Source organism: Oncorhynchus masou, chromosome 18 (genome assembly GCF_036934945.1).
Source record: "Oncorhynchus masou masou isolate Uvic2021 chromosome 18, UVic_Omas_1.1, whole genome shotgun sequence".
NCBI classification, from domain to species: domain Eukaryota; kingdom Metazoa; phylum Chordata; class Actinopteri; order Salmoniformes; family Salmonidae; genus Oncorhynchus; species Oncorhynchus masou.
Window position 1 is genome coordinate 44,695,464 of NC_088229.1, and position 288,358 is coordinate 44,983,821.

Below are 288,358 nucleotides of genomic sequence, written 5' to 3' on the forward strand. Positions count from 1 at the left end.
GGCTGGGCTGTGCCAGTGCCTAGCTAGCTGCTCCCAGAATAATCTACTGTGCCAAGAATAGCCAGAGACCAACCAGGATGTTGTGTGACCAATCAGATGTTGCGAAACAGGACTGTGACTTCTCAGGAAAGGAATGTGAAATACAGAGAGAAGGACAGAAGCAGGAGAACTGTGTGTGTGTGTGTGTGTGTGTGTGTGTGTGTGTGTGTGTGTGTGTGTGTGTGTGTGTGTGTGTGTGTGTGTGTGTGTGTGTGTGTGTGTGTGTGTGTGTGTGTGTCTCTCTCTCACAGGGGCCACTATCAGTCATCCATCATTAAACTGCCAACACACACATACTGGGGATACTCCATCACTGTCAAGGCCTCTCACCGTATATCTGACAGCATTTTTTTGTTCACCTTTATTTTTTATTTTTTCACCTTTATTTAACCAGGTAGACTAGTTGAGAACAAGTTCTCATTTGCAACTGCGACCTGGCCAAGATAAAGCATAGCAGTGTGAAAAGGCATCAACACAGATTTGGAATGAACTGGAATCAAATGGAATAAACAAACAAGTCAGTAACATAGTAGAAAAAAAATAATCTATATACATTGTGTGCAAAAGGCATATGAGGAGGTAGGCAATAAATAGGCCATAGGAGTGAATAATTACAATTTAGCAGATTAACACTGGAGTGATAAATGATCAGATGAACATGTGCAGGTAAAGATACTGGTGTGCAAAAGAGCAGAAAAGTAAATAAAATAAAAACAGTATGGGGATGAGGTAGTTAAATTGGGTGGGCTATATACTGATGGACTATGTACAGCTGCAGCGATCACTTAGCTGCTCAGATAGCAGATGTTTAAAGTTGATGAGGGAGATAAAAGTGTCCAACTTCAGAGATTTTTGCAATTCGTTCCAGTCACAGGCAGCAGAGAACTGGAAGGAAAGGCGGCCAAATGAGGTTTTGGCTTTAGGGATGATCAGTGAGATACACCTGCTGGAGCGCGTGCTTCGGGTGGGTGTTGCCATCGTGACCAATGAACTGAGATAAGGCAGAGCTTTACCTAGCATAGACTTGTAGATGACCTGGAGCCAGTAGGTCTGGCGACGAATATGTAGCGAGGGCCAGCCGACTAGAGCATACAGGTCGCAGTGGTGGGTGGTATAAGGTGCTTTAGTAACAAAATGGATGGCACTGTGATAAACTGCATCCAGTTTGCTGAGTAGAGTATTGGAAGCTATTTTGTAGATGACATCGCCGAAGTCGAGGATCGGTAGGATAGTCAGTTTTACTAGGGTAAGTTTTGCGGCGTGAGTGAAGGAGGCTTTGTTGCGAAATAGAAAGCCGACTCTAGATTTGATTTTGGATTGGAGATGTTTGATATGAGTCTGGAAGGAGAGTTTGCAGTCTAGCCCAGACACCTAGGTACTTATAGATGTCCACATATTCTAGGTCGGAACCATCCAGGGTGGTGATGCTAGTCGGGTGTGCTAGTGCAGGCAGCGAACGGTTGAAAAGCATGCATTTGGTTTTACTAGCGTTTAAGAGCAGTTGGAGGCCACGGAAGGAGTGTTGTATGACAGCATAACTGACAGCATAACCCTGCCTCTGTGGCCTGACACCCTGCACTCACACTTAGACCCTTGAAATAGACTCTGATCTTTAGGCCTAGCATGATCCTCCAGCCTTGGCCATTGTTCTCTAGAAACAGAAACTGATTGAAAGAGGATAACATCTTCTAAGACCCAATATAAACACATGTCAGTATCTTGTGAACTAATGTCAGCAAAAAGACACTACACAAACCGTCCGGATTATACTGTAGATCATGTTTTGAATTATTTTCCTATTCCGTTTTCCATTAGCCAAGAGATGCTTCTCTTCTGGGTCGTGTTTGGGAAGTGATTTGTTTGGAAAGTTGCCACGGTGATGGAAATCAATAACCTTTTAGCTACTCAGATTAATAAGAGGCAAATTTGCCAACTCTCGCTACCATGTCTCTTTTACCGGGGCACGGCGCACTGCAATTAAGGAAGAAGTTGGAAAAACAGTGTATTTCACATGCGTGATAGATGACAGGGCCATAACATACAAACAATGTGATCACAATGTTTAGAGAGGAGTGCATTTCATACACAGACCATAGAAGACCAACAATAGTATGTAAGCACATTCTCAACACAAGCTTTTGCAATTATTGTTAGCATTTTTAATCATTATTAATAGTTAGCATCATCATCATCAACACCACTTTCATATAGCCTACAATAGCTTTGTTTGATGTATTGCAATATTGAGAGTCTTGAAACAACTGTCAATGTAATAAATAACTCTTAGGCAAATCTCTGTTTAAATAGATATCCACTGGATATAGTTGTCCGTCCATCCATCCATCCATCCATCCATCTATTGTTCTATGTCTTGCAGCTGATAGGCTCGATCATCGGCCGACAGGGCACTAAGATCAATGAGATCAGGCAGGTATCGGGGGCTCAGATAAAGATCGGCAGCCAGCTGGACGGAACCAATGACCGACACGTCACCATCACTGGCACACCAGTCAGCATCAACCTGGCTCAGTACCTCATCACCTCCTGGTAAGGCCATTGGCCAATGCGATCCAGGCTAACCAATCAGCAGGAGAGGGGATTTGGCAGGTAGAGGGAATTCTGTTTCCATAACAGGCCAGGTTAAAGGTTAAATAACTTGGGGATAGGCAGTGATGAGGTCATTGTGCTCTTGTTCTGGTAATAACCCCTTAGATAATTCATACACCTGTATTGTATTGCATTGTACTGTATTCTAATATATGGTATTGTAAGCCACTCTTCTCTCTCCATAGTTTAGAGACAGCTAAATCCACGGCCCAGGCAACCTCCATGGCCACCCCCAGCATGGCTGACCTTAATATGGTCTTCACACATCCCGCTTCCCCGGCCTCCTCCCCCCACACCGCCTCCACTCTGGCAGCCATGGGTACCCTTTCCCCCACCCCTGTCATGGGCCACCCCTACGGCGCCCTTCCCTTCTCCAGTCTGTTAGGGGTCAAGTCTGTCCCCTTCCTGACTCTCTCCAGCCCCGCCCCCCAGGTCGCTGTCACCGCCGCCCCATCCCACGCCTCCCTGGCAGCCTACACTACCAAAATCTCCTCGGCCAACTGCATCAAGAAACCCGACAGGCAGAAGTTTGCACCCTACTGATGCTACATACTACACGTCGCCAGCCTTCTGAAGGCTGAAATGAAGGACAATTGTCTCTTATGGCTACATCTCAAATGACACCCTATTTCCTACATAGTGCACTCTATGGTGAATAGGGTGCCATGTGAGACTTGCCCTATGTTCTTCCAATCACGCCCTGATGTAGCCATATCTGCTGCCAGAGATTATCTTGGCTGTACTTTATAATTCACCACAAGGAAGAGACCAACAGAGATTTGGATGAAAGCTATCATAAGGTATACTATACATTACATATATAGATGATTTGTGAGTTACCCATGAATTTATGGACCGCTTTCACCCCCACCTCATTCTACTGTTATTTATCACTCGTATAGAGCACAGTCCTAACTTGGGAAAAGCCCTAACTTGGAATTTCATGCAAATCATGCACTGATGTAATGGTAAGTGTGTATCTCTCGAGTTAGGAGTAGGCCAAAAAGTATTTATCCTTCATTAAATTTGTAAATTATAATCTGATATGGATGGCTGCTCAACTGTATGATGCTTTTATACAATGTCTGTGATTGCTTCTTGAAGTTTTTAAGAATATCTGTAAATGTTTGGGAAGAAAAATATGGTGTTTTTTATGCCTTTGTGCTATAGCTAGTACTGTACTGTTCAGTGTTAGGTTGTTTTGTTGGGTTTTTTGAAATGTGCAACTAGTTTTTATCTTGTTTCTTTGTATTGTTTTGTTTATTAAAAGTATTTGTTTCTTGAGGTAGCTGCAGGTATGCGTCTCCCTTTAAATTCTACCTTTGTCAATTAAAGGTGGAGTCTGCAACTTCTTTGTTGCCTGTGGTAACCAGAAGAAATGCTCAAACAGTCAATGTGCAAACAAAAACACACTCAAAAACAAAAGCCAGTCAGTGTGCTCCAAACATACTGCAAAATACATGAAACACCCAAGTAGTGGTCCTGCTTTTCTTTTTTCTTTTACAGATAATCAATATTTTTGAAACCACAGTGAAGAAGGCACTTGTCAAGACACTTTACACACCATACAAACATGACATAACACCAATTCTCCTCCAGCCAGGTTATTTTTATTTCCCCCCTAACTATCACGAGCCAGTGGGTGGCACGTCATTCCAAATGCCAGGTTTTTGGAGGGATGCTCTTTGCATCATTGTGCTCTTGTCCTCGAACAATAACTGCAGTGAGACAGACAGGCTCCTCAACCCCACTGGAGCAGAGGGCTCCGCCTGCATTCACAAATACCCAGCACACACAGACAGGGTTACTATGTAAACACACACTGCACACACACTTGGACGGTGAACTCACACGCATGCTTGCACGCACACATATTTACGTTTTAGTCATTTAGCAGAAGCTCTTATCCATCGATACAGTTTGTGCATATAGTAAGCCAGCTTGGTCAGACAACCAAATATCACAGTCATAGTAAGTCAAATATTTCCTCAATGAAGTAGCTATCAGCAAATTCAGTGCTAGTAAGAAAAGACAAGGGCTAGTGTCAGCTCAAGAAAAGTGGTGCTCATTCTACCATTTGAGTGCTAGGGCAGAGAAGAGCTTTGACTGGGCTGCCCTGTATTGAAATGGCGCCGGAGGAGATGGCCGCCGTTTTACGGTCTCCTAACCAATTGTGCTATTATGTGTTTTTTTGTTGCAATATTTGTAAATTATTTTGTACATAATGTTTCTGCAACCATGTCTTACAGAAGAAAAGAGCTTCTGGATATCAGGACAGCGATCACTCACCTCAGATTAGACAAAGATTTTTTTCAACAACAAGCAGGACTCACACAATATTCTCCAAACACCCCGCAGGGCAGACATCCCAATTACTCGCATAAGGAAGCGACGCAGAGGAAGTAGAGCCGGATGCCTCGTCTGGATCCGCAGAAGGCGAGTAGGAAAGCTGCCGTTTTCGTCAATATTACTCGTCAACGTGCAATCATTGGACAATAAACTAGACAAAGTATGATCACGAATATCCTACCAACAGGACATCAAAAACTGTAATATCCTATGTTTCACGGATTCGCGGCTGAATGTCGACATGGATATTCAGCTAGCGGGATACACGCTCCACCGGCAGGATAGAACAGCACACTCCGGTAAGACAAGAGGGGGAGGTCTATGCATATTTGTAAACAACAGCTGGTGCACGAAATCTAAGGTAGATCTAAGGAAGATTTTCCTCGCCTGAATTAGAGTATATTGTGATAAATTGCAGGCCACACTACTTGCCTAGAGAGTTCTCAGCTATACGTTTTGTGGCTGTCTATTTACCACCACAATCAGAGGCTGGCACTAAGACCACACTCACTTAGCTCTATAAGGAAATAAGCAAACAGGAAACGACTCACCCAGAGGCGGCGCTCCTAGTGGCAGGATACTATAATGCAGGGAAACTTAAATCACTACCAAATCTCTATCAACATGTTAAATGTGCAACCAGAGGGGAAAAAAATTCTAGATCACCTGTACGCCACACACAGAGACGCGTACAAAGCTCTCTCTCGCCCCCCATTTGGGAAATCCGACCACAACTCTGTCCTCCTGATTCCTGCTTACAAGCAAAAATTAAAGCAGGAAGCACCAGTGACTCGGTCTGTAAAAAAATGGTCAGATGAAGCAGATGCTAAACTACAGGACTGTTTTGCTATCACAGACTGGAACATGTTTCTGGGATTCTTCCGATGACATTGAGGAATACACCACATCAGTCACTGGCTTTATCAATAAGTGCATTGAGGACGTCGTCCCCACAGTGACTGTACGTACAGTGGGGCAAAAAAGTATTTAGTCAGACACCAATTGTGCAAGTTATCCCACTTAAAAAGATGAGAGAGGCCTGTAATTTTCATCATAGGTGCACTTCAACTATGACAGACAAAATGAGGAAAACATATCCAGAAAATCACATTGTAGGATATTTTCTGAATTTATTTGCAAATTACGGTGGAAAATAAGTATTTGGTCACCTACAAACAAGCAAGATTTCTGGCTCTCACAGACCTGTAACTTATTCTTTAAGAGGCTCCTCTGTCCTCCACTCGTTACCTGTATTAATGGCACCTGTTTGAACTTGTTATCAGTATAAAAGACACCTGTCCGCACCCTCAAACAGTCACACTCCAAACTCCACTATGGCCAAGACCAAAGAGCTGTCAAACGACACCAGAAACAAAATTGTAGACCTGCACAAGGCTGGGAAGACTGAATCTGCAATAGGTAAGCAACTTGGTTTGAAGAAATCAACTGTGGGAACAATTATTAGGAAATGGAAGACATACAAGACCACTGATAATCTCCCTCGATCTGGGGCTCCACACAAGATCTCACCCCGTGGGGTCAAAATGATCACAAGAACGGTGAGCAAAAATCCCAGAACCACACGGGGGGACCTAGTGAATGACCTGCAGAGAGCTGGGACCAAAGTAACAAAACCTGCCATCAGTAACACACTACGCCGCCAGGGACTCAAACCCTGCAGTGCCAGACGTGTCCCCCTTGCTTAAGCCAGTACATGTCCAGGCCCCTCTGAAGTTTGCTAGAGAGCATTTGGATGATCCAGAAGAAGATTGGGAGAATGTCATATGGTCAGATGAAACCAAAATAGAACTTTTTGGTAAAAACTTGTCTTGTTGTGTTTGGAGGACAAAGAATGCTGAGTTGCATCCAAAGAACACCATACCTACTGTGAAGCATGGGGGTGGAAACATCATGCTTTGAGGCTGTTTTTCTGCAAAGGGACCAGGACGACTGATCCGTGTAAAGGAAAGAATGAATGGGGCCATGTATCGTGAGATTTTGAGTGAAAACCTCCTTCCATCAGCAAGGGTATTGAAGATGAAACGTGGCTGGGTCTTTCAGCATGACAATGATCCCAAACACACCGCCCGGGCAACGAAGGAATGGCTTCGCAAGAAGCATTTCAAGGTCCTGGAGTGGCCTAGCCAGTCTCCAGATCTCAACCCCATAGAAAATCTTTGGAGGGAGTTGAAAGTCCGTGTTGCCCAAACAGTTCCAAAACATCACTCCTCTAGAGGAGATCTGCATGGAGGAATGGGCCAAAATACCAGCAACAGTGTGTGAAAACCTTGTGAAGACTTACAGAAAACGTTTGACCTCTGTCATTGCCGACAAAGGGTATATAACAAAGTATTGAGATAAACTTTTGTTCTTGACCAAATACTTATATTCCACCATAATTTGCAAATAAATAAATAAAAAATCCTACAATGTGATTTTCTGGATTTTTTTTCTCATTTTGTCTGTCATAGTTGAAATGTACCTATGATGAAAATTACAGGCCTTTCTCATCTTTTTAAGTGAGAGAACTTGCACAATTGGTGGCTGACTAAATACTTTTTTGCCCCACTGTACATACCCCAACCAGAAGCCATGGATTACAGGTAACATTCATACTGAGCTAAAGGGTAGAGCTGCTGCTTTAGTGTAGAAATCGCGCTATGCCCTGCGACGAACCATCAACACCGCCAAAGCGTCAAAACAGGGCTAAGATTGAATCATACTACACCGGCACCGACGCTCGTCGGATGTGGCAGGGCTTGCAAACTATTACAGGCTACAAAGGTAAGCAGAGCCACGAGCTGCCCAGTGACACGAGCCTACCAGACGAGCTAAATCACTTCTATGCTTGCTTCGAGGCAAGCAACACTGAGGCATGCATGAGAGCACCACCCGCCAACCCCTCCTTTTACGCTACTGCTACTCTCTGTTCATCATATATGCATAGTCACTTTAACCATACCTACATGTACATACTACCTCAATTAGCTAACTAACCAGTGCCTGTATATTGCCTTGCTACTCTTATTTTCAAATTCATTTTTACTGTTGTTTTATTTCTTTACTTACCTACACACAAACACACCTGTTTTTTTTGCACTATTGGTTAGAGCCTGTAAGTAAGCATTTCACATTTCACCTGTTGTATTCGGCGCACGTGACAAATAAACTTTGATTTGATTTTGACCGGGTGGGAGGGCCAAGAGACCCAAGGTGGCAGAATGGAGTGCTCGGGTTGGGGTGTAGGGTTAGAAAGTAGTGAGGGGCAGTTCCCCTTGCTGCTCTGTATGCACACACACACACACACGCACACGTACACGCACACATACACGCACACGCACGCACGCACACACACACACACACATCCAGATCAACTGATGCACAGAGACGAGGGTACAGGTGGAGAGAGCAAGGAAGATAAGGGCACATGCAGTGACAGCTGGAAGGCAAAATACTGTGAAAGGAAATTCAGCAACAGCATCAACAGTCACCACAGCAAAATCATCCTCTGGAGAGAAAACCAGCCTTGTTTCATTCCACTCTTAGAATACTTCTCAGTGGGATTGACAGGAGGCCTTGACAGTGACGTGTCATTACTGTTGCCATAGTTATTCACTTACACGTGGTCTCAGAAGACATGCAACAATATTACCCTTTCACCAGGCTGTGACGTCCCTTTATGTAAATTCAGCTGAGGGCCATGAAAGTATTCAAATTATCCAGTTTCTCTACGCTGCTGATATGGACGAGCTATTGTTAGTGTTGGCTGATTTGCCTACTGTAGAATTGGATCTCCCTCCCTCACTCACTTTCTCTGTCTCTCTCTCTCTCCTCCTCTCTACAGCCTAATTCTGCTCCAGAGCATTGTGCCAAAGGTCATAAAATATCCATGCCCTCTGTCGCTACCTCCCGCATCCCTCTCGCGCTCCATCTTTCTACTCCCCCTCTCTCTCTTTCTTGCTCCTTCTCACTCACACCCTATGTATCTTCCTCTCTCGTATTCTTACTAAAATCTCTCACTGCACACAATAATACAACAAATTGATTCATGCATACACTGAAAGCAAAACATCATTATCTTGCATTATCTACAAATCAGAAACTAATATCTTTGATTATGTTTACGTCCCAACACTACATCATTAACAAATATTGTTCTCTGTACAAATGCCCATACTGTATATATGATTGAGAATGCACAGGAGCACTTGTGCCACCTGCAGGAACAAGTATACATAGCACCATTGAATGCACGGCTGCCTAGGTCTGCTACCTAGTCTAATGCATTTTGACAGCTAACTGATGGAGTGAATTGAACAGCCGTTGACCTTTATCACACAATCTATCCATCTCATTCCCTCTCTCTCCCCCTTAATACGTACAACACCCTGTACAGGCCTCCTGTTTTCTATGTACGTTACATGGAAAGACTTTGGAATGAGAGCAAATGAGAATAAATGAGCTGTGATGTCAGACCACAGTAGCTATGCTACCTTTATTATTCAGGTTCTTTTTCCTAATCCATTCCCAGAGTTTGTATTATTTGCTGTCTGAAGCACAGGAGGAGGGAATTGGGTAGGCTAAAGCATCTTCTAGGGTCTGCCATGGACCCAGGGGTCCGAAGTGAACCCTTTCGTAACACACACACACACACACACACACACACATGCACACACACTTTCATGAACGGACACTTTCTTACTTGCTTACACTGTAAAAAGAAAAGGTTCCTGGAGAATCCTTTAGGGGTTATTCAAATTTAAACTGAGGGGGAACCCCTATACAGTGGGTCAAAAAAGTATTTAGTCAGCCACCAATTGTGCAAGTTCTCCCACTTAAAAAGATGAGAGAGGCCTGTAATTTTCATCATAGGTTTGACAGACAAACTATGACAGACAAAGTTATGAATAAAAATCCAGAAAATCACATTGCAGGATTTTTTATGAATTTATTTGCAAATTATGGTGGAAAATAAGTATAAAAAAGGAGGATGGTACATGTGATCTGCACAACATACCAATACCAATTTGTATACCTTTGTATGCCTCTTCCTCTGTATACCTGCAGACACAAAAGTGAGCTGTTCAGTCATCTGCACCCAATACAGCTAGCCTTCAAGATGTTCATTTTAATTGTTTTATTTAACCTTCATTTAACCAGGCAAGTCAGTTAGGAACAAATTCTTATTTACAATGACAGCTTACCCCGGTCAAACACGGACGACGCTGGGCCAGTTGTGCGCCGTCCTATGGAACTCCCAATCACTGCCGGATGTGATACAGCCTGCATATTCTTAATTAACTCTTTGTTGATTTAATATTCATCTTCTAAGAGCTTTGAGGATCTTAGAAGAACCCTTGTTGAACTCCTCATTTTTAGAGTGTATGGCGGCACAATGCACACATACACAGTGTGGGTGACAATAACTGTGGTGTAGGCAACACAATGCAGTTACTGGAATCATCATGACCACAGCATCAAAGACCTGACAGATTCTCTACTATTTATTCAAACACAAAGCATAGTAAATGGATGGAGTTGAGTAGTTAACAACATTTCCACTGATGTCTGGCTTTAAGCAAACAAAGCATATTGTGTGCATGTCCTGAAGGAAACATGCGAAGCCAGGTAGGAGACCTGCGCCAACTTCCTGTGCTTACCGGGGGCGAGAGAGACCGGGCAGGCACTGTGTTATGCTGTGGAGCGCACGGTGTCTCCAGTGCGGGTGCACAGCCCTGTGCGGGGTACATACCAGCTCCTCGTATCGGCCGGGCTAGAGTGGGCATCGAGCCAAGTGTCAGCTCTACGCAGCTGGTCTCCAGCGCGTCTCCTTGGGCCGGCTTACATGGCACCAGCCTTGCGCACGGTGTCCCCGGTTCGCCTGCATAGCCCAGTACGGGCTATTCCACCTCGCCGCACTGGCAGGGCGACCGGGAGCATTCAACCAGGTAAGGTTGGACAGGCTCGGTGCTCAAGAGCTCCAGTGCGCCTGCACGGTCCGGTCTTTCCAGTTCCACCGCCACGCACCAGCCCTCCGGTGGCCGCCGGAGTCTCCCGCCTGTCATGAGCCACCAGAGTCTCCCGCCTGTCAGCATGGATCCGCCAGAGCCGCCAGTCAGCCAGGATCCGCCAGAGCCGCCAGTCAGCCTGGAACCGCCAGATCCGCCAGTCAGCCAGGATCCGCCAGTCAGCCAGGATAGGCCAGATCCGCCAGTCAGCCAGGATTTGCCAGTCAGCCAAGATCTGCCAGATCCGCCAGTCGGCCAAGATCCGCCATTCAGGCAGGGTCCGCCATTCAGCCAGGATCGGCCAGTCAGCTAGGATCTGCCAGAACCGCCATTTAGCCAGGATCTGCCAGAGTCGTCAACCTACCTGAGCTTCCTCTCAGTCCTGAGCTTCCTCTCAATCCTGAGCTTCCTCTCAGTTTTGAGCTACCCCTCAGTCCCGAGCTACCTCAGTCCCGAGCTTCCAGTGGGTCCAGCGCCAGAGCGCCAGACGCCCACCCAGACCCTCCCCTATGGGCTTAGGTGTGCGGCCGGGAGTCCGCATCTTTGGGGGGGGGGGGTACTGTCACGCCCTGGCCTTAGTATTTTGTGTCTTCTTCATTATTGTGGTTAGGCCAGGGTGTGACATGGGTGATATATGTGGTTTGTTTTGTCTAGGGGTTTTCTAGTTTATGGGATTGTGTTAAGTTAAGTAGTCTAAGAAAGTCTATGGTTGCCTATAGTGGTTCTCAATCAGAGGCAGGTGTTTTTCATTGTCTCTGATTGGGAACCATATTTAGGCAGCCATATTCTTTGGGTATTTCGTGGGTGATTGTTCCTGTCTGTGTTTTGCACCAGTTAGGATTGTTTTCGGTTTTCCACGTTTTCTTGTTTTGTATAAGTATATTGTTCACGTTATCATCTTTATTATAAAGATGTTTATAAATAACCACGCTGCGTTTTGGTCCGCCTCTCTTTCACCAGAAGAAAACCGTAACATAAATACACAATGAGTAACGACTTGTCTATATACACAGGGTACCAGTACCATATCAACGTGCAGGGGTACAAGGTATTTGAGGTAGATATGTACATAAAGCAGGGGAGATATGGTAGATATGTACATAAAGCATATGTACACAAGGCAGGGCTAAAGTGCCTAGGCATCAGAATAGATTATAATAATATAAGTAAAATAAAGAACAGAGTACCAGCAGCATAGGATGTGTGTGTGTGTGTGTCCGTGCGTACCTATGTAGTGTATGAGTTTGTGTGAGAGTGTCAGTGTAGAGTGTGACTGAGTGAGTGAGTAGAGTCTTGTGAGTGTGCATAGAGTCAGTGTAAGATAAGGTCAATGCAGCTAGTCCAGGTAAACATTTGAGTAACTATTTAGCAGTGTTATGGCTTGGGGGTAGATGCTGTCACAGAATCTATTGGTGCGAGAGGCGATGCTCTATTACCATTTGCCGGACGGTAGCAGAGTGATCAGTCTAAGTCTAGCAATTTTTTGGGCCTTCCTCTGACACAGCCTGATATAGAAGTCCTGGATGGCAGGGAGCACAGCCCAAGTGAAATCCGCACCACCATCTGTAGCTTTGAGGTCGAGGGTAGTGCAGTGGCCGTACCATTCAAGATGCTCTCAATGGTGCAGCTGTAGAACCTTTTGAGGATCTGAGGGCCAATGCCAAATCTTTTCAGCCTCCTGTTCCAGCCCAGCATTTGCATACCTGTTAAAAATAAATGATGAAGCGTTTAACTGATTAAATCAGGTGTGCTAGTACTGTGACATTGAGTAGAGATGTTACTATATCTGAAGAAAGATGGACAAGAAGAGGGATATACACAATATCCTTAGCAGATGGAAAAGCTTTGGATCTGGAACCTCAGCCATTCCCTTTGTAGGTAAGAACTATTCTCTTTTATTAAAAAGACTGGTATACTATCTTGACTTGGTTGTTTAAAGGTATTCCAAGGAAACCTGACATATTAATGAATCAAACTTTGAAAATAATCATAATGACAAATACTGTAAAAATAAATATCATGCCATTGTCACTATCTTAGAATGTAATCATCGAAATTTGAACGTTCAATGTTGAAAAGGGAAGATTTATATAATGTGTTACGAAATGGACAAAGGAGTTTGACCATCGTTACTATTATTCCTTGTTTTACAACTAACTCCATTACAGCTATGGAGGGGAGGATATTTCTCGTCTTGCTCCTCTCAGGTCAGTGGCACTATTTTTGTGTCTGTCTGTCTGTTCATCTGCCCGTCTGTCAGTCTGTCTGTACATTTGTGTGTGCGCAGTTGTGAAGCCCATAATTACTGCAGAGGGAGATACACTGACCTGGCCACCATAGACAGCATGGAGGACTCTGTAGGCAGTGGTTATAGAGGATCAGTCTGGATAGGGCTGCAGAAGGAGGATTCTGTCAGGTGGTATTGGTTACATTCAGGGGAATGTCGAGACGGGAACTTGGGGGATGACAACCCAACAATATCGTGCACAAACGCACTGAACGACTGGAAGATGGTACGGTACAGATTTAAAAACTGCATAATAGTGGGATTAACATTTTAAGGTATTATCCTATTGAACCGACATCTGCCGAGGTTACCGTGAATGCATTCTCAGCATTCAAATCTTCCACGATACGGATTTAATCTCGGCCATAACATATTTTTGTTTTTATCAATACATGTCTTTACTTCCCCAACTACTTAAACACTAACCCACATATCCCTTGACAGTAGTCCTTGTATTTACAGTAACTATTGGGGTTATGAAATCTGCCTATTTCTCTCATTTCTGAGATAAATTCCTTAAATGCTAAATCCACAGCAACATCTATCTGGGAAGATTGTCAGAAGTACCGTCGACAGCACCACACAGACCTAGCCAGTGCCCTGAACCAGAATGAAAACCAGAGGATCCAGACGACTACAAAGTGGGGGTATCATATGTGGATCGGCCTGCACAGAGACTCCTTCAAGTGGTCAGACCAGAGTGCCGACTCATTCAAAAACTGGGAGCAAGGACAACCTCAATACAATGTGACCCACAAATGTCTGGTGTCTTCTACACACAAATGGGAATATGAAGTTGAGAGATAGGAAATGACGAAGATAAGCAGTCAGAGTGAAGCTGATGCCAGACTCCTCATGACCATGACTGATCCGGCTGTGCTGGAGGCCACCTTAAAGGTAGAGTTATAAAAGGATGGAGAATGAGATGTCTCAAGCTGCAAAACCGAGTTGGAAAAGGCAGCCATGCGGAGAAGACTTCAAGGAGGAGAAGGAGATGTCTCAAGCTGACAAACCGAGTTGGAAAAGGCAGCCAGGCGGAGAAGACTTCAAGGAGGAGAAGGAGATGTCTCAAGCTGACAAACTGAGTTGGAAAAGGCAGCCAGGCGGAGAAGAATTCAAGGAGGAGAAGGAGATGTCTCAAGCTGACAAACTGAGTTGGAAAAGGAAGCCAGGCGGAGAAGACTTCAAGGAGGAGAAGGAGATGTCTCAAGCTGACAAACTGAGTTGGAAAAGGAAGCTGATCTACAGTTAATCTCCGGAGAAGACTTCAAGGGGGAGAAGGAGATGTCTCAAGCTGACAAACTGAGTTGGAAAAGGAAGCCAGGCGGAGAAGACTTCAAGGGGAGAAGGAGATGTCTCAAGCTGACAAACTGAGTTGGAAAAGGCAGCCAGGCGGAGAAGACTTCAAGGAGAAGGAGATGTCTCAAGCTGCCAAACTGAGTTGAAAAGGCAGCCAGGCGGAGAAGACTTCAAGGAGGAGAAGGAGATGTCTCAAGCTGACAAACTGAGTTGGAAAAGGCAGCCAGGCAGAGAAAACTTCAAGGAGGAGAAGGAGATGTCTCAAGCTGACAAACTGAGTTGGAAAAGGCAGCCAGGCGGAGAAGAATTCAAGGAAGAGAAGGAGATGTCTCAAGCTGACAAACCGAGTTGGAAAAGGCAGCCAGGCGGAGAAGACTTCAAGGAGGAGAAGGAGATGTCTCAAGCTGACAAACTGAGTTGGAAAAGGCAGCCAGGCGGAGAAGACAGTAATAAAATGTGTATGCTTCAGCATTTATATATTGAAAACTAATCTAAAATGTATATAAAGAGAATTTAAAAAAAATATTATATGCATGGAAATAGTCATGTTTAAAATGTGTAATAATTTGATTTATGCTCCTTTTGTAACCAGGAGAGAAGTGGGAATTTACCAGTAGTGATACCATTCCATATTTCCCGCTCCGAGCCATTACTACAAGCCCATCCTCCCCAATTAAGTTCCCACCAACCTCCTTTGATTCATGTGCTTTCAACTTGTTGAGAAACGCTGATTGGCTAATGGCCAAAAAGCTACATAAACCATCAACTAAAATTAGGATTACAGCTATCATGCTTGTAAACAAATGATCGTGTTCAAAAACCATATTAATGGAGAGCTTTTTATAAATCATGTTTTGCTGCATTTAAGTGCAGAAAATGCCGTTATCAAGGTAATTTCCTTAGGTGAGTGGGGACTTTGGATAGTAGGCGAGTTTCCACTAGTAAATACCAGTTGGAGTGCCGTTCAAATCGATTATTCACAGTCGTATGTGGTAAATGTCCACCTCCCACTTGGTTACGAATGCAGCATTACATACCTGCCCTTGCTGTCTTCCAGATATGTGGCAGGTAATGCTACGATCCTAACAAAGTACCACTGGGAAAAATCCACTTGAACATCCCTCCAACTGGTAATTACTAGTGGGAAACTAGTCTATCGTGCCTGAGCTCTGACTTACCCACATGCTGACCTCTGGCCAAGGCAGCAGCTACTCTTCCTGAGGTCTAGCAAATTTAAGGTGGTTCATATAATTTTAAAAACATAACAATACATTCACAATTTTAACAACACACTGTGTGCCCTCAGGACCTTATCCACCACATATCTACAGTCCAAAATCCGTGTGTACGTGTGTGTATAGTGCGCATGTTTTATTGTGTGTGTGTGTGTGTGTGTGTGTGTGTGTGTGTGTGTGTGTGTGTGTGTGTGTGTGTGCGCGCATGTGTCTGTGCCTATGTTTGTGTTGCTTCACAGTCCCCGCTGTTCCATTTAATCTGTTTTTTAAGTCTAATATTACTGCTTGCATCAGTTACTTGATGTGGAATAGAGTTCCATGTAGTCATGGCTCTATTTAGTACTGTGAGCCTCCCATAGTCTGTTCTGGACTTTGGGACTGTGAAGAGACCTCTTGTGGAAAGCCTTGTGGGTTATGCGTGGGTGTCAGAGCTGTGTGCCAGCAGTTAAAACAGACAGCTCGGTGCATTCAACATGTCAGTACCATATTATATCATAGAGTGCGCTCCTAATCTCAGTTTGTTACCTGTATAAAAGACACCTGGGAGCCAGAAATCGTTCTGATTGAGAGGGGGTCAAATACTTATTTCCCTCATTAAAATGCAAATCAACTTATAACATGCGTTTTGACATGCGTTTTTCTGGATTTTTGTTGTTGTTATTCTGTCTCTCACTGTTCAAATAAACCTACCATTAAAATTATAGACTGATCATTTCTGTCAGTGGGCAAACGTACAAAATCAGCAGGGGATCGAATACTTTTTTCCCCTCACTGTACTTGAGTCGTTTTTTGGGGGTAACTGTACTTTACGATTGATATATTTTACAACTTTTACTGCCATATTCCTAAAGAAAATAAAGTACTTTTTACTCCATAAATTGTTCCTGACACCCGAAAGTACTTGTTACACTTTAATTCGTATCAATAGAACATCCCTACTGCCTCTGATCTGGAGGACTCACTGAACAGAGAACATCCCTGGTCATCCCTACTGCCTCTGATCTGGTGGACTCACTAAACAAATGCTTACTTTTTAAATTATGATGATTCTGATTGTTGAAGTGTGCCCCTGGCCATCTGTGTAAAATAAATTAAAATGGTGCAGTCTGGTTTACTTAATATATATATTAAAGGATTGTGAAACTGTTTATACTTTTACTTTTGATACTTAATTATATTTAAAGCTGTCAATTTAGCTTTGCTTTTGGTGAATTATCTTCACTTCATTTTCTTTTTAAAACTTTCTATACAAAGTTCCTACAAGAGGTCATGCCTTTTGCTTCTTTGAACCTTACAAGGGAAAAAAAACATTTCACAACCAAATGCATTTCTTTATAGCTAAATATGTGTATTGAACTGTCACATCTGTGTGCAACCAAATGTCCTTCTTATAAAGATTGACTGACAGTGATTTGTGTATGTGGAAGTAACGGTGTCACCTACTGTCAATTTCCATTCCCTGTCAAACATACTGCCAATCATTGGTTCTATTTTCCACAGAGCAGCAAGCGATGGAAATTACAGAGATAGAGCTGATAAAAGATTGTCTTTAATGTTTGGCATTGTTAATGAATCCATACCACAGCAGTTATGGGAGTAGGAAAACCACCTTTACAACCAAACACTGTTTGATCATGCTAACACCATCTGTACAAGAAAGCACATTGAAAAGTGTATAAAGTATTTATATTTGAAGACTTGAAGTCGAGAACAATGCAGACAACCACAGTCTAATGTATTTGTCTTCTTTAAACATTGATTATAGATATTCATCAATTACATCAATTTCTGGAGTACATGTATTTACACAAAACAACACTAAAATTATTTTAGGGGGGTCTGCAATAATTTTCAAAAATATTTCACAATACCGCTGTATGTACAGTAACAGAATTTACATTGAAAAATTCTATTGTAGCTATATTTGATCTGAGTATCGCTCCTCTTCACACAAACATCAGCCTCCCCATACATCTGACTTTCATCTTATATTTGATCCATAGTTCTGTTCTTCCATACTAATTCCACAGTCTGCAAACCATACCCTGCATCCTTCCATGAGACATCGGTGAACTATGTCCTCACAACTGGATGTACCTGCATACAAAAATAGATGTTGTCTGATCAGTGGACAACCTAATGTGCAAGAACACAAAGCAAAGCATTCACCTGCAAAAAAACTACACGGGGAAACAAAGACCTGTATTTTTTAACAGTAACCTCCACCTTCCAACCCACTGGTTGGTTATACATTACATCTCAGCAAACACTGTCTGTTGTACTTTCATTGCCCAAGGAGGTCAACCTCATGGTCCTGTCTGAGCTTCTCATACTCCTCCTCTGCACACACAAACATCTCTCTATTGCAGATCAGAGTGAAGAGAAACTGCAGGCAAAAACTAAGTATACTGTAGCTCTACAAACCAAGGCAGGACAAAACAGATGTCACACATAGATATCATGAGGTTTGTTCGGAAAGCGTAGAGAACGTGATGGAAAAATGAGAGCTGACATTTCATGAGCTTCACAGAAACAGTCAAGCGAGGTGTCAGAATGAGAGACTGATACTGCATTTCAGTGCACTTAAGGCAGGTAGTTGTTTTAGAACACTGTTTGAGGGAGTTTGGATTTGCCATTTGGTGGGCAGAAGGGGGTGACGGTGAGTAGAACAGGTAACTGACAGGAGCAATGTAATTGCCTTTAGTCCTTTTACACACAGTCCATATGTATGACTTGTTAATTGACATGGTCTTGAAACATAGAGAGGCAGAGAGAGGGTGTGATAATTGTTTTTACGAGTATAGTCAGTCCAGTAGGTGGTTGAGGTACTGTTGAGCCATTATTCTTCGCTACTTCTCATCTTACTCCTAGATGAGGGTTAAGGATGTTTTCACCACGGTTCATTTTCTCCATCACTATCTCCTTTCAAGGAACAATTCAGTCTTATGGAGTCCAACTCAACCTGTGCAACTGACATTGGGAACTCGCTGTTGTTCCAGAGCTCTCTGTGGCACCGGACAATCCCACCCCTCCCTTGTAGTCCCCCCAAGGATTTATCAGCTCTTTCAGTCTGGGTCACATTCACGCTCCTCTCATGAGATATTTCGGTCTGTTACACAAAAGGCAAGAAGACAATGTAATAAAGACAACTTCACATGAACAGAAAAGAAGACCTGCCACTTGTGTCATACAAAACAGCACATCTTGTTTGAATACATTCACATTGTTTTCCATACGTACTGTATGGAGGGATAATCCTAAACTGAGGTTTATATGTCCCTCGAGGCTTTGGTCAAGAAGAGTGACCCAGGTCCAAATAACAGACCTGCTTTCAATGAGAAGCAGGTAGCAGAATAGAACAGAAGATTGGAGAATGTCATATGGTGAAGCACTATACAGCGTTTTGTAAATCAGAGGATGGAAAGTCCATTTGAAAACCCCATACATACTGTAGCAAGTGTATCAAAATAATAGGATAGATATATGGAGTATTAAAAGCAGAAAAGTCATCATGACTTTACTAAGAGTATAACTTTGTGCAGTTGCCTTTCGTTGTGGAAAAGGGAGGAGGGATTCTATTTGGGGATCGTATGGGTTGATCATGTTGATGAGGATCGTCATGTTTCACAAAACGGCTGTATAATGTCTCAAATGAAAATAAACATGCTCACAGACTAGTTGTACAACAGTGTACAGTCAACATCTATTTAAACAAAGTGATTTTTATCAGTCATATTGTCCAACAGATACTATTCCCTTATTAATTCCTATGATGCTGCTTCATCCATTCAGAATCAGACTGAATACACTGGAGAGTGAAGGTGTAACTCAATAGTCTAAAGTGGCTTCCTCTCCCCTTCATCTGCTCTGATATAAAAACATGGGATGGATGACAGCAATATTGTTAATGCCTACAATGTATTTGCATGATTCACCAGCCCATGTTCTTTCACATCAATACAGATGATGGCAAGGAGACAACAGGAAGGGAGCCACTTTAGACTAGTAAGATGTACCAAGAGGCCCAGCGCTGTAGTCTCCTCATGGTGTCTCCTCGTGCTCCTCGCTGATGCACTGCTCCCAGGCAGCCTTGGCTAGCTCCTCTCTGTGGCTATGGGGGGAGTGGAAGATCCTCCGAGGAAGGGGGATGGGCTGGGGCACCAGGGAGCTCAGGTCCTCCTCAGGGATGCACCCTTCCCTCAGGTAGGGCTTGGGGGGCACAGCTGGGGGCTGAGGGCGCCGGTAAGGAATGTGATGTGGGCCGTGGAGGGGTACCTGGTGGTGGGTGGGCCCGTGGGGATGAGGGTGGCCGTCAAGGATGGCCGGTTGGTGGTGAGAGTGGGGGTGGAAGTGAGTTTGGGATTGGGGGAGGTGTGAGACAGGGTTACGGTAGTGAAAGGGTCGGACATGGTCGAGGGACTCTGGTTCTGGCCCACTGTAGTGGATGTGCAGATAGGGAGATGCCAGGTACTCATCAGGGGTCCACAGGTGGCTGGGTAAGGGCTCCATGGCGTCATTCCGCACAATTTGGGCATCGGGGTACTGGGCCCCAAAGTTACTCTCACTCAGAGAGGAGACCCCGCTGCTGGCACTGCCCGAGAGGGTGGAATTACTGCCCCCCAGGGCTGACTGGGGACTAGTGGGGGAGCCAGGTATGGGGTGGAGAGGAGACTGGAGGGATGGAGAGAGAGAAAGAGGAAGATAAGAAATGGGTTGGCATCTGTTGACCAAGTAAAGAAGATGTACCGGTACAGTATGTTGAATGGTCTGTTACCTTTCTGAGAGAGCGAACAGGCAGTGCCGGGGGTGGGTCACTGTTCTGGTGGTGGAACGCATCAAAGTGCATCAGGAAGTGACCTAAAGCGGAGGTGAAAACAGTCATATCAGAATAAACCTCCAAAACCTCCTGTCTAGTGGACATGACAGCCAAGGGACTCTTACCCATAGATAAGGTGTATATAAATTGGTGGTACCTGGTGGGAAGGACCTGGGTGGGACAGGGGGCATGATGATGCCCCCTGTAGGTCCCTGGATGTAGGGCACTGTCTCCCTGCCCTCGCCATCTAGACTCCAGCTGCTCGGGCCACTAGGGAACACTGGGGGAACACCAGCAAACCACAGGCTCACTACAGAGCTAGGACTAAGTTCTGTCCTACTTAGGCCATTTCTCATGAACACTAGAGAACACCAGCATTTACCAATTTTAAGACAGGCATACAGTATACTCACCTTTCTCTGGCAAGCTCATGGAAGGGTCAACACACGGCTTACAGGGGTTCACTTGCTGGAGTAAGGCACGTTGCTGATGGTTGCTCTGCAAACAGAGAGACACCAGAATCTAAAGATAACTGAAAAGGACAAGAACAAACAGTGTGTTCTGGGGGCTCAGTACCAGTCTATTTCTGCTTTGGCCAGCCTATCGTTCTCACGCTCAGTGAACTAGCTGTCGTCTTCTCCTTAATTAACTAACGCAGCAATGTCATCAGTTCACTTCAGTGCTATTTTAACAGAGTTTGGTCTGTAATGTCAGCACCTGTCCGTTCTCAGTCATGGTGTAGTACATGGTGTTGTTGACTCTCTGGTGAGGCGGCAGAAGCATCATCACCTCCCGGTTGTGTTTGGCTTTATCCGGCAGGGACGGAGAGCCTGGGGGTGGACAGGTCAGACAGACATCAGAGACCCATTGGGAGAATCTCAATTGGATTTGCTAAATTCTTCAGGTTCTCTTCTTCATCCTCTCCTTCCCTCCTTTTAAAAAAAGGTCAAAGATAATTGATGTGAGGAGGAAAGGAGAGGAAGCCTGGAAACAAATGCTCTTGTATGAAATGAGATTCTCCTTCTCCACTAACCCGTTATCAGGCAAATTACGTTTACAGATGAGGAATCGCGAAACATGTGTAAAGTGGTAAAAATAAATGTTGCTAGTTGTGCCAGACATTTTATAGTCGATAAAAATATAAGTAGCATTTTGTTAACGTGCGAATGCTTTTCTCCTCCGATAAAACAACAGATGATTCAAAAGGGGGTTTGGCAGATTTCACATCTCTTTCGAATAGGATACATTTGCATATCCGAGGCTTTCGAGGAGAGGAGCAAACTCCTCGGTTCGCCAATTAACAAATTGACTCTCCTACATATGGTGACCATTTATCGGTTCCCAGCTCACAAAAGTGTGAAACAAAACAAAATATATGTTATATTTGAGATTCTTCAAAGTAGCCACCCTTTGCCTTGATGACAGCTTTGCACACTCTTGGCATTCTCTCAACCAGCTTCATAAGGTAGTCACCTGGAATGCAGTTCAATTAACATATTCTTCTTAATGTGTTTGAGCTTATCAGTTATATTGTGACTAGCTAGGGATGATATACAGAAGATAGCCCTATTTGGAAAAAGATAAAGTCCATATTATGGTAAAAAAGGCTCAAATAAGCAAAGAGAAACGACAGTCCATCATTACTTTAAGACATGAATTTCGAAAGTTTTTTCAAGTGCAATCGCAAAAACCATCAAGCTCTATGATGGAACTGGCTCTCATGAGAACCACCACAGGAAAGGAAGACACAGAGTTACCTCTGCTACAGAGGATAAGTTCATTAAAGATAACTGCAGCTCAGATTGCAGCCCAATTAAATGCTTCACAGAGTTCAAGTAACAGACACATCTCAACATCAACTGTTCAGAGGAGACTGCGTGAATCATGCCTTCATGTTCGAATTGCTGCAAAGAAAACACTACTAAAGGATACCAATAAGAAGAAGAGACTTGTTGGGCCAAGAAATATGAGCAATGGATATCAGACTGGTTGAAATCTGTCCTTTGGTTTGAGTACAAATTTGAGATTTTTGTCTTTATGAGAAGCAAAGTAGGTGAACGGATGATCTCTGCATGTGTGGTTCCCACCATGAAGCATGGAGGAGGTGGTGTGATGGTGCTTTGCTGGTGGCACTGTGATTTATTTAGAATTCAAGGCACACTTAACCAGTATGGCTACAATGGTATTCTGCAGTGATATACCATCCAATCAGGTTTGCGCTTAGTGGGACTATCATTTGTTTTTCAAAGGGTGGCTACTTTGAAGAACCTAAAATCCAAAATATATTTTGATTTGTTTAACACTTTTTTTTTACTACATGATGCCATGTTTGCTATTTCATAGCTGTAATGTCTTTACTTTTATTCTACAATGTAGAAAATAGTAAAAAAATAAAGAAACACTTTTGACTGGTACTGTACATTGTTGAGAATGTTAAATGTACAACTGGCCAAGAACATGATAATGATGAGTTGGAAGTATTTACTGCCTGGTGCAGGTGACACTCACCTCTGGCACTAGATGGGGCAGAGTTAATAACCTGGGAGGAGGTGGACCGAATGGAGCTCAGACTGGAGGAGGAGGGGCTTGGCTGTAAAATAATACATCTGTTCATTCACATATCTTCAAAACATACAAAACCTGCATGTGTGTGTATTCATTCCACCCACCTCCATGTGAGCCGTGTCCTCAGGGTGCTCTCCCAATAGGCCGTCTGTCAGGATGACCAGGTTTCCTCCCGCCTCGCTGGAGGTGTGAGAAGAGAGGGAGGAGGAGGACTGACGGATAGAACCCTGCAGGTTCATAGGGCTGCAGAGAGAGAATCATATTCTAATCTCACAGATTACTGTAGCATCTCTTTTTTTGCAAGTTAAATCTTATACAATATGTGACTGACCTGTGTCTGTGAATCAGACGGACACTTTCTGGGCTCATGTGGCTGTGAGTGGTCAGGATGCCTCTGGGATTGTTGACTCCAGTGCAGGCTGCTGGCAACCCCTGCTGGGCCACATATAAACACTGCTCTGAATAATCACTCGGACTGCACACACACACGCACCAACTCATTAGGACACACAAACAGAAGAGTATGTAGAACCACTCACCTGATGTAAACCAGTCCTCATCATGTGGAACTGATCTATCAGCTTTTTGTGCAGGGGACGCATTTCTGGGTGCACCAACTTCTCATGGACGGCCAGCCCCACTCCAAGGATGTGAACCTGTGACAATGAAACGACACGTAGGAAAGATATGGTTTCTGTCTTCTATAGCCATATACACTGTGTGGACCACTGGCCAGTGACGAGTTAAGAGCTTTGTCTGACCTGTTCCTGCATCAAGTCTTTGAGCTGAGTGATCTTCTCTGTGTCCTCTGTGTGGCTGTTCATGTAGTCCTTTTCAAAGAACGCCTGTGGAGGAGGAATATAGAATATGAATGCATTACAAGGCATGGCAGATAACAATATATGTTCTGGAAGAAAATTACCAAAGTATCCATTCAAATCCACCGACCGACCAACCAACCCACCCCCATCTCCCTCCCTTCCCTTAGTACCTCCTGGTATCTGGCAATGCCCCCATTGACGGCAGCGTCTATGACCCCGTTGAGCAGCATGCTGAGGGGGTTAATGTTGCCATGGTGCTGTCTGTTCTGGTACTGGCTAATCAGGGTCCGCAGCTCCTGGGTCTTATTCTCCACCACGTAGATGGCATTCTCCAGAGGGCTCACCTCCAACTGCACACACACACAGTACCGTCGGAAAGTATTCAGACACCTTCACTTTTTCCACATTGTTACGTTACAGCCTTATTCTAAAAAAAATCTGAAATCTACGCACAATGCCGCATAATGACGAAGCCAAAACAGTGTATTTGCAAATGTATTAAAAATAAAAAACAGAAATACCTTATTTACATAATTATTCAGACCCTTCGTAACGAGACTCGAAATTGAGCTCAGGTGCATCCTGTTTCCATTGATAACCCTTGAGGAATTGTCTGTAGAGCTCCGAGACGGGATTGTGTCGAGGCACAGATCTGGGGAAGGGTAACAAAAAATGTCTGCAGCATTGAAGGTGCCCAACACAGTGGCCTCCATCATTCTTAAATGGAAGAAGTTTGGAAGCGCCAACACTCTTCCTAGAGCTGACCGCCCGGCCAAACTGAGCAATCAGGAGAGAAGGGCCTTGGTCAGAGAGGTGACCAAGAACCCGATGGTCACTCTGACAGAGCTCCTCTGTGGAGATGGGAGAAGGTTCCAGAAGGACAACCATCTCTGCAGCACTCCACCAAGCAGGCCTTCATGGTCGAGTGGCTAGACGGGAGCCACTCCTCAGTAAAATGCACGACAGCCTGCTAGGAGTTTTCCAAAAAGGCACCTAAAGGACTCAGACAATGAAGAACAACATTCTCTGGTTGGCCTGAATGCCAAGCATCACGTCTGGAGGAAACCTGGCACCATCTCTAAGGTGAAGCATGGTGGTGGCAGCATCATGCTGTGGGGATGTTCTTCAGCGGCAGGGACTGCAAGATTATTCAGGATCAAGGGAAAGATGAACGGAGCAAAGTACAGAGAGATCCTTGATGAAAACCTGCTCCAGAGCGCTCAGGACCTCAGACTGGGGTGAAGGTTTATCTTCTAATAGGACAACAACCCTAAGCACACAGCCAAGACAACGCAGGAGTTGCTTTGGGACAAGTCTCTAAATGTCCTTGAGTGGCCCAGCCAGAGCCCGGACTTGAAACTCTTCAAACGTCTCTGGAGAGACCTGAAAATAGCTGTGGAGCAACATTCACCACATCCAACCTGACAGAGTTTGAGAGGATCTGCAGAGAAGAATGGGAGAAACTACCCAAATACAGGTGAGTCAAGCTTGTGGCAACATACCCAAGAAGACTCGAGGCTGTAATCGCTGCCAAAGGTGCTTCAACAAAGTACAGAGTAAAGGGTCTGAATAGTTATGTAAATGTGATATGTTGTATTTATTTATTTTTTTTAAATGCAAAAATTTTAAAAACCTGTTTTTGCTTTGTTATTATGGTGTATTTTGTGTAGATTGATGAGGGTTAAAAACAATTTTATACATTTTAGAATAAGGCTGTAAATAAGAATTTGTTCTTAACTGACTTGCCTCGTTAAATAAAGGTTAAATAAAAAAATGGGGGTTCTATGTGTTGAGAAGCTTGGTGAGTTGGTTACATTTGGATAGAGATTTAGAGTGAAGAGTGATAGTTGAGCATTTTTAGAATATTATTCAATTCAAATTAGTTTCTAGTAGGAGGTAGATTTTATGTAGTGTTCTCAGTTTTCAAACTTTATTTTTGTGTGGAGTTAGTGCAATTTATTTCAATTTTCCATGATAACTTTAGTAGACAGTGCTAATGTTAGCTAGGTACCAGAGTGCAGTTTTCTGCACCAGAATGGCTAGATAATGCAAACAACAATATAGTCGATTTTTGTTTCATTGCCCAAATCAGATTCAAGCTTCTTGGAAAAAGCTGCATCGATCATGTAAATGGACAAACGTCTGTGTATTCAAACTATGCGACACAATGAGAAGTTAAGAAGAACAGGATCACAAGCAGTTTAAGAGTTGGCTTTTACTTAGGGGCAGAAGGAACGTTCAGCTAACAGAACTATAAGGAGCTTGCAGAGGTAATTTTTTATTTAACCTTTATTTAACTAGTCAAGTCAGTTAAGAACTAATTCTGATTTACAATGACGGCCTACTTGTAAAGCCCCCCCGGCCAAACCCTCGCCTAACCCGGACGAAGCTGGGCCAATTGTGCGCAGTCCTATGGGGCTCCCAATCATGGCAGGTTGTGATACAGCCCGGGATCGAACCCAGATCTATAGTGACACCTCTAGCACTGAGAAGCAGTGCCTTAGACCGCTTGCCACTCGGGAGGCCCAAGTTATGATGCTTTACTTGCTGAGCATATAGAAGTTTCTACTGTCTTCTCCGGGATGTCAAAAATCAATTCAGAATGATTTGATTGCTTCCATTGCATCATCCATGAATAGTAAGGCACTGCATCTCAGTGCTTTACTCGCAGGTGGGGCAGAGACCCAAATGTTTTGAGCTCAACCTGTTGAGCTAAACAAATATTATAATAATACTTTTTTGCATTTTTCGGCATTAATACATATTACATATCGGATTGCAAACAAAATTTGTTGAGTTAATAAATCTGCATACAAACATGATCTCTTTTTTGCTTTCTTGAGTAAGGCAGCTCCAAAATGTTGTTGTTTCAGCGTAGCTCAGTGCTCTCTGTGGTGGAGGGGCAGCAAGCGTAAAATACAGAGCGTAGGGGCTGGCAATCTTCTCTAGTTGCGACGTGATTGGCTCAGCGTTCTGTCACCCATGGTGACACTACGTCACCGCAAAATCTACAGGGAGAGCTAGAAAGTTCAAGCCCCCTTGGGTGTTGCCATAGAGTTCAATTAGAAGTGTCCGTCCAAGAAAGGTCATTAGCCACAGGAAAAATGATGTCAAATCATATCAACCATAGCTTTGATTGGACAGATCATGTCAACATCATACTTTCAAAATCTTAGCTAGCAAGCGAGACAAGCAGTCATCATCATGAATCACGTCTACAATGTACTGGCAAATCCTTTTCAATCTTTTCAATCAAATTATAGATAAAAACATATCGGTGCTCATCGGCCATTGCACATAAACATTACACAACAAGTTGGAAATCACAAATTACACAATGAGTGGATTGGATGGAATCAGCTGCAGGCGTTGCAAAGCAATCACTATCTTGCTTCCGCTGCCTGCTATTTGGTGAAGAGGGTGTGTGGTCCAAGTCTGGGTTTAAGGGACTCTTTTCCAAGCTTAAAAGGATAAACATTCACACGCAACACCATGTGCCAGAAAAGGTTGAATACATAGGCCATGCTGTCAATCCAGCATGACTTCTGCCACAACTGTGTCTCTGAAAAAAACTCAGACTGAGAAAATACATCCAACTCGGAATTCCAAGTTGGGAACTTGGGCCTCTTTCTATAGCGCTGACCTGAAGATCACTGACGTTATGATTCAGCCTTTTTTGAGCTCCTAGTTGTCTTGGAAGAACCATAAATCCAGAAAATGCTCGACTTTGATGACAAAGTTTCCTGACAAAATTTGCCCACAAGGACCACAGCGCCACCTTCCTGTTCAAATGAGCACAGCACAACAGTGAGTCCAAAAATGTATTGTATGCTGCTGCATAAATGACGTAATATGCCAGGGAGAAAGCAGATGACGTAATATGCCAGGGAGAAAGCAAATGACGCAATATGCCAGGGAGAAAGCAGATGACGTAATATGCCAGGGAGAACGTAAATGATGTAATATGCCAGGGAGAAAGCAAAGAAAGTAATTCTTTGACTTGAGATGTTTCTAAGTAGACCCATGTGGGACATATGTATTAGCAGACAAGGAAAAACTCCAGGCCCCAGTGGGAAAAAAATTCCCCACCACAGTCTGCTCGCAGTTGTCAGTTATCGTCAGGTACATGGATGATCAGGGCTTGATTCATCCACTGACACATTCATTGTTTCCTCTCCAAGCATTGTGAGCAAACCGGTCAATTGTCTCTCATTACTGTACACAAAAACTATCACATTATTACACACGTAAATGATTTTACTCCTTGCTTGGACTAACTCATTCTTAGCTCTATTGTCTAACTGTGTCATGTGTCGTGTTATTGTTTTTTTGTCTTCCCAGTCAAGTCCTGTTCTCAGTGGAAGAGTTGACCTCTTCAACACCATCCATCCATGATGAGCCTGTCCTGCACTGAAGCCTATGAACATCTCAACCCCTGTTCTGCACTGAAGTCCGAGACTCTGAACACCTCAACTCATGCCTCATACCCTCATTCAATCACTGCTCTGATCCCTTCCCAACACTGCAAGTAGCCCTCTCATTCCCATTCCCCATAATATTGTACTATAAAATGTCTTTATTAAATGCTTTAGTTAAAAATAATTAGTCTTCGACGATTTTAGAAAAACACACTTTGTCGACTCCGTACGGTCCGCTCCTATACCGTGGGTCTCCCATCCTCCTTTTAAGTCACCAGCCTCCACTGGTGTACGCGACCAATAAACTTAGATTTTGATTCGACACAAATCATGCACTCGCTTGCATCGTTTCCCTGAGGCGTCTGATGTCACAGTGTGAGATGACAGTTTATGACGCCAGTGCTCCTCACCAGTTCTCTCCTCTCCACCTCAGCCCAGCGGGAGATGCCAGGGAGAGGACGAGACAGAATCAGGGTGGTTCTCTCGATCCACAGGCTCTGAAGACACACACAAAACACTTCTGTATAGTAATTATACACAGCATGTATCAACAGACAATTTTAGTGACATTCTATTCTAATTCCTTCCACACACACACACATACCCTGAACTCATTCTCCCTGTCCTTGGGTCCCTTGTGGAAGGGTCTGTCATAGTGAAAGCGAGTGACATTGTTAATGCGGTAGAAGCTTTTGATCCTCTCGGGTACGCGCTCCAGCTGAGGCACGTCAGTGATGTCTGACACTGGGGTAACCGCATAGATCTGCAGGTCTGAGGCCAGGCGTTAAGGAAAACACACCCAAATATACTGACAGTTGAGTTGACAGCCACAACACATTGACCATGGTTAGGATACACTGAACATCACTTTGTAGGAGGGCGTCATCTGGTTGGTTGGGGTGCTGCATGGCAATGGCATGTGGGAATTCTCCCAGCATCCTTTGCTGAAAGTCCTCCAGTCGTTCATAGTTATATCCCCGGCAAACAAACTCCTTATTCTGGAGAGAGAAGGGTTGCCATCCAACTGATACGTAAAACCAATTCAATATCATTTAGATAAAAGATTGTGTGTGTGTGTTCATCTCACCCTGAGGAAAAAAGGAAACTTCCTGCCATAGAAGCCCATCCTAAAGAACTCTGGTTCAATCCTCTGCTGTTCTATGATGTTGTCATAGTACGCAGCCTCCATTTTCTATAAAATACAAAAAGACTTGATTCAACTCTAAGAGCATCTTGAGCTTTTATCAGCAACCCACATCAATGAGGTTCCCTTGATCATAGGGCTCGTAAGATTTTGGGTAATTCGTCAGTCTATTGCAATGTGAATACATTTCCACATTGTGAGGAATTTATATTCAATTCCATTCTACTTACTTTCCATCTTCGTGATGATGAGTAGTCACTGGGGGATAAAGTAGAGAGAGACAGAGACAGAGAGAGACAGAGAGAAGGCATACAGTGCTGGGTTGTCAGACAGACTCACCCGTATCCAGCTCAGGCTCTGGTAGTCATATAAGGTTTCATACTGGAAAGCCAGTTCCCGGCAGAGTGATATTCCATATTCCCAACACTGGAAAGAGATAAACAGACCGAGATCTCACACATATGGAATCTCTCAATACATGTTTACAATATCCTGTCTATTGAACATCATTCTCAGGAGGATTTGAAGGGGAAAATGTTGGATTTCCAGAATTGAACAGCCATCAACGACATCATGTACATCAAGAAGTGTTTCGACTTGAGATTCTGACTTGAGATGTTTCTAAGTAGACCCATGTGGGACTTAGGTAAAATAATATGTTTGATTTGAGTGTCTCACATGAAACACTACCCAAAGTGACTGGACATAGCCTGACTTGCATTCCCCTTTTTGTTTAACTTAGCTTGACTTGATTTAGCTTGGCTTGCCTTTCCCTTGTTAAAGTAGTGGAGCACTTTGCGGCTGAGGCCCTCTTTGCGTTGCCACTCGCTCTGTGTGGGGTAGTGGAGGAACTCTCTGAGGGGTCGGTCCTCCCAGTGCAGCAGCTCCCAGTACAGCAGCAAGGTAAATGCTGCCTCTGGTGGTGGGGAGGACACAGAGGTCAAAGGTCACCACGATGAACCATCATTGACTTCACATGGTAGTCCTAACGATCACAGGGTTCTATGCAGTGTGAGCACGTTGAACGTGTTATATACATCCCAACCAGTTACCTGTGTAGTCCTCTGCATGCAGGTGCAGGTCACACAGCTTGTGGATGTAGCGGATGTACATGTCCTCCTTGTTGATCTCTGACTTGTAGAAGTTCTGGGGAGGACAGACAAATGGAAGCAACACATGGACATACTGTAGCACACACAGGTATTATTATCTGGCCATAACTGAGGTACTGTCAAGGTTCAAACACATCAAATGCCTCACCATGAGGTTGGAAGAACCACCCATTTTCTTGTTCTCCATCTCATCTCCTTTCATACAGTCCCTAAAAGCAGAGCAGGTTTGTAAAGTCCCATCTCTACAGTACATCCCTGTATCAATAGTCAAAGTTAGGATATTAACATGTTGTTTGTAATCTGTAATCCAGTCGATCAGTAGTAATAACACCTGTAGTCTAGCAAGCGCTCCATCAGTCTCGTGACGGAGGTGACAAACGAAATGCCTGTCTCTCTCCATGTTTCCTGCTCAATTTTTTCCAGTAGGCTAAAAGACAGAGACAGACAAGTTCTATGTTATATGCACAGTAACATTGGACATGGAACTGTAAGCACTGGTATGTTTGAAAGGACCGTGATAGTGGTAGAGCTATAACTTACCTGGGGTAAGGCCCAAACAACTGGGTCCTGAATGGCACAGCAGAAAGACCCAAGAGAAGTCAGAAGCATAGAAAATAACAGTAGTGCAGCACACTCAAGTAACAATTTGGCACTGAGTATGAATAGAAGATGGAGGTTGTTGGTGCTTACAGCAGGCCAAAGAGCTCTCTGTGATTGCCGTCCCCTTTCCCATCAGCCACCATACTCTCCAGCTTGTCCATCAACTCTGCTTCCACCTACACAACATAGAAGTTGGTGTATAAGCAATCAATCACCACAACATTTTTCCTATACACTTATAGCAGTAAAATCATAGATTCATAACATAGTTCTGATATTGGGTGATAACCTGTAGTAATACAAGGCCTACAAAGGATGAGTGGTGTCACGCAGCAGGGGACAGTACTGACCAGCTTAAAGTTGCCGTTCTTCCTCTGCTCCCAGTCCATCATGTCATGGAAGATGGGGATCATGATATTCCGGACTTCGCTCTGAGGCACCAGCGTCACTCCCAGGAACGGACCCATCATTCCAGGGATAAAGTGAGGCTTATTCTCACCTAGCGCACACAGAGATGTTAGAAACACACACGACATTATCCTTGAAGGCTAGAACAACAAGACAGTTGATTATGAATGTAGTGTTATCTTACCAAGCTTCTGCCACATGCTGAAGAGCTCATAGGCCATCATCACCCTCATATCTCCATACCTGCAGAGAATGTACATGGGGAGAATGTGGAGAATACTAACTACTGAGTGACCACACATAGGTAGATGTGGGAAATATGTCTATAAACTATATATTTCCAGAGTGTTTCAGGATATAATTGATGGACATTGAACAGAGGTCCTTACTTGTCCAGGACTTTCTTCCTCTTGGCCTGGGTCAAGGGCTCCAACTGCAGACTGGGCTGGTTGATGTACAGGACCGTCAGGCTGAAGAAGGAATTCCACACCTGGTACAGAGAACACACATACAAACATCAACTCGTATTTTGATTCCAATAAAGTTCTAACTACTGTATACACCTTTTTATTGGCCCCTTAGGTCACCATCAGGTTTTGCATTTCCGTAGTTTCCCTCTAGGCATAAATCCAGGTTGGACAAAAAAATAATAATCAGCCACATTGGACTGGAAACAGATCAGAGAAAAACAGCATACTGTAGTTAGGAAACCATGTACAGAAATAAAGACAGCCCTTCGTAAACAGAGAAAGACATGGAAAGAGCAGCAGGTTCGGGGTTGACTTCTCCGGGATATTGAAGGCTCTCTTGTTTACTTGCTTGCTGCTCTTGTTCAACATGACATTTCTCGTTTCTCTACAGAGGCACACCTTGAAGTCAAAATCCGCCTCTGAGAAGTTCTTGTGTAACGCTGGAGACAGGTACTGTGTTGTCGCCACTATGACACTGCAGAAGGAAACAGCAAAACATTATGATAAATATAGATGACGGAACAGCTACACTAATGTCACATGCGATCAGAGTCAGGAGAGTGTCATCTCATGGTTGGATATGTTCCCTTATCTCATATAGGAGGCAATATGAAGGCAGTGTTATAGGTCATCTGAGTCAGACTTACTGACTGGTCAGTAGCCGCATGACACTCCAGTCTCGGGGGAAGATGGTGAGCTTCATCAGGTTCCGGAACACGCAGAAGATCTTCAACAGGAACTCCTGGAAGACAATGAATTAGCTGGTGTTGGGTACATGATCTACATACTATAGCTCAACCCCAAGTTCCTCTGTCAGACTAAGACTGACACAGCAGCACTCACCTTGAGTTCCTCTTTGCTGTGGAAGTTGTTGAGCAGGTGGTGGAAGTGGATCTCTGACATCTGTCTGAGTAGAGACAGCAGAGTGGACACATACTCCCCCTGGACAGGCAGAAACCCACCCATATTAGAGAGGTTACATGAATCATGAAATATATACAGTGTCTGTTCCATGTAGTGAATAAAGATCCAGACAGACAGGGTAGGAGAGGAGAATCGCTGACCGTGATCTCAGCGGTGCACTGGGGACAGCGCTGCCCCCTAGCTGTCTCCAGAGACTGAGACTTGGACATGATGGACAACAGAGTCTGGAGCAGAACATCCAACAGGCTCTCCACCATCATCTCTACCTCCTCCTGCACAGAAGACTCCTAGGAAGAGAGGGAGAAAGAAACAGACAGAAGGAGAGAAGTCATGGAGGAGACAGGTGAAGACAGAGATAGAAGGGGAGACAAAATGGTGGGAGCGATGAGCAGTGGCAGAGGTAGAGAAGAAGAGAGACAGGGAATTTAATGAATAATTAATGTATTTGCATAAGCTGCTTGACAGACCATTTAAAAGATAAATGCATCCCTCAACATGAAGCCCTACATAATAATGCCTTGACAATAATGTCTAAACAATGACATGGTGTTATGCTTGCCTTAACAAGCCTTGGCAGTGTATAACGTTAGACCAACTACTCAGTCGTCTCATATTTAATTCCATTTGAAACAGGAAATTTAAAAAAATGTTTAGCTAGGATTACTAGGTACAGCAGATGTACTAGTAACCAGTTATGGCACAGAAAAGTAGCCGCAAACCACTGATACAGGGTCAGATATAATTGAATCCCCCGGATGACATGAATCCCCCTAATGATTAGGCCTGGGGGTAGTGTAATCTGATCCTTGATCTGTAGTTAAGGGCATATTCTTCCAACCCTTACAGTTACAGTAGATTCAGTGGTGATATACCATAGAGCTGGTCTTGATGATGGAGAAGATGCTGGTGAGGATTCCTGAGCAGATCAGCAGCTCCCTCTGCTGGCGTAGGTGCAGGTGGATGTGATGCAGGACCACCGGCAGCAAGATACTACGAGACTCTGAGAGGGGGAGAGAAGGATGGAGAGGGGGAGAGAGTGGGAGGGAGTATGGAGAGCGAGTGAGAAGGGGAGAAAGTGAAGGATCAAATGTAGAAAGATATTTAACCAGTTTTAACCCTTGACCTTTAGATTTTTTTGACCCAGTTACACCATCTATTAAATTCCCACTTTGGGAGCAATAAAGTGTTCACAGACACATTTAGTGTAAGTTAAGTTGTCCGGTAGTCTTACCAGGGAAGAAGAAGAGCCTACTCTCGACGGTGCGGGCGATGGACTGCAGTTTGACCACGTCCATAGACTGGCCGATGTCCACCGTACTGGGCATGCTCCCCAGCGTGCCCCGGACGTACTCAGCCACCTCCTGCACTGTGAACATCTGCAGCAGCTCATCAAAAATGTCTGGGAAACTGTTCAACAACGCCGCCTGACAGGGTCAAGTGGAAGAGAGACGAAGGGAGTGAGAGGGAGATAGAGGAACCGACAGACAGACAGAGGGAGACAGCGACAAAGAGAGAAGGGCAGAGAGAGAGGAGCAGGTCTTTAGATCATTCGTATTCCTCTATTCTATAAATGACACTATGCCATCGGAAAGGTAGTTATAGTTACATCCATACAGGGTGAGTAAAGAGACAAATCATAAAATGTCCTATAAAAAGAAGACAGAAACAGGGCGGGTCCATACTCACAAACTCTTGCGTACACCGGAGGTTTTGTATATGTATAAACCGGAGGTAGCCGTTTTATACAAAAGGTCTAAGCCTCCGGTTTCAGCAAGAGTTCTCAAGTATGGACCTGGCAGTGTGACGCATATCTGATTGAGGGAGGTTCACAAGCTGACAGAGAGCAACTGCTGCACTGGGTCACCAACACAAGGTGGCACTGTGACTTACTGAGACAGGAGAGACCGCTGGAGCATAACTACCATAGAAAGGCATGCAGTTGATCACACCCCTAAACTGTCCAAGAGCAAGCCAAGGATGGGCCAACAGTAAAAGGAGGGATCAGAGCAAAAATACAATTATACAAATGACAAATGCATTACATGCAAGCAACAGATAGACAAATCAGTGCATTTTGACCGGTCTTCTATGTAGAAGAGGAGGACAATACCCAAGGTCAAGAACTATAACATTTCAGCCTTCTGGCATAAAGACAAGCTACGTTATATACAGACAGACATGATGGTTTGATGTTCTGACCTGTGTGAAGACGAGGGTCTCAGAGCTGCGGCTGTCCAGACTCAACACAAAGCGGATGGACTGGAAGAGTTCCTGGATGCTGGCTCTGAACTGGTCCTCCTCCATACCACAGGTCGCCCGCGAGTACAGGATTCGAGACTGGACAATGAACTTAAACAGGTACTCCAAAGCCTGCAGGGTGGACAGAGGACGGAACAAGTTACAATTACCTGTAAAATACCATTTGTTTAAATGATGTGTTCTGTTGTGTTGTGTCAAGTCATATTTCCTTTCATCTATATGTTGCATGTTTGGTAAAGAAAAGCATGTTGGGAGTGTAACCGTTTGAAGGTTTGTCCAGACCTCCTCTCATGTCCCGATGTGAGCTTTACCTTCATGGCCTCTTGGATGTGGTCCTGTCTGACAACCTCAGCAGAGCGGTCCATGTACCACTTCAGACAGCGGATTAGCTCTCTACAAGAAGACAGAGTAAAGTGTGTAAAACATGGGGGATCCCATGGCCATATAAGACAAACAAAATGCACAATAGCGTCATACTATATTTCTGTATTATTGCAGAGAGCAAGACAAATTTTGTATAATACGTTATGAGCAAAACAAAAACTGCTCTGGCTTCCACTCAGCTACATGATACTGACATCAAGACCACTCAAACAATAGAAGCAGTTTAAATGGTATACGTGGCACATTACTTGTAGGCCAGAGCTCCTGCAAAGTGGTTCTGTATGTAGGCCTCCATAACAGGCCGGAAGTGGTAGAAACGACTGTCCCTGAGAAGGTTGATGATAAACACCTGAGGGCAAAAAGACAGACAGAGAGGAAAACAAAAGATAGGTTTTAGCCATAATGGAGAAAATTAGATTATGATGTAGTCACACACATGCAGGCATTCACACGTGAAGTAACACATACACAATATTCCATTACATTGAATGAGGTTGATCTCTCCATCTTGACCTACCAATGACTGGAAAACCAGTGGTCCGTATTTATCGGTGTTGTCATCCAGGAGACAAAACAGTGTATCCAGGACATCTCGTAGGAACTGCAGGAGAGAGGAGCCAGCTCAATCATTTCATCATCATAGTTCCCCATAAATATGTCTAGTCACAGATATGTTAGTGTTTGGCCAAACTGTCAAGAGGGGTTTTTCCTAGATGCATGTATTGATTGACTAAAAGAGTGTTGCCTTGACAATCTCCTCTCCATTGATATGGCGTAGTCTGCCCAGGATGTCCAACACCCGGTCAGTGTGGGCTTTCCAGTTCAGTAGGGCCAGGAGGTCCACTGGAATAAAGAGAAATACATGTAAAGCTCTGGCTAATGGCTGAGGCTAGGACAGTCAAAGCTCTGTTATAGCGCTGTGTGAGTGTGGTGAGATGCACAGTGTAGTGAGTTGGCCATACCGTTCTGGGTGAGCTTGGTGGAGCAAAGCTGTGTGGAGACCCAGAACGTCTCCTTGGGGTTCCTCTGGAAGGGCAGGGTGGAGGGCAGGTTGGGGCAGCTGTTGAAGTCCTCCTTACAGCAGGGCATGCTCAGGTACAGGCCCTGGTTACTGAACGTTGTATTCTCATCACACTGGGGAACAGAGGCACAACATAGACACGTGTTAGATAGAAATGACAGAGAATAATGTAGAATAGCTGCTATATGCAATCATTGGTGCAAGTCTGTGTGACCCCACCTTATAGACATAGAGCTCATGGCTCTCATCTGATAGCGTGGTCCCATCCTCCCTCATCAAAGGAGTGAAGGAAAAACCAAACAGCTTCTTCTCCCCTTTGTCTTTAGCTGAGGAGAGACAAAGGCATTACCGAATAGTTTATACCATCTACACAGCATAGACAACACCATACACAATTCTGTATTTCTATCAGGTTCATAACAATAATATTTAAGTCATGTTGACCTACTGGAGCAGTGTCTGAACTCGAAGCGCAGGTGTGATCCTCTGAAGCGGTCTATGGGGATGGGTAGTTTGATCATCTCACTCCAGCGAGGGCTGTTGTTGTGGTAAAGGACAAAGGACCGGTGCTCACTTGTGTTTGGCTCCCCACTACCCAGACTGATACAGTCCTGATGGTGGGAACAGAGAGAGGACAGGTACTCGTAATTTGATCACTGTTTTGCGGCGGCAAATGTTCCTGCGTATCAGCAAATTTAAATGAGCCCTGTGATTTAGATGCCGTATGTTCACTGATTTAGATATGGTCTCTTTCTCACCATGCAGGGGCAGTCAAGTAATTCAGACCAGTGCCAGCTGTCAAGTGTATTCAAAATGCAGCCAAACAGTAGACTACACCTAAACTATAGCCTATCAAAACTAGTCACACACAGGCCTAATATCAGATGTAAAGAAAATATGAAATTGAGAATAGTGAGGCAGCCTATGGAATGGAGTGCGACTGACTGAAAAAAAAAATGGAAAAAAAAGCCCAAGATATTTTAGATCTACAGTATACCCTGAGTGTACAAAACATTATGAACACCTTCCTAATATTGAGTTGAACTCCCTTTTGCCCTCAGAACATTCTCAATTCTTTGGGGCATGGACTCGACAAGGTATTGAAAGCTTTCCATAGGGATGCTGGCCCATGTTGACTCCAATGCTTATAAACTCAGCAAACAAAAGAAATGTCCCTTTTTCAGGACACTGTCTTTCAAAGATAATTCGTAAAAATCCAAATAACTTTACAGATCTTCATTGTAAAGGGTGTTAACACAGTTTCTTGTGCTTGTTCAATGAACCATAAACAACAAATGAACATGCACCTGTGGAACGGTCGTTAAGGCACAGTTATGAAAACATAGGACACTAAGGAGGCCTTTCTACTGACTCTGAAAAACACCAAAAAGAAAGATGCCCAGGGTCCCTGCTCATCTGCGTGAACGTGCCTTAGGCATGCTGCAAGGAGGCATGAGGACTGCAGATGTGGCAAGGGCAATAAATTGCAATGTCTGTACCGTGAGATGCCTAAGAAATCGCTACAGAGAGACAGGAAGGACAGCTGATCATCCTCGCAGTGGCAGACTATGTGTAACACCTGCACAGGACCAGTATATCTGAACATCACACCTGCGTGACAGGTACAGGATGGCAACAACTGCCCAAGTTATACCAGGAACGCATAATCCCTCCATCAGTGATCAGACTGTCGGCAATAGGCTGAGAGAGGCTGGACTGAGGGCTTGTAGGGCTGTTGTAAGGCAGGTCCTCACCAGACATCACCAGCAACAACATCGCCTATGGACACAAACCCACCGTCTCTGGACCAGACAGGACTGGCAAAAAGTGTTCTTCACTGACATGTTGCGGTTTTGTCTCAACAGGGGTGATGGTCGGACCCTTGTTTATCGTCGAAGGAATGAGTGTTACACCGAGGCCTGTACTCTGGAGTGGGATGGATTTGGAGGTGCAGGGTCCGTCATGGTCCTGGGCAGTGTGGCACAGCATCATCAGACTGAGCTTGTTGTCGTTGCAGGCAATCTCAACGCTATGCGTTACAGGGAAGACATCATCCTCCCTTATGTGGTACCCTTCTGCAGGCTCATCCTGACATCACCCTCCAGCATGACAATGCCACCAGCCTTACTGCTCGTTCTGTGTGTGATATCCTGCAAGACAGGAACGTCAGTGTTCTGCCATCGCCAGCGAAGAGCCCGGATCTCAATCCCATTGAGCACGTCTGGGACCTGTTGGATCGGAGAGTGAGGGCTAGGGCCATTCCCCCCAGAAATGTCAGGGAACTTACAGGTGCCTTGGTGGAAGAGTGGGATAACATCTCACAGCAAGAACAGACAAATCTGGTGCAGTCCATGAGGAGGGGAGAAGCACTGCAGTACTTAATGCAGCTGGTGGCCACACCAGATACTGACTGTTACTTTTGATTTTGACCCCCCCCCCCCCCTTTGTTCAGGGATACACTATTCAATATCTGTTAGTCACATGTCTGTGGAACTTGTTCAGTTTATGTCTCAGTTGTTGAATCTTGTCATGTTCATACAAATATTTACACATGTTAAGTCTGCTGAAAATAAACGCAGTTGACAGTGAGAGGATATTTCTTTTTTTCCTGAGTTTACAATGAGTGAGAAAGTTACAGGCACACGAATATCATAACAACCCCCCCTTCCCCCCCCAAAAAAATGGCTTGGGGGTATGATATTTGTGCATCTGTAACTTTCTCATTCATTATTATTCACGGTTCATTCAGAACTATCTGTAATCATAATAGCATCAACATTAATGTTGAAGAAGTGTTTAGAAAAATACTCTATTCTTATTTATAATAAAAGTGACTCCAAAATGACAATACATTATTTATATTGGGCACAAAGCAATCTGAAACACAACCAAAGTGTGTTAACTGGTGCCCAGTGGACCTGCAGTTAAGGCTCGCACACATGCACAGAATTTGGATATAGCTTTTGTCTGTCAGTCGTTCAGGGCGCTGTGTTTTAGGTACCACCTGCTGTAGGTGCCTGACTACCGCCATTTGTCTTGCGGTTCCACATGTAAAATCAGTGTGCATTCTGTTTGCAAATTACATTCAGAGGTGCTAAGTATTCTTGACCAGCAAACACTATTGGTGTGTCTGAGCCCTAAGGTACAATGTTGGTACGGTAGTGCATTGTCTATAAACACTGCTTACAGCTGCCCCCTGGCGGCGATTCTACATATTTATCCAGATGATCAATTCCTCATGCTGTAGGATTATTTTCCTCCTGCGACGAAATGGGTCAAATAAAGATTCAACATCTGTAGCTGGATGGATAAATAAATGGATGGATGTATAATGGTGTTATAGTCTATCGAATTATCAAAATAAAAAATCCCAAACAACTACGACAAACCAACAGAAATATTCGCTCTTACCTTGAGTGTGTCCCCATCAGCGTAAAGCACATAGACAGTGACCTCAATGTTTTTCTGGACACTCTTGCCCCCCCTCTCAAAGTCCCCACGCTCCAGGGTCAGGTACAGGTCATTACGAGTGTCACCTAGGATACGGGCACAGTCAAACCATGACGTTAGGCACTAACACAGTGGTCAGTTGTAAACTATTCTCGCAGGCCTTCCCAGATACAATGTCACTACAGTTCAGAGGAACATGCCTTCCAAGCCTAGTACAAAACCTGTGCCATATGCTGCGAATGGTAGTTTCATGAGCACGGAATTGTTCGTTTACCTTTAATTATACTCTGTTTTTGTCTTCTATAATTTACCTGAGCCCCAAGTGATCCTGGGATAGCACAGATGAGTGTGAACATGATGAATAAGGATGCAGCGATGACGCCAAACATTATTGTTCTTGTCAACAACAAAAAATTGCCCTCCTGAGCTGTAATGTACACACTAGCTTATAACTGTCTCAGCACCCCTTATGAGGTCCGTGCTTAATGGAAAATATAGAAATGACTACAGTGAAAGAAGATATTGCATTTATTTATAAAATCAGATTACTGTTATAAACAGTACCAGTCAAAGGTTTGGACACGTACTCATTCAAGGGTTTTATCTTTATTTTAACTATTTTCTACACTGTAGAAAAATAGTGACGACATCAAAACTATGAAATAACATGTGGAATCATGCAGTAACCAAAAACGTGTTAAACAAATCAAAATATATTTGAGATTTTAGAATCTTCAGCAGCCACCCTTTGCCTTGATGACAGCTTTGAACACTCTTGGCATTCTCTCAACCAGTTAAAAAATATGGTTATAAAATCTATTTTGATTTGTTTAACACTTTTTGGGTTATTACTATTTCTTCACTACTATTATTCTACAACGTAGAAAATAGTAAATATAAAGAAAAGCCCTTGAATGAGTAGGTGTGTCCAAACTTTTGACTGATACTGTATGTGTGTGTATATGTGTGTGTGTGTGTGTGTGTGTGTGTGTGTGTGTGTGTGTGTGTGTGTGTGTGTGTGTGTGTGTGTGTGTGTGTGTGTGTGTGTGTGTGTGTGTGTGTGTGTACACTGTAGTATTAAATCTCAATTGAGGCCTAGAAGAGGAATGCTGAATGATGAAACAAGTTGAAATAAACATGTGAGAGAAATGCACACATCTCACAAAAGCGCACACACACAACTTACTTTATGGTCCTTTACTCCTTTATTCTTTGAAGACCTCAGTTATTTGTTTACAAATGGTCATGGTTTTAGCCTCTGACCAAAATGTTGTCAGAAGTATAGAACTGCCGCCTACATTCTCCCCAGTACAGACCTAACTGAAATGTGTTTATTTCAAGTGAAACATCTGGTTGTGAGCATTTTGGTGTCTGGTGTCCAACTGGGTCTGTCCAACTAGTGTCCTTCAGAACATCTGGTTTGCTCACCTAATTACTCACTTCCCTTGAACGAAACACTAGCCATAGTTTCTGGAACCCCTCCCTATTTCCTACTCCGGTCATCACTACTTACGACAGCCACAAAGTCATAAACCCCGCCTATATTTACAATTTATCATTTTTAAATCAGATTTTAAACCTAACCATAGCCTTAACCACATTGCTAACCCTAACTGTAAATTAAGACCAAAAAGCACATTTTTGTTTTCATACATTTTTACGATATAGCCAATTTTGACTTTGACCTACTACCTAACACCATATCCCCTACCTCAGTGTTCCCCAACTACTGGCCCATGGGTGATTTTATTTGCCTTCCCTGCCAGTTTTCTGAGCCCCCAAAAAACATTACTATAGGACAATTATTTTTTGACATAAGACTGTAAAAACACCAGCAAATCAGCGCCAAGGCATTTTAATTTTGGAAATCTTTGTCATATCTTTGTCATTCCCTGTCATTGGTCAGTTGGCATCACCACTTTATTTTAAGAATGTGAAATGTCATAGTAGAGAGTATTATTTATTTCAGCTTTTATTTCTTTCATCACATTCCCAGTGGGTCAGAAGTTTACATACACTCAATTAGTTTTTGGAAGCATTGCCTTTAAATTGTTTAACCTGGATCAAATGTTTCGGGTAGCCTTCCACAAGCTTCCAACAATAAGTTGGGTGAATTCTGGCCCATTCCTCCTCACAGAGCTGGTGAAACTGAGTCAGGTTTGTAGGCCTCCTAGCTTGCAAACTTTTTCAGTTCTGCCCACAAATTTGCTATAGGATTCAGGTCGGCACTTTGCGATGGCCACTCAGTTCCAAACAGTTCTATTTTAGTTTCATCAGACAAGAAGACACTTCTTCAAAAAGTACGATCTTTGTCCCCATGTGCAGTTGCAAACCGTAGTCTGGCTTTTTTATGGAGGTTTTGGAGCAGTGGATTCTTCCTTGCTGAGCGGCCTTTCAGGTCGATGTAGGACTCGTTTTATTGTGGATATAGATACTTGTGTACCTGTTTCCTCCAGCATCTTCACAAGGTCCTTTGCTGTTGTTCTGGGATTGATTTACACTTTTTGGACCAAAGTACCTTCATCTCTAGGAAACAGAATGCGTCTCCTTCCGGAGAGGTGTGACGGCTGCGTGGTCCCATGGTGTTTATACTTGCGTACTATTGTTTGTACAGATGAACATGGTACCTTCAGGCGTATGGAAATTGCTCCCAAAGATGAACCAGACTTGTGGAGGTCTACAATTTTTTTCTGAGGTCTTGGCTGATTTCTTTTGATTTTCCCATGATGTCAAGCAAAGAGGCACTGAGTTTGAAGGTAGGCCTTGAAATCCATCCACAGGTACACCTCCAATTGACTCAAATGATGTAAATTAGCAAATCAGCTCTAAAGCCATGACATTTTCTGTTATTTTCCAAGCTGTTTAAAGGCACAGTCAATTTAGTGTATGTAAACTTCTGACCCACTGGAATTGTGATACAATGAATTATAAGTGAAATAATCTGTCTGTTAGAATTGTTAGAAAAATTACTTGTGTCATACACAAAGTAAATGTCCTAACCGACTTGCCAAGACTATAGTTTGTTAACAACAAATTTGTGGAGTGGTTGAAAAACAAGTTTTAATGACTCCAACCTAAGTGTTTGTAAACTACCAACTTCAACTGTATGTGATCAAATCAAAGTTATTTGTCACATGCTTTGTAGACAACAGGTGTAGACTAAGAGCAAAATGCTTACGGGTCATTTTCCAACAATGCAGAGTTCAAAGATAAGTAACAAAATAAAATTGAATCGTGTACAAATTTTGAATTGATTATGTTTTAGTTCAATATTATATCTGTTTGGGCTTTTTGCGGTCCTTTTGCAGTCTTCAAATTATTTGTTAATATTTTCCGGCCCCCTGATCATCCGCTCAAGATCGCACCATGACTGAACAAATCGCACCATGACTGAATCCAATTAATGATCCCTGCCTTACTCCCTATCCCCTACCCCTGACCTGGCACAATGATGTCAGGGAAGCCCAGTTTGTGTGTAATGGCCAGGGCCCTGCTGAACATGGCCAGGTTCTATCATCCTACCCCCTACCCTTCACCTGGCATGATGACATCAGAGAAGCCGAGTTTGCGCATGATGGCCAGGGACCTGCTGAACACAGCATGATTCTCCCTCCTGATCTGATCCAGCTCCCCCCGCAGCAGCTGTAGAGAGATGATGAGTCCTGGGGAGGGGGAGGGAGGGAAGGAGGGAGCACGCAAGCAAAAGGGGGGAAAAGAGGAAGAGGATGATAGAGGGAGGAGAAATAAAGGGGAGACAAAGAAGGTGAGATGGGGTATTTAAGGGACGTTAATCAGAGTGCGGGGGAGGTAGAGGCAGGAGCATGGATGGAGAGATGGGAGTCAGAGCACGGAATAGGAGAGAGAAAAAGTGGTTGGTATTAGGAATAGAAAAACAGAGAAGGGTTTTGGAGCAAGACAAGATGACTGAATTCAGTGACTCACATTAGGCTGTAGAAATATACCAGTGAGATTCGGAGAAAAACAACACTGAGGGACAAAGATGTTTGTAGTACAGACATTCTATCAGTCCAACTAAAACGAACTGACATACCTAACCACAGATAATACAGTATATACTCTATCTCCTGGACATATGCAGTTAAACATCAATAATAACAGCCCTTTCCTTCAGCTTAACCTCAATGCGGATTGTCATGGTGATCAATACTCAATCTTCGAGGACAGACAGGGCCAGTAACGTATACATCTCATAACACGTCTAAAATGTTCTTTTCACCTTACCTTCTTTCTTAGTTGGTAATTCACACCTTTTAACAACATACAATGTCCTAGAATTCCATTTCAATTTAGTCAATTTAGGAGATTGTCATTTCAATTCAAGAATTGAAAACTGCCATTTATCTTCGATGAGGATGACTCATTTCCAATTTTTACTTCCTGAATTGACTGAATTGAAATGGAACTGACCCCACAGATGTACAGTCCTGAATGATGCCATCATATGTACCATAGTTGGTGCTAGGAGCTGAGTACTTGGTACTAGACTTGCGGATGATGTTCTCGTGGATCTGAAACCAGTCGTTCTCATTATTACATCTGGAGAAAAAGAGAAGATGGAGAAAAGCATTAACGACACACACATTAGAGGGGGACAGATGGAGAGATTTGGACGGTTGCCAGGGGACTAACTGAACAGCATGTCCCAGAAGCGTTTCCCTCCGGGACAAAAGGTACCAGCTGGGGGGGACGCTATCAAGCAGCATATTACCCCAAACTCACAGGCCACTAAGCTGAGCTGACAGCAAGTTCTCTCCTCTCCACTAGGAGAGGAGGCCCAAGGGCCCCTGGGAGAGGCATGGGGGGAAACGCACATGCTGAAGCCTTATCGGAGCGGACAGTTTAGGAGGCAGCTCTGTGCTCACAAAGCTGCTTGCTTTTTCTGAGACATGTGCAAAGGGCTAATTATAATCATCATCATAAAAATAGTTAATTTTATAATGCACAATTTCTTTAGTGTACGGTATCAAGCCGTTTCAAGCAGGATACATTATATATACAGAAGCATGTGGACACCCCCACAACATTAGTGGATTTGGCTATTGCAGCTACACCCGGTGCTGACAGGTGTATACAATTGAGCACACGGCCATGCAATCTTCATAGACAAACATTGGCAGTAGAATGGGCCTTACTGAAGAGCTCAGTGACTTTCAACATGGCACCGTCATAGGATACCATCTTCCCAACAAGTCAATATTTTCACATTTCTGCCCTGCTAGAGCTTCCCCGGTCAACTGTAAGTGCTGTTATGTGAAGTGGAAATGTCTAGGAGCAATAACGGCGCTACCGCGAAGTGATAGACCACACGAGCTCACAGAACAGGACCACCTAGTGCTGAAGCGCACATTGCGTAAAAATGTTCTCTCCTTGGTTGCAACATACACTACCGAGATTCAAACTGCCTCTGGAAGCAACATCAGAACAAGAACTGTTTGTCGGGAGCTTCATGAAATGGGTTTCCATGGCCGAGCAGCCGCACACAAACCTAAGATCACGATGCGCAATGCCAAGCGTTTGCTGGAGTGGTGTAAAGCTCGCCACCATTGGACTCTGGAGCAGTGGAAACGCATTCTCTGGAGTGATGAATCACGCTTCACCATCTGGCAGACCGACGGACAAATCTGGGTTTGGCGGATGCCAGGAGAACACTACCTGCCCCAATGCATAGTGCCAACTGTAAAGTTTGATGAAGGAGGAATAATGGTCTGGGGCTGTTTTTCATGGTTCAGGCATGACCCCTTAGTTCCAGTGAAGGGATATCTTGACGCTACAATGACATTGTAGATGATTTTGTGCTTCCAACCTTGTGGCAACAGTTTGGGGAAGGCCCTTTCCTGTTTCAGCATGACAATGTCCCCGTGCACAAAGCGAGGACCAGTGATTGGTGTGGAAGAACATGACTGGCCTGCACAGAGCCCTGACAACCCATCGAACACCTTTGGGATGAATTGGAACGCCGACTGCAAGCCAGGTCTAATCGCTCAACATCAGTGCCCGACCTCACTAATGCTCTTGCAGCTGGATGGAAGGCTTTCCATCTAATAGAAAGCCTTCCCAGAAGAGTGTAGGCTGTTATTGGAGCAAAGGGGGTCCAACTCCATATTAATGCCCATGATTTTGGAATGAGATATTCGACTAGCGGGTGTCCACATACATTTGGCCCTGTAGTGTATGTGGGGAAAGAGCATTTAAAAGAGCATCAGTGCCACAGTAGAAATAAGTAGTGTCGGGCTAGGCCACATCCAAAATACATGATACAGACCCCTGAGGATGACAGAGGTGGAGGAAGAAAGGAGGAGGATATAGGAGGACAGACAGTAAGGGATGTGCTATAGCTATTTGTTGAGTCACTGAGTCAGAATGCTTCATTCGGTGTTATTTTCCCCTTCTACTCCTCATCAAGCTTTGTCCTCTAACTTTGTTCATTTGTCTAAGTGTCATCTCCATCATGCTCTCATACACACACACATTCTCTCTCTTTCAGTCTTCCTCTCTCTCTGCCTCTCTAATCTCTTCATCGCTTGGCGGGGGTACAGGAGTGTCTCTTGAGTGGTGCCTAACAGAGGGAGCCAGATTCACATCACACCAGGAGCACAATCTTAGGCCCTGGTTGAGCAGATATTGATTTTCCAGAGGACACTTCATTATCATTCTGGTCCAAGTGCACAACACATCAAAACAGTCAAGCTCTTGGTAGGGAACATTCACACAACATTGGTAGAACATTCATGCCTCGGTAAAAACAGCAGAACTACAGCCAATGGCTTTGTCTCCAGAGATCATTTTTCAGTCATTTTAATAGAGATATCTTTGTGAAAGGCTGATGACACAATACAGTGTTCAGTTATTCTGGCTATCACCTCATACTAATTTAGATGGTGTCCCTATTTACAAAGACTCCAGCTACATACGGTATAGTATGAGGTATCAGCAAAAGAGCAGCTTAGTATTTAAAAAAACTTTAGTTTAAATGTTAGTTCATGTGCATTGTCCCCGTCAAATAAATAAATACATTGTAAGTCGCTGTGGATAAGATCATCTGCTAAATGACTGAAATGTAGAATGCGAGTCAGGATCAGAGAGTCACTCACGTGTAAACTTTGAGCACAAAGTCCTTCTCCTCTTGGAGGTCAGTGATGGTGTGGAACACGTCACTCATGGCCAGAGCAGCACAGCCGTACGGTCTCCTGTACTGCACGTGGGGCGGACCCTTCTTTGAGTCATTCAACAACATACGACCTGGAGACAACATCAACAACAACGCATTAGCTCAATATGAGGAATGCTACTTTCCAAGGTTTCCTGGAATGAACATTGTGATAATTCTGTTACTCCATCTCACATAGGCTTACCAGTTCGTATGACATGTGCTACAATGTACAGGTCTCTCTTCAGGTCTTTACTGCTCAGATCCTAAAAATAAAACATAAACCCACTATTAACAAGAAAATACTGGAGCTTACTCAAAGCACATGGATGTGAGGCATGCATTTATGTACACAACACATTATTTACTTACATTTATTGCTGTTTTACCGTGGTTGCTGTTGAAAAACATATCTAAGAATAGCTCATCTAAGCTAAAATCCTATGAGCCATCATCTAAGGGTGGAGAGCTGACAGTTACCGTGAAGAGAGCACAGAGACGGTCCACCTTCTCTGGGTTCTTTGGTCCTCCACTTTTGTTCAGTCTCACCATAAACTTCTCACTGAGGAGGAAGACATATGTTACAGTACATGAATCAAGGCACACTGTTTTTCACATACTCATTCAACCAAGTAGTCCCATTGAGATCATTCTATTTTGCGAGTGTAAGAAACCTTGAAGTTCACAATGTGGTGCTGTCTGGGGGTGTAAATGGGTCACATGAGGGAAGGCCTTGCGCTGAGCAAGGGTGACATGTTGTGGGTGTGGTGTGTGTCTACTATGCCCTCTAGCACTTGCTTGACTTGGGTTGTTTGAGTGTGTGTGTTCTGCATGTGCATGCCCTGTGTGTGTATGAGTTGTGTGTGTGTCCATCCTGTATGTTTGCTGTATGTGTACTGGAGCCCTCCCTCCAGTACCGGTTCTGCTCATTGTCACATGTATCATAGAAGTAAAATAAGATGTCCTGTGGCTCCCTCTCAAGTAACTGACCTGCTTGCTTTTGCACAAGTGCCTGTAGAGGTTGTGTTTGTGTGTCCGGTGTGTGTTTATTTAGTGTTGACCGTGCATATACCTGATCTGTTTGTTGTCACGGGTGTCGTAGAGGGAGAAGAAGACATCTGCCTCCTCGCTGATGGTGTTGTAGGTGAAACTCTTCAGGTTGATGAAGAGGTGGTGTTGCACCGGAACACGGCAACCGTCTCCATGGCGCTGACGCACGCTGTCGCCCTGAGAACGATCGGACGACGAACACTAACAAGACAGGTCCTTACTGAGGGGCAAACCTCTGACTGCACTGCACACATGCTACGTCTATCTACCCTTCGAAAGTTGTCACTGTGTGGTAGACATGTTCGTGGATGCGTTTTGTCAGCTTGGTGATCGTTCACATTGAATGGATATGTGATAGTGTTGATGGTTATTGTGATCATTCAAAATGGTGGCATGGGTTTTGTCAGTAAAGTGATGTCAAATGAGTTCTCATGCATATAATGTATCTCCATCCATTATCTAGCTACCGCATAGCAGATTATATTGAGTTCATACCTGGTTTGTGCTTGGCTGGCCACAGTGTCTGCTGGATGCATGCTGTGGGGTACGTAGAGAAGAGTGATTTTAGTTTAGTCAAACATTCTATTCATGATCAATACACTAGTTCCTCACAAAAAGCCCACACCTGTTGTATAGTACTGTGTAATAGAAGCATGAATTCTGATAAAAAGGCGCCCACCAATTTTGCCTAGAGGTTGCTTCAGTGAGCAGTATCCCCAAAATAAGTCCACATGAGGCAAAGCATGAGCCCATGGGAGAGGAGAGGACAAAGCACATATCTCCCACACACACACACACACACACACACACACACACACACACACAAACCTCTCTGCTCTGCAAACTAAGAGATCTCTTTTACTCCCACCTGAAGAGGTGCCAAGGCCTGTGTGCCCTGCCAAAAACAAGCTCACTTTCATCGACCTAGCGAGGAGGCTTTTGGCAGGGATGAACCACACTGTTGTTTCTGGACCGAACACTTAATGCACTAACAATCTGCCTGCAAAGCCGATAAAAATGGCACATGAATAAAAGGCGACTGCAGGGCAGTAGGAGACGGTATTCGACCAGCATATTGACCCTCCACTATTGGTCAAGACTGGGTCTCCTGTTCCCAAGACGGCCTCCCCCAAAACATGACAGCTGCGTCTGAGCAGTGATTACACTTTCCTAATTCTGGATCAGGCTGAGAAATTCTAAAAATTGCCTTTTACTGGGGGTGTACACTTAGCTTACAACTCCCTAATACGTTACTATAGCTTATTCCAAATTCCAAGAGCACATTTGGGATATATCTTATTTATAGAATTGTGTCTCAACTATAGATGTGGTTAGTTTACATAACCCAGACTGTAGTATTGCAATTACAATAACCAAAACTATTGTTTTTTAAAATCCTCTCACAGGGTTGTCACAGTGCATCTAGTGAACATTCAAATTTTGGTCACGTGTGCGCTTGTAGAGGGACACTCAATATGGCAGAAACGTGGGCTTAAAGAGCAGGGGGGATGAACTGGTTTGAGCCACAAAAGCGGAGTTGTGCCGCACGCACACGCGCTCAAACACCCTTACGAAGAAAATGCATTACAAGACACATACAAGTGTACAAGGCAGACAAACACAAATCATACAGCACACACAGATTCCAACCTACATTTGCATAAAACACACTTGTCAGTAAATACAAAAGAATAGTAATTCACGACCCACACACTTACATTAAAATATTACCACACAAAGGGAGAACAGTTTTTGTCAAATATATGGAAGTACCCTGTGCCTGTAAAATAATATTCAATTCATAAATACATCATAATAATGCACATCTTGAGGGTCACTGTTCTCTTATTTCCCAGGGGTTTGATAGGGGAAATGATGTGTATACATTTGCATTCACACATAACACCCATATAGAATGGCCAGGTACAGAATGCAACACTAATACCTCCCTATGTTGACCATACCATTTTGTAGAGTTCAGATGCACTGATAAAATCCGGATCCACCATTTCAAACTCCTTTCTAGGAACAAGGTCCAGGCCAAGGTGCCTGTTGAGTGAGTGTGAGAGTGAGAGAGAGATGAGAGAGAGAGAAAGAAGAGCCAGCAAGAGGTGGGAGGCAACAAATCATAACATTAACCATCATAGAACACACAAAAGCATTTCCTCTTATCTAAAAAAAAAAATGCCCCTTACACATTTCAAATACTCTTATAAGCAAGCATAGAAGGCATTTAGGTCTTGTTCAGATAGCTATTATTAAAGGGATACTTCAGGATTTTGCGAAATCCCTTTATCTACAATCGATGAGATGAACTCATTGGTATTATTTTGATGTCTGCGTGCAGTTTGAAGAAAGTTGCTAACTAGCGTTAGTGCAGTCGCGAATTTGCGTTAGCGCACCTCCAGTCATTGCATCAACTCTAGTTAGCGTTGGCTGGCGAAACTACATCTAACTTCCTTCATACTTGATGCAGAGACTTCACGGTATCCATGAGTTCATCTGGCTCCTCGTTCAGCTGGCTCTCGTGCGTCATTGCCAAAATTCCGAAATGTCCCATTTGTAAGCAGGGTTTGAACAAGAGCTAATTGCCTTTTATACTTGCAAGAGCATGAGCACCTGGCTTTGTCTGAAAGTGGTGGTGCATTTTTTTGTTGATAAATATTTTTTTTAATAATTTTTGGAATTGCAGAAAAACAATTTCCTGCAATTTTACACTGTTTCTTCACAGGGGAATCAGAACAACTATTTGAACATCTTGAAGAAAAATCTGGCCTGAATGGCCATGTGTATAATCTCCACCAGGCACAGCCAGAAGAAGACTGGCCACCACTCAGAGCCTGTTTCCTCTAGGTTTCATCCTAGGTTCCTGCCTTTCAAATTGCTTCTACATCTGCATTGCTTGCTGTTTAGGGTTTTAGGCTGGGTTTCTGTATTGCACTTTGTGACACCTGCTGATGAAAAAAGGGCTTTATAAATACATTACATTGAAATTTGATTGACATAGGATTTGCCACAACAAATTACATTGAAAATGTGTTTAATGACTAGATTACTAATCTACTCCCTTCCCTGAAAGTCCCACCCCCAATAATTAATCCTTAAGAGTCCATAATCTAATTAACATAATAAAAATAACCCCATCAAAATCTGTCAGTTTAAGCTAGAGATAATGTATATATTTTTTTTTTGCATGGGCCCGCATCTCAATCCATTACATCGGCGGTGGAAAGTGACAGAGCTACAGCGCTGTTTGTAAGAGGAGGAGACATCCTGAAATCTGTCTTCACAAGAAAACATCTGTAGTATCTGAATGGTTTGCCCTACTGACTAATATGGCCACTATTGAGAGACAAGACTATCGGGAGCACGATGGTGTTCTCCGTTTGCTCTACAACCCCCACAAGCCCCTCGGGACTCGTTTGCCAACTTCTGTCTGTAGCATCTGAACTGTTTGGGCTACAAACTAATTTAACCCCACTCTGGAAAGGGGAGACTCCGTTTTGCTCTACAACCCGATTTGCGGGCTGTTTCCTGGTCTGACAAACAGCGCTGTAACTCTGCCACTTTCCACTGCAGACGCAACAGGCTGACATAGGGGTATGTGGTGGATTGAGATGCAGCCCATACAAAAAAACAACAACAAAAAAACATCTCAAGCTTAAAAACTGAAGGATTTTCATGGGGATTCGAATATTATGTTAATTAGATTGATGCAAGGGGGCGTCAATAGACTTAAGGATTAACCGATTGATGTTGGGAAAATATATGGCAACAATGCACAGTGGTGTTAAATGCCTGCAGGTGCCTTTGGATTTTAAAACACCAGTGGTGCAACTACTGCTTTCTAACTGAACCAAAAAAAGTGGCATGCAGGAGGGAGGCAAAAAAACTTTCAAGTGGGACAAACCATTCATCTTGAGGGGGTGCAAAATGCAATCTGTTAACTATATAATAAATAAAGTTGACATATCCATCTTAGTACAGACTAGCTAAAAACATTACTAATCATTGAAAATGACAAATTTTCCAATGGATCATGACACTTTTCTGGTAAAAATGTGGGGATGCAGCTGCTCCATTTTCTCCATTACTCAGGCGCCTGAGAGCCCAACTATGACCTCGCTCTCCGTAGTCGACGTGAGTAAAACCTTTAAACAGGTTAACATTTGCAAGGCCAGACGGAATACTATGACGTGGATTGAGAGCATGCACTGAACAGCTGGCACATGTATTCTCCTACGCCTGATCCGGTCTGTAATATCAACTTGTTTCAAGCCTGAAGCACTCACATCGATAGTCCAATCATTCTGGCTCATACCAACACCATACCAACACCATTATCCCAGAAACCCGAGAAACCCGCCCCAACAGAGCCACAGATGATGCAATCTCTGTTGCACTCCACACTGCCCTCACCCACCTGGACAAAAGGAATACAGTTAAAGTCTGAAGTTTACATACACCTTAGCCAAATACATTTCAACTCAGTTTTTCACAATTCCTGACATTTAATCCAAGTAAAAACTTCCATGTCTTAGGTGAGTTAGGATCACCACTTTATTTTAAGAATGTGAAATGTCAGAATAATAAGAGAGAATAATTTAGTTCAGCTTTTATTTCTTTCATCACATTCCCAGTGGGTCAGAAGTTTACATACACTCAATTAGTTTTTGGAAGCATTGCCTTTAAATTGTTTAAGATGGGTCAAACACTTCGGAGAGCCTTCCACAGGCTTACCATAATAAGTTGGGTGGATTTTGGCCCATTCCTCCTCACAGAGCTGGTGTAACTAAGTCAGGTTTGTCGGCCTCCTTGCTCCCACACGCTTTTTCAGTTCTGCCCACACATTTTCTACAGGATTGAGGTCGGAGCTTTGTGATGGCCACTCCAATACCTTGACTTTGTTGTCCTTAAGCCATTTTGCCACAACTTTGGAAGTATGCTTGGGGTCATTGTCCATTTGGAAGACCCATTTGCGACCAAGCTTTAACTTCCTGACTGATGTCTTGAGATGTTGCTTCAATATATCCACAATTTTTCTTTCTCTTGATGCCATCTATTTGTGAAGTGCACCAGCCCCTTCTTCAGCAAAGCACCCCCACAACATGCTGCTGCCAACCCGTGCTTCATGGTCGGGATGGTGTTCTTCAGCTTGGCAAGCCTCCCCCTTTTTCCTCCAAACCTAACGATGGTCATTATGGCCAAACAGTTCTATTTTTGTTTCATCAGACAAGAGGACATTTCTCCAAAAAGTACAATATTTGTCCCCATGTGCAGTTGCAAACTGTAGTCTGGCTTTTTTATGGCGGTTTTGGAGCAGTGGCTTCTTCCATGCTGAGTGACCTTTCAGGTTATGTTGATATAGGACTCGTTTTACTGTGGATATAGATACTTGTGTACCCGTTTCCTCCAGCATCTTCACATGGTCCTTTGCTGTTGTTCTGGGATTGATTTGCACTTTTTTGCACCAAAGTACGTTAAAATCTAGGAAACAGAACTCGTCTCCTTCCTGAGTGGTATGACGGCTGCGTGGTCCCATGGGGTTTATACTTGCGTACTATTGTTTGTATAGATGAACGTGGTATCTTCAGGCGTATGGAAATTGCTCCCAAAGATGAGCCAGACTTGTGGAGGTCTACAATTTTTATTCTGAGGTCTTAGCTGATTTCTTCTGATTTTCCTATGATGTCAAGCAAAGAGGCACAGAGTTTGAAGGTAGGCCTTGAAATACATCCACAGGTACACCTCCAATTGACTCAAATTATGTCAGTTAGCCTACCAGAAGCTTCTAAAGCCATGACATAATTTTCTGGAATTTTCCAAGCTGTTTAAAGGCACAGTCAACTTCGTGTATGTAAACTTCTGACCCACTGGAATTGTGATACGGTGAATTATAAGTGAAATAATCTGTCTGTAAACGATTGTTGGAAAAATTCATTCACAAAGTAGATGTCCTAACCGACTTGCCAAAACTATAGATTGTTAATAAGAAATTTGTGTAGTTTTAAACTTCCGACTGTATACTCTACCTTTCAAAAGTTTGGGGTCACTTAGAAATGTCCTTGTTTTTGAAAGAAAATTTAATGGACAAAAAAAGTGATTAACAACAAATGGATCAGAAGTACGGTGTAGACATGTTGTAAATGACTATTTGAGCTGGAAACGGCTGATTTTCTTATGGAATATGTACGTTAAATATGTATGTTAAAATGATAAACTTGGATTAGCTAACACAACGTGCCATTGGAACACAGGAGTGATGGTTGCTGATAATGTGCCTCTGTACACCTATATAGACATCCATTAAAAATCAGCCGTTTCCAGCTACAATAGTCATTTACAACATTAACAATGTCTACACTGTATTTCTGATCAATTTGATGTTATTTTAGTGGACAGAAAATGTGCTTTCTTTCAAAAACAAGGAAATGTCTATGTGACCCCAAACTTTTGAAAGGTAGTGTGTTATATATAAATAAATACACACTATATTGTACATAAATATACAGTGCTTTCAGTAAGTATTCACACCCCTTGACATTTTCCACATTTTGTTGTGGTACAACCCAGTCACTGCAAAGATACAGGTGTCCTTCCTAAATCAGTTGTCTGAGACGAAGGAAACCACTCAGATTTCTCCATGAGGCCAATCATGACTTAAACAGTTAGAGTTTAACGGCTGTGATAGAAAACTGAGGATGGACCAACAACATTGCAGTTAGTCCACAATACTAACATAAATGACAGTGAAAAGAAGGACGCCGGTATATAATTAAAATATTCCAAAACAAGCATCCTGTTTGCAATAAGGAACTAAAGTAAAACTGCAAAAAATGTTGCAAAGAAATTCAATTTATGTCCTGAATTCAAAGCATTACGTTTGGGGCAAATCCAACACACAATGCGGTGGCCACATAATTTTATGGGTATGTTTGTGATCGTCAAGTTCTAGGGAGTTTTTTTAGGATAAAAAATAATGTAAAGAGAGCTAAGCACAGGCAAAATCCTACAGGAAAACCTGGTTGAGTCTGCTTTCCAATAGACACTGGAAGACAAATTCACCGTTTAGCAGGACAAGAACCTAAAACACAAGGCCAAATATACACTGGAGTGCCTTACCAAGATGACATTGAATGTCCTGGAGTGGCCTAGTTACGGTTTGACTGAAATTGGTTTGAAAATCTATGGCAAGACTCAAAAATGGAATGAATCTTTAACAAGTAATATGCAAATATTGTACAATCCAGGTGTGCAAAGCTCTTAGAGGCATACCCAGAAAGACTCACAGCTGTTCTAACATGTATTGATTCAATGGTGTGAATACTAATTGAAATGAGATATCTCTGTGCTAAACACGTGCTAAAATAAAAATATGTTTTCACTTTGTCATTATGGAATATTGTGTGAGGAAAAACAACAACATGTTTTGTTAAGGCTGTAACACAACAAAAAGTTGAATAAGTCAAGGGGTATGAATACTTCAGCCACACAGTAAGTCAAAAGTTTGGACACACCCACTCAGCCATTTATTTTTACTATTTTCTACATTGTAGAATAATAGTAAAGACATAAAAACTATGAAATAACACATATGGAATCATGTAGTGAGCAAAAAAAAAGTTTTAAATCAAAATATATTTTAGATTCTTTAAAGTAGCCACCTGTTGCCCGGATGACAGCTTTGCACACTCTTGGCATTTTCTCAATCAGCTTCACCTCGAATGCTTTTCCAACAGTCTTGAAGGAGTCCCCACATATACTGAGCACTTGTTGGCTGCTTTTCCTTCACTCCGCGGTACAACTCATCCCAAAACATCTCAATTGGGTTGAGGTCGTGTGATTGTGGAGGGCAGATAATCTGATGAAGCACTCCATCACTCTCCTTCTCAGTCAAATAGTCCTTACACAGCCTGGAGGTGTGTTGGGTCATTGTCCAAAGGACAGATTTCCACCGGTCTAATGTCCACTGCTCGTGTTTTTTGGCCCAAGCAAGTTTTTTCTTACTATTGGTGTCCTTTCATAGTGGTTTCTTTGCAGCAATTCAACCATGAAGGCCTGATACACGCAGTCTCCTCTGAACAGTTGATGTTGAGATGTGTCTGTTACTTGAACTCTGTGAAGCATTTATTTGGGCTGCAATCTGAGGTGCAGTTATCTCTAATGAAAGTATCCTCTGCAGTAGAGGTAACTCTGGGTCCACTGGATGTCAGAAGGTGAATTCACCAATTTGTAAGTCGCTCTGGATAAGAGCGTCTGCTAAATGACTTAAATGTAATGTAAATGTCTTCCTTTCCTGTGGCAGTCCTCAAGAGAGCCAGTTCAAGATGATAGCCAGGGTGAACAGGCTGTGGCTCAGGTCCTTGATGATGTTCTTGGACTTCCTGTGACACTGGGTGCTGTAGATGTGCTGTAGGGCAGGCAGTGTGCCCCCAGTGATGTGTTAGACTATGCACTCTGGAGAGCCCTGCAGTTGCAGACGGTGCAGCCCGACAGGATGCTCTCTATGATGCATCTGTAGAAGTTTGTAAGGGTCTTAGGGGCCAAGCCAAATTTCTCCAGCCTCCTGAGGTTGAAAAGTGCACCTTCATCACCATGCCGTCTGTGTGAAGGGACAAATTCAGGTTGTCAGTGATATCCATGTAGATGAACTTGAAGCTTTGGCTCACTCCACTGCGGCCCCATCAATGTGGATTGGGGCATGTTTTCTGCCCTCTCCTGTAGTCCACGATCAGCTCCTTCATTTTGTTGACGTTGTGGAAGTGGTTATTTTCCTAGCACCACTCCACCGGGGCTCTCACCTCCTCCTTGTAGGCGGTCTGATCATTGTTGGTAACCATGCCTACCACGGTTGTTGTCAGCAACCTTGATGATTGAGTTGGAGACATGGGTGGCCATGCAGTCATGGGTGAACAGGAAGTACAGGAGGGGGCTGAGCACGCACCCCTATGGCGCCCCCATGTTGAGGATCAGCATGGCAGAGTGGTTGTTGCCTACCTTCATCACTTGGGGTCATCCCATCAGGAAGTCCAGGAACCAGTTGCACACAGAGGGGTTCAGTTCCAGGGCCCTGAGCTCAGTGATGAGCTTGGGAGGGCACTATGGTGCTGAAGGCTGAGCTGTAGTCTATTAACAACATTCTTACATAAGTATCTCTCTCCTCCAGGTTGGATAGGGCAGTGCAATGGCAATTGTTCAATCAGTGGATCTGTTGGGGCGATATGCAAATTGTAGTGGGTCTAGGGTGTCAGGTAAGGTGGAGGTGAAAAAGTCCTTAACTAGCCTCAAAGCACTTCATGACCGTTGTTCTGCCCCTGAACGAGGCAGTTAACCCACTTTTCCTAGGCCGTCATTGTAAATAAGAATGTGTTCCTAACTGACTTGCCTAGTTAACTAAAGGTAAAATAAAAATAATAAAAATGACAGAAGTGAGTGCTACGGGATAATAGTAATTTAGTTCAGTTACCTTCAATTTATTGGGTACAGGAACAATGGTTGACATCTTGAAGCAAGTGAGGACAACAGATGGTGATATGGAGAGATTGAATAAGACATCTGGGCCGGTGGCCTTGCGAGGTTTAACACCCTTAAATACCTTACTCACGTCGGCCATGGAGAATGAGAGCACAGTCCTGGAAGCAGGCGAAGGTGTTTAGCTCGTCCGGGAGCGAGGTGTCGGTGTCCGCAACGTGGCTGGCTTTCCCTTTATAATCCGTGATTGTCTGGAGTCCCTGCCACATACACTGTGTACAAAACATTAAAGATACCTGCTCTTTCCATGACAAACTGCCCAGGTGGATCCTGGTGAAAGCTATGATCTCTTATTGATGTCACTTGGAGTTAAATACACTCCAATCAGTGTAGATGAAGGGGGGGGACAGTTTAAAGAAGGATTTTTAAGCCTTGTGACAATTGAGACATTGATTGTGTTTGTGTGCCATTCAGAGGGTGAATGGGCAAGACAAAATATTTAAGTGCCTTTGAATGGGGTATGGTAGTAGGTTGCCAGGCACACCAGTTTGTGTCAAGAACTGCAACACTGCTGGGTTTTTCAAGCTCAACAGTTTCCCATGTGTGTCAAGAATGGTCTACCACCCAAAAATCCAGCCAATTTGGAAATCCAGCCAACTTGGAAATCCAGCCAACTTGACACAACTTTCAGAAGCATTGGAGTCAACATGGGCCAGCATCCCTATGAAATGCTTTCGACACCTTGTAGACTCCATGCACAGCCGAATTTAGGCTGTTGAGGGTAAAAGGGGGGTGTATGACTCAATATTAGGAAGGTGTCCATAATGTTTTGTACACTCAGCGCAAGTCACGTTTTGCCTCGGATTGCCTTACAGAGGTTGTAGCTGGTCTGTTTGTACACGTCCATGTTCCCAGTCACATTGCCATGATTAAATGTGGTAATTTGGGCTTTCATTTTTGCTTGAATGCTGCCATCTATTAAAGTTTTTTGGTTTGGATAAGTATCGAATCGTCACAGTGGGAACAACATCCTCTATGCCCTTCCCGAGTCAGTGTATACATCGATACTATTCTCAGAGGCGACCCGGAATATTTCCCAGTCCGCGTGATCAAAACAATCTTGAAGCATAGATTCCGATTGATCAGATTATCGATGAACAATCCTTACCACGGGAGGTGTATTCTACCTATAGGTGGGGAGGAGCAGAACGGAGGTGGGATCTGATTTGAAAAAGGGAGAGCGAGGGAGGGCCTTGTAATCAAGGTATATTAGTAATATTTATTTTTATCAAATCCTGAATACTTATGATACCCACTGTATAGATTTATCTAGGAATCGCTATGTATAAACAAATCTGCTAAATGACCGTGTCAATACATTACATCTACATTATGTTCTGTAGCAGGATACAGTATTACAAATGCACACACAAACATGATACGGGCCCTGGCCCATGTGCTACACTACATCAACTCACTCATTGCCCCAGTCCAGGCGCACTGTTATGTGGCGTTTGATCTCTCTGGTCTGGTCCTGGGCCAGGTGACCCTGGATGAGCTGCCGGCGCAGGTCAATGAGCTCATTCATCACATGACGCAGCTTGTGGAACAGGTCCACCTTGTGCTTCTGTGGGGATCACACACACACACACACACGCACAACAATAAGATCAAAACATACATGTAACACAACACATTGGCTCTTGGACATTCCCACAATACAGTATGTCTATATTGATCTGGACTCTGACGTTTCTATGTCAGTATCTCTATTCTTATGAGAGTTCCCTGGTCTGCTATGGAAGTAACAGCAACTCCAGCTCCAGGCACCCTCATGATTGAATCCATGGTTTTAAATAGACTTCCATTATGAAACACACAACTAAGCAACTAGCTGCTGTTAGATTGCAAGTGTTCCTCCTGACAGTAGTAGAAGGTCAGGGTTATGAGGCTGTAATGAGTGTTAATGAAACACACTAGCATGGCTGTGTCATTAAATAATTATGAAGGAATTATACAGCTATAAAGGAAAATGGGTGTTCGGTGAAACCTGTTCCTCTGTTAACAAACAACCAACAAGGGTCTTTCTTTTCTACTGGAGGCTACATAGTTACCACATGAGTTCCACTGATAGAGCTAAAGTACCCGCACAATTAATTATACAAATAAAAATATATGTCCTACTCAGTACTTACAACAAATGTAGTTTTTCTCCATGATCAAGGACAGCACTTTTAATTTAAGCATTTTATATTCCTCCCATTGGCTTGACAAGCCCACACTACCTCCCAGTTTTGTTTAGATAAGTGCAAAGTTTAACCGCATCTACAACGTTCATGGACATTTAATTAGGGTAAACATTCCATGTTCTCAACCTGCTGGTGGCTGTAGGAAAACAACGATTTTAGTCAGAGCCGATTATCCTCTCGGTCGGCTGTTCTGTGAGGCCTAATTATGTACATTACAACAGATACACACTAATTCAAAGGCCATCGCTCCCTGAGGTACCGCGATGCATTCTAATTGCAATATGCCTTGAGCGCAAAACATTAAATGAAAACAAATAAAATGTGTAAACATCTAGCCCAGGGATGTCAAACATATGGCGTGGTGGCCAGATCTGACCCGCGAGGAGGTCTAATCCGGCCCGCGAGTTATAAATAATATTCCAGGAATATATATACATGCAAATGACTAACATCAAATCCAAACTGTGTAGAAATGACAATGGACCTACATTATTAGTTTCTTCACTGTGTCCAGCTCACTAATAATCACCGAAATGAAAGCTAGAAAGTCAAGGAGCATAAAAATTCCAAGAATGATGGATAGAGGACCATTTTTATATTATAATATATATTATAATATATTTATAATAATATAATAATAAAATATATAAATATATAATAACAATATATATAAATATATAATAACAATATATATAAATATATAATAACAATATATATAAATATATATATATATACTACTAATAATAATAATATATATTAATATATATAATAATAATATAAGTATTATATATAATAATAATAATAAATATTAATATATATATATATAATAATAATAATACATATTAATATATATAATATTAATATATATATATAATAATAATAATAATAATAACATATATAATATATATAATAATAATATATATAATAATAATAAAATAACAATAACAATAAAATAAATAATAATAAAAATATATATTTATTATAATATATCTATATATATTATAATATATTATAATATATCTATCTCGCGGAAATATAACCAATTTTCAGTGCAGCCCTACGGACCTCGAAGAACGAATGCGGCCCCGGGGAAAATGAGTTTGACACCCCTGATTTAGCCAATGATACATCCTGTTTTTATGGATGGTAACCGTGGTGATTGGCTACACTGGCTACCACACAGGGGGGCAGAGTGAGTGCCCGAAATGAGTAGTGTTAAATCAGTGGTTCGATTTTGTTGTGCTTGACAGGAAGTTACATCACCACAGTCCTGCCCTAGGCTCCTTGGCTGTCCTGAGCATGAGCAGTCCTCAGTGATAGGTTATGTAAAAAGTCACTGCCAGCCAAGCAACAAAATCTCCCTCCCTCTGCTCAGGTCAAACCTCAGCTACGTATATTCCCCCTGCCCCTTCCACACTTAGCAGGATTAGGGTTTATTTAGGTCTCCATAAACATTTACACAGTGGGAGGGTGATGATGATGCTGGCTGAATGTACAATACTGCATTGAATTTTAAGATGATTGTATAATAGCCCATAACATAAACATTATCCAGGGACAGATCGGTGTTCCTTAGCCATCTCCTCTGACTTTCATTGTCATGAATGGCATGCCAACGATAGAAGAGTTGTCTACGGCACAGAGAGATCTGGGACCAGGTTAGGCAAAGAAGTATAGTAATGGCAGAGTTACATTCTGTGAAATTGCCTATGATAGTTATCTACTACGACATTATTTATAGACAATGACTATTTTGGGAGATACATAGGCAGGATAAGACGATGAAGAGTGGAATTACAGCCTATATGACACGCTATGGGGAATCATGGGAAGGGGATGTATATACAGTATGTTCAACCCCAATGGTTTTTGCTATCCCCCAGTCTTTTGCAAATAGACATGGCTTTTTCAGCTATTGAATGAGGAGAACACTGCATACTGCAGGTAAAATGTATCTCATCAAATCTTTTGAGCTAAGTATATAACGCAGGGGTGGGTGCAGCTCCTGTCCTCTTTCCCTTTCTGATCAACCACTCTTCTAACCCTGTACGTTGCATTTAAATGGAGTCCGTGTGAGGTGATACTGACCACGTAGAGTTGCTTCCACAGCACGCCCCATTCCTGCAGGGTGGAGGTGGTCTCAGTGATAATGGGATCTTCCAGAGGCACCACCGTCTCACAAAGCCTAGGGTGAGACACACACAGTTATAGAAACAGAGTCAGACACTCGAAAACCTAAAACTGACAAACATATCTGCCGACAGTACAAACAGAGAAAAACAAAAACACAATTGAACGAACCAACACACACACACACTTCGATCACTGCCCTGTGCTGACACTGTCATGACATAACTATTTCATGATGGAAAAGCTATATTTCACTCAATTGTGAAATTAGGATTATAAAGGATCACTAGAGCAAAACCACAACGAACAATTTATATTTCAGAGTGCCAACCATGAGACTAAATGAAAGGCAAGAGAAAGACCTTAAGCAGGAGAAAAGGAGAAGATAGCCAGGTTATGTTGTGAAATGTGGTTCTCAGCACTCTGGCTTTGGATTCTATAATGGATTGCATACATTTGATCTATAGAAAACGTGTCTAGTTAAAAACACAAGACAGTCCATCCATTACATAAGATGCCAGAATGATACTCTATTGCTCTGATGCACTGGGAGAACCTGTAGGTGTTTGCATATCATTAACCAGACTAAACTGCAATGCACATTTCCCAAATTCTTTGAGCAGGGAAGTGTAATAATGACAATTTCCAAGTCTGCACCTGTTTTAGAAGCAAACGAGAGCTCTCTGAATGTGTGTTATAAGTGCACAGGAGGGTGGTGATATAACACTATGAACGATCCTCCCAGTCCACACTGTCACTGATCCCTGCCTGCAGATCTAATCTCCATCAACACTGGCTGGTATAAGAGCTTGCCTGCCTCCCTTTGTCTTTGCACTGCCCTCTCTCTGCTTCCACTGCCATGAACAGCTTGTGTACCTTAAACAGCAGCACAACTCGGATGACCACTGGAGTCATGTGTGTCCGTGGGAGAGTAGTATGTGTGTGTATGTGTGTGTGGGAGCATGCTTCACTGGCAGAGCAGACCTAATGCCATTTAACTACAGATCCTCACAGATCAGTGATGAGGGAAACGAGGCAACAGAAATGGGTGGGACATGTACACACCACCCCATTGTTGATTAATAAATCTTACACAATGGCAGCTCTACAATATGTTGTAGAAAAGATAGAGCTTCCTTTGGCTTCCATTAACCAGTGATTCTCTACCTTATATCTGAAATTATTGGCACCCTTGATAAGGCTGAGCAAAAAAAGACTGTATAAAATAAATACAAATATTGAGCTGTTGTATGCAACGACAAAACGAAAAAAAGGGAAATTATTCAATTTCTCAGAGAAAGAATGTTTAATAAAAATCTTGATTAAAGATAAGGGGTTTGTCCAGAAACGTTTCTGATATTGGAGAACACATTGGGGGGGGGGGTCTTAGACAATTCCTCCATACAGAATCTTTCCAGATCCTCGATGTCCTTCGTCTGTACATTTTGCAAGGGTCATCACAGTCTGCGGACTTAAACCCCATTGAAAACCTGTGGTTTGAATTGAATGGAGCAGTCCATAAGTACAGACGAAGGACATCAAGGATCTGGAAAGATTCTGTATGGAGCAATGGTCTAAGATCCCTCCCAATGTGTTCTCCAATCTCATAAAACATTTAGGAAAAAGGCTCAGTGCTGTTATCCTCGCAAGGGGAGGGTGCTGGAGTATTGAACAAAGGGGTGCCAATAACTTTGACCCTCATCTTTTTTAGTTTCGACAAAATCTCTTTCTCTGAGCTATTGTCGTAAAATAATATAATTTCCCCATTGTTTTTGCAGACATATAGCTCAGTATTTGAATTATTCACTTGATATAGTAGTTTTTGCTCATCATTATCAAGGGTGGCAATAATTTCCAAACCTGAATGTATCTCTGACAAACTGGGCTCAAATGATTTAACAGGAAGAAACTCACCCTCTGTTGGTGACTGTGGATTTCTTCAGGTGGACATAGTTGGTTGGGAATATACCCTGATGGATGGAAAGGGCAGAAGTTGAAGAGAAAAATGTAGCAAGGTACTGCAACTGAAGACCGTAGTCCTGTGCTCTGCATGCATGTAAACAGTATGTCCCACATGTGTGTGTCCCTGTTTTGTACATGATATGCATTGGTCAACTGTAATGTGGAGCAGTAGTTAGAGGAGCGGAGTTCTTGACAGACGAAAAACTACTGTAGCAACAAGCTACGCTTAGATTGTGGCTATTTTAAAACTGCTCTAACTCTCTGACACACACAAACTGAATATGCACCAGCTCAGCCCCAATTGTCGCTTAGCTGGGAAGGGCATGAGAGACCGAATAGTGCCAACTGCCACCCTTGCAGTTCCTCTCTCTGGCTCTAATCTGCCAGATGTGATGAATTGGGCACAGTGAGCACAGTTAATTGTGGCAGCTCAGGGAGAGTATGAGGGCAAGTGAGGGAGCGTGGAAGGAAGAGTACATAAAAATGGAAGCGTATTGGTGGGGGACTGTAACTAGCTGATGAGAGTAGTGAGAGCAGAACGGGCATTGGCATCCCATAAGACCTCTAGCTATCTGGCAGGATTGTGAGGAGTTTTAGTGTGTCTTTCTGGAACAGTATGTTACCTGACAACTCAATCTGACTGACCTTTTATTTCAGCTTGACTCAGAAGAATGATGAGACAGCAGAGGTATTGTCTATCACTGTCATGACATTGAAGAGGAGTAAAACCACATACAGATCTGGGACCAGGGCCAGACTAAGGTATCACAGGTTCTTCACTGGTTTCACAGCTTATTAAGATACTGACTGAATGAGGCCTCCCGAGTGACACAGTGGTCTCAGGCACTGGGGCTGTATCACAACCGGCCGTGATCGGGAGTCCCATAAGGTGGCGCACGATCGGCCCAGCGTCGTCCAGATTATGGGAGGGTGGGGGGGGGGGGGGGGGGGGCTTTACTTGGCTCATTGTGCTCTAGCGAATACTTGTTGTGTGCCGGGCGCCTGCAGGCTGACCTCGGTCGTCAGGCGAACAGTGTTTCCTCCGACACAGTGCGGCTGGCGCAGTTTGGCGGGTCATGTTTCAGAGGACGCATGACTCGACCTTCGCCTCCCGAGCCCGTTTGGGAGTTGCAACGAAGAGAAAAAAAATCAAAATTGTGAAGAAAAAGGTAGTTTTTAAATGTTTTTTATAAAAAGCTACTCAGTGATTGGTATCATGTGTCAGACATTTTGATTTGGAACATGAAGCCGAAAAAACAGGTACAGTTATAAACATGGTTTACTGAACAATTGATTGGATCGGAAGTGGATGCGTCAGTAATATATATTAACCATGAACTGCAGTGCAGAACAGATCGATGGCAGCAGCTATAGTGGAACATTGCCTGGAGGTGCTGGACCTATTTAGTTCAAACATAGTGTACGTACACATCCAACAAACTTCCACAGGTGCAGGCAGGTACTAATAATACCATAGAAAAAAATGAAGATGAATGCCTGCACACTTTGTAATCCAATCCAAATCGAAAGGAAACCCTGTTCGTAATTTTGTGATGTATTGTTGCATTTCTGTGCATCTTACTGTACCTTTTGGAGACAGTGTGTTAATGGAGCTCTACCTGGAGGTGAGGTTTGCCAGTTTACATGGAACTGCATGTCAAAACAGCAGCCTGAGCAGGCTCTCTGGAGAGAATGTACTAGCAGGAGACGCCTGATAGTGGGTGAGTGGAGGATGGGTCGGTGTCTCTCGCTCTCAACACAAATGGCTTCATGCTTTTTTATCTTAGATGCAAGTACCAACGTATTCTCCCATTGCACTCATCTCATTGGAAGCAAGATGAAGTGTACAGTAAACACAGTGCCACATTGTAGGCCTCTGTGTGAGCGGTAGAAACACTTTTTAACACAGATGATCCATCAGTATGTATGTGTGGGTGTGGAAGGTGAACTGATAAAATAAATGGTGTAACTCTTATTGTATATGTACTGCTACTCATCCAATACAACGCCTCCAGAAATCCAAAGTGTGCATCGTATTCTCTGCCACACAGAGAGGAGAGAAAATATGGTAGATTGCACCTAACACATACTAATTGCGGTGCCCAAACATGAAAAGTAAGCATGCTGAAGTTGAGGTTTGCATGAGGAATCACTTTGCTGTGAATAAATAGCTTCAAACAAACAGTGGCTGATAGCTGCTTGGTCAAACAGGACCACTCTCAATAATAGCGGCAATACAAGCAGTGAATGTAAAGTGTGATTCTAAAAGAAAAAGGCTGATGTGTTTACCTTGATTGAAGGCTTCTTGGTGGAAAACCCTCTGTACCAACCTAAAGAGAAACCAAAGATTCATAGTCTCTGTTCAGCTGGTTGATATGTCCACACACACACACCAAAGTGTTTTTTTTAGATGAAGGTAAAGTGAGTATACTATACAATGTTATTCTCTATAAACTGTTATTCAGCAGCTCTTACCTTCACTCTTCTCCAGGATCTGCACCGTCTCTCCTATCTCCAGAACCAGGGCCTGACATACTGAGCCCCGGAAGTTACAAATAACTGAGAAAAAATTAAAAGGGTAAACATTATAAACTTCATGAAGTTATTTCTGTTTCTGTTTTAGCCAACGTGTTTTTTATGATATTGTTTATTCAGTGAATAGAGATTACTCAAAGACTCAAAGCTCTGGTCATCATTACATCCCTTTCCTGTAACCAGAAACAGTCAAGTGCCCTGCCTAAGGATGAGATACTCTGTCCTTGGCTTTATCCTTGTGTTACTTTCCACGAGGTGCATCCCTCCCCATCAGTCATGTTTTCAAACAGCATGTGTTTTGGTTTGTCGCCGAGCTGTTAACAGCTTTTTTTTTCTTAATAAGCCGTTTCCTGCAAACAGTCCTCGCAAAGGAGCCCCAGCTCAACCAACTGGAAACAGGCCCCCCTCCCTGAAGTGTGTAGGCATTTTAAAAAGGCAATTGATTCTTAAGCAGTTCTGATTTTAATACAATGTAAAGTTAAGTCTCTAAATATGGACCCTACACATAGCACACATTCTGCTGCTAAACAGTAGGGGTAAACGCTCCTCCATCATATCTGTGCATAAATCTTCAATGCTGAACTGAACTGTGTGCTGTCTGTGTGTTCTCACTGCAGCATAAATTCAACCAATGCCCTTTAAAGTATGCAGAGTACTGCTGGCTGAATGAAATACTGTGACTCAGAGAACATGATTAAGGATGCATTAGCGCCATCTTCAGGGGACCCGTACTACAGAGTACTACCTTTAATACCTCTTAAATGGTGCATCAGTCGAGGAGCAGAGTAACAGCAGAACAGAGATGTAATGTCTACAGGCCTCAGTACAAGGCAAACTTGTTTGGCGACGACAGGGCTCCATTCACGATTCCAAAACCCACAAATGGTGGCCCTTGGAGGAGAGTTCTGTGTGAGTCATTATGCTAATGACCCAGTCAGGGGACCCAATGAGTGGGGGGGGGAGAAGGGAGAGGCCAGAGCACTTGTTCGGTTTGTAGGAAACGAGCACTTAGTTCCTCTGCTACAGTAGCTATGGCAACAGATCATCTATAAAACTGTAGGGCTTTCTTCACTGTATAACTGCTGCAGGGATCTGGGCATTTTAAAAAGGCAGGAATATAGATGTGCTGCAGCTGCGCACAAGGTCCAAATCACAAGCACAGGGCATAGATCAGATGGAGAGAGAGAGAGAGAGAGAGAGAGAGATGGAGCGAGATAATCTGAACATATAACCATCTAAGTGACAAGAGAGAAAGACTTGAAGAGGGATCTTCTTGTCACCTTCTCTAACTCTGCTTCAGGTCTATTACCAACCTGGCCTAAATATTCTCTACTTCAAAGTCCTTGTCTTTTAATGTCCCCTAGTTTGTGTAAGTTGCTTAATTACACTGGAACTATTATGAGACCCTCAGCAGAGTGCCCATGTCAGAACAAGATGGGACTGTTTCACTGGAGATTGTGGTTCTATTTCACAGGCTCTGTTGTCACTGCTCTTTACTTGCTGCTCTTTACTTGGATTTGAAATATTCCCTTGCTGAAATGTGGATCCATGTTTTATCACTATTCCCCATATTGTGCCTCAAAAGTAATGCACTATATAGTATCTTCAATTGCATCACTATTCCCCATGTGGTGCCTCAAAAGTAACGCACTATATAGTATCTTCAATTACATCACTATTCCCCATGTTGTGCCTCAAAAGTAATGCACTGTATAGGGAATTAGGTGTCATTTGAGATGCAAACTCAGAAATAAACAAGCAAATCTACATTACTAAAAAGTATTGAACTCACTTCCTTTTCCATCTATCAATCACAGGCCTACTGGGGTGGTGCCCATCGGTAATGGCAGTGTTCACCAATCGGAAAACACAAACCAAGACAGAAATGTACAGTAAAAGTAGTGAAGTGAGAGAGTAATATCTAAATGGGCAAAAGGAAAAATGTATGAACTATGTTAGAGTATTAGGTTGCATGAAGTGCCACTGTTGATGATTTGCAACAAACTGATGTTAGTTGAGAAGCCTGCTTATGATAGCTATTAAGTCTGAATATGGCATAACTGTGTTAGGAAGTTGTTCCTTAATTCCTCAACTTTAGAATTCAGATTAATCTTATTTTTGCAGATATTCAGCTGAAGCCATTTTTTTTAACAGCAACAGCAGTTTATGTGGGCCCACAATGTACAATGATGGTAGGCAGATGCTGCAGTTTTGTGCTCCCTGCAGTGTGAAAACAGAGAAGGGCCACACACACAAACCCACCCACACCAACAGAGAGAAAGAGACTTACTTACACACACCCACACACACAGAGAAAGAGACTTGCCTTCACAGATGACAGAGATCAAGGTTAAGTCAGTGTTGCTTTGTAAATTAGTAAGCCAATGTTGTGGAGTTACAGGCTCCTATCAGTCATCCTTTGTTAGGTTTGTAAAGTGAACAAGAGAAAAAAAAGCTCAGTTGAATTGATCCTTGCTTTTTAAAACAGTGTTTACATTGTTCACTTTTATATCACATGGATGTCTACAAAGCCTTTTGTATAGTTGTCTATCTATTCAACCCAGGTCTTTACAGTGTGTGTCACTCTCAGTCCCCAGGCTAAATCAACTATGCAAATAGCCTTGTTCAAATATGCACAGCACACAAAATTATCATTACTATGCACCAATTTGTGTGGTCATCAAAATGACACAATGTGGGAAAAAAAATGTTTTATAGAACTATTCATCAAAATGAAAATCAAAGTAGTTTCTCTGGCGATAAGATAATGAACTCCAGACTGAAGTCACAGTCATCCAAGAATGATCTATCTATTCTTTCACCACAGACATACACATCACTCATTGTAAATATCGCTTAAATGGAACATGGAGGTAAGTAGGTTACTGCTCTCTCAGTTCAGCTTTGATTCTGTGTTGATGGAAACATTTAGCAGACAGACAGCACACATGGTCAGGAAAACAAAGCTGAGAGAGACAGACATACTGTACTAGATTGTACTGTACTATGCCCTGAAGGGCAGTTTAAAGGGCAGCGAGAATCAAACCCCACCAACAAGAGTAAATGCAACCCAACATCTCTTTTTGGGGCAACTTCACATGAACTGAAGCAAAAGCAATGTATTTACATAGTAAATTGTTGACAGGGACAGCATAACAACAGTACACAGAGGGTGAGCATTGTTTCTGAGGAGGCTTTATGGTACCATAAAGAATGTACAGAAAGGAGTACACTAGCAGATGGATGATAAAGGGACAGTTCACACAAATTTTAAAAAAATGACATATCCCATTCAAGCCGAGGGAGGATATCAGAAACTTTCACACATCGAATGAAATCATATATAAGCAACTTTGTTGAGCTTCACAATAAATTCTAGATGTTTTCAGATGATGTGCAAAAAAATACTAATATTGGTCCCATGACTGGAAACAGTGCCAGGGACACTTAAACAAAGCACAGATTGCTGTCATACCTTGTCCATTGAAAGCTTGCCGGGTAATGAAACCAATGTGTCATTTTGTAACGTGGGTGAACTATCCCTTTAAACTGTGGCATCTTTACTTGCAAGATCTAAAACTACAGAGAAATACATGTCTTGAAGGACATCACATTACTGATGTACAATGCGTCTTACCTTTTCTGACCACTGTATGCAGTTCATTCTTAAATCTGTGATTGTTTTACTATTATTTAAGTGCTGTATTGAATAGAAACTTCCTGGATGCTTTCAGAGCCAAACCAAAACATTACTGGTAGGGCTGGTGATCACAGTGAAGCGCATCACAGATTAGTTCCTTTAGCCATTCCAGTAATGCATTGTGACTAAGCATGCAGACCCCGGAGGTCCTGCTTCTCTCCTAGATTTCAGTAACCCTGTCCCAGATACTCAAATGGCAAAGTAAAAAATGACACAAGAGCCTTTTCTGTTTGGCCCAATGAGTCATGCTGTTCAGCATGACCTGAATGCACACTCAATCAGACACACACCGCATCACTGGGCTGTTCTCAGGTCCTGCTAACCTAAGGACTTCTGCCACGCGAGTGCCCGAGTGCTTTTGTCAGATCTGGTTGCTGTTCTGAAATCAGATCTGTCTGAGTGAGCATGGCACCCATCTGCAGTGGAGATCACATGACTACTTGATGACCACGTTACCTTTTATTACATTTCAAAAGAGCAAACACTCACGAACACATACACAGATGCCACCAGATACACATTCCGACCACCTACATACATACATACATGACGCACGCAACACACACATACACAAATGTTTAAAAATAGGCCATATTGGACTAACGCTCAACTTTCTACTGATGAGAGCAGAAATCCCATTGATTCCAGAAGTGTTGTTACTCAAGCTCTGTTTAACAATCTGCAGCAAAGGAGGTGATGAGTGGTTGTGTCCTCAGCAGGTTAAAACCATTAAGAAATGGTGCTTAGGGTACACCAAACTCTGTAATCCCCCTACCAATTGGACATTAGCTGTATCTCCTGCTTTACTTAATTATGGCTGTCCATTCATATTATTATCCAAGATGTCATAGCTTCAAATTGCCATGACTTTCTAATTCACAGTTATATCGGAAGTTTACATACACTTTGGTTAGAGTCATTAAAACTCATTTTTCAATCACTCTGCATATTTCTTGTTAACAAACTATAGTTTTGGAAAGTCGGTTAAGGACATCTACGTTGTGCAAGACAAGTAATTTTTCCAACAATTGTTTACAGACAGATTTCACTGTATCACAATTCCAGTGGGTCAGAAGTTAACAAACTAAATTGACCGTGCCTTAAAACAGCTTGGAAAATTTCAGAAAATGTCATGGCTTTAGAAGCTTCTGATAGGCTAATTGACATAATTTCAGTCAATTGGAGGTGTACCTGTGGATGTATTTCAAGGCTTACCGTCAAATTCAGTGCCTCTTTGCTTGACATCATGTGAAAATCAAAGGAAAATTAGCCAATACGTCAGAAAACAAAATTGACCTCCACAAGTCTGGTTCATCCTTGGGAGCAATTTCCAAATGCCTGAAGGTACCACGTTCAACTGTACAAACAATAGTTTGCAAGTAATCATACCACTCAGGAAGGAGACGCCTTCTGTCTCCTAGAGATTAACGTACTTTGGTGCAAAAAAGTGCAAATCAATCCCAGAACAACAGCAAAGGACCATGTGAAGATGCTGGAGGAAACGGGTACACAAGTATCTATATCCACAGTAATACAAGTCCTATATCGACATAACCTGAAAAGCCGCTCAGCAAGGAAGACGCCACTGCTCCAAAACCGCCATAAAAAAAGCCAGACTACGGTTTGCAACTGCAAATGGTGACAAAGATCATACCTTTTGGAGAAATGTCCCCTGGTCTGATGAAAACAAAAATAGAACTGTTTGGCCATAATGACCATCGTTATGTTTGGAAGAAAAAGGGGGAGGCTTGCAAGCCGAAGAACACCATCCCAATGGTGAAGCACAGGGGAGGCAGCATCATGTTGTGGGGGTGCTTTGCTGCAGAAGGGATTGGTGCACTTCACAAAATCGATTGTATCATGAGGAAGAAATATTATGTAGATATATTGAAGCAACATCTCAAGACATCAGTCAAGAAGTTAAGCTTGGTCGCAAATGAGTCTTCCAAAAGGACAACGACCCCAAGCATACATCCAAAGTTGTGGAAAAATGGCTTAAGGTCAACAAAGTCAATGTATTGGAGTGGCCATCACAAAGCCCCGACCTCAATCCTACAGAAAATTTGTGGGCAGAGCTGAAAAAGTGTGTGCGAAAAAGGGGGCATACAAACATGATTCAGTTACAGCTCTGTCAGGAGGAAGGAGCCAAAATTCACCAAACTTATTGTGGGAAGCATGTGGAAGGCTACCCGAAACGTTTGACCCAAGTTAAACTATTTAAAGGCAAGGCTACCAAATACGAATTGAGTGAATGTAAACTTCTGACCCACTGGGAATGTGATGAAAGAAATAAAAGCTGAAATAAAATCACTTGACTATTATTATGACCTTTCACATTCTTAAAATAAAGTGGTGATCCTAACTGACATAAGACAGGGAATTTTTAATAGGTTTTAACGTAAGGAATTGTGAAAAACTGAGTTTATATGCATTTGGCTAAGGTGTATGTACATTTCCGACTTCAACTTATTTCTATATTGAGTTGCACTTGAGCCGTTGCATGTGGAGGTGCAAGGGCATGCCAATGTCAGAGCCACATGAGGGGCAGATGTTTCTGAACCAGAGTGAGAAGTGAATACAGTCATGTCTACAGCTATTGCCAACTACCATATCACTTCACTACCACTAGATACAACTGTTGGAACTACCTGCAAATCACCTGCTACGTTTGGGAAGAGGACACAGGGGTGAGATACTGTATAGTGACGAAGACATTCACAGAGACGTATTATGTCCAATAAAAAAAACAAGCAAACAAATAATGAGGTTGTCTAAAAGGAGATATTCAATTTTTCATTATTTAGGTTCTACATGTTCTCTTTGTTAGCCTGTGCCCATTAAGATAAGATGGGAGGAATGAGGCCCACAGAGAAGAGTACAGCAGCTTTTAGACAGTATGGTAGAAGTTACCTCTAAAAAAGATCTAGGATCCGATACTGCACTTCGTTTTAAACTGTATAGTAGAAGTTGCCCCAAACGCGGATCTAGGAACAGATACAATTGCCCCAATCCTGACCATTGGGTGGATGAAGAAATGTGTCCCAAATGCAATTGTCAGACTCCAAGTAGATACTTCCAATCAAAACTGAAAACTCAATGTCAGTTTGTAGCTTTCAACGTTGGACATGGTTTTTACAAGGACAGCTTCAAATATCAAGCATCAAACCTTAGCAGCAGCCCACAAATCTGATGAATATGATGTGGCTTTTGTTTACTCTGGCAAAATTCTGAGTAGTAGAGCAAAATGGACACCGCGGGTCTAACAGTGTGCAGTCCTATGCCTCTGGTTGTAGCCTACGCCGGTGTTCAAATTGTGGGCCTACGTACAGGGTTTCACATTTTGTTCTAACCACCACTAACACGCGTTAGTTGATTAGCTGAATCAGGTGTGTGCACTGCAATGTTGCGCTTACAAAATTGTGCCACCGGAATTGACAAACGCTGGTCATATTCGCTGCTTACTGCGTTTCAGCACCCTGGACAGCGACAAACGGTTGGTTGAAGCGTAATTTTCAGCAGCACGGACAGCGAAACGAAAAGGATGGCTGGCTAAATCAAAAGGTACAGTACACTGTGTGCTCTCAAACTGTTGCTTCTCTCCCGTTCTCCACCAATGACTTATCTTTGTTGAACACAAATCAAGAGTTCTGGAGTCTGGGTATTTATCGAACCTATACTACAACAAGCAGTGCAGTGTGTTCTGAGCGAACTGATTCAACATGACTCATTCAAATCGCCAGGAACATTTTGCAGATAGTTCCAATACTCCTGATATAAATGACCCTTTACCTCTGGGGCTACTAGCACTTTTCCCAATGATTCGGCTTGAGTATTATGACATAGTGGTTGGAGATCACAGATGGTAGTAGTAGTAGTAGCTAAGTAGTCGTGGCGCTGTGTTACAAATGCCGACAGGTAAGCATGCGCATACTCAGACTCTAGGCTACACCTGTTGGCATAACGCTATCCCATTGCCCCCTCGTGGTTTCCAGTCGAATGCCTTTTCAGATAGGCATTGAAGAGCGTCAGAGCCTATCTGAACACAATCATTGACGCATTTTCAAAACATACAGTGTAGCCTAGTATGAATGAATGATAAGCATACTGTATGACTGGGTTATGGATAGCCACTGGTGATACAGGCATAGAGAGGTAGCATGCCTCCACTAGGCGATATCATCCCACGCAATAACCGATATTTTACCTTTTCTTATTGTCAGGTTATCCTTAGCCATTAAGTACAGCTGATAGGCTTGTGTTTTGTAAGCTATAGCCTCATTACAGGAATTTAAAACACTAGACATTGTGACTGTTTGATGCGAATACCTTACAGTTACATATAATAACCTGTATGACCAAACAGGATATCAAATCCGAAGCTGTGGTCGTCACAGCGCTTCTTCATAAGAAAATAATCCGTTTTGAATGAGAAAAGTAAATCACATTGAAAATAATTAATTTAAAAAAAGACAAATAGCCAGATAAATACTGAATCGACTCACCAACTCCGATTTTTTCCTCTTCTGTCGGTATCCACATCTTGGGATTTTTGTTATTTTCCCACCTGGAGACCAAGCCTCATTCTGTCGATATCGTGGGAGGATGTGGCTAAATGAAAGCTATAGGAATATCCCCTGCTGTTTATGTATCGAACGGGACTAGGCTACAACTCGTTAGAAATATCGCCTATTATAGGCAACAACATAAAATTGGACCACCAATGTCTTCGCCCGCGGTTCCTTTATCTCCCGGTCTGCTCTGCTCGCTGTGTCTCCTAGTCACACAAGATGCAGTCTCGGTGTCCACCTACCCAATACACACGGTCATCTAAATCTCCAAACGCTATTGTTGCAGCAGCATCTCAATAGGAACGGATTATTTTATTTTTTTACAGTTTATGTATTTCCAGGTTAGTCATTAACCTGTGGTTCATTACCAAGTCGGATTCCCAATGATCAACAACGCCATGATATCGGGTCCCCGCGATTGGGTTGAGTCAGACGATAATTAACACTCGTGGTATTGTCCGCCGGTCCAAACTGGTATTGAGGGGCAAGACATTTTCAGAAAACTGCTATATACTGTAAGATGCGCCATCTTCATGGTCGTCACATGACTCGTTGTCAATACGGATGTGTTAAGCATTTACAAATGTAAATTTGACTGTCGGAGCGCAACTGCATGGCAATTGCATCCATCACTAATTGCACTTTCACTGTCATGGGCAGCCTAGCTTTCACTGTGCCTTAAAATTGAATCTTCAGCTCCTGGGCTAAACCAAGCTGTCCATGCTATTACATCAGTTACTGGAAACAAGACTGAGATGTGGTAGGCTTTCCTTACAGGGTCTGTCAAAAAATGTTTACAGAACCTCTTTATTGGTCTATACACACACACTTCAAATCAAATCAAATTTTATTTGTCACATACACATGGTTAGCAGATGTTAATGCGAGTGTAGCGAAATGCTTGTGCTTCTAGTTCCGACAATGCAGTAATAACCAACAAGTAATCTAACTAACAATTCCTAATCTACTGTCTTATACACAGTGTAAGGGGATAAAGAATATGTACATAAGGATATATGAATGAGTGATGGTACAGAGCAGCATAGGCAAGATACAGTAGATGGTATCGAGTACAGTATATATATGTGAGATGAGTATGTAAACAAAGTGGCATAGTTAAAGTGGCTAGTGGTACATGTATTACATAAGGATGCAGTCGATGATATAGAGTACAGTATATACGTATGCATATGAGATGAATAATGTAGGGTAAGTAACATTATATAAGGTAGCATTGTTTAAAGTGGCTAGTGATATATTTACATCATTTCCCATCAATTCCCATTATTAAAGTGGCTGGAGTTGAGTCAGTGTCAGTGTGTTGGCAGCAGCCACTCAATGTTAGTGGTGGCTGTTTAACAGTCTGATGGCCTTGAGACTGAAAAACAGCTTCTGTCTCTCGGTCCCAGCTTTGATGCACCTGTACTGACCTCGCCTTCTGGATGATAGCGGGGTGAACAGGCAGTGGCTCGGGTGGTAGATGTCCTTGATGATCTTTAAGGCCTTCCTGTAACATCGGGTGGTGTAGGTGTCCTGGAGGGCAGGTAGTTTGCCCCCGATGATGCGTTGTGCAGACCTCACTACCCTCTGGAGAGCCTTACGGTTGAGGGCGGAGCAGTTGCCGTACCAGGCGGTGATACAGCCCGCCAGGATGCTCTCGATTGTGCATCTGTAGAAGTTTGTGAGTGCTTTTGGTGACAAGCCGAATTTCTTCAGCCTCCTGAGGTTGAAGAGGCGCTGCTGCGCCTTCTTCACGATGCTGTCTGTGTGAGTGGACCAATTCAGTTTGTCTGTGATGTGTATGCCGAGGAACTTAAAACTTGCTACTCTCTCCACTACTGTTCCATCGATGTGGATAGGGGGGTGTTCCCTCTGCTGTTTCCTGAAGTCCACAATCATCTCCTTAGTTTTGTTGACGTTGAGTGTGAGGTTATTTTCCTGACACCACACTCCGAGGGCCCTCACCTCCTCCCTGTAGGCCGTCTCGTCGTTGTTGATAATCAAGCCTACCACTGTTGTGTCGTCCGCAAACTTGATGATTGAGTTGGAGGCGTGCGTGGCCACGCAGTCGTGGGTGAACAGGGAGTACAGGAGAGTGTTGAGGATCAGCGGGGAGGAGATGTTGTTACCTACCCTCACCACCTGGGGGCGGCCCGTCAGGAAGTCCAGTACCCAGTTGCACAGGGCGGGGTCGAGACCCAGGGTCTCGAGCTTGATGACGAGCTTGGAGGGTACTATGGTGTTGAATGCCGAGCTGTAGTCGATGAACAGCATTCTCACATAGGTATTCCTCGTCCAGATGGGTTAGGGCAGTGTGCAGTGTGGTTGAGATTGCATCGTCTGTGGACCCATTTGAGCGGTAAGCAAATTGGAGTGGGTCTAGGAGAATGTTATTTCAAATCAAATTGTATTGGTCACATGGCTAGCCAATGTTATTAGGAGTGTAGCAAACACAGTGCATTAATATCTAACAATTACCTAATATACACAAATCAAAGGAATGGAATAAGAATATATACACACAAATACATGCATGAGCATTGACAGAGCTGCATTGTTTCCTAGGAACGCGAAGCGAGGCGGCCATCTCTGTCAGCGCCAGAAGTTCAGTAAATACATAGATGAGTAATGCTAGATATGTAAACAATATTAGTGGCATTATTAAAGTGACTAGTGATCCATTTATTAAAAGTGGCCACTGATTTCAAGTCTATGTAGGCAGCAGCCTCCCTGTGCTAGTGATGGCTGTTTAACAGTCAGATGGCCTTGAGATCTAAGCTGTTTTTCCAGTCTTTAGGTCCCAGCTCTGATGCACCTGTACTGATCTCACCTTTTGGGGTTGTAGCGGGGTGAACAAGCAGTGGCTTGGGTGGTTGTCATCTTTGATGATCTTTTTGGCCTTCCTGTGACATCGGGAGCTGTAGCTGTCCTGGAGGGTAGGTAGTTTGAACCCTGTGATGCGTTGAGCAGACCGCACCACCCTCTGGAGAGCCGTATCAGGCAGTGATGCAGCCCGACAGGATGTTCTCAATTGGGCATATGTCAAAGTTGAGGGTTTTAGGTGACAAGGCAAATTTCGTTAGCCTCCAGAGGTTGAAAAGGCGCTGTTGCGCATTCCACCTACACTGCTGTCCTGTTGATGTGGATAGGGGGGTAATCCCTCAGCTGTTTCCTGAAGTCTACTCTCATCTCCTTTGTTTTGTTGACACCACACTTCGAGTGCCCTCATCTCCCTGTAGGCCGTCTTGTTGTTGTTGGTAATCAAGTCCACTACTGTTGTGTCGTCTGCAAACTTGATTGAGTTGGAGGTGTGCATGGTCACGCAGTCATATGTGAACAGGGAGTACAAGAGGGGGCCTATGTTTAATGCATATTAATCAATCAGAAATAGAAAAAGGTTTACTTAATCTTATAGTCTATTAATCAACATACATCAATCATACATCAATCATACTCAGTGAGTAGTAGGCTATTCCTCCCATCACATTGTCACCATTGTTCCCCTGGCTTATGGAGGACATAGGTCATGACAAACTGGTAGGCTGTGCTCAACAACAAAAAACACTTGAAAAACAATGTAACTGGGAATTAAAATGACATGGCCAGACTCCAAAATGTCACAATAATGCCTTGTGGTCTGAAGGGTGGCCTTTTGTATCCCCCCCAATGGTCCAAATGTGGAATCCGTATACCCTTGACGATATCATGGACAGCAATGGTTTGAGAACATTCCATGAATTAAGACTGACCATTCCTTTTTCTAGATTTACCATTTCGGTCAGCTATGCTGGCCTATGGAGTCCCTTGGAAAACCCAACTGCCTGACAATCCAATGATGAGATTTATAAATAAATTCTGGGCTCCCAAATGGACGACTATAATATATTAACAACTTTGGAAAAGCTCATTTGGAGTTAGCCATTAAAAACAGAGGTGTTTTTCCCTACCTTCACCACCTGGGGCAGCCTATCAGCAAGTCCAGGACCCAGTTTCACAGGCCGAGGGTCAGACCCAGGGCCTCAAGCTTAATGATGAGCTTGGAGAGTATCATGGTGTTGAAAGCTGAGCTTTAGTCAATGAACAGCATTCTTACATGGGTATACCTCTTGTCCAGATGGGACAGGGCAGTGTGCAGTGCGATGGCATAGTCTTGTGGATCTATTGGGGCGGTATGCAAATTGAAGGAGGTCTAGGGTAGACTGGGATAGGGAGAGATTGAATATGTCCGTAAACACACCAGCCAGCTGGTCTGCGCATGCTCTGAGAACGTGGCTAGGGATGCCATCTGGGCTGGCAGCCTTGCGAGGGTTAACACGCTTAAATGTCTTACTTACATCGGCCACAGAGAAGGAGAGCCCACAGTCCTTGGTAGCAGGCGAAGAAGGTATTTAGCTTGTCTGGAAGCAAGACGTTGGTGTCCGCAACATGTCTGTTTTTCCAAATAAACCATTTCCCAATATATACAGTGCCGTCAGAAAGTATAAAAGACCCCTTCCCTTTTTATACATTTTTCTATGTTACAGCCTTGTTCTAAAATTGAATAACCCATAATGACAAAGCGAACACAGGTTTAGAAAATTCAACAAATAAAAAAAATCAGAAATACCTTATTTACATTAGTATTCAGGCCCTTTGCTATGAGACTCAAAATTGAGCTACAGTGCATCCTGTTTCCATTGATCATCCTTGAGATGTTTCTACAACTTGATTAGTCCACCTGTGGCAAATTGTGTCGAGGCACAGATCTGGGGAAGGGTACCAAAACAATTCTGCAGCATTGAAGGTCCCAAAAGACTCTTCCTAGAGCTGGCTACCCGGCCAAACTGTGCAATCGGTGGAGAAGCGCCTTGGTCAGGGAAGTGACCAAGAACCCAATGGTCACTGACAGAGCTCCAGAGTTCCTCTGGAGATGGAATAACCTTCCAGAAAAACAAGTCTCTGCAGCACTCCACAAAATCAGGCTTTTATAGTAGTGGCCAGACTGAAGCCACTCCTCAGTAAAAAAGGCACGACAGTCAGCTTGGTCTGCCATAAGGCAACTAAATGACTGACCATGAGAAACAAGAGATTCTCTTGTCTTAGGACACCAAGATTGAACTATTTGGCCTGAATGTCAAGCGTCACGTCTGGAGGAAACCTGGCACCATCCCGATGGTGAAGCATGGTGGTGGCAGCATCATGCTGTGTGGATGTTTTTGCGCGACAGGGAGACTAGTCTGCATTGAGGCAAAGATGGACGGAGCAAAGTACAGAGAGAGATCCTTGATGACAACCTGCTTCAGAGCTCTCAAGAGCCTCAGACTGGGGCAAAGGTTTACCTTCCAATAGGACAACAACCCTAAGCACACAGCCAAGACAAAGCAGGAGTGGCTTCGGAAAAAGTCTCAATGTCCTTGAGAGCCCGAACTTGAATCCGATCGAACATCTCTGGAGAGCTGAAAATAGCAGAGCAGCAACACTCCCCCACCAACCTGACAGAGCTTGAGAGGATCTGCAGCGAAGAATGGGAGAAACTCCCCAAATACAGGTGTGCCACGCTTGTAGCGTCATACCCAAGACGACTTGCGGTTGTAATCGCTGCCAAAAGGTGCTTCAACAAAGTAATGAGTAAAAGGGTCTGAAAACTTATGTAAAAAAAATATTTGTTACTAAGGGGTATTGTGTGCAGATCGATAAGGGGAAAAAACAATTTAATCCATTTTAGAATAAGGCTGTAACCTAACAGAATGTGGAAAAAGTCAAAAGGTCTGAATACTTTACAAATGCACTGTATGTGTGAAATAATGAATGGAAATTATATGAATATGAAATGATATGAATTTAAATATTGTACCCAACTAGTTCTGTCTTCTACAATTACTGTACAATGTAATCATTGTTGCCCTAGATTGCCTCAAACATATCAGTGGGTTCTTGAATCCAGTCAGCTTACTGCATTCAGAAAGGCAGAGGGCTCAAAGAATGCGGTCTTCCTGCCAGTACTGAAACCCACTAAAGTCCTTGTGAAAATATATTTTGGGAAACACAATCTAATATTTTTGCCTTGAAAACCAGCACAGCTACCTGGAGTATAACATCATCCTCCTGCTGCCCTGGGTCAGAGCACGATATGCAGAATGTCATGCTGTACAGTGAGAACAAATATAGTCCAGGTGAAATAACTTTACTGTACATAAATAAAGATTTCTAAAAATACAATGAGCCGATGATTGAGTCTCAGAATGTTTGATGTGTACAGTCCTGGCCAAAAGTTGAGAATGACACAAATATACATTTTCACCAAGTCTGTTTCCTCAGTTTGTATGATGGCAATATGCATATACTCCAGAATGTTATGAAGAGTGATCAGATGAATTGCAAATAATTGCAAAGTGCCATGCAAATGAACTGAATCCCCCCAAAAACATTTCCACTGTATTTCAGCCCCGCCACAAAAGGACCAGCAGACATCATGTCAGTGATTCTCTCGTTAACACAGGTGTGAGTGTTGACGAGGACAAGGCTGGAGATCACAGGCATGCTGATTGAGTTTGAATAACAGACTGGAAGCTTCAAAAGGAGGGTGGTGCTTGGAATCATTGTTCTTCCTCTGTCAACCATGCTTACCTGCTTACCTTACGTGCCGTCATCATTGCTTAGCACAAAAAGGGCTTCACAAGCAAAGATATTGCTGCCAGTAAGATTGCACCTATATCAAGCATTTATCGGATCATCAAGAACTTCACGGAGAGCGGTTCAATTGTTGTATAGGTGGCGTCAGGGCGCCCAAGAAAGTCCAGCAAGCGTCAGGACCGTCTCCTAAAGTTGATTCAGCTGTGGGATCGGGGCACCACCAGGACAGAGCTTGCTCAGGAATGGCAGCAGGCAGGTGTGAGTGCATCTGCACGCACAGTGAGGTGAAGACCTTTGGAGGATGGCCTGGTGTCAAGAAGGGCAGCAAAGAAGCCACTTCTCTCCAGGAAAAACATCAGGGACAGACTGATATTCTGCAAAAGGTACAGAGATTGGACTGCTGAGGACTGGGGTAAAGTAATTTTCTTTGATGAATCCCCTCTCTGATTGTTTGGGGCATCCAGAAAAAAGCTTGTCTGGAGAAGACAAGGTGAGCGCTACCATCAGTCGTGTCATACCAACAGTAAAGCATCCTGAGACTATTCATGTGTGGGGTTGCTTCTCAGCCGAAGGAGTGGGCTCACTCACAATTTTGCCTAAGAACACAGCCATGAATAAAGAATGGTACCAACACATCCTCCGAGCGCAACTTCTCCCAACCATCCAGGAACAGTTTGGTGACGAACAATGCCTTTTCCAGCATGATGGAGCACCTTGGCATAAGGCAAAAGTGATAACTAAGTGGCTCGGGGCACAAAACATTGATATTTTGGGTCCATGGCCAGGAAACTCCCCAGACCCTAATCCCATTGAGAACTTGTGGTCAATCCTCAAGAGGCGGGTGGACAAACAAAAACCCACAAATTCTGACAAACTCCAAACATTGATTAGGCAAGAATGGGCTGCCATCAGTCAGGATGTGGCCCAGAAGTTAATTGAAAGCATGCCAGGGTGGATTGCAGAGGTCTTGAAAAAGAAGGGTCAACACCGCATATATTGACTCTTTGCATCAACTTCATGTAATTGTCAATAAAAGCCTTTGACACTTATGAAACGTTTGTAATTAAACTTCAGTATTCCATAGTAACATCTGACAGAAATATCTTAAGACACTGAAGCAGCAATCTGTGAAGAGTAATACTTGTGTCATTCTCTAAACATTTGGCCACGACTGTACTTACAGATTCTTGCGGTCAGTTTGCAAATGATTTGTAATTATGTTCTGGCCCCCCAACACTCAGCTAAAGCAAATAAAACCAGCCCGTGGCTGAATCTAGTTGATGATCTCTGATCTCGCTTGACATTTGATTCCTATTCCTACTGACAAAAATAAGAACTGATGTCAACACAATATAATTATGTTTAACATAATTGGTTAGTGACAGCCAGTGAGAGAAAATAGTATGGTAGAGTGCAGAATGTACTTCGCTACTATCTGGGAAAAGCAAACCTGGTATTTTAGAACGTGTAACAGGGGCACAAGAACATTTTGCAATTAAAATTAACTTTAAAGCATTAACCAAACTATACAGTGTGATTGTCTGGCTCTACTTTCACTGAAGTGGATACATAGAAGACATCTAATGAACGCCTTGATTGAAAGACGTTTTAGATGTTATTGTACACAGTAGTTTAGTACCGTTTGCCCTAATAAGATTGGCTGAGGGAGTGTTTATCCCCCTGTCATACACACGTGCAAACAAGACATACGCAGATAAAATCTCTTCGGTCTCCCTCTCTCTTACACACACACACACACAAAATAACAGACAGACACTATAAGCTACTCTATTATGGGCAGACACAGAATCACAGAATACTATATTCACACAGACAAGATAGCCTCTGCTTGCAACATCACCCATAGACAGAAAAATAAATGTATTCCTATCTTAGACAAGATCCTGCCTGTTTGCAGCATAACACAGACATCTCCCATGCACTACTCTAGTATGCTCATACAGACCAATACCTCATACACGCACACATTTTTAAATCTCTTTTTAATCAAAACAAGGTTGTTTTTAGAATGTTATGATCCCATTCTATAATTATCTAAGAACATTACATAATCCAATTTAACATATGGTAACCAATGGTGATTCAACAGCACACTACTGAATTAGCTGATTATATAGCAAATAGCCCATGTATATAGCAAATAGCCCATGTCTGTAGACAGAGCATATAGTCTACAATAAATAGTAAGTGAAGTATGAAACAAATGTGTGTATTATAATATCCATAAAATTGGCTTAAATTGGGTATGACAAATGACTAATTCTTTAGTACATTTCTGAGGTATATTCTATACGTTTATGTTCTGGTCGTGAACCCCTGGTTCCTACGTAGGTTAGAGATGAGTGAACTCTTCCATCACAGCAACTGAATTATAGCTTTTGGGTGCATGATGCAGGTAATATATGTTCACACCAGGCCGTTAATCAATGGGTCGGGTATTCCAATTTAGGCCTAAAGATGACAGCGCTCAATCTTTAAATTAAATGGGAGCAAAAATACTTTTAGACACATACTGTACAGAACATGTTTCTTATGGCTCGTTAACAAGAGCGCCTCTAACAAAGAAATGAAGAGGCAGAAGGAAAATAATGAAATCAAAACTAGGAAATGATCATGATTCGGGAAGAAGAATCATGATATGTTGGCAATATATGCGAGACCATCCTACATTTGAATCTTGACTGTCTCATTAAAAAGTAGCAGCAACTGAATAAAACAGCTGTGCACAATTTAATACTTACCACGAATAGCTTCTAAAACCACCCTCCCTTCCACCCGACAAAGTTCAAGGTCAAAACCATAATCCAAACAAAACACACCTCAGCCAAAATACAGTGCGCTTGTTTTGCATAGCCGGGGGAACAATTTTCATTGTTTTGTTTTCAATGCTATCCCTATAACCGGCAGTTGAGGGTGGGATTCTGTGTTTTCCACCAGGCTCCTAAATCGCCAATCAAGTGCCAAATTCACCCACCCGGACATCCCTTAATGCAAAACATGTGCACCCAGTGTCTCTGCATTATTGACAGTGAGCAACTAAAACATCATCCAATGCACTTCTGTCAGGGGTGTTCCATGAGAGGACCAAACAAATCCTAAGTGTTGTTATAATATATAAGTTGTAGCGAAATAACAACTGAATACCAAGCAATGTCCACTAATGAACCCCCCAAAAGATGTTAACCCAAAATGTAAGGTAAAGTTTGCTTTCTGTCTTACAATATAACATTTCCTGTGTGTAGACAGCATAAACCCAATGTTGATATCAAGCACTCAAAATGTAAATCTAAGCCAAATTCATACACGGTGTAAAAAAATAAAATGGCAGGCATCATTTAAGGCCTCGTTATGTAGACATACACCTACATCAATCACGTGCTGACAATATTTGTGGAGTCCACGGTTTTACACTCACTAATGTGAGTACATTTCCTAAATTGCTAGCATTCAGCATTTTTAAAGAGCACCATGTTTAATCCATTATGATTACAGTGAAACCCAGTGGTGTTGGTCATTGATGGCACTATTGTGTGTGGTGTCTTGGTCGTTAGTTACGTTTGTATTGTAGGTGGTGCATTGGAGATGAACCTGAGGATATGGCTGGTTTAGCTCCACAGATTATCAGCTCTCTGTGTGGGTGTTTGTTTTTACAGTGGCGGCCTCAAGCAGCACCTTAGTCTTTAGCAGACCACATGGGAGCTGATGCAGTACAGAAAGCTTGAGTCAGCGAACACTCTGCCTTATCAATCCACAGAGACATGTGGTATACTTCAGTTTCTCCCATCTAAAACAGTCTACACATGACGGTGGTCATTCAGCATTCTAAAAAATGACCAATAGTCCATAAGGGGGACAAACTTTGAAAAGAGCTTTAATGAAATCAACATTTTAAAAGAATCAGTCTGTTGTGTGTACCAGTTTTTTTCCCCACTCATCAAGCAAACTGTGTAATATAAAACTATATCATAAACAAATCTTCAGTTTTTTTTTTCAGGAATACCTTTTTGAAAGGCGGAATTTTCTTCTGAACCTCTACTTCGGACTCTCCAATCAGCTTCTCCCACTATTGCTCCTAGGCGGTGGGTGGGCATTGGGATAATATTCCAAACTCGCAGTGCTGTCGGTTCTCACAGTTAATTTCCCAAATCCCATCCTTCTTTCTCCAACTCTATCCAAATGTACCTTACCATCTTGTCTCAGTTGTTAATGAGTGTTCATCCACGGGAGAGCTCTCACTAGATGTCTGGAGATGTTGTCCTAGTTTCTCGGTCCCAGACAACTCCTCACTCATTCAGGGACAGGATTATGTCATCCTCAAGGTCTGAGCTGTCTGCTGGGTTGACAGAAAGAAAGCAAAAACAGATTTAGAGGTCCGGGGAATAACAGGACAGAATACTGTACAAGTCACGGTGCTGGAGTAAAAACGCCACAAAGTAGAAACCTGTCTCCTGCAACAGAATGTGTGAGGGTTCATCTCTCTGTTTTTCCTTACTCACTCTTTAAAAGATGAAATGTCCAAACAGCAGTATAGTAACACTTTTTTGAAGCAATAATTTTGATAACAAGCTTCACAGAGAACGAGGACTAGTTAAAAAAAGGCAAGTAATAGCCGGCATACAAAACACTGATGCGCAACGTTAAAAAAAAGTATAATAAGTCTATGAACACCATCAATAAATCCATTATTTATTTTAGTCAGATCTAAATTAACATTATGGTAAGAAAATGTATTTCAGAAGAACAGAATATGAGTTGGCCTACTGTATGTTAGTTAGCAGACAAGATATGCTTATAAGTCCCGTGCCATTATAGTTAGAAGAATATAATTGAACTTAACTGAATAAAATAGTAATGGGAAAATATCCTTAAGTTTGTGCATACAGTGCCTTCAGAAAGTATTCAGACCCTTTGACCTTTTACACTTTGTTATGTTACAGCCTTATTCTAAAAAGGTATTAAATAAAATCTTCTCACAATACCCCATAATGACAAAACGAAGACAGGTTCAGACATTTTTGCAGATTTAAAAATAAAAAACAGGAACACCTTATTTACATAAGTATTCAGACCCTTTGCTACGAGACTCAAAATTGAGCTAGGGACATCCTGTTTCCACTGAGCATGGAATGTTTCTACAACTTGATTGAAGTCCACATGTAGTATATTCAATATAAAAATGTCCCACAGTGGACAGTGCATTTCAGAGCAAAAACCAAGCCATGAGGTCGAAGGAATTATCCGTAGAGCTCCGAGACAGGATTGTGTCAAGGCACAGATCTGAGGAAGGGTACCAAAAAGATTCTGCAGCATTGAATGTACCCAAAAACACAGTGGCCTCCATCATTCTTAAATGGAAGAAGTTCGGAAACACAAAGACTCTTCCTGGAGCTGGCGGCCAAAAATGGAGCAGAGTAAAAAGAGATCTTTGATGAAAACTTGCTCTAGAGTGCTCAGGACCTCAGACTGGGGCGAAGGTTCACCTTCCAACAGGACAAAAACCCTAAGCACACAGCCAAGACAATGCAGGAATGGCTTCGGGACAAGTCTCTGAATGTTCTAGAGTGGCCCAGCCAGAGCCTGGACTTGAACCCTTTCGAACATCTTTGAAGGGGCCACATCTTTGAAGCCACTCACTGGACTCCTATGATGACTCAGCTTCACATGCCTCTCGCTAACGTCAATATGCCTTGTCCATTGCTGTTTTGGTTAGTATTTATTGCCTTATTTCACTGTAGAGCCTCTAGTCCTGCTCAAAACGACTTATTTAACACTTTAGTTCCACCTCCCACACATGCGGTGATGTCATCTGGTTTAAATGATATTTGTAGGAACAATAGCTCTTTCATCGTCACTCTATGCACAGGTTTACCCCCACTGTATTCACATCCTACCATACCTTTGTCTGTACATTATGCCTTGAATCTATTCTACCGTGCCCAGAAAACTGCTCCTTTTACTGTCTGTTCTGAACGTACTAGACAACCAGTTATTTTAGCCTTTAGCCGTACCCTTATCCTACTCTGGTGATGTGGAGGTTAATCCAGGCACTGCAGTACCTAGCTCCACTCCCATTCCCCAGGCACTATCATTTGCTGACTTCTGTAACCATAAAATCCTTGGTTTCATGCATGTTAACATTCGAAGCCTCTCCCCTAAGTTTGTTTTATTCAATGCCCTAGCACACTCTGCCAACCTGGATGTGCTAGCCGTGTCTGAATCCTGGCTCAGGAAGACCCGCAAAAACCCTGAAATTTCCATCCCTAACTATAACATTTTCCGACAAGATTGAACTGCCAAAGGGGAAGGTGCTGCAATCTACTGCAAAGATAGCCTGCAGAGTTCTGTCTTACTATCCAAGTCTATACCCAAACAATTTGAGCTTCTACTTCTAAAAATTCACCTTTCCAAAAATAAGTCTCTCACCGTAGCCACTTGCTATAGACCACCCTCTGCCCCCAGCTGTGCCCTGGACACCATATGTGAACTGATTGCCCCCCCATGTCTTCAGAGTTAGTGCTGCTAGGTGGCCTAAACTGGGACATGCTTAACACCCCGGCCATCCTACAATCTAAATTTGATGCCCTCAATCTCACACAAATGATAAATGAACCCAACAGGTACAACCCCAAATCCGTAAACAAAGACACCCTCATAGATATCATCCTAACCAACTTGCCTTCCAAGTTGCTGTTTTCAATCAAGATCTCAGCAACCAAGATCTCATTCCCTGCATCCGTAACAGGTCAGCGCTCATCACTATCAAACACTCCCTAAAACACTTCAGCGAGCAGGCCTTCTTAAATCGACCTGGCCCGGGTATCCTGGGAGGATACAGAACTCTTCCCGTCAGTAGGGGATGCCTTGTCGTTCTTTTAAAGTGCCTTCCTCACCATCTTAAATAAGCATGCCCCTCTCAAAAAATGTAGACCCAGGAACAGATATAGCCCTTGGTTCTCTCCAGACCCGACTGCCCTTGACCAGCACAAAGACATTCTGTGGCATTCTGCATTAGCATCGAATAGCCCCCGTGATATGCAACTTTTCAGGGATGTCAGGAACAAATAAACACAGGCAGTTAGGAAAGCTAAGGCTAGCCTTTTCAAGAACAAATTTACATCCTTTAGCACAAACTCAAAAAAGTTCTGGAACGCCGTAAAGTCAATGGAGAATAAGAGCACCTCCTCCCAGCTGCCAACTAAACTGAGGCTAAGAAACACTGTCACCACCGATAAATCCACTATAATTGAGAATTTCAATCAGCATTTTTCTACGGCTGGCCATGCTTTCCACCTGGCTACCCCTACCCCGGTCAACAGCACTGCACTCCCCACAGCAATTCACCCAAGCCTCCCCCATTTCTCCTTCACCCAAATAGCTGATGTTCTTAAAGAACTGAAAAATCTGGACCCCTACAAAATCAGCTGGGATAGACAATCTAGACCCTCTCTTTTAAAATTATCTGCTGAAATTGTTGCAACCCCTATTACTAACTAGCCTGCTCAACCTCTCTTTCGTATCGTCTGAGATTCCCATACATTGGAAAGCTGCCGCGGTCATCCCCCTATTCAAAGTGGGAGACACTACATACACCCAGGGGGAGACACTACATACACCCAAATTGCTACATACATCTATCCTACCCTGCCTTCCTAAGGTCTTCGAAAGCCAAGTCATCAAACAGATTACCAACCATTTTGAATCACATCGTACCTTCTCCGCTATGCAATCTGGTTTCAGAGCTGGTCATGGATGCACCTCAGCCACGCTCAAGGTTCTAAACGATATCATAACCGCCATCGATAAGAGACATTACTGTGCAGCCGTATTCATCGACCTGGCTAAGGCTTTCGACTCTGTCAATCCCCACATTCTTATTGGCAGACTCAACAGCCTTGGTTTCTCAAATGATTGCCTCGCCTGGTTCACCAACTACTTCTCTGATAGAGCTCAGTGTGTCAAATCAGAAGGCATGTTGTCCGGACCTCTTGCAGTCTCTATGGCGGTGCCACAGGGTTAAATTCTCGGGCCGACAACTCTCCTTCCGTGGCCTCCAATTGCTCTTAAAATGCAAGTAAATCTAAATGCATGCTCTTCAACCGATCACTGCCCGCACCCTGCCCACCCATCCACCATTACTACCCTAGACGGTTCTGACTTAGAATACATGGACAACTACAAATACCTAGGTGTCTGGCTAGACTGTAAACTCTCCTTCCAGACTCACATTAAGCATCTCCCATCCAAAATTAAATCTAGACTCTACTTCCTATTTCGCAACAAAGCATCCTTCACTCATGCTGCCAAACATACCCTCGTAAAACCGACCATCCTACCGATCCTCGACTTCAGCGATGTAATCTGTAAAATAGCCTCCAACACTCTACTCAAATTGGATACAGTCTCACAGTGCCATCTGTTTTGTCACCAAAGCCCCATATATTACCCACCACTGCGACCTGTACACTCTCGTTGGTTGGCCCTTGCTTCATACTCGTCGCCAAACCCACTGGCTCCAGGTCATCTACAAGTCTCTGCTAGGTAAAGCCCCACCTTATCTCAGCTCACAGGTCACCATAGCAGCACCCACCCGCAGCACGTGCTCCAGCAGGTATATCTCACTCGTCACCCCCAAAGCCAATTCTTCCTTTGGCAGCCTTTCCTACCAGTTCTCTGCTGCCAGTGAGTGGAATGAACTGCAAAAATCACTGAAGCTGGAGACCCATATCTTCTTCACTAGCTTTAAGCACCAGCTGTCAGAGCAGCTCACAGATCACTGCACATAGCCCATGTGTAAACAGCCCATCCAACTACCTCATCCAAATACTATATTTATTTATCTTGCTCCTTTGCACCCTAGTAACACTACATTTCAGTGTCTAATTGCTAGATTGTAATTCCTTTGCCACCATAGCCCATTGCCTTAACTATATACAGTGAGTGCAAATGAGGTATTTTTTATACTGTATTATTGACTGTATGTATGTTAGTTTATTTATTCCATGTGTAACTGTGTTGTTGTATGTGTCGAACTGCTGTGTTTTATCTTGGCACGGTCGCAGTTGTAAATGAGAACTTGTTCTCAACTAGCCTACCTGGTTAAATTAAAAGGTGTTTTTATTTTTAATATATGCAAAAAATGTCTAAAAAAACGTTTTTGCTTTGACATTATGGGGTATTGTATATACAGTGGGGCAAAAAAGTATTTAGTCAGCCACCAATTGTGCATGTTCTGCCACTTAAAAAGATGAGAGGCCTGTAATTTGCATCATAGGTACACTTCAACTATGACAGACAAAATGAGAAGAAAACAAATCCAGAAAATCACATTGTAGGATTTTTTATGAATGTATTTGCAAATTATGGTGGAAAATAAGTATTTGGTCAATAACAAAAGTTTCTCAATACTTTTTTATATACCCTTTGTTGGCAATGACAGAGGTCAAACGTTTTCTGTAAGTCTTCACACACGGTTGCTGGTATTTTGGCCCATTCCTCCATGCAGATCTCCTCTAGAGCAGTGATGTTTTGGGGCTGTGGCTGGGCAATACGGACTTTCAACTCCCTCCAAAGATTTTCTATGGGGTTGAGATCTGGAGACTGGCTAGGCCACTCCAGGACCTTGAAATGCTTCTTACGAAGCCACTCCTTCGTTGCCCGGGCGATGTGCTTGGGGTCATTGTCATGCTGAAAGACCCAGCCACGTTTCATCTTCAAAGCCCTTGCTGATGGAAGGAGGTTCACTCAAAATCTCACGATACATGAGCCCATTCATTCTTTCCTTTACACGGATCAGTCGTCCTGGTCCCTTTGCAGAAAAACAGCCCCAAAACATGATGTTTCCACCCCCATGCTTCACAGTAGGTATGGTGTTCTTGGGATGCAACTCGGCATTCTTTGTCCTCCAAACACGACAAGTTGAGTTTTTACCAAAAAGTTATATTTTGGTTTCATCTGACCATATGACATTCTCCCCATCTTCTTCTGGATCATCCAAATGCTCTCTGGCAAACTTCAGACGGGCCTGGACATGTACTGGCTTAAGCAGGGGGACACGTCTGGCATTGCAGGATTTGAGTCCCTGGCAGCATAGTGTGTTACTGATGGCAGGCTTTGTTACTTTGGTCCCAGCTCTCTGCAGGTCATTCACTAGGTCCCCCCGTGTGGTTCTGGGATTTTTGCTCACCGTTCTTGTGATCATTTTGACCCCACAGGGTGAGATCTTGCGTGGTGCCCAGGATCGAGGGAGATTACCAGTGGTCTTGTATGTCTTCAATTTCCTAATAATTGCTCCCACAGTTGATTCCTTCAAACCAAGCTGCTTACCTATTGCAGAGTCAGTCTTCCCAGCCTGGTGCAGGTCTACAATTTTGTTTCTGGTGTCCTTTGACAGCTCTTTGGTCTTGGCCATAGTAGAGTTTGGAGTGTGACTGTTTGAGGTTGTGGACAGGTGTCTTTTATACTGATAACAAGTTCAAACAGGTGCCATTAATACAGGTAACGAGTGGAGGACAGAGGAGCCTCTTAAAGAAGAAGTTACAGGTCTGTGGGAGCCAGAAATCTTGCTTGTTTGTAGGTGACCAAATACTTATTTTCCACCATTATTTGCAAATCAATTAATTAAAAATCCTACAATGTGATTTTCTGGATTTTTTTTTCTCATTTTGTCTGTCATAGTTGAAGGGTACCTATGATGAAAATTGCAGGCCTCTCATCTTTTTAAGTGGGAGAACATGCACAATTGGTGGCTGACTAAATACTTTTTTGCCCCACTGTAGATTCAGGGGGAAAAAACTAAATATTTACTTAAATTTAACTAGGCACGTCAGTTAAGAACAAATTCTTATTTACAATGACTGCCTGGAACAAGGCTGTAACCTAACAAAATGTGGAAAAAGTCAAGGGGTCTTTATACTTACCGAAGGCATTATGTTGAGCGTAAACGTGATTATTTGAAACAGTTTGATGAACACAGAATGTCAGAAATCAAAACATATGGGGCTGCATGATGCAACATTGATGATTTGAGAAAGTAGCAAAAAAAAGCTTGCACTGTTCCTTGCCTCAGGCTGCACAGATGTTCTCTCATCAAGTGATTATATTTTCACCCATCAGACTACTCTCAATTTAATCTAAACTTTACTAGTATGGACATTTGATTTAGAATGGCGCAAATGGACAGGAACAGGGGCAAAAATACATGTTATCTGTATGCACTCGAATAGCGAATGGAGGCCGCAAATATTCCCGCCGGTCCATATGAGCAGCTGAGAAATAAATACAAGAACACTTATTTCACTCCATGCATCAAACATTGAGGAGCATGCTCTCGCTGCCCGACAGGTGATATTCTGCCCCAAACTGTATGCCATGAGCTCGCCAAACTTGTTCCTGCAGCTATCCAGTAACTTAATTTGGGAAACCAAGTGAAATCTGTTCAGGAACATCGATAGTAACATGTTTTCACAAAACATGTTTCACTAAAACTGTTGACAGCACGTCTTCGCACTTGAGAAAGAAATAAAAGGAGGGAGCGGAGAAGATGGAAACACACGGTAGGGAAATCTTCTGTATTGCTTAAGGTCACCCAATTAATGAAATAGAAAACATTTAAATATATAGATTTTAAATCCCTATTACTAGGCTTTTCAAAATCCAATTTTGTAATGGTAACCAATGAAACAACATCATCGCCTAGGCCTATTCATTCTCTCCCACTCATGGATCTGCATTTTGGAGTGTCGCATAAGGTAACCAGTCCATCAAGTATGCATAATAATACAGTCCATACTCAAAGGCTAAAATCAGTTTTGTTTTATGTTTTTCTGCCATGCGTAATGTGCGGTAGGACATGTATTGTGTAATGGCAAAATCATAATTTTAATTCAGTTATATTGGCTTGGGCTCATAAGCCTATGCATAAGCTCTAATATGTGTAAGGGTTATTTGAATTAATCGTCACCTTAGAAAGCACTGTCCATTTCATTGTATTAGGCTTTGAAACAACATACACAACCATGTTTAACACGGTTTCAACCTGCTTTTGAACCTCACTCTTCAAATTGATCATTACAGTGAGTTGATATTTAAAAGTGTGATAGACCTACTGTTTTGACGATAAGTGTTTGATGTGATTTTTGATTGCATTTGCATTGTTGTCAGAGTGGTTAGAGGGACCATAGAGCCCTGAGTACCAGGTCGTTAGGACCTGATGGAGGAACAATAGAGCCTTGAGTACCAGGCCATTAGGACCTGATGGTAGTTCACAAGTTGGGTACTACCAAAGCATGTCCAGGGTTCATAAAGGAGATTACCATGACTCAATGGTCACATGGAATTTTACTGCGGTCGTGACCCATGACTGTCAGTAATCTGGTCACCAAAAAATTCACATCGTACACATGAAACCAGTCAGTCATGCATACACAAAAACAGCTTTTTTTTAGGGGAGGGGTGGGTTAAAAAGGGGTGTAGGTGGTGGGCATGGTCATGGGACTCAAACAGTATAGCAAAATCAATGGGGGCCCATGCCATTCTAAAAAAATAAATAAAATAAAAGCTAGGCAGTCAGGGAGATTCTAAAATTCAAAATAATTATGCATTTAGAAGTATTTTTAGAATGGCATGGGGCCCCCATTGATTTTGCTATACTGTTTGAGTCCCATGACCACGCCCACCACCTACACCCCTTTTTAACCCCCCACCTCAAAAAAAACTGTTTTTGTGTATGCATGACTGACTGGTTTCATGTGTACGATGTGAATTTTTTGGCAATCCTCTTCGTACGGTAAAGCCAAAGGAACATTTCCATCCTGGATGAACAATAAAGTTGCAATCTATTAATAACATAAATGACTATGACTCTATGGCTCTTAAACTCAACTCTTGACCTTCGAAGTTACTTCTACTGGCGTTTTTTCATTGTTCCCCTCTAATCACAGACTGATTTAAACCTGGCACACCAGGTGGGTGCAATTAATTATCAAGCAGAACAGAGAACCAGCAAGCTCCAGACCTCATAGGGTAAGAGTGGAATGCCCCTGTTTTATGTCATTATTAAAAAAACATTATGTATCCTAGCCCTTATGGCAGAAGGTTAAAGTTCAATGTTACCACAAACTTCAACCCTGCCCGGTCCTTCATCCAATGCTGTACCTAGATGAGTGCGTGGCTGAGGGATACACTGACACAACTGTTACTCACTGTTATCCAGGGCAAGGTCCCCATCTTCCTCATCCGAGTCATCGTCATCATCCCCCTCAAGCAGACGAGCTACCTCTTCATCGTCAGAGGGAGAGAATTCATTGTTCCCATCTTCCTCGTCCTCTCCTCCATTTTCATTTTCCAGCTCGGCAACCAGTGGATCTGTGTCGATGTCGTCGTCAGAGTCATCTTCATCATCATCGTCATCCTCTTGATCGTCATCCTCCTGATTGGGGACAAGTGTTCCAGAACAGCCAGATCTTATATTTCGATATTTAGGCTGGATTACTTGCAATAAAAAGAAAATCTGGCACAACCAACCAAATCAATGCCAATGTTAGCAATTGGTTATTTGATGGATTATCAACCAACATAACACAAGAGGGGGCGCTTTGTGAAGGGGTACGTTGGGTCCTTTACCTGATCTTCCTCATCCTCCTCCTCCTCCTCAGCCAGTCTCTGGCGTCCCACCTCGTACAGTCTGCACACCGTGTCTGTGTTGACCGAGTCTTGGTTCTGGAGGGGAAACACACAGAAGGTCTGACAACAGTTGTATGTCTCAATAGTACTAAGCCCCACCACCACTAAACTCAATATCTGACTGAACAAAGTGGGGTATGTGATTCAGCTTTATCGAGTAATCTAACAGATGACAGAAGATGGACCTCGATCACAGCCAGGTAGCAGTCCTTAGTATCCGTGCAGAGGTCAAATATATTCCTCTTCACGTCGATGGTGGCTGGGGGGGGGAAATAATAAACCTCTCATATGACTTCACAATATTGAAAGGAGTTGATACAGGAAGAATAAACTATTTTGTAAAAAGTCAATTTGAAAAAAGCTAATCCGACTCCATTTCCAACGCATGAAGCTGTAGTTTTACAAAACTAGTGTTTCCCAGATGGTGGGTCAGGACAGGAGCCACTATTGAGTCATGCCTGGGTTGCAATTTAAAATAGGTAAGGCTACTTCTGATAAATGCAAGGCCTAGGGACTGTTGTGACAGTGTGTCTTCGAGCAGTCTTACCAATGGGTTTGTAGTCAGTGGCGTTGAACGTCCTGAAGGAGGAGCCAAAGGGAGTCTTCATCTGCATTTCCAATAGATCGTCCTCATTATCTGCCTGTAGCATCGCTGGAAAAACAACATTAGGGTTACGTTTCCTGTACACGACACAACTAGAGCAAATCTGGCCAGACCGATTGACATGGACCCATGGTTCTGGCTACTAAACAGAGTGGTGTGGGTGCGTGTGTGGGCAGAGCCTTCATGGCATCCACATGGCCCTAGGTAACAGGGTTGGGGTCAATTCCATTTATATTCAGTCAAAGCAAAAAAAGTGAATGGGAATTCCAATGAAAGAATTGAAAAATGCTGCTTGAAAATAGGCATTGCTCAATTCTAGTACCATAGGGCCACATTGAGGAAAACACAGAGGGTCTCACAGAATCTGGACAGAACGGAATTCAACAATGTTCCAGAATGTATTAAACGTAGTAGGAAAGCAACTAAATGTATTGAACCAATTAGAAAATACATTAATATGCCCAAGTCCATCATAATAAAATGCATCCGTGATTTGTATTTTCCAGCAACTTTTGGAAACGGCACAGGAATGTCTGTGCGTGTTGTGTGCAGTGCGTTCACATATCTAGTCTACACTTTGAAGATGTGAAGGATTTCCCCCCAAAAACACTCCATGAAATGTTAGACAAAAAAGCCTACGCCTACCTAGCAGAATGAGATCATGTTCATTTGCATCAATCGAGGCCATTCGTTTCGCAAACTCAAGAATCACATAGTCTCCATCTTATGCTCACTTCTGTAAGAATATTTTAAAGATAAATACACAAAGCAGAGGACGAAAGGTCAAGAGGACTGAAGGTCAATAGAGTACTAACGATCAAAGGAAAGTGTTTTTTCTTTAAAAGGGAGACATGGGAGGAATTTGTCTATACATTAAGCCTGAAATAGGATACTTATTTGGCCATTGTCCCAGTTTAATTGCAAGGAATTCCAATTGGTCAACCACAGGCTAGGGTTGGGTAAAAAAACTACATCCTCTCCATTTGCTCTGTGTTGAGAATCACTGAGGAGAGAGTCACTGAGGACAAGGGAGAATGAACATCTACCTCTCAGCATAACATCTATGATTTGTCCTCTTTGAATAAACCCATTTTTCTCCACCTGATTTGCATTGGAATCAGTGTTATTGAAGAGTTAACATCAACTGCTAAAACTTCGATTAAAACGGGTATACCCCCCCCCCAATTACAATATATATTTTTTAATGTTCTATTAAAAAAAGTGAGATGTGAAAAGATTACCAAAAAAAGACAGATATACAACTAAATTTGGGGAAAATGTAATGAATTTTGGCAATACGAGGATCCGTGATCACAAAATAACACAAGTTGCATACGTACAAACTGCATGGATGTACGCATGGGTGGATAAAGAGATTGTATGAGACGAGTGATACTGCTGCTCGAGTACCACTGCTGTGGTTGGCTACATCTTGGCCTCCACATGGCTCAGGCTACGGAGACATTCAAGAGATATGGATGTGGGTGGATCCATCATGGCCTCCCTGTGGCTCTGGCTGTGAGGTGGTGTGAACCAGCTGGTGCTCTCCTCTGCCAGCTCAGGGCACAGCCTCCTGGCCATATGGTTCAGTGGGGCAGTGTGGCTTCAAACACACACCTCTACATGCGCCTCCAACACTTCAGAAATACACAACCCCCAAGCACTCACCTTTTTACACACATCTATAAAGTGCTAGCTGTTCAGCAGGTGAAATTGGATTAATCTCGCTAACACAGGATACAGTACTGTATTTCTCATCATGCAGTGAGTTCAGTCCTCACCTCCGTAGATGACCGTGCCGTTGTTGTTGAAGACGATCCTGCACTGGTCCAGAGCTGGCACTGTGTGGAGCAGGTGGAAGGTCCGCAGGTCCCACTGACACACTCATTAAGAGATCACAATGTTACATCACTTTCACTATAATGTAATGACTATTTTTTCCAATTCATTTGGTGTTGGGGTATTTTACTGGATCTACACAACAGATGACAAACTAATCTTGAAACGAGGCCACTTTTGAGGCTTGATAACATCTGACCAACTGGCGAAGTACCGACAACTGAGCATTGGGAATACTCTTTAAAAATGTAGTATTACTATTGTATAGTAAGTGAGTAAAGGATACAATCTCAGTGTTGACAATGAGCTCCAGGCCGTTGGGGTGGAACACTCCACTGATGTTCATGTTGAACTTGTCGAACTTGTGGATGGCCTGAGCTGAGCGCACATCCCACAGCACGCCGTCGTTCAGCACCAGGTCGTCGGTGGGGTTAAAGGTTGCACAGTTCCTCTTGTAGTTGTTGGACAGGTCCGGGTAGTGGAGGGTGAGGGTCTTCTGCCCTGTCTGGATGTCGTAGATCTGAGACCCAAAGACGATGACATGATTTCAGATAATACACAGAGTATAGAAAACATGCTCTTTCCATGACAGACTGACCAGGTGAAAGCTATGATGCCTTGTTGATGTCACTTGTTAAATCCACTTTAACGAAGGGGAGGAGATGGGTTCAAGAAGGATTTTTAAGCCTTGAGACATTAATTATGTGTATGCCATTCAGAGGGTGAATGGGCAAGACATGATTTAAGTGCCGTTGAACAGTGTATGGTAGTAGATGCCAGGCCCATCAGTTTGTGTCAAGAACTGCAACGCTGCTAGGTTTTTCCACACTGAACCATTTCCCGTGTGAATCAAGAATGGTCCCCCACCCAAAGCACAGACAAATTGGCTACTTGACAACTGTGGGAAGCATTGCAGTCAACCAGGGGAGGTGCAACTCAATATTAGGAAGGTGTTCCTAATGTTCGGTATATTCAGTGTATATAAACATGGTTGTTCAGTTTCACCTTTAGATGTTGAGAAACAAAACTTACGTGAGCTATGTGTTCCTTTGTGCCAATGACTCGGTCTTGTGAAAGTTTACTGAACTCCACATAATGGTCATCTAAGAAGGAATGCCTGGAAAGAAAAAGGCAAATAGAAATAAATAAATAAATAAATAAATAAATAAATAAATATATATATATATAAATTAATCCTTAAAACCTCTGACTTCAGTTCATATTGAAAAAGCCATTTTGGTTAAGCAATGAGGGACCGATGTTCTAGCTAAAATCACAAAATCCCCAATGTTGCTTCTGTTAAACTGTGGCCCCACTACACTGTCTGTGTTCTATGAAGTGAAGATTCCAGCCCTAAGGCAGTTCAGTTAGTGTGCATAATTAAAGAACCTGTCAGCCCCTTTCTGCAGCTCCCTGCTCTGAGGACACAGAACCAGTAGAATGAACCATAGAAATGGAACGGTAGAGCAGTCATCCCCATGGAAAGCAATAACCAACTGTATTGACTGGGCCCAAGGTTAGTCTTATGTGAGTCACACTTACTTCATGATGAACACTGACTTCATGCCCCACAGTGCAGACAGAGGATAACTCCATGATGCTGACGTCAACAACAGAGAGCCATCCTGATGACAAAAGACAAGAATAAAGGTTTAATTAAATACTATGTTTTAGATACCCACAAGATAGGTCGATTTGTAAATGTGCCTCACTGACCCGTGATGGTTCTAGGTGTGTGATGGCAGAGCTGTGGCAGCTATAGCTGGCCTCCTCCTGGCCTGTGAACACATTGTAGAGTTTGAGCTGGCCCGTACACGTCCCCAGCATCAGGAACCGCTCACGGGCAGAGAAGGCACAACACATGAACCCACTCTCATCCTCGTCTGCTTCCCTGAACACAGAGATGGGTCGGAACCTGGGGGGAAAAAATAAATAAATAAATACAAAACTCAGCAAAAAAAGACACGCCCCTGTATCAGGACCCTGTCTTTCAAAGATCTTCATTGGTTTTAAACACAGTCTCCCATGCTTGTTCAATGAACCATAAACAATTAATGAACATGCACCCGTGGAACAGCTACAGGATGCAGCTTATCGACAGTAGGCAATTAAGGTCACAGTTATAAAAACTTAGTGTCCTAAGAGGCCTTTCAACTGAATGAAAAACATCAAAAGAAAGATGCCCAAGACCGCAGATGTGGCCAGGGCAATAAATTGCAATGTCCGTATTGTGAGACGCCTAAGAGAGCGCTACAGGGAGACAGGACAGCTGATCGCCCTCGCAGTGGCAGACCACTTGTAACAACACCTGCACAGGATCGGTACATCCGAACATCACACCTGCAGAACAGGTACAGGATGGCAACAACAACTGCCCGAGTAACACCAGGAACGCACAATCCCTCCATCAGTGCTCAGACTGTCCGCAATAGGCTGAGAGAGGCCTTCAAGCCCTCAATCCAGCCGGTTGCAAGGCAGGTCCTCACCAGACATCACCGGCAACAATGTTGCCTATGGGTACAAACCCACCGTCGATGGACCAGACAGGACTGGCAAAAAGTGCTTATCACTGACGAGTCGCGGTTTTGTCTCACCAGAGGTGATGGTCGGATCCGTGTTTATCGTCAAAGGAATGAGCGTTACACCGAGGCCTGTACTCTGGAGCGGGATCGATTTGTAGGTGGAGGGTCCGTCATGGTCTTGGGTGGTGTGTCACAACATCATTGGACTGAGCTTTGTTGTCATTGCAGGCAATTGCAACGATCTGCGTTTCAGGGAAGAAAGCCTCCTCCCTCATGTCCGGGAACTTGCAGGTGACTTGGTGGAAGAGTGGGGTAACATCTCACAGCAAGAACTGGCAAATCTGGTGCAGTCCATGAGGAGGAGATGCACTGCAGTACTTAATGCAGCTGCTGGCCATACCAGATACTGACTGTTACTTTTGATTTTGACACCCCCCCCTTGTTCAGGGACACATTATTCCATTTCTGTTCGTCACATGTCTGTGGATGTTGTCACATGTCTCAGTTGTTGAATCTTGTTATGTTCATACAAATATTTACACAGGTTAAGTTTTCTGAAAATAAACATAGTTGACAGTGAGAAGTTTGTTTGTTCCACCTCAGCCTGAAAGGCAAGTGTAACAGTGTAGCTTCTGTCCCTACCTGGGCTCGAACCAGGGACCCACTGCACACGTCGACAACAGCCACCCTCAAAGCATCGTTACCCGTCACGCCACAAAAGCCGCAGCCCTTGCAGAGCAAGGGGAATAACTACTTCAAGGTCTCAGATCAAGTGACATCACCGATTGAAACGCTATTAGCGCGCACCCCGCTAACTAGCTAGCCATTTCACGTCGGTTACTCAAGGACTTTGTGCCAAGTCCCCAGTGTAGTAGGAAGAAATCATACCTGCTAAAGATGAGGTGTCGGTCGAAGCAGCCGCCATCCACCCCTCCGTATTTTGGGTAGACAACCCTGCGTGTGTGTCGGGAGGTGAAGTTGGTTGGGGCCTGGCGCCTCTGCTTGGGCTCAGGGCACTGGTGGGGGGTGAAGAGGGAGAAGGGGGGGCAGGTGGTAACTGGGTTCTTGCAGCGCGCATGCTGCTCCCTCAGGTACTCTGTGATGATGCTGTCCAGGGCGGGAGGAGAGGGCAGGTGTCTGTCCAGCTGTTTCTTCATGGCTGGACTCTGGCTGAAGGCACCGTAGTCTGACTTCTGCCTCAGCACCCGCGGCTTCTTACAGATGGCAGGCACGGGGCACGGCGACGGGCGCTCTCGCATGAACACGATCCGCCCAATAAGGGGAGAGCCGTTGCTTTGGTGAGGGGTCAACAGGGAAGGGGCGGCCGGAGGTAACATGAGGAGTTGCGACGTCGAGGGACGAGGCTGGGGGTGAACTGACAACGGCACGGACGGATGAGAGCTGTGGCTCACCAACCGTGCTGTGACCCCATTGGCCAGCCGAGGGGTCCGGGGGAGGGCAGGGGCAGGAGAAGCAGGGGGAACAATGACAGGAAGCAAAGCTGAGGAAGATGGGTGGGGGAGGATGGCCATGGGGAGGTCGGCCTCCTTGGTGAGTGTGGTGGCAGTGTCATGCAGACCCTTGACCACCAGGTGGTTCCGGATCAACAGCAGTAGCTCCTTCTCAGGAAAGGATATTCTGGACTGGGCCACCACGTTTGCCCTCTGCAGCCAGGCCAGGGAGACATCCGTCCCGATCATGAGGGGTTTACCAGACACCCGCTTGATTAGCTCTGCCGCAAACTTGCAGAACTTGACGTGTTCGCTGCGTTTGTCCTGGAGCACGGGCTCCTTCATGAGCTGCTGGATGTGTCCACTGCTGAAGAGAGGCAGCTTGCTGATAATCTGTCTGACTGAGCTGGAGCGGGACAGACCCACCAGGGCCTTACAGGCCAGGGTCCGAATCTGATCCGCATCTGTGATGGGCATCTTCACCGTCAGCAGGGACAGCAGTACCTACAGGGAGATGGCAGAACTATGAGACCAGTAGAGCCCAAAAACATTCAAGCGTAAGAGCTCTGATTATTTCTGAAATAAATATTTTCACCTTGATCCCGTTGTTGGACTGCACCACATTCCACATCTTGGTGAGCACGCTCTCGCTGTTCTTGGTGGTCTGGGGTAGACGTCTGAGGGGTGTGCCAGAGATGAACTTGCCGATGCCGGACATGCGTTTATCTGGAGCGCACACACAGTTGATGACCACCTGCAGAGCAGACTTCTGAATCTCGGCATCGTTCACAAACACCTCTCCCTCTGCCACCACCAGGACTACACCCATACCTGAGGAACAACAGAACATTAAGATTAGAACGCAAAGCCAAGAGTGCTGGTCTACTGGATATATGGGGTTGTGTAAATAGAAAGCCATGGCAGGTGGGCTATACACAGAGTGTACAGAAACAAATAAGGAACACCTACTCCTTTCATGACAGACTGATCAGGTAAACATTATGATCCCTTAATGTCACTTGTTAAATCCCCTTCAAAATCAGTGTAGATCGGCTATTCCCAAACAAGTGGTACGCGCAATGCCGTCATGGGGAACACCAAATATAAATGCAAATCACAGCCGTGACAGGGAGACATAGTGGAGTGGTAACGCGCGTCGTGCAAGCAGTTTCTCCCGACGCCACTTGGGTACACTGCAGCATCCACCGAGGCTCTTGCTGCCAAGGGAATGCCTGACAGCTTGAAAGATTTTTTGGACACTTCAGTGAAAATGTTTAACTTTATAAAAGCAAGGCCCCTGAACTCTCTTGTATTTTCTGCATTGTGCAATATGGGCAGCGACCATGTAAAGCTTTTACAACATACAGAAGTGCGCTGGTTATCAAGGGGCAAAGTATTGACATGTTTTTTTAAATTGAGAGACGAGCTTAAAGTTCTCTTTACTGACCATAATTAACACTTGTCTGACCACTTGCATGACACGACTGGCCAATCTAGGTGATATTTATTCTCGCCTGAATGACCTGAAGCTAGGATTACAGGGACTCTCCGCAACTATATTCAATATGCGGGACAAAATTGAGGCTATAATTAAGAAGAAGTTGGATCTCTTCTCTGTCTGCATTAACAATGACAACACACAGGTCTTCCCATCATTGTATGATTTTTGTGTGTAAATGAACTCAAACTTACAGACAATGTAAAATGTGATATACCAAAGCACCTGAGTGAGCTGGGTGCTCAATTACGCAGGTAATTTCCCGAAACGGACAACACAAACAACTGGATTCGTTATCCCTTTCATGCCCTGCCTCCAGTCCACTTACCAATATCTGAACAAGTGAGCCTCATCGAAATTGCAACAAGCATCTTCTTTGAAAATTGAAGGCTGCATCATGAGGCTGCATTCATAGTAACTAGGGATTTTAACAAGGCTAATCTTGGAAAAAAACAGAGATGCTTGTTCTAGGTCCCAAGAAACAAAGAGATCTTCTGTTGAATCTGACAATTAATCTTAATGGTTGTACAGTCGTCTCAAATAAAACTGAAGGACCTCGGCGTTACTCTGGACCCTGATCTCTCTTTTGAAGAACATATCAAGACCATTTCAAGGACAGCTTTTTTCCATCTACGTAACATTGCAAAAATCAGAAACTTTCTGTCCAAAAATGATGCAGAAAAATGAATCCATGCTTTTGTCACTTCTAGGTTAGGCTACTGCAATGCTCTACTTTCCGGCTACCCGGATAAAGCACTAAATAAACTTCAGTTGGTGCTAAATACGGCTGCTAGAATCCTGACTAGAACCAAAAACTTTGATCATATTACTCCAGTGCTGCTAGCCTCTCTACACTGGCTTCCTGTCAAAGCAAGGGCTGATTTCAAGGTTTTACTGCTAACCTACAAAGCATTACATGGGCTTGCTTCTACCTAGCTCTCTGATTTGGTCCTGCCGTACATACAGACACGTACGCTACGGTCACAAGACGCAGGCCTCCTAATTGTCCCTAGAATTTCTAAGCAAACAGCTGGAGGCAGGGCTTTCTCCTATAGAGCTCCATTTTTATGGAACGGTCTGCCTACCCATGTCAGAGACGCAAACTCGGTCTCAACCTTTAAGTCTTTACTGAAGACTCATCTCTTCAGTGGGTCATATGATTGAGTGTAGTCTGGCCCAGGTGTGGGAAGGTGAACGGAAAGGCTCTGGAGCAACGAACCGCCCTTGCTGTCTCTGCCTGGCCGGTTCCCCTCTTTCCACTGGGATTCTCTGCCTCTAACCCTATTACAGGGGCTGAGTCACTGGCTTACTTGGGGCTCTCTCATGCCGTCCCTGGAAGGGGTGCGTCACCTGAGTGGGTTGATTCACTGATGTGGTCATCCTGTCTGGGTTGGCGCCCCCCCCTTGTGTTGTGCCATGGCGGAGATCTTTGTGGGCTATACTCAGCCTTGTCTCAGGATGGTAAGTTGGTGGTTGAAGATGTCCCTCTAGTGGTGTGGGGCTGTGCTTTGGCAAAGTGGGTGGGGTTATATCCTTCCTGTTTGGCCCTGTCCGGGGGTGTCCTCGGATGGGGCCACAGTGTCTCCTGACCCCTCCGGTCTCAGCCTCCAGTATTTATGCTGCAGTAGTTTATGTGTCGGGGGCTAGGGTCAGTTTGTTATATCTGGTGTACTTCTCCTGTCCTATTCGGTGTCCTGTGTGAATCTAAGTGTGCGTTCTCTAATTCTCTTCTTCTTTCTCTCTCTCGGAGGACCTGAGCCCTAGGACCATGCCCCAGGACTACCTGACATGATGACTCCTTGCTGTCCCCAGTCCACCTGGCCGTGCTGCTGCTCCAGTTGTTTCAACTGTTCTGCCTTATTATTCGACCATGCTGGTCATTTATGAACATTTTAACATCTTGGCCATGTTCTGTTATAATCTCCACCCCGCACAGCCAGAAGAGGACTGGCCACCCCACATAGCCTGGTTCCTCTCTAGGTTTCTTCCTAGGTTTTGGCCTTTCTAGGAAGTTTTTCCTAGCTACCGTGCTTCTACACCTGCATTGCTTGCTGTTTGGGGTTTTAGGCTGGGTTTCTGTACAGCACTTTAAGATATCAGCTGATGTACGAAGGGCTACATAAATAAATGTGATTTGATTTTGATTTGATTTAATCTGAAAACAAGACTCCCTAAATTGTATCAGCATATCGATTGCGCAACCAGGGCTGGCAAAACCTTGGATCATTGTTATTCTAACTTCTGCGACGCATATAAGGCCCTGCCCCACCCTCCTTTCGGAAAAGCTGACCACGACTCCATTTTGCTGATCCCTGCCTACAGACAGAAACTAAAACAAGAAGCTCGCACGCTGAGGTCTGTCCAATGCTGGTCCGACCAAGCTGATTCCACACTCCAAGACTGCTTCCATCACGTGGACTGGGATATGTTTCGTATTGCGTCAGACAACAACATTGACGAATACGCTGATTCGGTGTGCGAGTTCATTAGAAGGTGCGTTGAAGATGTCGTTCCCATAGCAATGATTAAAACATTCCCAAACCAGAAACCGTGGATTGCTGGCAGCATATGCGTGAAACTGAAAACGCGAACCACTGCTTTTAAATCTGGGCAAGGTGACTGGTAACATGACCGAATACAAACAGTGCAGCTATTCCCTCCGCAAGGCTATCAAACAAGCTAAGCGTCAGTATAGAGGCAAAGTAGAATCTCAATTCAACGGCTCAGACACAAGAGGTATGTGGCAGGGTCTACAGTCAATCACGGACTACAAAAAGAGAACCAGCCCAGTCACGGACCAGGATGTCTTGCTCCCAGGCAGACTAAATAACTTTTTTGCCCGCTTTGAGGACAATACAGTGCCACTGACACGGCCTGCAATGAAAACATGTGGACTCTCCTTCACTGCAGCCGAGGTGAGTAAAACATTTAAACGTGTTAACCCTCGCAAGGCTGCAGGCCCAGACGGCATCCCCAGCCGCGCCCTCAGAGCATGCGCAGACCAGCTGGCTGGTGTGTTTACGGACATATTCAATCAATCCCTATCCCAGTCTGCTGTTCCCACATGCTTCAAGAGGGCCACCATTGTTCCTGTTCCCAAGAAAGCTAAGGTAACTGAGCTAAACGACTACCGCCCCATAGCACTCACTTCCGTCATCATGAAGTGCTTTGAGAGACTAGTCAAGGACCATATCACCTCCACCCTACCTGACACCCTAGACCCACTCCAATTTGCTTACCGCCCAAATAGGTCCACAGACAACGCAATCTCAACCACACTGCCCTAACCCATCTGGAAAAGAGGAATACCTATGTGAGAATGCTGTTCATAGACTACAGCTCGGCATTTAACACCATAGTACCCTCCGAGCTCGTCATCAAGCTGGGTCTCGACCCCGTCCTGTGCAACTGGGTACTGGACTTCCTGACGGGCCGCCCCCAGGTGGTGAGGGTAGGCAACAACATATCCACCCCGCTGATCCTCAACACTGGGGCCCCACAAGGGTGCGTTCTGAGCCCTCTCCTGTCCTCCTTGTTCACCCACGACTGCGTGGCCACGCACGCCTCCAACTCAATCATCAAGTTTGCGGACGACACAACAGTAGTAGGCTTGATTACCAACAACGATGAGACGGCCTACAGGGAGGAGGTGAGGGCCCTCGGAGTGTGGTGTCAGGAAAATAACCTCACACTCAACGTCAACAAAACTAAGGAGATGATTGTGGACTTCAGGAAACAGCAGAGGGAACACCCCCCTATCCACATCGATGGAACAGTAGCGGAGAGGGTAGTAAGTTTTAAGTTCCTCTGAATACAAATCACAGACAAACTGAACTGGTCCACTCACACAGACAGCATCGTGAAGAAGGCGCAGCAGCGCCTCTTCAACCTCAGGAGGCTGAAGAAAGCACTCACAAACTTCTACAGATGCACAATCGAGAGCATCCTGGCGGGCTGTATCACCGCCTGGTACGGCAACTGCTCCGCCCACAACCGTAAGGCTCTCCAGAGGGTAGTGAGGTCTGCACAACGCATCACCGGGGGCAAACTACCTGCCCTCCAGGACACCTACACCACCCGATGTTACAGGAAGACCATAAAGATCATCAAGGACAACAACCACCCGAGCCACTACCTGTTCACCCCGCTATCATCCAGAAGGCGAGGTCAGTACAGGTGCATCAAAGCTGGGACCGAGAGACTGAAAAACAGCTTCTATCTCAAGGCCATCAGACTGTTAAACAGCAACAACTAACATTGAGTGGCTGCTGCCAACACACTGACTCAACTCCAGCCACTTTAATAATGGGAATTGATGGGAAATGTAAAATATATCACTAGCCACTTTAAACAATGCTACCTAATATAATGTTTACATGTTCTCATATGTATACGTATATACTGTACTCTATATCATCTACTGCATCCTTATGTAATACATGTATCACTAGCCACTTTAACTATGCCACTTTGTTTACATACTCATCTCATATGTATATACTGTCCTCGATACCATCTACTGTATCTTGCCTATGCTGCTCTGTACCATCACTCATTCATATATCTTTATGTACATATTCTTTATCCCCTTACACTTGTGTATAAGACAGTAGTTTTGGAATTGTTAGTTAGATTACTTGTTGGTTATTACTGCATTGTCGGAACTAGAAGCACAAGCATTTCGCTACACTCGCATTAACATCTGCTAACCATGTGTATGTGACATAAAATTTGATTTGATTTGAATTGAAATCAGATTCCACTGCCAGATTTCTGGATAGGGCTGCGCTCAGGAGCACATGCTGTTCCATGTGTGTTGGGATATGGTGATTGAAATCTTGCTGCTAAGACAATGATACCCTTTGCAACTATGTGAGAGTGGATTCTCAGCCCTCACGAGCATGAAAACTAAATACAGGCACAGACTGTGTGGAAAATGATTTAAGACACTCTCTCCAATACAACCCAACATTGCAGAGTTATGTGCATCCTTTCAAGCACAACCTTCCCAACCTGTGGTGAGTTATTCACCATATTTGAAGAACAAATAAGGTTTTATATGTAAGATGGCTAAATAAAGAGCAAAATTATGAATTTAAATTATTCTGTGCCCTGGTGCTATAAGAGCTCTGTCACTTCCCACGTGTGTGGCAGGCTTACAATGATGGCAAAAAAAATAACATTTGAGAGTGCACTGACCCTGGTGCTAGAGGGGGTACACAGCTGGAGGTTGAATGTTTGAAAGGGTACGGGACTATAAAAAGTTTGGCAACCACTGGTGTAGATGAAGGGGAGGAGACAGGTTAGACAATTGAGACATGAATTGTGTATGTGTGACCATCAGAGGGTGAATGGGCAAGACAAAAGATTTAAGTGTCTGAACAGGTTATGGTAGCAGGTGCCAGGCAACTGTGTCAAGAACTGCAATGCTGCTGGGTTTTTTCACACTCAGTTTCCTACGTGTATCAAGTGTACCACCCAATGGACATCCAGCCAACTTGACAACTGTGTGAAGCATTGGGTTCAACATGGGCCAGCATCCCTGCAGAAAGCTTGACACCTTGTATGTGCTTGCCCCGACGAAGTGAGGCTGTTCTGAAGGCAATAGGGGGTGCAACTAAATATAAGAAAGGTGTTCCTAATGTTTCGTACACTGTACATTGACATGTGCAATATTCACATCGCATTAAATATTTTGAAATGCTAATTAGCCGCATGTGACGTGTGTTTTTACAGTTTATTCGGTTGTTGTCCCTCTCCTCTTGTGGCTCCTTCCCACAAACAGATGTGACCTTTTGCCAATATCGAGCAACTTTAATGACAAGGCAGGGCAGTGTAACATACCCACGGTGGAGATGGCGTTGCCCCCCTCCCCATCCAGCACGGCCACAGACTCCGACATCAGCAGCTGGGTCTTAGGGACCACCGTCAGGATGCTCAGTATGTCCAGGGCATAACGCACTGTGTCACTCCTAGGGGACAAAACAACACAGGGTGAAATAGTCACAGGGTACAACTTTGTGTTCACTTGAATTTGTGAGAAATGTTCTCCATAATGAACAGAGGTGTAATTTTAATATAGAGCAGATGGAGTTGATAAATAAGTCCATACTTCTCATCAGAAGGAAGCATGCGTTTATTTTCTGTCCTTACCTGCCGTAGTAGGTCCTCCAGTCACAGGCAATGGAGATGAGCTGCAGGAGAAGCTGCACACAGGAGAGCTTATGGAAAACTTCTGCAGGCTCCCAGTACAGCCTGACTGGGCCGTACTCAATCAGGAACTCCATCATCTCCACCACCTGCTCGTGGGTGTAACTACATGCCTGGGGAACATAAAGAGAATGAGGCATCACTGAAGGAAAACCATCACCAAAGTTAATCTGTGATGATGGGTTCCGGGGGGATGGAGGTCAAATCCATTTCAATTGAGGAAGTTAATTGAAATTAAATTTCATTAATTGAAAGAGGACCCAAGATAATTTCAATCACCATATCCCAACACACATGGAACAGCATGTTCCTCCTACCTTGTAGTAAGGCTGTGGGTGAATGGGAGCACCCCCTTCAGTCCGCTGCAGGGACTGCTTGACCTGCTCCACCTTGATGGCCAGATGGGCCTCGGAGTACCTGCGCAGGGCCATGCAGGTGTGCTTGGCCGTCTGCCTGCTGGAGAAGATCTGGTCATCACTCAGCAGGGCACCCTGGTCCTCAGGGTTCAGGATCTCCAATGTGCTGATCTGGAGACCGTAGGATACAAAATAAACAGCAGTCTAATACACACTCCAACACAGAGAATGTTCAGAGAACTGCTCTGGAGACAGTGAAAAGCACTTGGTATTTCACTAGGATACAACTGGATGTAACAGAAGCATGACTAAACCACACAGGTCCTCCTACCAGGTTGACCATGCGCCGGAGGCCGTCCTGCCTGTCGAAGAGTTCCAGCACTGCTCGGAAGGAGAAAGAGATGGAGAAGAACATGGTGGCGTGGCAGCAGCCCGAGGCGTGAGAACACTCCAACAGCCACAGACTGTAGCTCACCACGTCAGACAGGATAGAGTGGGGCAGCATACACACCTAGGGGTAACAAAGACACATTTAATGGGGACACATGAACGCATGTTTGTATTGACTTACACATTTACAAGGAAGTAAATAATGTTACACCCATGTACCACAGGTCACAACTTTTATCAACAGTTGACCTTTATGCAGTGTGTGTTTGTCCTACCCTCTCCATGGCATCCTGGTTGTAGGCCAGGTAGTAGAGGCACAGAGACACCCCTGTGGCGGCCATGGAAGGCTTGGGGATCTCCAGAAGCTTCTGAACCCCTCCATGGACCACAAACTGGGCGGCAAACTTCTTATGCAGGAGCAGGGAGGCAAGGTACTACAGGTAGCAAATGAGAATCTAAGGATAAGGCTGGGATGCTCCTCTTTAAACAATTGAGATGCATTATAGGTCAGTTGTAGAAATGTTACCTTGAGAGCCTCAAAGGTGAGCTGTACATCGTTGGTCTGCTTCAGGTCCATGTAATGGATGAGCAGCTCACAGGCTCCCATCTGCATGAAGACAGCCAGAAGCTGAAAGGCAAATGAATACAGAGAAATAAAAAATCTATACAGAGAACTACTCGTCTGTCTACCGGTCATTTATGGCATATTGTCTTCAACGACTATAGCACTAGCTCTTATAAAGGAGTTTGATAAGACTGGCATCTGCTGGTAGGTTTATGTAGCAGACACTAACCTCCTGGTACTCTCCCAGAGGGGTGAGGTACTGTAGGATGAGCCTCTGCTCCATCTCTGGGGTCAGAGGGTAAAGGTGATAGTTGTTCCCAATCACCCAGGGGCTCATCTCAGACCAGCTGCTGTTGGACAGCTCGCTGAAGTTCCTCTCCGGGTCTGGCAGGGAGAAATTCAGTTTCTGTTTCACCTTCCGTCCATTCTCCCTCTCTGTTCTCCTCTTGAGATGAGTGCTGCCCTCCTCCCTGCCGTCGGGGAAGTCCCGGTGGGACAGAGGCGGCGGGGCAGACACAGGCTTCATCAGTCCTTTGACAGCGGAGTTAGCGCAGCTACTGGTCTTGTGGGTGTGGTTAAGGTAGTTGAGGTGGAAGGAGATCTCACTGTAAGACTCGTGGCTGTGGATCTCCACTCGGTCCTCATCTGATCCCTTCTCATTCCTCTCAATGCCTTCATTCCCCGGGGGGAAAGGGTTGTCCTCAAAGCCCCCGTCGACCGTTTCCTCATCCAGAGGAAGGAGAGGTTCCCCCAGGCTCTTCCTGGGACTGGGCCGTTTAAACACCTTCCGGTTTTCAGTGTCCTTGGCCTGCAGCTCGCGTAGCCGCTGCAACATCAGGGGCACCTAAAGAGAGAAGGATGCATCTAAGCATCATTCACAGATACTGACATATAGCATCATTCACAGATACTGGTGATTGACACCCACTTGTGGTGACAGGGCTAAATTCAATTGAACCCACATTACCGTATTTACACAAGATCTTATGTTGATGTTGATAAACCTTCTCAGGTAGTAGTAGGATGTTGCCACTGACCACGACAGAGTTCTCCTCCCTGTAGTTGGCAGCGATGTCCTGGTTCTCCATTGCTCCAGCCAACAGGCCTGTAGCATAGATCCTCAGGGGCTGCTCCGCCTCCTGGGCCCATTTAAAAAGCCTCTCCACTATGCCCTCCTGTCATGTACACACAAACAGAGACATCATGATTAATGAATATTTGAATCAGTTGCATATTATAGCTGACTAAATATACAAACATGTTCAAGTGCATCTCCGCAGACTTAGGTTACAGCCTACCTTCTCCTGAAAGACCACAGCAGTCTCCAACCCAGGCATGATATTCTGCAGCAGGCGACAAGCTGCAGTGTTGAGGGTGAGCTCTCTACTGGTCATCACATAGCTATTAACGAGCTAGAAAAAGACAGGAGTTAAAATCATTCAAATTTGAACAAATACCATTCTGTAAATGTGTGGAGGGAAAAAAGAATACTAAAAAAGTTCAGGTCTTACAGCATTCATGAAGTCATCATTTTTGAACAGGATCTTTAGCAGCTGACCCAAGACGCATTCTGGATCCGCTCTCCCTAAGTGGCAAGGGGTTGGGAGAATTAGAAAAACCTACAGAAGGTCAACAACTATCACTGTTGCTATAGCTAATACTATAGTTATGACTACATACAACATAAATACATCATCTTACCAGGGTGCCTGTCATCAAAAGGATCCGGATCAGCTTTGTGATATTCCTCAGTCTCCCTCTCCACCAGCTCTGAAATCCTGAGGGGAAAAGTAAACCCATGATATACTCAAAAACAGACAACCACATATTCCTTAATGTTCAGAGACTTAAAAAAAACACTTCATCAAGTAATATGTGGCATAAATAAATAAGGTGAAACTATTCAGTGATGTTACTTCCCAGAACATCCACTGGTGTTACCAACCATTATCCTCCTGTATTACTCAGACACTCACTTAGTCAGGATGTTGACCAGGTCCGGTGTGCTGGCCTGCTGCTCCCTCTCCCACTGCTCCAGCAGAGAGGTCAGCTCTGCCTTGGAATCCACACTAGCAGATGCCGACGCCATAGTCTGGCCTGACACACAGAACAAATCATGTCATCAACTAATATTTACTTGGGGTCTAGAGAGAATGTGCAAAAAAATAAAAACTGCATTGGTGCATGCAAAAGGAGAGAGTCGCCTGTCATTTAAAATGTTGATATGAGCTAGATTGATTCCCTACTCCCCCCTCTTGCATGCACCAACACAGCATTTTTAGTATATAATCACTAACACTAGCTTACTGATTTGGCCTACTCCTCAAATAAAATATAATTAATGCATGATACATCTATGCTCACAAACCATGACTTCCTCTCCAGTTGCAAACAGTGCCACAAAATTGACCTTTATTTTGGCTCCAGTTCAGAACCGATCCAACTATACAGGTTCTTGGGACAGGCAACAGGTGATTTGGTCATGGCCTTGAGCATGACGCTAGAAACCATAGCCATGTTTATGGCTCTGCTAGAAAACATCCGATAACATTCGCTATTGTGCAGTAGCTACTAGCTAGCCTGCCCTTTATAATTAATGTTAGCTAGTTACTAGTTCTCTTTATCGAGACGGAGTATAGTTTTGGTGACTGGTCGCGGGATTTGCTTGCAACAACTGAGTCACCACCATCAATCGATTATTGTAAAAATGTCAATTCTGAAAACGTTTACGTGTACCTATGTTGGTCCTGTACAACTCCGGTCCATCCGCGAGGTGCTAAAATTAATAATTCTAATAAAAAAATATAACTAACACAAACGACTTTTCCTTCATGCTCGTATTACGTAAACTGCGATTAAATTGGGTCCGTACTATCAGGAATCCTTGGGACGTCCCTAACCGTACCATTTAAAATGTAAACTTCCGGGATCTTTGCGATGTCCATATCACAGTGATAGCACTGACCCGATTATATCTCAGTTTACGTAGTACAAGCAAAAACAAACTCGGTTGTATTCGCTACGATTTTTATCAGAAGAATGAATTTCAGTACCCCGCGGAAGGATCGCAGTTGTACAGGACAAACATGGCTATAGGTAAGCGTTTTCATTATTGACATTTTTACAATAATCAACTGATGGCGACTCAATGACGTTGCTAGCAAGTCCCGCGACCAGTCATCAAAACTCAACTTCGGCTCGAAATAAGAGAACGGAGTTGCGTTCCTCAACTAGCTACTTAACTTACACTATCTGGAATATATAGCTAATAAGTTAACTTCATCATGATGACAAACTAACGTACACACGTTTTGTAGTGATTTAGCTAGCCAACTACTGAACTGGTTAGTCATCCGTACATTGCTTCATATTGTACATTAGTTAGCTAACTATCATCGATATTTCACATCTGCAAGGTATTTTAGCTGCGCTACCAACTAGCTATGAATATGCCCTATATAAAGGTTAGCTAACTAGTACAACGTTGGAACGTACGCTGTGTAAGAGCAACAATCAGTTCAGTGTTGGTGTTCCGCACCAGAAACAGCTGTCTGCGTTGTGCACTCGAGCTAGCTACAAGACCGTCTAGGAAGACAGTTTGTGTGCCAAACAGTGTTGTTGGCTGGCTAGCGAATACGTACCCTCTTCTGCTCAATTTTCCTTCGCTCTTTCCGTCTTCCTTATTTTTTTTTTACAATTCCGACAAAACACTTGCTAACTACACCAATATTTGTTGATAAGAATACAAATGTCACTTGTTTTAGCACAGCATTTATTATGGCGAACACGTTCTATACGTCAAAAGTTCAGCGTCGACTTTTGATGACGCAAAAAGGAGCAAGCTCAACATGGGCGGAGTTCAGCATGAGTGTAATTCCACTCAGTTCAAAGCAAAGGGACACACACTCGGTGCATTCGAGCTGGGCGCACGTTGCATTTCTGCAGTGGCGTGTATTCATGGATGCACGTTGCAACCTCGGATCTGTCTCCCTCTCCAGTGGGTTCTACCTCGGGTTCAGATTCTCGGAGCTCCCAGCCTCACCAGACCGGTCCATTCAACACCACCAGCTGTCATCATAGGCAGCTCTATGGTGAGAAACATCTCGGTCCCCAAGGCAAAACCCCTGTGCTACGAAGGAGCACGAGTACAGCACATAACAAGGCTGCTTCTGACTGTTCTACCACAGATGCCGGGAGCTGACGACATAAGGAGGGCTAACTCGGATCATTTGAAAATTTATTTTAAAGAACTGATTTTATCATTAAAAGACTACATTAAACGGCCAATAATTTCAGGTCCAGTACCATCGTTGGGCCGTGGGTGTGAAAGATTCAGCAGACTGCTGGCATTACACATCTGGCTAAAAGACTAGCTCTGCTGGAGTCACTTTTATTGATAACTTTGACACCTTCTGGAAACAGAAAAACAGAAGATACTCTACAGGAATGACTAAGCCCATCCAAATCTTCTTGGCTCCTGGACTCTGTTCATGCATTTCAAGGCTGCGTTGAATCAATGACTGGTAAATGATCCAAGACCAGCTCAGTTAATCCCGACCATTGTGACAATAAGTTGTCATAATGCTGCATCAAATGTACATGATCTTAGGGGCATTGGCAAACACAATGTAAGTAATTTAATTTATGTACCACTAATTGCACCGAATACATCTGTTTATCCTACAGCTATTGTAAGCAGTAATCATGAGCCTATAAATCAGAGTTACACTGTTAGCACTGAGGCGGTGTGCAATAGTAGGAAGACCCACTTCATGCAGCTCACCCTGCACTATCAGCTCCAATGTAAATAACATGAGTAAGCCTACCTCTGACAAGCTTCCCAGTTAAAGCATTAAAAACAGTCAAGCAACCCAGAAAAGTGCCAAAAATAGCCCATATTAACATGGGTAGCCAACGAAGGAGTGGCTTCGTAAGAAGCATTTCAAGGTCCTGGAGTGGCCTAGCCAGTCTCCAGATCTCAACCCCATAGAAAATCTTTGGAGGGAGTTGAAAGTCCGTGTTGCCCAGCAACAGTTCCAACACATCACTCCTCCAGAGGAGATCTGCATGGAGGAATGGGCCAAAATACCAGCAACAGCGTGTGAAAACCTTGTGAAGACTTACAGAAAACGTTTGACCTCTGTCATTGCCAACAAAGGGTATATAACAAAGTATTGAGAAAAACTTTTGTTCTTGACCAAATACTTATTTTCTACCATAATTTGCAAATAAATTCATTAAAAATCCTACAATGTGATTTCTCTGGATTTTTTTTCTCATTCGTCTGTCATAGTTGAAGTGTACCTATGATGAAAATTACAGGCCTCTCTCATCTTTTTAAGTGGGAGAACTTGCACAATTGGTGGCTGACTAAATACTTTTTTGCCCCACTGTATGTGGTGGAGTAAGGTCCTGAGGGCACACAGTGTGTTGTGAAATCTGTGAATGTATTGTAATGTTTAAAAATTGTATTAACTGCCTTCATTTTGCTGGACCCCAGGAAGAGCTGCTTTGGCAGCAGCTAATGGGGATACATAATAAATACCAAAATATTTTACAAAATAGAAAGGAAGCCAGACATCCCCATAAAATTGACCAATTAGCCATGGATGGAGATCAGGATTAGGACTTGTGGTATTACTTAATTCTCCGTACTGGCCAATGATGATAACGGTAATTCTGATCCAACCATTAATTAATACATTTACATTTAAGTCATTTGGCAGACGCTCTTATCCAGAGCGACTTACAAATTGGTGAATTCACCTTATGACATCCAGTGGAACAGCCACTTTACAATAGTGCATCTAAATCATTTAAGGGGGGGGGGTGAGAAGGATTACTTTATCCTATCCTAGGTATTCCTTAAAGAGGTGGGGTTTCAGGTGTCTCCGGAAGGTGGTGATTGACTCCGCTGTCCTGGCGTCGTTGTTATGCACCTGGCCTGAGAGGATGGAAGTTCAACGTGTAGCTAGATGTAGAAGGCTAATGTTAACTAGCTAATGTTGCCCATGAATGGGGCTCCCGAGTGGCGCAGCGGTCTCAGTGCTTGAGGTGTCACTACAGACCCTGGTTCGATTCCAGGCTGTATCACAACCGGCCGCAATTGGGAGTCCCGTAGGGCAGCGCACAATTGGCCCAGCATCATCCAGGTTAGGGTTTGCCCGGGGTAGGCCGTCATTGTAAATATTGTAAATATGAATTTGTTCTTTATTGAGTTAAATAAAATATCAAATTGGAAGTTAAGCAAGAGAGCAAGCACTTTAGCCCGGTAGCCTACGAAAAAAAAAAAAAGTATGTACTGTATGACAGCGTGAGAGACTGTTTGGTCAGCATGAAAGAGAGGAGGATGACATTGGCGTTTCTCCACAAGTAGTGTGAGTCAATATGTTTTTCTACTTGCACAAACGAACACACACGCACACAAACAAATCAGAACCATGGGCAGCTACATCATATTTAGTTTTCGTTGATTGGACAAAAAATGGTTTAGTATCTTTTAGTTGTCACTGTATTAGACAAAGCAGAGGTGATTTGATGATGTTGAAATGGTGCTAGAATAGTAGAGGCAGCTCCTGCCTTCTTTGCCACTTGCGGTATCCATCTGTGGTTCTAAATCATTAGTACTTTAGTGGGACGAAAATGTCTGAAACATCAACTTGCTTTACCATGCTGTAGGTCATGTAACTGTCTGTTACATGCAATATGCTTTGTGGACGTCACTGGACAGAGGTCACTCCGGTTTTGTGAGAAAACAAAGGTGTGGTTGAATTTATTCTGCCACTATCGTCTTACTTCTTATTGTCTCGGCCTTTGGGCCAATACATCACGGTCACAAGTCATATGAATTAGCTGGATTTATAGAGCAACATTGGACATTCCTGCAGTCAGTAAGCCAAATGCACACTCCTTCAAAACTTGTGGCATTGTGTTGTGTGACACAACTGCATATTTTAGAGTGACATTTTATTGTCCCCAGCACAAGGTGTAATGATCATGCTATTTAATCACCTTCTCGATATGCCACACCTGTCAGTTGGATGGATTATCTTGGAAAATGATAAACGCTCACTAACAGGGATGTAACCAAATTTGTGCTCAACATTTGAGAGAGATACGCTTTTTGTGCATATGGAACATTTCTGGGAACTTTTATTTCAGCTCATGAAACATCGGACCAACACTTTTTGTTCAGTATACACTACTGGTCAAATGTTTTAGAACACCTAGTCATTCAAGGGTTTTTCTTTATTTTTACTATTTTCTACATTGTAGAATACTAGTGAAGATATCAAAACTATGAAATAACACATATGGAATCATGTAGTAACCAAAGAAGTGTTAAATCCAAATATATTTCATATTTGAGATTCTTCAAATAGCCACCCTTTGCCTTGATGAGAGCTTTGCACACTCTTGACATTCTCTCAACCAGCTTCATGAGGTGGAATGCATTTCAGCTGTGCCTTGTTAAAAGTTCATTTGTGGAATTTATTTCATTCTTAATGCATTTGAGCAAATCAGTTGTGTGACAAGATTTGGTAAAAGACCAAGTCCATATTATGGCAAGAACAGCTCAAATAAGCAAAGAGAAACGACAGTCCATCATTACTTTAAGACACGGAGGTCAGTCAATACGGAACATTTCAAGAACTTTGAAAGTATCTTCAAATGCAGTCGCAAAAACTATCAAGCACTATGATGAAACTGGCACTCATGAGGACCGCCACATGAATGGAAGCCAGAGTTACCTCTTCTGCAGAGGATAAGTTAATTAGAGTTACCAGCCTCAGAAATTGCAGCCCAAATAAATGCTTCACAGAGTTCAAGTAACAGACACATCTCAACATCAAATGTTCAGGGGAGACTGCGTGAATCAGGCCTCCAAGGTCGAATTGCTGCAACAAAACCACTGCTAAAGGACACCAATAAGAAGAAGCGACTTGCTTGGGCCAAGAAACCCAAACAATGGACATTAAGATCAGTGGAAATTTGTCCTTTGGTCTGATGAGTCCAAATTTGAGATTTTTGATCCATATGGGTTATATCAAATCAAATGTATTTATATAGCCCTTCGTACATCAGCTGATATCTCAAAGTGCTGTACAGAAACCCAGCCTAAAACCCCAAACAGCAAGCAATGCAGGTGTAGAAGCACGGTGGCTAGGAAAAACTCCCTAGAAAGGCCAAAACCTAGGAAGAAACCTAGAGAGGAACCAGGCTGTGTGGGGTGGCCAGTCCTCTTCTGGCTGTGCGGGGTGGAGATTATAACAGAACATTATAACAGAACATGGCAGATCATGCATCAACACACAAATTGACCAGCAGACGTGAAGCGGAAGCTAAACATTACAAATGGTTTAAACTCTAAGACCAGAAAACGTGTAGTTGTGGCTACACGGTTGAAACAACCTTCCAACAGGGCTTGGTTCTGACCGAGATAGACGACGAACGAAGGCATTCACCACATAAATACATTTCTTACTTTCTTACCCAAGCGGGCGGTGGTTCATGTGCAAGGTATATGATTAATGTGAGAATAGTTATAGAATGTATCTGCGATAAATATCCCTATCTCTGTCTCTCTCTTTCCCCACCCCCTCTCCATTGTGTAACAAGCCGTAATATCTTCTCAGTCCACTAGGGACTTTTGTCTCATGCAAGTGTCTGTGTATTCTGTGTTATTATTTAGTCAGTTAGTAAATAAATAATGAAATCAATTTGTGTAGAACTGAATAATCAGAAAAGGCTGGGTTTTTTGCGGATTCAAGAAGTCTGTGACGTTCAGAATGAGATATATGAGGTAATGATTAATAAATGACTTATCTATCTAGATCATCTTGACTTTAATTTGGGAGATGGTAACTCGTTAAACTACTTATAATATAATAATAATATATCCCATTTAGCAGACGCTTTTGTCCAAAGCGACTTACAAGTCGGCTGGGGCCACTACTTTTACATATGGGTGGCCCCAGCGGGAATCGAACCCACGACGCTTGGCGTTGCAAGCGCCATGCTCTACCGACTGAGCCACACAGGACCCTTCTTCCGTGGTGCCCCAAATTCCCAATGAGTTAAATGTTACATGATTAATTTAATTGAGTAACAATTAAACATTATTTAGTTGATTCGTTAAATAAGTCATCACATTAATGAAAGTCACGACATGGCCATTCTAGTGAAAATAAATTTAAGAATTTAAAAAGAGGACCAGAACCTTTGATATGAATAATCAAGGACTTGGGGCTATAAGGTTCTATCTGCAAAATGTATAGTTTTGAGAAGTATTTTTTGAGAAGTCCCATTCAATATGGTTACTGGGCTATCTGATCATAATCTGACACTTATAGCCAGAAAGCAGTCTAAAAGCAGGTTTAACCTCTACTGTTAGAAAGCCGGATCAACTAAGAATACCTAAGAGTGAATTCAACTATTTTGAAAACGCAATTAAGGGAATTATCTGGAATGACCTCTTGTCCTATACAGACGTGGAAGCTGATAGTTGATAGATGTTTTTTTCTATCCACAATCCAGACTACAATAAATTATTTCCTAAAGAAAATCAAATCCAAACCTGGCCAAAAGAGTACTCTTCCTTGGCTAAATGGAGAAATCTGGAAATTGAAGAAAGAACAAGATTATGCTCTAAAAATAGCCCTAAGATCCAAATTGGAGCATGACAGACGTAGGTTTACCATGTTGAGAAATAAGATGATGAAAGAAATCAGACAGGCCAAGGCAAACTTTTTATTAACATAATTGGTGAAGCAAAGGGAATCTAGAGAATCTAAAAAAGTTAACAGGGAAAGACCATGGTGGTAACACTGCAAAAAGACTAGAAATCATGGTGAATAACAATCTAACATAGGATGCAGTCGAAATAGCAATAGCCTTCAATTCCTTCATTATTGACTCTGTAAGGGTACTGACACAGAACCCCTCCACTGGTTTCTTGGGCTCAGTGCTAGTGAATGACGCTCAACCTGTCTTCATCATAAGGGAGTTTTCTGAGTCAAAGGTGAACAAGGTGATTAGCTCACTAAAGAACTCTAAAGCCAAAGATGTGTTTGGGCTGGACTCTACTTTTCTTAAAATCTACAAAGAGTCACTCATTGGCCCCATTACAAGGTCACCAACACATCTATTGGTCTCAGGGTGTTTCCAAGGGTATGGAAGTCGGCCATAATAACGGCCATCTTTAAATCGGGCGACCCTGCTGACGTGAGTAACTACAGGCCCATTAGTATACTACCTGTGGTGTCAAAGGTTGTTGAAAAGTGTGTCGCAGAACAACTGATTGCACACCTCAACAGCAGCCCCTTCACATTACACTCCATGTAGGGGCGGCAGTGTAGCCTAGTGGTTAGAGCGTTGGACTAGTAACCGGAAGGTTGAGAGTTCAAACCCCCGAGCTGACAAGGTACAAATCTGTTGTTCTGCCCCTGAACAGGCAGTTAACCCACTGTTCCCAGGCCGTCATTGAAAATAAGAATTTGTTCTTAACTGACTTGCCTGGTTGGATGAAATCATACCTTGAAGGCAGAACTCAGTGTGTCAGAGGGAGCAATGAGCTGTCGCCCACTCTTAGCTATGATTTGGGCGTGCCCCAAGGGTCAATACTGGGGCCCCTCCTGTTCAGCCTGTACATTAATGATCTGCCTTCTGTCTGTACTGGGTCTGAAGTTCAAATGTATGCAGATGATACAGTGATATGTGCATGCAAAGAGCAAACAACAAGCTGCACAAGAACTCACTACTGTAATGGTCCAGGTTACAAAGTGGCTCAGTGACTCGTGTTTACATCTCTATGTGAAAAAAACTGTTTGCATGTTCTTCACAAAGAGGGCAACAGATGTCTATGTGTCAAGTGAGAAGCTCCAGGTGGTATCTGATTTTAAGTACCTTGGCAACATACTTGATTCCAACCTCTCTTTTCAAAAGCATGTGAAAAAGGTAATTCAGATAACCAAATTCAACCTAGCAAATTTCCGATTTATACGAAATTGTTTGACTACAGAGGTAGCAAAACTGTACTTCAAATCTATGACACTCCCCCACTTAACATACTGCTTGACTAGTTGGGCCCAAGCTTGCTGTACAAGATTAAAACCTATTCAGTCTGTCTACAAACAGGCTCTCTAGTTCCCTTAAGGAAAAGCACCTTTAGTAAATTTGCTTTCTCTGTGAGAGCTTCCCATGTCTGAAATACACTGCCATCAGACACACATAACTGCACCACCTATCACACTTTCACAAAATGTATGAACACATGGCTAAAGTTCAATCAAAAATCTAAAAGTCAATCAGATTTGTGATCACAATCCCTAGCTGTGTATTGCCGCTTTCCATGTTGTCTATTGTCTGTAGCTTGTGAGGTGTGGAAACACTTTGTTGCTTTTATGCATTTTGTCTTGCTGCTTTTTGTTCTATGTTGCTCTGTCTGTATTCTATGTCTTGCTTGTCCTATGTTGCTCTGTGTGTGCTCACTGCTCAATGATTGTCTATATTGTAATTTTTTTTAATAACCTGCCCAGGGACTGAGGTTGAAAATTAGCCGGCTGGCTAAAACCGGCACTTTTACTGAAACGTTGATTAATGTGCACGCACTGTCCCTGTAAAAATAAAATAAACTCAAACTCAATCTCAATCTCACAATTGTTTTGTGATGCCTTCCTCTTTTATGACTAAATAAGCAGTGGTGTAAAGTACTGAAGTAAAAATACTTTAAAGTACTACTTAAGTAGTTTTTTTTGAGGATCTGTACTTTGCTATTTATATATATATATATTTTAACTTTGACTTCACATCATTCCTAAGGAATATAATGTACTTTTTACTCCACAAATTTTCCCTGTCAGACAAAAGTACTCATTACATTTTTGTATGCTAAGCAAGACAGGAAAATGGTCCAATTCATGCACTTATCAAGAGAACATCATTGGTCATCCCTACTGCCTCTGATCTGGCAGACCCACTAAACACAAATGCATTGTTTGTAAATTATATCTTACTGAGCGTTTGAGTGAGCACCTGACTATCCGTACATTTTTAAAAAGAAAAGAAAATGGTGCCGTCTGGTTTGCTTAACATAAGGAATTTGAAATGATTTATACTTTTAGTTTTAGTACTTAAGTATATATAAAATTATGTTTTTAGACTTTTACTCTAGTAGCATTTTACTGGATGACTTTTACTTGAGTCATTTTCCATTAAGGTATCTTTACTTCTAGTCAAGTATGACAATTGGGTACTTTTTCCACCACTGTCGATAAGTATATCACCTTACATACAATATATATTTTTTATTGACAACCCAGCATTGTGTGATTTGGTTTGCAGCAGAGGAGGCTGGTGGGATGAGCTATAGGAGTACGGGCTTGTAATGGCAATAATGGAACAGAATTAAACGTGGTTTCCATATGTTTGATGTGTTTGATAGCATTCCATTCCAGCCTTTACATGTGAGATATTTCAGATTGTTGTAAAGGACCACCTAACAAGTAACTATGTGAATAACACATTTTTTACAAATGTCAGATAAAACCTTGTTCTGTAGTCCCGAGGTCACAAAATTAATTTGATAAATTGATTGTACAATGTACACACATATGATTTCAGATCAAACCCGGGTCTGTGGAGACGCCTTAGACCACTGCGCCACTCGGGAGGTCCCTTAGGTATAGACGTATTGTTGATAGATTGACAGCAGTGTCATAGTAGACCAAACGCTGTAAGAGCACATCTGTTGTAGCCATGTGCTAGTGTATAGGCCTGGGCCTTCTCATCAAAGCTCCAGCAATAAAAGGAAAGCAATGGCAAACTGAGTAATTACAAATTACAAACATTATGCACATATTACAGTATGTTTCTAGTCCCGCGTTTCCCAAACCCGGTCCTCGGGACCCCAAGGGATACTGTTGTGAAGTGCTATGGCAAAACACAAAACTGGCACCCCTTGGAGTCCCGAGGACCAAGTTTGGGAAACTTTGGTCTAGTCAGTGAGATGGTTTTGATAAATGGCGGAGCTGTCCTTCAGCACCACAACATTTTGCCCACCATTTGTGGCTGAAATGACAAATAGGCTGTAGCCTTCATGAAATGTTGCAGTATTTAGAAACCTCAACATAACATGTTTCTATTCTACTTGACAGGCCAACCTCCATGTTAATACTATTAAAGAGATTTAAAAAATAAAACCTTCATTGGTAGTCTGCAACCACAGACCTCAATGTTAACTTTTCTTGCCCTGAACATTCCACATTCAATCCATTTAAAATGTGCAACCACACTTGTACATGAATTTAAAAATGTATTGTATTGGAGCCAAAACTCAAAGCCATCTAAACTCTGCAAAAAAATAAACGTCCTCTCACTGTCAGCTGGGTTTATTTTAAGCAAACTTAACATGTAAATATTTGTATGAACATAACAAGATTCAACAACTGAGACATAAACTGAACAAGTTCCACAGTGTCAAAACCCGGTTACGAACTCGGGTCTTCGGTGTGAGAAACAGTCACTTAGCAAACTGAGCCACTAATAGTCGGCAGAACCCAGAAGATGAGGCAGACACAGCAGTACTTGAGACGGTATTTTAATAAAGTAAAAAGGAAAGTTCTTCAGGCAAAAATATAAATCCACAATGTCAAAGTAATTCCAAGAGAAAAAGGTAATCTTCCAAGTCAAAAGGTAAATCCACAAGGTGGTAGGTATAGCAGGAAAAAGCCTCAAAAGATTATCAAAAATAAATAAACGAGAACAAAAACAGAGTACCACAAGAGAGTCCAACTGGAGTAGCAAATGTTCACAGCATCGCTGGGGCTGGGTGCTAACATTCTAACACAGAGCAAAGAACTGAGGAAAACTACGGGTTTCAATACATTCAAGGGAAAGGAGACACAGGTGCAAATAATAACTGGAAACAAGGGAAAACAAAATGGTCAAAAAGCACAATGGGGGCATCTAGTGGCCAAAACCGGAACAATCCTGGCCAAATCCTGACACACAGACATGTGAGTAACAGAAATTGAATAATGTTTCCCTGAACAAAGGGGGGGGGGTCAAAATCAAAAGTAACAGTCAGTATCTGGTGTGGCCTACCAGCTGCATTAAGTGCAGTGCATCCAGTGCATCTCCTCCTCATGGACTGCAACAGATTTGCCAGTTCTTGCTGTGAGATGTTACCCCACTCTTCCACCAAGGCACCTGCAAGTTCCCGGACATTTCTGGGGGGAATGGCCCTAGCCCTCACCCTCCGATCGCAAACGTGCTCAATGGAAATGAGATCCGGGCTCTTCGCAAGCCATGGCAGAACACTGATAACCTTTCTTGCAGGAAATCACGCACAGAATGAGCAGTATGGCTGGTGGCATTGTAATGCTGGAGGGTCATGTCAGGATGAGCCTGCAGGAAGAGTACCACAAGAGGGAGAATGATTTCTTCCCTGTAACGCAGAGCGTTGAGATTGCCTGCAATGACAACAAGCTCAGTCCGAAGATGCTGTGACACACCACCCCAAACCATGACAGACTCTCCAACTCCAAATCCATCCCGCTCCAGAGTACAGGTCTCTGTGTAACGCTCATTCCCTCGACCATCACCCCTGATTTGACAAAACCGCGACTCGTCAGTGAAAAGCACTTTTTGCCAGTTCTGTCTGGTCCATCGACGGTGGGTTTGTGCCCATAGGCGACGTTGTTGCCGGTGATGTCTGGTGAGGACCTGCCTTACAACAGGCCTACAAGCCCTCAGTCCAGCCTATCTCAGCCTATTGCCGATAGTATGATCACTGATGGAGGGATTGTGCTTTCCTGGTGTAACTCGGGCAGTTGTTGTTGCCATCCTGTACCTGTTTCTCAGGTGTGATGTTCGGATGTACTGATCCTGTGCAGGTGTTGTTACACGTGGTCTGCCACCGCGAGGACGATCAGCTGTCCGTCTTGTCTCACTGTAGCACTGTCTTAGACGTCTCACATTATGGACATTGCAATTTATTGCCCTTGCCACATCTGCAGTCCTCATGCCTCATTGCAGCATGTCTAAGGCACGTTCACGCAGATGAGCAGGCATTTTTCTTTTGGTGTTTTTTGGAGTCAGTAGAATGGCCTCTTTAGTGTCCTAAATTGTTGTTTATGTGATCTTAATTGCCTACCCTCTGTAAGATGTTAGTGTCTTAACGACCGTTCCACAGGTGTATGTTCATTAATTATTAATGGTTCATTGAACAAGCCTGGGAAACTGTGTTTAAACCTTTTACAATGAAGATCTGTGAAGTTATTTGGATTTTTACAAATTATCTTTGAAAGACAGGGTCCTGAAAAAGGGCTTTGTTTGTTTTTTTGCTGAGTTTATATATCTTCGAACACACCGACAGCCTCATTGCATTTTGGTACGCCAGCATTACATTAATTTCCAATTAAACGTTGCGTATTGCGTTGCAGAGGCAGTTGCAGTGCATTCAGTGTGGTGCATACATTGGATTTATCGAATGTATGCGTCAAACTGGCTTGACAGAAATAGTAGCAGAAGGTGAATGTTGACATTTTTTGCGTACATATCCAGATGATGCTGAATACTATTTTACTCAATAACGCTGTTGGTTACGCTTTGAACACACCGACAGTATCATTTCACAAAATATTGTAGTTCGCAGCATCATCTGGATATGTATGCAACAAAATGCAAAAAACTCAATGCTGCAAGACAAATGTAGCACTTCATTGGAAATTAATTTCATTCTGGTGTACGAAAATGCAATGATGCTGTCAGTGTGTTCGAAGCGTAACTGACATACATAATGCAATTTCTGCCTGGGTTAATCCCTTATCAAAATAAAAACGAATGCCCTGATCCAACATAGGCTCTGCCTCTTTGCGCTTCGAACACAACCGCATCATTGCATTCTGGCACACCAGAATTACATTCATTTCAAATCAAGTTTTATTAGTCACATGCGCCGAATACAACAAGTGTGGACCTTACAATGAAAGACTTACTTACAAGCCCCTAAGCAACAATGCAGTTAAAAAAATTCAAGTAAGAAATAAAAGTAACAAGTGGTTAAGGAGCAGCAGTAAAATAACAATAGTGAGACTATATACAGGGGGTACAGGTACAGAGTCAATGTGCGGGGACACCGGTTAGTCGAGGTAATTGAGGTAATATGTACTTGTCGGTAGAGTTATAAAAAGCACTATGCATAGATAATAACAAAGAGTAGCAGCAGCATAAAATAGAGGGGGCAATGCAAATAGTCTGGGTGACCATTTGATTAGATGTTCAGGAGTCTTATGGCTTGGGGGTAGAAGCTGTTTAGAAGCCTCTTGGACCTAGAATTGGCGCTCCAGTATCGCTTGCCGTACGGTAGCAGAGCGAACAGTCTAGGACTAGAGTGGCTGGAGTCTTTGAAACATTTTTGGGCCTTCTTCTGACACCGCCTGGTATAGAGGTCCTGGATGGCAGGAAGCTTGGCTCCAGTGATGTACTGGGCCATACACAGTACCCTCTGTAGTGCTTTGCGGTCGGAGGCCGAGCAGTTGCCATACCATGAAGTGATGCAACCAGATGGTGCAGCTGTAGAACCTTTCGAGAATCTGGGGACCCATGCCAAATATTTTCAGTCTCCTGAGGGGAAATAGGTTTTGTTGTGCCCTCTTCACGACTGTCTTGCTGTGCTTGGACCATGTTAGTTTGTTGGTGATGTGGACACCAAGGAACTTGAAGCTCAACCTGCTCCACTACAGCCCCGTTGATGATAACCCCCTTATGCTCGGTCCTCTTTTTCCTCTAGTCCACAATCATCTCTTTTGTCTTGATCACATTGAGGGAGAGGTTGTTGTCCTGGCTCCACACGGCCAAGGTCTCTGACATCCTCCCTATAGGCTGTCTCGTTATGGTCGGTGATCAGGCCTACCACTGTTATGTCATCGGCAAACTTAATGATGGTGTTGAATGCTGAGCTGTAGTCAATGATTAGCATTCTCACATAGGTGTTCCTTTTGTCCAAGTGGGAAAGGGCATTTAGGCAGGTTACCTTAGTGTTCTTGGACACAGGCACTATGGTGGTCTGCTTAAAACATGTTGGTATTACAGACTTGGACAGGGAGAGGTTGAAAATGTCAGTGAAGACAGTTGCCAATTGGTCAGTGTATGCTCGCAGTACATGTTCTGGTATTCCGCCTGACTCTGCGGCCTTGTGAATGTTGACCTGTTTAAACGTCTTACTCACATCGGCTGCGAAGAGCGTGATCACACAGTCAGCAACAGCTGATGCTCTCAAACGTGTTTCAATGTTATTTGCCTCGAAGCGAGCATAGGCGTAGTTTAGCTCGTCTAGTAGGCTCGTGTCACTGGACAGCTCTCAGCTGTGCTTCCCTTTGTAGTCTAATGGTTTGCAAACCCTGCCACATCCGACGAGCGTTGGAAATGGTGTAGTACGATTCGATCTTAGTCCAGTATTGACACTTTTGCTGTTTGATGGTTCGTCTGGGGGCATAGCGGGATTTCTTATAATCCTCTGGGTTAGAGTCCCGCTCCTTGAAAGCGGCAGCTCTAGCCTTCAGCTCAGTGTGGATGTTGCCTGGTGTCCTTGACTTCTGCTTGGAGTACGTACGGTCACTGTGTGGATGATGTCATCGATGCACTTATTGATGAATCCAATGACTAATGTGATTTACTCCTCAATGCTATAGGAAGAATCCTGGAACATATTCCAGTCTGTGCGAGCAAAACAGTCCTGTTGCTTAGCATCTGTTCATCTGACCACTATTTTATTGACCAAGTCACTGGTGCTTACTGCTTTAATTTTTGCTTGTAAGCAGGAATCAGGGGGATATAATTATGGTCAGATTTGCCAAATGGCGGGCGAGGGATAGCTTTGTACCCATCGCTGTGTGTGAAGTAAAGGTGGTCTAGAGTTTTTCTCTCTGGTTACACATTTAACATGCTGGTGGAAATTTGGTAAAACAGATTTAAGTTTCCCTGCATTAAAGTCCCTGGCCACTAGGAGCGTCGCCTATGGATGTGCGTTTTCCTGTTTGCTTATGACGGAATACAGCTCATTGAGTGCAGTCTTAATGCCAGCATCAGTCTGTGGTGGTATGTAGACAGCTATGAAAAATAGAGATGAAAACTCTCTAGGTAGATAGGGTGGTCTACAGCTTATCATGAGATACTCTACCTCAGGCGAGCAAAACCTTGAGACTTACTTAGACATCACTTACATATGCATAGTCCGCCACCCCTTGTCTTACCAGATGCCGCTGTTCTATCCTGCCGATACAGCGTATAACCCGCCAGCTGTATATTGATTATGTCGTCGTTCAGCCACGACTTTTTAATGTCCCGTTGGTAGTTTAATCTTCCTCGTAGGTCGTTGATTTTATTTGCCAATGATTGCACATTAGCTAGAAGAACGGAAGTCGGGGGGGGTATTCGATCACCTACGAATTCTCAGAAACCAGCCCAACCTCCGTCCTCTTTTTCTCCATCGTCTCTTCACACAAATGACTGGGATTTGGGTCTGTTCCCGGGAAAGCAGTATGGCGTTCACGTCAGTCTCGTTAAAGGGAAAAAAAGCTTCTGCCAGTTTGTGGTGTGTAATCGCTGTTCTGATGTCCAGAAGTTATTTTCGGTCATAAGAGACAGTAGCAGCAACATTATGCACAAAATAAGTTACAAACAATGCCAAAAAGCGACTACATAAAAACACAATGGGTTTGGAGCACGTAAAACGTTTAGTTCATGGGAAAAGTGGACTCTTGCCTTTTGGCTGATCCATTTGTGGTTTCACGGTGGGTGAAAAAAGAGTTGGGTCATGTGGAATCGGTGAGGGTAACCAGAAGTGGTCTTGTGATAATTGTTTGTGTTTCTGTTGGGCAGAGGAAGAATGCTCTCAGAGTAAAACAAATGGGGTCAAGAAAATTGAGTTGTTTCGTTCTCAAGAAAAAGGCACCAATGAAAGGAGTGATAACTGGGGTAGCAGTAGATATAAAAGTTGACCAGCTGAGGGCAAAGTTTCCCAGTGTATGTGATGCTCGTCATTTGATGTGACGCAGATAGGGTGGCGAGAGCGAGGAAACAGAAGAGCCGTTGTCTGTTCTTTTGAGTTTTGAAGTTGAGTCTTTGCCTAACAAAGTGAAGTTAGGTTATATAAGTTATCCTGTACGAGCTTATGTGCCAAATACATTATGATGTTATAGGTGTCCAGTTTATGGGCATGTGGCAGCAGTGTGTAGGAGGGAGGGTCCAAGGTGTGAGAAATGTGCAGAAGGGCATGAGGCAAAGGAATGTGTGGTATTGGGGAAAGTAGTGGAATGTGTTAATTGTAGGGGTGCTCATAGAGCTGGGGATCAGAAATGTCCCATGTGAGAGAGGCAGGTTAAGGTTTCCAGGGTTAGAGTAGTGGAGAAGTTGTCATATGCTGAGGCAGTGAAGAAAATAGAGGAAGATGGGTTAAGGGGGAGGAGTGATGAGAGTAGTAGAGATATACCAGTACAGAGGGATAGGCCAAAAAGTAAAATAAGTTTCAGTAAGATTGGATTTATAGCATTTATAGCAATGGTTATCAATTGTACTGCAGGGATGGATCAGAAGTCTCAGAAAATTAAGGTTGTGGTGGCAGCGGCAGAGAGGTATTTGGGTGTGCGAGACTTGACATCCGAAGAGTTACAGGGTGTGTTAAGTGGTGATGTCTCATTCTTTAAGGATGATGGCATGAGGTAGGAATAAATACATTTAATTATTGGAATAGGGAGGTGTTCATTTTATTGTATATAATTTTGAAATTAGTGTGAGTAGTGTTAGATGGTAGGGTATTTATTTAGTGCATGTTTGTTTGTTTTTCAAGCTTAGTGTAAGGGAGTTGTACTCCAGTCTAATAGGTGGCAGTAATGCAACAAACCGCAGTTAAACCTCATAGAAGAAGAAGCACGTCAAGCGTCAGCCATCTTCTCCAGCCCATCATTCATTTCCAATGAAAGCTGTGTTTGCCTTGTAGCATTGCGTTGCAGAGGCAGTTGCATTGCGTTCGGTGTGGTGCATACGTTGGATTTATCAAATGTATGTGTCAAACTGTATGCATTGAACTTTTGTTGCATACATATCCAGATGATGATGATGCTTACTATTTTGCGCAAAAACACCGTCGGTGTGTTCGAAGCTGTCAATATTTCATCAATACGTCCACTCCTATTTATGGAATTTATCTCGTGAATCTCACAAAAAACTTTTGTTGCCATGAGCTCACAATGAGTCATTTTGAGGGAGATGTCCTCAATTTGCTATAAGTAGTGCCAAGACGAGCTACTACTTCCAGTTCTCACATTTAATACATTACCCATATCACCTTGCGGTCCTTAACGGAAGTCCTTTCCTTTCGGCCGTTGCTGACTCCCTTCCTAAAATTACACAGGCGGGTGAGTTTATCAAAATCTATGTCCATCTACTGGTTTAGTAGACAAAATAAATAATGTTGACATAGATAATCACCGGCGCAAATTCAACATTCAGAGGCCATCGAATAGTATAAGACAATGCACATTTTTAAATGCCATGGTTTCGATCGGCTTGCATTCCATGTGGCTAGCTAGCCTTCCTAATATTAGAACTGGCTAGTGACTAGCGATGTCTACAGTGTGGCTGAGACGTGTTCGTTCTATAAACCACGCTTTAATTTAGCATGGTTTTTAGGATCACCCTGGATATCATATGCCTGTTAACTACTTTGACAATTACCAGACATACAACGCAGCCAGCCCTCAACCAATGTTCGTTGCTGTAGCTAGAACACACTTGCTACTTCAATGCGATTGACTGTTCCCATTTGTAAAGGTCGAGTCGAGGTGTCTGTTGACTAAAGTTAACCGTCAGCTACCTGTAGTATGCTATTGCGATATAGGGATAATCTTAATGACATGCACCGTGTTAGCTGTCTTGTTTTCTAATGAGAGTTGTTGGCTTTTAGTTACTAGTCATGGAACTGACTAACGTTTCACAACCACTGAATGTGGGTGATTAGATATGCAATGGTTGTTTTTTGCCAGTTGTGAAACACTGCCCAAAATTAAGTTAACAAATAACATTTTACCCCATTACAGGTCACCATGGCAGCCCTCCGACCTCTTACTAAGCCGAAGATCGTCAAGAAGAGGGTTAAGAAGTTTATTCGCCATCAGTCTGACAGATATGTCAAGGTCACGGTAAGAGCATTTGCTACACGCATAACTTTAAAGATGATAGATCTTCCTTTAGGAATGTACAGTTCTGTAATTTGTGGAGCGAGCAATGCTTTTCAGACATTACACATGCAGAGAGGCAAAGGACATTGATCTCCCCCGAGCAAAGTAGTTGGAAGGAACATTGATTATAACTGCTTTAGTAAGTAACATCTTTGTCTATGCCCCCTCTAGAAAAGCTGGCGTAAGCCCAGGGGTATTGACAACAGAGTCCGCAGGCGGTTTAAGGGCCAGATGCTGATGCCCAACATCGGTTATGGTAGCAACAAGAAGACTAAGCACATGCTGCCCTCTGGCTTCAGGAAGTTCCTGGTGCACAACATCAAGGAGCTGGAGGTCCTCATGATGAGCAACAAGTACGTTTTGTTGGGTGCACTGTATTCTTCCCCGTGGTTCCATTTGGCTTGTTTTCTCAAACAAGTATCATTTGATATGCAATACTATATGCTTTAATACAGTTATCCTGGTGTTCTTTCTAAAGGTACTAAACACAAAATGTGTAAGACAAGCTGTTTTTAAAAAAAATAATGTTTTTTTGGGGGGGGGGGGGGGGCATTATCCACTAGGTTTGCTACAGGTAGAACTTCCTAGAAAATGTTTTGACAGAAGCTGTCTCCAATCAATCTGTAGTTGTGTGTGTGTTTGGGGGGGTGGGTCGCCTAAGCCTGGGGAGGCGTAGCTCTATGAATCTTAATAGCGCAAAGCCTATTTGACGGGAATACTATTTGTAGATATCCAGTGGACTCAGAAGTTGTATCTCAAAATGCATACCTGTCAACCTGCACGTATTTTGCGTACCATGCTTGAGTATCCTAGTATGAAAAACTACCCTAAAAATGCAAAACAAAATAGGCTTCTAGTTGGCATATTGTGGTTTTTGACTCAACCGTATTACGTGGTAGCTGAGGCAGTCAGAGGACTTGGTCGAGGAGGACCACATCTCTAGCTCTCTCCCTGTAGTCGTAGTACTATCAAAGATGGTTGATAAATGAAGAGTTGTCTGGCTGTTGACTATTGGAAAAACGTTGTCAGAACCTGTCTTAAGGGGTTTGCTCTCCCATAGACACCAATGCGATAGCAGTTGGGTCTGGTCTACTTAGTTAAATTACTTTAATTGAACCAGAAAAAACAGCTAGTGGGTTGTCTTGCTTCCTGTTCTGTCTCTGGTACAATTTTCCTCCCTTGAGCTGGATGGCAGCTCCACTTTGTCAGTTGATGCCACTGATGTGAGGAAAAAGGGTAGGGAAAAATCGAGAACGAACTGTTTGCCAAATATATTTTACAAAATTGTATGTTTGTCAAGTGAACAATCACTAGTAGTCAACTAAGGCTTCATTACAACGATGGTAGTTTGCTACAGCGTTTAGTCAACTAAGTGAGAACACTTGTCTGCACATGCGTTTATCTCAACAGTAGTGTGCGCGCATGCATTGACAAGCAATGAAACGTAGGTCACTGCGTGGATGGAAACAGACTCGATGTCCCGATGATACTGTCCTTCACAGAAAGTTCCGTTAGACTGTTAAAGATTAGTAAGGCTATGGTAAAAATGTCTTCATCTTTCCTCTTGATATAGATCTATGCCAACAGTAGGCTTCTAAGTATGTGATTATAGTCAGTTTACCAATAACAATCAATGGTAGCCCAGTAGACAAGACTAACCTGATAGATTAGGTTGTGGATGGAGATCTGAAACAAGCTCATATAGGCCTAGTTCAGTTGTTTCATATTCCAAATAGCCTACAGTAAGGTAGACCAGGGTTTCCCCAACTACTGGAGCCCCCCAGGTTGGGTAGGCCAGGAGGGTGTCAAGTCAACTTCCCCCTCAGGAAGTTGGAGCATTTTTTGCCCGAGCACTACAAAGCTGATTCAAATAACCAAAGCTTGATTATTAGTTGGTTATTTGAATCAGCTGTGCAGTGCTAGGGCAACATTTCTCCAACTTCCTGAGGGGGAAGTTGACTGACACTCTCTGGACCTCCCCCTCCCCAACTTTAGGCCTTGATCAGCAACAAATTGTTTGAAAATCCTAGGGCGTGCCCTAATTTGGTAAATTTTAAACTTTTTTCTAGTTAGCCACTGAAGAGCAGCCAATTACCATATACCCATGAACAATCTATAACCTACCATTCCTACTGAGGCAGTCTTCTGCCAACTTATGTAATAGGCTATAAAAGGTCAATTTGCTTATGATTTGAGCAATGTTGGTGTCTCATGCGCACATCGTGGGGTCCACTTCAGGGCTTTACAGTGCGACCATTCTACTTGTGTATGCGGCCTGGAATTTTCATTTAGGAGCACCAGTGCGCCTAGAAAAATGAAAGATCCGCTATGCAATAATCGCTCCGCCATTTCCTGGTTACTAAAATTCTAATAGTTCGCCTAATTTCAGTTTGTGACAAAACATGCAAGTATAGTGTAGAGAATCATTTAACCATCTAAAGTGCTGTTTGGAGCTGGTGTGCAAAAGTAAAAGCCGCAAAAACAAAACTTACTCGCGGGAAGCATAAAAATAGCGCACATAGAACTGCTTCTTAGGCTTGCTTTCAATGAGAAAGAAATGTGAGTTTAAGATCTGTCCATGTGAATTTTATCCGGTCGCCCAAAAATAGATATTGCAACTTTAAGGATTCTAGCTTTATAAAATGTTTTTTTTGTGCTCAATTTCTTTCAACTCAATTTCTTTCATCTTTCAACTTGGGGGCACACATGCTTGACAAATGTCTGAAATAATGCAGAGAAAAACTAAGCTAGCAAGCTTGGTATTTAAAAAAAAAAAAAAAATTGCATGTGAAAGAAATAAGAAATATTAAAGACTACAAATTTAAAGATTGTTCTATACTCAAAGGAGAGAAACATACCTACACTGTTTTACTATTAAATGCAATGCTGCTATTTTAAATTTCGTAAAGCAGCTTGTGTTACTTAACCAGGCAAATGGTAGCTAACTAGATGGCTGGTGGTGACTGGTTCGTTACAGGGAAACAAGAGAGTGGCCTGCGAGATGTGTATAATCAGAGCAGAGCTGGTCTGCCTGTGCCCACAATCATCACTTCCTCCACCACAGCTCATGTAGGCTGTGTGCCAGGTGGGGCGCATCTTTCCCACTGCTCAACAGCTCATGTAGGCTGTGTGCCAGGTGTGGCGCGTCTTTCCCACTGCTCAACAGCTCATGTAGGCCGTGTGGCGCGTCTTTCCCACTGCTGAACGGAACTGTGCATCTGTGCTGCTAATATTATTTGTGCTTATTGCTCTCAATCTTTCCAAAAACTCATGTCTACTCCATTTAGTAGTCAGATTTTGGCCACAGAGTATTTCGTATTGTTTTAGTCAACTGAAATGAAAAAGAATTTGCCTATTTGGTCAGTTATAGTCTGGTTAATTGCCACTGAAAAATTTGACAAATAATTTATCCTGCTCTAACCTTCTACCGTAGGACCCATGCTGCTGAGATTGCCCACAACGTGTCTTCCAAGAACAGGAAGCTGATTGTGGAGAGAGCAGCCCAGCTGGCCATCAAGATCACCAACCCCAATGCCAGACTCCGCAGCGAGGAGAACGAGTGATCCAGCCATTATTTCCCAATAAAACACATGTTTAAATGTGTATGTTCTCCTGGCAAATTATTTTTTCTGGTCTAACACTTTGCTATAGCTAGACTGTTCAAATTCTCTACCTGTTTGTTTCCCTATATTCCTGACACCAATCCTCCCTTTAAAGTGGAGAGTAGAAACGTGGGCGAAGGGTTGAGAATTGGTCTGGTTCAGCATGACTGGTCTAGATGGTTCTGAGATTTCTTTGAGAACCATTGAAAGTGTCAAGTTCCGAGTACACCTTTGTGAGAAGGCTTATGAAATACATCAAGTTAACTTCTTTTCAGACCAAATCCTGTATATACTCCTACCTGTTAGACAGTCCTATAGAGCAGAGAGGGTTGTATCTGGAAGAGAGAAAAAAAGACCATGTTATTTAGAATATTTCAATACCACAAGCTCGGCTTCTATCTCATTTGTGACAGATTTTTATGTGAATATTCTACAATCAGCGTAAATACAATATGCTGATTGTGTTTCCATCAAATTGACTTGTTGAGGATGAAAGGCTGCGTGATGCCATAGTGTACATAAAAATTATGTGTTTTCAACTCCGATGGTTTTGTCAGAAATGTTGCGTTATATAGCGCATGTTTCTTCTCTGATCTTGCCACATGCGCTCGCAGATACGGTGCGGGTATAGCCTGCCTACGAGATGACATAATGGACAAAACAGTAGCCACGCATTATTGGAAAGGAGCATTAAGTTCATCACCTTGCACTTTCACCAAACCGATGAAGTTCCTGATATATTTCATCTGTAGCCTAATAAAATGCATGCTTTCCCAAGTCATTGTGGGGGGGCCACATGTCAAGTTTGGTACGATGTGACGGTTGTTATATCAGTATTTCCACTGCCATGTCTCCCATAGTTTATTGACATTTGGCAAGTTCATGACAAATTAGCTTTTTCAATCAGGCCTGTCCTGACTATTTTTATCCGTCATGTATTTTACGCGCATTAAGATTAGATGGAAACCTGGTTACTGGAGACCTGTGATCTGTGTGCAACACAAGGGAAGTTTTAGACCTGTGTGACGTGTCTCTCGACTGAAACTGGGATAGCACTGACTACTATTCCCAAGTGCATCAGTGTTTGTTGTGCTAACAGCCTTGTGGCACTTCAGCCGGATGTGCAGTCATCTTTGCCAAAACCCTGTAGTGATCCTTAGCCCCATTCTGACAATTTAGGATTTAGTAAAGCAATGGAAACTTGTATGAAAGATGTTTTCAACTTCCTATTGATATGCTATCAACAGGGATTTATGAGGCTTGAAGTAGTTGAATCCCCTTTGGGATCTTTGAAGATCTTGAAGCAACTTCATAAAAATAATAAAAAGATATGTCTGGGACATTAATCCGACTACTACACGATTATCATGAGTGCAATACGAGTCTGATAACCAGATGCTTTCAAATCAAGATCTATCTTGATTTAATTTGCAAAGATATTGTAATTTAACACTACTTAGTTTTGAGGATTATTCAGAAATATTGATGAAACCAAAGCGGTTTGTTTTCTTCCACACGACTTTCATTTCTTCTCTGCTTATGACAGTTAAGCCTCATAAATTAAAGTAATTTAATGTAGACAACCGCATACAGTGTTTTGTTGGAATTACAGAAATGAACATGTTTAGATGCCCTTTTCAATCATGCACATTCATGCTGCAATTCTGAAATGCTATGTTTTGGCATTAATAAATAGCCAGTGTATACCGCCAGCCACCTGGGGTGAAAGTTTCCATTGCGTTCTGACAGGCTGTGCCATCTCTGCAGCATTTAGCTCCTATCCATCTGTTCATGTAAAATACTGTCAGTGATGAAAATCACAAACAATATAACATGCATTACATTTACATAACCTTACCTGAAATGAATAACAATGGACAGCATCTTCATGTTTTTGTTTGCATGCCGTTTTAATTTCACATTTTGTGTGTGTGTGTTACGAGAGAAGCAGACACGGATGGGTTTATAAATATGCATAGATTTACGAATATGTATATCTGATCTTTCGTAGGTTTATTTTTTTTTCTATTCTCCATCATTTGTTGGCTTATTCAGACACACCTGAGGATGTTGGGACTCCTCCAGTTAGGGTTGTGAAGAGACCGCAGGACGGAGCTAGAGGAAACCGTTTGGAGGAAAGCGATCGAAAGGAGAAAGCGAGAATGTTTTTACTTTCGGTGACTAGAGAGTGAATATGGCAGACAGAGTAATATGTGGAAAGGGACGCATGGGCTACCCAAAGCTCATCACCCTGGCCTTCTCTCAGACCGAGTCCATGAGGAAAGAGGAGGATGTTCTCCTTTTCAAAGGTACAGCTTACGCAACAATATTTATGAATACTTATGATGGCAGAGCCCACATGATTTATTTTTGTTCATTAAAGCCAAATGGACGAGTTGATTGGGTTTTTACACTGCTACTGTATTGTATATACTGTTGCAGGCTCCAGCCTGAGTTGTGTGGTAGCTGAAGTGCCTTATTTCTTATTTGAGACCGTTTTAAATAAGAAACTATACCTATAATTTGTCTTGTCTATTTTGTGTTGTCAAAATCAATATGATAACTTAGCTTAAATGTGGGATGAGTCATTTAATGGAGTCATATTTTACTGAGCTACCTTGCAGGTGAACATCGTACTATGATTTTGAATTATGACTGTCATGTTCACCACTGAGCCTGTCTTGTAGCCTAAGTCATTTCATGATCGGTGTGTTGACTCAAGTTTCTGTCATCCCTGCTGCATTCATTTGGTAGATTTATTCGCAACTAGAGCTGATAGCCATACATTGGCAGTATGATCAGCTGCATGTTAGAATGTGTGCCCAGCTACCTTTTGGTTGGAGAATAGCTCATAGCTTTTACTGTACTTTCAATGTATGTGAGAGCTTATTCTTTCAGAGGTAAGTGAACATGTCATGTCTTATTTAACATATATTACAATGGTCTTTTAGAACGATCCCTAATTGGAAGTGTAAGACAATAACACTGTTTGATATACATTTAAACAGTCAAGTATCTGTTGAATCTAGAATCGATTGCATATTGCTTTCTAGCAGAATGTGTGTAATTTTTGTGTGTAATTGATTCTCTAGTCTAAACGCAGCATTTATTCTACTTCACAGAACTACACTGAGTGGGTGTGCTTCTACTACTCTACATATTTGGGTGGTAGGTAGCCTAGTGGTTAGAGCGTTGGACGCTCTAGATCGAATCCCTGAGCTGACAAGGTACAAATCTGTCGTTCTGCCCCTGAACTAGGCAGACACTGTTCCTAGGCTGTCATTGAAAATAAGAATTTGTTCTTACCTGACTTGCCTAGTTAAATAAAGGTAAAATATATAAATAATTATCCTAATTGTGTGGCCGAGTATGTTCTGTTTCCCTGGGTTTTTATAAGACCAACAAACAGCTCTGTGTCTTCTGTTCCTCTTTATTCTGTAAGAAATTAATTTGTTTCGCTCTGAAACACCTGAGTAAATGGGGTATTAAGGATGAAACTCTGAGGAAATTGTCTATGCCAAAGAGTATTGGGTCCACTGGAAAGAGACTACTAATTAGGAGACATGCTACATTGGCGAGAAATACTTCTACAGTGGAGAGAACGCTTTGTTTGTAGTTGTTTGAGGTGTCTCTGGTCAAGGAAATGCTACATAGACTCAATAAATCTATGCATTGGGATCAAGGATGTATTTGTACTGCACATATAGTTTACTAGCTTTTATTTGTACTTGAGCTCATACTCACATCTGTGTGGACTTTGAAGCTATTGTGTGGGCTCTAGTTGATATTTGTGTCTGTTTAGAGCTTTAGTGTATCCTTTGATGTCATTTCCCTACTCTCAGACCTGACTATGACAGAAGTTCCTTTGGGTGGGATTGTCAGGCCTTATAGAGGGAAAGAATGGAGGGAGGGTGAGTCAGGAAGTGGCGAGCATGTGAGGGTGACAAATGGACAGACAGGTGGGGCTCTCAGTCAGTCAGCGGTCGTTTTAACTCCTCTGTTAGTGTGTGTCTGGGTAGAAGACAGCCAGCGCAGTGGCAGTGGGGGAAAGAGCCCTCTCACCCAGAGAAGGGAACATGAGATGTTCACCACAGATTGAAAGCGAGAAACCATATTGTTGTTTTGATTTATATCCATTGCAGCCATTGTCTCATATAAAGGACAGGATTATCTGGTCAGAAGTTGAGTGAATAAGTATCTTTTGGCTTTGTAGCGACATGCATGTACAGTTATTGGTAGGGGTGCTCAGTGGTGTAAAGTACTGAAGTAAAAATAATTTAAAGTACTACTTAAGCCATTTTTTGGGTTATCTGTACTTTGACATCTTTTACCTCTAGCTTCCTAAAGAAAATATTGACTTATAACTCCCATACATTTCCGCTTACACCAAAAAGTACACGTTACATTTAGAATACTCAGGCATGACAGAATTATGATCAAATTCATGCACCTATCAATGTAGCGTGTTGTCATCCCTACTGCCTCTGATCGTGCGGACTCACAAAGCACACATACTGTGTTTGTAAATTGTCTGAGAAAAAAAAACAATGAACAAAAAAAGGAAATTGTGCCATCTGGTTTCTTAATATAAGGACTTTTGATGTACACTATTTACTTTTACTCAAGTATGACAATTGAGTACTTTTTTCCACCACTGTACTTAAGTACATTTAAAACCAGATATCTTTAGACTTTTACTCAAGTAGTATTTTACTGGGTGATTTTCACTTTTACTTGAGTCATTTTCCATTAAGGCATGTTTTACTTTGATTCAAGTATGACAATTGAGTACCTTTTCCACCACTGGGGATGCTCTTGTATAAGCAGATAATAATCATTGTGATGAGCCTATGGAATGGGAGGTGGAATTTAAGGCACACGAGGGGAAAAGCTGCGAGCATTAGTTAGCCAGTGTATGTGTGTGGGTAGGATGACTATGGTGGGCACAGTAAGATGGGCACTGCTTATGTGTCGACTAGTGTGGAAAATGTGTAACTGCTTATGGCTGCTCTTGTATGAGCTCAGTGACAATGGATGTGTGGGTAACATTAATTGTGTGCTTGACTGCACTGAGTGTGCGCGTGTGTGAGAGAAAGTGTGTGTGATGCAGGGGGTGTGACCGTGTCATGTGTGGGGAGAGTGTTTGACTGCTTCATCACACCTCTCTGGCATAGAGAGGGAGGGAGAGCGACCTTCTCCGACACACTCACTGAGGCTGTGTGTAATGGTTGCTGAGTGTGTGAGCTGGTATGTGAGCGTGAACGAGGGGTATGATTATTCCTATGGAATAGGAAGAGCAACCATGAATACCTCAAAAGGAACCTCAGAATTGTGGGAAGAAAAGGATAGATGACTATTCCTTTGATGCTTTGATCATTTGGTTTCCCTGCTTTCGGTTTGTTGTGGGAATTACTTATTTTAGCAATATATATATATATATATATATAGTTATATATATATATATGTATATATATATATTTTTTACCAAGTTTAAACAGTTAAAGGACATAGAAATAGACATCTATGGAACAGGATTTTTCATGCAATAAGTGAAGTCAATATATGCTTCAAGGAGAACAGAGATATGAAGAGAAGAAAATAGTTTTTTGTCCTGCTTGTTAGCGAGTGAGACTGGGTCACAGAGGACACCGTATTCCCAGGGGCACCTCGCTGGGTCTGCTGGCCACTACAACAGAACAGCGACTTTCCTCTCAGGTCGGATGTCTTGACAGGACTGCAGCCATGCTTTGTGGTCTGAGGAGAGAGGCGAAGAACAGCAGCATCGGTAAATCTGCTTGACACTCACTGATTGTGATGATGAATGAATGAATATCACAGCCGTCATAGGCTATCTAGTGTGCACTGTATGTCATATGGTTTGTAGTGCTACACCCTAGTATTGCAATAGTAAGGGGCTTAGGACTATCAATAGCACCTTTAACAGTATTTAGTTCTGAATGTGAAGAGTGAAGTATTTATACCTGTGATTGAATGTCTTCAGCATGGTGGACACATCCCACTGGGCACACTGGTTGAATCAACATTCAATGAAATGACGTTGAACCAACCTGGAATAAATGTTGAATTGGCATCTATGCCCAGTGAGGTAGCTTGTCACATAGCTAGACTTTCTGTCATTAGAGGTTATTTAGTCTGCTGGAAATGTTACACTTTTTCCCTATATTTGTACACATTCAGATTAATTGAGATTTGTTGAATGACAGCTTTGTCAAGCACCATTTTACTCGCAGTATATCTATTAATTCGCTATTAAGGCACAGACAGTAGACCAAATGCCATTGAATTAGGGCCGAACAGTACTGAATACAAGGCTGCTGTCTGAAATTGGAGCAGATATGGCAATGCAAACTGGGTCCAGTGAAGCCCAGTTTATAAATACTGTTTTACCTCTGAAAATAGCAATGATTTCATAGCTATTGTCAGAGGCCCCCCCACATTTAACCTACATTCTGATTGGTTCTAAGGGGATAGCATACGGTGCCCTGAATTAGATTCATTTAATTGACACGCCAGAAATTAATAGGGGTGACTATTTTTCTGGCACATTACTTTGCACACCACTCTAAGTAATGTTGTAGGTACTGTCCTGTTTGCAGATCTTAAGTGTATCGTTTTTGCAATTCCGTACCTGATTCTTTAGCTACCACAGTAGATGAGTATTCCCTCTGCCAAAACAACATGCTCCTACTAGGAGGTTCGTGCCCTGCCGTACCCAGTTATGATGTTGTTCAGTTCAAGGGTGCTTTTTGTTTTGGCTGCTGAATTGATTAAGCCAATTCAAGAAGTAATGTATTTGGCCCATGATTGGCCCGTCAGGATCACTAATGATGTTTTTCTTAACTGGTACAGCTGTATGTATGGTATAGTTGCGTTCAGTCAGGTGGGGCGTATGGGGTCTTTGTAACCCAGAGCAAACGTTGCCTTTTGACTACAATGATGGCTGCTTGGACTGTCAGGCCCCTCATGAGGCTTATGGGACCACGCACGCTGCTGCCTGTCACAGTGTGTCTTTGGTGATTCACACTGTGTGTGTGTGTGTGTATGTGTGTGCGTGGCCGCCGTGCACTTATCCCCTAAGGTTTTTGAACAGGATATTTGTGCAAGGAAGTGTACATTATCGTTGTATGCATATTCCTGCAAGCCCTTGAGTTCTTTTCGTACACTCTCATTATGTTTCATTTTTAAATTATGTCTGCGTATTTTCCACAGTTAAGACATGGCTTATCAACCTCCATGATTCTATGATATGGAGACATTCCTTCTCCTCGTCTCTTTCCTTAAAATGCACTGATCTGAAAATGTAGGAAAGGTGAACGACCAGTACCAGCTAACTGTTTTCACCTATTCTTTTATATCTGTGCAGATGAAAGAAAGGTGACTAAGCTATTTTAGGCTATTGAGATACACTCCATGTTATTTTGTCTTTGGGACAATTAGTCCTGTGCATGACAAGAATGAAAATTGAGAATTTTTCCCATTTTGACCAAAGGCTGGCCCCATTTGAATATTGATGATGTGAATTTAGTTAAGGGTCATGTGATATTATGCACGAGGGATGATTAGTTGCGATACAAAAGTGGATGAATGGTTAATTGAGTGTAGACAACACAGAACAGAAATATCACCTACACACCATCATGACAATCCTGTCTAAAGCTGATGAACAGGACATCACTAAATTTGGCTAAATTTGCATTTTGTTTTTAGTTACCAAGAGTGTTACATGTAACATTGTACAGTGTAGCTCAGCAAGGGAGTGGAAAGGCTGAGCTGCGTTCAATCAATAGTAAGAATAGTGCTTATGACCTGTCAGTGCAGCAGCTGAAATTGATGGACCTCTCATAGGCCCTAGCTTTCCGCAAATGTTTTTTTAAACAACTTTGGATTAGCTTTTCCTTAAGTGTGTAATATGATGTTTAAGTCATTTGGTTGAAAAGTTTGTCCTCGGGGGACAGAAATGCTGACATGCCCATGCTGTATCCAGATTCAAATGGCAGGGCAGGGCAGGGTCACTGCAAATCTGGGGCCGGGGGCTGTGTCAGAAATGGCTCCCACTGTAAAAAAAAAGGATCCCAGAGGAACCGAGAACATTTCCTGGTTTCCTCTGGAGCAACTGTTGTCGTTGACTGAAAATGTTTGTATTCTTCACATGCTTGAACAGTCCTTTAACCACAGCATGTTCCCTCAAGAGCATTTCCCAGCTCTAATGTATACTGTATGCATCATCTTGGTGCAGACATCATGTTTCACCGCGGGTAGAAGATGCCTGTGGACACATCACACAATCAGCTCCTCCAAGTCTAAATCTTAACCATTAGAGTGAACAAGGCAACATTATCTTTAGATAAGCGTCTATTGGGACAAGTTCATACTACTCGCACTAAAACTAGCTTTCTTGATCTCTTTACCCCCCCCCCCACTGTTACCATGGAAACAGCAGGAAGTCCTTCCGGGTCTCTGAGATTGACCCGCCAGTGTTCTTTGAGTTAGTAGGCTAAGTGCCTGTTAGAGGAGTTCCTTCCTGTTGTGCCTCTTTCTAATGTTCACATTCCCTCTAATAGGGATCAAAGTGTTAAACAAGGCCCAGGCAGCTGTCAGTGTGTGGACAGGGGATGTGATGGTGTCAGATTCCTCTCTCCTCTAAGGAACAGCATGCACACATTCCTCACATACTGTAGTAATTTTCCAAACGTCCAGATTATTCACCAAATGTCCCTTTCATTATTCCAGATGATGGGCCATACTCTAAGGGCAGCAAGGACTCTGGAGGGACCGACCATGCCCTTACCTCCAGGAGACGCAGTATTAAAGGTACAGTGTACAGTGTGATTACACCTTACTCCTTACTTTCAGTCGTTCTACATTCTACAGTATCTTCTGTGGTACCATATCCTCTATCTTCAGCCTTTTTCCATGATGGAAAGCTATCCACAAGAGTGGTGCTTTTCACTGGGATTGTTTGATTGCACATGTTCCATCACGTCTGTGCTACATTGGCTGATAGATGTGGTACTGTAGTGCTTAGATAAGGTTGAGAAAATGCCTATGTAACCTGTCGCTGGAGACTAAAGGAATCCTCTCCCTCCGTGGATTTCATTTAACAGCACAATGTGTCTGCAGCCAGACAGAATGGAACCAAGCACATACACTATATATACAAAAGTATGTTGACACCCCTTCAAATTAGTGGATTCAGCCATTTCAGCCACACCCATTGCTAACAGGTGTATAAAATCGAGCACACAGCCATGCATTCTCCACACACAAACATTGGCTGTGGAAAGGCCTTACTGAAGAGCTCAGTGACTTTCAACGTGGCACCGTCATAGGATGCCACCTTTCCAACAAGTCAGTTTGTCAAACTTCTCCCCTGCTAAAGCTGCCCCGTTCAACTATAAGTGCTGTTATCGTGAAGTGGAACAACGGCTCAGCCGCAAAGTGGTAGGACACACGAGCTCACAGAATGGGACCACTGAGTGCTGAGGCGCGTACCGTGGGAAATTGTCTGTCCTCGGTTGGAACACTCACTACCGAGTTCCAATCTGCCTCTGGAAACAACATCAACACTAGAACTGTTCATCGGGAGCTTCATGAAATGGGTTTCCGTGGCCGAGCAGCCGCACACAAGCCTTAGATCTCCATGCAATGCCAAGTGTCAGCTGGAGTGGTGAAAGCTTGCCTCCATTGGACTGCTGTGGAAACGTATTCTCTGGAGTGATGAATAACGCTTCACCATCTGAGAACCCTACCTGTCACAATGCATAGTGCCAACTTTAAAGTTTGGTGGAGGAGGAGTAATGGTCTGGGGCTGTTTTTCACGGTTCGGGCTAGGCACCTTAGTTACAGATAAGGGAAATCTTAACGATACATCATACAATTACATTTTAGACAATTCTGTGCTTCCTACTTTGTGGCAACAGTTTGGGGAAGGCCCTTTCCTGTTTCAGCATGAAAATCCCCTGTGCACAAAGTGTGGTCCATACAGAAATTGTATGTTGAGATCAGTGTGGGAAAACTTGACTGGCCTGCACAGAGCCCTGACCTCAACCCCATCGAACACCTTAGGGATGAATTGGAACGCCGACTGTGAGCCAGGCCTAATCGCCAAACATTAGTGCCTAACTTCACTAATGCTCTTGTGGCTGAATGGAAGCAAGTCCCCGCAGCAATGTTCCAACATCTAGTGGAAAGCCTTCCCAGAAGAGGCTGGCAAAGGGGAACAACTCCATATTAATGTCCATGCTTTTGGAATGAGATGCTCGACGAGCGGGTGTCCACATACCTTTTTTCATGTAGTGTAAGCTACAACGTCTAAACGCACTACGGTTAGCTAGCCATCAGTTAGGGTCAACCCCAATTTGAACTCAATTCTGTTCAAGAAATGAATAAATTATAATTTAGGAATCTAGAAAATTGCCCTTTTGTGTCAAGATTTACATTTTCTATTCATCCACTGAATTCCACCCAATTATGTTGAATGCACTGCGTTAATATGGAGCTAACCCCATCCATGTCATCATTACCAAAGAGGAGAGGGAGGGACAGAGACAGAAATGGAGAGATAGAAAAGGCAGCGAAAGAGTTAGTCAGAATGAGCGAGAAAGAGGCAGAATGATAGAAGCAGAATGATAGAGGCAGAGATAATCAATCCATGTTTGTAGCAGCTCAGACAAACCGTCTCAGTGTACCAGAAGGATGCTGACTCTGTGACACTGTTCCTCCTGTCCGTTTCTGTGTGTCTATAGAGGACTACTGGGGCATGACCACGTTGGACCTGATTAAAAGGGAAGGCAGCAGCCTGGGCCTCACCATCTCCGGGGGGTCCGATAAGGATGGCAAGCCCAGAGTGTCAAACCTGCGGCCAGGTGGGCTAGCTGCCAGGTGAGATCTTGGCTAGGATGACACATCTGTAACCAGGCAACCGCAGTGAGGTGTCTGTGTGTGTAACCCGCCACCCACACATGTCGTCCTAACCTAGGGATTATAGACACTGCAGTAGATCAGCTTTTTACTGGGTGATGTTTAGCCTGGAACTGATATTACACCAGGACACAGTCTATGAGAAAATCTCCTCTGTTAATTAACAAGATAAATATGGATGTTCCCACCTACTCACGAATCACACAAACTAAATGAAATGACCTTTTACTACAGTGAATTATTTTGTATTACGTTTATGTAGAGAACATTTTCAGCAACTACCTGCTTTATTTAATTGCCTCTATTCACTTGGCATTCATAATCTTTTACGCTGCTTCTACTCTCTGTTTATCATATATGCATAGTCACTTTAACTATACATTCATGTACATACAACCTCAATTGGCCCGACCAACCATCAGTGCTCCTGCACATTGGCTAACCAGGCTACCCGCATTGTGTCCTGCCACCCACCACCCCCTCTTTTACGCTACTGCAACTCTCTGTTTATCATATATGCATAGTAACCGTATCTACTTGTACATACTACCTGAATCAGCCTGACTAATCGGTGTCTGTATGCAGCCTCGCCACTGTATACAGCCTCTAATGTTAATTGAATCAGCTTGAAATCTATGTTCCCTTATTGTTGTCACTTAAATCCACTTCAATCAGTGTAGATGAAGGGTCGGAGGAGGATTTTTAATTGAGACATGGTTTGTGTATGTGTGCCATTCATAAAGTGAACGGGCAAGACAAAATATTTACAGTTAATTCAGGAGTATTCAGACCCCTGGACTTTTTCAACATATTGCTATGTTAGACTTTTTATAAAATTGATACAAATTGTTTTTGCTCATCAATCTACACACAATACCCTGTAATGACAAAAACAGATTTTTAAGACATTTTTGCTAATTTCTTAAAAATAAAAACAGAAATAACTTATTTACATAAGTATTCAGACGTTTTGCTATGAGACTCGAAATTGAACTCAGGTGCACCCTGATTCCATTGATCATCCTTGAGATGTTTCCACATCTTGGTTGGACTGCACCTGTGGTCAATTCTATTGATTGGTCATGATTTGGAAAGGCACACACCAGTCTACACCACAGTTGACATTGCATCTCAGAGCAAAAACCATGAGGTCAAAGAAATTGTCCGTTGAGGTCAGAGACAGGATTGTGTCGAGGCAAAGATCTTGGGAAGGGTATCAAAACATGTCTGCAGCATTGAAGGTCCCCAAGAACACAGTGGCCTCCATCATTCTTAAATGGAAGAAGTTTGGAACCACCAAGTATGTACCGAGAGCTGGCTGCCCGGCCATACTGAGCAATCGGGGACAAAGGCCTTGGTCAGGGAGGTTACCAAGAACCCGATGGTCACTCTGACAGAGCTCCAGAGTTCCTCTGTGGAGATGGGAGAACCTTCCAGAAGGACAACCATCTCTGCAGCACTCCACCAATCAGGCCTTTATGGTAGAGTGGCCAGACAGAAGATTCTCTGGTCTGATGAAACCAAGATTGAACTCTTTGGCCTGAATGCCAAGCGTCACATCTGGAGGAAACCCTACGGTGAAGCATGGTGGTGGTGGCATCTCTACTGTGGGGATGTTTTTCAGCAGCAGGGACTTGGAGAATAGTCAGGACCGAGGGAAATATTAACGAAGCAAAGTACAGAGAGAGATCCTTGATGAAAACCTTCTACAGAGCACTCAGGAATTCAGACTGGGGCGAAGGTTCACCTTCCAACATGACAACGACACTAAGCACACAGCCAAGACAATGCAGGAGTGGCTTCGGGACAAGTCTCAATGTCCTCGAGTGGCCCGGACTTGAACCCGATCGAACAGTTCTCTGGAGAGAACTGAAAATAGCTGCGCAGCGACGCTCTCCATCCAGCTTGACAGAGCTTGAGAGGATCTGCAAAGAAGAATGGGAGAAACTACCGAAATACAGGTGTGCCAAGCTTGTAGCGTCATACTCAAGAAGACTCAAGGCTTTAATCACTCCAAAAAGGCACTTTAGCAATGTGCTGATTGAAGGGTCTGAATACTTATGTAAATGCGATATAAGTTTTTAATTTCATTTTATGAAAATCAATTTTTGCTTTGTCATTATGGGGTAATGTGTGTAGATTGGGGATTTTTTTTGTTTGTTATCCATTTTAGAACAAGGCTGTAATGTAACAAAATGTGTAAAAAGTCCAAGGGTCTGAATACTTTCCGAATGCACTGTAAGTGTTCTTTGAACAGGGTATTGTAGTAGGTGCCAGGCACACTGGTTTGAGTGTATCAAGAACTACAACACTGCTGGGTTTTTCACGCTCATCAGTTTCCCGGGCATATCAAGAATGGTCCACCACCCAAAGCACATCCAGCCTACAACTGTGAGAAGTTTAGGAGTCAACATGGGCTAGCATCCCTGTGGAACGCTTTTGACACCTTGTAGAGTCCATGCCCCAACGAATTGACGCTGTTCTGATGGCAAAAGAGGGTCCAACTAAATATTAGGAAGGTCTTCCTAATGTTTTTTTACACTCAGCGTATATCTATGTTGAGATGAGAACGTATGACCGTGTTTGGTTAACTGATGCGGATGTGTGTGTCCTGCATCACTGTAGCAATTGTCAGTAGCCCAGAGGTGTAGCGGAGCAGTACATCTATTTAAATAGCATCTAAATGAGCTTCATGTTGACACACAATGTCACATGAGAGACACCATGTGCAACATCTCTCTCCTTGTCTCTGTCTGACTGGAGAATGTTTAGCACTCCTTCTTCTTTAGCACCTGTTCTTCTTGTCCATCGCAATAGCAACGATTTACATGAATATAGCTTGTGTTACAAATATGCTACAAAGGTGCCAAACAGTGTTCATGACAGGGCAAAGATGAAAATACACAACAATGTTCTCAAGCCATCAGGACATGAGATGTTGTTTTGAGAGTATCGTTATGAGTAGGGCCAGGAGTTTTTTCAAAATATGTGACCCAACCCAGAGTTATTCCTGGCTAAGTGACATGGTCAGGAAAACTCCTGGCCCTACTCATCAACCAACATTTTCAATTGTTAATCCATCCTCCTGTCTGCACAGGAGTGACCAGCTGAATGTGGGAGACTACATCAAGTCAGTGAACGGCATCAACCTGTCCAAGCTCCGCCACGATGAGATCATCAGCCTGCTGAAGAACATAGGAGAGCGTGTGGTTCTGGAAGTGGATTACGTACTACCTCCTTTTGGTACGAGCACTTCTAGTGTGTAGGCCTGCCTCTGGGCTGCTGTTAGTAGTTATGTTATGTCCATGTCTTTGCATTTCAAATTACATATACGATATTGCAGATCAGGTCAACATATCTTGCTTTTGTTCTTGGCTGAAAAGCCTCCAGTTCTCTCTGTTGTTGTATTCTTACCATCGGACGTTATTCCAGTACAGTACTAGCTCATCTATTTCTGGACTGTGACCCAATAATAATAATAATAACAAATAATTGATTATCCCATTGGAGGCTGGTGTCATTTTCAATTGGAGGACGTGCTCATTATAATGGCCAAAATGGAACGTGGGATGGGTTTTATGTCTTCGATAAATTTCAATTTATTCTAGCCATGAGCCGTCCTCCCTTCACCAACCTCCACCGGATGATCCAGTGGTGACTTATAAGGATTCAACCTCCAAAACAGCTACCCAGCAATAGGTTGTACCTCTGGCAGTGAGTGGGTTGCAGTTAACACTATCTTACAATGTTCCATTATTTTAAAGGTGGATAAAACCTTCATGCCACTGTGTTTTTGCAATGGTGATTGGGTTTGTGTCCTAATATGGTGTTGGTCTGATTCTGTTATTGTGTCTAAACTCTGAACTTCTTTCCCTCTCTGTTTTCAGTCCAGAACACTCCCACAGGTGTGATAGCTAAGACTATAGAGGTGTGCCTATACAAGGAGGGCAACAGCTTTGGATTCGTCATGAGAGGTGGGCATCATCAAGTCTGTTAGAATGTGTATTAAAGGGTGGGAAAGGATGAAAGATTGTGCTAGAGCTGGTTTGTGTTCTGTTGTTCTAGGAGGGTTCCATGAAGACTGGCACAGGTCTCGTCCTCTGGTAGTGACCAACGTACGGCATGGGGGTCCAGCTGATCGGTAAAGACATGCAGAAGAGATAAGACTGTGTGCGTGCACACATGCTTATACCCTCATGAGTATTTCACATTAGTAAGCGCAATGATGTTTCTATCATTTTGGGGGCTCTAAGCAAGATTTTGTTGGGGGCCTCTCACAACTCACTGGCAAACAATTTAGGGGTTCCCCTCTTGGTGGCGCAGAGAAAAAGGTGAAGCTTTAAAGGGCATTTTCTGCAATTCTACACATTTAGCCATTTTAGCAGTTTTAAAACACATTTCATGTGATTCACATTTCAAATAAACAAAATATTATTTCTCAAATGCTTGGTAAACAACAGGTGTAAACTCACAGTGAAATGTTTACTTACGAGCCCTTCTCAACAGTGCAGAGAAAAGCATTATACAAACAATAACACAAGGAATAAATGCACGAGTAACAATAACTTGGCTATATACAGTTGAAGTCAGAAGTGTATGTAAACTTCTGACTTCAACTGTATATAGCCAAGTTATTGTTACTCGTGCATTTATTCCTTGTGTTATTGTTTGTATAATTGTTTTCTCTGCACTGTTGGAAAGGGCCCGTAAGTAAACGTTTCACTATGAGTTTACACCTGTTGTTCACCAAGCATTTGATAAATAATATGTTGGAGTCATTAACACTCATTTTTCAACCACTCCACAAATTTCTTGTCAACAATCTATAGTTTTGGCAAGTCGGTTAGGACATCTACTTTGTGCATGACACAAGTAATTTTTCCAACAATTGTTTATTTCACTCTGTATCACAATTCCAGTGGGTCAGAAGTTTACATACACTAAGTTTACTGTGCCTTTAAACAGCTTGGAAAATTCCAGAAAACAATGTCATGTCTTTAGAAGCTTCTGATAGGCTAATTGACATCATTTGATTCAAATGAGGTGTACCTGTTGATGTATTTCAAGGCCTACCTTCAAATTCAGTGCTCCTTTGCTTGACATCATGGGAAAATCAAAAGAAATCAGCCCAAAAATTGTAGTCCTCCACAAGTCATCCTTGGGAGCAATTTCCAAACGCCTGAACAAACAATAGTACGCAAGTAATAACACCATGGGACCATGCAGCCGTCACACCGCTCAGGAAAGAGACGCGTTCTGTCTCCTAGAGTTGAACGTACCTTGGTGCGAAAAGTGAAAATCAATCCCCGAACAACAGCAAAGGACCTTGTGAAGATGGAGGAAACAGGTACAAAAGTATCTATATCTACAGTAAAACGAGTCCTACTATTCTGACCTTTCACATACTTAAAATGAAGTGGTGATCCTAACTGACCTAAAACAGGGATTTATTTTAATTTTATAAGGATTAAATGTCAGGAATTGTGTAAAACTGAGTTTAAATGTATTTGGCTAAGGTGTATGTAAACTTCTGACTTCAACTGTACACTGTGTACCAGTACTGAGTCGATGTGCAGGGGTACGAGGTAATTGAGGTAGATATGTGTGTATATACAGGTAGGGGTAAAGTGAATATGCAACAGGATAGATAATAAGCAGTAGGAGCAGCGAATGTGATGAGTCAAAATAATTAGTGCAAAGGGGAGCCTCAATTCAAATAGTCTGAGTAGCTATTTGGTTAACTATTTTGTATCATGGCTTGGGGGTAGAAGCTGTTCATGATCCTGTTGGTTCCAGACTTGGTGCAATCTTTGGGGTCTTTCTCTGATACTGCCTGATATAGAGGTCATTGACGGCAGGGAGCTTGACCCCAGTGATGTACTGGGCCGTACGCACTACCCTCTGTAGTGCCTTGTGATCGGATGCCAAGCCGTTGCCATACCAAAGGGTGGCTATCCAGTTAAGATGCTCTCAATGGTGTAGCTGTTTAACTTTTTGAGGATATGAAAGTCCATAACAAATATTTTCAGCCTCCTGAGGGGGAATAGGCGTTGTCGTGCCTTTTTCACTGTTGGTGTGTGTGGACTATGTTAATTCCTTAGTGTCATGTCTTTGGCATCATTAAACTGAAGACTGTTTAGTTTATCAAATCAATTCTCTGTAATTATTATTATTATGTGATTAACTAATCAGGTAGATGTAATTAACTAGGAAGTCGGGGCACCAAGGACAATATTCAGATTACAAAGTTAGAATTTTCCTTCTAATTAATGAATTATCCTTTACCTCACTTTAGTCTCATTCCAAACGTCGTAAATTGTTAGTTATCTGCACGAACGCAGTCTTCACTATGAGTCATCCATACATCAATTCTCAATAATTTATTTATTTATTAACTAACTAAATAAACACAGAAATGCACAAACAAATAAAGGAAATGATAACGGAGTTTCCCTAGTGGGATAAACCAGTATCGCGGCTTGGTGGACAAAAGGGAAGTGGGGGTCGACTGAGATAAGACACTACAAAGTTGATAATTATTACAATTGAAATGCTTTGCACATGAACGCTCACTCATTTGTGAGAGTTTGCCCTCTCTCTCTCTGCCGTGGTTAGAATGGATAGTTCAGAGTAACATTCAGCAATGTTGTTATAGAATAGATGTTTCGGCGGTTGTCGGTCTTTGCGTTCAATCGTACCAAATTCCTAGCTGCAGACTAGTAATTAGTATCAAATTAAAACAAATTCTGTCTGTATCGATAGTCTCAGAGTTTAACCACATGATATGGTTGAGATTCAGCAATCTACTCAAACCTTAACTCCCTCTGTGATGACGTACTGGTCTGAAACCTTAGCCCTCTCGTGGTTATCGAGGTAAGCTGGTCTCTACTCAAACCTTAGCCCTCTCGTAATTGAGAGAAGCATGGTCTGAAGATAAATTCCCAAGGTGGAGGTTATATTTGGAAGAGCAGAAAAAGGCTGTCCCATGACGCCAGATCAATGTCTGTGCTCATGGGGCGGGCCAATGACTTAGTTAACTTTAAAGGGTTCCCTTTCATTAAACAGTTTAAAATCACATTACATAAGTTCACAAATAGTTTAATCTTTACTCATTCATTTTATACAACAATTAGATGCAAGACTCATAACTGAGACTCTTGTATAAACAGGGTTATGGTAATGTGGCTGTATCGTCTCTCATGAGTTTCACAAAATGTATCAAAATGGACCAGTTCGTAGCTGGCTACTTCACCAACCGTTTATACATTCTCCAGAACATGAATATTGTTCAGTTCTCAAGTTCTGTGATGTGGAAGAAATTCCTTTGTTCTCCTGTGAAACCTTTTCTCTCTCTATACTGTCTGGCCATGAGGAAGAGAGTCTCCTCCAGGAATTTACGACCTGAGATAACAGCAGCCTGGGTGTAGGCGAGAGAGAGAGAGGGAAGGCGCGCTATACCCAAAGAGGGCCACGTCATGACATTAGTCACAGGTTTACGTCATCAGATACGTTATCAGAGCGCAAAAGAACATTGTACTGTCTACACTCGGTTTGTGGTTGATATTAAAATGCTTTTATTAAATCGATTTTAATCAGAACGAGAGTTTTGTTGCTAAGGATTCCACGACGTGGTTAGCCTTTACGGCTGGGACTGCAAGTTTGTGTTCCATTTTCTTTGTGTGGATCCTGCGAGTGCTAGCTGGCTGTACTAGAGACACCTGTTTTCATCGTGGGAAAGACTCATTGTTATCGTTTTCGTAAAACAACTGGTTGCAATAACGAGCCAACCTGGATACTAAGGAGATCCTGAGGGAAATTGACTAGTATCAACAGCTTTACGCCATGGAGGAGCAACATACTCCATCATGGAAAGATTCGACTACCTTTAACCCGACAAAAAAAAGAAAAACAGATTAATCTACAGACACGGACGATTGACTTACCGTTAAAGTTGATGCTAGTGTTCTGTCTGGAATCCATGCAACACTGGAAAAGTTGTATGAGGAGGTCAGGGATGGACTGAAACAATAATTCAGGCTGAGAATTTGACTCCTTCCCAGGCCACCCTGTTCACACAAACCTCCAGACAGCTAATTTCGTAGGCTAACCCTGTTTGTTGTGTAACAGGTACCAAACTAGTTTTACATTTGGCCACTTTGTTCATCTGGGATGAAAGTTGTGGATACATTACAAAATACAAACATTTGGAACTGACCAACAAGTAGCCTATCTGAACACTGAGTTCTCAAGGTATGCTATGGCTATGGGTGCACCCTCAAAAACTCACTAAGAATACACCAATCATAGCACATACAAATGTACAAGGCTAGACACACAAAAAATTAGCCGACACTTTTTAAAAAGAGAATGAGATATACAGAGTAAGCTCAAATGTTCAAATGTTTATCTTCAAGCATATCAAAAGTATCAAAAAACTTCACACACACACACATCCACTGAACTTGAACATAAGCTACAACAATGTAAGTATAATACAAAAGTCGAAAAAGCACTCCTCTACAAACATGTTTAGATTACAATGTTCACTCACTTCTGTCCATAAAGCAAACAGCACAAAAATAAACACTTCTATACACTGAGTCAATGAAATTGAACATTGGCTTCATAACTGCAAGTATAATATGAAAGTCCAAAAAACATGCCTCTGTACAAAAACTTTAACTCACAGCAAATGTTCTTTCACCCTTGTCAGCCTGTCAAGGAAGAGTCATAACATAGCTACTTCAGAGTAACCAGGAAGTAATTACCACTAGTAAACCAGTAGGCGGCGTGCTAACTCAGTGCTCTCTGCCATCTTGTCAATGATGTCATCTTTGTCAAGTCCCATAAGAATCTCCTTCTCTGTTGCCATCAAAAGGAATGCTTCATGGTTCTCTTGAGTGAGGGAGATTCTTAGGCGGTTCTTCGTGAATTTCAGGGTGGAGAAGGTCACCTGAGTGATGGATAGGGTAAGGTGGAGCTTGTAGCCCAACTCAATCATGTGATAAGCATCTGTGAGCAGATTGTACAGTTTTTACATGTGGAACAACTTCTGCTCACCAACTCCAAACTTTCATCAGGATCCTCAAAGCCTTCATCACTGGCGGCGGCGGACCTGGTGTTGTACTCCTCCAATGCTGACTGTTTCAGTCTTTCCCACTGTTGTGCAAGGCTGAATGCCTCAACAGTGGCACGTTCATCAATTTCCAGGAAGCATTTGCTGAGCTCCTTCATGGCTGTCTTTGGAAGGCCCTTTTCTCTGATCTCAGGAAAATGCTTTGGATTCATGCAGGAGATATCTGCACACAGCGCTGCATTTTCTGCATAACGGTGGTGAATACTTTCAACAACAGTGTCCAGTACCACATTGTGGATCTTGATTTTGTTATCTATGTCTGCATTAGCAATGGGCTCGTCTTCTTCCAACTCACCTGGTTTTCTCTTCTTTTTCCTGTTGTTGTTCTCTTCTCTGGGAGAGCAGTCTGAGCTTCGGCATCACAGTCCTGCTGCTCCTCCAGAATGCCATTGGCCCACTCAACAAAGTCGTCTGCTGCCCTCTTCACACCCTCAAAGTCTCGGGCACACTTTCTCAGGTTATCCTCCGTTCCCGTCACCAAGTGTGGTGCTGTTACGATATCCATGCCACTTGTTTGCAAGTATTTAGAGAGAGGAGACGTCTGCTCAAAAATGCTGAGAAAAACCTCAGTTGTAAGTATGGTTTCATACTTTAGGAGAGCATCCTTGTACCCTTGGGCCTTGCTTCGGATGGCAGGTTTTATGGTCACATTCTGTTCAATTCTTTCCATAGTGATGACCACATCCGCGTAAAGTGCACAGTCAGGCTTTGCAAAGCTTCCAAATACATTCCACAAGGCCTCGTCTTTGGCCCACCAGCGTGTTTCACCAATTACATCAAGCCGTCTGTGTCTCCTGTCCTCACTGGTTTCCTCCCATAGCTTCCTGTGCTTGTAGGAATCTCGAATGAACACTGTAACGTCATTCAGTAGGGAGGAAAGGGATTCACTTGCCATAACAACCCCAGTGGTGTAGGTTAGCACAAGGTTGAGGACATGTGAGTAACACCTTATGTGTACTTGGTTAGGAGACTCTCCTGTGAGCGACGCAGAGAAGCCCCTGTACAGTCCCTGCATATTAGCTGCTCCGTCTGTTGCATTACCAACACACTGTTTGATATCAATGTCCATCTTCAAGGGTCTCTTTCACAAGGTCCACAAAGGACTGTCCAGTCGATGACTCACAATGACCACAATGAGTCTCACATTACAGTCCTACTGATAATCTCATAAATAAAGCACATATTATTCTAAAATCATAGCCTACATGTTTAGGTTTGTGCTCTGAAGTTGTACCTGAAGGTTCCTGCTCTGAGTCTGACTCTGAACTGCCACCATCTCCAGTTCTGCAGGAGCACCTGAAGCTCTGGTGCTGCTGCTGCTTCCTTCTCCACCTTTCTAGTGCTGCTGCTGCTTCCTTGTCCACCTCTAGTGCTGCTGCTGCTTCCTTCTCCACCTCTCTAGTGCTGCTGGTTCCTTCTCTACCTTTCTAGTGCTGCTGCTGCTTCCTTCTCCACCTTTCTAGTGCTGCTGCTGCTTCCTTCTCCACCTTTCTAGTGCTGCTGCTGCTTCCTTCTGCACCTTTCTAGTGCTGCTGCTGCTTCCTTCTCCACCTCTCTAGTGCTGCGGCTGCTTCCTTCTCCACCTCTCTAGTGCTGCTGCTGCTTCCTTCTCCACCTCTCTAGTGCTGCTGCTGCTTCCTTCTCCACCTCTCTAGTGCTGCTGCTGCTTCCTTCTCCACCTCTCTAGTGCTGCTGCTGCTTCCTTTGTAAAGAAAAGACTCTATTATCATACTCACTATCATTAGTGTATCAGTAGGCTACATTAATACAGCTCTGGAAAAAATTAAGAATGGTCTCTTAATTTGGACTGGTCTCTTAATTTTTCCCAGAGCTGTACATTATTGTAGTGACTTCTAATGCTGGTACTAATGGTGCTAATGATCTTTGTCATTGCCTGTGCTGTGTCACACTCTCTTGTCGAACAGTTTTATAATTTAATATGTTTATTGTTTGTCTATCTTTTTTATTTATTTGTCTATAAGTTTATACAGTGGGGCAAAAAAGTATTTTGACACCAATTGTACAAGTTCTCCCACTTAAAAAGATGAGATAGGCCTGTAATTTTCATCATAGGTACACTTCAACTATGACAGACAAAATGAGAAAAAAATCCAGAAAATCACATTGTAGGATTTTTAATGAATTTATTTACAAATTATGGTGGAAAATAAGTATTGTATACTAAAAGCGCCATTGCTAGGTTGTTTTAACTACTCCTATAGAAATGGTTTGTCAGGTACTCCGCAGGAAGGTCTGATTTCTCTGTTATTAAAACAAGAAAAAAAAATTGGAGGCCCCTTACTCTTCAAAGTTGTGATGCAAAAGTTGTGATGCAAAATGCATAGCACTTAGAATTAAAGGGGATTCACCAGGTATTGTTCATCCTGATCAGAAAGGTTTTTTACATGGATGACACATTGGACATAATATACGACTACTAGAAATAATAGAACATCATGAAACATCTAAGAAGCCAGGCCTGGTATTCATGGCGGATTTTGAAAAGGCATTTTCATAAAGTAAGATTCAATTTTATTTATAAATGCCTGGATTTTTAAAAATTTCGGTGATTCTCTTATAAAATGGGTAAAAAATAATGTATAGCAGCCTCAGGTGTAAAATAGTAAATAACGGCAACTTCTCAGAGTTTTGAATTGTCAAGAAGAGTTAAACAAGTGTGTCCACTGTCACCATATCTATTCGTTATGGCCATCGAAATGCTACCAATTAAAATCAGATCCAACAACAACATTAGAGGATTAGAAATCCAAGGCTTAAAACAAATGTGCCGATGACTCAAGTTTTATATTAAGTCCACAAGCTAGATTCCTGCAATGTCTCATTGAAGATCTAGATCACTTTTCTGTGCTCTCTGGACTAAAACCTAATGTAAAATATTACGTATTGGATCTTTAAAAAATACAACTAACATTACTTTGCAGTTTACCTATAAAATGGGCTGATGGTGAAGTAGACATACTTGGTATTCATATCACAAAATATATAAATAAGCTCTCCACAATAAATTTCAATAGAAAACTTGTAAAAATAGACATGATCCTGCAACCATGGCGAGGTAAATACCTGTCTATTTATGGAAAAATTGCCCTGATTAACTCCTTAGTCATATATCAGTCTACTCACTTACATATGGTGCTGCCTTCTCCTGATTATTTGTTTTTCAAATCATATAAGCAAAATATATTTCACTTCATCTGGAATGCTAAACCAGACAAAATAAAGCGTGCCTACAGTGCCTTGTGAAAGTATTCGGCCCCCTTGAACTTTGCAACCTTTTGCCACATTTCAGGCTTCAAACATAAAGATATAAAACTGTATTTTTTTGTGAAGTATCAACAACAAGTGGGACACAATCATGAAGTGGAACGACATTTATTGGATATTTCAAACTTTTTTAACAAAACAAAAACTGAAAAATTGGGCGTGCAAAATTATTCAGCCCCCTTAAGTTAATACTTTGTAGCGCCACCTTTTGCTGCGATTACAGCTGTAAGTCGCTTGGGGTATGTCTCTATCAGTTTTGCACATCGAGAGACTGAAATTTTTTCCCATTCCTCCTTGCAAAACAGCTCGAGCTCAGTGATGTTGGATGGAGAGCATTTGTGAACAGCAGTTTTCAGTTCTTTCCAAAGATTCTCGATTGGATTCAGGTCTGGACTTTGACTTGGCCATTCTAACACCTGGATATGTTTATTTTTGAATCATTCCATTGTAGATTTTGCTTTATGTTTTGGATCATTGTCTTGTTGGAAGACAAATCTCCGTCCCAGTCTCAGGTCTTTTTCTTCCAAAATGGTCCTGTATTTGGCTCCATCCATCTTCCCATCAATTTTAACCATCTTCCCTGTCCCTGCTGAAGAAAAGCAGGCCCAAACCATGATGCTGCCACCACCATGTTTGACAGTGGGGATGCTGTGTTGCTTTTACGCCAAACATAACATTTGCATTGTTGCCAAAAGTTCAATTTTGGTTTCATCTGACCAGAGCACCTTTGGTGTGTCTCCCAGGTGGCTTGTGGCAAACTTTAAACAACACTTTTTATGGATATCTTTAAGAAATGGCTTTCTTCTTGCCACTCTTCCATAAAGACCAGATTTGTGCAATATACGACTGATTGTTGTCCTATGGACAGAGTCTCCCACCTCAGCTGTAGATCTCTGCAGTTCATCCAGAGTGATCATGGGCCTCTTGGCTGCATCTCTGATCAGTCTTCTCCTTGTATGAGCTGAAAGTTTAGAGGGACGGCCAGGTCTTGGTAGATTTGCAGTGGTCTGATACTCCTTCCATTTCAATATTATCACTTGCACAGTGCTCCTTGGGATGTTTAAAGCTTGGGAAATCTTTTTGTATCCAAATCCGGCTTTAAACTTCTTCACAACAGTATCTCGGACCTGCCTGGTGTGTTCCTTGTTCTTCATGATGCTCTCTGCGCTTTTAACGGACCTCTGAGACTATCACAGTGCAGGTGCATTTATACGGAGACTTGATTACACACAGGTGGATTGTATTTATCATCATTAGTCATTTAGGTCAACATTGGATCATTCAAAGATCCTCACTGAACTTCTGGAGAGAGTTTGCTGCACTGAAAGTAAAGGGGGTGAATAATTTTGCAAGCCCAATTTTTCAGTTTTTGATTTGTTAAAAAAGTTTGAAATGTCCAATAAATGTCGTTCCACTTCATGATTGTGTCCCACTTGTTGATGATTCTTCACAAAAAAATACAGTTTTATATCTTTGTTTGAAGCCTGAAATGTGGCAAAAGGTGGCAAATTTCAAGGGGGTCGAATACTTTCGCAAGGCACTGTATCTATATCATGAATATGAATTGGGTGGGTTGAGATTATTAAATATAAAAGCACTAAACCTCTCTCTAAAAGCTTCACTTATTCAAAAGTTTTAGTTGAACCCAAAATGGTTCTCAAGTAGATTACTAAGAAAAGCTCAACCATTGTTTAAAAATTGACTTTTTGCAGACTGCCATGTCTCATTTTCGATTAATTGAAAATGATACTTTTTTCAAAGTATCACTCCTTTTCAAACAAGCATTGCAGAGCTGGCTACAATTTCATCCCCGTGAAAAGATAGAACAAATATTACAACAAATATTATGGCTGAACTCAAATGCGCTGGTTGATAAAATACTTGTATTTATGGGAAAGATGTTTGAAAAGGGTATTTTGCACAGTTATCACAATTGTACGGGAAGGTCTGCTCAATTCAAGAGTGCAACCAATTGATTAGAGCACTACCCCAAAAATGGAGGAGGCAGGTGGCAGCGGGAGGAGGTAGGGAACTGGTCTGTCTGTCCTATATAAAGAATCAAATCTGGCAGAGGAATAAAAATAGCATAAATAGGAAAGTATACCAGTTTCATTTGAGGACCAGGATGCTAACAACTGTGCCATACACATTGCAAAATAGTTGGGAAGAGATTTTTTATGTACTGATTCCATGGTACAGGGTGTATGAGTTGATATATAAAACAACGCAATATTCAAGACTTTGTGCTTTTCAGCTAAAATGATTATATAGAGTTCTTGTCACCAACACAATGTTGAAAATTTGGGGCATATAATCATCAAAGCTCTGCAGATTTTGTTGTGAGGATACAGAATCAATAGACCATTTATTTTGGTATTGCCCTCAGGTACCCTGTTTCTGGTCTCAGTTCAGGAATGGCTGAAAATGCATAGCATTGATCTAAAATTGACCCTAGAAATAGTACTGTTAGGATATCTGGAGAGACCGAGTCAGTAAATTACTAATATCCTAATGCTCTTCGTAAAATATTTTATCTTCAACTTGCAATCTGTGGATCCTATTTAATTAGATGGATTGAGTTAAACATCACAGCATAGTTGAAAGATATGTGTTGCGTTGAAAACCGAGGAGGGTGACCAGCAGAAATACAGTTGAAGTCGGACATTTACATCCACCTTAGACAAATATATTTAAACTCAGTTTTTCACAATTTCTGACATTTAATCCTTGTGAAAATTCACTGTCTTACGTCAGTTAGGATCACCACTTTCTTTAAAAAATGTGAAATGTCAGAATAATAGCAGAGATAATGATTTATTTCTGCTTTAATTTCTTTCATCACATTCCTAGTGGGTCAGAAGTTTACATACACTCAATTAGTATTTGGAAGCATTTCCTTTAAATTGTTTAAGATGGGTCAAACATTTTGGGTAGCGTTCCACAAGCTTCCCACAATAAGTTGGGTGAATTTTGGCCCATTCCTCCTGACAGAGCTGGTTTGAGTCAGGTTTGTAGGCCTCCTTGCTCGCACACGCTTTTTCAGTTCTGCCCACAGATTTTCTATAGGATTGAGGTCAGGGTTTTGTGATGGCCACTCCAATATCTTGACTTTGTTGTCCTTAAGCCATTTTGCCACAACTTTTGAAGTATGCTTGGAGTCATTGTCCATTTAGAAGACACATTTGCGACCAAGCTTTAACTTCCTGACTGATGTCTTGAGATGTTTCTTCAATATATCCACATAATTTCCCTTTCTCATGACGCCATCTATTTTGTGTGGTACACCAGTCCCTCCTGCAGCAAAGTACCCCCTCAACATGATGCGGCCACCCCCGTGCCTCACGGTTGGGATGGTGTTCTTCGGCTTGCAAGCCTCCCCTTTTTCCTCCAAATATAACGATATGGCCAAACAGTTATATTTTTGTCTCATCAGACCAGAGGACATTTCTCCAAAAGGTACGATCTTTGTCCCCATGTGCAGTTGCAAACCGTAGTCTGGCTTTTTTTATGGCGGTTTTGGAGCAGTGGCTTCTTCCTTGCTGAGTGGCCTTTCAGGTTATGTCGATATAGGACTCGTTTTTACTGTGGATATAGATACTTGTGTACCTGTTTCCTCCAGCATCTTCACAAGGTCCTTTGCTGTTGTTCTGGGATTGATTTGCACTTTTCATCACTAAAGTACGTTCATCTCTAGGAGACAGAATGCGTCTCCTTCCTGAGCGGTTTGACAGCTGTGTGGTTCCATGGTGTTTATCTTCTTATGAGCGGGTGGGATGGTAACGTCCCACCTGGCCAACATCCCGTGAAATTGCAGAGCGCAAAATTCAAAATACTAAATTCAAATATTGAACAATCTTGAAAATATATGTGTTATACATCAAAGTAAAGTTGAACTTCTTGTTAATCCAGCCGCTGTGTCAGATTTCAAAAATGCTTCACGGCGAAGCATACCATGAGATTTTCCGAGGACAGCGCCCTGCATACAAACACGTGAAAATAATTATTCAACCAGGCAAGTGCGACACAAAAGTCAGAATAGCGATATAATTAATGACTTACCTTTGAAGATCGTCTTCTGTTGGCACTCCAAAATGTCCCAGAAACATCACAAATGGTCCGTTTGTTCGGAAATACACCGGTTTCAACTCGCCCAACATGCCTACAAAGTATCTAATAAGTTACCTGTAAACTTGGTCCAAACATTTCGAACAATGTTCCTAATCCAACCTCAGGTACACTAAAAGGTAAATAATCGGTCAAATTTATGACGGAATAAATTGTTTCTAATACCGGATAAAAACAACGTGCAGGGCGTTCCTGTTCACACGCACCAAAACAGTAGAGTCTATCTGGAGTGACACTTCCAACATATAGGACTACTTCTTCATTTCTCAAAGAAAAACATAGAACAATTTCTAAAGACTGTTGACATCTAGTGGAAGCCATAGTAACTGCAACCAGTTTCCTAATAATAAGGGTATCGCATAGAAAACCATTGGAAAGTCCTAAGACCTCAATTTTTCTTTTCCCTAGATGGTTTTTCCTCTGAGTTTTGCCTGCCAGTTATTTTATACTCACATACATTATTTTAACAGTTTTAGAAACTTTAGAGAGTTTTCTATCCATATATGCATATCTTAGCTTCTGGGCCTGAGTAACAGGCAGTTTACTTTGGACACGCTTTTCATCCGTATGTCAAAATAGTGCCCCCTAACCAAGAGAGGTTATACTTGCGTACTATTCTTTGTACAGATGAACATCGTACCTTCAGGCGTTTGGAAATTGATCCCAAGGATGAACCAGATTTGTGGAGGTCTCCAAATGGTTTTCTGAGGTCTTGGCTGATTTCTATTGATTTTCCCATGATGTCAAGCAAAAAGGCACTGAGTTTGAAGGTAAGCCTTGAAATACATCCACAGGTACACCTCCAATTGACTCAAATGATGTCAATTAGCCTATCAGAAGCTTCTAAAGCCATGACATAAATTTCTGGAATTTTCCAAGCTGTTTAAAAGGCACAGTCAACTTAGTGTATGTTATCTTCTGACCCACTGGTATTGTGATTCAGAGAATTGTAAGTTAAATAATCCGTCTGCAAACAATTTTCTTGTGTCATGCACAAAGTAGATGTCCTAACCGACTTGCCAAAACTATAGTTTGTTAACAAGACATTTGTGGAGTGGTTGAAAAATGTGTTCTAATGTCTCCAACCTAAGTGTATGTAAACTTCCAACTTCAACTGTAGATGGGATGAGCTGAGGGTTGGGATGTGGAATTGGAGACAAGTGGGAGTGGAGGTGCTGTACGGAAGATAAAATAATGGTCAAAGATAAAAGTAAAAAAAAAGGCAAAATAAAAAAGTATGTTTGAATGACACTGAGGGCAGTGTTTTTACAGCTAATGCCGGTTTGCCTGAGGCTGATGCCGTGCAGGTGTTTGTACACATTTATATACACACACTCTCATTCAAATAAACTTATACAAGAACACACACACATACATATAATAGTGCCAGACATGCACACAAACATATACTGTACATTTGGCATTGCTGTTCTGGTTTTAGTCGTCCTTGATGTCCTTATTTTTATTTTATTTTTTATTTTTAACTATTTTTTTGCTTTTGTTGTTTGCTGTTTTCTTCTGTCTATTTATTTTTTCCCTTTAATTCATTCTCTTGGTTGTTGGTGCAAGTATTTTTCTTTTTCTTCTTAGGGGGTGGTCGACTGTGGGAAGGGTCTCGAATGATTGAGAGGCAGCTATTAGGGAACTGTGGGGGATCTTGGAGGGTTCTGGTTCATGTTTTTTGGCCTGGTGGGAGATCTGTCAACGTGTCCTTGAGCAGGGCATTGACCCTGGATGCTTCTGTGTGTCACTCTGAATGGGAATCTGTTGGATGACTGGTTTGGTGTAGTTGTTGAGTGTCTTCACTGCAACAACATTGTATGTTTCGGATATTCAATACAATAATAATAATAATTTGTTTTATAATAAAATAAAATAAAAATCCTTAGTCATGTGGACATGAGGAACTTGAGGCTCTCGACCCACTCCACAACAAACCCACCGATCTGAATGGGGGCATGCTCCGCCCGCCGTTTCCTGTAGTCCACTATCAGCTCCTTTGTCTTGCTGAAGTTGAGGGAAATGTTGTTGTCCTGGCACCACACTGCCAGGTCTCTCATCTTACTTAATGATGGTGTTGATGTGAGCCATGACCAGCCTTTAAAAGCATTTCATGGCTACATATGTGAGTGCATATAGTAATTTAGACAGGTTACCTTACCTTCTTGGGCACATGGACTATGGTAGTCTGCTTGAAACGTTTGGTATTTTATTTTTCTATTTTTATATTTTATTGTTATTTTATTTATATTTATTATTTTATTATGTTCAAAAATGTACTGTAGGTATTACAGACTGGGATCAGGGAGAGGTGGAAAATGTCAGTGAAGAAGCTGATCAAATGAAATGTTATTGGTCACATACACATGTTTAGCAGATGATACTGCGGGTGTAGTGAAATGCTTGTGCTTCTTGCTCCGACAGTGCAGTAATATCTATCAAGTAATATCTAACAGTTTTACATTTACATTTACATTTAAGTCATTTAGCAGACGCTCTTATCCAGAGCGACTTACAAATTGGTGAATTCACCTTCTGACATCCAGTGGAACAGCCACTTTACAATAGTGCATCTAAGTCATTAAGGGGGGGGGTGAGAAGGATTACTTATCCTATCCTAGGTATTCCTTGAAGAGGTGGGGTTTCAGGTGTCTCCGGAAGGTGGTGATTGACTCCGCTGTCCTGGCGTCGTGAGGGAGTTTGTTCCACCATTGGGGGCCAGAGCAGCGAACAGTTTTGACTGGGCTGAGCGGGAACTGTACTTCCTCAATGGTAGGGAGGCGAGCAGGCCAGAGGAGGATGAACGCAGTGCCCTTGCTTGGGTGTAGGGCCTGATCAGAGCCTGGAGGTACTGCGGTGCCGTTCCCCTCACAGCTCCGTAGGCAAGCACCATGGTCTTGTAGCGGATGCGAGCTTCAACTGGAAGCCAGTGGAGAGAGCGGAGGAGCGGGGTGACGTGAGAGAACTTGGGAAGGTTGAACACCAGACGGGCTGCGGCGTTCTGGATGAGTTGTAGGGGTTTAATGGCACAGGCAGGGAGCCCAGCCAACAGCGAGTTGCAGTAATCCAGACGGGAGATGACAAGTGCCTGGATTAGGACCTGCGCCGCTTCCTGGGTGAGGCAGGGTCGTACTCTGCGGATGTTGTAGAGCATGAACCTACAGGAACGGGCCACCGCCATGATGTTGGTTGAGAACGACAGGGTGTTGTCCAGGATCACGCCAAGGTTCTTAGCGCTCTGGGAGGAGGACACAATGGAGTTGTCAACCGTGATGGCGAGATCATGGAACGGGCAGTCCTTCCCCGGGAGGAAGAGCAGCTCCGTCTTGCCGAGGTTCAGCTTGAGGTGGTGATCCGTCATCCACACTGATATGTCTGCCAGACATGCAGAGATGCGATTCGCCACCTGGTCATCAGAAGGGGGAAAGGAGAAGATTAATTGTGTGTCATCTGCATAGCAATGATAGGAGAGACCATGTGAGGTTATGACAGAGCCAAGTGACTTGGTGTATAGCGAGAATAGGAGAGGGCCTAGAACAGAGCCCTGGGGGACACCAGTGGTGAGAGCGCGTGGCGAGGAGACAGATTCTCGCCACGCCACCTGGTAGGAGCGACCTGTCAGGTAGGACGCAATCCAAGCGTGGGCCGCGCCGGAGATGCCCAACTCGGAGAGGGTGGAGAGGAGGATCTGATGGTTCACAGTATCGAAGGCAGCCGATAGGTCTAGAAGGATGAGAGCAGAGGAGAGAGAGTTAGCTTTAGCAGTGCGGAGCGCCTCCGTGATGCAGAGAAGAGCAGTCTCAGTTGAATGACTAGTCTTGAAACCTGACTGATTTGGATCAAGAAGGTCATTCTGAGAGAGATAGAGGGAGAGCTGGCCAAGGACGGCACGTTCAAGAGTTTTGGAGAGAAAAGAAAGAAGGGATACTGGTCTGTAGTTGTTGACATCGGAGGGATCGAGTGTAGGTTTCTTCAGAAGGGGTGCAACTCTCGCTCTCTTGAAGACGGAAGGGACGTAGCCAGCGGTCAGGGATGAGTTGATGAGCGAGGTGAGGTAAGGGAGAAGGTCCCCGGAAATGGTCTGGAGGAGAGAGGAGGGGATAGGGTCGAGCGGGCAGGTTGTTGGGCGGCCGGCCGTCACAAGAAGCGAGATTTCATCTGGAGAGAGAGGGGAGAAAGAGGTCAGAGCACAGGGTAGGGCAGTGTGAGCAGAACCAGCGGTGTCGTTTGACTTAGCAAACGAGGATCGGATGTCGTCGACCTTCTTTTCAAAATGGTTGACGAAGTCATCTGCAGAGAGGGAGGAGGGGGGAGGGGGAGGAGGATTCAGAAGGGAGGAGAAGGTGGCGAAGAGCTTCCTAGGGTTAGAGGCAGATGCTTGGAATTTAGAGTGGTAGAAAGTGGCTTTAGCAGCAGAGACAGAGGAGGAAAATGTAGAGAGGAGGGAGTGAAAGGATGCCAGGTCCGCAGGGAGGCGGGTTTTCCTCCATTTCCGCTCGGCTGCCCGGAGCTCTGTTCTGTGAGCTCGCAATGAGTCATCGAGCCACGGAGCGGGAGGGGGAGGACCGAGCCGGCCTGGAGGATAGGGGACATAGAGAGTCAAAGGATGCAGAAAGGGAAGAGAGGAGGGTTGAGGAGGCAGAGTCAGGAGAAAGGTTGGAGAAGGTATGAGCAGAGGGAAGAGATGAAAGGATGGAAGAGGAAAGAGTAGCGGGGGAGAGAGAGCGAAGGTTGGGACGGCGCGATACCATCCGAGTAGGGGCAGTGTGGGAAGTGTTGGATGAGAGCGAGAGGGAAAAGGATACAAGGTAGTGGTCGGAGACTTGGAGGGGAGTTGCAGTGAGGTTAGTGGAAGAACAGCATCTAGTAAAGATGAGGTCGAGCGTATTGCCTGCCTTGTGAGTAGGGGGAAGGTGAGAGGGTGAGGTCAAAAGAGGAGAGGAGTGGAAAGAAGGAGGCAGAGAGGAATGAGTCAAAGGTAGACGTGGGGAGGTTAAAGTCGCCCAGGACTGTGAGAGGTGAGCCGTCCTCAGGAAAGGAGCTTATCAAGGCATCAAGCTCATTGATGAACTCTCCGAGGGAACCTGGAGGGCGATAAATGATAAGAATGTTAAGCTTGAAAGGGCTGGTAACTGTGACAGCATGGAATTCAAAGGAGGCGATAGATAGATGGGTAAGGGGAGAGAGAGAGAATGACCACTTGGGAGAGATGAGGATCCCGGTGCCACCACCCCGCTGACCAGAAGCTCTCGGGGTGTGCGAAACACGTGGGTGGACGAAGAGAGAGCAGTAGGAGTAGCAGTGTTATCTGTGGTTATCCATGTTTCCGTCAGTGCCAGGAAGTCGAGGGACTGGAGGGAGGCATAGGCTGAGATGAACTCTGCCTTGTTGGCCGCAGATCGGCAGTTCCAGAGGCTACCGGAGACCAGGAACTCCACGTGGGTCGTGCGCGCTGGGACCACCAGATTAGGGTGGCCGCGGCCACGCGGTGTGGAGCGTTTGTATGGTCTGTGCAGAGAGGAGAGAACAGGGATAGATAGACACATAGTTAACAGGGTACAGAAGAGGCTACGCTAATGCAAAGGAGATTGGAATGACAAGTGGACTACACGTCTCGAATGTTCAGAAAGTTAAGCTTACGTAGCAAGAATCTTATTGACTAAAATGATTGAAATGAAACAGTACTGCTGGAGTAGGCTAGCTGGTAGTGGCTGCGACTTCTACCCAAAATAAACGTAAATCTAATTAAGGAATGGATTAAGAATACATGTATATACAATGTATGTCAGAGCGGCATTGGACTAAGATACAGTGGCATAGTATAGAGTACAGTATATACATATGAGAATGGGTGATGCAGTATTTACAAACAATTAAAGTGACTAAGATACAGTAGAATAGTATAGAGTACAGTTTATACATATGAGATGAGTAATGCTAGATACAGAGACATTATTAAAGTGGCTCGTGTTTCATTTCTATAAAGTGTCCAGTGATTCCTAATCTATGTCTACAGGCAGCAGCCTCTGATGTGCTGGAGATGGCTATTTAGCAGTCTGATGGCCTTGAGATAGAAGCTGTTTTTCAGACTCTCGGTCCCAGCTTTGATGCACCTGTACTGACCTCGCATTCTGGATAATAGCGGGGTGAACAGGCAGTGGCTCGGGTGGTTGATATCCTTGATCAGCGCATGCTCTGAGAACGCATCCTGGTAATCCTTCTGGCCCTGCGGCCTTGTGAATGTTAACCTATTTAAAGGTCTTACTCATATCGGCTATGAAGAGCGAGATCACACAGTCGTCAGAACAGCTGGTGATCTCATGCATGATTCGGTGTTTGCCTCGAATTGAGCATAGGTATTTAGCTTGTCTGGTAGGCTCGCAGCTGGGTTTCCCTTTGTAATTTGTGGTAGTTTGCAAGCCATGCCACATCCGACGAGAATCAGAGCCGGCGTAGTAGGATTTAATCTTAGTCCTGTATTGACGCTTTGCTTGTTTTGATGGCTCGTCGTAGCGCGATTTCTTATAAGCGTCCAGATTAGTGTCCCGCTCTTTGAAAGATGCAGCTCTAGCCTTTAGCTCAGTGCAGATGTTGCCTGTAATCCAAGGCTTGTGGTTGGGTTATGTACGTATGGTCACTGTGGGGACGACGTTGTTGATGCAGTTACTGTATGAAGCCGGTGACTCACGGAACATATTCCAGTCTGTGCTAGTGAAACTGTCCTGTAACTTAGCATCTGCTTTATCGGTCCATTTCCATACTGAACCACACTGGTTCCTCCTGTTTGAGTTTTTACCCGAGGTTGCCGCCCGGTCTAGACGATGCATATAGAAACACGCGAAATATACATTATCCATGTCCTTGTTCAGCCAAGACTCTGAGAAGCATAGAATATTACAGTTCTTCAGGTCCTGTTGATAGGATAGTCTCGAACGGAGTTCATCCAGTTTGTTCTCCAGTAACTCCACATTCCCCAGCAGAACAGAGGGCAATGGCGGTCTATTTGTGCGCAGACATAAACTCGTTAGGAGGCAGCCTGCCTCTTTTTCGGCGCCGCTTCCTCTTTCAAGTCCCATTAATTAGGGTCTGGTCCAGTGTAAGCAGGAAAGCTGTGACTTGTTGAAGTAGAGCTCTTCATCCAAATCAAGATTAGGGATCGCTGTTCTGATGTCCAAAAGCTTTTTTCGATCATAGGAAAAGATGGCGGAGACATTATGTAAAAAAGCTAAGATCTGCTATTTTGTGTGAATTTATGCTGAATTGGTCAGGAGCTCATGAAACGGCCGTTATCCACTGCAGCACCATCTTTTAATTTGGAGTTGAGAGAAGAAATTGCAGTTTTAAGCAAATGTTCCTGCAGTTCTAAACATTTTGCCACGGGATTGAGAGGAAATGTTTGTTTTAAAGCAAATTTCCTGCAATTCTACACATTTTGCCATGACTTACGCCATGTTCATATGATATGAGTGAGCGTGACGAACAAAATCAATGTTCCCCCCGGAGGTCGGGGCCCCTGTGCCAGGGCCTTGCCTTCCAGTCAGTAATTTGGTCATGCAATCTATAAAATTTTAGCTGACATGGGCTAATTGACTGCCTGTCAGTGACTGACATACCAATAGGAAAACTGCTGATTTATTACCAAATTTGAAATTGCACATTGTATATTCTACTATCCGAACTAACAGTGAGTTGACTTACTTATGCCTAGAAATAACACTGAGTAAGTGATTTAAGATGCTCTGGAGTGCCTTGATTTCAGTCAGTGTATGGATCTGTATGCAATCTTTATAGCTTGCTGACCCTGGTTTGCTCCTTTGCCATTTGTTTCAATGCAAATGCTATTGAAAAGATGTAGGGATGCACGTTGCCTCAAAGACCTATGGAAATGCAGTCATGCATTAATGTTAAATCCACATTCACAGTATAAAGGGCAAGCTTCATCCAAAGGCTAGGGACTAGCTAATTGAATGCTGTACTGCACTGTTCCAAGATTTCTCAGAATATTGAGGGCAACATGACTTTTTGTATAGCAAGCAGTGACATGGTGAGTATAGTGTACACCATAAGAGAATATATTGATATTAATTATGTTTGTTGATTTTCTGGCCAGAGATAGAATCTCTCTTTTACCAGAGAGAGTACAAAACACCCCCTTCTTCCCCTTTCTTTCCTTTTGAAAATGTAATTTTTTCCCAGAGACAGCAAACAGAAAGATGGCCATCTGATGTGCCTGTGTGGACTGAGTGCCTATATTCACTGCCCTCCTTTACATTTACACTTTCTATCTCCTCTCTCTCCTTTCTCTCTTTTTTCAATGCCCCCCCCCATCTCTTTACCAGAGAGGGCACACTGAAGGCTGGTGACCGTGTGCTGAGCTTAGGCGGGAAGCCCTTACACCGAGAGAAGCATGCTGACGCTCTGACTATGCTGATGCAGTGTAGTCAGGAAGCCCTGTTCCTGATTGAGTATGATGTCTCCCTCATGGGTGAGCACACACACGCCTGGCAGGGGGGGGGTTATGTGAGAATATGGCAGCCCAGGCCGGGCAACATCGCTCTGAGGGTAAATAACGTGTCAGTTCCACAAGAATGTATTAGAGTGTTGTCTGCGCAAGACGCAACCCCAGGATTCACACAGCTCCAAAAACACGGAGTAGGAATGGTACAGCAGGTACATACATACAATCGATAAATATACTTTAATAATTCCAATATAGAAGTCTACTCTATATTGAATGGAAGTATACAGACAAACCATCCGGAGGTTTAAGGTGATTTAAAAAATATATATACATTTTGCGGGTTGCGTCTAATTATTTTATTCTTCTTAATTAAGTTAAAAAGCAAACGGAGATCTGGGCTTTCATATGCCTGAATTAGTCCTAATTAACACTAGTGCTTTTGGAGACAGACAGACAGAGGTGACGTCAAAGGTCAAATAGCCCTTCAGTCTGTTCTCCTCCAATATGAAAATGATTTTACTACCTTCATCTGGCAAGCAGCACATGCCCCTCAGTACAACTATAAGTCAGTGACAGTCATGCCTGGGTTAGTCAGCCCCAGTCTGGGACACTCCTCTGATACGATGACACTTCCCAGGCATGATGACACTCCCCAGGCAGGACAAGGTTGTACGCAAGTCCCATACAAGGTCTCAGACAAGCGGACGTTTCCGTTGCCCTGCAAGCCCCTAGCTCTGTCGATTCTCTGTATCACTGGATAGGTTGTCTCATATGCCATCAACTGAGACAGATTGACCTCTGTACTGCCCTAGTTGAGTGTTAAGTGAGGTGGGTTGAGGTGAAAGGGAATATCCTTATTTCAAATATATTTGGAGAGCATCATTATTAAACCAAATGCCCTCAGAAATAAATAATGGGTTCTTCAGTTTAGAGAGAGGAGATAATGAAGAGTGTGGTGGTTAATTTCTTTACTATCAAATGAGGAGAGACAAACTTATCACACAAGTCAGAGTTATGCTTAAACTAAATCTTTATTCACTTATTAATAAGGGTGCAGGTCAAAACAACACACATATAAAGTGAATCGATTGACTGCTCTTCGTTAATGATGGCTGGTCGACGAATCACTCTCAGATGATTCATTGAGAGCGCCGAGATACAATGATACAAAGGTATTTTATAGCAGACACACCCCTTTTCAGTCTATATGACAAACAACAGATGTATAGAATGGGTCACAAGGTTAAGATTTGTATGAAAGGCATCTATAATTCATAGCAGACAGTATCTGCTGTATCAACAGTTTTCATTGTGTACAGTAGAGACCAGTGTCTGGGCCCCCAACTCCATACTGGAGCCATGTCTCCCTGGTACGATACAGAACAGAAAAATGAACTCATGCTCTGGAATGTTCTTTAGGTTTTATCACCCAAAAGACATTGTAAATCTCCTGTCAGTGTTATTTCCCAGAGGCCCATCCTCAGTAGAACACACACACAATAGTTATAAGAATCCTCTATTAATTTGCGTAAAACAACCATTTGATGCAATAAAACTATTATAACATTATCTTGCATTTTTCCACCATAAGAGAAAGTAAATGTGTATCAAATCAAACTTTATTTGTCACATGTGCCGAACACAACATGTGTAGACTTTGCCATGAAATGCTTACTTACAAGCCCTTAACCAACAGTGCAGTTCAAGAAGAGTTCAGAAAATATTTACCAAGTAGACTAAAATAAAATGTATAGTAAAAGGTAACACAATAAGAATAACAATAACGAGGCTCTATACAAGGGGCACCGGTACAGAGTCATTGTGCAGGGGTACAGGTTAGTTGAGGTAATTTGTACATGTTGGTGGGGGTGCATAGATAATAAACAGCAGGTAGCAGCAGTGTAAAAAAAAGGAGGCGAGGGGTGTGTGTCAATGTAAATTGGCCGGTGGCGATTTTTATTAATTGTTCAGCAGTCTTATGACTTGGGGGTAGAAGCTGTTGAGGAGCCTATTGAACATGCCATACTAATAAAGGCATTTTAATCAAATATATGAAGAGTCCTCCTTTCTTTCTGTTGAGGAGCCTTTTGGTCCTAGACTTGGAGCTCCGGTACCATTTGCCGTGTGGTAGCAGAGAGAACAGTCTATAACTTGGGTGAGTGGAGTCTCTGACAATTTTAAGGGCTGTCCTCTGACACCGTCTATTGTGTAGGTCCTGGATGGCAGGAAGCTTGGCCCCAGTGATGTACTGGGCATTTCGCACTACCCTCTTTAGTGCTTTACCGATGCCGAGCAGTTGCCATACCAGGCAGTGATGCAACCGGTCAGGATGCTCTTGATGGTGCAGCTGTAGAACTTTTTGAAGATCTGGGGACCCATGCCAAATCTTTTCAGTCTCCTGAGGGGGAAAAGGTTTTGTCGTACCCTCTTCACGACTGTCTTGGTATGTTTGGACCATGTTCGGCCCGCCTTTTCCTGTAATCCACAATCAGCTCCATTGTCTTGCTCACATTTCCAATATGTCCTAAGTACTCAGACACGGATTTCATCACTTTATACTGTCGCAACCTTAACCCAACACCAAGCGACCTCGTCAATTTGTTACAGTACTTTGGATGTTCCCCCCTAATGTTGTGTATGTCTGTGTCTCTCAGAGTCAGTGCAGCAGGCCTCTGGCCCCCTACTGGTGGAGATAGTGAAGTGTCCTGCAGCCAGCCTGGGTGTTAGCCTAGCTACTGCTGTGTACAGGAACAAACAGGTCATCGTCATCGACAAGATCAAACAAGCCAGTGTGGTGGAAAGGTGAGGCAAGCCACCTGTCACAAACAATGTCTCACTTTTTACTTGAGTACCAAAGAGACCATACTGTATTTTGCACGACAATTGAGAAGCTTTAGAATAAATGTGATAAGCTTTTCTCCTTTCAAATCACTCTCTGTCTGTCCCTTTCTTACCCCCTCTTTTCTCTCAGGTGTGGGGCATTGCATATAGGTGATCTCATTCTGTCTATAGACGGGACCAGCACTGAGCACTGTTCCCTGATGGAGGCCACGCAGCTATTGGCCCAAACCTCTGACATTGTCAAATTGGAGATCCTTCCAGCCAATCAGAGCAGACTTCCCATGAGACCCCAAGACACAGGTCAGTCTATCAGAGGACTTGAGCCATATCCCAACACACTTCAAGGCGTCCGCTCCTCCGCTCCTCACAGGACTTTGTTTATGTAATGTTTAGGTAGTTTTCTATGTACAATGGCTTCAGAAAGTACCCCTTAACTTATTCCATATTTTGTTGTTATAGAATGACTTCAAAATGGAGTAGATATATACAAACATTTTTTACCCCATAATGACAAAGGGAAAACATGATTTTAGATATTTTTACAAATGTATTGAAAATTAAATACAGAAATATCTAAGTCACATACAGTACCAGTCAAAAGTTTGGACACATCTCCTCCTTCAACAGTTTTTCTTTATTGTTTGCTATTTTCTACAATGTAGAATTATAGTGAGGACATCAAAACTATGAAATAACACATATTGAATAATTTTGTAACCAAAAAAGTGTTAAATCCAATTATATTTGAGATTCTTCAAATTAGCCACCCTTTGCCTTGATGAGAGCTTTGCACACTCTTGGCATTTTCTCAACCAGCTTCATGAGGTATCACCTGGAATGCTTTTACATCAGTCTTGAAGGAGTAGCCACATATACCGTTGTTTCTCCTAGACGTTCACACTTCATAATAACAGCACTTACAGTTGACTGGGGCAGCTCTAGGGCAGAAGTTTGACGAAGTGACTTGTTGGAAAGGTGGCATCCTATGAGGTGCCACATTGAAAATCACTGAGCTCTTTACTACAGGCCATTCTACTGCCGATGTTTGTGTTTAGACATTGCATGGTTGTGTGCTTGGTTTTATACATGTGGCTGAAATGGCTGAATCCACTAATTTGAAGGGGCGTCCACATACTTTTGTAGTATATGAAGAGTGGTACTCAGTGACATGTTTTTGGATTTGCCAACATAATGCTTTGTATTTTTTGCAGTTTCACTTTAGTGCCTTATTGCAAACAGGATGGGATGTTGTGGAATATTTTTATTCTGTACAGGCATCCTTCTTTTCACTGTCATTAAGGTTAGTTTTGTGGAGTAACTACACTGCTCAAAAAAATAAAGGGAACACTTAAGCAACACAATGTAACTCCAAGTCAATCACACTTCTGTGAAATCAAACTGTCCACTTAGGAACCATCACTGATTGACAATAAATTTCACATGCTGTTGTACAAATGGAATAGACAACAGGTGGAAATTATAGGCAATTAGCAAGACACCCCCAATAAAGGAGTGGTTCTGCAGGTGATAACCACAGCCCACTTCTCAGTTCCTATGTTTCCTGGCTGATGATGTTTTGGTCACTTTTGAATGCAGGCGGTGCTTTCACTCTAGTGGTAGCATGAGACGGAGTCTACAACCCACACAAGTGGCTCAGGTAGTGCAGCTCATCCAGGATGGCACATCAATGCGAGCTGTGGCAAGAAGGTTTGCTGTGTCTGTCAGCGTAGTGTCCAGAGCATGGAGGCGCTACCAGGAGACAGGCCAGTACATCAGGAGACGTGGAGGAGGCCGTAGGAGGGCAACAACCCAGCAGCAGGACCGCTACCTCCGCCTTTGTGCAATGAGGAGCAGGAGGAGCACTGCCAGAGCCCTGCAAAATGACCTCTAGCAGGCCACACATGTGCATGTGTCTGCTCAAACGGTCAGAAACAGACTCCATGAGGTTGGTATGAGGGCCCGACGTCCACAGGTGGGGGTTGTGCTTACAGCCCAACACCGTGCAGGATGTTTGGCATTTGCCAGAGAACACCAAGATTGGCAAATTCGCCACTGGCGCCCTTTGCTCTTCACAGATGAAAGCAGGTTCACACTGAGCACATGTGACAGACGTGACAGTCTGGAGAACGTTCTGCTGCCTGCAACATCCTCCAGCATGACCGGTTTGGCGGTGGGTCAGTCATGGTGTGGGGTGGCATTTCTTTGGGGGGCCGCACAGCCCTCCATGTTCTCGCCAGAGGTAGCCTGACTGCCATTAGGTACCGAGATGAGATCCTCAGACCCCTTGTGAGACCATATGCTGGTGCGGTTGGCCCTGGGTTCCTCCTAATGCAAGACAATGCTAGACCTCATGTGGCTGGAGTGTGTCAGTAGTTCCTGCAAGAGGAAGGCATTGATGCTATCCCCAGACCTGAATCCAATCGAGCACATCTGGGACATCCTGTCTCACTCCATCCACCAATGCCACGTTGCACCACAGACTGTCCAGGAGTTGGCGGATGCTTTAGTCCAGGTCTGGGAGGAGATCCCTCAGGAGACCATCCACCACCTCATCAGGAGCATGCCCAGGCGTTGTAGGGAGGTCATACAGGCACGTGGAGGCCACACACACTACTGAGCCTCTTGTTTTAAGGACATTACATCAAAGTTGGATCAGCCTGTAGTATGGTTTTCCACTTTAATTTTGAGTGTCACTCCAAATCCAGACCTCCATGGGTTGATAAATTTGATTTCCATTGATAATTTGTGTGATTTTGTTGTCAGCACATTCACCTAGAAAAGAAAAAAATATTTAATAAAAATATTTCATTCATTCAGATCTAGGATGTGTTATTTTAGTCTTCCCTTTATTGTTTTGAGCAGTGTACAATGTTGTTGAGCCATCCTCAGTTTTCTCCTATCACAGCCATTATACTCTGTAACTGTTTTTAAAGTCACCATTGGCCTCATGGTGAAATCCCTGAGCTGATCCCTTCCTCACCAGCAACTGAGTTAGGGAGGACACCTGTATCTTTGTAATGACTGGGTATATAGATACATCATCCAAAGTGTAATTGAGATATTCGGTCTGCTGTTAAAAGGTAATATCTACTGATAGGTGACCTTCTTTATCGAGACATTGGAAAACCTCCCTGGTCTTTGGGGTTGTATCTTTGTTTGAAATTCACTGCTCGACTGAGGTGCTTTACAGATAATTGTATGTTTGGGGTACAGAGATGAGGTAGTCATTCAAAAATAATATTAAACACTATTATTGCACACAGAGTGAGTCCCTGCAACTTATTATTTTAAATAATTTGTTTAAAAAAATCTGAAAACATGATTCTACATTAACATGATAGGGTATTGTGTGTAGGCCAGTGACACAATATCTCAATTGAATTAATTACAAATTCAAAATGTGGAAAAAGTCTAGGGGTGTGCACACTTTCTGAAGGCACTGTCTGTTACCCAACAGACACAATCCAGATAAACTGCGTTTTCAGCATAAACACACCCCTACATGGTAACCTTTGTTAACTGCTGCTGCTTTAAAGGGACTGCAGAGGGTTTGCTGCCTCTTTCCACATTCTGTGAATCACGCTGAGTGTGGAAAGTGCTGGGAGGCAAGCCTTGTGCCCTGGGGTAGACCGCCGGCCTCTTATTCATAGTGGCAAGCTACGCACCCACAAACACACACCTCTCTGGGATGGTTCATGCCGTGTTTTTTTCCAGGCTTTTATCTGGCCCAACGGTTTGAGTTGATTTCGTAGCATGTGAAGCTGGAAGGGATCACTGAAACTGATGTGTAGTAGAACTATCAAATCAAATCAAATGTTTTATTCACATGTGTCGAATACAATAGGTGTAGGCCTTAATGTGAAATGCTTACTTACGAGCCCCTAACCAACAATGCAGTTGTTGCATTGGATAAGAAATAAAAGTAACAAGTAATTAAAGATCAGCAGTGAAATGACAATAGCAAGACTATATACAGGGGGGTACCGGTACAGAGTCAATGTGCAGGGGCACCGGTTAGTTGAGGTAATATGTACATGTAGTTATTAAAGTGACTATGCATAGATGATAACAACAGAGAGTACCAGCAGTTTAAAAGGTGGGGAAATGCAAATAGTCTGGGTAGACATTTGATTAAATGTTCAGGAGTCTTATTGCTTTGGGTAGAAGCTGCTTAGAAGCCTCTTGGACCTAGACTTGGCGCCCCAGTACCGCTTGCCGTGCGGTAGCAGAGAGAACAGTCTGTGACTAGGGTGGCTGGAGTCTTTGACAATTTTTAGGGCCTTCCTCTGACACCGCCTGGTATAGAGGTCCTGAATGGCAGGAAGCTTGGCCCCAGTGATGTATTGGGCCATACGCAGTACCCTCTGTAGTGCCTTGCGTTCGGAGGCACTACAGAGGGAGAATGCCAAGTTGCCATTCCAGTCAGGATGCTCTCGATGGTGCAGTTCTTTTGAGGATCTGAGGACCCTTGCCAAATCTTTTCAGTCTCTTGAGGGGGAAATGGTTTTGTTGTGCTCTCTTCACGACTGTCTTGGTGTGCTTGGACCATGTTTGTTTGTTGGTGATGTGGACACCAAGGAACTTGAAGCCCTCAACCTGCTCCACTGCAGCCCCGTCAATGAGAATGGGGGCGTGCTCGGTCCTCCTTTTTCCTGTAGTCCACAATCATCTCCTTTGTCTTGATCACATTGAGTGAGAGGTTGCCCTCGCACCACACGGCCAGGTCTCTGACGTCCACCCTATAGGTTGTCTCGTCGTTGTTGGTGATCGGGCCTACAACCACTGTTGTGTCATCGGCAAACTTAATGATGGTGTTGGAGTCGTGCCTGGCATTGCAGTCATGAGTGAACAGGGAGTACAGGATGGGATGGAGCACGAACCCCTAAGGGGCCCCTGTGTTGAGGATCAGCATGGCAGATGTGTTGTTACCTAACCTTGCCACCTGAGGGCAGTCCGTCAGGAAGTCCAGGATCTAGTTGCAGAGGGAGGTGTTTAGTACAAGGAAAGGGGTAAAAAAATAATAAATAAATAAATAAATAAATAACAGCCAATACTTCTTTAGGCTATAACCTGTGCTTTATAGCATTTAAGAATAAAAATCATTTGTAAAAGGAGTCAAGTCTATCGACACTGTAAATGCAATCAAAAAAGTGGAACATTTCAGAACAGTAATTATTCTCTGTTATAAACTGGGTGGTTCGAGCCCTGAGTGCTGATTGGCTGACAGCCATGGTATATCACAACGCATACCATGGGTTTGACAAAACATTTATTTTTACTGCTCTAATTACATTGGTAACCAATTTATAATAGCAATAAGGCACCTGGGGGTTTGATATATGAGAATATACCACGGCTAAGGGCTGTGTCCAGGCACTCTGCGTCGTGTCATACTTAAGAACATCCCTTAGCCGTGGTATATTGGCCATATACCACACCTTCTTGGGGCTTATTGCTTAATTGTGTGGCATCTGTCTCCAATCACATTAACTTTTCACCCAATCGAATAAAGCTTACCAGTCAAAACAGTTTTTGCATATTTTACATTTTGTGATGTTTTGGTCTTACACGGAACCCAAACTGGCTGCGTGCGAGTGCCATCGGGCGCTATCGTGCATAAATGTATTTTGTCCCCCTACACCAAACGCGACATGCAGGTTAAAATATCAAAACAAACTCAACCAATTACATTAATTTGGGGACAAGTCGAAAAGCATTAAACATATATGGCAATTTAGCTAGTTAGCTTGCACTTGCTAGCTAATTTGTCCAGGGATATAAACATTGAGTTGTTATTTTACCTGAAATTCACAAGGTCTTCTACTCCGACAATTAATCCACACATAAAATGGTCAACCGAATCGTTTCTAGCCTTCCAGGCTTTTTCATCTTTGAATTTATATGGTGATTGGCATCTACACTTTTACCACGACAACCGGCAAAACATTTCATCTTTCAATCACCCACGTGAGTATAACCAATGAGGAAATGGCAAGTGGGTACCTGCTTCTATAAACCAATGAGGAGATGGGAGAGGCAGGACTTTCAGCGCGATCTGCATCAGAAATACAAAGTTCTATTTTAGCCCTTGGCATCGCAGACGCTCGTTGGCGCAATAATTGAATAACATGGATTTCTAAATTTATTTTGCGACGCTGGCGCACGCGACGTGTCCGGTCTGGTCAGCATGTTAGGCATTTTTGGGGGGGGGGGGCTGTCGGTGCTCACAATTTGTGTTGTTGAAAATTACTACTTGATCAACAATACTACTTGAAATGTAACAGTATAACTTTAAACCGTCCCCTCGCCCATCCTCGGACGCGAACCAGGGACCCTCTGCACACATCAACAACTGACACACACGAAGCATCGTTACCCATCGCTCCACAAAAGCCGCGGCAAGGGGAACTACTACTTCAAAGTCTCAGAGTAAGTGACGTCACCGATTGAAACACTATTTAGCGTGCACCACCGCTAACTAAGCTAGCCGTTTCACATTCATTACACTCACCCACCTTTTGACCTCCTCCTTTTCCGCAGCAACCAGTGATCCGGGTCAACAGCATCAATGTAACAGTATAACTTTAGACCACCCCCTCGCCCATACCTGGGCGCGAACCAGGGACCCTCTGCACACATCAACAACAGTCACTCCTCGAAGCATCGTTACCCATCGCTCCACAAAAGCCGCGGCAAGGGGAACCACTACTTCAAGGTCTCAGAGCAAGTGACGTCACCAATTGAAACGCTATTTAGCGCGCACCACCGCTAACTAAGCTAGCCGTTTCACATCCGTTACAGAAACATGAAGTGTTGTCATTTAACGAGAGACTAGTTTCAATGCCAAGATTTTCACTTGAGAAATACTGCACCAAACATCTTAGTGAGATGTAAAAACGTCAAAATTTTATGACAAATTTCTTAATTCTGACTAATTCCAGGAAGTGTTTCTGGCTAGGGCTCCCGAGTGGCGCAGTGGTCTAAGGCGTCACTACAGTCCCTGGTTTGAATCCAGGCTCTATCACATCCGGTTGGGAGTCCCATAGGGCGGCGCACAATTGGCCCAGCATTGTCCGAGTTTGGCCGGGGTAGGCTGTCATGGTAAATAAGAATTTGTTCTTAACTGACTTGCCTGGTAAAATTGAAAAAATCATTAAAATGTTGTTGCTTTGTTCTATTAGCAGGGACAAACAACAGTTAAATGTTCTTATTTTTCAAGCGAAGGTCTTTAGGGAATATGTGAGCACAGACTATTGCTTTACCTAGCCGAGTTCTGCTGGGAGAAAGCCAAACCTTTGTATGCAGACTCTTTATCCTCAGATTAGACACTGACAGCTCACGCTCAATTGATCAGTATTGGCCTGCCAATCAGGAGAGAGGGGAGAAATGCCTTATCATCATGACAGAGACATTATCTGCAATCAGCTTTTCGGGTTTCAGCTGTGTTCAATGAAGGTAGATTCTCATGGCATGTCCTCTCTTCACTCAAGACAGTATTAGCTCAGTGAGAGTCAGTTCTGACTGACCTGACAGTGTTTTTTAAACAGATGATTTTTCTTTCTTCCAAAGTGAAACGTTTAAATGCTCTCCAATCTGCATGCAGCTTTGTTGAAGCTTGTTAATTAACTTAAACAAGGAAGATCAGCCAGCCGTTCTTTGCTCCATTCAATTAATTCAATTATATGTGTTTCACAGAGTTTCTTGTGTTGACAAAAATACATTATGCCACAGGATTATCTAGCGTACCATGAAGAAAACATTAAATATCAATTACTCTGCATGGTGTTATCCTGCAGGCTCTGTGTGGAGTAAATTTAGACATGGAAAGGAAAACAGGATTTCATGGGTAGAATTTAGCAGATTGAGAGAGCGATTTTTTTATTTTTTTTTTATTTTACCTTTTTTAACTAGGTAAGTCAGTTAAGAAAAAAATCTTATTTTCTATGATGGACTAGGAACAGTGGGTTAACTGCCTTGTTCAAGGGCAGAAAGACAGATTTTTACCTTGTTTACCAGCTCGGGGATTCGATCTTGCAACCTTTCTGTTACTAGTCCAACGCTCTAACCACTAGGCTACCTGCTGCCCCAGGTTTTCCTAATCTTTTCCTAATAAACTATTATTTTGTTTATCGTTTTGTTTATTTGTGGCCGTAGTGAAAGTACAGAAAAGCAACCTTCAACACTGGGAGCCCACTGCCAACTACAGCCACACCCAGCACTGCAAGACATGGAGCAGTCCCTGCCACCAGCTCAACCAGCAGGACCACTGCAAATGTAAGTTGGAATGTGTGAATATGCTGCTGGGTATAGTACAGTATATAACCTTTTTCCTTGTTGCATTTTTGTATTTTGAGTTGCTGTTGATCATCAGTCATTCTTTGGGGTTAATGATCCTAGATATGATCCCAATGATATGATATCATTGACTTTGCATTAGCATCATATGTCGCTCCTGTGGAGTTACAGGTCAAGTGGCGAGTTGCATTATTCTACCTTGAGGGGGACTTCTCTTTGCATTGGTTTGATGTTGTGAGCATATGTCCTTTCAGCTCTGGTGTGTGGTGGCTTCTCCCCTTCCTCCACAGCCACCTCAGGGTACAGCAGCACCCTGCCCTGCCCCATCCCCCCCGTCGCCCCCACAAGCCCCCACAGCACGACACACAAGAGATGCCAGCGGAGAAAGGAGCACAAGAGCTCACGTATGTGGATTGTTTTTTTCCGTGTGAATTCATAACATTGTTTTATAATAGTTTGAGAATTTACCCTGCCTCCCCTCGTCAAAGTGGTGACCGCTCTGATGACTGATCACTGACGTCGACTAACATGACTGATGGAAAGACTGATAGCTGACTCCCTCTCTTCTTTTCACTCTCGAACACTCACTTTCCCTTTCTCTCTCTAGCGCTCTTTTCACTCTGACCATTTATTCTTTCTCTCTTTCTCCTATCCATCCAACCCCCGTACCAGTGTCCCTAGCATCCAGCTCAGTGGGCCCTGGGGGTCAGGTTGTTCACGTGGAGACCAGCGAGGTCGTCCTGAGGGGGGATCCACTCCTAGGGTTTGGGGTTCAACTGCATGGGGGTGTTTTTGCCACAGAGACCCTGTCCGCCCCCCCAGTCATCCGCTTCATCGAGCCCGACAGCCCTGCCGAAAGGTGACCCACCCACACACAGAGATGCATGTGCGCACACGTCCTTCCACACAGAGACACACAGTGTGTTAGTCACTCAAGAGGATGGTGGGGCATCATCAGGAGTGATGGGGCGAGTCACTGCTTTCTCTGAGGAGTCTCCTAACTATCCAAAGACGTCAGTGTTCGATACACTATGTCCTATCAATTCCATTAGCCACTTTGCTTTGATGTAATTGAAATAACTGCACTGGTATTAGAACCTGTGTTTGTGAGAAGCATTCTAGTCTACTTTCCCGGTAGTTTATTCGTCACACCACACTTTAACACTCTAAACACTCTTAATTTTGATCCTTGCAAATAATATCTGTTTATTGAATAAGATAAAAACGATACAGGCCAATTAAGAGCGAGCACCGATTAGGCCAGTGTGTGGTCTCTCTCCGTATCTTGAAAGATTAATGATAATGTCTGTATGAACAAGAGAAAGCCTTGTCCCCTGGGTGGTGTAATACCATTAAAAGGCTCCCGCCGTTGGGAGGGAATGACTCAAGCAGAACATCGTATTGTGATGTTCGTCTCAGTCCTGACGCGAAGGTAAATGAATCGCAGTGGTTAGTGAATGAATCCTAGTTCACAGTGCTCCTATGTGTTTGTCCTGATCATTATGTGATCATGGAAGTAAGTATGTGTCTGATTGTACAGTAGGAGTGTGGGTTTGTGGGTGCATGTGTGTTTGTGTAATGGAAGTGGTTTGGTGAAGTGTCTGTGCCCTTATTCAAGGTCAAGCAAGGTGAAGATTAATTTATTTATCAGAAAGATGATTGAGATTTGTTCAACTTAGGTGACATATTGATTCAATATTAGTAATTTTTCTGTGAAAATAAGTTTACTTAAAGGTTTCCCATTGCTCAGAAGAAGACAGGAGGGACCAGTCAAAACAAATGAAAAATGTAACAACATGAATTGATTGTGCCCTTCAGGGTCCTGACTCAGTGGATTGTTGTCAGTGAGAGGAGATCAAAAGGACAAAGTGGAGTTGAAATATACGAAACAAAAATATAAACGCAATGTAAAATGTTGGTCGCATGTTTCATGAGCTGAAATAAAAATGGTTCATATGCACAAAAACCTTAGTTCTCTCAAATTTTGTGCACAAATTAGTTTACATCCCTTTTAGTGAGCATTTCTCCTTTGCCAAGTTAATCCATCCACCTGACATGTGTGCAATATCAAGAAGCTGATAAAACAGCATGATCATTGCACAGGTACACCTTGTGCTGGGGACAATAAAAGGCCACACTAAAATGTGCAGTTTTGTCACAGAACACAATGCCACAGATGTCTCATGTTTTGAGGGAGCGTGAAATTGGCATGCTGACTGCAGGAATGTCCACCAGTGCTGTTGTCAGATAATTGAATGTTAATTTCTCCACCATATGCCACCTCCGATGTAGTTTTAGAGAATTTGCAGTACTTCCAACTGGCCTCAAAACCGCAGACCACTTGTAACCACACCAGCACAGGACCTCCACATCTGGCTTATTTTTTTGTAGGATCATCTGAGACCAGCCACCCAGACAGCTGATGAAACTGTAGGCTTGCAGAGTTACTGCACAAACTGTCAGAAACCGTCTCAGGGAAGCTTGTCTCCGTGCTCGTCGTCCAAGGACTTGACCTTACTGCAGTATGGCGTCGTAACCGACTTCAGTGGGCAAATACTCATCATCAAATCCCACTGGCACGTTGGTGCCCCATGGTGGGGTTAAGTTATGAGCAGGGATAAGCTACTGTCAACAAACACAATGCATTTTATTGATGGGAATTTGAATGGACAGAGATACCGTGATGAGATTGAGGCCCATTGTCGTGCCATTCATCCGCTGCCTTCACCTCATGTTTCAGCATGATAATGCACAGCCACATGTCGCATCTGTATACAATTCCTGGAAGCTGAAAGTGTCCCAGTTCTTCCATAGCTTGCATACTCACCAGACATGTCACCCATTGAGCATGTTTGGCATGCTCTGGATGGCTGCGTGCTCCAGTTACCGCCAATATCCAGCAACTTTGCACAGCCATTGAAGAGTGTGACAACATTCCACATATCACAATCAACAGCCTGATCAACTCTATGCGAAGGAGATGTCACGCTGCATGAGGCAAATGGTGGTCACCCCAGATTCTAACTAGTTTTCTGATCCAAGCCCCTACACTTTTTTTTAAAATTTAAGGTGTTTATTCCCAGCCATGTGAAATCCATAGATTAGGGCCTAATGAATTTATTTAAATTGACTGATACTTATATCTGAAATCTACAGCAGTCATGAGAGTAAAGAAAACAAGATGGATCTGTAAATGTGTATATGTTCCATATAACAGATGCATGGTATTCGTCAACATGGATAAGGTTTCTTATCGCTTTACAGCAGGAGTCTCATGGTCTCCGCTGAAAATGCTTTTTGGTTTCAGAGTTGGCTTAATCTGGGTCTGGGAAATGGGCCGTAAATGAGAGAAGTATTGGGGAAAACAGTTCGTAACACCTGGTCATTTGGATAAATGTCTGTCTAGTCTAACTGTATAAAGGCCACATTCACTATGAAAATGAGTTTTATATTTTAATCTAAAATGTGCCGAATGCCACACACAATTACCCTTTTTCCTCTATTTTTATCTTCTAACTGTGCTTTGTGTTGTCAGATGTGGACTTCTGCAGGTGGGGGACAGACTCCTGTTAATCAACAGAATCCCTACAGAGGATGGAACACTGGAGGAAGCCAATCAACTACTGCGAAATGCTGCTCTGGCCAATAAGGTCACTCTGGAGGTCGAGTTTGATGTAGCAGGTATAGCCTTTTTATTTTCTTGAATGTTTGTTTATCAAAGTTGGAAATGGCATCTCTTTTATCCATTCATATTTTAGCCAGAGCGACTAGTTAGTGCATTCATCTTAAGATAGCAAGGTGAGACAACCACATACTGTGTCATAGTTAGTACATATTTCCTTAATACGAGTTAAAAGGATAATCTGCATTTGTTATTTATGCTTTAATCAATCTGTTAATTTCATGTTTTTGTCCCCAATTAGAATCAGTGGTTCCAAGTAGTGGCGTGTTCCATGTGAAGCTGCCCAAGAGGAGGGGAGTAGATCTTGGCATCACAATCAGTGGTGAGAATACCAGATGCGAACAGCAGGGGGCGACGTAGCCCAACATTAGAATCCTTGGCCTTCATATCAAGTCAATTCAATCTCAGTTCAATTCAAGGTGCTATATTGGCATGGGAAACACATGTTAACGTTGCCAAAGCAAGTGAAGTAGATGATATACCAAAGTGAAATAAACAATAAAAATGAACAGTAAACATTATACTCAAAGTTCCAAAAGAATAAAGACATTACAAATGTCAAATTATGTCTATATACAGTGTTGTAACAATGTACAAATGGATAAAGTACAAAATGGGAAATAAATAAGCATAAATATGGGTTGTATTTACAATGGTGTTTGTTCTTTACTAGTTGACCTTTTCTTGTGGCAACAGGTCACCAATCTTGCTGCTGTGATGGCACAATGTGGTATTTCACCCAGTCGATATGGGAGTTTATCAAAATCAGGTTTTTTTCTCGAATTCTTTGTGGATCTGTGTAATTTGAGGGAAATATGTGTCTCTAATATGGTCATACATTGGTTAGGAGGTGCAGCTCAGTTCCCACCTCATTTTGTGGCGCAGTGTGCACAAAGCCTGTCTTCTCTTGAGAGCCAGGTCTGCCTACGGCGGCCTTTCTCAAAAGCAAGGCTATGCTCACTGAGTCTGTACATAGTCAAATCTTTCCTTAAGTTTGGGTAAGTCACAGTGGTCAGGTATTCTGCTGCTGTGTACTCTCTGCTTAGGGCCAAATAGCATTCTAGTTTGCTCAGTTTTTTTGTTCATTATTTGACACATTGGAAATAATAATATTTTTGTTTTCTTATGATTTGTTTGGCTTTTGGAGTTTTGTCTCTCTCTCTGTGGATCAATGCTCTGTGATCCATGACTGGTCTCTTAGACTGTCATAGAAGCTACTGCCTAATTATGTCTGAATAATAGCAGTCTAATACAAGCATTTATCATCAACTCTTTCACACTTTAACAAGCCTGGAAAAACAAAGGACAGCAATTATCTGTAGCACAGAGGATTTTAGTGAAGTGATACCACATATACTGAAGGTAGTAGTAGGGCAAGCCAACAGTGAACTTGTTATATATGCAATGATGTGGGACTGTTGTGGGTGTGTGCATGAAAGTGGAGCATGCAAGTGTCCAGAGCAAATTAAAATAATCTGGGCTACAGGTAACTACTGATAAATGTGATTTCTATTCCCTTCTATTATCATTGTTCATGTTATTAACATTTAATGTAATGGTGTCTCTGTCTGAACAGCAAGCAAGAGACCCGAAAAAGCTCTCATCATCTCTGACATCAGAAAAGGAAGCATAGCTCACAGGTGTGTCCCACATCCCAATCACATGGGGAGTCATGCTGATAAGATCAGCAAAGAAACGTCCAGTGTTTAGGTTACTCCAACAAATTACTTGCTTTACTGCCTCTGTTCTGAGTTTAGTTAAGTCTGAAATGCATTGATACAAGTCATCAGCAGGAGTTTTTCCTCACCATGTGACCTTACCAGGAAAAACAGGGCCCTAGTAATAGTATCTTTAAGATGCAAATGTCAGGTCCATGTTTTATCTGGTTTAATTTGCTGCCCTCCTTTCCCCTGCCTGCTAATAGGACAGGCACGTTGGAGCCAGGGGACAGGCTGCTGGCTATCGACAACGTGCGTCTGGAGAACTGCACCATGGAGGACGCCATGCATGTGCTGCAGCAGGCAGAGGACATGGTCAAGCTCCGGATCCAGAAGGACGAGGATAACGCTGGTAAGATGAACACAGAGTCATGCTTCAACAATAAAGATGCAGTATTGCGTGGAGAGGTTGGTTTAAAGTACAGATTTCTGTCCAATGAGGTTGAATTCCCTAATGGACACATCTCCAGACTGTATCAAAACATTGCTGTCTATTTACCTAGTATAAACACACGTCGTTACATACCATGTGTCATAAGAAAGTGAATATGTGATGTGTGATTGTGCTGTAAGTTCCCACTGTTTTCGCACATTTTTATGTAAAATACCATCTGAAAAATAACTGTAAAATTGTATAGCAGAGTGTCATGGTGCTTTGATTTGTCAAGTGGCTTGTTTTTACATGTTTAATTTGTGACTCATGTCTGATGTGTGCTAGCTAGTGTGCCATTTATTTTTGGTCTAATTTATCCCTTATGTAATAACTGTCATATTTCTACATGTTCTGAGCATGTGTGGTTATGTGTGCTCTCTCTGTCCCTGTCAGATGAGCTGGAGATGTCTGGTTCCATTATCTACACAGTGGAGCTGAAGCGTTACAATGGCCCGCTGGGCATTACCATCTCAGGCACAGAGGAGCCTTTTGACCCTATCGTCATCTCAGGCCTCACCAAGAAGGGCCTGGCTGAAAGGTGAGAATGTTGGGGTTCAGGTGTCAGTGGCATGAGGTTGGCGCTCCTATTATAAGAGTGGTTAGAGGTGATGAGACTATAGGGAAGATCTGAATTGCATACTCCTCGCATCCTCTCCCCTCTGACCTTTTCCTCTAATGGGTTTTGAGGTGGAGGCGAGGAGAGAGGACACGAGGAGTATATCATTGAGATTCTCCCATAGACTGGCTCCATAGGTGTCAAAAGCCTTTCCTTGTCTCTTCTGCTTCATCTGTACTGTATGTATAGACAGGCTGTAGGTGAAAGCAATATGGAGGATGCCTACCCGGGATCTGTTTTCTGTCTGGATTTTCTGTACAATTCTTTAATGTCAGTATAGATAGTCGAAGGTTGGACTATTGAGATGCACCTCGACTCTACTATTATGGTTGTGATTTATGGTTGAAATAAGGACGCTACGAATTGTGATTTTTGCCACACCCTCAAAGCCACACAGTGTAAAATATGTCAATAAACAATAGCTGTCTGGTCTGATGTTTGCTTAATCAGCTCTTTGTTACTCTCTCGCCAAACTGGACAGTCGGGCTGTTTCATTGCCACGACCATACAAAAAAGCCTCTGAAACAGAGAAGGAACTATCACCACACTCTGATGTCCTTTATCGCCTTCTTATTAGAGCCCAACCATATATCGTTTCACCAATATTATCAACTGATGATATTCGATAAACAGGATGAAAAAGGAAAATATGTTAAAAATAAATAAATAACAATAATCTACTGTATTGTTACGGTTAGGAGGCTCAAACACTAGAGTTGTGTTTTAATACCTATACTAACATACTGTATACTACGTACTTAATGAGTATGTACTATATACTCTTAGTTAATCTTAGTATACTATAAACAAACCGTATGTTTTCGGTTGAGCGTACTAGCTCTTCTCCTGTCTACGGGAAGTTGATGTTGTTGCTAAGCAACCTCTTGCTAGCTAGTTAGCATAACACATGACTAGTTAGACATTTTACGACTTTGGGTGTGTTCTTAAATTCAATCTGGAGTGCTAGAGTAAATTCAGAGCGTTTTGCTCTCGGAGCGCCTACTGGACGCTCGGGAGTAGGGTTGATTTGAGCATTCTGACCTTACAGCGGCAGTCAAGCACCCAAGCTAACGTTGGCTAGCTTGCTAGCTACCTCCAGACACATGAGAGAACACTCTGACCATTTTACGTGCCCTAGCAGAGCTGGTTAGGCAGTTTTCATGTTATCCATAGCGTTGGCGACTGTAACTGTGCTGTTGGCAACAATTTAATTACCTCTGCCATATTCAACGAGTGTTGAGCGCTCATAAATTCATTATTCTGTGCTCTGGTAAACTCAGACGAGAGTGCTCTGAGAGCGAATTTTCGAAAGCACCCGAATGTCCATTGAGAATGCACAACGACTATACCCTTTAGCTAAGCTAAGAATGTCGGGAATGATCAAGTCAATAAACGTTGGGTAGTTAACCTGTAGTTAATATACTGGCAAGTTTGACGTGTAAGTAGCCAACTAACGTTAGGTAGCTAGCTAACATATCGATACATACTGCTGTATTGATATGCTATGTGGTTCTTAAGGACAGCGTAGCTAACAATTTGTCAGCCAACATAACGTGTAAGGTAATGTATTTGAAAAGTCATTTATTACATTGCTCAACATTTTCTTAACATTTGTTCTAATTAGTCAAAGCAATGAATTTGTATCTGCTCTCGCTGTACTTCGGCGGCACATATTTTCCTCCATTTTCTTCAAATCTGAAAACAATGTGAAGCCATTTCCAGAATAATTGCATTATGGGCCCTAAAGTACGGAAATAGTGTTCTTTGTGTGTATACTTCATATTTTGGCAAATTTAGTACAACATCCGGGAACTTTTGGCATACTAACTATATCCATACTATGACTAATAAGCATACTATATACTCAATTCACGTCACAAATAGTATGGTTAGTGTAGTTAGTATGAGTATTCGAACACAGCTAAGGTTTCCACAAGATAGCAGGAAGTCGCTTTCTCAGCAAAACCTCTCACATACCTAGCCTGGTTCCAAACCTGAGAAAAGTTATGTGCTTCAGGTAAGAGAACAGAGCTGTGAAGTAGTGACTGCTTAGCTGCAGCGTTTTTCCCCCACGCTTAGTGGGAGGGAAAGTTCATACAAGTTCATACACTTGTTTAAGAGTGTTACAGCATGTCATTTGAGCTGATATTACCGTCCTCTATGCCCAAGTTGGTTTTAGGTAGTTTGAACAACCAATTACCTTCTTGTTCACTTATCTTATCTATTGTTTGTAATATGATTGATATGTATATCTGTTGTCTCATGATTCCCTAGGAAATGACAAGGGACGTCATTTTGTATTCATTTTGTCTTTTGTCTTCATTTTGTCTTCTATAGGACTGGTGCCATCCATATAGGGGACCGTGTCCTGGCCATCAACTGTGTGAGTCTGAAGGGGAAACCCCTGAGTGAGGCCATCCATCTACTCCAAATGGCTGGAGAGACTGTCACCCTTAAGATCAAGAAACGCCAAGACGGTATGTACTACTGTTGTTAAGTTTGTTAATCAAGTTGCTTTAAAAAAAGTATGCATGGAAGGGCATGCTGTGCCTTGTATTTGTTAGAAGAGTTTCATTGACATAAAGACATTACATTACGTTGAGTTAGGATTCTCTCTTGACTCTCCATTCTCTCTCTGTTCCCATGCAGAATCGGATGGGCAGCAGATGTCGGAGCAGGCAGGATTCCCGAGCGACACAGAGGATGAGCTGACTGACTACAAGAAGACCAGTAAACACTCAGGGGTGTACTCTGCCACCGGGCCCAGCGTGTACTCTGCCATGAGCTCCTGGGATGGTTCCGGCATCGACACTGGCTACGGCAGCCAAGGTGATGACAGAACACGGCCGCACAGTCATTACCAGTTTAGACAACCAGCTTAGGCCACTTTAGATGATTGCTCTTCTCACATGACTGTCCTGAAATCAGTTGTTAGGAGTGTGTAGAATGTTGACATGTTTATTTATGTTTGTTTTTGTCCTTTGTGTTCAGGAACGTATCTCCACAGAGGTGCAGATTTGACCTTCCAGCCTAACGAGTGGAGACGCACCAAACCGACCAGGACTCACCTCACCTCCACTGGCCTTACCGCCCTTACCCACCACTCCCACCTCTACGATGGGAGATACGATGAGGATGACTGGGATAAGGCTGCTGGGTGAGCGCCTACTTCAGGCGAGAACAAAGGATTAGCAGCCTGGTTTCTAGTCTGTTTGTGCTTTATCCTGCTCTTAATCTTGGAACGCCCTCTCCCGGATCCGGGAGAATTGTCATCAACTGACACTAATTAGCATAACGCAACGGACAAAAAATATTACTAGAAAATATTCATATTCATGAAATATATTGAAACACAGCGTAGCCTTTTGTTAATCACCCTGTCATCTCAGATTTTGTAATTATGCTTTACAGCCAAAGCAAAACAAGCATTTGTACTTCACGTTTGGTTGAGAAATCCACCGGAAACTGCGGTCACGACAACGGCGAAAAATATTCCAAATTAGATCCATAGTATCGACAGAAACATGGCAAACGTTTTTTATAATCAATCCTCAAGGTGTTTTTCAAATATCTATTTGATAATACACTGCTCAAAAAAATAAAAGGAACACTAAAATAACACCTAGATCTGAATGAATGAAATATTCTTATTAAATACTTTTTTCTTTACATAGTTGCATGTGCTGACAACAAAATCACACAAAAATGATCAATGGAAATCAAATTTATCAACCCATGGAGGTCTGGATTTGGAGTCACACTCAAAATTAAAGTGGAAAACCACACTACAGGCTGATCCAACTTTGATGTAATGTCCTTAAAACAAGTCAAAATGAGGCTCAGTAGTGTGTGTGGCCTCCACGTGCCTGTATGACCTCCCTACAACGCCTGGGCATGCTCCTGATGAGGTGATGGATGGTCTCCTGAGGGACCTCCTCCCAGACCTGGACTAAAGCATCCGCCAACTCCTGGACAATCTGTGGTGCAACGTGGCGTTGGTGGATGGAGTGAGACATGATGTCCCGGATGTGCTCAATTGGATTCAGGTCTGGGGAACGGGCGGGCCAGTCCATAGCATCAATGCCTTCCTCTTGCAGGAACTGCTGACACACTCCAGCCACATGAGGTCTAGCATTGTCTTGCATTAGGAGGAACCCAGGGCCAACCGCAACAGCATATGGTCTCACAAGGGGTCTGAGGATCTCATCTCGGTACCTAATGGCAGTCAGGCTACCTCTGGCCAGCAAAGAAATAGCACCCCACACCATGACTGACCCTCCGCCAAACCGGTCATCCTGGAGGATGTTGCAGGCAGCAGAACGTTCTACACGGCGTCTCCAGACTCTGTCACGTGCTCAGTGTGAACCAGCTTTCATCTGTGAAGAGCACAGGGCACCAGTGGCGAATTTGCCAATCTTGGTGTTCTCTGGCAAATGCCAAACATCCTGCACGGTGTTGGGCTGTAAGCACAACCCCCAACTGTGGACGTCGGGCCCTCATACCACCCTCATGGAGTCTGTTTCTGACCGTTTGAGCAGACACATGCACATTTGTGGCCTGCTGGAGGTCATTTTGCAGGGCTCTGGCAGTGCTCCTACTTGCACAAAGGCGGAGGTAGCGGTCCTGCTGCTGGGTTGTTGCCCTCCTACGGCCTCCTCCACGTCTCCTGATGTACTGGCCTGTCTCCTGGTAGCGCCTCCATGCTCTGGACACTACGCTGACAGACACCGCAAACCTTCTTGCCACAGCTCGCATTGATTTTTCATCCTGGATGAGCTGCACTACCTGAGCCACTTGTGTGGGTTGTAGACTCCGTCTCATGCTACCACGAGAGTGAAAGCACCGCCAGCATTCAAAAGTGACCAAAACATCAGACAGGAAGCATAGGAACTGAGAAGTGGTCTGTGGTTATCACCTGCAGAACCACTCCTTTATTGGGGGTGTCTTGCTAATTGCCTATAATTTCCACCTGTTGTCTATTCCATTTGCACAACAGCATATGAAATGTGTTGTCAATCAGTGTTGCTTCCTAAGTGGACAGTTTGATTTCACAGAAGTGTGATTGACTTGGATTTACATTGTGTTGTTTAAAGCACATGCAGATCTGGACATGGCACATGGATTTTATCATTTTAAATGTTATGTCACGTGCCGAATACAATTCACATTACAGTGAAATGCTTACTTACAAGCCCTTAACCAACAATGTTTTAAGACATTTTAAGAAAACTATGTGTTAAGTGTAATACGTATCACATTTTTACATTAAACATTGTTTAATTTTGTGGCTTTCAATGCTGTTATTTTTTTCCTTTTCATCTTCAAGTATGCCTTCTGTATGCCTTCTGTATGCCTCCATTGATGAATGTAAGAAATGAGCAACATAAACAAGTTTGGTTTAGTCTAAAAGTCAATATGTATTGATTCACTGCCAGCTATCAATTTGTAAAGTGAATCCAAGAAATATGCAATTTTTCTCTAAATCACCACAGTTGTTTCATTCATCCATGTTGTCGTGCTTCGTCTATCTGTGCTTTTTCTCTCTTTCTCAGGTATTCTCTCTAATCTGCTTTACTAACTGCCCGTGAGGTTCCTGGTGTTTCACATAAACACGTTTTTTTCTGTATTGCTTCTGTCTTCACCAAACCTGTCCCTCTAATGCACCCAAAGGCCCAAATTAGACACACACCTGTTCATTGTCTGTTGCCTCACTCTTGACTCTTCACCAGATTTTTTTCTCAACTTGTGACCTTCACTGCCACAAATTATCAACTCTTGAAGAATTTTTGTGTGGCCTAACTTTTAAACTATTAACCATCTGCATGAAGGCTCTGTCTGTTCTAATGGAATACACTGTTTTGCGCCTTCTACTGTGATAGTGAGAGAGTTAACGCTTGCCCTCCCTGAGGCCTGAAAGGTTTTTAAAGGACCTCTCCGCTATGCAGTGCAATGCCTGCATTACCCCCACTGCTTTGCAGGCCACACCCGTTTCAAACCAGAAGCAAGCATCCCCAGTCCCAGAACAGCAAGGCTCCTCTCATGTTCTGGTTACTGCGTTGTCATAGATGTGCCAGCCCCCCTCGTTGCCATGGCACCCTGAACCAGGAGGACACCTTCTGGTCCCAGGCCCTGCAGGACCTAGAGACCTGCGGCCAATCAGAGATACTCAGGGAGCTGGAGGTAGGCTACATCTCCCTCCCATCTGTTTCAATCTGCTACTAAATGAAGCAATACAAAAGTCTGATTGTCTAGTCAGTCCAGACACCTGCTGCCACTTTTTCTATTCAGTCAAGCTGTGTGTGCATAGGTACGTGCGTGCAATATATTAAGTTATTTCCTTCACATGGCAATCATTTTGTTTTCTCCCAGGCGTCCATGACAGGCAGCACTCTTAGCCTGTATCTGGCGTCCCAGGAAGTGCTAAAGAGCAGAATCAGTCCTGTGAAGAGGGGTCCCATCCATGACGAGCCTAAAACCAAAGGCAACCTGCAGAGGTCCAACAGGACCAGGGACACACCCCCCAGAGGGAGAGGAGAGACCCAGGAGACCACTTCCCCTACAGCCCTGGAACTGCTGAAGGTGCATAGCAGGGTGGGAGGGGGCATCTCAATTCAGTTCCTATTCATGGACTGACAAATTATTGGATTTTCAGTCCACTTCATGAATTTACTGACTTAAAATGCGAACTGATATCAACCCTGGTCCGTGGGGAATGACGTGGTTGATTTCCAATCCAATCCATGCTTATAGCATGAATAGCTACCATATAATCGACTGAGTATGCAGACAACCCTGTAAAGCTATTGATCAGTGAACTGTAGCCTGACCCTGCTCTACATTTAAGTGATAATGCCCTTGAAGCTGGTGTTTGGAACAGGTGTTGTTAAGCCTGAAACAAAGTCAAAACCGTGCACATATATCCTCCAAACACCGGCTTCGAGGGCATTATCACTCTCTGTCCTAATACTGGTTACCAACATATTCACATAATGATTGACATACTTTCATAAACTTTATATTGATGAAGTTATTCATACCTTTTCATCCTTCCACCATATATAGTCCCGACACACATCTAGGATTGCTCCCCAAGCCGGCTGGTTGTTCTTTTTATCAGTTCGGTTGCTAGAGACGCGACTCAGTCGTTCAGGCTTTTTGTTCTGTATCTATGGACGCGACCTTGTCGTTCGTTCTAAATGTTCCATTGCCATACTGGCTGGCAACATTCTTATCACTTTCTTTCTAGCTAGCCAACTACGGCTAACTTAATCGCGTCAAATAGTGCCGCCATTATAACAGTAGCTGCATTTGTTTATTCTGTTTTCTAGTGACATTTATTTCGATACGTCCATAACAATGAGCTAATGAGGCGCGATTTCGCCTGGCATATAAAATGTGCTTTCTCGTCAGGACACAGTTGTTCAGAGGAGCTAGCCAACAATACACCTAACACCATCACTTTAAACAGAAGCTGGAAAGACTGTAAACTAGCTGCACTTCATTTTTCAATTGATATTTCTTTGTTTATATCCATAAATATGATGCCAGCTGATTCATGATTTCAACTGGCTGAGAAACGCAGCCTGTCTCATCCTGACTCCCGACACTTTCATTACTATGGGACAGCTGGAGATCAAATTTGAATATTCAAACAATGCTGCAGATGTCAGAGAGACAGACAGCAAGGTTTATACAAATCTCTGCTGCTGAAAACGAAATGTTAGTCTAAAAGAAATGCGAGATAACGTCTAGATGCTTTTTATAGTGGAGATATAAATTACCTGGCTGAGCTGATGAGACGGTGGATTGCGCAGTCAGATGGAACAGAGTAAATAGGCATTTTAACATCATAGATTTAGCTAGTGGTAACTTGTGGAATAGACACCGGCTGGAATGCGGTTTTAACCAATCAGCCTTCAGGATTAGAACCACCCGTTGTATAATATGGCACAGAGAGAACATGCCTGTTGGGTTCAATTAATATCTTACCCTGAGCCTAACTGAACTGAACTCACCCTGAACTGAAGCCAACTGAAGCCACCCTTCACTAACTGAACTGTAGGCTACCCTGCCCATCACTGGAGTGTAACTGGACTCAGTGAATGCCAGGCCAGTCAGGACTTGCAGTGTGTGGGATAATAGATAACCAACATAACATGCTCATTATAATGTAGTGCACTAGCTCCTGGTGTTGTGAGCCGTATTGTCCCCTCGCCACATGCCGTGACCCCAATGCATGTACAGTACAGTCTGTTCTATTGTGCTGTAGTGTACTGTTGGTTTAGGAAGTGGGGTTGAATAAGGGCACAAGCACTTAGTAACTGAATCTAACCACGCCCTTAAAAACAAACATGAATTGCAGATTGAAAACACTGGAGGCTGCTGAGGGGAGGACGGCTCATGATAATTGCTGGAATGGAATGGCATCAGACACAAGGACACTATGTGTTTGCTGTATTTGATACCATTCCATCAATTCCGCTCCAGCCATTACCCCAAACCCGTCCTCCCCAATTAAGATGCTACCAAGTTCCTGTAATTGAATGATTTTTGATATTGGTATAATTTCCTCTGACAGCCAACTTGATTGGATGCAGTTCCATGCCTAATCTGCATAATTTACATTGCTAAACCATATCATAACTCACTTAGCCTATGGCGATATGTGACCTGTAAAGCCCAATTCCCATGACCTCCGCAAGGAATGGCATTGCGCCGAGCAAGCCATTATTTTCCAATGGAGGAGGCGTTGTGCTCACTAAGAGGGTTACAGAGAGCTAGGCCTTTGGGGTCAACACCATTACGCTCAGAGTCAAATGTTTCATGAGGCAACCTTTTTAATTTGAGGGTATTTTCATATCTGTTTTATCTTTTGGAAATGACTTCTCCATTTGAAGTATTTGGAGAACTTATTTGTATTGCTTTTAACCTTTTTAATGAGTTTATCTTATTAACACTGTTCTAGCTAGCTATTTGTGTAGGTAGCTATCAAGTAAACCCAATGAACCCAATCAATTTACACCCCGCACTGTTCCCGGACCCAACGGAGAGCTTGTCAACTTACACGGATCAAGTGAATGTGCCTTACTGTCTGTTCTATAGGTGACCCTGAGGAAGGACCCAGACTGTGGAGACTTTGGCTTCAGTGTGTCAGATGGCTTCCTGGAGAAAGGCATCTACGTCAACATGATCCGACCAGATGGACCAGCCAATCAGGCCGGGTTGAAACCCTATGACCGCATTCTGCAGGTACACATATTTGTTCAACTAACATTTTGAATTAATTTGCTATTAATACTGTGTGTCTTTGTTATGTTGAACTGAATGCTCCTGTCCCAGGTGAACAGAGCGAGGACCAGAGACTTTGACTGCTTCCTGACTATTTCTCTCATCACTGAAGCAGGAGACAGCTTGGACCTGGTCATCAGCAGAAACTCCCTGGCACAGGCAGATACGGGGCCACCTCAGGACTGCGAGGACCCTTCTGACTCCCTGTTAAGCTTTCTACATTATAGGACCAATAGTATCGCCCTGACAAAGGTCCAAGGGGGAGGTAATGGATAATAGCGCGTTCAAATGGTGTTACACATTATACCATGTGACATGTAGGCACTGCACGTCTCACACCCTGGTTTTGTTTTGTTATATATCTTGTACATACACAAAGAATCACATTCAGATGTGAGAATACATGTGTATGTGAATAAACACCCTTTCAGTCACTAATTCACACTCCCAGACACATACATTTGCTGTGATCAATGTTAGTCAGTGTATTCATGTGATCTAGAGCAGAGAAGGCTCAGTCAGGCTTCTGGGGCTGTTCAGGCAGAACCACATGTAGTTACGTAACAGCTTCTGACTCAGCCTGCTCAACTCTACAGAAATCCCAGAGAAACAAACACACACTTCCCTCTCAGAGAAGGTGTGTTCGGGATACAGCACCACCACAGTGTTTTTAGTTTTTGTTCAACAAAAAGAAAAGTGAAATGTGTGTAATTGTGACCCTCTGTGACCTCTTGCTGGGGAATGGTGGAGTTGCACGTACACACACATTTGACACACGAACGTGCGCACATGTGGGTGTTGGAGGAGTCCAGGCATGCTGTGCTGGACTATTATTTTAGCCATGTCTTGGCTGGCTGCCCTTTCCTTCCCTTCAGCCCGGCCCGACCTGGCCAGCCAGCTCCCCTCACTGTTAGCGCCACAGAAATAGGTAGAATGCTAAGCTGGCGTTCACTGTTACTTGCCAAGTATTGCAGACATTTCTATTTTAGATACCCCACACTCTGTCCTAAAGTCTGAAGTGTTTGTGAAAATTGATTTGGGTCCAAGTTTGATGGCCGTCACGTGAGGACAAATACTTACCAAGGCCTTTTATTATCACACCTTCATTGTTGCCGAAGGTTTCTTTCTCTTGTTACATTTCTCACACCATGTTATTAGCTACTGGGTAGACTGAGCAGGCATTTGTCATTCATTACTTTTTGGCATCAGCGTTTTTGTTTCAAGGTTCTTGTCAATGGTTTTACCTAATCAAGTTCACTATATTTCTGAAACCAAACCACTCACCGTTTTTGCTTGTATGCACTAGTCGGTCACCTAAATCAGATCCATATACTGGAATTGACGGGCTTTATCACTCAATGTTTAAATATATTGTACAACTAATGGTGATAATGCCACATTCTTTGTTTTGAAAAGCTGTGTTTCACACTCTAAAGGAGTGTTCCTTGTCATTAGAACATAGTATTCTGATTATGTTCCGGGAGCTCACTTTTCTCCTACACCTATTTTAACATTCTACCCTCAATATCAGCATATCTTGTGAGGCCAGGCGTTTTTCCTGACTAGAAAAACCTCTTGGCCCTAGTCCTATGCAAACATGTTTCAGAAGGCATTACACCAGAGGTACTTACAGTACAGTATCAACTCTCAGGTGTACAGTATCAACTCTCAGGTGTACAGTGGTTTCTCTACAAAAACCCTCTTAAGTGAATCACATCCCCTGACAAATGTGGAACGAAATACCTTTCAGTTGAGATGATGAATGATTTCATTTTAACCTTTTAAACCCATTTTAATGTATCTGTTGTGTTTTAGCCCTCAACACTCCATAGGGTATGGACTTTGATTAGAGTATTTTACCCAGCTTCCATGGCTGTCTCTCCCATCATAGTAAGCATAAACATGTAGCTATAGGATTTAATGTCCCACCCATAGAAAGCTTGCGTTGTTCACAAGGGGGAATTTTAAAGCTTTTCTCTGCTGAACAATTGCCATCTCTGTCCTGCTCAATCAGACAGAACCTTCTCCAGAGCTGTTCCTATTTTCTCATGACATGATGTTTTTATAAAGCTCTTACGCAACACGTCTCGCCCTGGCCTGCTTACCAAGTTGCCTCAGTGGAAATACGATTTGTTTCATGTCATGTAATGTCTGGGGAAGAGATGTGAGATTGCAGAATCATGCTGTCCCGTTCAGGACTCAACTCACTGCTTTTTAATCCTCCGAGAGGAAACATGTTTTAAGAATGTTTTTATGTTGTTCTCAAACTGTCATACATTTGATACAGATGCCTGTTTTTGGTTCTATTGTTTTTATTTGAACTGACGTTCTGCATGTGTGGTTTTGTATGTAAGATGTGACTTAGTGCACTGTTTTCTGTACAGTTCCTCTGTTTACATTGTCCCCCAGCTGCATCCAAGCATAGCTATTTAAGTGGAGGGGGGGGGGGGGCTGAAGGAAATTGGTTTGTAAGATGTTATTGGATTCTTTAGTGAGAGATGTATTTCCTGCTTTTTATGAAAATAAGGATCTGAGGACTGGGGTGTCTTTTTTCTTTCTTGAATTCTTCTATGATAGCCATTTATCTTTGCCCAGTCTACCTTTGGACATTAAGCAAAGGAAGGTTTGCAGAAAGAACATGTCCTGAAACATTTGGTTAAATCATGATTTCATGCATATTTCTACCAAGAAAGACCTTGCTCCAGCCAGATTTGGCCAGCCTCCCCTAACACTGTTGATCCCAGGTAACAAGCTGGCCATAAATCTACAATGGTCTCAGTCCCGCCACCCTTACTTCTCTGTAGATGTGACCATCACGTCTTTGTGGGTGAGGTCTCAACATGGTTTTCACCTGCCTAGAAGGGACACCTAAGATCATTTACCAGAAATGTCAATGCAGGTTTGTCAAACTAATGTATTATATTATATTTCCTCGCTGTTAAAAGTTAGTCCTCTATCCATCGATTTCAAAAATGTTGATGCGCCCTGACTTTCTTGATTTCATTTTGATGACATTTAGCAAGCTGGATAGAGTAAAGAGACTACACAATAGGTCTGTTTTTTTAACTAACTACTTGTGGGACGGATTGAAAAGACTATCTTTGACACCCCTGTGTCAATATAAGGCCGGAGCAAGGGGGCAAAGGAATATTCAAGCTCAAATAATTATCATTGGCTATTTTGGGGGGTGGAGTGCAAGTTGTATTGTGATTCGTTGAGGCAGCACTTGCTCAACAAAACAGTATTGATAATGTAGGTGACGGGAAGATGAGCAGTGATGCTATATTCCTTTCAGTATTAATCAGGTATTAGATTACTCAAGGTAACTCATCACATGTGCATAGTGCACTGAACAAATTCCACTAAACACACATGTTCCTGCGATGGTGACAGGGTCTGAGTTTTCGCCAACACCAGAGGGGCTTCTCAACTGTTCAATGTCTCTGTCTGCCATTCCAAGGTGTCACCTTATACCTTTTTAAGGTGACGCTTAATGTCCATTTTGGCTAAAACTCCGTGGATTAATCTAATGGAGGCACAGCATCTCTGTTTCTAATCTGTTGGAAGTAAAATTTCAGTTTGTGACAAAACAAGCGAGTATAGTGTTGAGTCATTGTACCATCTAAACCACTGTGAAATATATTTTCCATAACCAAACATATTGTGTTTGAAGCTGTTAAAAGTAAAAGATGGAAAACCCATACTTAAGGACGGGAAGCATAGAAATAGTGGACATAGAACAGATCTATCGCTTCTTAGACTTGCTTTCAATGAGAATGATATCTATAACACATTTCTATGTGAATTTGGTTGGGTCGCCCCAAAAGTTACATATTGCAGCTTTAACTAACTCAGAGAAATGTATGGTCAGAGTTGTCACATCCTATAGCCCATGAGTCCATTTTACTGTTGTCGCAAGGCGTAAGTGGTCTGTGAGTTGTCATTTTGATTGGGTGTGTGAATACAGTTTTTTCACATTTGGGTGTCAGCATTATGGGCAATAGTATTTTATTCACTCTGTGATTGCTAAAATTAAGTATTAGTCTACTATTCACACCAACATTATTTAGATAATTTCACAAGCTACACTTTTATTGTGTGGTTATTTAAGCCTCCTTATTTTAATGCACTCGTTTTAAGTCACAGTCTATGTAAATATGGGGTATATTATGAATAAGGATGAATGTAGAAAATACCTTGTATCATGTTGGAAGTGAATGTGTGTAGTCACATGAAAAGATATTACAGTTTACCATATAATACTACATTACTATCAAATTGTGGTACACTGTATAAAACTATACTACACACTATCCCTCGATCATGTGTAGTACTTACTGTATAATTTTGTAGTATACTGTAGAATACTATAGTAAATACTGCTGTAAAGTCCAAAAGCTCTACCATTTTTTAACTATTGTAAATACTACAGTATTTAATATACCCTGCCCATTCCCCTTGCCCATATCCAAATTTGGCCACCCATAGGTGGGTATACATGGTAAGTATAGACCCGTACATGTTATTCGAAAGAGCAGAAGCTCTTTAACTATTGATATCCTTCCCAGTCCTACCTACATACAGGCTATGGAAAATGTGCTATTTTAGTTTCCTCAAGGAGAAAGCCTGCGCTTCTATGTCAAAGATAATAAAAACAAAAAGCAATAGTAAATACTACATTAGTGTTAGCAAAAACACTACAGTAAATACCACAATAAACTGCATTCTGCAAAAACACCACAGTAAATACTACAGTATACTGTATTCAGCAAAGACACTACAGTATATATTACAGTGTACTACAATCTGCAAAAACACCACATTAATTACAATAGTATATTTTACAGTTTTTTTTACTACAATATATATACTATAGTTAAATATAACTTCTACAGTAAATACTACAGTATTCACTGTAGTGTTTTTGCAAAAATTAGTCTTTTGTAAAGTCTGCAAAAACACTACAGTGAATACTATGGTATACCATAATATACTATAGTATTATTTTTTTTTTGGGGGGGGGGTATACTGACTGTAGCTGTCTTTATGAGTAAGAAGCCGGCCAGTAGGCCCTTAAATGCTCTCACAGAACAAATGAATAATTCACTCCAAGACATGTAAAGAAAAAATCTGTTTATTTTCAATCCAGGAAGAGATGGTGCAAGGTGCATCTCAAAGGGGGGTGGATGTTAGACAAAAAAATACACTTGATTTTCCAACAGGTATTACATTTTTTTCTGGACAAGGAATTTGGTTGACCAAGCACTGTGGATGCTCATGTACGTGCTTTGGGTTAAGGAATCTCACTTTCACTTTAGATGTTCAAATGTATGTTGGTCACATATCATGTTTAGTATTTTTACATCTGTTTTCAAACTGAAATAATTTGAGTGGGAAAGGCCATTTTATTTTATGAATATTGCATACTACAAATTTCATTCAGGGTCATCACATTAAATGTGAATTGTTGACTGTATTCAGAAGAAATAGGTCATCAGTGACAGTGTTCATATGCTGTACAGTATAAAATGGTTAATACAAAAAGGCATACGTGATTCACAAACAAGTAAAATACTAAAATACAATTGAGTCTGATGGAAATGTTGTATGATACAGTTATTTACTGACCGTTACTGCTATTAAAATGAGATCACTGGAGAAATAACTATTATTTCAAAACATTCTTGAAATCATTTTGTCAAGGTAATTTTTTTGGCCTCCAATTAAATGATGGTTCTCACAACTATTGCAGGTTTAGGCATAGAGAGACAGAATGGTGCATGGCAATGTTCCACCTTTATTTTATAGTTATAGCAAGTGAGTGAGAGTATAATGCTCATGTTTGAACGGATAGATACAGTGCCTTGCGAAAGTATTCGGCCCCTTGAACTTTGCGACCTTTTGCCACAGCTGTAATCGCAGCAAAAGGTGGCGCTACAAAGTATTAACTTAAGGGGGATGAATAATTTTGCACGCCCAATTTTTCAGTTTTTGATTTGTTAAAAAAGTTTGAAATATCCAATAAATGTCATTCCACTTCATGATTGTGTCCCACTTGTTGTTGATTCTTCACAAAAAATTACAGTTTTATATCTTTATGTTTGAAGCCTGAAATGTGGCAAAAGGTCGCAAAGTTCAAGGGGGCCGAATACTTTCGCAAGGCACTGTATGAACAACATCACAAAGGTGTGAAGCTATAATGTGTTTCTTTTGAAATGAATGTTGCAAATGTAACTGCAGGTTCTTGTGACAATTTTCGTAACAGATAAAATAACGGTGAAACTTAACGTTGCAAAGTGCAAAAAGAGGTTTCAATAAATGCACCGGGACTGACTGTGATGGTCTTAGGCAATGTACAAATACTCTTAAAATGCTTCATCCCTTTTCTCCTTCACTTCCTCACCTCCCTCCTAGGAACACCTTATCCTTCCGGGAACATTTTGTACAGTATTTGGCCATAAGGACTTACCTATGAACTACTATATCTACATAGCATTTTACATTTATATTTGAGTCATTTAGGTCTTATCCAGAGCGCCTTACTGGAGCAATTAGAGTTAAGTGCCTTGCTTGAGGGCACGCCGAGAGATTTTTCACTTAGTCAGCTCAGGGATTTGAGCCAACAACCTTTTGGTTAATGGCCCAACGCTTGTTCAGCCTAGGTGTTACAGATGGCTACTCTACCAGCAGGTGTGAGTGGCTGGCGTCCGCCGCTTGCGCAAAGAAGGTTCATTCAGTTGCATCTCACAACAAATGGCGTCGACAGCAGATTGCAAATGACCTCAGACAAGGATACTGCCACAATAATGTAAGGATATTATCTTAATAGTTTGCTACCTAACATGTTACACGATTAGTTACACATTCAGTTTACTGTATTTCTGTTGAGTGAAAATGTTCCACAATCAACAGAAAGGTAGTTAACATAGAACTATGTTCTTTGTCAAAATACTGCCCAAACTGACATCGCCAACAAAAACGGTAACAACAACAATATGATAAAAAATTACCAAGATAAAAAACAACCCAACAGCAATATATACAGTGTGTGTATATATATATGTGTGTATATATATATATATATATATATATATATATATATATATATATATATATATATATATATATATATATATATATATAACTCTCTTAATCATCATCATAGAAACCAAACCAGAATATTCCTAGTGCGGATATATAGAACAATGTAAACCTGGTTCTACCACTATCAAAGTTAGCATATAAATGATAATAACGTAGACAGCACGCCAATCAGTAGTTCCTCTCACAGAGAGTGCTCACATCATTGTTTCTACAATGGTGTGGGTGGGCTTGTTCAGGATGTTGTCCCCATTGGGGTTCAGAGGCTGGGTAAGCTCGCTGCCCTTCATGCTGTACTCTTTGGGGCGAGAACTCGCACCTCCCTTTACTGGGGCCGCCACTGCCTTAATCCTCTGTGGGGTGTAGAGGAGAATGTCAAATGACCCACATGACATGACAATAATGCAACGATATGAAGCCACTTTGTAGAAGTCCTTGTACCATGCCATAAAATCACATTACATGGTATACTGCATCATGTAGATGGCTTATATCATGTGTGCAATATAATACAAGTTATTCAATTGCATACTGCATGCCATTACCACAATGCTGCACTTCCTTTCAGGCAGATTTTGTATTCATACAACTAGGAGCTATCTAGCATAATTTGTTTGTGTCTGCGTACCTCTATAAGCGGTCCGTCGGACTGGAGGATCTTGATGACCATTACCATGGGGATGCAGATCATGGAGGCAAGGGCCAGAGACCAGCCCAGGCCAATAGACCAGTCTGGGTACTCATACACCTTGTTATAGGTCAGGGGCTTGTATTTCACCAAAGAGAAGATAAAGCAACCCTGGGAACAACAAGAAAAATGGTTTAGGAGATGATTACTTATTTCACAGTACATCTTCACTCTGATCCAAGAGGTTCCTCATGTTTTCAAAACGACAGCACAACAGTGTTGGGCTGTTTAACACTTTGTAACAGTGGAAGGCTGTTGAACACACAGTAACAGTGTTGGGCTGTTGAATACTCACCGCACAGAGGACGGGAGTGATAAATGTCCAGCTCCATTTCATCCACGGGTTAGGTCGGTAGCCAATCATGTCTTCAATTGCATCATAGAAATTATCAGCACCTGTCAACAATACAGAAGAACATACTTGTTGTTAGAGACACACTCCTAGTCTCCTATACAGTAAAGTTAACCATCATATAAGACCTGTGCTTTTTCTCAAGGTAAAACAGGGTGACATCTCACTATCAACTATAAACAGAATCAGTATCTATCTCTAGACCATGGGAAGAGCTACGGATGTGACGCCATCATAACCTCTATAAACACCCTCATCTACCCATTGGTTGTTCCATGAAGTCATATGGCATGAACAATCTCTCTTTAGCTTACTGTTAACCGTTACAAAACAATTATTTACAAAACCAGCATGCTTGCTCTCTTAATAACAGCAACGTCCATCACAGTGCTACTAACAACACCTCTAGAAAATGCATGTGGGTTGCTGTTCCTGTTCACCTCTTCATTATAAAGGTGGCATAGTTCTTAATTTGTCTTCAATAGAAGTCCATAGAAGCCAATGGGTGTTACGCCCTGGCCTTAGTATTTTGTGTTTTCTTTATTATTTTTGGTCTGGCCAGGGCGTGACATGGGTATTTATGTGGTGTGTTTTGTCTAGTTTTTTTTGTAGGTTATGGGATTGTGGTGTAGTATAGTAGTCTAGGAAAGTCTATGGTTGCCTGGAGTGGTTCTCAATCAGAGGCAGGTGTTTATCGTTGTCTCTGATTGGGAACCATATTTAGGCAGCCATATTCTTTGAGTGTTTCGTGGGTGATATTTCCTGCCTCTGTGTTTGCTTGCATCAGATAGGGCTGTTTCGGTTTTTCACGTTACGTTTAGTGTTTTTGTATGGTTCATTATTATCTTTATTAAAGATGTATCAAGATAACCACGCTGCATTTTGGTCCTCCTCTCTTACGACGGAAGAAAACCTTAACAGATTCACCCAACTACAACAGGACCAAGCGGCGTGGTGACAGGCTGCAGCAGCAGGAGCAGCGCAAGGAGGAATGGACATGGGAGGCCGTTTTGGACGGCAAGGGTTGTTACACTTGGGAGGAGATCCTGGCTGGAAAAGATCGCCTCCCATGGGAACAGGTGGAGGCACTTAGGAGAGCAGAGGCAGCCGGAGAGAGTACATACCAGCTCCTCGTATCGGCCGGGCTAGAGTGGGCATCGAGCCAAGTGTCATGAAGCCGGCTCTACGCATCTGGTCTCCAGTGCGTCTCTTTGGGCCGGCTTACATGGCACCAACCTTGCGAACGGTGTCCCCGGTTCGCCTGCATAGCCCAGTGCGGGCTATTCCACCTCGCCGCACTGGCAGGGCGACCGGGAGCATTCAACCAGGTAATGTTGGGCAGGCTCGGTGCTCAAGAGCTCCAGTGCGCCTGCACCGTCCGGTCTATCCAGTACCAACTCCACGCATCAGCCCTCTGGTGGCAGCTCCCCGTACCAGGCTTCCTGTGCTTGTCCTCGGCCCAGTACCACCAGTGCCAGCACCACGCACCAGGCCTACAGTGCACCTCGCCTGTCCAGCGCTGCTGGAGTCTCCCGCCTGTTCAGCGCTGCCGGAGTCTCCCGCTTGTCCAGCGCTGCCAGAGCTTTTCTCCTGTCCGGCGCTGCTGGAGTCTCCCGCCTGTTCAGCGCTGCCGGAGTCTCCCGCCTGTTCAGTGCTGCCAGAGCTGCCAGTCTGCAAGGAGCCACCAGAGCTGCCAGTCTGCAAGGAGCCGCCAGAGCTGCCGGTCTGCAAGGAGCCGCCAGAGCTGCCGGTCTGCAAGGAGCCGCCAGAGCCGCAGGTCTGCATGGAGCCGCCAGTCTGCATGGAGCCGCCAGAGCCGCCAGTCTGCATGGAGCCGCCAGAGCCGCCAGTCTGCATGGAGCCGCCAGAGCCGCCAGTCTGCATGGAGCCGCCAGAGCCGCCAGTCTGCATGGAGCCGCCAGAGCCGCCAGTCAGCATGGAGCCGCCAGAGCCGCCAGTCAGCATGGAGCCGCCAGAGCCGCCAGTCAGCATGGAGCCGCCAGAGCCGCCAGTCAGCATGGAGCCGCCAGAGCCGCCAGTCAGCATGGAGCCGCCAGAGCCGCCAGTCAGCATGGAGCCGCCAGAGCCGCCAGTCAGCATGGAGCAGCCAGAGCCGCCAGTCCGCCAGGATCCGCCAGATCCGCCATTCTGCCAGGATCCGCCAGTCTGCCAGGATCCGCCAGTCTGCCAGGATCCGCCAGAGCTGCCAGTCTGCCAGGATCCGCCAGAGCCGCCAGTCTGCCAGGATCCGCCATTCAGCCAGGATCCGCCAGTCAGCCAGGATCCGCCAGAGCCGCCATTCAGCCAGGATCCGCCATTCAGCCAGGATCCGCCAGTCAGCCAGGATCTGCCAGAGCCGTCAGTCAGCCAGGATCCGACAGATCCGCCAGTCAGCCAGGATCCGCCAGAGCCACCAGTCTGCCAGGATCCGCTAGATCCGCAGTCTGCCAGGATCCGCCAGTCTGCCAGGATCCGCCAGAGCCGCCAGTCAGCCAGGATCCGCCAGAGCCGTCAGTCAGCCAGGATCTGCCAGAACCACCAGTCAGCCAGGATGTGCCAGAGCCATCAACCTGCCTGAGCTTCCTCTCAGTCCCGAGCTGCCCCTCAGTCCCGAGCTGCCCCTCAGTCCCGAGCTGTTCCTCAGTCCGGAGCTGCCCCTCAGTCCAGTGGGGTCCTTTGTTTGGGTTACTAGGCCAAGGTCGGCGGCAAGGGTCGCCAATCTAAGGACGCGGAGTAAACGGACTAAGACTGTGTTGGAGTGGGGTCCACGTCCCGCGCCAGAGCCGCCACCGTGGACAGACACCCACCCGGACCCTGCCCTATGGGTTTAGGTGTGCGACCGGGTGTCCGCACCTTGGGGGGGAGGGGGTACTGTCACGCCCTGGCCTTAGTATTTTGTGTTTTCTTTATTATTTTGGTCAGGCCAGGGTGTGACATGGGTATTTATGTGGTGTGTTTTATCTAGGTTTTTTTGTAGGTTATGGGATTGTGGTGTAGTATAGTAGTCTAGGAAAGTCTATGGTTGCCTGGAGTGGTTCTCAATCAGAGGCAGGTGTTTATCGTTGTCTCTGATTGGGAACCATATTTAGGCAGCCATATTCTTTGAGTGTTTCGTGGGTGATTGTTCCTGTCTCTGTGTTTATTTGCACCAGATAGGGCTGTTTCAGTTTTTCACGTTACGTTTAGTGTTTTTGTATTGTTCGTTATTATCTTTATTAAAGATGTATCGTGATAACCATGCTGCATTTTGGTCCTCCTCTCTTACGACGGAAGAAAACCTTAACAGTGGGACATATGTGGAAGCCAATTCAAGTGTTTTATGATAAGCATGAAAAGGAACAGAAAGGGTATTGTGTACTCCAAGCGAGGTCATAACTCATGCATTGTTGCTGTTTTCCCCTTTAAAAACAGACTCCTAACGTTCGTTCCTAAATGTAGGCTAAACACTTTATTTGGCAAAAAAAGGTACAAACTTACCATAAATCCAGGCAACGGCAATACATTCAAAGAATGCAACCCACAAAAGGCACACACCACTGGCTGCATAGTAATCAAAGAGCTGAAACACATACATGCCACCCTGAAAAGAAAGCAGATAGCAAAAGTTAGTTTCCTGAAAGACTGAGAGAGATGGGATTGGACGTGGATAGGAAAAAGGGGTTGATACATAAGAATGCGGGCACTGGGCCAATGAAAGGAGAGTTCCCCCCCACAAAAAAATATGGTAATAAATAATACAAATATTGAGCTAAATTGTACAGTATGCTCAATAAAAATAATATGGAAAATAATATGAATTTATACTAATACAATTGCTCAGAGAAAGAGATTTTGTTCAACAAGTAAGTAAAAAAGATAGGGTTCAAAATGATTGACACCCCTGTTTTCAATAATCTAGCACCCTCCCCTGCTAGGAAAACGACACCAATATTATTGATTTATTACGTAAACAAAATCTCTTTCTCTGAGCAATTGTATTAGTGTATAATAATATTATTTGCCCATTTTTTTTTAGCATACAATATAACTCAGTATTTTAATTATTTATTTTATACAGTAGTTTTTGTTCATCTTTATCAAGGGTGACACTAATTATGGACCTGTTGCTGTAGGTGAACTTACTTTCATTACAATGGTCCCAGAAATTATAGTATGTCAAGTTGTAATACAATAATTGTAAGGTAAGAACAACATGTAGTGCATAAAGTTACACTGGAGTGCTGTTAGTGTACTTACTTTTGTTACCATGGTGAGTCCCAGAAGATAGCTTATGCAACACATCACAGCTATAAAGATCTCACGGCGGTAACCAATCCTTAGGACGGATGGATACAGATCCACCAGGGAGGTGATCTGTCCTTCCACTTCCACAAACTGGGGAGACATAAAGAAAGCCATTAACCATAGTGTCCTACCAGAACGCTGATGTCCATTACCATTATAATTGGTATTGCTTTTAGACCTTATTGCACAAACATGAATGCTAAATACATTATAAAGTAACAGCCTACACTCAGTTGGCCAGTTTTTTAGGTACACCACCCCGTTCACGAAAATGGATCACTTCTACAGACAGTGACTCACAGGACCGGGGCTTTCTATATAAACCAGGCAGACAGGCATTCAGTTACTGTTCGATTGAACATTAGAATGGGCAACTTTGAGCATGGTATCATCATCGATGCCAGGCATGCTGGTTCCAGTATCTCAGAAATGGCCGGTCTCCTGGGCTTTTCACGCACGACAGTGTCTAGGGTTTACTGACAATGGTGCGTCAAACAAAAAACATCCAGTCAGCGGCAGTCCTGTGGGCGAAAACAGCTTGGTGATGAGAGGTCAAATGAGAATTGCTAGAATTGTGCAAGTGGGACAAAAACATGCAAATAATAGCGCAGTACAACAGTGGTGTGCAGAACATCAACTCTGCGGAAGGGTAGCCTAGTGGTTAGCGTGGACTTTTAACCGAAAGGTTGCAAGTTCAAATCCCCAAGCTAATAAGGTACAAATCTGTTGTTCTGCCCCTGAACAGGCAGTTAACCCACTGTTCCTAGGCCATCATTGGAAATAAGTATTTGTTCTTAACTGACTTGCCTAGTTAATAAAGGTTACATTTTTAAATTTTTTAAAGAACGCACAACTCATCAGTCCTTGTCACGGATGGGCTATTGCAGCAGACGACCACACCGGGTTCCACTCCTATCAGCTAAAATAAAAAAGCTGCAACTACAGTGGACAATTGAGGAGTGGAAAAACATTGCCTCATTCAAAGAATCCTGGTTCCTGTTGCATCATGCTGATGGCAGAGAAGTCCAGAGTCCATGGCCCCATCCTGCCTGTTGTCAATGGTACAGGCTGGTGGCGGTGGTGTAATGGTGTGGGGAATGTTTTCCTGGCACAGGTTTGGTCCCTTGACACCAATTGAGCAACGTTTCCATGCCCTGAAGAATTCAGGCTGTTCTCTGTTCTGTAGGCAAAGTGGAGTCCAACCCGGTACTAGATGGGTGTACCTAATAAACTGTCAATCGAGCACATACTGTATGAGCATGTACACAGGTTCCAAATATGGAAGAATGCCTGAAATGTGGGACCAATTTCACTTCTCAGTGGTCTGTTGAAAGTTGAATAAAAAGGCAAAGTCTGCCTCCATACATGGACTTCTTTTTCCTGAAATCACTGATTCCACTCAAGAATCACTGCTGTCTCTGTTGTGCAATAATGAGACATTTTATACAAGGCTCCTCTTGGGAACACTGGCTGGGCCAGCCAATTGGCTATTTCATGCAAAACAACAGTCTCACTCTCTATCTATCTCTCTATCTATCTATTCTTCACGGAAACCCTTTCCATTTCGGGCTGATCCAGTTATAATGCCATTGGCTGAATAATTTATGGACAGTGCTGTTGTTGTTGTGGAAATGTATCTGGAGTAAACCTTGTTATTTAGTTAAGCATTTTTTTCTCCAGCATTTTTCTCTCCACATCCTTTAACAAGCCCTCTCCTCATAACTATGGCATGCACATAAGAGCCATGAAACAATACTGTATTCAGCACCACTAATCTGCGTAAAATGTGTGGTCAAGAATTATGCCCACTCCCACTGATCTGCTTGCCAATGGAAATAACTGTACTTGAAGCATAAGTATTTGGTGTTTGGCTGAGATGTCATTGGCCACGAGGAGGACCGAGTTAGCAGAAAGTAAAATTACACTTGAAAGCAGGAAATGTGATAGTGAGAGAACCCCACTGATGCCTCCCTGGCCTCGCCTCCGTTCGTCTTAGTCAACACCTCGGGAGTCTGGGCTGCAATGGACACCCCAAGAGAAAGCTATGAGACTAAACTGTTTGGTTCTATCTATTCAATTATTCCCAGAAATGTATTTATTACTGGTTCACAATCTTCTACAAAAACAATTTACTATTTATGTTCAAGCCTTTAAGATGTAACAACTGTTTTGACATGTTTTGAACTGTTTTCCACTCTGGGTTGCTTTTCTTTTCTGGATTTTGTATCTTATTATAAGTTCACTGTAATATCCAGAATTCTCAACTGTTTTCCCTTTAAGAACTGTAACTCAGTAAAATCTTTGAAATTGTTGCTTGTTGCCTTTATATTTTTGTTCAGTATACTTTACACTACTGTATGTGTTCCTACTACCTACATATTTACATTGTAACTACATAGGCATAGTGTAGATACACTAACTACATAGTGTAAGTACAGTGTTGATATATATTGTTACAAGGTCATTGAAACTAGAGACATGTACCAAGTACTGTGTTACCAATAGAAATGTATACTAGTTATTGCTTTAGCACTGACCTGACTGTCGAGGCCTAGTAGCAGAAGCATGATGAAGAATAGGATGGCCCAGAACGTGGGCATGGGCATCATGGACACAGCCTTAGGGTAAGCAATGAAGGCCAGGCCAGGACCTAGAGGTGTGAAGAGAGGGCAGGGGGGAGAGACGGAGAAGAGAATGAACCAACCCATCTAATTTGAGCTTGGACGGTATGAGGGCGGTAAAAACGTTAAACTAAACACATTCAAATAGTAATGTTACATTTACAGTACTGGAAGAGACTAAGTGATAAACCTTTCTGTATGCTTTATGTTTGTCTTATGTAAGGACTGGATTGGTAGGTGGAGGAACTATCCATTAGGTATCTGCTACTGATCATATGCTGTGTGTGACTCTAGCATCCTGCATTAGTTTACAAGCTAAACAAATATTGTCAAAGCAGGTAGAGGTTTGCTCAAAAGCTAATTCAACAGGATTTCAAGGGCACTTGAACATATACAAAATGACAGAAAACTCAACTCAATAAACTATCATTAAATCTTGCCAAATCCATTCAGGCAGAATAACATAATGAACTTTTGCACAGATTCGTTAAATTATTATTTACTGTTATCAACAACAATTTACATTTAGTGTAACATTTTTGCAAATGTGACCTATTCTCTAAGTTATTTTTCAATACTTTTCCAATAAATATGCATGCATTATAGCATTTAAAAAAACATTGATCTACCATTTATTTTCTTTCATTCCAATTGACATAAACATAGCTATAACAGTCACAGTACAATAAACTCCTCTATCCACAATAATTAAAGGAGCAGTACATGGAAACAGGTTCTCTCTAAACCAGGTTGTTGTTTAGCAACACTGAACTGAACAGAGCGGGCATGCTTAAAGAAGATGCATCTCCTTCGAAATCCACGTGGAATATAATATCATGCTGGGCTAGCTAGAGTCCAGGGATCCACAGCTCATTACAGTAAAGTACTTAACATACAGTTACGTTACAATACTTAGCACATTTGTTTTCAACAACTATTTCACTGGTGGTGAGCACTGGTCATTATAACACAAATTATAACAATTACCAATTTTATTGGACCAGAATGCCCAAGATTGTCTAATTTTGGCTTACTGCACATTACAACAACTCCTCTAGACAATGTCTTAATTCAATGAATTCACACTTGCCACACTTGCCACATCTATTGATAATATTGATCTTTCTTTTTTTAAATTGTGCCATTCTATATCATTACATCGTATAAAATGTAATTATATAGAATGGCATGATTTAAAAAAAATTTGAACACTAATATCATAAATAGATTTTAAACCCTAGAGTGGAACATTGGCCCACCTGGTGCCTTTGAGCCGAGGTGGCTGTGGATGGTAGAGTACAGCTGTGATTATAAGTATGGTTGATTAGAGTGGCTCTTTATTTAACCCAGCTTTCCATGGTTCAGCAGTAGCTCAGACACACGGCACAACACTCAACCAGGGCCAAATTCACTGTGGAAAACACATCATATAAAAAGCAACACGTCTCTTTCTTTCAGGCCTTTATTCAAGGAGTATGCAATTGCCGATACCTCTACATTTCAGCATTGTCGTTCATTGCCGTTTCAGCAGTGCCCAACATCACTGCTATGTTCACTGTTGACCTTTGACCCTCGTACCTGACTCTGCCACATCGGCAATGTCCACCCCTTGCTCTTGTGCCATGAAGCCCAGGACGGAAAATATTGCGAAGCCAGACACAAAACTGGTACCGCTGTTCAGGCCTCCCAGCAGCAAACAGTCCCTATGTCACACATATGTCATGGAGGATGTTAATTTACACAGACGGAACCGAAGTTCCCATTTTTTTTCTTAACCAACCGCCTTTGGCACGAGTTGATCTCACTACTACTACAGCCGTCCCCCATCCCCATGACAACGAAACTCACCTGTAGCAGTTGTATTTGTACTTGTTGTAGCTCCCCAGTGACGTCATAGCCCCCAGACAGATGGCGTAAGAGAAGAATATCTGGGTTCCCGCGTCAATCCACACCTGAGGCGGCAACAGCAACAACATGACGCCAGTCTGTTCAGTTCACCATTCATCATACACTTCTGGTCACTTGGTTGGCAACCTTTTTCATCTTTGCTGGGACATAATTGGGTTAGATTAACCTAATGTGATGAGATTTGACATTTAATGTGATAAAGCATTTTATTATTACTTACTCTGTTTAATTGAATGCAAAACTAACTAAGCTTCTAAGTCTAAGACAAATAGCTACTTGATTAAACATGTTGCGATCGCAAATACAATTTTGGGGAATAAAAAGGAACATTTACTTCAAAACTGAACAGCCTATTGTTATAACATCGGAAATCAAAAAGAACACGTGGGATGCCATGCTGCAAATCTAATTTTTCCAACAAAAGTAACTTAGCTTTTGGCGCCGAGAATGTAATAAAAAACATCCCAAAAGCACATGAAGTTGCAAAATGATTGTCATTGAACTTTTCAGGTCTGACAGGCATAGTTAGTCACGTCAATCCAGAGGAGGGAGCTAATTGAATTATGCCATAAACCTGGATGATTGGCGAGTTCTAGCGGGTCTTGCATTGTGAACACATGTTCTCTCAATTATAGCACCACTAATAACTCAACCAGACTTAAGACCTAACAAAGGCTGTGGACTGGTTCCTTTTACGCAGTCTAGATGACTTTGCGATGTAGAGATATCAGTAAGAGGCCCTTGATGGACGTGTACGTAAACAGATATGCATTGATGTGGGATAAGGTCATTAGGGGTAGGCGGAGGGGACTGTACGGAGACAGTAAAGATGGGTAGAGGGGTGGGAATTAGGATTCTGGGTTCTGGCTCCTACCTCTGGGTCCTGTAGGCGGGTCATGTTGGGGTAGAGATAGAATTTGATCCCTTCGGATGCCCCTGGCAGAGTCACTCCACGCACCAGCAGCACGATAAGCATGACAAAAGGGAAAGTTGCTGTGATATACACCACCTAGAAAAAAACAGATAAAGACAGGTAGAGACATATTAGCTGATGTCAAGGTTCCATGATGCAATGGGACAGAGATAGTTCCATCCGCTGATGTAAAGGTTCCGTAATGGAATGGATCTTGGAGAAGATGCTTTAGGTAGACGTTGCCCCCAACTACAGATCTACTATCCCCCATCAATCAGGTGATGAAAGGTGATATCTGATCCTCAGTCTGTGGTTAGTTTAGGGGTAACTTCTACACACTCCATAGTGCAGCCTTTACAACAACAAAAATACACATGTGGTTTATAGGATTTTCACAGTCAGACATGGTTTTCAGACATGTGTGAAGTTGCTAATGTACATTTTTCACACAGTTTCCCCTCATTACATTTTTTGTGACATTTCTTTTTCCTCATGTTTCTTTTCACCATTCCCAGCTATCTCTGGTCTCCCATCCAGGGACCAACCAGTATTGACCCTGCTTAGCTTCAAAGGCAAACCAGCAGTAGGATGCAGGGTGCTATGTTGCTGGAATGGGCCAAAAAGTTGCAACTGGAAAAAAGGCAGCCAAAGCAAAGGCCAAGGTAACAGAAAAGAGTGATGTGTTTTATTTAATTATGTTATATTTTTTTTTAATCACTGAAGACATTTTTTTTGTTGCATCCATTTACAATGAATTTCTTTGCAAATTATTTCTTTGCAATATTTTGTTTTGCTGTCAATACTTTTGGGTTTATGTTTTGCTTTCAAAATCATTTTTGATTTCAATACTAATAATTTTGTTCTTCACTTCAGAAGTTCGCTCACTTAGAGAACTCCACCAAATTCTTAACTGAAACATTAACAATGTGTTTCCCCCGCCACAGTTTCAGTGAAAAGCTGAGGGATGGGGCTGGAGAAATACAAAATCCATAAACTATGCTATATATGCAAGGACTGACCATCCATGATGTGAAAATTATAGTTTTAACCATGTTTTTGGCTATACAGTGTTTTTATGTGCTGGTTTGTGACAGTCTCTGATTTTCATAGATAGCTCAAACCATTTGGATACTACAGAAATATTTGTAATAAGACCTGGCCCCTGGGACCTTTCAGGGTCCACACTTGTTTCACAAACACCACTCTATCTCATCCCCTGTTAATCACACTGATTCAGAAGAAATAGACTAATCCAATGGTACAACCCAGGTGTCTGTATGTCAAAACACAATGTTTGAAAGGGGTTAGTCCAAATTGCGCCAGCTTCGCGGTGGGACTCATTGGGGGGCAGTAACCTTCATTCAGCAGAACTATGTCGCCATTTGAACGTAATCCATTAACCTGTCCACTCAAAAATTATCCTGTCCACTACTCCGCAAAAGTCCTGCAAAATCGTTCCCTTGTCCCGCATTTGGGCTTTGTAGATGTGGTCACCCTAATTCCACCGGTGGAAACATTTCTGATGAAACATCTTTTCAATCTTTTCACAAGTGAGGAAATAACATTATAAAGTGAGTTTTTCGCGAGGTGTTTTCTGATATGTGAAATGCAAATTTGATGTTAAAAATAAATTATGGAGGGGTACTCAAATACTACTTGAGAAGGTCTGGTCACACAAATGTCCTAGGTGGCTAAAATCCTGATTGATATTGTAATAATGAGTGTAGTAACAAACCCCACCTCGCAACCCATGCAACATCCCCCCACCCCCTCAGCAAGCTGTACCACATGTATTTCTATGGGCACAAGCACTGTCATTGACACAAACTGTTCACTGCCCCCCCCCCACACACACACACTTTGCCTTGGGGTGGAAAGACAATTTGGCAGTTCTGAAACCCATTTCCTGCAATTCTACACATTTTGCCATTCTTAACAGAATCAATGGGCTAAAACAAAACTTTAGTTGACATGGGCCAGTTGATGAACTGTCATATATAGCTCTCTAAGGTCTGCAATGACTGACATAATAAAAGGGAAACTGCTGACGCACATCCAAATGTCTAAATTGCAGCTTTTGCATTCTACTATTCTGGGTCCGGATGCCTATTGCGTATGGCTGCTGTGGGGGCTCCAGAGATGGCCCATCAGCTGAAGCCAAGGTTTCATCATGGAATTTTAATAGGTGGCGTAGTCGGCCATTTTACAGAATGGAATGTTTCTTGCTTTGAATAGTTTTTTTGATAAACACATAGGAAAGGGGAGCATGGAATATACAGAAGAACACAACTCCACAAAGAAAGTTGACTGTAGATTGCATTGTGTGAGGATATTTTCAGTTGGGGTGGGCGGCTGAAGTGAGTGCATGGAAATACACTGTACAGTAGTGTATGCTGGATATGCAGCGGTTTAACATAATGAAAGGGGCTAATTCTGTGTTATGTTTAAGTAAGGAGCTGAAACCACAAATGGGGTATTTCTGTAAGAATTTGTCAAATAGATCTCTCAACAAATCACAGTGGTAATAAAGCAGACTAGCATGCCTGGGTATCAGACTGTTTCTGATATCATCAACAAAGTGACATCAACAAGTTGGCTACAGCAGAAAACAGCCAGCACCTGGGCCTCCCAAGTTGCACAGTGGTCTAAGGCACTGCATCGCAGCACAGAGGTGCCACTACTGCCTTGGGTTTGATCTCAAGCTGTGTCACAGCTGGCTGTGACCGGGAGCCCCATAGGGCGGTGCACAATTGGCCCAATTGTCGTACGGGTTATGGAAGGGTTTGGCCATGGGGATTTCCTTGGCTCATTGTGCTCTAGCAACTCCTTGTGGTGGGCCAGGTGCCTGCAAGCTGATGTTAGTTGGACTGTGTTTCCTCGGACCCATTGGTGGAGCTGGCTGTATGTCTATAGTGTTGCTTGGCAGGTCATGTTTCGGAAGATGCATGGCTCTTGACCTTTGCCTCTCCTGAGTCCGCTTGGGAGTTGCAGCAATGAGACAAGATTGTAACTACCAATTGGATATCATGGAAAACATTACTCTACCGTACCTTTTTAGAGACTGCAAACAAGTCTGATAACAACCACAGCAATCTTTTACAAACCTTCCCAGTGGACTTGACTCCCTTCCAGATGCAGAAAAAGCAGACAATCCATACTGCCAGGAGACACAGGGCTAGGTCCCACTTTAGGGGGCCGATGTCATCGATCCCAGAAGAGATGCTCAGCACGTTGCGTCTTAGGAGGGAGGGAACAGACAGGATACAGGTCGATTACGGTCTTTGGGGAGAGGCTCTGATGGAACTGGAAGTCTATGTAGACCCCTGCATGGTACAGTACAGTATAGTACAGTTTCTCGCTCTACATTTTTTATTTTTTAACCTGTTGAGTACCCAAATGAAACTGCCTATTTCTCAGGCCCAGAAGCTAGAATATGCATATAATTGTCCGATTAGGATAGAAAACACTCTAAAGTTTCCAAAACTGTCAAAATATTGTCTGTGAGTATACCAGAACTGATGTTGCAGGCGAAAACCTGAGGAAAATCCAACTCGGAAGTGCTGTTTTTCCTGAAAGCTCTCGGTTCCATTGCCTGCCTTCGCTCCATTTAAAGGGATATCAACCAGATTCCTTTTCCTATGGATTCCACATGTTGTGAACAGTCTTTAGACATAGTTTCATGTTTTTATTTTAAAAAATTAGCTAGATCACATTTATTTAAAAAAATTAAAGATCACATCGCGCCATTGGATGGCTGGGTGCCAGCAGCGTTTTGCATGCACAACAGAGTGGAGCAGACATTTTCTCTCTCTCTCCTATTGAAGAAGCTATCGTCCGGTTGAAATATTATCGATTATACAGTGGGGCAAAAAAGTATTTCGTCAGCCACCAATTGTGCAAGTTCTCCCAATTAAAAAGATGAGAGAGGCCTGTAATTTTCATCATAGTACACTACAACTATGACAGACAAAATGAGAAAAAAAATCCAGAAAATCACATTGTAGGATTTTTAATGAATTTATTTGCAAATGATGGTGGAAAATAAGTATTTGGTCAATAGCAAAAGTTTATCTCAATACTTTGTTATATACCCTCTGTTGGCAATGACAGAGGTCAAACGTTTTCTGTAAGTCTTCAAAAGGGTTTCACACACTGTTGCTGGTATTTTGGCCCATTCATTCATGCAGATCTCCTCTAGAGCAGTGATGTTTTGGGGCTGTTGCTGGGCAACACGGACTTTCAATTCCCTCCAAAGATTTTCTATGGGGTTGAGATCTGGAGACTGGCTAGGCCACTCAAGGACCTTGAAATGCTTCTTACGAAGCCACTCCTTCGTTGCCCGGGCGGTGTGTTTGGGATCATTGTCATGCTGAAAGATCCAGCCAGGTTTCAATTTCAATATCCTTGCTGATGGAAGGAGGTTTTCACTCAAAATCTCACGATACATGGCCCCATTCATTCTTTCCTTTACACGGATCAGTCGTCCTGGTCCCTTTGCAGACAAACATGCTTCACAGTAGGTATGGTGTTCTTTGGATGCAACTCAGCATTCTTTGTCCTCCAAACATGACGAGTTGAGTTTTTACCAAAACGTTATATTTTGGTTTCATCTGACCATATGACATTCTCCCAATCTTCTTCTGGATTATACAAATGCTCTCTAGCAAACTTCAGATGGGCCTGGACATGTACTGGCTTAAGCAGGGGACACGTCTGGCACTGCAGGATTTGAGTCCCTGGCGGCGTAGTGTGTTACTGATGGTAGGCTTTGTTACTTTGGTCCCAGCTCTCTGCAGGTCATTCACTAGGTCCACCCGTGTGGTTCTGGGATTTTTGCTCACCGTTCTTGTGATCATTTTGACCCCACGGGTTGAGATCTTGCGTGGAGCCCCAGATCGAGGGAGATTATCAGTGGTCTTGTATGTCTTCCATTTCCTAATAATTGCTCCCACAGTTGATTTCTTCAAACCAAGCTGCTTACCTATTGCAGATTCAGTCTTCCCAGCCTGGTGCAGGTCTACAATTTTGTTTCTGGTGTCCTTTGTCAGCTCTTTGGTCTTGGCCATAGTGGAGTTTGGAGTGTGATTGTTTGAGGTTGTGGACAGGTGTCTTTTATACTGATAACAAGTTCAAACAGGTGCCATTAATACAGGTAACGAGTGGAGGACAAAGGAGCCTCTTAAAGAGGAAGTTACAGGTCTGCAAGAGCCAGAAATCTTGCTTGTTTGTAGGTGATCAAATACTTATTTTCCACCATAATTTGCAAATAAATTCATTAAAAATCCTACAATGTGATTTTCTGGATTTTTTCCCCTTCATTTTGTCTGTCATAGTTGAAGTGTACCTATGATGAAAATTACAGGCCTCTCTCATCTTTTTAAGTGGGAGAACTTGCACAATTGGTTGCTGACTAAATACTTTTTTGCCCCACTGTATATTGTAAAAACAACCTGAGGATTGATTATAAAAAACGTTTGACATGTTTCTACGAACTTTACGGATACTATTTGGGATTTCCGTCTGCCCGGTTGTGACCGCTCGAGCCTGTGGATTTCTGAACATAACGCGCCAACCAAATGGAGCTGTTTTAGATATAAATATAATATTTATGGAACAAAAGGAACATTTATTGTGTAACTGTGCGTCTCGTGAGTGCAAACATCCGAAGATCATCAAGATTCATTTTATTGCTTTTCTGACTTTAGTGACCAATCTACTTGGCTGCTAGCTGTTTGTAATGTTTTGTCTGCTGAGAGAGATGTCCTTACATAAACGCTTGGTATGCTTTTGCCGAAAAGCTTTTTTAAATCTGACATGCCAGGTGGATTAACAACAAGCTAAACTGTGTTTTGCTATATTGTACTTGTGATTTCATGAAAATTAAATATTTTTAGTAAAAGTTATTTAATTTGAATTTGGCGCTCTGCAATTCAGTGGATGTTGACGAAAATGATCCCGCTAACGGGATGGGTGCATGAAGAAGTTTTTAAGTAGGGCAAGTGTGACATCTCATAATTCCTGTGGGTCCTGACGAAGGTTTCATGCCAACAGAGGTAATATCATAGCAGTGAAAAGCAAATAGACAGACGATATGATGGTGGAGAAATAATGTATCTGGTGAGGTTAAGTTTTCACAAACCCCCCTCTGCTCTAGCTCCTCCTGGGCCTGAATGTGCTGTGCCCTGAGAGAATATTAAGAGATGACAGTGTGTTATTTTCATTCTATGTGTTATATTTCTGTGGGATATTCTACCTCATCAGTGTCTGGCCCATGGATGTGGTAGAAAGTAGATATGATCTATGCTGTTGGATTTTGTGTTGACCAAATGTAAGTAAGCATTATTTTACAGTGAACTGGGATTTGAAGTTAAGTGATTGTGTCTCCCCAAAAGGACACATATTTGCCAGTACTTTTTAAAGGAAAGGAAAACGATAATACCCATTGATCCAAATATAGTGCAATGAAAGATCCAATTTAGATAGAATGAACCTGATGAATAAGCGGGTAGTTTTTTAAAGTTCAGTGTGCTTTCTGCTCTGGAAATGTAGCCAATCCAAACATATGTTCACAGCAAACAAGGAAGAGGTACAGTATCTGTAGTGTTCATGTTGTCTGTTTAATTTGAGTTTGTTTTTGACCTTGTATATGTGGACAGAATGTGTGTGTGTTTATGTGCGTGTGTGCGTGTGTGCGTGGTTGCATGTGTGTGTATTGATTTGTGCATGCTTGTGTGTAGGCTTTTCTGCTTTTCTCTGTGTGTGTTTGTCTGTGTGTGTGTCAGAACAGAGTTATTCCAACTGTTGGACAGTGAGTACTCACTCCCAGAACTCAGTGACGGGGGAGGTGAAGTTGGTGATGTTGGCAGCAAGCATCAGGGTCTTGTTCTTGCGGAATGTGTCTTCCACACACCGGGCTGTGTTCCATGGCTGATTGCACTTGGCCCATGGCAGCTCCGGCTGAAAGCACTGAAATAGGTAGTAGAGTCCCCAGGCTAGAATCACTATGTAGTAGATGTTCAGGAGAGAGACGATCACAATGGAGGCGTAGCCAATACCTACAGAGAAGATAAAACATGTAATCCCTAGCAAAACAATGTCATAGGGGCTACAGTATGTGACACTGAATCCCCTTGTAAACGACAAAATGTAGAGCCAACATTGGAGCTTAAGCACTTCAGTGAACACTGACCTAGTGCCTTTTGAGGAGATTTATATATAACCAATGGAAACAAATCTACTGACTCAGATGGTTCACAACTCAGCTCACTCCTATTTCAAAGAGAGGATGTTTCCCTGGCTTGAGTGTACTAACTACAGTTATAATGACCTTAGTGTTTGTATGTTATTTTTAGATATGACATTGGTCCCCACCTAGATACTGAAATCCCCTGTACTCTTCCACTCCTCTGAACTATTATTAGACTGGTGTCACCTCCGGTAACCCCCTCTCTCCCGCCTCTTCCCCCTTTCCTCCCTTCTCAGCCCCCACATTCCACAGACAAACTGTTAGACAAATGAATCCATGGTTGTGTGTGTGGTGGGTGAGGCAGGCCTTCTGATTGTGTAAAGAAATTACTAAGAGGGAGAGTGGAAGCCACCTATAGGCCACCGGTGGGCGTCTGTCTCTCTGTAGTCTGTGTGTGAGCGTGTGCGGACTTGTGAGTGTGTGTGCGTGCGCACACGTGCATGTTTGTGCCAGTCACACACCCTGCCAGTCAGACAGGCAGCTGCCTCGGCACTCCTTGATTATTCAAGCTCATAAACAGCTGCTAAAGATCGGCTGCACTCCCAGCCCTTGTCTTCAGCTGTCTCTTTCTACCAGTCGCTCCCGGCTTCATGGAATAGCAGCTCATGGCTGGGAGCCTTCACTAGAGTGTTAAAACATCTGAAGGGGGTCTATTGCTGCTTTGTTATGTTCAGCTGTCTCACTACTTACTGGTCTGCATGATAGAACTGGTCTTCCTATAGTATATTACAGTGAAAATCTATGGCAGGACCCTGACTGATAAGGAGATACATTTTAGGGCCACAACTTGACACCAGGACTGCAATAACAACATCATGCTAATGTCTGTTCATCAGACCTACACAGATCCCATCGATAGGTCATTTACGGAGCGCTCACACTTCTCCGCTCAATGGTAACACAGAACTCAGCATTCCCTTACACACCCAAGGATGAAAATATGTATGTATGTATTTACAGTGCCTTGCGAAAGTATTCGGCCCCCTTGAACTTTGCGACCTTTTGCCACATTTCAGGCTTCAAACATAAAGATATAAAACTGTATTTTTTTGTGAAGAATCAACAACAAGTGGGACACAATCAAGAAGTGGAACGAGATTTATTGGATATTTCAAACTTTTTTAACAAATCAAAAACTGAAAAATTGGGCGTGCAAAATTATTCAGCCCCTTTACTTTCAGTGCAGCAAACTCTCTCCAGAAGTTCAGTGAGGATCTCTGAATGATCCAATGTTGACCTAAATGACTAATGATGAAAAATACAATCCACCTGTGTGTAATCAAGTCTCCGTATAAATGCACCTGCACTGTGATAGTCTCAGAGGTCCATTAAAAGCGCAGAGAGCATCATGAAGAACAAGGAACACACCAGGCAGGTCCGAGATACTGTTGTGAAGAAGTTTAAAGCTGGATTTGGATACAAAAAGATTTCCCAAGCTTTAAACATCCCAAGGAGCACTGTGCAAGCGATAATATTGAAATGGAAGGAGTATCAGACCACTGCAAATCAACCAAGACCTGGCCGTCCCTCTAAACTTTCAGCTCATACAAGGAGAAGACTGATCAAAAAATGGTTCAAAAATAAACATATCCAGGTGTTAGAATGGCCAAGTCAAAGTCCAGACCTGAATCCAATCGAGAATCTGTGGAAAGAACTGAAAACTGCTGTTCACAAATGCTCTCCATCCAACCTCACTGAGCTCGAGCTGTTTTACAAGGAGGAATGGGAAAAAATTTCAGTCTCTCGATGTGCAAAACTGATAGAGACATACCCCAAGCGACTTACAGCTGTCATCGCAGCAAAAGGTGGCGCTACAAAGTATTAACTTAAGGGGGCTGAATAATTTTGCACGCCCAATTTTTCAGTTTTTGATTTGTTAAAAAAGTTTGAAATATCCAATAAATGTCGTTCCACTTCATGATTGTGTCCCACTTGTTGTTGATTCTTCACAAAAAAATACAGTTTTATATCTTTATGTTTGAAGCCTGAAATGTGGCAAAAGGTCGCAAAGTTCAAAGGGGCCGAATACTTTCACAAGGCACTGTACCTGCCAAAAATAGGCCAGTCTCAATGTTTTGTGTTTGACGACGTCCAGTCTCTAATGTAAATTAGGCAATCCTAAATTAGCCTGGTCCCAGATCAGTAGGTTTATGTGCTTCTGTCAAATCCTCATGAAGACAAAAGCATAGAGAAATTGGCTGAGGGACATCCAGATTTGGGACTAGGCTACTCCTCATGCTATTCTGAATAATGTATTTTACACATCACAGAGTGAATGAAGTAAGTGTGGTCCAATTACCTATTGGAACCCAGCGAGGGACACCTCAGTAGAACACAATGTCTGTACACTGAGTCTAGCAACCCATAGACAGACAACACAATCAGTGCTGCTGGATGCCGTTAATGAGTTATGCAAGAGCAGTCAGAACAACAATACCAACCACAGGCTGGGTATTGTCACTGGATTTAGTTTTTTTAAAGCAGGATGTGAAGAACCTCAAGGCTCGATCAAGGGCTACATCACTAAGCAGGCACGGAGTAGGCTTGGCACAGAGCAGGCCCAGCCTAAGCAATGCTAATGGAAACTCTACAGTGTTTAGGCTCTTCACTAATTCCTCTCTCCGTCTCTGACGGTACATCACACCATGCCCAAGAAGGCTTACACCGTGTCCTTTCCCTGCCTACTTTCCCCAATGATGACTGGTCTATGGGCAATATGGGAGAATGGTATTGGGACAATAGGAAGTGTGGTGACTCACCCGTGAAGATGGGGCAGAGTTTTTCCCAGCAGGTGATGCCTCCCTCAGAGGTATACTGGCCCAGAGCCACCTCCAGGAAGAACACCGGCAGGCCTCCACCAAACAGGAAGATGGTGTAGGGGATGAGAAACGCACCTGGGTGGAGGAGAGAAAGAGAGACAGTTAATCTACAGGGTCTACAGTATGTGCCTACCCACAGCCATTTCACAAATCAAAATCCTGTAATTGCAGTCCTCGAGTTGAATATTTAACTTGATTGACCCCGCACATTTTAAGAACGGTTTCTATGGAGAAAGGGTCCATGTTCATTTGAATGCCTACCTCCACCATTCTTATAGCAGAGGTACGGGAAGCGCCACACGTTCCCTAATCCGACAAAGCCTCCGGCCACGGACAAGATAAAGTCTAACTTGCTGGCCCACTTCTCCCTCTGGATGGGCTTGCCCTCTGCCTCATCCTCCGGTCGAGTGCCTGGGCTCTTCCCCGGCGAAGGCTTCAGTGTGTCCTTGTGGAAATCTTTCAGACTTTGTAGCTTCTCTTTCTGTGCCATTATATAGAGGTAGAGAGCAGAGAGGACAAGGAGAAGGAAAAAGAGAGGAGAAAGATATTTTTTTTTGCAAAAGTGTCACCAAGAGAAAGAGAAAGCGAGAGCGAGATGAACAGGAAGAGGGCAAGAAGGGGGAGAGAGAGAGGGAGAGACTTGAGCCGGATAACGCTATAGGACAGAGCATTAGCATGATAAGGGTGTCTCACGTGCTGTATAGCCAGCCATGGTGTGATACAGCTATTCAGCTATAAGAACTGCAACAGGAGTTACTGTATGGCTACTTCCTCAGCACAGTCCTCTTTAAATTACTTCACTTTGGATATTGTGCTCAATCTTCATTGAAAATCCCTCTGGGTTGGACTAGATAACTTATGGTAAAATAATTTTTCTTGATGGCATTACTCACTTGCGAAAAGTTATTACTGTACAACCATAATTTCTATGCACATAATATAACATATTTAATAACATCTTGATTATGTATTATTTTTTATACTTTAAGGGAATGTTTTGAACATGATATACTGTATGCCTTTCAGACCGAGCATAACAAATAATAAAAAAACATCTTCAATAACACTGACGAACTCCTGATGGATAAATATCCCGAATCACATTCAAATCATTTGCCTAATATTTAGAGCAGTTGGACTAATGTAGTCCACATTTACAGAAGAAGATATCCCCGTGTTTCCCGAAAGCTTGGCTTGGTTCCAGGAAGATCCCACAGCTTAAGTTCCCTGAATGTTTATATTGTAAACATCCTTTCCAAGAAAGACAAGATTTGTCATTAGCGTCTTAGGTATGCCGTTTCCCTGCCTGTGCCAAAGGGCTGTAAAACACCCAACCCATGGCAGGGCAGAAGGTAAGAAAGACACAAATTGATGGAATATAGTACAATTTACTGCTGGAATATAATGAATAAACAGGAAGAAGGAAGAAAGCTGCTATGATTAATCGTGAGGCTGATGTACTGGTGTACCGGAGTAAGGTTTCCTCTCCTTTTGAGGCTGTCCCACACTGAAATGCAGTTGGCAGAAACAGAAACATCAAAGGCTTCCCCTTTACTCTTGCTGTCTCCAATGGAAATCTGTTATCGGGGATTGCGTTGCTAACAAAAGCCTACGAGTCGGTCGACTATGTGCTGGGTTTCCGAAAGATTCACAGAAGAACAGCTGGAGAACAAATTATTCTCCAATGAGTAAATGTTTCTCTTTTAGCCACTGAAAGTGACAGTATTATTCAAAGTTGATTTATAGTTGGACAATACATATTACCAGTTTAAAGAACAATCTATCCAAACTACTCTCAGTTGAAAGGCAGCTATAAATCTTCAAAAAGGTATCTTCATTCACCATGTCACATGACTAACACTCCATACAGGAACATCATGTAGCAACTGTACAGGCAGAGTGAGAAACAGAACAGAGATACTTTTAAGATGGAAAACTACTCAACACACTTTGTAGTTATTCACAGACAAATACCGCATTATGAAAATGCAATGCAAAGCTGCAAACATTGACCAATGACCACTATGTGCTTCTGTTTTGGAGTCTAACAAAAAATGGAACTTGTCTTGCAGTGTAAAATAACTGCTTGTTATTTTGTTCAATTATTAAAAAGATGCTAGAGCTACAACAACACAACCCCTCATTACTCAATCCATCTACTCTTATTTTCCTCTGCATCGCTCAGGACTCATTCTGCACTGTAATATTCTAGGTTCTCTCTGTCTCTGTTATACATGACAAGTCAACTTGAACCGCCGTCCACTCGCAAACCTCATTACATAACTGGATCAGCTATCGCCCACTCTATTTATCTTCCTCTCTCTATCCCTGCCTCTCTCTCTCTCTCTCTCTCTCTCTCTCTCTCTCTCTCTCTCTCTCTCTCTCTCTCTCTCTCTCTCTCTCTCTCTCTCTCTCTCTCTCTCTCTCTCTCTCTCTCTCTCTCTCTCTCTCTCTCTCTCTCTCTCTCTCTGTGCTTTCACCTGCTGGGTGCTGGGATGCTGTCTGCCGTTGGGTAAGACTTAAGGCAAACCGTCCTTGGAATGGCCAAGTGGCCCACCCAGAAACCCTTGACCAGATATTCTCAAACCCTTCTAAAAACACTAAACTGTCATTATCTGTAAACACAGCATTAGAAACATGTCCAACTTAGCCTCTGATAGACAGTCAAACACATAGAAAGATCCTGTAAAAAGGTAAACAGACATAAAGAACAGAATGCAATCCATAGTCTTTCCTATCTTCACACTCACAAACATCAACAAAGACATTTCAATTATATTAATTCAAGGGTTTTGAAGTACTTACATGAAATTGCTTATTCAGTTGAAACAAAAAGCATCCAACAAAACACCTTAATAATCACTTGACATAAATATTAAGATAAGGCTATTTTCTAAATCCAGTTGAGTAATTCCAAGGACTTACATTTCCTTCATAGTGTGGCTATGTGTAGTGTGCTTCTCTCTCAGCTGTCTACATTCCTCTGTACTGAATGCCTTTATGCCAACACAGCTCACAAGAAGTGGAGTTGACAGCGAGGCCCGCCCCTCAGATAAAGACAATTAAATCCTATGTGGAGATTGGGCACTGCCTCATAGCCGCGGACCAACTATCCAGATACTGACTCGGGACTGTAAATTTCCATTTCCCACTTCCACCCCCCCCCCACCACCCCCACCACCCACCCACCCCCACACACACACATACACTCCTCTGGGGCTGAGGGACTGGGGCTGAATGCTTTGCCCTGCATGTGTTACAGGCACCTCTTATTCATGTAACTGAAACAGATGACAGCATAGGGTGGCAAGGGAGGGAGGGGGTAGGGCGTGAGGGCGTGAGCAGCAGCATGGAGGGGAAATCAAGCCTCATGGGACAGCTTCTGGACAGGAGAAAGGACCCCTCTTAAATCATTATGTGGGTGAGAGGTGGTGGGTGGACAGGGACTGAAGGGACTGACGACTGGCTTGGCTGACCATGCTAAGTTTATTTTGTTACTGTCTTATTGTCCCACACCCACATAGCAGCATTGGAATGTGCGACACTTCCTATTATAACCCCTTATAACTATGTGTCATTTCACATCACAGCAAAGATTTCCAAACATCTCTATGGGAACTATTTGTGAATATAAATAAAGTGTTGTTAATCGGCATCAGGATATAACCAGGGAAGTGTCTATGTGTGTCTGTGGTGTATTTGGAAGCCTTCTGCTCCATTCAGACATAACTTGTGCCGAGTTATCTCTGAAACTTAAACCAGGTACAGTGTACTGTATAACATTGCCTAATAAGGGGATAGGTGCTGTATTGTACCCGGTTCTTTTTAGGCACAATATACTCGTCAAGGATGTCACATGTACAATAGTTGGCATGGTAGTGGCAATTAAATACAGTCTTAAACTTTTGACAGAGGACAGAGCTTGGCTATTGACAGGCTTTTGCACACACAGAAGTAGTCACGTCACATGATATTTGCTGACTGTGCATATCCTTGCCACTTTTTGAAAAATATAATAACTTTGTTAAATAATGTTAAAGAAATCAAAGGCATTCTGTGATTGAGTTGCGTTGAGATTTGTCTTGTGTTCCATTACAAATTGGCAGACAACAGAGGAGTAGGGAGGGAACATTGATAGTCACTCAGCGTCAAGTCAAGCCAAATTTAGATATGAAACAGTAGGCCCCTAACTTGACCTGATTTCACTCGAGGATGAAGGAAATGTTGGGGCGTCATCGCATATCTGAGAATGTATTTTTTTTCTACACAGTGTCAGAGGTTAATATTAAACTGCATTGTGGTCTCAGTCTGTTGACTCTCTGAGATAGAAGCATCAAAGACAGAATCAGAGAGTGTAAAGATCAAACGATTTAAAAAGCATCATGAATTGCTCAGGCAGTACAGTGACTTCAGAAAGTACTCATACAACTTGACTTATTTCACATGTTGTTGTGTTACAGCCTGAATTCCAAATGGATTCAATGAATTGTTTTTCGCACCCATCTACACACAATATGCCATAACGACAAAGTGAAAACATGTTTTTGGACATTTTAGCAAATGTATTGAAAATTAAATAAAGAATTGTCTAATTTACATAAGTATTCACACCCCTGAGTCAATATTTAGTAGAAGCACCTTTAGTAGAAGCACCTGGCAGTGATTACAGCTCTTAGTCTTTCTGGGTAAGTCCCTAAGAGCTTTCCAAAATTCTTCAAGCTCTGTCAAATTGTTTGTTGTTAATTTCTAGTTTACCATTTTCAGGTCTTGCCATAGATTTACAAGTAGATTGAAGTCAAAACTGTAACTTGGCCACTGGGAATCAGACCTTGTTAAAGGTTATTGTCCTGCTGAAAGTGTCTGGTGGAATGTAGACTGAACTAGGTTTTTCTCTAGGATTTTGCCTGTGCTTAGCTCCTTTCCGTTTCTTTTTATTCCTGAAAAACTCCCCAATCTTTAACGATTACAGGCATACCCTTAACATACTGTACCCGTAACATACCCATAACATGATGCAAAGTGGCACCTGAGTAATGTGTTGTATTGGATTTGGCCCAAACATTCAGGAACATTCAGGAAATTCAGGAAAAAAAGTGAATTGCTTTGCCAGATTTGTTCTAGTATTACTTTAGTGCCTTGTCGCAAACAGGATGCATGTTTTAGAATATTTTTATTTGTCACGCCCTGACCGTAGATTGCTTTGTATGTTTCTATTTTGGTTTGGTCAGGGTGTGATTTGGGTGGGCATTCTATGTTTGTATGTCTAGGTTTTTGTATTTCTATGTTTCGGCCGGGTATGGTTCGCAATCAGGGACAGCTGTCTATCGTTGTCTCTGATTGGGAATCATACTTAGGTAGCCTGTTTTTCCACTTTTAGTTTTGGGTAGTTGTATTTCTGTTTAGTGTTTGTTTCACCTTGCAGGACTGTTTCGGATTTTCTTTTTGTTATTTTTGTATTCAGTGTTCAGTTCCTTATATTAAAGATGAATACATATCCCGCTGCATTTTGGTCTGACGATTCCTCTTCTTCCGATGAAAGCCGTTACAGAAATACCCACCACAAACAGACCAAGCAGCGGGGTAATCGGGAGCAGAGAGTGTTGGATTTATGGACATGGGAGGAGATATTGGACGACAAGGGACCCTGGAGACAGGCTGGGGAATATCGCCGCCCCAAAGAAGAACTGGAGGCAGCAAAAGCTGAGTGGAGGCGATATGAGGTAAGGCAGCGCAACAGGCACGAGAGGTAGCCACCAACATTTTTTGGGGGGTGCTCACGGGGAGATTGGCGGAGCCAGGCAAGAGACCTGAGCCAACTCCCTGTGCTTACCGGAGGTAGCGTGGTACTGGTCAGGCACCGTGTTATGCGAAGCAGCGCACAGTGTCTCCAGTGTGCGCTCATAGCCTGGAGTGCTATATACCAGCCCCCCGCAAGTGTCATGCGAGAGTGGGCATCCAGCCAGGGTGGTATGTGCCAGCTCAGTGCTATTTGGTCTCTGGTGCGCCGTTTCGGTCCAGGGTATCCTGCGCCGGCTCTGCGTACTGTATCTCCGGGGTGTTAGGAGGGTTCAGTTCGCCTGTGCTCCGCCCATGCCGGGCGAATGTGGGCATTGAGCCTAAGGGAGAGGTGCGATTGGTATGCCCCAGATCTCCAGTGCTCCCCCACAGCCCGGTTCGACCTGTGCCTGCACTCTGGAGGGGCCGGGCTAAAGTGGTCATCCAGCCTGGAGGAGTGGTTCCAAGACTGCGCACCAGAGCTCCAGTGCTCCCCCACAGCCCGGTTCATCCGGTGTCTCCTCCACGCACCAGGCCTCTGGCAGGTCCCCCCAGCCTGGTGGGCCCTGTGGCAGCCCCACGCACCAGGCTGTCTCTCCGTCTCCGTATCTCTCAAGGGTCGCCCTCCTGTCCGGAGCTGCCTGAGTCGCTCTCCTGTCCGGAGCTGCCAGAGTCGCCCTCCTGTCCGGAGCTGCCAGAGTCGCCCACCTGTCCGGAGCTGCCAGAGTCGCCCACCTGTCCGGAGCTGCCAGAGTCGCCCACCTGTCCGGAGCTGCCAGAGTCGCCCTCCTGTCCGGAGCTGCCAGAGTCGCCCTCCTGTCCGGAGCTGCCAGAGTCACCCTCCTGTCCGGAGCTGCCAGAGTCGCCCACCTGTCCGGAGCTGCCAGAGTCGCCCTCCAATGCCCACATTCGCCCGGCATGGGCGGAGCACAGGCGAACTGAACCCTCCTAACACCCCGGAGATACAGTACGCAGAGCCGGCGCAGGATACCCTGGACCGAAACGGCGCACCGGAGACCAATCGCACTGAGCTGGCACATACCACCCTGGCTGGATGCCCACTCTCGCATGACACTTGCGGGGGGCTGGCATATAGCACTCCAGGCTATGAGCGCACACTGGAGACACCGTGCGTGGCCTGTCCGGAGCTGCCAGAGTCGCCCTTCAATCCAGAGGCGCCACTCACTCCAGACACGACCATCAGTTCAGTGGCGGTCGGCGGTGAGGGTTCCTGCTCTACATGCATTACCGAAGTGAGTCGAGCCAGAAGTGGAGCGGGGTCCACGTCCCTCACCAGAGCTGCCACCATGGAGTAATGCCCACTCAGACCTCCCCCTATAGGTTCAGGTTTTGCGGCCGGAGTCCGCACCTTTTGGGGGGGGGGATTCTGTTTCTATTTTTGTTTGGTCAGGTTGGGCATTCTATGTTTGTATGTCTAGGTTTTTGTATTTTTCAGCCGGGTATGGTTCAAATAAAATGTTATAAATGGTCTTAGATTCATTGTCTCTATCTGACCAGCACTGGTGACTTGCCTAGTTAAATAAAGGTTAAATAAAAATAAAATATAAAACCTGCACTGGTGGTATACCTACACTCTCTCTTCCTCTCCTATGAGCTATAGGCCATGGCTCAAGCTATGGTTTCTTTGTCTCTCTATCCCTCTCTGATCATGCCTAGAATAATGCCTTGTAATACTGTTTCATGCTTTGTAACTTAAGCTTCATGCCTTGTATGTGATTTAATATGTTTTACTATGTAATTAAATACACTTGTATTTACAATTCCTTTCTCAGACATTTCTTGATTTCCTATTACTGTAACTCAACTTTAGTCCCTTGCATATTGCTAAATAATCTTTATGGAGTCAGATAAACATTTGAATAGGCTAATTGCTGGTCACATGTGAGGTATATGTACAGTACACTGATTGTACAAATATTAGGAACACCTGCTCTTTCCATGACATGGACTGAACATGTGAATCTATGATCCCTTATTGATGTCACTTGTGAAATCAAATTCAATCACCATAGATGAAGGGGATGAGACAGGTTAAATAAGTATTTTTAAGCCTTGAGACAATTCAAACGTGGATTGTTTATGTATTCCATTCAGAGGGTGAATGGGCAAGACAAAATATTTGAGTGTGTCAGGAACTGCAACGCTGTGCGAGTTTTTCACGCTCAACAGTTTCCCGTGTGTATCAAGAATGGTCCACCACCCAAAGGACATCTAACCAACCTCACACAACTGTGGGAAGCATTGAAGTCGACATAGGCCAGCATATACCTTGTAGAGTCCATGTCCAAACTAATGGATATGGTGCCGAAGAACATGGCTGACGATTACCTTCTATCAACCAATTGTGCTATTTTGTTATTTTGTTATTTTGCATTTTGTGTAACTTAAAAAAACAACTTACTGTGTACATAATGCTGCTGCTACCGTCTCTTATGACCGAAAACAACTTCTGGACATGAGAACAGGGATTAATCACTGCGGACTGGAAGAAACTTTTTCCTTTTTCAATTCCGACGCGAAGGATATCGTGCTTTCACTGAAACAGGCACAGATCCATGCCTCCTGCATGAAGAAAAGATGCAGGAAAAGGGGCCGCAGATCGAGCAGCCTTCTGAGAATTCATAGGCGAGCGAGTAAACTCCCACTGCCATCCGTTCTTCTTGCTAACGTGCAACCATTGGAAAATAGAATTGATGACCTAAGATTAAGATTATCCTACCAATGGGACATCAAAAACTGCAACGTCCTATGTTTCACTGAGACGTGGCTAAACAACGAAATGGACAATATGGCGCTAGCAGGATTTTCCATGCACCGACAGAACAGAGACGCTACCTCTGGTAAGACGAGGGGGGGTGTCTATTTGTCAATAACAGCTGGTGCGCAATGTCTAATATTAAAGGAGTCTCAAGGTATTGCTCGCCTGAGGTAGAGTACCTTATGACCAGCTGTAGAGCACACTATCTACCAAGTGAGTTCTCATCTATATTATTCGTAGCCATCTATTTACCACACAGAACGAAGCTGGCACTCTCAACCAACTCTATAAGGCCCTAAGCAAAGAAGCAAATGCTCAACCAGAAGTGGCATTCCTAGAGGCCGTGGAGTTTAATGCAGGCAAACTTAAATCTGTTTTACCAACCAGAAGCCATGGATTACAGGCAAAATTACAGGCAAAATCTGCATCGAGCTAAAGAGCTGCCGCTTTCAAGTAGCGGGAGACTGATCCGGACGCTTATAAGCAATCCCGCTATGCCCTCAGACGAACCATCAAACAAGCAAAGCATCAATACAGGATTAAGATTGAATCCTATTACACCGGCTCCAACACTCGTCAGATGTGGCAGGGCTTGAAAACTAGAAATCCAGATGTGAGCTGCCCAGTCTACCACAAGCCTACCAGCCTTCCAGGCAAGCAACACTGAATCATGCACTAGAGCACCAGCTGTTCTGGATGAATGTGTGATAACACTCTCTGTAGCCAATGTGAACAAAACCTTTAAACAGGTCAACATTCACAAAGATGCTGATGCTGGGCCAGAAGGATTACCAGGATGTGTACACAAAGCATGCACTAGAGCACCAGCTGTTCTGGATGACTGTGTGATAACGCTCTCGGTAGCCAATGTGAACAAAACCTTTAAACAGGTCAACATTCACGACGACGCTGGGCCAGACGGATTACCAGGACGTGTACACAAATGCATTTACCAACTGTCAAGTGTCTTCACTGACATTTTAAACCTCTCCCTGACCGAGTCTGTAATACCAACATGTTTCAAGCAGACCACCATAGTCCCTGTGCCCAAGGAAGCAAAGGTAATCTACCTAAATGATTACAGCCCCGTGGCACTCACATCGGTAGCCATGAAGTGCTTTGAAAGGCTGGTCATGCCTCACATCAACAGCATCCTCCCAGACACACTAGATCCAGTCCAATTTGCATACCACCCCAACAGATCCACAGATGCTGCAATCTCTATTGCACTCCACACTTTCCTTTCACACCTGGACATTAGGAACACCTATTTGCAAATGCTGTTCATTGACTACAGCTCAGCGTTCAACACCATAGTGCCCACGAAGCTCATCACTAAGCTAAGGACTCTAGGACTAAACACCTCCCTCTGCACCTGGATCATGGACTTCCTGACGGGCCATCCCCAGGTGGTAAGGGTAGGCAGCAACACATCTGCCACGCTGATCCTTAACACTGGGGCGCCTCATTGGTGTGTACTTAGTCCCCTCCTGTATTCCCTGTTCACAAAACACTGCGTGGCCAAACCAGACTCCAATGTGATTTTCTGGATTTTTTTCCCTCATTTTGTCTGTCATAGTTGAAGTGTACCTATGATGAAAATTACAGGCTTCTCTCATCTTTTTAAGTGGGAGAACTTGCACAATTGGTGGCTGACTAAATACTTTTTTGCCCCACTGTATATATGGGTATACAACCTTCACCGCTCTGCAGATTTTGCTGCAAGGAAGCAGAGTCATTAGAACGTTTATTTTGGGACAGATCCAGGAATTGCTGAAGAATTGCAACCTGGAGCTAATGCTGCAGATAGCAATAATGGGTGATTTGAAAAGTCATAGTCAATCGATCAATAATATAATAATACACTGCTCAAAAAATAAAGGGAACACTTAAACAGCACAATGTAACTCCAAGTCAATCACACTTCTGTGAAATCAAACTGTCAACTTAGGAAGCAACATTGATTGACAATACATTTCCCATGCTGTTGTGCAAATGGAATAGACAACAGGTGGAAATTACAGGCAATTAGCAAGACACCCAATAAAGGAGTGGTTCTGCAGGTGGTGACCACAGACCACGTCTCAGTTCCTATGTTTCCTGGCTGATGTTTTGGTCACTTTTGAATGCTGGTGGTGCTTTCACTCTATTGGTAGCATGAGACGGAGTGGCTCAGGTAGTGCAGCTCATCCAGGATGGAACATCAATGCGAGCTGTGGCAAGAAGGTTTGCAGTGTCTGTCAGCGTAGTGTCCAGAGCATGGAGGCGCTACCAGGAGACAGGCCAGTACATCAGGAGACGTGGAGAAGGCCGTAGGAAGGCACCGCCCGTTCCCCAGACCTGAATCCAATTGAGCACATCTTTGACATCATGTCTCGCTCCATCCACCAACGCCACGTTGCACCACAGACTGTCCAGGAGTTGGCGGATGCTTTAGTCCAGGTTTGGGAAGAGATCCCTCAGCAGACCATCCGCCACCTCATCAGGAGCCTGCCCAGGCGTTGTAGGGAGGTCATACAGGCACGTGGAGGCCACACACACTACTGAGCCTAATTCTGACTTGTTTTAAGGACATTACATCAAAGTTGGATCAGCCTGTAATGTGGTTTTCCACTTTAATTGAATGTGACTCCAAATCCAGACCTCCATGGGTTGATAAATTTGATTTCCATTGATAATGTTTGTGTGATTTTGTTGTCAGCACATTCAACTATGTAAAGAAAAAAGTATTTAATAAGAATATTTCATTCATTCAGATCTTGGATGTTTTATTTTAGTGTTGCCTTTATTTTTTTGAGCAGTGTACTTTTATTAAAAATGTTTATCTTTAATTTACAATCTGTGGAAACAATGAGAATGGAGAATGAAAATGCTAGGGTTATACAGGTATACAGTGGGGGGGGAAAAGTATTTAGTCAGCCACCAATTGTGCAAGTTCTCCCACTTAAAAAGATGAGAGAGGCCTGTAATTTTCATCATAGGTACACTTCAACTATGACAGACAAAATGTGAAACAAAATCCAGAAAATCACATTGTAGGCTCGATCAAGTCTCAAAGCAAGGGACGCATGAGCATGCTGACTCACAAACACAGCCAAGAATGGGATGGAAAGGGAAAAGGACTTGATGGACTGCTGTGGAGTTTTCATCATAGGCTAATAGTAAATCAGTGAAACATTACATTAGCTATAACCCACATAGCCTACACAAACAATAATTCCTAAAACATAGGCAAGGACAAGTGCCATCACATCTGTCTTCAGCATAGCATAACCTAAGAATATTGAAGTAGCTTGGCTAGCGTGTTCGTTCAGCTCAGTGCATGTAGTAACCTATCCAGTGCCGACAGACAACAAACCCAAACAGATGGCAAGGCTATGTGTTGACATGGTGGAGCTTTGTGGGACACACTTTTCAGGTAGCGATGGTGCAGTCACTGGGGGTAAACCAGTCACACCAAATGCTATGCATTCTACATTTCTATATGTGAACCACAGAAGGTAGATGTCAAAGTGATAGTTTACTCCAAAACCCCATGCCATCTGTTGTGAAGCTATATGCCTCAGTCCCAAATTCATGGAAAAGAAAGGCACACTATAATTTTTAGACTGTGCCTATACCATGCATTTCCGGTTGAGACATATACCTGGATCTTCACAACAATACTACCCAGCATTAAACCACTTTTGCAATCATCTGACAAACTTTGGTTTTGGAGTGACATATCACTTACCTTTTGTGTAGCTATGTGGTTTGTGACATAATGTATATATTCCATGCAGAGTTATGTTTGGAGGTACAGTGCTACCTTGATGCGTGGTGTTCCAAATGAGACAGTGTAGGGCCTACACTTTGCAAATTCAATTCTGCAAACAAAGAATGTCATGACATATCGTGACAATGTGGCCTTGGAAAGCATTCCATGGTTGCAAAGAGTTTTTTCTTTACATTTGGCCAATATCACGGGAAATTATGTGATTTTGGGCCCTCTATAACAATGACTCATTTCTTGTGTAACATTGAGCAGCCGCTTCAAGGCTACATGTCATTTCTTCATCTTCAGAATTGAATCAAAAGAGCCTTTCTTTATTGTTTCCTTAGATGGGCAGCAGCCATGGTGGCCTCTTCTGGGTACCTTGGCACAGCCTTTTAGCCAGCATGCAACAGCCTCTTGCAAAGGAAATACTGTTGTCAGGCTGGTCCGACCAGTCCCGAGTTTCAGCGCCCTTTTCCCATAAGAGAACAATACACTCTGTCTGCAGGACCCACTGCTATCTTTCAGCGAAAGGGAAATGGCTGAGAAAGAGAATCTGCAGTGTTTGGTACAGATGTTTGTGGCTGTGACTGTGACTGCAACTGAACTTGCATCTAAAGTAGCATCAGAATATGAAATGGGAACAAACACAAACAAAATGGTGGGAACAGTCCTAAAGCTGTATTTGGAATCTGGATCACCTGACAAGATTGCTTTGTGAAATCATATGTGTTGTTTCATATCAGCCTTATACTGTAGCTGTGTAATAGCCTACATTGTTCAAGTCCACTATTTACTTAACTGCCAAGGGTGTCATTATGAATAAGCGTCATGCAGTAGGTTCTGTAACAAGGTGCTTTCTTGAATATGGGATGTGCATGCAATGTGAATTCAGTAACGACAGACAGCAGACTTTAAATATATTTTATTTTAGGCTTTTTTTCCATTTTCCATTCCATTAGTTCTTCAATTCCATGACTTCTTAGCTGCATTTTAGTTCAAATGAAGAACACAAGAAAAGAAACAAAGCAGAGGGGGGAAAGGGGCACAGGAAGTGGTGCAGCCCAAGATGCAAATGTCCATCCTGTCTGAATCTTATCTTGAACTGTTTCATAGATTTCTGTACTGCAGCCTTGTGCTCTAACCAAACAAAAACTCCATTATACATCTGGACTGCGTCACTTGAAAACAAGAAAAAATGAAACAAAACTTTTTGCTGTGTGCCTTCACTATGTCTTCCTCCTCCCTGGTCCTGCTGTTTCAACATAGCACCAATAACCTGTCTGTCTCCCGACCTATTGCATGACTCCAACCATCTGCCTCCTGTGTCTGCATCTGGGTCTTGCCTTGTGTCATGATAGTGTGCTATGATAGAACTGGCCAGAACTGGCCATGACATACCCAGCAGACTTGGACCAGCTCTCCCAGCAGGGAGCCACCATTGGGAGACATCAGGAGTTGCTACAGGGCCTTTTGGAAGGGCTCAGTTCCTTGAAGGAACGTCACGACCATGGGTTAAATGCTATTATGGAGCAAAAAACCTGTGGAAAGTTTGTACAGCCTATTCCGACTCTCGGTGAACCCCGCTTACCTCCTCCAGAGCGATATTCGGGGAATCCTGGTACCTGCCGGGGCTTTCTTTTTCAGTGCTCGCTTATTCTTGAGCTTCAGCCATCTTTGTTTTCTATAGCCCGATCGAAGATAGCTTATATAACTACGCTAATGTCGGGAAGGGCGCTCTTCTGAGCTGCGGCAGATTGGGAACAACAATCTGAAATTTAATGGCATTTGGAGGAATTCATGGCAGAGGTGAGAAAAGTTTTTGAGACTCCGGTATCCGGGTGAAAGGCGGCCAGCAAACTGCTTGACTTACGTCAAACCTCCCGCAGTGTGGCAGACTACGTGGTGAACTTTCGCACGTTGGCCGCCGAGAGTGCCTGGAATCAGGAGTCTCTTTTCGATACTTTTCTGCACAGATTATCTGAGGAGGTTAAGGATGAGCTAGCTGCTCGGGATCTGCTGGTGTACCTTGACTTCCTTAACCATTAAAATTGATGGATGCCTAAGGGAACGCAAGAGTGCGAGGAGGTCTGTCTCGGGCACACTTGTGCACCCAATATGGCTCGTTCACCTCCAGTGGAATCCATACGTTTCCGAAGGAAGCTCTTTCGAGAGGAGTCGAAACCACCTAAGCTCTCTCGTGAATCTACGACGGGTGAGTTGGATACTCCTGAGCCTCTGCAGTTGGGATGAACTAGGCTATCAGTTTGGGAGCGCTCATGGAGGATGAACAGTAACTGTTGTCTGTACTGTGGAGGGGCAGGGCATTTTATAGCTATCTGCCCTATTAGGAAACCCTTGTCTTTAGTGGGTACCAGTACTATGGTGAGTCAGACTGGGAGTTCCCTAATTCCCATCACCCGTATACCCGTTTTGCTCTTGTGCCATGGGGAGACCAATCTAAGTCTCTCCGAGTGCTCATTGATTCTGGGGCTGATGAAAATCTTATGGATGCCTCGATAGCTTCGGAGCTTGGTATTCCCACTCATCCTCTCTCTGTGCCCATGGATGCTAGGGCTCTGGACAGCCGCTCTATAGCCCATAGTACTGTGCCCGTTCAATTACGGGTTTTTGGTAACCACAATGAAACAATTCAGTTCCTCCTCATCTCCAGACGTTCCGGTTGTTTTGGGATTTTCCTGGCTTCAAAAGCACAATCCTATTAATGATTGGACCACAAGCTCCATCCTGGTTTGGAGCCCAGTTTGCCATTCCCACTGCCTTCAAGCAACACAGCCTTCCTCAAGTCATCTTCCTCAGGATGTTAGCAAGACTGTGGATGTCTCTGCTTCCCCACAGAATACCATGACCTCCTGGAAGTGTTCAGTAAGGCACGTGCTACTTCCCTCCCCCGCACCATCCTTATGATTGTGCCATTGATCTTCTCCCAGGTACTACACCACCTCGGGGTCGATTGTTTTCTCTGTCTGGTCCAGAGACCAAAGCTATGGAGTAATACAAAGAGGAGTCTCTGGCCACTGGGGCCGTCTGTCCGTCTGCATCTCCTGCTGGTGCAAGGTTTTCATTTGTAGAGAAGAAGGACAAGACTCTGCGTCCATGCATTGACTACCGGGGACTTAATGACATTACTGTAAAGAATCGTTATCCCCTACCTCTCCTCGGCATTTGAACCTCTCCAGGGGGTCACCATATTTTACAAGTTGGACCTTCGAAATGCCTACCACCTGGTTCGGATACGCGAGGGGATCAGTGGAAGACAGCCTTCAACACAGCCAGTGAACATTATGACTACCAGGTCATGCCATTTGGACTCACCACTGTTTTCCAGGCTTTGGTTTATGATGTGCTTCGGGACATGCTAAACCGGTTTGTGTTTGTCTACCTTGACGACATCCTGTTTTTTTCCCGATCTGCACAATAACATGTTCTTCATGTCAGAAAGGTCCTTCAGTGCCTCCTGGAGAAACAACTCCTCCTGAAAGCTGAGAAGTGTGAATTCTACCACAGTATCACCTTTCTGGGATATGTCATTGCTGAGGGCAATGTTCAGATGGATCCTGGAGAGGTGAAAGCAGTGGTGGATTGGCCTCAACCAACGCCCAGGGTGCCATTTCTACAGCACCCTGGCGGCTCCCCTCTCGGCACTCACCTCTCCCAGGGTACCGTTCAAATTGTCTCCAGCTGTCGACAAAGCCTTTGTGGACCTGAAGCATCGGTTCACAACAGCACCCATCCTCATCCATCCGGACCCCTTGTGTCAATTTGTGGTGGAAGTGGGGGCTTCAGATGTTAGAGTGGGGGCCATCATGTCCCAGCGATCTGCCCAGGATCAGAAGTTTCCTCCCTGTGCCTTCCTGTCCCATTGTCTCAATCCTGCTGAAAGGAACTACGGTGTTGGCAACCGAGAACTCCTGGTGGTCAAGATGGCGTTGAAAGAGTGGAGGCACTGGCTGGAAGGAGCAGAACATCCATTCCTGGTCTGGACCGACCATAAAAACCTGGAATATCTCCACACAGCCAAGCGCCTCAACTCCAGGCGGATTTAACTTCACCATCTCCTACTGCCCAGGGTCAAAGAATGTGAAGCACGACGCACTCTCCCGCCTATACAGTTCCTCTGCCACACCCTCGACCTACCTCATGCCTTGCTGCCACTGTGGATTGGGGTATTGAGAACCCGAGGCACAACGCTCCCAGCCTGGACCTGAAGGGGGCCCGGCTAACCTGCTGTTTCTCCCTAATCCAGTCTGATCCTGGGTCCTGGAATGGGCTCATTCCTCCAGGCTGACCTGTCATCCAGGGTCCCGTCACACACTAGCCTTCCTTCAACAACGTTTCTGGTGGCCCACAATGGTCCCTGATGACTCTGCCTTCGTCACCGCATGCACTGTGTGTGCTCAAAACAAGACTCCACGGCAAGCTCCTTCTGGCCTCCTGCTGCCACTATCAGTTCCTCATCGTCCCTGGTCTCATATATCTCTGGACTTTGTCACTGGGCTCCCTCCGTCTGATGGCAACACTGTCATTCTGATGTTAGTTGACCGGTTCTACAAGGCTGCCCATTTCATCCCTCTCCCCAAACTACCTTCTGCCAAGGAAACGGCCAGCTTATGGTGCTGCATGACTTCCGGATCCATGGACTCCGATCGGGGACCTTCGTTCTCGTCTCAGTTCTGGAAGGCATTCTGCACCCTTATTGGGTTGTCGGCCAGCCTGTTATCCGGATTCCATCCCCAAACTAACGGTCGGTTGGAGCGAGCCAATTAAGACCTGGAGACCAACTTAATGTGCCTGGTCTCAACCAACCCCACTACCTGTAGCCATCAACTGGTCTGGGTGGAGTATGCCCAGAACACTCTTCCCAGTTCTGCCAAGGGACTCTCCCCTTTCGAGTGCTCCATGGGGTATCAGCCTCTACTCTTCCCTGAACTAGAGCAGGAGGTCAGCGCACCCTCGGCCCAGATGTTTGTCCACCACTGTCGACGTACCTGGAGAAGAGCCAGGGAGGCTGTTCTCAAGACCAACTCCAGGTATCGTCGACAAGTTGACCGTCTCCGGACCCCAGCTCCCCGCTACTGCATTGGGCAGAGGGTATGGCTGTCGACACGGTAGAGTCCCGCAAACTTTCCTCTCATTTCATTGGTCCTTTTCCCATCTTCAGAGTCCTGAGATCCACTGCTGTCCGTCTTGTGTTACCCCGTACCCTCCGTAGTCACCATACCTTCCATGTGAAGGTAGATTAAGCCCGTGTCTCACTGTTCTTTGTCTTGTGTCCCCAGGCCCCCCCCCCCCCCCCATCTGGCCTACACGGTAAAACGACTCCTGGGTGTTCAACCACGGATCAGGGGTTTACAGCACCTGGTTGACTTGGAGGGGTACTGGGTTCCCGCTAGAGACATCCTGGATCCAGCCTGTACATACCTGATATAGCGACTCCGTGGCCACAACATTACATGCAACTTTTTACATGCAACTTTTTTACTTCACACAAGCTAGGACAGGAGCTCCTCAAGAGGAAGCTGATGATGGTAGGAACAGTACGAAACAGGCCTATCAATTCCTCTAAGTTTGTGTTCACGGCCGACACGTCCCTAGTGTCCTACGTGCCAAAGAAAGGCAAACATGTGGTACTCATGAGTACGCTGCTTAGTGATAATCTATGGATTACAATGCCACAAAAGGAGGGATGGACAATTTAGACAAGCTGGTGACTGGCTACAGCTGCAAAAGAAGAACCGTACGCTGGCCACTTGTAATATTCTTCAACATCTTGGACATCTCTGCGTACAACGCATTTGTCATCTGGATGGTGTTGAACCCAGATTGGAACAGAGGGAAGCTCCAATGGAGATGGCTCTTTCTTGAGGAGCTGGGCAAGGCATTGGTAAGATCGCAAATCCAGAGGACACAAAATATCCTAAGGACCCCAGCTTCTGCAGCCATCGTGAGGAGGATTCAGGAGGATGCTGGTGCCCCGCCTGACCCACAGAACCAAAAATTCCAAAACCGGAAATGTGTGTGATGTTGTTGCGTGTGTGTGTCTGACTCTCCTACCTTGGCCTGCTTTAAAACATTTTTTATTTTAACTAGGCAAGTCAGTTAATAACAAATTCTTATTTACAATGATGGCCTACACCAGACAACACTTGGCACCTCTCTATGTGACTCCCAATCACAGCCATTTGTGATAAAGCCTGGATTAGAACCAGGATGTCTGTAGTGACATCTCCAGCACTGAGAGCGCGCCGACAGAGATGGCCAACTCGCTTCGCGTTCCTAGGAAACTATACAATTTTTTGTTTTTTTTAATGTGTTATTTCTTACATTAGTACCCCAGGTCATCTTAGGTTTCATTACATACAGTCGAGAAGAACTACTGAATATAAGAGCAGCGTCAACTCACCATCAGTACGACCAAGAATATGACTTTCGTGAAGCGGATCCTGTGTTCTGACTTTCACCCAGGACAACGGAATGGATCCCAGCCGGCAACCCAAAAAAACGACTTCGTAAAAGAGGGATACGAGGCGGTCTTCTGGTCAGACTCCGGAGACGGGCACATCGTGCACCACTCCCTAGAATTCTTCTCGCCAATGTCTAGTCTCTTGACAACAAGGTTGATGAAATCCGAGCAAGGGTAGCATTCCAGAGGGACATCAGAGACTGTAACGTTCTTTGCTTCACGGAAACATGGCTCACTGGAGAGACGCTATCGGAGTCGGTGCAGCCAGCTGGTTTCTCCACGCATCGCGACAACAGAAACAAACATCTTTCTGGTAAGAAGAGGGGCGGGGGCGTATGCCTTATGGCTAACGAGACGTGGTGTGATCACAAAAACATACAGGAACTCAAATCCTTCTGTTCACCTGATTTAGAATTCCTCACAATCAAATGTCGACCGCATTATCTACCAAGAGAATTCTCTTCGATTATAATCACAGCCGTATATATTCCCCCCCAAGCAGACACATCGATGGCTCTGAACGAACTTTATTTGACTCTTTGCAAACTGGAATCCATACATCATGAGGCTGCATTCATCTTAGCTGGGGATTTTAACAAGGCTAATCTGAAAACAGGACTCCCTAAATTGTATCAGCATATCGATTGCGCAACCAGGGCTGGCAAAACCTTGGATCATTGCTATTCTAAATTCCGCGACGCATATAAGGCCCTGCCCCGCCCTCCTTTCGGAAAAGCTGACCACGACTCCATTTTGTTGATCCCTGCCTACAGACAGAAACTAAACCAAGAAGCTCCCACGCTGAGGTCTGTCCAACGCTAGTCCGACGCTAGTCCGAAAACATTCCCAAACCATAAACCGTGGATTGATGGCAGGATTTGCGTGAAACTGAAAGCTCAAACCACTGCTTTTAATCTGGGCAAGGTGACCGGAAACATGACCGAATACAAACAGTGTAGCTATTCCCTCCGTAAGGCAATCAAACAAGCTAAGCGTCAGTATAGAGACAAAGTAGAATCTCAATTCAACGGCTCAGACACAAGAGGTATGTGGCAGGGTCTACAGTCAATCACAGATTACAAAAAGAAAACCAGCCCCGTCACGGACCAGGATGTCTTGCTCCCAGGCAGACTAAATAATTTTGAGGACAATACAGTGCCACTGACACGGCCTGCAACGAAAACATGCGGACTCTCCTTCACTGCAGCCGAGGTGAGTAAAACATTTAAACGTGTTAACCCTCGCAAGGCTGCAGGCCCAGACGGCATCCCCAGCATGCGCAGACCAGCTGGCTGGTGTGTTTACAGACATATTCAATCAATCCCTATCCCAGTCTGCTGTTCCCACATGCTTCAAGAGGGCCACCATTATTCCTGTTCCCAAGAATGCTATGGTAACTGAGCTAAATGACTACCGCCCCGTAGCACTCACTTCAGTCATCATGAAGTGCTCTGAGAGACTAGTCAAGGACCATATCACCTCCACCCTACCTGACAACCTAGACCCACTCCAATTTGCTTACCGCCCAAATAGGTCCACAGACGAAGCAATCTCAACCACACTGCACACTGCCCTAACCCATCTGGACAAGAGGAATACCTATGTGAGAATGCTGTTCATCGACTACAGCTCAGCATTTAACGCCATAGTACCCTTCAAGCTCATCATCAAGCTCGAGACCTTAGGTCTCGACCCCGCCATGTGCAACTGGGTGCTGGACTTCCTGACGGGCCGCCCCCAGGTGGTGAGGGTAGGCAACAAGATCTCCACCCCGCTGATCCTCTACACTGGGGCCTCACAAGGGTGCGTTCTGAGCCCTCTCCTGTACTCCTTGTTCACCCACGACTGCGTGGCCACGCACCCCTCAAACTCAATCATCAAGTTTGTGGACGACACAACAGTGGTAGGCTTGATTACCAACAACGACGAGACGGCCTACAGGGAGGAGGTGAGGGCCCTCGGAGTGTGGTGTCAGGAAAATAACCTCACACTCAACGTCAACAAAACTAAGGAGATGATTGTGGACTTCAGGAAACAGCAGAGGGAAAACCCCCCTATCCACATCGATGGAACAGTAGTGGAGAGGGTAGTAAGTTTTAAGTTCCACGGCATACACATCACAGACAAACTGAATTGGTCCATCCACAACAGACAGCATCGTGAAGAAGGCGCAGCAGCGCCTCTTCAACCTCATGAGGCAGAAGAAATTCGGCTTGTCACCAAAAGCACTCACAAACTTCTACAGATGCACAATCGAGAGCATCCTGGCGGGCTGTATCACCGCCTGGTACGGCAACTGCTCCGCCCACAACCGTAAGGCTCTCCAGAGGGTAGTGAGGTCTGCACAACGCATCACCGGGGGGGCAAACTACCTGCACTCCAGGACACCTACACCACCCGATGTTACAGGAAGGCCATAAAGATCATCAAGGACAACAACCACCCGAGCCACTGCCTGTTCACCCCGCTATCATCCAGAAGGCGAGGTCAGTACAGGTGCATCAAAGCTGGGACCGAGAGACTGAAAAACAGCTTCTATCTCAAGGCAATCAGGCTGTTAAACAGCCACCACTAACATTGAGTGGCTGCTGCCAACACACTGTCTCAACTCCATTCACTTTAATAATGGGAATTGGTGGGAAATGATGTAAAATATATCACTAGCCACTTTAAACAATGCTACCTAATATAATGTTTACATACCCTGCATTATTCATCTCATATGTATATGTATATACTGTACTCTATATCATCTACTGCATCTTTATGTAATACATATATCACTAGCCACTTTAACTATGCCACTTTGTTTACATACTCATCTCATATGTATATAATGTACTCGATACCATCTACTGTATCTTGCCTATGCTGCTCTGTACCATCACTCAATCATATATCTTTATGTACATATTCTTTATCCCCTTACACTTGTGTGTATAAGACAGTAGTTTTGGAATTGTTAGTTAGATTACTTGTTGTCTGAACTAGAAGCACAATCATTTCGCTACACTCGCATTAACATCTGCTAACCATGTGTATGTGACAAATAAAATAAAATTTGATTTGATTTGAGATGCAGTGCCATAGACTGCAGCGCCACTCGGGAGCTATAACTACAGAATATATTTGAGTGAGATGTTAGTAAAAATTCTGAACAAATTTATTATTTACAAAAATCTTATTTTATCAAAAAATGAATATCTCTTTATTGATAAATGTGATCTAGCAGAGGTAATTAGCAAATATTAACCATGTATGCTGTCTATAATTGTTTCGTAATTGATATAACAAAAAGATGAACACCACTTAAGGGTTAAGTCACGACAAGAAGTGTTATCTGACTATGGAGGTAGTGTAGGGAGGGATGTTCTCCAGTGATTTTCCATGCATGGGTTGTTGCCTATGTTTACCAGCTTGGTCCTAGAGGTCTGTCTATTGTTAGAGGTCTGTCTGAGGGCAGTCACATGGTGACGATGTAATCCTCTTTGTCTCTCACATGAAGACGCTTGCTGTCTGAATCTTCCCTTCACAGCTGGCAAGCCTGTTCCCCGACTATCAAACTTGTGACTCACTTCAAAGAGAGCATGTACACACAAATACATAAACACACACAGCTACAAATGCACACACAAACATTATTAAAAACTCGCACAGTACCCACATAAAATGGAGACCCATATTTGCCCCATTTCTGATTTTTTGATACTGAATGTTATCAGATCTTCAACCAAAACCTACTATTAGATAAAGGGAACCTGAATTTACACACAAATATATCATTATTTTATTTATTTATTTAACAAAATTGTGCAACACCCAATTCCCCTGTGTGAAAAAGTAATTGCCACCTTACACTCAATAACTGGTTGTGCCACCTTAAGCTGCAATGACTGCATCCAAATGCATTCTATAGTTGTTGATCAGTCTCTCACATCGCTGCAGAGGAATTTTGGCCCACTCTTGCATACCGAACTGCTTTTACTCAGCGACATTTGTTGGTTTTCATGCATGTGCTGCTTGTTTCAAGTCCTGCCACAACATCTCAATTGGGCTTAGGTCTGGACTTTGACAAGGCCATTCCAAAAATTCAAATTTGTTACTTTTTAGCCATTTTCATGTAGACTTTATTATGTGGACTGTTGTCTTCCTGCTTGACCCAGCTGCACTTCAGCTTCAGCTCACAGATGGATGGCCTGACATTCTCCTGTAGAATTCTCTGATACAGAGCAGAATTCATGGTTCCTTCTATTAAGGTTAGTTGTCCAGGTCCTGAGACATTACAGCATTCCCAAACCTTCAAAGTACCACCACTATGCTTGACCGTTGGTATGAGGTTCTTACTGTGGAATGCAGTGTTTGGTTTTTGGCAGACATAACGGGACCCATCTTGTCCAAAAAGTTGACTGAAGTTTGCCAAAAGCACCTGGAGGCACCTGGATGATCATCAAGACTTTTGGAAGAATGTTCTATGGTCAGAGTATAACGTCTTGGACCACATGGGTCCCATTATGCCTGGTGAAACCAAACACTGCATTCCACAGTATGAACCTTGTACCAGCGGCCAGGCATGGTGGTGGTATGGTACTTAGTTAGTTATTTTTGTGCCATTAATAGCAAGCAACATTTCTGAAGCCGAGGACAAAATTATTAGTATTGCAAACAAAAATCATGATATTTGAAAGCAAAACATAAACCCAAAAGTATTGATAGCAAAACAAAAATATTGCAAAGAAATACATTTTAAATGCGAGAGCAAATTATTGTAAATGGATAAAAAAAAAACAATGACATAAAACTCCTCCCTCTTTCCTGCAATTTTCCTTGTCTTTGGTTGTTACCCTGGCCTTTGCTTTTCCTGCCTTTTTTCCAGTTGCAAGTTTTGACACATTCATTCCAGCAACATACTGTATCGCCCTGCATCCAACTGCTGGTTTGCCTCTGAAGCTAAGCAGGGTCAGTTCTGGTTGGTGGTCCCTGGATGGGAGACCAGATACACCTGGAAGTGGTGAAAAATAAATGTGTGAAAAAAAAACACCTGAAAAATTAACATGTGAAATTTCACACTTGTTGGAAAATGAAATGTAAAAAAAAAAGTAGAGACATGCATGTAGAACACACATATATAAACACACACTGTATGCATGAATATCAGATGTTCTTCAAAGGGAGCCTGGTGACTAATGCTTTAAGTGAGCATGTAAGGTTTAATCCCATAATACTTGGCCTAAGAGGAGCTTCATCGCAGAGCATAGAAATAAACAGAATTCCTAGTAGATAAGCCTCCTACACTATAATCACTGTAATTGAAATTGTATATACATCTTCAACTTCAGCGTGGCCTTGGTCATGGTTTGACATTGAGGAAAGGGAAAGAAAGAATACGAAAGGACTCCCCACACTTGGGCCTAAATCCCTTGCTTTCAGGACACAATCTTGTGATCCTCTTGACAAAAAGCTTAAAAAGCTTTTATTAAATAATCCCTGGACCCGTGCCCACTAAGCATCGTAATTTAATCACAAAATAACAGACATTGTTTGAAGATGGGGATGTACCTGTCAGGTCTCAGATGTCACAGAGAGGGTCTGATCATGATTACTAAACCATAGACATCAGTCTGATTGATACTGTGCCGTTAAAACTCAAGGGAAAGGGGTGTTAATACCTATTAAATGTTCTAAAAGAACTGCCTTCATGTGGTGTCAAGGTCGCAGGAGGGGTGTCGTGTGTGAGCAATGAGACGATGGACATTAGGGATTGGGAGGGGATTGAGATGACATGAGAACAGATTAGAAATACAGAGAGAGGAAGAGGGAGGGAGCAAGAGAGAGGTGAGGGAGACACAGGCCATCGTTGTAAATAATATATTTTTCTTAATTGACTCTCCTGGATAAATAAAGGTTAAATTAAACAAAATAAAAATAAAAAAGAGAGTGGGACATAGTAAAGAGAGAGAGAGAAAGGAGAGACGGTGAGGGACTGAGTAAAGAAGAGAGAGAGCTTTCCAGGTCAGTCTCTGGCTAAGTATGGTGGCTTACCACTATCTCTCTGGTAGTAATCCGTAAATAATAGCAAATTAGGATATTGACATTGACAGCAGCAGTGAATGATGTCTATTGTCTGTCCCTCTGTCTCCTGGGAGGACAGATAAACACGCAGACAAGGGCAGAGCTCAGGATGTTATTTATGTCCCTTACTCTAGTCCAGTGGTTCCCAAACTGTGTGGCGAGACCATTTATTTAAAAAAATAACCTCTGTCTGGCTTTTAATTTACTCTTGAAAATTGTAATTGTAGAATGCACAAGGTGCCATTTTGAAATTGGATACTGCATCTTCAGTTTTCCTCATCATGTCAGTCATTGCATACCATAGAGATATTTATAACTTGTCAGAAACGACCAGATCAACTAGCCCATGTCATCTAACTTTCCTTAGCTAGGTTTTTTAGCCCATATAGTAATGTATATTTGTCGTAACGTTCAAGTCACTCAAATATCACACGAACACACATTTAAACAAGGCAAAATGTATATAATTTCGAGAAAATATGCTTTTAAAGTGCAACATTTTCTCTGCACCCGATGACAACATTTGTAGAATTGTAGGAAATAAGCAGGGTGTGAACTGTTTGTGTCATGAACAGTGCTTTTAATTATTTTTTTTACCTTAATTTAACTAGGCAAGTCAGTTAAGAAAAAAAATCTTATTTTCAATGACAGCCTAGGAACAGTGGGTTAACTGCCTGTTCAGGGGTAGAATGACAGATTTGTACCTTGTCAGCTCAGGGATTTGAACTTGCAACCTTCCGGTCACTAGTCCAACACTCTAACCACTAGGCTACCCTGCCACCCCATAGAAACAGATGTGGCGCTTGCGCAAGAGAGGGGTGGTATCCCGGTACAGCAATGTTACTCATAATGCACTGAAGTCTGCTTTTCATGTCCAACAAATATGCTGTTTCACTAACCATACCCTATTTAAGCCCAGTACCATCTGCAGCACTGTACATCTGGTTGGTATCTATTGAAGCTTCCATATGAACTAATTCTGTTATGTACGTTAAAATGAGCAGAGCTGTTCCCTGGCATGAAAGGCAGACAGATGGTAGGCTATGTACTGTACGGAACAGCACTGCACTGCATGTCCTCCAAACACAAAACATGGCAATTGAATCTATTGCTGAAGAGTGAAGATAAGGAAATGTACCTTAATTGAAAACAACATCTCTCTTCTCCCATATACTGTTCTGAGGAGGGACTGTAGACATGAGAAAAGGGAACGTTCTACCGGCTCTGTTGTCAAGGGGAAGAGCCTGTTATTGCAACCAAAACCGCATAGGGCTACGTGTTGTCTATGCTTCATGCCACAAAGCCAAGAAGTCTGGGCCCATTGCATTACTTACTTCTGCATCCAACTTTAAAACCTCACTGGCATGCTACAGGCCCAGAAATCATCCTCTTCCCCTCTTGGTTCCTCACTGTCTGTTTTGCCTTGCTTCTTCCTGTTTCTCTGGTATAAAAACAGTGGAAATTATGCTTGTAAACAATGGCCTAAGATGATGGAGGAGATGCAGGAGATGCTTCTCTAATTGGACAAATGATTAATCACCACAGTGAGGAGGAAAACAAAATGCTGTTGTTTTTAAAGAACACAATGTTTTTGGAGCGGGGTCAGGGTTGTGCTCAGAGGTTACTTTGGCATTATTGTCTTGATGTTCTGCTTTTAAGAGTAAAAGAAACAGGTTTGAAATATATGATTCTTTTATATAGTGTCGTATAATCATGTTTGGATTTATCAATTACATGGTTTGTTGAAGGGATAACTGCACAAAGGATTGAAAATACAGTGTATTCGAACAGTATGGGTTTATCAATTACATGGTTTGTTGAAGGGATAAATGCACAAAGGATTGAAAATACAGTGTATTCGAACAGTATTCAGACCCGTTTCTCCACATTTTGCTACATTACAGCCTTAATCTAAAATGTATTAAATTGTTGTTTTTTCATCAATCTACACACAATACCCCAAAATAACAAAGCAAAAACTAGTTTTTTTATTAAAAGAAAAAAACGTAAATACTATATTTACATAAGTATTCAGACCCTTTACTCGGTACTTTGTTGAAGCACCTTCGGCAGTGATTACAGCCTCGAGTCTTCTTGGATATGATGCTACAAGCTTGGCACAGCTGTATTTGGGGAGTTTCTCCCATTCTTCTCTGCAGATCCTCTCAAGATTTGTCAAATTGGATAGGGAGTGTCGCTGCACAGCTATTTTCAGGTCTCTCCAGAGATGTTCGATCGGGTTCAAGTCCGGATTCTGGCTGGGACATTCAAGGATATTCAGAGGATTGTCCCGATGCCACTCAAGTCTGAGGACTTGAGCGCTCTGGAGCAGGTTTTCATCAAGGATCTCTCTGTACTTTGCTCCGTTCATCTTTCCCTCGATCCTGACTAGTCTCCCAGTACCTGCCACTGAAAAACATCCCCACAGCATGATGCTACAACAAACACGCTTCACTGTTAGGATGGTGCCAGGTTTCCACTAGATGTGATCCTTGGCATTCAGGCCAAAGAGTTCAATTATGGTTTCATCAGACCAGAGAATCTTGTTTTGCCATGGTCTGAGAGTGCTTTAGGTGCCTTTTGGCAAACTCCAAGCAGGCTGTCATGTGCCTTTTACTGAGGAGTGGCTTCCGTCCTGCCACTCTACCATAAAGGCCTGATTGGTGGAGTGCTGTAGAGATGGTTGTCCTTCTGGAAGGTTCTCCCATCTCCATAGAGCTCTGTCAGACTGACCATCGGGTTCACATTTAAAAATGTTTTGGTACCCTTCCCCAAATCTGTGCCTTGACACCATCCTGTCTCGGAGCTCAACGGAAAATTCCTTTGACCTCATGGCTTGGTTTTTGCTCTGAAATGCACTGTCAACTGTGGGACCTTATATAGACAGGTGTGTAACTTTCCAGATCATGTCCAATCAATTACATTTACCACAGGTGGACTACAATCTATTTGAAGAACCATCTCAAGGATGATCAATGGAAACAGGATGCACCTGAGCTCAATTTTGAGACTCACTGCAAAGGGTCTGAATTATTACTTAAATAAGGTATTTATGTTGTTATTTTTACTTCAATTGAAAAAAAATGTAATACCCTGTTTTTGCTTTGTCATTATGTGGTATTGTGTGTACATTGGTGAGAAAAAATATATAATCCTTTTCGAATCAGACTTTAATGTAGCAAAATGTGGAAAAACTCAAAGGGTCTGAATACCCTCCGAATGCACTGTATACTGGCATGGCTGAAAATTGGTACAGAAATAATCATATTTATAATAAGAAATATCAGGACAATGAAGCAGACATTTTGTCGAGGTCCATGTGTTATTTTTCCTTCAGACTTCCAATTCCCTCTTCCTGCCTGTTTCCATGGCAATTATTTCACTTCTGCTGAGATTGAGAGAGCCTGAACACAACTAAAGTGCGAAGTTCCTCCTTATTCTCAGAAAGAAAGGCCTAACATTTCAGGAAAAAGACAAACCAAGTTTTTCAAATGGAACAAAATAAATAATTCACCACTTGATTCATTGCATGTGAGACTATTGTCAAATAGTTAAGCACTGCACAAGACGACAATATGAGTAACTGTGGTCTATACACAAGCGTGAGTCACGTAATTTACTGATCCGTACAACAAAATAATTTTGGTACATCCTGGTACACCTAAAGGAGAACTGCACCCTCTGATTTGGCCACATTTTTTGGCTAGCTCGTCAAGAAATGTTGGCGACCACGACAGAAGCTAAATGTGAGTTGGCTTGGGGGGTGTGGTTTGACGTGGGTGTTTCTTGGGTAATTCCTTGCCACCCCTAAGACACACAGATCTTTCAGAACCTTGCCCACAGCTGTCCCCCCCCCCCCCCCCACTCAACCACAGCAAAACCTCCTGCAGGTTGAGTTCAATAACTACAGGCAGATGTATGATGCGATACCAGAGGAAGTGTTGAATAGGTCAATAGCCTGCAGAGAAATACAAGAAGAATGCAATTGCTGCATTTATGTAGATATTCTAAACTAAGTGTTTTGATAACTTTCAAATGTATTAAAAGGTCCATGTAGAATTAACAACCCTTTACCATAGAAAAGTATTCTGCTAATATAACAATATGCACCTTTCAGATACTGTGCCAATCAACAATTTGTCTGGTGGCAATGGGGCTACCTTGGCAAACATGTCAGAGTGGTCATACCTTCCTGGGTGGTGTCCCATATACAGTAGGAGTTCGCTGATCCTGGTGATCCTATTGAATGATATCATTCAATTCAATAATAAAAAATAAAAGTGTGAAATAAAATTGTAATGCTGATTGCCAGGTCTCTCTCCATTCAGAGACAACACTATCAAGCCTGTTTGTCACACATAGTCACTGTTCTATTGCCAATGGCAGTTAAGATAGGGATTATCTGACACACAAACATATACTATGTTGAAGCTTGAACAAATCAGACAAAATCTACCTAAGTCTGTTCTCCTTACCGATGACCGTTGGTGACCAGGCAAGAGGTTAGGCGGTAGGTGATGTCTTTGCCAGAGCCCCATTGATGGTCATGGCAGCGTAGATCAGCTCCTGGCGCCTCATCAAAGATATTGGACGGTCACACATAAACCCATACGCATGCACACACACACACACACACACACACACACACACACACACACACACACACACACACACACACACACACACACACACACACACACACACACACACACACACACACACACACACACACACACACACACACACACACACACACACACACAGACAGCACTGATTAAATTTTCACTAGTGGTTATCATTAGCCTGGCGGAACCAACCCGATCGCTGCGTTCACCTTTATATTTCATTTCAAAGTGAAATATATCGGTGAACACAGTGATCGGGTTGGTTCCACCAGGCTAGGTTGTGCCCTGGACATCGTATGCATCTACGAAGTAGAAAATAAGCAACAAATAATGCCCGTTCGCATAAAGGATGTTTGACAAGTGGGTTATCAAATGTATTAAAGTAATGAAGTGGGTTACCTTTAGTATTTGTACAAATGATGAGCCTGTGAAAGCTGTTGCTGCTGACAGATCAAGGTTGCTGGCCGGATACGACATGTGGCTGTTCCAACATGTGGCTGTGACTGTTCCGTTCATAGGAATGCTCACGGGGAAGGAATGTCTGCATGATGCTGATGAGGGGTGTGGTGGAATTATTGTAATCAAAAGGAGAGACTTTTAGATTTCTTCAAAACAATCAAACTTTATTATTTAATTAATGCAGTAATGGAGCTGGTTTGAGCCACAGCATTTTATAGCAAAGTCCATCCTCCTTCAGTCTACATGACACACAGAAAAGATCTATGGAATGGGTCACAAGGTTAAGATTTGTATATAAGATACTTAGAATTCACAGCAGACAGTATCTGCTGTTAAACAGTTCTCATTGTGTAGAGACCAGTGTCTGGCCCCCCAACTCCATACTGGAGTCATCTCCCCCTGGTACCCCAGTACAGAAACATTAACTCTTGCTCTGGAATGCCATATCACCCAAAGACATCTTACATTTTCCAGAGGCCCATCCTCAGTAGAACAAACACAGACGAGCATTCTAACAACGTCTTATTCTGTTGCATAAAACAACCATTTGATGCAATAACAGCATTATAACATAATCTTGTCATTTCCACCATAGGGGCCCCCTTGCTGGTCTTCTCTATGATACATGTTCGGCTGTAAACATGACATCTCTTGAACAACTGCAGCAAGCAATCTTATGAGGTAGTGTTGACTGGGAGGGCCTGAGACAGGATAATATAATAGACAGTGGTGAATTGCATTTTGTTCTAAAGAATGGACAAAGCGTTTTGCTATAATGCACTTCACAACCAAAATGACTCTAATAGTTATATGTATGTATATACGGCCTTCTTTCTTTTGTTCTTTTTTTGTTGCCTTTACCTCCCTTATCTCACCTCATTTTCTCACATTGTATATAGACTTATTTTTCTACTGTATTATTGACTGTATGTTTGTTTTACTCCATGTGTAACTTGTTGTCGAATCAAATATATTTATACAGCCCTTCGTACATCAGCTGATATCTCAAAGCGCTGTACAGAAACCCAGCCTAAAACCCCAAAACAGCAAGCAATGCAGGTGTAGAAGCACGGTGGCTAGGAAAAACTCCCTAGAAAGGCCAAAACCTAGGAAGAAACCTAGAGAGGAACCAGGCTATGTGGGGTGTCCAGTCCTCTTCTGGCTGTGCCGGGTGGAGATTACAACAGAACATGGCCAAGATGCTCAAATGTTCATAAATGACCAGCATTGTCAAATAATAATAATCACAGGCAGAACAGTTGAAACTGGAGGTGGACTGGGGACAGCAAGGAGTCATCATGTCAGGTAGTCCTGGGGCATGGTCCTAGGGCTCAGGTCCTCCGAGAGAGAGAAAGAAAGAGAGAAAGAGAGAATTAGAGAGGGCATACTTAAAGGACACCGGATAGGACAGGAGAAGTACTCCAGATCCTAGCCCCCCGACACATAAACTACTGCAGCATAAATACTGGAGGCTGAGACAGGAGGGGTCAGGAGACACTGTGGCCCCATCCGATGACACCCCGGACAGGGCCAATCAGGAAGGATATAACCCCACCCACTTTGCCAAAGCACAGCCCCCACACCACTAGAGGGATATCTTCAACCACCAACTTGCTTTACTTTATCTTGGCCAGGTCGTAATTGTAAATGAGAACTTGTTCTCAACTTGCCTACCTGGTTAAATAAAGGTGAAATAAAATAAATAAATAAACATATCTGCTTGGCTGGGGAATTAGCCTACCATTTTATCAAGCTGGGTATTTTTTAATGCAACTTTTCACATAACACCCATTACCTATTATTGTTGATGAAGCCATCTGTGTCATCAGGGCAGTAATTTGGGTCACTATGATAGGCCTCATGATGACATGTCCTTTTCATAGTTGAGGGAGACTCTGGCAACAATGGAAAAGTCACAAGGGTACTTGTGTGACATGACACACTTTTATTCTGAGATCTTGTCTGACAAGCTGTGAAAATAGCAAGTGAACAGTGAATTATTTTTGGAGGTCGCTAAACCATTGCCATCACATTGCTGGACATGTTATGATACCCATCTTTGGTCTTTCTGGTAGGTCCCTGCATCAGTTCATGACCAGAGGATCAGTCTGGCATCCAACTTTGTACTTTGTCTCACAGAAAAACTGGGTCAACGCTTGCCATCATCCCTCAATTATAAACATAGTTCGAGGAATAATGTAATCTCATTTGGGGACAAATTCTATGCTTTACAGATGTAGACCGACTGGCTCCAGATTAGATTAGATTCAGGCCGTTGACGCCGTTTGACTATGCAACCATCTGTGACATGTTTTGCTTTGCCCCTGGGTTGGTTTGAATTTGTTGCTGCTAGATAGTACACTGTTGTAGTCAGCCATGAGTTAGCCTGTTCCGCCATAGCTGCATCCAATATTTATTTGTGCCCTAAATATGTTGAATCTTGGAGGCTAATGTGACTATTTTGTTTAAATTATACTAAATTAGAGTGGCACGGAAATACGATGACATTGCTAAACTGGGCAAATAATTAGTAGTAAACACTTATGATGTCAAATGTCTTTAGAGAGATGGCAATTGCTGCCATAAATTTTACTAGCAAAGTTCGTAAAAAGAATTGCTTGCAATGCTAAGTTATAATGCATCTAAAGTATCATGTTTCCAAGCCAAATCCGAGTTGTATTGAGTTAGGCTAACATTAGCAAGCTAGCTAGCTAGGTAGCTAATGTCAGCTATGCTAGCACTGACTGTGTTAATGGTTGTCAAAATATACAGTTGAAGACGGAAGTTTACATAGACCTTAGCCAAATACATTTAAAAATGCGTTTTTTTCCAAATTCTGGCATTTAATCCTAGTAAAAATTCCCTCTCTTAGGTCAGTAAGGATCACAGCTTTATTTTAAGAATGTGAAATGTCAGAATAACAGCAGAGAGAATGATTTATTTCAGCTTTTTTATTTCACCACATTCCCAGTGGGTCAGAAGTTTACATACATTCAATTAGTATTTGGTAGCATTGCTTTTAAATTGTTTAACTTGGGTCAAACATTTCAGTTAGCCTTACACAAGCTTCCCACAATAAGTTGCGTGAATTTTGGCCCATTCCTCCTCACAGAGCTGGTGTAACTGAGTCAGGTTTGTAGTCCTCCTTCCTTTCACACGCTTTTTAATTCTGCCTACAAATGTTCTGTAGGATTGAGGTCAGGGCTTTGTGATGGCCACTCCAATACCATGACTTTGTTGTCCATTTTGCCACAAGTTTGGAAGTATGCTTGGGGTCATTGTCTATTTGGAAGACCCATTTGCGACCAAGCTTTAACTTGATGTCTTGAGATGTTGCTTCAATATATCCACATAATTATCCTGCCTCATGATGCCATCTTTTTTGTGAAGTGCACCATTCCCTCCTGCAGTAAAACACTACACAACATGATGCTGCCATGGTTGGGATGGTATTCTTCGGCTTGTAGCCTCCCCTTTTTCCTCCAAACATAACGATGGTCATTATGGCCAAACAGTTCTATTTCTGTTTCATAAGACCAGAGGACATTTCTCCAAAAACTACGATATTTGTCCCCATGTGCAGTTGCAAACCGTAATCTGGCCTTTTATGGCGGTTTTAGAGCAGCGGTTTTGTAGCAGTGGCTTCTTCCTTGCTGAGCGGCCTTTCAGGTTATGTTAGTATAGGACTGGTTTTACTGTGGATATAGATACTTTTGTATCTGTTTTCTCCAGCATCTTCACAAGGTCCTTTGCTGTTGTTCTGGGATTGATTTGCACTTTTCGCACCAAAGTACGTTCATCTCTAGGAGACAGAACAGTCCTCCTTCCTGAGCGGTATGACGGCTGTGTGGTCCCATGGTGTTTATACTTGCGTACTATTGTTTGTACAGATGTACGTGGTACCCTCAGGCATTTGGAAATTGCTCCCAAGGATGAAGCAGAGCAGTGGAAGTCTCCAATTTTTAATGTCTGAGGTCTTGGCTGATTTCTTTTGATTATTCCATATTGCCAAGCAAACAGGCACTGCGTTTGAAGGTAGGCCTTGAAATACATCCACAGGTACACCTCTAATGGACTCAAATTATGTCAATTAGCCTATCAGAAGCTTCTAAAGCCATGCCATTTTCTGGAAATTTCCAAGCTGTTTAATAAAGGCACAGTCAACTTAGTGTATGTAAACTTCTGACCCACTGCAATTGTGATACAGGGAATTATAAGTGAAAAAATGACTGCTGTCATGCACAAAGTAGATGTCCTAACCGACTTGCCAAAACTATAGGTTGTTAATTAACAAGAAATGTGTGGAGTGGTTGAAAAATTAGTTTTAATGACTCCAACCTAAGTGTACGTAAACTTCCGACTTAAACTGCACATAACCAGCTACATAACCAGCAGTCTATGGTCTAGCTACCGGTATACTCACCAGCAATGGGGACCAACGAACTCCAATCATCTATTCCAAATGATATTGTCCTTCGGCAGGGCATGCAAACCCTAGTTATTGGCTGTACATCCTACTGGAAGTTGGTTGGGGGCGGTGAAACAACGGAATCCCATTCGATAAAGGGAAGCGAAGTGGGCGGAGGGGCGATTTGTACATTTGCATGGAGCTTGGCAAATGGGGGCACGATTGGTTGACAATTGTAATCTAAACTCAACCTTAATTTACTCATTGTGATGCACTGAAGTTCCAAACTCCATTTTAGACGAGACTGACTTTCACCAACATTTTCCTATTTAGACTTTGTAGTCAATTTTGACACAAGAATAAATGCTTCTGACTCGTTTCGATGCCACATACAGTAGGCCACTTTCAAAGACATTAGATGGTTGTAGGGGCAGTCGCTCTTTAAGCCTTGTAAACATTCACCTTTCACACAGTATTATAAGTCTGGAAGCATCCGAATGTGAACTTTCCCATCATTTCGGAGACCAGAGGTTGCTTAGGAACAACCACAAAACCTCTCTATTGTTTATTAATTTTACTTTTTTTTCAATATGTGTATTTAAGGCACTAAGACAGCCTTTTCCACAACTTATTTTCTGTTGCACTTTGCCTTATTCTGTGTCTGCCGCAACTGAAAACCTCTGCGGCCACTGAGCCCTATTACAATGACATATAGCTCTGCATCCCTTTCAATTGAGAAAAGTTATGTGGAAGAGGAGGCAGAACAGTGGAGACTTGTAGGCACGGGCAATCGGTTTGTGAATACACACAAACACAATGGGGGAAGGGGGTACGTTGGTCTTGGTATGCCACCACACACACACAACCATTCCTCTTTCCCCTGACCTTATTCACATCTTTGTGGGTTTCTGGTAAACTGAGATTGAAATTAGGGGTGGAGACAGAGAACCGTAAATGAGCATCCCCTGCTGTGAACCCAGAGAGAAAGAGTTCCTAGTGTCATGGCCCCTCTGCAGTGCAAGGGCGGTTCCTCCTGCAGGCAGAGGAGGGTCGTTAGTGATTGGAGTCACCTGGGCTCAGGGTATTTAAACTGCTTCACTAATCACTCTATCTGCTCCTCCAGGTATGTTTTGTTTGTTCCTTTGTAGTTTTGCATAGTTTTCACTCAGTCATTCACACACACAGATTCATGCATCCCTGCACTTAAACATACTTCTTACATTATGATACTTTCACACCTCATTCCTTTTTCTTTGTTTAACATTAATAGTTTGGTTTACAATAAAGAACCTTTTTGATTGGCCTATACCTGTTGTCCGTGTCTACTCATTTTTGCCACAGGCTATGAGCTGGCCTGTGACACTAGGAGTGTAGCGCCTGCGTAACAATATAAATAGTTTGCATTAATGCACGAGGAAGCTAGATCAGTATGTATACCCTAAATTCCTTTTTTTCTTAGCCATTGACAAAACTCGTGTTCTGTCCTATAATCCCCATTTATACCTGGTTCTAACATGTGTCCTTTGTCCTAATCTTGTCCACATATTGTGCCCACATATTTAGACAGGTGTAGATGATTAAAATATGCATTGTGATCAGATTCGGAGGTAGACAGACACGCATTGTGTCTGGCAATCTTATAAGTGTAGAAGGATCTGGACAGCAAAACCATTTAAATCAATCTGATCCCACCCTCTAATTTCATTGACAGGTGGCACCATTGACTTATGGCGTGTGTGTCTTAAAATAAATAAATATTTTTCATAAAGGTAGAGACCAAGAAAGTTGGTCACAATGCAGACACAGTGGATGGATATGAGACATATTTTGATACCATGTGTAGATGCAATGAGGGAACAATAATGTGGATAGGATCAGAACATTGAACGCATGTTAGCACCAGGTATAGACAAGGATTAAGTCTCCATCTAATATGAGCAACTAAGACAATCTGAATTTAGAAAGGGCACCATATTCAGGATGTTGAAGGCAATGACAGGCCAGGCCTTCATATTCCACTTTGTTCTCCATCTTCTAAACTCAGCAAAAACGGTGTTTATTTTCAGCAAACTTAACATGTGTAAATATTTGTATGAACATTTTTATTTATTCATTTATTTCACCTTTATTTAACCAGGTAGGCAAGTTGAGAACAAGTTCTCATTTAAAATTGCGACCTGGCCAAGATAAAGCAAAGCAGTTCGACACATACAATGACACAGAGTTTCACATGGAGTAAAACAAACATACAGTCAATAATACAGTAGAAACAAGTCTATATACAATGTGAGCAAATGAGGTGAAGTAAGGGAGGTAAAGGCAAAAAAAGGCCATGGTGGCAAAGTAAATACAATATAGCAAGTAAAACACTGGAATGGTAGATTTGCAGTGGAATAATGTGCAAAGTAGAAATAAAAATAATGGGGTGCAAAGGAACAAAATAAATAAATAAAATAAAATAAATACAGTAGGGCTAGTTGTTTCAGCTAAATTATAGGTGTGCTATGTACAGGTGCAGTAATCTGTTAGCTGCTCTGACAGCTGGTGCTTAAAGTTTGTGAGGGAGATAAGTGTTTCCAGTTTCAGAGATTTTTGTAGTTCGTTCCAGTCACTGGCAGCAGAGAACTGGAAGGAGAGGTGGCCAAAGAAATAATTGGTTTTGGGGGTGACCAGAGAGATATACCTGCTGGAGGGCGTGCTACAGGTGGGTGATGCTATGGTGACCAGCGAGCTAAGGGGGGACTTTACCGAGCAGGGTCTTGTAGATGACATGGAGCCAGTGGGTTTGGCGACGAGTATGAAGCGAAGGCCAGCCAACAAGAGTGTACAGGTCGCAATGGTGGGTAGTGTATGGGGCTTTGGTGACAAAACGGATGGCACTGTGATAGACTGCATCCAATTTGTTGAGTAGGGTATTGGAGGTTATTTTGTAAATGACATCGCCGAAGTCGAGGATTGGTAGGATGGTCAGTTTTACAAGGGTATGTTTGGGAGCATGAGTGAAGGATGCTTTGTTGCGAAATAGGAAGCCAATTCTAGATGTAACTTTGGATTGGAGATGTTTGATGTGGGTCTGGAAGGAGAGTCAGCTGTTTATCGTTGTCTCTGATTGGGAACCATATTTAGGCAGCCATATTCCTTGGGTAAATTGTGGGTCATTGTCTATGTGTTAGTTGCCTGTGTCTGCACTTATCATATATAGCGGCACGTTCGTTTTGTAAGTTTGTTTAAGTGTTCTCTGTCTTATTAAAGAAGATGTATTCATCCCAAGCTGCGCCTTGGTCTCCTCCATTCAACGAACGTGGCAATCCCTGTAATGGTTCAATACATTATCATATACAACATGAGGCTGAATTTATTTAAATTATTTTTGATGAACTGGATTAAAACAATATTTAACATAGCGATGGAACTAGCTTTTTTGTGTGTGTGTGTGTGGGGGGGAACAGGTAGCCTAGCGGTTAGATAGTTGGGCCACTTACCGAAAGGTTGCTTAGGAAAATCTTAACCCTAATTGCTCCATGGTTGCCATTGATAATGGCAGAACCTGGCCATGACCCCACTCTCCGAGGTTGAGTTGGGATATGCAAATCCACATTTCCAATTCACACATGCGTATAATACACACTTGCACATGTGTGAAATAGGACAAATACAAGCACCCCCTAATTATTATAACTATATTTCCCCACTCCTAACACCTAAATGAAAATCTATATTCTATAAAGATAAATCATGGATACACAAGGTGAAATATAAACTAAATGTCTTGCCTCCTATGAAAAGCAAGCAGCTAAAACATAGGGTAACAAATTCAATGTACCCAATACACAAATTAAAGCATTATCAGCTTTCACATTTTTGCCAAAAGATCCAGAACCATTGGAGAGTTTCAACTATTTGAAGCTGTGCAGTTGTTGTTTATTGCTACTGAAATAAACAGCACTATATGTGTGCGTATAATGTGAAAACTGTTTAATTCCCGCCCCCAAAAACACTTCTGACCTTTAACAATCCAATAAAGTCATTTTTGCCACCGGTTGTAGCTAGCAGCTAACTTAGCCAGTACTACCCCTAACACGCCACCACACCTTCTCATTAGCATTGAAGGCCGATGGTGGGAAGCAAACTGTTCCAGGGCGTCCAGCTTCACGTTGGCCTCCTCGATAGCTCTGAAGGTCTGGACATGGCTGGTGATGTGGAAGCAGATGTTGTCCAATAGAGGGATGGAGTCATTCACCGCCCCCAGCATATTTCTTGATCATGTCAGCAAAGTCAGGCTGCTCCACCAGCTGTTGAGGAGAGGGTCAAGGGGGAAAGGGTATAGGTCAGAAGGGACACAGCAAAGACCATCCATACACAGCCTATAACCGAGACAATTGCCGTCTCTATGATCTGTGCACAGGTCCTCCAGATGAGACAGTCTAAATAGATTTGCCGTCGTCCATATATGCAAGCAGCCAACAAGTTCTCAGTATATGTGGGAACTCCTTCAAGATAATTGGAAAAGCATTGCAGTTTGAGAAAATGTCAAGAGTGTGCAAATCTATCATCAAGGCAAAGGGTGGCTACTTTGAAGAATCTAAAATCTATTTAGATTTGTTTATCACTTATTTGGTTACTACATGACTCCATAATATTCTTCACTATTATTATACAATGCAGAAAATAGTAAAAATAAAGAAAAACCCTTGAATGAGTAGGTGTGTCTGGTACTGTATCTTTGTACTTTATTAGAGGTATGTGGTGCACACCATATGACACAAGAAGTCAACTTGCAACCCAGACGCAGATGTCAGGATACCTAGGGAAGTTGCCAGTTCTGTCAAATGGAAGTTTGCCAAATCTCACCAATAGAAAAACTAAAATGACAAAGACGCTTGGCAATTCACTCATTATAAACAAAAGGTTTCTTAACATTAAGTGAAAATCATGTGTCAACCTTTAACATGATTAGCTGGTCCCTGATCTGTTCAGTCTAAATCCTATACAATGTGGGAGCAGGCTATTGTAGTTGTAATGTTCTTACTTTCAGCTCAGCAGGTAGGGCACATTCTGCCAGTTGAGCCATCTCCTCCTAATGCTGAAAACTGTGAGCAAGAAAAACGTAGAAGCGTTGCAGTTCTTGACACAAACTGGTGCGCCTGGCATCTACTACCACACCCCGTTCATTGGCACTTAAATATTTTGTCTTGACCATTCACCCTCTGAATGGCACACAAACACAATTCATGTCTCAATTATCAAGTTTTAAAGGTCCTTTAATGTTTTGTACAATCAGTGTATACCATATTATGACTGTATATAAGACAATACAACTTCATAAGAATGTGCACCAAGTAAAACTGTTAGGGTTCTATATCAGACTACATCAGAGAAAGTACATAAGAGAAATTATTGCTCAGCCAGACCCCAAACCTCTCACAGGACCGCTGCCATTTTTTTGTGATACTGTACTGTAAATTACATTAAGCTTGCTTCCCTGTATAAGAATAGCCTAAAATCTGTTTCCTTACTTCTATTGAACTGGTTTTATAATGCAATGTGACTGTACTAAGTTGTTCAGACACAAAAAAGACTCACAATGGGGATCACATGCAATTGTTTGATCATGCTTCACTTTTGACTACACAACATACACATTAACATTTTCTCCATTCAACCCTCATCAAAGCACACCTAATGTTGTGTGATGGTTATCATGACAATACCCTTCAATTCTCACACTCAGCAGACTTGAAACCAGAGAGCGAGAGAAACAAAACAGGTTTTCGTGTTCATGGTGTCGTTCTTGTGTATAATTCGGAACAATGCAATGCAACGTGGTCTCAGGGCAATTCGTATCATTTTGTATGTAAATCTGCTAACACTCCATTAGCAGAGATGGGAACAAGTCACAATTTAGCAAGTCCTAAGCAAGTCTTTACCTTCGAGTATCGAGTGAAGTCCTAATGAATAATAGGCAAGTCTCAGGTCAAGTCACAAGTCACAAGTCCCTAGTTAAAACCTGTTACGGCTGCTGTACCTGTACAGGGACCAAATCAGCGGAAATTCCAGAGCGCCAACTAATAGTACTCAATACAACTCAGACTTTCATTAAAACACACATACAAGGTACTCAATTAAAGCCACACTCGTTGTGAATCTAGCCAACATGTCAGATTTGTAAAATGCTTTTCGGCGAAAGCATGAGAAGCTATTATCTGATAGCATGCAACCCCCAGAAACACACGAAGGGGACGTAAACAAAGAAATTAGCATAGCCGGCGCTACACAAAACGCAGAAATAAAATATAAAACATTCATTACCTTTGACGAGCTTCTTTGTTGGCACTCCTATATGTCCCATAAACATCACAATTGGGTCTTTTTTTAAATTAAATCGGTCCATATATACCCAAAATGTCCATTTATGAAATCCAGGAAAAAAGTCACGTTTCCCAACGCAACGTCATTTTTTTTAATTAAAAAAGTTGCCTATAAACTTTGACAAAACACTTCAAACGACTTCTGTAATCCAACTTTAGGTATTAATAAACGTTAATAAACTATCAAATTGATCACGGAGTGATCTGTATTCAATAGCAACAAGTTTGGAAAACGAAGTCCACTTTCCCCCTTCCATTTTTTCCAGCTGTGTTCCCGAAGACAGGATGTGCCTATTACTCAACTGACCAAGGATCAAGTTGCCTAGAAATCACAACACTGGCGACATCGTGTGGAAGCTGTAGGAACTGCAAGCCCATCTCCATCTATTATAGCGTGCAATAGACAATACAAAGACTGGCGGATGGATTTATTCTTTGTCGATTTTGTGATCAGGTTTCCTTGCGATTTTGACCACAGAACTCGTTCTGTTATAGTCACAGACATGATTGAACCAGTTTTAGAAACTTCAGAGTGTTTTCTATGCACACATACTAATCATATGCATATACTATATTCCTGGCATGACTAGCAGGACGTTGAAATGTTGCGCGATTTTTAACAAAAAGTTGCGCAAATTCGCAGCAGCCATAACAGGTTTTAAGGCTTACAAGTTTGCTAGGACAGAACAGATACAACTTCAATTACTGAGGTGTGAAGTGAGAGGTGTCAAGGCCTTTGAGCCCAACAACAGCAGGAGAGTCTTACAGCGCACCCCACCCAAATCCAGTGGCTTTTGAAGCCACCTGGCACTGTTCAGAGACCATCCCCTGTCATTTTCTACAATTAATCTGCTTCCAGAAAAAAGCTTCTCCCAAGTGGGTGTGACACCTACTCTCGTTGCCTGTTGCAAAGCTGCTTGGATTCCACCTGGCGATCTGTTCACTGTCTGCCGTGGCCTGTCTCCCCCTGTATGGTAAAGGTAACCCACCACACTCCAACCTCTCTCCCGAGCTTTCGCTCGCTTACAGCAGACATGCACTGTTGGGGCGAGTGACTCTGAATTTACAATGGCTAGCCCCAAGTCATCATATTTATTTTCTTGTGCTTTATGCTATTTCCCTCCTGACTCCTGCATGCTTTGTTGAATATGAACTTGCTTGTTTACCCAACCATGGGACAGACTGTTTGTTCCCACATTCAGGACTCGACTCTATTGGTTACACAGACTCTTGGCCTCCCATCCTATTCTAACCACCTCTGCCGACTTTGTATTCATGTTACTTGATGAAATTGCTGTACAAATTGATGGTGTTGCCATCTGATGCACATTCAAATGTCATAAATCAACACAGCAGGGCACTCGCTGTCCTTGGATTGTATTACTGTTGATGATATTTGGAAATGTGCATGTACACCCTGGTCCATCTACTATTGCTAGCCTCAATTCTGACTTGTGCTCTGATATCTGCTTTACTGACTATTGCTCTCTCTATGGGTTTTTCAGCACGTTGACACTGGAAGCTTACTACCTACATCGTATCAATTGAAAGTGTGGGTTCACAGCTCCAATCCGGATGTGTTTGGTTAAATAAGAGTGTTCTCTGGTTTGAACCTTTTTTAGGAATACAGATCTTCCAAAGGTAGTGGAGTGGCAATCCTTACCAAGGAACACCTTCAGTGCTTGGTTGTCTCCACCAAGTCTGTCCCCTAACAATTTGATTTGCTGGTTTTAAGCATTACACTTTCTAATAGTTCTTTGTTGACTTTTGCTGGGTGTTATCATCCTTACACTAAGTCTGAATTTGTCCTGCTACACTAAGACTTACACTAAGTCTGAATTTGTCCACTAAGTTGTCAGGACCCGGTTACGAACCCGGGTCTCCGGAGTGAGAAACAGTCACTTAACCAACTGAGCCACGAATAGTCGGCAGAACCCAGAAGATGAGACAGACACAGCAGTACTTGAGACGGTGTATTTAATAAAGTAAAAAGTGAAGTCCTTCAGGAAAACATGTAACTCCACAACCTCAAAAGGAATTCCACAAGAACAAGGTAATCCACAAGGTAATCCTCCAAGACAAAAAGGTAAATCCACAAGGTGGTAGGTATAGCATAAAAAGCCTCAAAAGATACTCAAAAATAAATAAACAAGAACAAGAAAACAGAATTCCACAAGAGCGTCCACCGGGATCAACAAGAGTTCACAGAATACTAGGGCTGGGTGCTAACATACAAACACAGAGCAAAGAACTGAGGGAAACTAAGGGTTTAAATACAATCAGGGGAAACGAGGCACAGGTGCAAATAATAATGGGGATCAAGGGAAAGCAAAAGGTCAAAAAGCACAATGGGGGCATCTAGTGACCAAAAACCGGAACAACCCTGGCCAAATCCTGACAGAATCCCCCCCCCCTAGGAACGGCTCCTGACGTTCCTACCAGCTCTCTCGGGTGGAGGGCCCTGAACTGACGAATGAGGTCAGGGTCCAGTATGTCTTTGGCAGGAACCCAGGAGCGCTCCTCGGGACCGTAGCCTTCCCAGTCCACCAGATACTGCCAGGACCGCTGCACCCGGCGGGAATCCAGTATCCGATGGACGGTATAAGCCGGCTGGCCTCCAATGACACGAGGCAGAGGGGAGGTCTGTCTGCCGGGACAAGGGGAGAAAACAACAGGTTTTAATAAGGAAATGTGAAACGTGGGATTAATCTTAAGGGATCTGGGTAAGTGTAGGCGATAAGAAACTGGGTTAACTCTCCTGGCAACCTTAAAGGGACCGATGTATCTTTGGGACAGCTTGCGAGACTCCACCCGTAGTGGTAAGTCTCTTGTGGAGAGCCAGACTCTCTGGCCGGGGCGCAGGGTAGGCCCGGGACGGCGACGTCTGTTGGCTTGTTGTTGGTACCTCTGTGAGGAACGCATAAGATTAAGACGGGTCTTCCTCCACATAAGCCGACAGTGTCTGACGAACTTCAAGGCTGAAGGCACTCTGACTTCTGCCTCCTGGTCCGGGAACAATGGAGGGGCATAGCCAAACTGACACTCGTGCGGGGACATACCAGTGGAGGAGGAGCGCAAGGTGTTGTGCGCGTATTCGGCCCAAACAATAAAGGACGACCATGTGGACGGGTTGTTACGAGTCATACATCGGAGGGTGGTTTCCAGCTCTTGATTCATCCTCTCTGTTTGGCCGTTGGACTCCGGATGGTACCCTGAAGATAGACTGGCAGAAGCCCCCATGAGTTGGCAGAAGGCCTTCCAAAACCTTGAGGCGAACTGGGGACCTCTGTCAGAAACCATGTCTTGAGGAATGCCGAAGACTCGAAACACGTGATTAATTACCAACTCAGCCGTTTCCTTGGCAGAAGGTAACTTAGTCAGAGGGACGAACCTGGCCGCCTTTGAAAACCTTTCGATTATGACTAGGATAGTAGTATTGCCATGGGATGGAGGAAGGCCAGTAATAATATCCAATCAGATATGGGACCAGGGTCTGTGGGGAACAGGTAAAGGGTGAAGGAGTCCTTGAGGGCGGAGGTGAGAAGATTTGCCCTGGCAGCACACGGGGCAGGCATTGACGAAAGTGGCAACGTCTTCTCTTATGGTAGGCCACCAGAACTTACGCTGGATGAATTCCAAGGTGCGACCTACGCCCGGGTGACAGGTGAGGTGAGAGGAGTGCCCCCACAGAAGGACCTGAGTCCTCACTGCCTTGGGGACAAACAACCGATTGGCAGGACCTCCTTTCGGGTCCGGTTCGATAGCTTGAGCTCGTCTCACGGTATCCTCAACTTGCCACGAGATCGGAGCCACGATCTTAGCAGCAGGAAGGACAGGCATGTCCGTGTCATCTCGAATGGCAGGAGCGTAGACTCGGGACAGGGCATCCGGTTTGAGATTCTTCGACCCGGGCCGATAGGTGAGGATAAACTGGAATCGATTGAAGAAAAGAGACCATCTAGCTTGTCTAGAGTTCAACCGCTTCACCTGCTGGATATACTCCAGATTTTTGTGGTCCGTAAGCACTTGAAACGGGTGAGAAGCCCCCTCGAGCCAGTGTCTCCATTCCTTCAATGCCATCTTAACCGCTAGGAGTTCACGATCCCCCACATCGTAGTTCCTCTCAGCCGGGGTAAGCCGGTGTGAGAAGAAAGCGCACAGATGAAGCTTCTTGTCTTCACCCCTCTGAGACAGGACAGCTCCAACACCAACCTCTGATTCGTCTACCTCCACCACAAACGGTTCATCCGTAGTCGGTAGTATCAGGATGGGAGCAGAGAGGACGCGCTGCTTGAGTCCTTGGAAGGCCGTCTCAGCTTCTCTTCCCCACAAAAACCTTGCATTGCCACCCTTGGTTAAAGCTGAGAGAGGGGCTGCCACCAAGCTGAAGTTCTTGATGAACTTGCGGTAAAAGTTTGTGAAACCCAGGAAACGCTGAACTTCCTTAACGGATTTGGGAGTGGGCCAATCCGCTACCGCCCCTACCTTCCTGGGGTCCATTTGGACTCGACCGGGTTCTACTACAAATCCCAGGAATTGTACTCGGGATGAATGGAATTCACATTTTTCCGGCTTAACGTACAGATGGCTGTCTAGGAGGCGTTTGAGTACTTGTCTGACATGCTTTGTGTGTTCTTGAAGGGAGCTCGAAAAGATGAGGATGTCATCCAAGTAAACGAAAACAAATATGTTAAGCATATCCCTAAGCACATCGTTTATGAGCGCTTAAAACACCGCTGGGGCGTTGGTCAGGCCGAAGGGCATCACCAAGTATTCATAGTGACCAGTAGGCGTGTTGAAAGCGGTCTTCCACTCGTCACCAGGTCTGATCCGCACAAGATGGTATGCGTTCCGCAGGTCAAGCTTAGTGAAAACAACTGCTTCCTGGAGCAGCTCGAAGGCTGTGGCCATAAGGGGTAGCGGGTAACGGTTACGGACGGTTATGGCATTGAGTCCCCGGTAGTCGATGCAAGGACGTAATCCACCGTCTTTCTTGGCCACAAAGAAAAACCCTGCTCCCGCCGGGGAGTTGGATGGACGCATGAGGCCTGCTTCCAGAGCGTCCTTGATGTAGGTATCCATAGCAGCTCGTTCGGGTGGAGATAGGGAAAAGATCCGACCCCTGGGGGCAAGTGCCCGGAAACAGGTCGATGGGGCAATCATAAGGTCTATGGGGTGGTAGCATGGTGGCCCTCTGTTTGCTAAACACCAGTTTGAGGTCATGGTAACACTCGGGAACTCGGGTCAGGTCGATGGATTCTAAAGACTCGGGAGTAGAACTCGGGAATTCTGGAAAATACAAGTAGCTTGGCACGTAGGACCCCACTGCTTGATAGTGCCCACAGACCAGTCGATGTGAGGGTTATGGCTGTGAAGCCAGGGGTATCCAAGGACGAGAGGGAACTCGGAACAGGAGATCAAATGAAAGTTCATCAATTCCTGGTGTTGTGAAACTGAAAGTCGCAAGGAGGTAGTGACATGAGTGACAAGTCCAGATCCCAAAGGGCTTCCATCCAATGTAGTAACCCTCATGGGGTCACTTAGAGGTTCAGAGGGAACGCCATTCTCCTTCTCCCAGACACCATCCATGAAGTTACCTGCGGCTCCAGAGTCTACCAAGGCTTGAAGGTGAAGCTTGTCCCAGCAAAGGGTGACTGGAATGAGCAGACGGGAGTTGGACGGATGGGAGGAGGTTATGTTTCCCGTTACAGTTCCCCCCGGTCTGTACGGGACAGAGCGTTTCCCTGGAGCCCGGGACACGTGGAACGGAAATGGCCCGGTTTGCCGCAATATAGACAGCGTCGCTCCCTCATCCGGCGGTCTCTCTCAGCCTGGGAGATGCGTCCAATCTGCATGGGTTCCGGTGGAGCCAGCGAGGATAAAGGTGGGGACTCGGAGCTGGGACTGATAGGGGCTAGAGGTCTACGGTTGAGTTCTCTCTCTGTCAGACGCTGGTCAATGCGTGAGGCCAACTTGATCAGGGACTCGAGATTGTCCGGTGGTTCCCGAGTGGCCAGTTCATCTTGGATAGTGTCGGAAAGGCCTTTCAGAAAGCACACCGTGAGCGCCATAGTCCGTCACGCTGCGCCGACCTTGGTGGAGAGTCAGGAGCTGTTTGGCTGAGTCAGGACCACTGCTTGGGCCTTGAAACACTCGTTTGAATTCCTCAGCAAAGGCAGATTAGCTGGCACAGCAGGAACTATGGGCATCCCACACAGCAGTAGCCCAGGCCAGGGCTTTTTCCGACAGCAGGGTGATGATATATGCGATCTTAGACCGGTCGGTGGGAAACGACGAGGGTTGCAGCTCAAAGGAGAGAGAACATTAGGTGAGAAACCCTTTACAAGCACTTGGATCACCTGAGAACCGTTGGGGAGGTGGAAGACGAGGTTCAGCCAGGGGGTTAACTGCCATGGGTACGTGAATCTGAGGTACTGGGACGGGAACTGTTGCCGGGGTAAGTCGATCAGATATCTGCTTTATGGAAGTCAGCATCTCCGACAGAAGATGAGAATGTCTAGCCATTAAGGCCTCTTGCTGAACCAGGGCGGCTTCGTGGCGTTGGACAGTCTCCTGGTGGTGGGACAGCATGGCAACAAGGTCCTGGGAACTGGCTGCCTCTGGGTTCATTTTTGGCTCTGTGTTTCTGTCAGGACCCGGTTACGAACCTGGGTCTCCGGAGTGAGAAACAGTCACTTAACTAACTGAGCCACGAATAGTCAGCAGAACCCAGAAGATGAGGCAGACACAGCAGTACTTGAGACGGTGTATTTAATAAAGTAAAAAGTGAAGTCCTTCAGGAAAACATGTAACTCCACAACCTCAAAAGGAATTCCACAAGAACAAGGTAATCCACAAGGTAATCCTCCAAGACAAAAGGTAAATCCACAAGGTGGTAGGTATAGCATAAAAAGCCTCAAAAGATACTCAAAAATAAATAAACAAGAACAAAAAACAGAATTCCACAAGAGCGTCCACCGGGATCAACAAGAGTTCACAGAATACTAGGGCTGGGTGCTAACATACAAACACAGAGCAAAGAACTGAGGGAAACTAAGGGTTTAAATACAATCAGGGGAAACGAGGCACAGGTGCAAATAATAATGGGGATCAAGGGAAAGCAAAAGGTCAAAAAGCACAATGGGGGCATCTAGTGACCAAAAACCGGAACAACCCTGGCCAAATCCTGACATAAGTCTGAATTTGTCCTGCTAAGTCCTAAAGCAATTGACTCCCTAAATCATTCTCATATTATTACCAATCCCACAAGGTATGACTCCAAACACCCAGAAAAGGATGTTATCCTTATAAATAATCCTGATAGAACAGTCTGGTGTTTTCTAAGATGACCTTAGTGATCACTGTTTTATAGCCCGTGTTCGTAATTGCTACTCAGTAAAACGTCCTGTCCTGGTTTGTCATAGAAGCTTGCTAAAAAACTTTAATGAGCAAGCCTTCCTTCATGACCTGGCCCCTGTAAATTGGTATGAATCAGCTTTATCCCTCTGTCGAAGACACGTAAACGTTATATTTTTATATTTTCAAAGGTATTGTTAGCAAAAACACCCCCATAAAGAAAATGAGAATTAAAACAGGTTCAGCCTCTTGATCGACCGTGATCTTGCAGAGTTACTCCACCTCAAGATTTCCATTTGGTTAAAGGCTCGGCACATGCATGCTCAGGATGATTGGCTCTCTTTCAGGCAAATGAGAAGTAAGTGCACTCAGGCTATCCGGAAGGCCAAAGTTAGTTACTTGAAGGAGCAGTTCTCTCTGTGGGTCTAACCCCAAGAAGTTCTGGAAAACTGTTAAATACCTGGAGAATAAACCATCCTTCTAACAGCTACCCATGACCCTTAATGTTGACGACGTGGTTGTTTCTGACAAGGAGCACATGGCTGAGCTCTTTAATCACCACTTTATTAAGTTAGGATTCCTATTTGACTCAGCCATGCCTCTTTGCCTGTCCAACATTTCCTCATCTCCCACCCCTTCTTATGCGACTAGCCCCAATGCCCCTACCTTTTTATCCCCTGCCCCGCTACAAAGTTTCGCGATCATTGAGTCCGGGGTGCGGGGTGCTAAAGGAGCTCCTTAAACTTGACCCCCAAAAAACATCTGGGTCAGATGGTTTAGACCCTTTCTTCTGTAAGGATGCTGCCCCTATCATCATCAAGCCTCTCTCCTCTCTGGGGAGGTTACCATTGCTTGGAAGGCAGCCACGGTGCATCCTTTGTTATAGGCCAATTTCTATTTTGTCCTATTTATCAAAAGTGTTGGAAAAGGTTGTCACTAATCAACTGATTTGAGGTCTTGATGTCTATAGTATTCTCCCTGGTGTGCAATCTGGTTTCCGCTCAGGTTATGGATGTGTCACTACAACCTTAAAAGTTGTGCCATACTGCGACACAATTTGCGTGCTCCCGCAAAATTCTGTGGCATAACATTAAATTGTCAGTCGGTTTTTCTGTTACTGTAAGTTATTGCTAGTTTGACCACAAGAAGGTATATTTGCGAAGCATTTGATAGTATTCCGTATTGGCATTACCAGAGATTAAAAACGTTTTTTTTTGTAATAACACAGTACATGGGATTGAAGAAGAACGAAACGAAGAACAAAACTCCCAGGGATTCCATTAGGATGGAATGGAAAATATGTCGCTGTAAAACGTGACGGTCGGGAGTAGGCTGCAGGACTGTAGGATTCAAAATTGTTTGCCATCATTAGACAACTTTGTTCCAATGTTTCTGTAAATCAGTGATATTTACTCTCATAGTAATTCATTATGGATCCATAAATACATAAACTTCTGCAATTTGAAAGAGTATTATTTTATTAACATAATGTTTTTATTTGTTTATTAGGCTTTTGTGCAGTCTACAATACATACTGTAGTAAAGATGGGAAACATGGGAAAAGCGTGTGCGAGCAAGGAGGCCTAGAAACCTGACTCAGTTAGACCAGCTCGGTCAGGAGGAATGGGCCAAATTTCACCCAACTTATTGTGGGAAGCTTGTGGAAGGCTACCCAAAATGTTTGACCCAAGTTAAACAATTTATTTGGCAATGCTACCAAATACTAATGTAGTGTATGTAAAATTCTGACCCACTGGGAATGTGATGAAATAAATAAAAGCTTAAATAAATCACTCTCTACCATTATTTTGACGTTTCACATTCTTAAAATAAAGTGGTGATCCTAACTGACCTAAGACAGGGAATTTTACTAGGATTAAATGTCAGGAATTGTGAAAAACTGAGTTGAAATGTATTTGGCTAAGGTGGATGTAAACTTCCGACTTCAAATGTATATATGCATAGTTTTTTTTCTGTATATATGAATTACAAATCAGCCTTTACTTAAATCATGTTTCTAGTCTATTGCATAGTTACAATGTGTAATCATTGATGTCCCAGGAGCAGGAGTGGTAAACACTGTTGAAGTGTATAATTGTGATATATACATGCAGACACAGCATCATTCAAATAATGGAGTTGTAATGTCTCAGAGATGCATATCTGAACCACACCTTTATTTGCCAAGGAACACTACATGATCAGTGAATATATTCAATGTACAGGCTACAATGTGGACATTTCATGCATGGTAATAACTACAGTACATGTATACAGGACTTGCATCCTTGGCACAATAAAGTTATCATATTCTACTCCATCCATAGGCTTCATTAATGCCATTCAGATTTGATAGCTGAGGTTCATAAATTGGTATGAATATTAGTTCAGAACCTAACATTTTAGGGTCCATACACAGATTGGCTACATACTGTAACTAGCTACACTTCCACAGGCATACAGTTATTTTTATACATAATAAGCAAATATTTAGCTAGCTATGTTACTTCAGCTGCATTGCAGGGCAAGCTTGCATAATTGTACATTCAATTTGAAGTAAATGATTTAGCCAGCTAGATTCCTTACATCGACTGTTTCACAAGACGTCAGCCTGGTTTGCTGGATTTCTCAGGAGTCCCTAAAACATTAAACAAGACAAATTGTAAATTAATTCTCCTTTCATAACACTAGCTAGCTAGCTGGCTAATGTTAGCTAGTCAGCTAACTTGCTAAATGCGATTTTTGTAAACGAACATAATGACAAAAAAATATGCACCAACGTTTGTCTCTCTTAACTAACATATTCTTCTCGAATGTATATTTTTTGCTTCACTCGTTATGACGTTGTTACTACTTACATTTGCTTCCACCATAATGTTTTGTCAGCCATCTTCACCCAGGTACAGGTGGCTCTTGTCAAATTCATCATTGGAAGCATTTGATATGATTGGTCATATAAAAACCTTGGGACCCAAATGCAAAAGGAGTGCTCTAACTCCTCCTTGTGGTGGTCTGGAGCAATGCAGTCGTGACACCGGGTCCCTCTAAGTCCCGCTGTGCAAGCTCACAACTTTTATTAAAGGAGGGACCACTGTAAATACTCCATTAAAAAAAAAATCTGCCGTTTCCAGCTACAATAGTAATTTACAACATTAACAATGTCTACACTGTATTTCTGATGTTAAAATCTCCCTCAGTTTATATGTCCACATTTTCCTAAAACTCTGTTAGATATCTGGTCTGAATTAAGATTCAAAGATGTCGGCAGAAATAATGGGGTGTCAGCTATGACATGACACATTTACTTTGAAAAAATAACACTTTTAGTTATTAGTTTTAGTTATTATCACAGTAGGTGAAATGAATTTAAACAGAATTACGGTAACACATCAGGTCTCTGATGTGTACTACACAGAAATACCTAATTATGGATATGAAGTTCATTCTATAGCCTAAACAGACAAAGGTAGAAATATCCTATGTCCTTGCAATATCCTACTTTGGGTATTTGGCTACTATTATTATTATTTGGGTATTATTATTATTATTATAATGAGCTCTCTTTAAGAGCTAGCATCGATTGCGTGCACTATGTTATTATTGTGATCCTCACCAGTAACCAACAAATGTTGCAGTCTTCTCACATTATTCAAACACCACAAACAAATTAACAGCCTATGAAGCTCTCTTGTACACTATAGATTAAATGTTGCAAAAATAATAATCTGAACATCTTGTCAGTACAAAACTCCACACATATTTTGTCATTTCTCTGCATTCTTGACAATGTCCAAAAAATGCACACGTATTTACCCGCAAACCTTCACATCATCTTTTCTCGTTTGTGGCACCAATTTGAAGGGTTATTACATGCTGACCACACGGCTTTTATGACTTGCGCGAGCATTGCAAAATAAATGTACAAATATTTGTTCAGGTCCTCAATGATGTCACCATTGCCCTTGATTCTTAGCAATGTTGTGCTGCTATTTCTATTGACTTGGCAAAAGCTTTTGATACGGCAGACCATTCTATTCTTGTGGGCAGGCTAAGGAGTATTAGTGTCTCTGGGGGGTCTTTGGCCTGGTTTGCTAGCTAACTCTCTCAAAGAATGTTGTGTATGAAGTCAAAACATCGGCTGTCTCAGCCACTGTCTGTCACCAAGGGAGTGCCCCAAGACTCGATCGTAGGCCCCACTCTCTTCGCCATTTACATAAACAACATTGCTCAGGCAGTAGGAAGCTCTCTCATCCATTTATATGCAGATGATACAGTCCTTGTCCCTCCCCAGATTTTGTGTTAAACATTCTACAACAAACAAAGCTTTTTTAGTGTCCAACAAAGCATTCTCTGCCCTTAACCTTGTTTTGAACACCTCCAAAGCAAGTAAGAAGAACGCCCATCTCCCCACAGGTGTGATTACTACCTCTGAGGGTTTAAAGCTTGAGGTAGTCACCTCATACAAGTAATTGGGAGTATGGGTAGACAGTACACTGTCCTCTCAGTACATCAGTAAAATTAAATCTAGACTTGGTTTCCTATATATCGTAATCTCTCTTCTTTCACTCCAGCTGCCAAACTAACCCTGATTCAGATGACCATCCTACCCATGCTAGATTACAGAGACATAATTTATTGATCGACAGGTAAGGGTGCTCTCGAGCGGCTAGATGTTCCTTGCAATTTGGCCATCAGATTTGCCACCAATGCTCTAAAGGACACATCACTGCACTCTATACTCCTCTGTAAACTGGTCATCTCTGTATACCCGTCAGAAGCCCTCTTATGCCTCACTCCCCCCTCTCTGAGATTACTACTGCAGCCCTCATCCTCCACATATAACACCCATTCTGCCAGTCCCCAAAGCCCACACATCCCTGGGTCGCTCCTCTTTTCAGTTCGATGTAGCTAACGATTAAAACGAGCTGCAACATACACTCAAACTGGACAGTTTTATCTCAATTTCTTCATTCAAAGCCTCAATCATGGACACTCTTACTGACAGTTGACAGTTGTGGCTGCTTCACATGATGCATTGTTGTCACTACCTCTACCAGGCCCTTTGCGTTGTTGTCTGTGCCCAATAATGTTTGTAGCATGTTTTGTGCTGCTACAATGTTGTGCTACTGCCATGCTGTGTTTTCATGTGCTGCTGCCATGCTATATTGTTGTCTTAGGTCTCTCTTTATGTAGTGTTGAGGTGTGTCTCTTGTCGTGCTGTGTTTTGACCTATATATTTGTATTTAAAAAAAAAATGTATCCCAGCCTTTTGCTCGAACGTCATTGTAAATAAGAATTTGTCCTTAAATGACTTGCCTAGTTAAATAAAGGTTAAATGGGGAAAAAAGTCCTGAAGTCAAGGATTTAATACCAATTTCAATACACTTCTTAAATTCAAGTTACATTTTTTGTTTTACTTACACTAGCCTACTAGTACAGTACCTAGGCCTACATAACAAACTTAACAGATCATTAAATAAATGGTTTTGATTCATCATAACTAAAAGTCCATCCAAATGATGATTTTCAGCTAGTGTTGATAGTACAGCTACAGTAACAGACATTGTGAAATCTTCAAATCGAATCAAGTGTTGTAGTTTCCCACTACATGCACACTGAAAGGTCGGTGGTTGGCTGAGAATAAACAGTCACAGAAACTCTTGCTCATAGCTCGTGTTTTCAAGCGACAAGCGTTGAAAATATAGGACCAGAGATCTTTTTTCCCCTTTGCATTTCCGCTCCTGCTGGCGCAGTGGCGCCAATGCATTTCTTTGCTTTTAGCAACGGAATTGCAGCGAATGTAAACTCAGCAAAAAAATAAAAGTCCTCTCACTGTCGACTGCGTTTGTTTTCAGCAACTTAACATGTGTAAATGTTTGTATGAACATAACAAGATTCAACAACTGAGAAATAAACTGAACAAGTTCCACAGACATGTGACTAAAGGAAATGGAAAAATGTGTTCCTGAACAAAGGGGGGTCAAAATCAAAAGTAAGTCAGTATCTGGTGTGGCCACCAGCTGCATTAAGTACTGCAATGCCTCTCCTCCTCATGGACTACACCATATCTGGCAGTTCTTGCTGTGAGATGTTACCCCACTCTTCCACCAAGACACCTGCAAGTTCACAAGCCATTCCCCGATCCAACAGGTACAAGATGTGCTCAATGGGATTGACATCCGGGCTCTACGCTGGCCATGGCAGAACACTGACATTCCTGTCTTGCAGGAAATCATGCACAGAACGAGCAGTATGACTGGTGGCATTGTCATGCTGAGGGTCAGGATTAGCCTGCAAGAAGGGTACCACATGAGGGAGGATGTCATCTTCCCTTTTAACGCACAGCATTGAGATTGCATGTAATGACAGCAAGCTCAGTCTGATGATGCTGTGACACACCGCCCTAGACCATGACGGAACCTCCACCTCCAAATCAATTCTACTCCAGAGTACAGGCCTTTGTGTAACGCTCATTCCTTAAACTGTAAACGCGAATCCGACCATCACCCCTGGTGAGACAAAACTGCGACTCAGTGAAGAGCACTTTTTGCCAGTCCTGTCTGGTCCAGCGACGGTAGACCTTACAACAAGCCTACAACCCTCAGTTCAGCCTCTCAGCCTATTGCAGTCTGAGCACTGATGGAGGGATTGTGCAACCCTGGTGTAAGTTGGGCAGTTGTTGCCATCCTGTACCTGTCCCGCAGGTGTGATGTTCGGATGTATCAATCCTGTGCAGGTGTTACGTGGTCTGCCAATGCGAGGACGATCAGCTGTCCGTCCTGTCTCCCTGTAGCGATTTCTTAGGCGTCTCACAGTACGGACATTGCAATTTATTGCCCCGGCCACATCTGCAGTCCTCATGCCTCCTTGCAGCTTGCCCAAGGCACGTTCACGCAGATGAGCAGGGACGCTGGGCATCATTCTTTTGGTGTTTTTCAGTCAGTAGAAAGGCCTCTTTAGTGTACTAAGTTTGCATAACTGTGACCTTAATTGCCTACCGTCTGTAAGCTGTTAGTGTCTTAAAGACAGTTCCACAGGTGTATGTTCATTCTGTTTCTGGTTCATTGAACAAGCATGGGGAAGTCTTTAAAACTTCTTGTAACTATGGGGCAGTATTTTAATTTTTGGAAAAATAACGTTCCCAGAGTAAACGGGCTATTTTGTCGGGACAAGATACTAGAATATGCATATAATTGACAACTTAGGATAGAAAACACTCTAAAGTTTCCAAAACTGTAAAAAATATTGTCTGTGAGTATAACAGAACTGATATTGCAGGCGAAAGCCTGAGAAAAATCCAATCCGGAAGTGACTCATGTTTTGAAAGTTCTGCGTTCCGATGCGTCCCTATTGAGCAGTGAATGGGCTATCAACCAGATTCCTTTTTCTACGTATTCCCCAAGGTGTCTACAGCATTTTGACGTAGTTTCACGCATTTATGTTCAAAGAATGAGCGTAAGCGACAATATTGCGTAAGTGGTCACATGATGGCTCTCAGAGTGATTCTTGTGTAAAATACAGAGGTAACCATTTTTCCTCTCGGTCCTACTGAAAAGCCAATTGTCCCAGTGGATATATTATCGAATAGATATTTGAAAAACACCTTGAGGATTGATTATAAACAATGTTTGCCATGTTTCTGTCGATATTATGGAGCTAATTTGGAATATTTTTCGGCGTGTTCGTGACCGGTCGATTCTCAGCCAATCGTGAAGAACAAATGGAGCTATTTCACCTACAAAAATAATATTTTTGGAAAAAAGGAACATTTGCTATCTAACTGGGAGTCTCGTGAGTGAAAAAATCCGAAGCTCATCAAAGGTAAACGATTTAATTTGATTGCTTTTCTGATTTCCGTGACCAGGTTGCCTGCTGCTAGCTAGGCAAAATGCTATGCTAGGCTATCGATAAACTTACACAAATGCTTGTCTTGCTTTATCTGTAAAGCATATTTTCAAAATCTGAGATGACATGGTGATTAACAAAAGGCTAAGCTGTGTTTCAATATATTTCACTTGTGATTTCATGAATCTGAACATTTTCTAGTAATAGTTATGTCCGTTGCGTTATGCTAATTAGTGTCAGATGATGATTACGCTCCCAGATCCGGGATGGGTAGTTACAACATTAAACCCTTTACAATGAAGATCAGTGAAGTTATTTTTTTGCAAATCTTTGAAAGACAGGGTCCTGAAAAAAGGGATATTTCTTTCTTGCTGAGTTTTTTCATGGTGTAGTAACAGAATTAAGGAGGAGAGGAAGGTTGTGCTGTTTTTTGGGAGGGGGAAATCCAAGTCTCAAGTGTTACAGCTCAAGTCATGTCCCGGGTCATAGAATATTAAATCGAAGTCGAGTGTCAAGTGTTTCGGTATGCCAAGTCACGTGCCTCGAGTACACATCTCTGCCATTTAGTATGATATTTTACTTTAAGTAACATTACAAATGGAATAGCGGTCTTACAATATCAAACGAATTAGAGTACATATATTTTCATACATCTTACCCAGTTGTACAACAGCATGTGAATTGAATTATGTGACTTATCATACATATTGGAAGATGTAAATTCACCAATCACCTCACAGTCCACAAGCTGTTCTCTTTGTCTGTTCCTTTTCCCTGGGGTAATCATCACACTCGGGTTCTCAGCCAATCCAGTCCGGTACACAAGGGGGTAAGCCTGACAGTCTAGGTCACAACGTGTCACAGATCATATGCTCTCTTCTCCCACTCTTCATATCACGCTTGGTTCTCTCCTACTCTCCCCTGTTTTGCAGGCTGCTCTCCCCTTTCATCCCCAAACCCTCCCTGGCTTAATGGGTTTCAGTCTTGCCTCGTTGGGGCATATTCCATATAAGGCCTGGGGGTGGAGGCAACGGACTGCCAGATATCTCCCCTCAATCACCACTCCCTTCACCTCTCTCTGCCGGCTGCAACAATATGTAGCAGGTTAGATGAATTGGGTTAAGTTTAGAATAAGGGTTAGCTAAAATGCTACAGTTGTCCCCCGACGCGAACTTGCAACCTTTGGATTGCTAGACTATCGCAGATTGGTCTTTTTTCATAATTACAATGACTGGAAGACAGCAACTGGGTTTATAGGTATAACCAAAGGAAATTGTGATAATGTGTCAATCATTACCTTATTAACATGGGTGAAAATAACAGCACATTCCGATATTAATCTCGTGTATAACATTGTAACGGCTTTTGGAAGGAGAGGACCAAGGTGCAGCGTGGTACGTGTTCATGATAACTTAACACTGAAATAATAACAAAGAGAATGAACGAAAATGAAACAGTCCTGCCATGTGCAGAAACACAAAACAGAAAACAACTACCCACACCACACAGGTGGGAAAAGGCTACCTAAGTATGGTTCTCAATCAGACACAACGATAGACAGCTGCCTCTGATTGAGAACCACACCTGGCCAAATACACAGAAATAGAAAACATAGAACCCACAACATAGCATGCCCACCCCAACTCACGCCCTGACCAAACCAAAATAGAGACATAAAAGGATCTCTATGGTCTGTGCCCAGTGTGAAAGAACATGCAGAACTGAAGTATTTCCTATTGTGGTCAACATACCAGGTCGACATAAAGAAAATCTATCTGTAAGATTGATGACAAAAGCCCAGGACAGACAGTCGGTGTCGATAAACATTTAATTAATGAGATTCCTTCTATCTGAAACAGCAAGAGAGCATTCCAACACAAACCTTGAGTAGACATAGTTTGTTTCTCAGGGTTTGCTTTGATGCAATGAATGGTGGTGTGAATTAACAAAGTAAAAGTGATTTGAAGTACTACTTAAGGAATTTTTCTGGCGTATCTGTACTTTAAAATATGATATTTTTACTTATACTCCACTACATTCCTAAAGAAAACATGTCGTTTTTACTCCCATTAATTTTTCCTGACACCCAAAGATACTTACATTTTACATTTTAAATGCTTAACTGGACAGGAAAATGGTCCAATTCACGAGAACATCCCTGGTCATCCCTATTGCCTCCGATCTGGCGGACTCACTAAACACATATGCTTAGTTTGTAAATTATGTTTGAGTGTTAAAGTGTGCCGCTGGCCCTGGCTATCTGACTGGTTTGCTTAATGTAAGGAATTTGAAATGATTTATAGCACTTACTTTTACTTTTATTACTTAAGTATATTTTAGCAATTACATTAACTTTTGATACTTAAGTATATTTAAAAAAATACTTTTAGACTTTACTCTTGTAGTATTTTACTGAGTGACTTTTCTATTAAGGTACTGTATCTTTACTCAACAATGACAATTGGATACTTTTTCCACTGTTGGCAAAAAGGTCTAAATTTCTCTGCCCACATTGATCAGAACAATTTGTTTAATAAGTTTTGTTTTTCTATCTTCAATATTACATCAGCAGTTAAATCATGACAAACAGACATTTTGTGGTGATCAGAGCTCATTTTGCAGCTGAGTTAAGTTGGAATATTCCTTTGTGTGCTCCTTTACAGCCATTCTCACTCTACATTGCCCTCTAATAAAGTTTTAGTAGAGCCATGAATACCATGTTCTACTGTTAAAGTGCCCATTAAACTGAAGATAAATTATTAGCTATACATCCCGTGGACCATTACAGACATCTACTGGCCAATCCGAAAAGCTCCAACAACAGAATGTTATACTTCAGTTCTCATCAGAGGCTGAGCATTTTGTTTTATTTAATTGAAACCCTCAAACAAACAGTGTGTGACTTTGTGTATAGAAGACAACAACTTTCATTGACCCCCAACAAGGGCTATCTTATTGTCCTCTACCATAGAGTAGCCTAGAGCAGCCTACAGTATAGGAGGCTGCTGAGTGAAGGACGGCTCATATAAATGGCTGGAACGGAGCAGTTAGAATTGCATCAAACACATGGAAACCATGTATTTGATGCCATTCCACTGATTTCACTCCAGCTATTACCACATGCCCATCCTCCCCAATTATGGTGCCACCAACCTTCTATGTCTTACTGTTGCCTACTCCATAGTTCGTTGATTGAAACTATGTAGACCCTGCTGCCCGTTACATGTATAGGTTTCCGCACATTCATTGGATCATGTTGGGGAATAATCAGAATTGGTTGGTAACATAGGTAAGATGTTTTATATTCATCATATGTTTGTAAGTTACTTCTCATCAGAATGTTATTTTTGTATAATACTGTGGCGGGGTTGCAGTATCTGTTCTATGTCAAGACTAAGTTGTTTGGGCCGGAGAGAGGGGAGAGGTCAAGCGTGTATCTCTTGGCTCCACAATGTCTGTGTGCCAGTCAGTGTGTCTCTGTGATCTTGTCAAGATAGGATGGATTTGATATACGCCTGTTGATATGGAGGATTGGTTTATGGTTCTGAGTTTGAGAAAGGAGACAAAGCTGAACAATGAATTATGCCGATGCTGTCTTATCCTGTATGAGTCTTTGCTATAAAGGATCTCAGTTGAAATGTGGAAGGGACTCTCAGAGAATTCATTGATAGACACTGAATTGATCTGAGAGTCACAGGGTTGTGTTAGAGCTCATATAATTAAAGATGGACTTTGTGATAACTAACTCTGACTTGTGTGTGGTTTGCTCTCATGATTTGGTAAATAGAGGAAATTTCCACGACAATCACCAACTAGTTCCCAATAAAGGAGAGGTTGAATCTTGGCCATAAAGGATATTGCACATTACTTCCTTTTCCCCCCTGCTCTATAAAACTGCCATCCTGGAATATGTTGTACAGTCCAAAAAAATAAAATAATATATATATATAAAGCACCTGCTCTGATTTGTTTTTCTTTCATTTGCGAAAACGTATTATGTTTCAAGCTTCTGACACACACTTTTTATTGGCCCCTCTTGCTCTGTATTAATGAAAATACTGGACACCAAGGGACACCAGGCAAAAAGTCCAGGGACTGAGGTGGTCATTTCAAAATGTATATTTTGTTGTCAATTTGAGTTGAGCAGTGGTTTAAGGCCCTGCAATTCAGTGCTTGAGGCGTTCCTACAGTCCTGGGTTCGATCCCAGGCTGTGTCACAACCGGCCGTGACCGGGAATCCAATAGGGCAGTGCACAATTGGCACAGTGTCGCCCGGGTTAGGGTAGGGTGCCTGCAGTGACTCTATATGATGGGCCGGGTGCCTGCCTAAGGGGTACATCAGAGATACTGCCGGCTGCCAAGGTTTTCTCCTCGAACTAAGCTTATATCTGGCCACGGTCCACCCAGCTCCATCGGACCGTGAAAAGAGTTACGCCCTCGTCTTGTGCCTCACCGGGAAAGCCCTAGAGTGGGCCAGCACTGTGTGTGGAGAAGAGGTTGCGGCGTTGGACCATTTTGAGGAGTTTACCCGCCATTTCAGGACAGTATTCGACCACCCACCCGAAGGCAGAGCGGCGGGTGAGCGCCTCTACCATCTGAGGCAGGAGACGAGGAGCGCACAGGAGTTTGCTCTGGAGTTTAGGACCCTGGCTGCCGGCGCTGGATGGAGCGACAGGGCCCTGTGATCGACCATTACCACTATCGTCTACGCGAGGACGTCCGTCGGGAGCTGGCCTGTAGAGACACCACCCTCAACTTTGACCAGCTGGTGGATATGTCCATCACGCTAGACAACATGCTGGCTACTCGTGGACGTCTAGATCGGAGTCTGGTTGTTCCATCCTCCCGCACCCTCTCTCTGTTACCCATGTAGTTAGGAGGGATGGTGCGCAGGGAGACCGGAGGGGAGGTCACACTGCTGGTCGGTGCCGGGTTGGTTCCTCTGGGAATCAAGGCAGCAGGCAGGGCACTCTGGCGTCACCCAAGGTGAGTAGGCACTATTCGCATCCAGAGCCCTCTGTTGCACATATGATTTTCTCTGTCACTTTTCCTGATTTTTTTCCCCCACATTCCCAGTATAAGGTGCTAGTAGATTCAGGCGTGGCTGGGAATTTCATTAATAAAAGTTTAGCTCATAGTTTAGGGTACCCTATTGTTCCTGTGGATATGCCTTTCCCCGTTCATGCCTTAGATAGTTGACCATTAGGGTCAGGATTTATCAGGGTGTCCACGACTCCTTTGTGTATGGTAATGCAGGGGGGTCACAAGGAAACGATTAGTCTTTTCCTTATTGATTCTCCTGCATATTCTGTGGTGCTAGGCCTACCCTGGTTAGCTTGTCATAACCCCACTGTTTCTTGGCCACAGAGGGCTCTCACGGGGTTGTCGCGAGAGTGCTCAGGTAGGTGTTTAGGGGTTTCCGTTGGTGCTACTATGGTGGAAAGTCCAGACCAGTTCTCCACCGTGCACATTCCCCCAGAATATGCCGATTTGGCTCTCGCCTTCTGTAAAAAGAAGGCGACTCAATTACCACCCCATCGACGGGGGGATTGTGCGATAGATCTCCTGGTAGACGCTGCCTTTCCCAGGAGTCACGTGCATCCACTGTCGCAAGCGGAGACATATGTCTCCGAATCCCTGCGTCAGGGGTACTTTCAGCCCTCCATTTCACCCGTCAACTCGAGTTTCTTTTTTGTGAAGAAGAATGGCGGTTTGCGCACATGCATTGATTATCGAGGTCTTAATAAAATCAAGAACCGAGATATAGTTGAGTCAATACATGGGGCACGCTTCTTCACTAAACTGGATCTCAGGAGTGCATACAATCTGGTGCATATTCAGGAGTGGAGATGGAGAGCGACCACATTTCAGCCGTGCGTAATTGGCCGACTCCCACCACGGTAAAGGAGGTGCAGCGATTCTTAGGGTTTGCCAACTACTACCGGAGGTTTTATGCAGTGGTCGGCTGAGGCGAACAAGGCTTTTAGGCACCTGAAGGCTCTGTTTACCTCGGTTCTTGTGTTGGCTCATCCGGATCCCTCTTTG

At 43.2% G+C, this 288,358-nt stretch overlaps 6 protein-coding genes across 20 annotated transcripts in view; 3 read left to right on the plus strand and 3 right to left on the minus strand.

The window, feature by feature from the left end:
- The window catches only part of LOC135504684 (poly(rC)-binding protein 4-like), a 53,390-nt gene extending 49,456 nt beyond the window's left edge, over nt 1–3,934 (plus strand). For 2 of the 3 annotated variants that reach the window (XM_064923470.1, XM_064923471.1), the window contains exons 13-14: nt 2,417–2,586; nt 2,832–3,934. In XM_064923470.1, coding sequence (XP_064779542.1) covers nt 2,417–2,586; nt 2,832–3,189 — 528 coding nt within the window. In that variant the 3' untranslated portion in view covers nt 3,190–3,934. Of the gene's footprint in view, nt 1–2,416; nt 2,647–2,831 lie in introns of all 3 variants that reach the window. The other variant, XR_010450149.1, reaches the window with a different exon arrangement.
- A 13,423-nt stretch (nt 3,935–17,357) lies between these two features.
- Nucleotides 17,358–75,468, minus strand: LOC135504680 (dedicator of cytokinesis protein 3-like). 5 transcript variants are annotated; one of them, XM_064923460.1, is made up of 54 exons: nt 74,984–75,468; nt 66,722–66,805; nt 66,536–66,576; nt 64,199–64,254; nt 62,243–62,339; nt 59,384–59,532; nt 50,399–50,483; nt 48,930–48,971; nt 48,457–48,611; nt 47,865–47,946; nt 47,590–47,650; nt 47,329–47,476; nt 44,685–44,773; nt 43,753–43,878; nt 40,178–40,302; nt 37,215–37,377; nt 36,986–37,092; nt 36,708–36,879; nt 36,491–36,588; nt 36,263–36,346; nt 35,994–36,094; nt 35,673–35,754; nt 35,302–35,472; nt 34,334–34,526; nt 33,975–34,102; nt 33,243–33,389; nt 33,022–33,120; nt 32,826–32,920; nt 32,578–32,653; nt 32,098–32,198; nt 31,893–31,951; nt 31,651–31,799; nt 31,391–31,476; nt 31,241–31,267; nt 31,032–31,127; nt 30,849–30,909; nt 30,641–30,734; nt 30,356–30,504; nt 29,928–30,014; nt 29,532–29,636; nt 29,301–29,442; nt 29,049–29,215; nt 28,855–28,941; nt 24,197–24,376; nt 23,967–24,050; nt 23,745–23,861; nt 23,537–23,658; nt 23,310–23,448; nt 23,149–23,230; nt 21,358–21,470; nt 21,054–21,138; nt 20,798–20,920; nt 20,599–20,681; nt 17,358–20,495 (listed from the first exon to the last, which is right to left on the minus strand). In XM_064923460.1, the coding sequence occupies exons 1-54, from the start codon at nt 75,018–75,020 to the stop codon at nt 19,866–19,868; spliced, it is 6,261 nt and encodes a 2,086-aa protein (XP_064779532.1). In that variant the 5' UTR covers nt 75,021–75,468; the 3' UTR covers nt 17,358–19,865. The 5 variants fall into 5 exon arrangements, with proteins under 5 accessions (XP_064779532.1, XP_064779530.1, XP_064779529.1 ...); XM_064923458.1 differs by having other exon boundaries at nt 23,537–23,637; nt 48,457–48,635; XM_064923457.1 differs by having other exon boundaries at nt 23,537–23,640; nt 48,457–48,635.
- Nucleotides 75,469–83,647: 8,179 nt separating this feature from the next.
- On the minus strand, nt 83,648–114,613 carry LOC135504682 (DDB1- and CUL4-associated factor 1-like). 5 transcript variants are annotated; one of them, XM_064923464.1, is made up of 25 exons: nt 114,439–114,613; nt 112,774–112,894; nt 112,499–112,575; nt 112,309–112,382; nt 112,096–112,209; nt 111,835–111,972; nt 111,027–111,641; nt 110,759–110,860; nt 110,508–110,666; nt 110,174–110,353; nt 109,804–110,013; nt 109,430–109,599; nt 109,121–109,248; nt 102,374–102,609; nt 101,216–102,282; nt 99,522–99,720; nt 99,348–99,430; nt 98,838–98,922; nt 98,092–98,325; nt 97,748–97,841; nt 95,910–96,014; nt 95,548–95,621; nt 95,303–95,398; nt 94,883–95,108; nt 83,648–86,012 (listed from the first exon to the last, which is right to left on the minus strand). In XM_064923464.1, the coding sequence occupies exons 2-25, from the start codon at nt 112,884–112,886 to the stop codon at nt 85,966–85,968; spliced, it is 4,626 nt and encodes a 1,541-aa protein (XP_064779536.1). In that variant the 5' UTR covers nt 112,887–112,894; nt 114,439–114,613; the 3' UTR covers nt 83,648–85,965. The 5 variants fall into 5 exon arrangements, with proteins under 5 accessions (XP_064779536.1, XP_064779533.1, XP_064779535.1 ...); XM_064923461.1 differs by having other exon boundaries at nt 83,648–86,015; XM_064923463.1 differs by lacking the exon at nt 114,439–114,613 and adding an exon at nt 114,293–114,355 and having other exon boundaries at nt 83,648–86,015.
- Nucleotides 113,775–135,639, plus strand: LOC135504685 (large ribosomal subunit protein eL32-like). 3 transcript variants are annotated; one of them, XM_064923474.1, is made up of 4 exons: nt 113,775–113,893; nt 131,896–131,997; nt 132,208–132,389; nt 135,470–135,639. In XM_064923474.1, the coding sequence occupies exons 2-4, from the start codon at nt 131,902–131,904 to the stop codon at nt 135,597–135,599; spliced, it is 408 nt and encodes a 135-aa protein (XP_064779546.1). In that variant the 5' UTR covers nt 113,775–113,893; nt 131,896–131,901; the 3' UTR covers nt 135,600–135,639. The 3 variants fall into 3 exon arrangements, with proteins under 3 accessions (XP_064779546.1, XP_064779544.1, XP_064779545.1); XM_064923472.1 differs by lacking the exon at nt 113,775–113,893 and adding an exon at nt 131,108–131,214; XM_064923473.1 differs by lacking the exon at nt 113,775–113,893 and adding an exon at nt 131,135–131,210.
- A 5,645-nt stretch (nt 135,640–141,284) lies between these two features.
- Nucleotides 141,285–203,957, plus strand: LOC135504686 (glutamate receptor-interacting protein 2-like). The gene is made up of 24 exons (XM_064923476.1): nt 141,285–141,423; nt 144,390–144,470; nt 146,405–146,540; nt 149,677–149,822; nt 150,467–150,553; nt 150,645–150,720; nt 171,465–171,610; nt 174,241–174,388; nt 174,558–174,727; nt 182,582–182,701; nt 183,013–183,126; nt 183,395–183,581; nt 186,258–186,403; nt 186,646–186,726; nt 187,981–188,044; nt 188,329–188,474; nt 188,949–189,093; nt 191,509–191,648; nt 191,821–192,000; nt 192,163–192,328; nt 195,237–195,351; nt 195,541–195,750; nt 198,274–198,420; nt 198,511–203,957. Exons 1-24 carry the CDS (start codon nt 141,381–141,383, stop codon nt 198,733–198,735), a joined length of 3,219 nt encoding a protein of 1,072 aa, XP_064779548.1. The 5' UTR covers nt 141,285–141,380; the 3' UTR covers nt 198,736–203,957.
- Nucleotides 203,578–229,480, minus strand: LOC135504683 (sodium- and chloride-dependent taurine transporter-like). 3 transcript variants are annotated; one of them, XM_064923467.1, is made up of 14 exons: nt 229,317–229,480; nt 226,653–226,882; nt 226,332–226,466; nt 223,147–223,381; nt 219,431–219,563; nt 216,288–216,422; nt 215,354–215,457; nt 215,084–215,208; nt 213,422–213,534; nt 210,837–210,974; nt 210,078–210,180; nt 206,544–206,644; nt 206,189–206,359; nt 203,578–205,913 (listed from the first exon to the last, which is right to left on the minus strand). In XM_064923467.1, the coding sequence occupies exons 1-14, from the start codon at nt 229,325–229,327 to the stop codon at nt 205,758–205,760; spliced, it is 1,890 nt and encodes a 629-aa protein (XP_064779539.1). In that variant the 5' UTR covers nt 229,328–229,480; the 3' UTR covers nt 203,578–205,757. The 3 variants fall into 3 exon arrangements, with proteins under 3 accessions (XP_064779539.1, XP_064779540.1, XP_064779541.1); XM_064923468.1 differs by having other exon boundaries at nt 229,197–229,480; XM_064923469.1 differs by lacking the exon at nt 229,317–229,480 and having other exon boundaries at nt 223,147–223,292; nt 226,653–226,742.
- Nucleotides 229,481–288,358: the final 58,878 nt, after the last annotated feature.

What these genes read in the sequence shown, in the direction of transcription:
- LOC135504685 (XM_064923474.1), top strand. Translation starts at nt 131,902, where the DNA reads ATGGCAGCCCTCCGACCTCTTACTAAGCCGAAGATCGTCAAGAAGAGG. An exon ending in ACAGATATGTCAAGGTCACG is followed by an intron (nt 131,998 to 132,207) that starts GTAAGAGCATTT and finishes TGCCCCCTCTAG; the next exon opens with AAAAGCTGGCGTAAGCCCAG. An exon ending in GTCCTCATGATGAGCAACAA is followed by an intron (nt 132,390 to 135,469) that starts GTACGTTTTGTT and finishes CTTCTACCGTAG; the next exon opens with GACCCATGCTGCTGAGATTG.
- LOC135504680 (XM_064923456.1), bottom strand. Translation starts at nt 75,020, where the DNA reads ATGTGGATACCGACAGAAGAGGAAAAAATCGGAGTTG. An exon ending in AGAGGAAAAAATCGGAGTTG is followed by an intron (nt 66,806 to 74,983) that starts GTGAGTCGATTC and finishes ATTTTTTCTCAG; the next exon opens with TTATTTGTAACTTCCGGGGC. An exon ending in TCATCAAGACCAGCTCTATG is followed by an intron (nt 33,390 to 33,974) that starts GTATATCACCAC and finishes CTCTCTTCCTAG; the next exon opens with GAGTCTTCTGTGCAGGAGGA.
- LOC135504683 (XM_064923467.1), bottom strand. An exon ending in CCCGTCACTGAGTTCTGGGA is followed by an intron (nt 219,564 to 223,146) that starts GTGAGTACTCAC and finishes CTCCCTCCTAAG; the next exon opens with ACGCAACGTGCTGAGCATCT. An exon ending in CCCGCCTACAGGACCCAGAG is followed by an intron (nt 215,458 to 216,287) that starts GTAGGAGCCAGA and finishes TTGCCGCCTCAG; the next exon opens with GTGTGGATTGACGCGGGAAC.
- LOC135504682 (XM_064923461.1), bottom strand. Translation starts at nt 112,886, where the DNA reads ATGGCGTCGGCATCTGCTAGTGTGGATTCCAAGGCAGAGCTGACCTCT. An exon ending in ATGATGACTTCATGAATGCT is followed by an intron (nt 112,210 to 112,308) that starts GTAAGACCTGAA and finishes GTCTTTTTCTAG; the next exon opens with CTCGTTAATAGCTATGTGAT. An exon ending in CTGTGGTCTTTCAGGAGAAG is followed by an intron (nt 111,973 to 112,095) that starts GTAGGCTGTAAC and finishes TGTACATGACAG; the next exon opens with GAGGGCATAGTGGAGAGGCT.
- LOC135504686 (XM_064923476.1), top strand. Translation starts at nt 141,381, where the DNA reads ATGCTTTGTGGTCTGAGGAGAGAGGCGAAGAACAGCAGCATCG. An exon ending in GGCGAAGAACAGCAGCATCG is followed by an intron (nt 141,424 to 144,389) that starts GTAAATCTGCTT and finishes TCATTATTCCAG; the next exon opens with ATGATGGGCCATACTCTAAG. An exon ending in CAGCCCTGGAACTGCTGAAG is followed by an intron (nt 195,751 to 198,273) that starts GTGCATAGCAGG and finishes TCTGTTCTATAG; the next exon opens with GTGACCCTGAGGAAGGACCC.